Genomic DNA, 288,358 nt, shown 5'->3' on the forward strand with positions numbered 1-288,358 from the left:
GGGAGGTGCTCCACATGCAACGCCTTCTCAAGCACGCCGTGGGGAACCTTGGCAGCGCTGTAGACTAGTGGGCTTGTGACCCCGTTAAAGCGCAGCCTAGGGAGGTCAAAGCGTGTGTGTGTGTGTGTGTGTGTGTGTGTGTGTTGTAGTGTAGTGTGTCGCGTGACAAATAAAGATTCTTCTTCCTCTATGAGCGTAGGGTCGTGCGTACCTGCTGTGGTCAGGTCGGGAGTTCTTGGAGAAGAACAGAATGTGTTCTGCTGCCTTTTACAGCTCGGCGAGGGACAATAAGGAAAGGCAGGGGTTCACAGGTTCACTTCAATACCTCACTAGATAAAGGAAGTAATGTGCTTAGATTCAAATCCCTGTTAGGAACATTTAGTATTGTAGACGGTTACAGCAGAGGTGTTTGGAGTCAGATAGACTATATACATTATATATGTTCACATCAAATAGCGCTGGAAATAAGACAGGAATAGGACAAAAACTTAAAGACAGAAGAGCTAAATGCTGCTTTAAAAACTAGGATGGATAAAATGGTACCAGGCATATATGGACTCACAAAAGAGTTCTGCATGTCATTTTGGGATCACTTATTGGAAACATATGACATTTATAGATGTGGAAAAATGAGTGAGTATGTGAGAGGGAGTGGTATCCTTGCTCTACAAAAAATATGACCCAATGTTACTAAGTCAACTATTGACCCCTGACAATGCAGTGCGTGGATTACAAAATCCTGACTAAAGTTATTACAAACAGCTTATCCACATGCTGTCCATTTTAGGTGTGGATCTAAAAGGTGGGGTCAAGGGAAGGAAAATTATACGTAAAACTCAGCTACACAGATATTCTAGCATACATAGAGAACAGGAAACCTTTCAGCAATCTGTGTCAGTTTAGATTAATAAAACAAGTGGAACAAATATGTTAAGTTAAGAACAAGTGGAGTAAATATGAACGTTACCTCAGCAGACTGATACAACAAACCAGGGGTCTTTGCCAAGGCTGTCCCTTATCTGCCTCGCTTTGTTTTGTATGCAGAACCCTTGACTAGCTCAATTAGGACAAATACAAAACAGAGGGATGGCACTAGCAGGGGGTGAGTGCTTTAAGGTATCACAGTATTCGGTCAACATGGAATTATATGGAGCAGATGACAACAGCCTGAAAGAAGCTCCAAAACATTGGGAAACTTCTCCCTTGCTTCAGGGTAAAAAAAATAAACAAAAAGAAAACAATATAAATTCTGAGGAGCATGGAGCTGGAGGAGAGACATAATTGTTGGGTTAGGGTTAAAGTCTATGTGTTTAAGTCTATGTACAGGTCCCATGAATATATTTGTTGTCACTTTTGGACACCCTGAGGGTGCCTTTACAACTGGCCCGAAAAGCTAACCTTGGTCAACAAGAAAATTGAATTATGGAAAAACAGGAACCTGACTTATGTTGGGAAGGTAATTAAAGCATTTAAAGCTGTTAAAGCAGACTGGCAAACCAAGCGGCGTGTGGCCAAAATTAGCGGGCAGGCACTGTTTCTCCCGAAATGGGTTTCTGAAGGAAATCCAGACTGACCAGGGCACTTTCTTCATGTCACATGCGGGGGGGGAGGTAAATAAATAAGGATTTGGAAGTTTATTCATGACGATAGCCGTAAGTGGATGGACCACCTGTTTGCAGTCCAGGAGGTTCCCCAGGCCTCCATGGGATTTGCTCCCTTTGAACTCCTGTTCAGCAGGAGACCCCAGGGATGCTAGACCTAATTAAAGAAAACTGGGAGGAAGGGCCTAGCAGCAGTAAGAATGAGGTACAGTATGTGATGGACCTGAGAGCAAAGTTACACGTGTTGGGGCAGCCGTCATGTCAGCGCCACTCAGGTCTGGGGCTTGGCTCAGACAATTCGCACTGGGAGACAAGGTGTTAGTGTTGCTTCCTACGTCCAACTCTAAAGTGTTTGCAAAGTGGCAAGGGCCTTTTGTGGTCGTATGGCGGGTTGGAGAGGTAGATTATGAGGTTGAGCGGTCTGACAGGCAGGGAGCGACGCAGGTTTATCATCTGAACCTCTTAAAAGAATGGAGGGAGGGAGGGAGGAGCGTCAGTGGCTCTGCCCACAGCAGTCATGGAGTGGGATGAGTTGGGGCCAGAGGCTCCCAAGGCTATCGATCGTAATGTGGCCCCATTTACTGACCATATACTACATGTATATATATAGTATTTATATAAAATGTCTATTTATACTCTTTACATAATCCCCCTATACTCCTGACAAACCTGTATTTATAACCTTACACTGTTGTACATAATACGTCTCTTTTGCCTACATAACTGCCCAAAAACACTGTATTCAAATAGCACTTTGGTATTTAAATGCTTCTTTTGCACTTCTGGTTAGACGTCAACTGCATTTTATTGGTTCTGTACCTGTACTCTGCTAGTGACAATAAAGTTGAATCTAATCTATCTAATATAATCACAAACTGACATGGAATACTGTCTAAGAATTACATGCATTGCTGAAAAAAAACATTGTCCTGTTCTATGGGAATGTAATTTTGCTGTTTGTGTGGAAAATGTTGAAACACTGTTTTATATGTCTTAGTTCACTTGATTACGAATCAGCGATACAGTTTAATATAAAACATGTGACAACAAGAACCACCTTCTGCCCGTGGTGACATTAATCTCTCTGACCAAAGCCAAACTGTTGATTGCCAGACAGTCATTAGCAATCACCAGTTCACTCGAATGGACAGACTGTGGGGTGACTAAATGGATTGAAATGGAAATTGAAAAAATATGCAAGTTTGACCTACAGAAGTGGGACTGGGACTCCATTAAAGACAGATGAAAGATAATGTATCTGACAGAATCTCTGCTATCACAAAGTTGACATTAAACAGGATGCACTGTTTGAATCTCTGTACAGATGTGTCCACACACCCTCCCAAACACTACATACACAAACATACCGCAGGAGAACCTTTGATGCATTCTTGTTTGACTGCTGTATTTTTCACATTTTATATCGTGCCATGCCCTTGTAACAGGAATTGCATCCTTGTACTGTATTTCAGTTAAATTAAGTTATGTCCAAATAATCTGTTCTCATATCAACGGGGATGGACTACCTTTATTGATGTACTTTTATTTGACGGCATGGTTCACATGGTACATTGTGATGTCTTTGTGACATGAATTGGATCCTTGTATTGTATAACTTTTGTTAAATAAAATTCATTTAAAAATAAATAAAAATAAAAATCTGCTCGACTATGCTTTTGAGGCGGAGGGAAGAAGGCTGGTGGATTCGGCAGCCAACAGGTGACCGAGGACATTTTGGCTACAGATGTCCCAGTACTGAAAGGGGGGGGGGGGGGGCTGGTGCCCAGGTAGTAGAGTCTCCTGAAGCAACTTAGCCGCCAGGGCCTTTTGTTCAAGGTTTTAGAGAGAATAGGGCTAGGGAAGGTTATCGTTGGGTTTGGGAGCACGGTTTCCATGAATAATCACTTATGGGAGTTTTTCAGGTTGCACTCAGGGCTAAGACAGGGGTGTCTGCTTTAGCCCCTGCTCTACATCCCTTACATGAAGCCAATGGCGGCAGCCATTTAGGCCGTGGTATAAAAGGCCTGCTGGTGCCAGGCAGCGGAGGCCTGAGGGTCAAGCTATTCCAGTATGCGGATGATAATCCTTTGCTGTCAGACAGTGACACATGCCTGATCCGTTCCATGGAGATTTTCAAGGACTCTGGCCGAGTGTCTGGTGCCAAGTCCTCGGTCAAATTCTTGGAAATATAGGACGGACCCCTGATGATACTCAGGGGTGGACTTTGAGCTAACCCACAATGCTACAGCCAACTGAACCAGCCGAATAACAGCAGTACAGCAGTACACCCTCTGGTTTGGTTTCATGTGGGGGTGGCAGATATGAGTGTGTGGCGAGGGGAGGGTGGACGGGACGTGCCTCAGCTTCCACTCAAGCTGGACTGCTAATTTGTTTCCTTTTTGTTGAGGGAACTGTTCTCTCCAGTAGTCCACCCAACACGACACTTCCGCCGGCTCTTTTCCTACCAGGCGAGGATGGTGCTAAGGCACTGGGCCACTTGGGGCCCCGGTTAGAGCAGTCGCCATAGCATTACAGCCACGCGGCCAAGTGGCTCCGGGCTAACCCTGCGGCTTTGGACGAGGGCTTGGGTCACCTTTTGTACACGATTTTATATGTTTGGTCTGCGATGATGTTTTGTCCCACGATATTTGCGGTAAATGTGTGTTGTATACCTGGTATTGCAGTACCTCTACAAATGGTGCACCCCTACTGGTGTAAATGAAAATTACTCATGATCGCATTTTATATTCACTGCAATTTAAAGCCGGACAAATGTATAATGTCAGACACCCTTGCATTTTACTAAATTTGTGACACTTTTTCAAACTTACTTTATGTTGTACACCACTGCTGCTCTTTTAACACTAGGGCTTAACGATAAATCAAATTCAAACAGACAATACAATTTAAATGAAGGCAATTTTCAAATCGCAAAACCTGCGATAATATTAAATGTTGTTACACAATCTAATAGTGCTGTGCAGGTCCAGCTCTTCCTAAAGGTAAGACAGGCGGCCGCCAAGCGTGCCATCCCAGCGAAGCGCGGAGTGAGGGGAATCGGGGCGCATTTTGCGCACCTGTTTCACACTCCGATGGTACAGATGATGCGGTGCCCACGATCGGCGCGCCAGAACAGTGTGTTTATTTCATTTAAGTCTCCTAACGGAACGAAACTGTGCGTATGCAGTATGTTGACTGTATCCATTTTGTGTTTGTCATACTATAGAATGATTTATTGCTTGTGTTTAAAAATACAGAAGATAAGATACTTAAAAAACCGCATACTAAAATCGCAATATTGGTAAAAAAAATAAAATAGAAATAAAAATAGCAATTTGAATTCCCAAATTGTTCCGCCCTATTTTACACAATATATTATATCATAGCCATTCTGCTTATAACCCCATGTACATTAGTGTTGGGAATTAGGGCTCTTTGAGGGGAACCATCTTATCTTACATGTTCCTTATGTGTGTTGGAAGGAGGGAGGACTAACATCTGCGCATTGGCAAATGGCAATAAATAAGATGTGAAAATATATAATACTCTCCCCAAGTTTGTTTTTTTATTTTTCATGAATATTGATATATTTCATTTTACAAAAAATATATATAATATTTAAACGTATAATAAAAAAATATAAAAAAATCAATCAAGTACTATAGTTATTTTTCCAGGTATGATCAGTATTTTTCCCCTCCATAAATGGTAATAGTAAAACAACCTATTGAAATATAACCAGTCATATCAGTGCGTGTGTGCCTTTGCTTTGTGAACCTGACTTGACAGCCAGGGCACCTCTATGTGAGGGAGAACCATTGGCTACAGTATAAATAAGGGGAAAACATTTGCCAGCCGCAGGAGACGGCAACTAAAACTAACAAAATGACATCTGTCTTTAAAACTTGCCAAAAAAAATAAGTAACGTCTCATGACTAAGACAGAGGCAAACCTAAAATACACTAAAATTAATGGTGTACAGACACCCCTGTATTCACTTGGTCAAACTTCTGGCTGTTCTACAAATGTATTTTTTATTTATTTTTTTATTTTAAAAAGGTGACTTTTAAAAATAGAGGTAAAATTGATTTTATGTGTCGGTAAACAACTATGAAACAGTTTGACATAATTTTAACTCATAAAGTGAAAAAGAGGACCCTAAAGCAATATTTTTCACTTCAAGCACAACATTGATACTTGGATCTGTGATGAGTCAAGTCAAAAAGGTACAGGAAAATAAAATCTCTTTGATTTTCTTTTCACAATCCACACTTTTCCACAGAAATTCACAATCCACACAAATAATTTTTATTTTTTTTCCCCATGACCACCTCCTCCTCAACATGAACACCACAACCGGACAGATCCAAGAATAATGACTCAGGACAACGGACCAAAGACATCGAGAACGTGCATATGCAGCAAGACCTGCAAGAACGAGAGGGGCCTAATGATCCATCAGGGCAGGATGAGATGCTTGACTGTGGAACCGACGACACAGCGCACAGAAGTCCTTTCTGGTGAGACGCAGGAGGAGCAAGGCCAGGAGGCAACCCACAGTGCCAAGAGCCTCCAAGTGTCGCCAACATCTGCTGCCAGTAACGCACCTGCCGCTCCAACGTTCAGCAATGTATAGAACCCCCAACAGCAGCGAGCTGGAGCCAGAACACCAGGGTGGGCTCCCTTGGCCAGACCAAGGATTCAGTTGCCAAAGTCCTCAAAGAGAGCAGAGTAGCAGCAAACAGAGCGGAGTGGCAGCAGTTGGTCGAGGATGTTGACCTGATCCTAGAAGGGACAGCCAAGGGTGACGTCGACCATCGGCGACATCGACCATCGGCTAAGAACTATGACCACCCTCATAATCAACATTGCAGCCGAGCGGTTTGGAACAGAGGACCCCAGGCCAACTACACGAGCTACGTTTCAAACCACAAAACAAGGAAAATCCAACGCCTTAGGGAAGAGCTTAAATTGCTGAAGAGGCAATTTAAGGCAGCAGGAGAAGTCGAGAGAGCTGGCCTAGCAGATCTACGAGCAAAACTCAGGAAACAGCTCTTAAGCCTGAGGAGAGCAGAAGGCCAGAGAAGGAGGCGAAGAGAATAGCCAGGAATGCTGCCCTATCCCTTCAAGCTGACAAAGCAACTCCTTGGTCAAAAGGAGACTTGGTCGCCTTACATGTACCAAAGACGCCATCGACGACCACCTCAAGGGCACGTACAGTGACCAACAGAGAACAACTACTGGGTCCCTGTGAAGCACTGGGAACACCACCTCCGGAGCCAACAGCGGATTTAAACCTGAAGGAGCCTAGCCTGAAGGAAGTGGAGGAAGTTGTGAAGAGGGCAAGAGTCGGCCCAGCGGAGTGCCCTACAGGATGTATAAGAACTGGCCAAAGCTACTCCATCGGCTTTGGAAGGCCCTAAAGATGATCTACAGAAAGTCATTGCCCAGCAATGGAGATGTGTGTGTGTGGGGGGGTGTATATCCCGAAAGAGGACTCATTACATTACATTTAGTCATTTAGCAGACGCTTTTATCCAAAGCGACTTACAATTATTCAAACACCGACGGACGCAGCCATCAGGAGCAATTAGGGGTTATGTGTCTTGCTCAAGGACACTACAGCATGCTAGCAGGAGGAGCCTGGGATCGAACCAGCAACCTTTAGATCACTAGACCACCAGCTCTACCGCCTGAGCTACCATCCCAGAACATCAACCGATTTCGGATCATCTCCTTGCTCAGCGTGGAGAGAATCTTCAGTGTTGTGACCAAGAGACTCTCCACCATCTTGTTGTGCAACAACTACATTGACACTTGGGTACAGAAGGGAGGCATACCGGGAGTCCCAGGCTGCCTCAAACACACAGGCGTGGTGACCCAGCTCATCAGGGAGGAAAGAGAGGGCAGAGGAGACCTGGCTGTGCTGTGGCTGGACCTTACCAACGCCTTCAGTTCAATACCGCCCAGACTAGGAAAAGTGGCTCTGGAGAGACATCACTTACCCCAGAAGGTGAAAAAAAACTAATCTTGGACTATAACAGCAAGTTCGGCCGGAGGGTCTCTTCTGGCCAGGTGACATCGGACTGGCCCCCGCTGCAAGTGGAAATAATCACTGGGTGCACCATCTCAGTGAGGCTGTTCGCACTGGCAATGAAAAAAGCTGGTTAAGGCAGCTGAACCAGAATGCTGTGGCACCCTCAGCATGTCTGCAGTAAGGCAACCTCCCATAAGAGCCTTCATAGACGACCTCACAGTGACAACTACAACTGTCCCAGGAGCCAGGTGGATTCTTAGGGGTTTGGAGAACATCATGTCATGGGCACACATGAATTTCAAACCCTCAAAGTCCAGGTCCTTGGTTCTAACGAAAGGGAAGATCACAGACAAGTTCTGCTTCAGGGTGGGAGTAGACCAGATCCCCACAATCACAGAGCAACCGGTGAAGACCCTTGGGAAGGTCTTCAACAGTAGCCTGAAGGACCTAAAGGCTACCAGCACTGAATTGGAGGGCTGGTTAAGGGCAGTGGATAAGTCTGGGCTCCCTGGAAGACTCAAGGTTTGGGTCTACCAGCTTGGAATTCTCCCAAGAATCCTCTGGTCTTTGTTGATATAGGAGGTTCCCATGACCATCGTGGAAGGCCTTGAACGCAAGGTGAACAGCTACCTGCGCAGGTGGCTGGGCCTGCCACACAGCCTGAGTAGCATCACGCTGCATGGAAACAACAACAAGCTCAAGCTGCCTTTCAGCTCGACCAGGGAGGAATTCATTGCCGAACGGGCACGGGAACATCTGCAGTACTCAGAGTCCAGAGATACTAAAGTGTCCGGGGCAAGGATCGCTGTGAGGACACGGAGGAAGTGGAGGGCAGTCGGTACAGTCCAGAAGGCAGAGACCAGCCTGAAACACAAGACCATCCTTGGGAGCATGGCACAAGGCAGAGCCGGCCTCGGGAGCATGAGACAAACCCGATATGACTCTGCTCAAGGGAAGGACAGGCGGAAGATGATGCAGGATGAGATGTGAGCTTCAGTGGAGGGAGCGATCCAACAGGGCAGTGGCCATGAAGCAGCAGGGTACCTGGATGAAATGGGAACAGGCAACGGAGCGTAGCGTCACCTGGAATGACATCTGGAACCCCCAGAGGATCAAGTTTTTGATACAGGGGGTCTACGATGTTCTTCCCAGCCCGTCTAACCTGTTTACATGGGGAAAAGTGGAAACACCAGCATGCCCCCTGTGTTCCAAGGCAGGGACACTGGAGCACATCCTAAGCAGCTGCTCTCAGGCACTGGCTGACGGCCGTTATCACTGGAGGCACGACAAGGTCCTCAAGTCCATTGCTAAGGCAATCAGTAAGGGGATTAAGAATAGCCGACACCTCCATGCTACAGCCAAGGTGATCTGCTTTGTCAAGGAGGGGCAGAAGCCAGATAAAACATCAAAGGACTGCACTGCCGGTTTTCTCTCCACCGCCCAAGACTGGGTGATAACTGTTGACTTAGAGAAACAGTTAAAGATACCACCACACATCATCCAGACAACACTGAGACCTGACATCATCCTAGTCTCAGAGGCTACGAGGCAGTTGATCCCGCTGGAGCTAACGGTGCCCTGGGAGGAGAGAATTAAGGAGGCTCACGAAAGGAAGAGGGAGAAATACCAACAGCTGGTGGAGGGTTGTCAGAGGAATGGATGGAAGACTCTGTGTATGCCAGTGGAGTTGGGCAGTCGGGGATTTGCTGGCCATTCCCTGAAAAAGGCCTATGGAACCCTAGGCATAACTGGCCTTAGCAGAAGAAGAGCCATCAGCAACAACATGGAGGCAGCAGAGAAAGCTTTTAGATGTTTCTGGCTGAAAAGGGTGAGCAGTGGGGCTGGTAGTTGCCACGTGGAAACAGGCCGAGGTCTGATCAGCATTGCCTTGGTCGGGTCGCCTGGACGAGAGTGTCTGTTGTGAGACACGAAACACCCAATGACTCCAGGAAACAACACTGATGTGTCCAAGTGAGTGCATCAGAGGGTGCTTTCACAGACTGAAATGTCCTCCAATATGTGCAGGCTGTTATCTCTGAGGGAGTCCTACTGGATTTTTAAATGAGAAACCACTGCACAAATGCGTGACTTTATGATCGGGAATTTTTGTAATCATATTGTGGCGAGCTTGGGTCACAAAGGTATATCATTTTTATCGCGTCCCATCTTTAACCTTTCGCTCCAAATGCCATAAGCCCTGATACTTGAGCCAAGGTGAAGTGCTGCTCAGAGATCTAAACTTTATAGCCATGAGGTTGACTTTAATTCAATTTGACCAGAGGTTCAAGACCTGAGAACCAATTAACAATTGAATACAATTTGTTATTAGAAACTTAAAAATAAATAAATAAATAAATCCCAGGAAGCAGGGCAAGCGTTTTACAAGCACTACTGCAAAAAAAAAAAAAAAAAAAAAAAAGAGTTATAAAAGGATCAGCATAAAAACGATTAAAAAAAAACAAAACAAAAAAAAAAACCTCAATTGATCTCATGAACAAGACACATGGATATGATCATCATACCCAACAAATGGAGGAAGTTGAACTCATCCTGTTGAACAAGCGTTTAAAAACACACGCTCCGATGCACTGTTTCGTGTCGCTCACCTGGACGCCTCACCTACATGCAAGTCCACCTGTCAGGAGGACTGGAGAACAAACAGAGAACAACATAGAAAACAGACATTAATATGTTTGTTTTTTAGAATGCAGTCAAGTGCAAATGAGAGACAGCAGTGGCTTAGGTTTTATTTAAACATGGGGGGGGGGCACATTTAGCGGGTGGTCTGGGCGTCCTCACTCATAACATTTAGAACTCTTCATTTCCTGCATTCTGTTGAATGCAAAATGTGCCTTTACCCCATCAATTTATGTTTGAAATTATTTTTATTTCAAATTATGTTGCTCTTTATTTACGTTCTTAAAATTCTGAAAATAACAGTTGCTCTGCTTTCCGCAGCAGTTCCGAAATCGCTCTTTCAATCATCCCCAGCCGGATACTTTTCAACAAACGCAGTGTGTATGTTCTGGAAGTGTCTTTCAATATTACCTTGTTTAGCGGTAAGCCAGCAGCGTTGACGGTGAAAGCAAACAAATCGTTCCACGCACTTTTAAACTCTTTCATTTCCTCCGAGACCAAATAAGAGGATAAACGTGTCTGTTCGGTCAGAGCTCAAGTCTACTTACGGCGTTCCTGCAGAGCGCGTGCTGCTGCTGCTGTCCAGTGGCTGCTCTCCCATTGGCTGGAATGTCTGCACTCGCGCGAGTTAGGGGCCGAATACTCAATTTTGATTGGTTGCTCAACACCTGAGGACCCGCCTCGTTACGTTTCTGTGGCGCCCTGACGAAGCAGGTGCGTTTCGTCAAAAGTGGAACTCGGAAAACTTAAACCCCTGATGCACATTTTAGTTCAAGCTCAAGAGATTATTTACCACATACTGTATACTGTGTGTGTGTGTGTGTGTGTGTGTGTGTGTGTGTGTGTGTGTGTGTGTGTGTGTGTGTGTGTGTGTGTGTGTGTGTGTGTGTGTGGTGTGTGTGTGTGTGTCCATAATAGGCCCCTGTAAAATACATATAGACAGTGTTGACCAAAAATAAGCGTTTAGCTCATGTTTTGGGCTTTAAAGTACAGATTGACAGTGTTTACATGAATATTTTCATAACTTTAATATAACTCTTCATACATAGACACTACCCCCAATTAATCTAATTAAACAGGTCGATACTATGTTCTAATTAGGTCGAAATTTATAATTTGGTTCGATTCATTTTGTATGAAGTGACTTTTTGAAGTCTGACCCATCAGACTTTCAGTGTCTTACCTCATCTTCTCTTCCAAGACAATAAAAAAAATAATAATGATAAATAAAAACTTTAAATTTCAATCTCAATGGGAAATTCAACTCCAAAATACTCAAATTCACCATGGGATCCAGGGTTGGTGAAATGAGTGAAAAAGAAGTTAAGATATAAAATGAGCGATTGGCCTTCACAATCAAGCCAGAAATACAGAAGATATGGATGATTCTCCTTAACAATCAGAATCAGAATCAGAATCAGAATAGTCTCTATTGCCAAGTAAGTTTACACGAACAAGGAATTTGTCTCATCACAAACAATCTCTCAAACAATCACCACACTGACACAATTGGGGCCATACACGCATATTAACTTCATGCATGAGAGTATGTAACTGTATATGTATGTGACAAATAAACCTCTCCAACCTTGAATCATAATGGTCTGTACATGCGTCCATGTGGCGGTAATACCCACCATGCTCAACCAGAGGGCAGTACAGGACAAATGTCCCCTACTTCAGGTAAGTCCTCTCTTATGTGGGCGTGCTCTTAGCCAGGTGCAACCCTAATCACATGAGCAGCTGTATTCTATCACCTATTTATGGTCCTGCCCTTGAAGCGTTAGCTGCAAGCGTTGGCCCTTTTGTAGTCGCTCTGTGTAAAGACGCACGTCTACCTCTGCAAGTGCACCGAACAAGGCAAACCTGCCTTCTTTTTCTCACTCCATACAAAATGTGCTACTACCGCATCCCTACAACTTCAAGGTCACCCAGAAAGCCTCGTTATACCCTACGCCGATGCAATCCGGGTATCCTCAGGTCTCTGCAGCAAACATCTTCTGCAAAGACCTCCTTCTCTGTTGGCTTGTGGAATTGTCGATCTGCAGTTAACAAGGCAGACTTCATTTCTGGTCTACTCTCTCCTTGGAGCTCCTTGCTCTCACTGAGACATGGATAAAACCGGAAGATAGCGCAACCCCGGCTCCACTCTCCACAAACTACACATTCTCCCACACATCCAGACCGTCTGGCCGTGTTGGTGGGACTGGCCTGCTAATTTCCAACACATGGAAATTTAATCCACTGCTGCCTTTAAACAACTTTGTCTCCTTTGAATATCACGCCATCTTGGTGAAAGCCTATGTGGTCGTCATCTACCGTCCACCAGGACAACTAGGTGACTTCCTACATGAGTTTGACACTCTGCTGTCATCAATTCCTGAGCATGAGTGTCCCATGCTCGTCCTCGGAGACATGAACATCCACTTGGGCAGTGCGAGCTCGGCTGACTTCCTGTCTTTGGTTCGCTCATTCGACCTAAGACAGGTCCCGACTCCACCGACTCACGAGGCTGGCAAAGAGCTTGATCTCATTCTTGCTCGGAGCTGCACCATGGACAACCTAAGGGTCCCTCCTCTTCATCTCTCTGACCACTTCTTCATCCACTTCAATGTCCAGCTACCCAAAACAACCCCCCACCTCCCCACCCATGGTTACTATCCGCAGCAATCTCCGCAACTTGTCTCCCACCCACTTCTCCTCTGTGCTCTCCTCTTCTCTTCCACCCCACGGCACTTTCTCCTCTCTGCAGGTTAATGATGCCACTGACTCTCTCTGCTCCACCTTGAGCTCATGTCTGGATAGCCTGTGTTCACTATCCACCAGACCTGCTCGATCAACACAGTCGCACCCTTGGCTGACTGACACCCTCCGGACAACGGGCACTGACCTCAGAGCCGCCGAGAGGAAATGGCACAAATCCAAAACAATTGAAGATCTTGCTAGCTACCAGACACTGCTGTCCTCCTTCTCTTCCAGCATCACTGCTGCTAAGAAGGCCTTCTTCAACGATAGGATCAACAGTGCCACAGACACACGTAAGTTATTCTCCACCTTCAAGTCTCTGCTTTACCCTCCACCACCTCCCCCAGCTACTAACCTCACTGCTGACTGCCTTGCCTCCTTTTTTACTAACAAAGTGGCAGCCATCAGCAGCCAATTCACTAAACAACTTACTCACAACCTGTCTTCTCCAGCCCTAGGCTCATCGTTCCCTGGTTTCACCCCGCCTGCTGAAAGTGAGGTATCTAAACTACTAACATTGGCCGATCTACTACCTGTCCGCTAGATCCGATCCCATCAAACCTCCTTCAAGCCATATTACCGACTATCACCCCGGCAATCACACATATGATTAATTCTTCCCTAACTTCCGGCACTTTCCCTTCCGCTTTCAAAGTGGCTAGGGTCACACCACTGCTCAAGAAACCCTCACTCGATCCCAATCAAGTAGAAAACTATCGGCCGGTCTCTCTCCTCCCATTCCTTTCCAAAACCTTAGAGAGGGCGGTCTCTAGACAGGTTACAGAATACCTGTCAAGAAACAACCTTCTCGATACACTTCAATCTGGCTTCAAAAGTGGTCACTCCACCGAAACAGCCCTGTTGTCTGTAACAGAGGCCTTAAAAACTGCTAGAGCTGCTGCCAAATCCTCGGTTCTCATTCTGCTAGACTTATCAGCTGCTTTCGACACTGTCAATCATAGCATACTCCTGTCCATACTCTCAAGTATGGGCATAACGGGCAGTGCACTTTCCTGGTTCGAATCTTACCTTACTGGGCGCTCGTTCAGTGTGACATGGCAAGGCCAGCTGTCTGTGCCGCACAACCTCACCGCAGGGGTGCCCCAAGGCTCGGTGCTAGGACCCCTCCTCTTTGCCATATACACCACCTCACTGGGCCCGATCATCCGCTCACATGGCTTTTCATATCACTGCTATGCGGATGATACTCAACTCTATCTGTCCTTCCTGCCCGACGACCCCACTGTCTCGACGCGGATCTCGGATTGTCTCGCTGACATATCCACACGGATGAAGGATTATCACCTTCAACTAAATCTGGCGAAAACGGAACTGCTGGTCTTCCCGGCCAAACAAGGTATTTATCACAACATTGATATTAAAATCGACTCTCTATCTCTTGTTCCTACCAAGGCTGCAAGGAATCTTGGTGTCATTATTGATGACCAACTGACATTCTCGGACCATGTTGCCGCCGTCTCCCGGTCCTGCCGCTTCGCACTACTCAACATCCGAAAAGTCAGGCCGTACCTGACCCAATATGCCACTCAACTGCTGGTACAAACCTTGGTGATGTCCCGTCTCGACTACTGCAACGCCCTCTTAACAGGCTTGCCGGCCTGTGCGGTGAAGCCACTACAGATGATACAGAATGCGGCGGCGCGACTGGTGTTCAACCAGCCAAAGAGGCCACATTTCACTCCCCTGCTCATCGAGCTCCACTGGTTACCTGTAGCCGCTCGCATCAAGTTCAAGTCTCTTATGCTGGCCTACAGAGTGATTGCTGGGAATGCTCCCGCCTACTTAAATGCTCTTGTAAGAGCACATGTTGCCCCCCGGATGCTGCGCTCGTCAAATGAGCGTCGCCTGGCTCTGCCGGCCATACAGCCACGGCAATCCAGGCTATTCTCATTTGTAGTTCCACGTTGGTGCAACGAGCTGCCAAAAATGACCAGAGCAGGGACCTCCCTCTCTGTCTTTAAGAAGCACTTGAAGACCCAGCTCTTCAGTGAGTACCTCCTTTCCTAACCTACAATTACTTAGCACTACTTAGCAGTATTTATTGTTACACTAATGTCTCTGTCGCAATGTAGCTTGAATGTTATTCTCCCTTGTAAGTCGCTTTGGATAAAAGCGTCTGCTAAATGGCTAAATGTAAATGTAAATGTTGGGTGAACTGCGTCTGCGTTTCACATCACTAAACATGTCAGAGAAAATGGAAGAGCTGGTGTTTTCCAGTTCATCTGTGAGTAGTTTGCCCAGCTGGACATTTACCATGTCCCTGAATGAGAGTTTAAAATGTCCTTCGTATAGTGTTTGCAAAGTGCGAAAAAAATCAAATAATAACACACACAATTCACTTGCCTAAAATGCTGGGTGATGCAGTAAGCTAAGCACTTTGCACAAATCCTGAATTAAGGGATGCATTGTGTCCTGTGGGATTTCAGGGTGTTCAACCGTGAGTCCCAGGAAGTAAAAAAATAAAATAAAATACAACCTTTGTGCTTTTCTCACAACAGAAATTGGTCAACTCTGTAACATATCATGTAGCATTCAGTCATGACCGGCAGAACAGATCCACGGATGACACGGTCTCCCAGGTACTGCACACCACGCTCACGCATCTGGATGGCCAGAAGGGGGCCTATGTGAGATTGCTGTTCATTGATTACAGTTCAGCTTTCAATACCATAGTCCCCACCAGACTGGCTGTCAAGCTGAAGGAGCTCGGACTGAATGCTCCGCTGTGTGCCTGGATCCTGGACTTCCTCACAGCCCGCCCCCAGGTGGTCAGGGTGGGGAAGCACATGTCAAGCTCCCTCACCCTGAATACAGGATCCCCACAGGGTTGCGTCCTCAGCCCCCTACTGTACTCCTTGTACACACATGACTGTGTGGCCAGGTCCAGCTCCAACACCATCATAAAGTTTGCTGACGACACCGTCGTCGTGGGCCTGATCACTGACTGCGACGAGAAGGCCTACCGCGAGGAGGTGACTGACCTGTCACTCTGGTGCCAGGACAACAGCCTCCACCTGAACGTCAGCAAAACGAAGGAGCTGATTGTGGACTTTTGGCGAGGATCACAATCGAGGACGCATGCGCCCTTGGTGATTAATGAGACTTCTGTTGACAGGGTGAGCAGCTTCAAATACCTGGAGGTCCACATCACAGAGGACTTAACATGGTCTGTACATACAGACACTCTGGTGAGAAAGGCGAGGCAGCGTCTTTACCACCTCAGGCAGCTGAGGAAATTCCGGGTCTCGGTGAGGATCCTCAAGTCCTTCTACTTTGGAGCAGTGGAGAGCATCCTGACAGGCAACATTACTGCCTGGTTTGGGAGCTGTACTGCTCAGGACAGGTGGGCCCTGCAGAGGGTGGTGCGTTCAGCTGAACGTACCACTGGAACTACCCTCCCCCCCCTGCAGGACTTATACACCAGGAGGTGAAGTAGCAGAGCCCGCAGGATCATGAAGGATCCTCATCACCCCAACAATGGACTGCTCCAGCTGCTGCGGTCAGGCAAACGCCTCCGCAGTCACACAGCGAGAACAAAGAGAATGAGATGGAGTTTCTTACCGCAAGCCATAAGAACTGTCAATGCTGACCTCACCAGGGGTCCTCACTGAGCCACACACAGGCTCCACTACCTTACTGTACTATATGTAGCATGCTGTACCACATACTGTGTCACTGTTCAGGGTTGTTTGTGATGCCGTATTGCTGCGCCGTACTGTTGTATACTGCGCTGTATTAGCCCAAACACTACCTCACTTTATCCACATGCCACTTTCATGGACATATCTGTATATACATAATTGCCTATTCCATATTCATAAGCCTATCCCTTCTATCTATTCCATTTTATCTCATTTTATTTTATTGTATTTTATTTTATTCTATATATTTTTATTTTTATTCTATAAGTATTCGACTTACTGAATTACGTTTTAGGAGTCAGTTAGTTGGTCTATTAGAAATAAATTTTTCCTAGGACATATTGTGTGTGATCACCGGGTGCGTTGCATTACATTTCACTGCATATATGTATGTGCTGTGTGACGATTAAAGATTGTTCTGTTCTGTTCTCTGAAAGTATGTATATGTATGTGACGAATAAACCTCTTGAATCTTGAATCGTGAATTATTGCTGCAACATCTGCATATTGCATATATGATACGCTACCTAAGTATGTTTTCCCCCTGTTATTCAGACATGCTGCTAAAAAGTAAAATAATTATCTTTTTTTTTTTTTTTAATCAATGAAAAATGCAGTGTTCCTTTGTGTGTATTTACTGTTCTGACATATAGGCATGAAGTATAATACATATCTGTTGTCATCTGTCATATACATGGACGTGTCTCTGTCGCAATGTAGCTGAATGTTATTCTCCCTTGTAAGTCGCTTTGGATAAAAGCGTCTGCCAAATGACTAAATGTAAATGTAAATGTATATGTACATGCACTTGTGCATATACATATACATATACATATACATATACATATACATACATATTCTCAGCATAATGGACAACGCTGCACCTCCCTACACAACCTACTGGTCAGACAACAGAGTCTTCAGCCAGAGGCTCCTTCAGCTCCGCTGCAATAAGGACCGTGACAGGAGGTCATCCCTGTCCACCTCAATAGCCACCGACAAGGACTCCCCTCTGTGCCAGGAGAGGAAACTCCTCCTCTGAACGGCAATGCACAAGGCACATTTTTACTTCATATTTAACTTCCACTTTTAAGCTTTACCTTGCACTAAGTTAGATTGTATTTTATTCTATTTAGATCATATAGGACAGTTGTTCTTTTATATATAAATGTTTATACACATATGTGTATATGTGTGTGTATGTACGTGTTTGTATATATACATATTAATTCATTCATAAACAACCTCTCACATTATGTGTGTTTTGTCAATGGATGTCATTGCTGCTGCAACAGTGGAATTTCCATTTGGGGATTAATAAAGTAGCTTTATCTTTATTCAAGATTCAAGAGGTTTATTTGTCACATACATATACATATGTTCATACATATATGCAGTGAAATGTCTTTGCAACGCCCCCGGAGATTATTCACAATAGTTACTACAACATAACAGCTCACCTAATTTCTACCTAACTAACTGAAACTAACTGATTCCTTAAACGTAATGCAGTTGGTGAATAGAATAATATAAATAAAATTAAATAAAATCTAAAAAAGACTGAAAAGGTAATACAAAGTGGGGGTACAAATCTTTCATCTTCATCCAGCATGTCGTCCAGTTTTAAAACACACAGGCGCGCGCATGCGCGTACACACACGTTCTCTCTTCTCATTTGCATACGGAGAGCTACGTCACCCGGAAGTGCGGACAATATGAAGTAATAAAGTATTTATTCCTGCAAACAAGAATATAACAGAAACGTTCAGCTCCAACAGGAAGATTGTTTATACGTTACGCCACTTTAACGAGTAAGAGTTGATTTAGCACCGGAATTGCGTGTTTTTACGCAATTATTGTCAAATGTCCCAGGAGCGGTATGACGACTTCCGGTTCTGCAAAGAGACTCAAATATACATTTGTAAGCACATTTCTGCTTGATATTCGGGTTTTGTGACACGCTCCTCGTCGCCACGTTAGAGGGCTTAGTTTGTCCTGTGCTTACTCGGTGTGGCTCGACATTTTCGAAATGTTCAGTGTTAAACCGCCACCCTGAGTGACATGGCGGGGAATGCCCTCCCCCCCCCGAGAAGGTTGACGTTATCGCTTCTCGGCCTTTTGGCTAAGATCAAGTGTAGTATCTGTTCTTATCAGTTTAATATCTGATACGTCCCCTACCCGGGGACCATATATTAAATTGATTTTTGGAGCAGGGAGATGGAACAGGGGCTTGCTCCGTCCACTCCACGCATCGACCTGGTATTGCAGTACCTCCAGGACCGGTGCACCCCCTCAGCTTGTCAAATGAATAAATACATCTACAGCAACTTATTTGAAAAACTCGTTTCTAAACTTTGCCCAGATGGTATGTGAAGTAATACACTGTTGCTGTGTCGTTTGAAACCATCTTTCCTGCACATTCATTCTGCTCATCATCGTGTACATTAGTGATCAGCTGGGTACAGTCTGGAGCGTTATGATGACGCTGATGCCTTACTGCAATGAAAACATTTAAACCAAAACTAAAAGTCAGTGGAGTGTGACAAAAGTCAAACAAACCCACCTCACACATGTGAGCATATATGTCAACATTATTGTACAGTCATTGAATTATATTTCACACATTAAACTGATAAGAACAGATACTTAACCCAGTCGTGGCCAAAAGGCAGATGAGTGTTGAGGGAGGCTGGTACTGACAATGAACTTTGAAATATGTGCACTTTTGTTGAGCGTCCACAAGATGAGGCCACCTCTGCCTTTGTAACGCACGCTACGACTGCTCCTTCCGGAGGCGTTCATCACCAGAAATGAGGTTAAATAAACATCAAGATTCAAGAGCTTTATTTGTTACCTACATACATACACTACTCACAAAAAGTTAGGGATATTCGACTTTTGGGTGAAATTTCAGGATGAAGCTAAAATGCACTATGACCTCTACAGGTGAACTTAATTTGACCTTCTCTAAACTTTTGTCCAACTGTTCAATGTTTCAGTACTTTTTGCACAACTTGCATTTCTCTAACAAGGAGCTGAAAGGCAAAATTCACAACAGGTGTTTGATTCATGAATCGACCAATACATTTCCTGGTTCAATTAGAATTGGTATTTAAACAGTCCTCTTCATCATGCTGTTCACATTTTTACATCATGAGACCAAGACAACACCAAACGATTGATCAACAGTACCTCGCCCTTGTGAGGCTTCAAACAGGATGTAGTCCGAGGGAAGTGGCCACTGAGCTTAGAGTGTCACAGTGTTTCATCAGCATGTTGCAACAGAGATAGGCCTTTCTCAATCTGCGTTCTTGTCTGTACTTGTGTTCTTGTGGACTTGTGAAACATCATCAGTCGCAGCCCAAGTACTGTTCCAATTCAAAGTCAGCATCAAGCCAAGTCCAGTCCAAATGCCCGGATGGTGGACTTGCGCAGCCCATTTTATCGAGGATGCATCAGTGGTGACTTGTGTGGACTTGGGACAGCCAAGTATCCCAGATTGCATTTTGCACCAAGCAGTGGTAATGGTAATGGTCCCCGGGAGTCTGTACTCCTGAATCGAACTTGCCAAGTCTCAACTACCAAGTCTGCAACTCCGGACTTCGCGTACTGGGTATTGAGAAACGGCTAGAGACTGGAGTCACAGAAAGGCATAGAAGTGGACGTCCTTTGGCCACATCCCACACTGATGAGCGCTTCATTGTGAACAGTGCCCTGCGGAACCAGAAGATGAATGCCACTCAACTCCAGGCACATTTAAGGGAGGTGAGAGGCACCCAAGTGTCACGTCAGACCATTCCAAACCGTTTACATCAGCGTGGTCTGCGTGCTAGACGACCTGCAAGGGTGCCTCAGTGCTGTTCTCTGATGAAAGTCGATTCAGGTTGAGCAGAAATGATGGCCGCCAACGATGTTGGAGACGTCAAGGAGAGCGCTACGCATCAGCCACTGTTGTCACCAGACGAGCCTTTGGTGGTGGTGGTGTTAAGTGTGGGCAGGTGTGTCCAGTCAATACAGAACTGCCCTACACTTTGTGAATGATACAGTGACAAGCCCATACTACCTGAATAACATCATTAATCCAGTCATTGTGCCCCTGCATGAACAACACAGGCCTAATTTCATCTTCATGGACGACAGTGCTCCAGCTCATTGAGGTCGTATCAATAGGGAACGGCTGCTGGAGACTGGGGTACGTCAAATAGAGTGGCCTGCACTTTCTCCAGACCTGAATCCCATAGAAAACCTATGGGATCAGCTGAGTCGCCGTGAAGAGGGTTGTAACTCTGTACCCCATAACCTCAATGACCTGAGGGCCGCCCCTTCAAGAAGAGAGGGGTGGCAGGCCTCAGCAGATAATAGGTTGACTTGTGAACAGCATGAGACGTGGTTGTCAAGCTGTAATTGATGCTCAAGGGCACCTGACAAGTTATTGAGACATTGACATTTTTTGTTGTGTACGCACGCACCAGTTGGCTTGTGTCAATAAATTGTTTGAGATGAAATCGCCATGGCATGCTTCTACGTAAATGCCCTACTTTCATGATATATCACTGTAGCGTGAACTTTTTACATTTTCCATAAATTTCACCCGAAAGCCAAATAGCCCTAACTTTTTGTGAGTAGTGTATATACTTTCACACATATATTCAGTAATGTCTTTGCAATGCACCCAGAGATTATGCACAAGTTACTAAACCGAACAGAACAGTACTGGAGGTAAGTAATGATAAAGTTTCATTTAGATGTATATTTAATACAACACAGACAATCCTATTATATAATAATAGAACCCACAACCGTGATTGTGGCGCCGCCCCTTGCGGCTGCCTGGCGAGCACCGTGTGTCGATTATGCACATTTGAGTATTTTTCGAGCTTATGGGTAATCACTGGGTGTCATGACATTTCACTGCATATATGTACGACCGTATGTGTATCTGACAAATAATCTCAAACTTGAACAGATAACCAAATTTCTACCTAACTGAAATTCCTAAAACGTAATGCAAGTGAATATATATAAATAAAATAAAACTCGAGAAAATACAAAATGGGGGTACAAAATAGAAGGGAACAGAGTTACATATATGGGATAGGCAATTTGTATAATCAGATATGTGCAGTGAAGTGTGCATGTGAATAGAGTATGGAGATATACAGTACAACACAGTACAGTGCAGTATGCACTAACCCAGTGCAGTGATACAGTACAGCACTGACTTAAAAATATTAGGCAAATTCAAATATACAAACAATAGGTTTCAAAGTTACGCAATGCCATAACATAGGAACAGATGCAATAAATACATAAATAAAAGAAACCCAATAAAAAAAAGGGATCGGGCCTTTGTACAAATCATAATCAGATTATTCGTACAAATTCTGACGCTAATTTAGTTTTCCAGAATATAAGGGCTTTCATACGCAAAATAAATTCTTTGTGAAAGACACTGAAAAGGTTTCACTACATAAATCTAGACTTATGTACATAGTTTCATAAGAGTAAGTATATTGGCCCCACGTGGCATTACTCCATAAGGGTCGCGAGGAGACTGGATGATGTTTTCCTTTCGAGGTCTTTGGCCGTGTTGTCTGGGCAAGTACTCCCCGTCTTTTTCTTGGACCACGATGGGGGTCCTCTTTGGGGTCCGGTCCAGGGCACCGCTCTTCGATCCGGGATACTGGAGGTTCAACTACTGTATCCTTAAGGATGAGTTCAGTGCAAACTTCGCCGCTTTCTTCCGGGGGCTCGAGTGGTGGAATGGTGGGGGGTGGCTCAGGAGAGGATTGGGGTTCAGGCCATTAGGTTTTGTAAGAGGAGGGCGATGCGGGCAGAGAGAGGTGCACCGCATGCAACGCCTTCTCAAGCACGCCGTGGGGAACCTTGGAAGCGCTGTAGACTAGTGGGGTTGTGACCCCCTTAAAACGCAGCCTAGGGAGGTCTATGAGCGTAGGGCTCGTGTGTACCTGCTGCGGTCAAATCACCAGGCATATGGACAAAAAAAATAAATAAAAATAAAAAATCCTACATGTCATTTTGGGATCACTTATTGTAAATATATAATGACATTTAAAGATGTGGCAAAATGAGTATGCGAGAGGGAGTGGTATTGTTGCTCTACAAAAAAAAGGGTTAGGGTTAGGAAAGGAGATTACATGGAAAATTCAGCTACACAGATACTCTAGCATACATAGAGAACAGAAACCTTTCAGCAATCTGTGTCAGTTTAGATTAACAAAAAGCTTTTGACAGTCAATCACTCCCTGTGAATGAGAATAGATTGTTTTGGATCTGGGTTGAATTTCATGAAGTGCATAAAGATTCTGTACAACAACAAACAGTTGTCTTCTGCCCTCACCACGAGTAGCTGTCCGTAGCTATTCAGCGAGCTAAACAATCTTGTTAAGTACCCAGAGACAGGAGCTCACTTTTGGTATATTTAATGGAAGCAATGTAAAACTGTGGAACAGTACAAAAATGTGCAGATAATAAATCTCTATCCAGATGTAAATAACCTGTGAATACGTTGTCATAGCTCCTATACTACATGAACGAACTGAGATTGTGCTTTCTCGAGGGCAATGCCGGTCTGGTTCGAGGCGTCATCAGAACGACTGCGTGTGTCTGTCTGACCATCTCTTCTACTTGTGTTCTGATGTCATACTCATCACAATGCTAATATGTCACAAATGGACTGGGGGGCGGGAAACTCCCCGCCTGGGGTTAGAACAAGTAGGGTAAATATGAATGTTACCTCAGCAGACGATACAAACCAGGGGTCTTCGCCAAGGCTGTCCCCTATCTTCCTTGCTTTTGTATGCAGAACCCTTGGCTAGCGCCATTAGGACAAATGCAAACAGAGGGATGGCACTACCAGGGGGTGAGAGCTTAAAAGGTATCACAGTATTTGGTCATGGTTTTATACGGAGCAGATGACAATAGCCTGAAAGAAGCTCCAAAACATTGGGAAACTTCTCCCTTGCTTCAGGGTAAAAAACAAAAAAAAAAAAAACAAACCCCCAAAAAAACAATGTAAATTCTTAGGAGCATGGAGCTGGAGGAGAGACATAATTGGTGGTTTAAGTCTCTGTACCTTGCACCTGAGGGTGCCTTTACAACTGGTCCCAAAAGCTAACCTCGATCAACAAGAAAATTGGATTATGGAAAAACAGGAACCTGACTTATGTTGAGAAGGTAATTAAAGCATTTAAAGCTGTTAAAGCTGACTCTCAAACCAAGTGGTGTGCGGCCAAAAATGTTGCACAGGCACCGTTTCGAACGAGATAAGTTTCTGAAGGAAATCCTGACTGAGCAGGGCAATTCCTTTATGTCACGCACAGTGTATTACGTCACTCCACAGGCCTAATAGAGGGCATTTGTAAAACGCAGGGGGAAAAAAAACAAAAAAAGGATTTGGAAGTTTATTCACGACGATAGCCGTAAGTGGTTGGAGTAGTTGGTTTGCAGTGCGGGAGGATCCCCAGGGGATTTTCTCCATTACCCCAGGAACCCGGACCCTAACCAGTGGCACGGTGGCGCAGTGCATTGCAGCCTCACAGCAAGAAGGTCCTGGGTTCGAGAATTACATGCATTGCTGGAAAAAAAACAAAAACATTGTCCTGTTCTATGGGAATGTCATTTTGCTGTTTCTGTGTGGAAAATGTTGAAACACTGTTTTATCGGTCTTAGTTCACTTGATTATGAATCCGCGATAGTTTAACATGAAACATGTGAACAAGAACCACCTTCTGCCCATGGTGACATTAACCTCTCTGGTCAAAGCCAAACTGTGGATTGCCAGACAGTCAGTCATCAATGGTTCACTCGAATGGACGGACTGCGGGGTGACTAAATGGATTGAAATGGAAATTGAAAAAATATGCAAGTTTGACATACAGAAGTGGGACTGGGACTCCATTAAAAACAGATGAAAGATAATGTATCTGACAGAATCTCTGCTATCACAAAGTTGACATTAAATAGGATGGACTGTTTGAATCTCTATACAGATGTGTCCAGGCCCCCCCAACACTATACACAAACTGCAAACACTGGACTACCCTTTGATGCATTGTTTGACTGCTGTATTTTTCACATCATACATTGTGCCATGCCCTAACAGGAATTGCATCCTTGTACTGTATTTTGTTTTGCATTTTTGTTATGTCAAGTGATTATTTCTCCAATACTCTTCTCATACCAACAAGGATGGACTACCTTTATTGATGTACTTTTATTTGACTGCTGTATTGTTCACATGGTACATTGTGATATGTCCTTGTAACATGAATTGCATCCTTGTATTGTTCTTTGTTTTCCCACTTTTGTTCAAATTAATATTTTTCCAAAAAATAAAAAATAAAAAAATCTGTTCGACTATGCTTTTGAGACGGAAGGAGGATGGCTTGTGGCTTCGGCAGACAACAGTCAGACGGGCTGGACTGAGAAATGCAGTGCATTTTGAATGGAAGGAGAAGGACAGGTCTGCAGTCGTGACTTTCTTTAGGAAGGTTGTGATGGGGGGCCTGAAGATGGATCCAGGGCGTTGATTTCCACCTTCAGGGAAACAGGTCAAAAAAACTTTTGACCTGTGCCTAAACCAGAAGATGGACTTCAACAGGTGCCTGGAGACCAGCACGGTCAAGGCTGGCTCTGTGCCATTCTCATCCAGTTCCTTTCCAAGGTGGAGGATAAGGTCATCATGATGAACATGTACAACCCTACGTCGGGAAGTGGCCATGTCGCCATGTTCCTTGGGCGGGTTGGACAGGTGGAGCCTGGTGTAAGGCCTCTGATGGATCGCCCCGGCATCTAGTCGGGGAGGAGGCAGTACAGAGTCCACTTGGCACAGGACGAGGGTGGTGTAGATGGGTTGCAGCACCCAGCTGTGTGTTTTTCCATCAGGGCAGACCATGGCCATCTTATTTTACTCAGGCCAGGCCAGTTTTTGCTGGAAGTGCCACAGTTTCAGCCACATGGCGCCGGAAATCGACCCTGCAGGGACTGGAGCCAAGGAAGGGATGGGGGCTGTGACCCAGGATATTTTGGCTACTGCTGCCTTAAAACTGGAAAAGGTGGGCTGGTGGCCAGGTAGTCGAGTCTCCTGAAGCAACTCAGCCACCGGGGCATTTTGTTCAATGTTTTAGAGAGAATAGAGCTCGGGAAGGTATTTGTTGGGTGGGAGCACGGTTTCCATTAATGATCACTTATGGGAGTTTTTCAGGTTGCACTCAGGGCTAAGACAGGGGTGTCTGCTTTTACCCCTGCTCAACATCCCTTACATGGAGCTCATGGTGGCAGCCATTGAGGCCGTAGTGAAAAAGGACTGCTGGTCCCAGGCAGCAGAGGCCTGAGAATCAAGCCATCCCAGTATGCGGATGATACTACTTTGCTGCCAGACAGTGACACATATCCGTGCCTTATCCGTTCCATGGAGATTTTCCAGAACTTTGAGTTCTTTCAGACTTTCCAAGAAAATTCGGACTGGTTTTGAAGACTGACGTCTGCCGTCTTCTCTGTACTTGCGGTACATCTTCCCAATGCTGGCAAGCATGGAAGGGCCCTCACGCGCCTCATGTTCGTTCGGTTTCATGTAGGGGTGGCCGATACAATTACGTGGCGATGGCCAGCATGTTTGCCCCAATCGGGGAAGGTGGAAGGGACGTGCCTCAGCTCCCACTCATGCTGGTCTGCTTATTTGTTTCCTTTTTGTTGAGGGAGCTGTCCTCTCCAGCAAACACGACACTTCCTCCGGCTTTTTTCTGACCAGGCAAGGAGGGTGATGGGGCACTGGGCAACTTGGAGCCCCAGGCGCAGCATTTGCCGTAGCATTACAGCCACGCAGCCAAGAGGCTCCGGGCTAACCCAGCGGCTTTGGACTGATTCAGAGGGTGCTCTATGCAGAGGTGTGGCGGGGAGTGAGCTGTCATGTCATGGGCATTCTGGGGGCAGTCTCGCTGGCGGTCCAGCCGCCTGACCTGGACACCGCCTCAAGGACCTGAGTTGGTCCTGCTTCTTCCAGGCCCTGCCGGTGCATGCCACAATGTACCAGCACATACTGGCAAGATCTACCAGGATGCTCCAGATGGAAGTGCTGAGGCCTGCTCCTTTTTTTCCCCAGAATGGAGAAGCCTGTAAACTTAGTCAGGCCGTAGGGCAAGACTGAGGTGGACGCTACGCTACAGGTGGAGGAGTGAGCAGGAGCCTTGCATGACAAGGGAAAGGTTCGGGAAGACTATTCTGCTGGGGGCTCTCAAGTTGAGCGTCAGCAACATTCTTTGCCTGCAGTGGAATGGTATGGAGAGGAGTTTTGATGTGACTTAAGAATGAGATGTGCATAAAAATTTTCCAGGCGAGTCAGCACCCGACAGGGGTAAAGCCATTTACGTCTGTTTAGGTGGTTGGCCTGGACAGGCTTAAATTAAAGACTGTCACGGTCCATGTGTACAGCCTCCATGTGGCACACCAGGCCGTGGCAGGCTTCCTGGGGGGGTACGCCGAACTGCTCACGGCCCCTTGACAGCTCCCACGCCTAGTTGTGGCGTGGGAGCTGTCTCATTCTCCGATGGTACAGACGATGCGCGCCAGTGATGGGTGCCCGCGATCAGCGCGCCAGAACAATGTGTTTATTTTACGTCTCCTAACCGTGCGTAATGGGGACACTTTCTCTGTGCAGTTTAATGTTGACTATCCATTTTGTGTTTGTCATACTAAAGAGTGATTCTTTGCTTGTGTTTGATTAATAATACAGATAAATAAGTTTAACAAAACCGCAACATTGTTAAAAAGTATATATATAAAAATTGCAGTTAGATTTCCCAAATTGTTCAGCCTTGTTTTACACCATATATTTTTCATAGCCATTGTGCTTATAACCCTGGGAACCAGATCTTATGACCCTGTTCCTTGTGTGTGTTTATGTGCTGGGGGGTGGGGGGGGAGGGACTAACATCTGCGTATTGGCAAATGGCAAAAAAAGATGTAATGTAATACTTTACCCAAGTCTGTCTTTTATTTTTCATTAATATAATTTCATAATATTATTTACATGTTCAATAAAAAATAAAACAAGTACTATGGTTATTTTGTACACAACAGGTATTAACAGTTTTTCCCCCCTCTACAAATAATGATAGTAAAACACAACTCATTGAAATATAACCTCAGTCAGATCAGTGTGTGTGTGCCCTTGCTTTGTGAACCTGACTTGACAGCCAGGGCACCTCTCTGTGAGGGAGAACCATTGGGCACAGTATAAGTGAGGGGAAAACATTTGTCGGCGACAGGAGACTGCAAATTAAACAAACAGCGTGACATCTGTCTGTCAAACTTGGCAAAAAACAAGTAAAGGCTCATGACTCTCATACAATAAACCTTAAAAACAGAAAAATGAACAGTAAATAGACACCCTATCTATTGACTATTTACATAGTCAAACTTCTGGCTGTTCTACAAATGTATTTTTTAAAGAGGCAACTTTTAAAATAGAGGTAAATTATTTTATGTGTCAGTAAATAACTATGAACCAGTTTTACATGTTAACTCAAAAGCTAAAAAAGAGGACCCTAAAAAAATATGCATCACTTCAAGCACAAAATAAACACCAAGATCCGTGATGACAAGTCAAAAGGTACTGGAAAATTACATTTCTTTGATTTTCTTTTCACAATCCACACTTTTGGGGTTCTTGGACAGCATTAATACATTTACGTTACTAATATTATAAACCATTACTTAACCATTACTAATATTATAAGCCATAAATTCCTGCTTTGCTCAGGAGTTGTATTGCAATCATTTAACATTAACTTAGGTTAAATAGGCTGCAATATAAGCCCACAGGTGGCAGCACTCACCGAGTAGACCAGGGGTGTCCAAGCTTTGGCCCACGGGCCAACTGTGGCGCATGGTCCATTTTTAATTGGCCCGCAGAAAATTCTAAAAATAAAGGAATATGGCCGACACATGAAACATGCGCTTGACGGTATTGTACTGCTTAGTTTTAACACCAGGTGGCGCTACTGTCTTGAACAAGGCAGCTTCTCCACAAAACAAGAGCAATCAAAGAACGATAACTCAACAAAGTTAGCAGGTCCAGAAACAGTTGTGTTGTGTATCAAAGACTTGTCAGCTAATCTAAAATATCAAGTGTCATAAAGCTTGCGCTTTTGATTTTTACTCGATTGCATCTGATGAGCACAGATGCCACAAGCCCCGCACAGCTAACGATTACTTTTGCATTACGGAGGAGCTAGATCTTAGGAGTCTAAAGGGCACAACAACGAGTAAGGACATTTTTGAAGCTGTGTGATGCAATTAACAAGCTGGGACTTAAATGGGTCAAGCTGTGTGGAGTCAGAACGGATGGGGCTCCAGCATTGACAGGTGAGCGCTAAGGAATGGCCTCTATGGTGTGCACCAAGGTGCAAGAGAGTGGAGGTGAGGCTGTTAAAATGCACTGTATCATCCACCAAAAAGCCCTGTGCCAAGACAGTCTAACTTGGTGATGTGATGAACACTGTTGGGTAAACTGTCAAGATAATTTGAGCACAAGGGTTCTACCAAAGAGAATTTCAAGCTTTCCTATCTGATGTTGATGTTGAATACGGGGACCTACGCTCCCATTCTGATGTGCGCCGGCTCAGTCGCGACTCCGTGCTGCAGGGGTTTTATTCCCTGAGATCAGAAATCGACCAGTTTTTGACAGAGAAGGACCGCCTTATTAATTGTTACCTTATTATACGTAAAACACTAACCAACAGAATTGAAAAAGTAATCCCATTTATTATTCACCCAGATCAAACAGGCTTTGTCAAAGGCAGACACTCATCCAGCAATATTCATCGTTTATTTAGTCTGATGAGCATATCTAAAAGGAACAACTTAAACACTATCATTGCCTCTTTGGATGCCGAAAAAGCATTTGATAGAGTGAATTGGACATCTCTTTTCAATCCTCAAATTTGGAGAGTCCCTAATTCAATGGATCAGAATCCTCTACAACTCTCCATCTGCTTCTGTCATCACCAATGGTTACACCTCACAGCGTTTTACTCTACAACGCGGCACAAGACAAGGATGTCCGCTCTCCCCTTTACTATTCGCCATCTTTATTGAACCCCTCGCGGCGGCTATCCGCCAAACAGTAATATTGTAGGCATACAAACAGGAAATTGTTCACAAAATCAGTTCGTATGAAGACGATATCCTACTGTACATAGGGAACCCAATATCATCCCTACCGGACGTGTTCAATCTTATATCTAAATTCTCAGCTATCTCAGACTATTTAATAAATTGGACTAAAACCACAGTCTTACCACTCATTTGGGGGGACTGTAATGCTGCAACCCAGAAAATTCACTTAACCATTAGATACCTTAGTATTGATACCCCAATCTATCAGATTTGTTAACCCTTAACTTCACTCCATTGCTCAAATCCATTGAAGAAGACCTCATTCAATGGAACAACCTACCCATCTCACTAATTGGTAGGATAGCAGCAGTGAAAATGAATATACTTCCCAAAATAAACTATTTTCAATGACCCCAGTGCAACCAACAGTACATTGGTTTAATACTCTTGACTCTAAAGTCAACAAATTATATTGGAAATACAAGAAACCAAGAATTAAACTAGCAACACTTCAGAAAAACTCTGTGGAGGCCGAGCAGCCCCAAACTTGAGATACTACTATCTAGCAAACCATCTTCAATTTGTAATTAAATGTTACAAGCAGAGCAACAATTGGCCCATGGATGGCGAGCCATTGAACAATCTGAATGTCAGGAGTTATCATTATCCGATCTCCCATTCCTTACTGAAGCTATAAAGAAACATAATTGCTTTAAAAACCCATTTATTGCAACAACTGTCAGCCTGGTGGAAATTCCTCAAGCTCACTGGTCACACTATCTCTAAACAAATTCACGCAAATCTGGCACAACCCAGATTTCCGGGTTAAAAACAAACCAATAATCTTTAGGTCTTGGAAAAGACAAGGAATTACTCATCTGGAACACATTTTTGAAAACATTTCGCTTATATCCTTCCTAACCTTAACACAAAGGTATTATATCGGTGGCCATGGCTTCCTTCAATTACAGCAGTCTCTTAAAGTTAAAATCAAGCTGACGAACAACATCCTTCAACCACCTGAAATGATTGAACATCTCACCCATATCGGCCACTTGAAAAATCCCTTTTCCAGAATATACAAACTTTTACTAAAAATAGACAACACCTTATCTTTACCTACAATAAAATGGGAAAGAGACCTTGCTGTTCCTACCGATATCAACCTGTGGAAGGTTATTTGCAACAACACCTTTTCCATGACCCGCAACTCCAAAATGCAACTCATCCAATATAAGATTTTGCACAGAGCCCATATCACGCAACACAAAATGTTCAAAATGGGTTTTGTTGATGAAGACATTATCAATGTTCCCTTGATACCAGAGATGACTACTTTCATGCCTTCTGGCTCTGACCACCTATCCTAGCGCCTGGTCGGCTGTGGTGGGGCGGGCCCCCCCTTGTGCAGGGCGTGGGTGGGCGTGGGGGTCTTGCCGGGCCGCCCCTGGGGGCGGGGGGCTCGGGCGGGGTGTCGGTCCGTCACTGTGGGGTCGTGATCCGGGCCCACGGTCCGTGCCTTGCAATTCGAAGTTATCGAAATGCAGTGTGATAATTCTCTGAAGAATCATCAGCTTCTCTCCCTACCTGACTTCTACTGGAGATTGGAAAACTGCAAGTTTCCTCTGATGAGACGCCACACAAAAAGAATGAGTCTGTTAGGCTCAACATACATGTGAGCAAACATTTTCTCTGTTTACGCTGAACAAAAGCCAACCAAAATGACCGACAGCCATCTCTGTGACGTCCTTCACATCTCAAACACCAAACTTACTCCCGACCTGCCAGCCATCCTTCAGGCCAAAGCGCAGCATCACTGCTCCCACTGAGTGCATTGCTGTTCCCATTATAGGTGAGTTAAAAATATTACACAGTATTCATGTGTTGAGCCCAATTACTTAAGAAATTCTGTAAATTAAAGTTGATAACATTTTCTAACAAATTTTAGTTGATGTGTACACATGTGTGATGTGTAACAAGCCCAATAACTTATTTGCAGAACAAGCTTGAAATATACCCATCCCATTTTCACCCTTATCTTCCCCCTTTATACAGGGCTGTGAAGGGAGATCCCTATCGTGACTAAGAAGCAATCTGAAGCTGCTGTTTTGAGAATGTGCTGCCAAGCATTTTTGTAACAAAATAAATACTCATTAATGGAAAGCTGCGATAGGCAGTTTTTGTTCATTAAGCATATTCAATTATCAACTGTCATTTCAGATCTGGCCCCTCCCCTTTGCTAGGACATCACCTAGGTTTCCCACTCTTCTCACCTGCAGCTCATTTCCTCATTAGTCACTCAGTATTTATACTGGTCTATTTCTCCTGTTCTGTGCCAGATTGTCTTTGCTAAGGCTAAGCTCTCCAGCATGTCGTCTCGTGCTCTCTCTATTACCATGTTGATACTCTGCCTGTCTCACAGATTTTGATTCTCTGCCTGTTCCTTCCAGGACTTGTTTGCCCTCGCTGACGAATATCCGGGTTAGTATTTTTTTTTTTTTTTTTTTACCCTGGCCTGTTTGTTCGAATAAACCCCTGCTTTGTGAACTTTCACCCACTCCCCTGCATCATGCTTTTGAGTTCACCTCTGATCTGAGTCAGTGAGCCTAACAGTACAATCTGGCCAGAAATGGACCCAGCCGACTCAGTCACTGAAATGGCAGATTGAGGCCCAGGCAGGGGTCCTGCACCAGCATGAGCAACAACACACCGCCATGGAGGTGGCTGTTCGGTTATCCTCCTCCCGTCATGATCAACACCTGGAGGCTCTCAGCGACCAGATTCAGCAGCTCACCCAGGCCAGTCAAGCGTCCGCTGCCGCAGCTTCTACCAGCCCTCCTCCTCGTGCTGGTTCCAGTCCGGAACCTCGCCTCAACCCTCCTGAACGCTTTCCTTGAGCCCCAGGTACTTGTCGGTCCTTCCTCACTCTCTGTTCATTGACTTGAGTTACAGCCCCTTTCATTTCCCACCGAGAGGCTTTCATGGTCATCCAGCTCTCAGAACGGGCTCAGGGTTGGGAAACCATAGAGTGGGAGCGACAATCAGACCTCTGCTCCTCGGTGGTGACCTTCTCCGCAGGTCTCCGGGGGGTTTTACGACTACGCTACCCCTGGTCGAGAGGCAGCTCGTAGCCTTCTTAACCTGGTAGAGGAATATCGACAAGTGATTGACTATTCCATTGCATTTCGGACCCTCGCAGCAGAGAGCGAGTGGGATTCTGCCTCGCTGACCGACGCCTTCCACAACGGGCTCTGACGTCATCAAGGACGAGCTGGCGGCTCGACATCCAACGGGTTGACGCTCTCATTGCTACCGCCATCCGCATCGACAGAAGTCTCAAGGAGCGTAGGCGAGATAGGGGGCTGACCAGGTTTTCCCCAAGCCATCCACAACCACCAGCGTCACCTCCGTCTGTGTCAGCACCTTCCTTGAATGCCACTAGGGACGCGTTGGAGCCCATGCAGCTCGGCAGAACCAGGCTGTTGTCAGCGGAACGACAGCTCCACCGGAGGGAGAACTGTCTGTACTGTGGGCAAGGGGGACACTACGTGTCAAGCTGCCTGTTAAATAGGAGGGGCTCACTAGTCAGCCAAAGGGGGCTGGTGAGCCGTGCTATCAGTTCCAAAAGACCCTCTCGTCAGTTACTACAGGCTCAGCTGGGTTTAACCAGGCCGTTTCACACTGTTGCAGTACTTATTGACTCTGGGACTGAGGCCAATTTCCTGGACTCCCACCTGGCGGAACAACTGGGCATTCCCAGGGAGCTGTTGTCAGAACTCATTGACGCCAGAGCACTCGATGGCCACCTTCTCTCCTTAGTCACTCATTGGACTGTCCCAGTACATCTTGGCATATCGGGTAACCATCACAAGACTTTCCTTTCACCTCATGCATTCGCCCCAACACCCTGGGCTTTCCCTGGTTAGACACATAATCCACAGATTGACTAGGGAACGGGGTGCATTTTACAATGTAGTTTGTACTGAAATTCTATATGCCTTAGTTCGGCTCGGCCTTCTGGCTGTAGCTCAGTACCTCTCGCAGAATTCCCTGATCTCTCCAAGGTGCCTCTGGAGAACATGCCATTGACTGAGGTATTCAATAAGACCCGGGCCACCTCGCTTCAACCTCACCGGCCCTATGACTGTGGTATCGAACTTTGCCCTGGTTCCATGCCCCCGAGGGGTGGGCTATACTCCCTGTCCATCCCTGAGACAAAGGCCATGGAGTCCTATATCCAGGAGTCGCTGGAGGCCGGTATCATCCGGCCCTCTTCCTCTCCAGCCAGAGCGGGCTTCTTATTTGTGGGGAAGAAGGACAAGTCACTGCGATGGCACATCAACTACCGTGGCCTGAATGACATTACGGTCAAGAACAGGTACCCCCTTCCACTTTTTTCTTCAGCATTTGAACTCTTGCAGGGGACAACTGTGTTCACCAAGCTTGAACTCCAGAACACCTATCATCTGGTCCACATTAAGGAGATAGACGAATGGAAGACAGCCTTTAACTCCCAGGGGACATTACGAGTACCTAGTGCCATTTGGTCTCACCAACGCCCCTGCAGTCTTCCAGGCCATGGTGAATGACGTTCCCAGAGACTTTAATGTGTTTGTCTACCTGTATATTTTGATTTTCTCCAGATCTGAGCAGGAACACGTCCACCATGTCAAGTGTGTTCTCCAGAGGCCTTGGAGAATAAACTACCCTTTAAAGCTGAGAAATGTGAGTTTCATGTTCCCAGGGTCTCCTTTTTGGGGTTTGTGGTTGAGGAGGGGAACCTACAGATGGACCCAGCTAAAGTGCAGGCAGTCGTCGACTGAATGGCCCTGGCCTCCGGGAAGAAGTTGCAGCAGTTTTCGGGGTTTGCTAACTTCTACAGGAGGTTCATCCGTAACTACAGACAGGTAGCAGCTCCCCTCACGGCATTGATCTCGCCTTCATCAGGTCACCGGCGGCAGACAAGGCGTTCGGTGAGTTAAAGAGTCGGTTCACATCATCACCCATCCTTAACCTGCCAGATCCTGTCAGTTTGTGGTGGAGGTGGATGCCTCAGATTTGGGCGTGGGGGCAGTACACTGAGAGCGGCCTCTGTACAGAAACTTCGTCCTTGTGCTTTTCTCTCTTGCAAGTTTTCTCCTGCAGAACACAACTACGACATAGGGAACCGGGAGTGGTTGGCTGTCAAGATGGCGTTAGGAGTGGAGCACCTGATTATTGTCTGGGTTTTTTTTTTTTTTAATCAGTTTAAATCAGACTTCTCTCTCATACCGTCCTGGGTCAAAGAACACCAAACCCGACGCTCTGTCACGCCTCTACAAAGCTGAGGACCACCCTTCACAGCCAGAAGAGATTTTGCCACGATTCTGTAATCTTGAAGTGGTGGTCTGGGAGGTGGAGCAGAGGGTAAAAGACGCTCTTTCTTGTCACCCATCCCCCAGCAATTGTCCTGATAACCGCCTGTTTGTGTCAGCCAATGTACGTTCCCAGGTCCTGCAGTGGGGGCATTCCTCCCGGCTAGCTTGCCGGCCAGAAGTAGTCAGAACCCTCTCTCTTCTCCGACAACGCTTCTGGTGGGAGTCTATGGATCGGGACACCCGGGAGTTTGTGGCCCATGTCCTGTGTGTTCTCAGAACAAGAACCCCCATCAAGCCCCAGCGGGTCTGCTTCAGCCTCTTCCCATTCCTCGCCGTCCCACATCTCGGACTTTGTCACAGGCCTCACCATATCAAGGTAACACCGATTCTCTAAGGCTGCTCACTTTATACCACTGCCTAAACTGCCCAGTGCTAGAGAGACGACTGAAGTCATGTTAAGCCAGGTGTTCAGGTTGCAGGGCCTCCCTAGAGACATCGTCTCACATAGGGGGCTACAATTTACTTCTTGTTTTTGGACTGAGTTTTGCAGACTACTGGGGGCCACATGGGGGTTCCACCCCCAGTCCAATGGCCAGACGGAGAGGATGAACCAGGAGATAGAGACCACGCTGCGCTGAATGGTTTCTAGAAACCCCACAACCCGGTCCAAACTACTGCTATGGATTGAATTTGGCCATAACACCCTGCCCAGCTCTGCTACGGGTCTCTCCCCATTCCTGTGTTGCTGCGGCTATCAGCCGCCTGTTTCTTGTACAGGAATGAGAGGCCAGCGTCTATCTGCTTAGGCCTTCATCTGCTGTTGTCAACGCACCTGGCTGCAGGCGCAGGCTACCCTACTCTGCACCTCTGACCGATAAAAGGTCAGCCAGCCATCGCGGTACCCTAGCTCCCGCCTACACCCGTCCTGTCATTTCAGACCCAGCCACTCCCCTTTGATATGACATCACCTAGGTTTCCTGCTCTTCTCACCTGCAGCTAATTTCCTCAGTCACTGAATACTTATACTGGTCTACTTCCTGTTCTGTGCCAGATTGCCTCTGCTAAGGCTAAGCTCTCCAGCGTGTCGTCTAGTGCTCTCTCTATTACCTTGTTGATTCCGCGTTTTTTTGATCCTCTGCCTGTCACAGATTTTGATTCCTTGCCGAACTTCTTTGCCCTCGCTGACGGATATCCTGTCCCCCCCCCGGCCTGTTGTTTGAATAAACCCCTGCTTTGTGAACTTTCGCCCGCTCCCCTGCATGGTGATTTTGGGTTCACCTCTGGTCTGGGTCAGTGAGCCTAACAGGCTAAATGTCAAGACATATTTAAATGCCCTCCAATATGTGCAGGCTGTTATCACTGAGGGAATCTACTGGAATTTTTAAAAGAGAAGCCATTGCACAAATCCGTGACTTTTTGATCAGGAATTTTGTAATCATATCTTGGCAAGCTTGAGTCACAAGGAATATCATTTAATTGCATCCCATCTTCAACCCTTTGCTCCAAATGCCATAAGCCCTGATACTTGAGCCAAGATGAAGTCCTACTCAGATCTAAACTTTATAGCCATGAGGTTAACTTTAATTGAATTTGACCAGAGGTTCAAGACCCGAGAACCAATTAACAATTGAATACAATTATTCGAAATTTAAAAAAAAAGTTACATCCCAGGAAGAACATGCATGTAGGATACAAATATGAAGCAGGAGATGAGTTTTACAAGCACTAATGCAAAAAAAAGTTAAAAGGTATTTGGTAAAAAAAAAAATGGTTTCATATCCACACAGAAAGCCAACAAACTGAGGAAGTTTAACTCCTCCTGTTGAACGAGCGATTAAAAACACATGCTCCAATGAACGGTATCGTGTTGCTCACCTGAATGCAAGTCCACCTGTCAGGAGGGTTTAGGTGAGGGGCTGGTAAGCTTTACTATCATCCTGGGTTCGATTGCCGCCTGGGGGGCTGTTGGACCCCTACCAAAAACATGCACACATCATCGTCTGACCAGCGATGGACACTTGGTACCAGGTCCCCGGGCGTGTCGTCTAATGCTGCCCGCTGCCCCCCCGGAGGAAGGACAAACCAGGATGGGTCAAATGCAGAGGCCACATTTCACCGGCCACCAACCAAAGCATGTGCATATGTGTGGATGCATGTAGCGTGGTGTGTCATGCAACGACTAAAGATTTCTCTTATCAAGAGTCATTTTTGGGCAAAAAAAAAAAAAAAAGAATGGAGCCACAAAACAGCCTGTTTTGTCTAAATCAGCTAATCAACATAACTCTAAATCAGCATTCATTAATGTTTTGTTTTTTTTAATGCAGTCAAACGCTGGCGGGAGCAGTGGCTTAGGTTTTCTTTGAACATGGGGGGGGCGACGACGACGACATTAAGCAGGGGATCTGAGCGTCCTCCCTCACAACATTTTGAGCGTCAGACACTTAAATTCCTGCATTTTGATGAAATTATATACACCAATATGTGCCTTTGCGGCATCAATTTATGCTGGAAATGTCTTTATGTTCCTAAAAGTACATATGCTCTGCTTTCCGCAGCAGTTCCGAAATCGCTCTCATTCTATCATCCCCAGCCAGATACTTTTCAACAATGTGTGTATGTTCTGGAAATGTCTTTCAATATTACCTTGTTTGTTTGCTAATTTCTCGCCATGGATCAAGCATAACTGCAATCCAGCAGCGTTGATGGTGAAAACAAACAAATTGTTCCAGGAACTTTAAAGTTCTTTAATTTCCTCTGAGACTTTTCTTTTGGGGGATTTGGAATGCACAGCTACTGTATTGTCGGTGAAATTGTTCCAAATAAGATACATTTGGCTGTTCGGTCAGAGCTGAAGTCTACTTACGGCATTCCCGGAGAGCGGGTGGTGCTGCTATCCAGTATCCACTCCCAGCTGTCTGCACTCCCATTGGCTGGAATATCTGCATGTGCTCGAGTAAGGGCCGAATACTCAATTTTGATTGGTTGCTCAACATGTGAGGACTGCCTCGTCACGTTCCTGTGGCGTGCTAACGAAGCAGATGCGTTCCAAAGCTGGAACTTGGAAAACAAACCCCAGATGCACATTTTAGTGAAATGTTAAAATATATATATTTTTTAATATGGTGTATAGGCTACACATTTTTCCAAGTGGAGAATGTAATAATCACTTTAGGCCTATAACAATGATAAATGAAAATGTAAATGTTGAAAAATTACCGTTATTAATTTCCATAAAATGGAACTGGGGAGGGGCTAAAGAACCACAGGTTGCCGACCCCTGGTTGAGTTAGACAACATTTTTTCTTTCGGATTCTGAAATGGATACAAATCCATCTGGCTCCATGGCCAGAGCAGGGTCTCTCACCGTGTGCTGGGAAGGCAGGCAGTGAATAAGCAGGCGCATTGCTCTCAGCCTCATCTCTTCGGTGCTGTTGTACTGGATGGCCTCGAGCAGAGTGAGGCCTTTCTGCCTCAAACCCCTATGCCACCTTTGGAGAGGGCATTGCATAGTGCACGACTGGCTTAAAACTTGGGTATTTGTACAGTATAAATAAGTAATAAACTGTGGAAGAAATATATACACACAAATGACTAAATATCCTCTAATTGGAACGTTTTAAGCACAAAAGGGGGCTATTTTCAAAGTATTCCAGTACATCCTCAGTAATTTCTGAGGTTGAAATTAAGGATATTAAGGACCTGGTAAAGAATCCTGTTTATTGTCTGGTATACACAGGGACAAATGGGAGAACTAGAAATCTAGTGACCCAATGGCAAAGTTAGGATTTTTTTCTTGTTTGTAGTTGGATTAATATGATAAATATGAATATAACAATACAAAACCTATGGCTATGCAAAAGCAGCAAGACAAATATAGTTGTATCCAAAAAAAACAACTAGTAACAATTGGATTAGTCACAAGTGTCTAAGACTGTTAAATTACTAGTACCTAATACATTTTGAAAACAAAAAACTAAAATAGTTACCAGTAACTGTTGGAATAGCAACTAAAAAATATGTACTAGTATATTTAAAAAAATGAATAACCCTTAAAAAACACCTTGCCATAAGTGTGGTCTCGTACATGCGTAACATCAATAAGATTTGATGCGCCCAAGTGTGCTTTAGCAATGGCATTTAGTTATGATTCTTACCGGAGGACCACGTGCAACCAGCAGAAATAGACTTCCAAACTCAGGGTCACGATTTCCTGGTCGGCCATTCTGAGTAGCACAGAGGGCGGGGAAGCTATCCTGCCCGGGTGAGCTGCCAGACGTGTTCCCGTCTGTTATGGGCGACCCTGTTATGGGTTACCCAGAACCCTCAGGAGCTGGACGCAAAAAACAAGAGGGAACAACAGAAAAGCTTGCCGGAAAATGATATAATTACTCCTGGAAAAATAAATACATTTAAAAGAAGGAGGAGAAAAAGGACCCGTCTCTCGAATGTAACTGCTGTGCTTACCATGGTGTTGATTCCCTGAGAGAAGGGAAGCAGCTGGGTGGACCAAGGAACCAAGTCCAGGTCCAGCCGAGTGGAATGGGATGCACCTGAGTCCGCTGGGAGTGGAAGGCACAGGAAGAAAGAGAAGGAAAAGAAAGAACAGTTTTGTTATGCAGCGTTTATTCAGAATAGCAAATTAATTAATAGTCAATAGTAATATGACACCCTGATTTAGACTGGTTCCTAAACATATTTCAGTTTTACTGTCACAGCCCATCCCCTATTAACCACAGCAAAATCCCAGTGCACACCCAATAGTACAAACCTTTAGTTTAGCATTTCGCAAACTAACGCCAAACTACTTACCCCCAATTAACACCAAAAGCATCAGGTTAGCGTCACACCTAGGTATCGCAGTTTGTAGATTAGTCAATTCACCGGGTCCATCTTCATTCCATTGATGACACGCCACTGAAAGCAGCACTCTGCAGACTTTCCATCACTGAAACTACAAATTGTGGAGTACACTTTAACGGGTAAGTTAATCTTTGGTTTCATTTTCAACCCTTTGCTTTTTATTTCTTTCGCAGTTGGAGTGTGTAGTTGGATTAGTTTGTGAGCTTAGTGGTCATCTTGAATACAACATTTTATTGCCTGAATGAGGAATCTATACTGTATCTCCAAATTGCAGCTATTAAAAGGAGGAAGACGGTGCCGGTTCGAAGTGATGCAGGTCATCAGAAAGGAAGAGGAACAATGACACGCACAAAGACAAATCCAGGTCTGGGTGCTCAAGTAGGTTTGACAAATTAAAAAGCCTTCAAGAGTGGACTCATACAAAATGAAAAATACCCATCTTGATGAAATAGGATACACACCTGGATTTATTATGCCACCTTCAGTCTTTGTGCCGATATTGTTCCCTCTTTCTTCCTAAGTTATATTCCCCTCCAAGAGCACCAGAGGTGTCAAGCCCACGGCCTCCCAGCGCCGCTAGAGGCCGCTCTCTTCTCATCTGCTGCTCCTCCCTCTGGCCTATTCCACACACCTGGGATCTATTACCTTCATCGCCTACTGCAGTAATTATTCTCTAGCTCCCCAGTCACTCATTGCCAGATCATTAGCAAACCTACCTGCGTTGGTATTTCTCCTGGCTCCTTCCTAGTCCATAGATCCTAGTCTGTTTATCCCAGTGTCTCCTCTCCCCATTCAAGTCTGTCCGTCCTGCCCCGTCCAGCCCGGTCTCCTGTCTTTCCACCCGAACCTGGATCCCTCCAGCCCAGCCGCCACAGTTACTGTTCTGTCCAGCTCCACCTGGCTCGGTAGTCCCACCAACTTGGACCTGTCCCATCCGGATAACTCTGGTCATCCCCACTGTACCTCCCCCATAACGATCACTGCTTTGAGCAGGCTCAAAGGTCAGCTGGACAACTCCACCAAAATCTACATTCCCTTCTGGCAGGGGGTGCTGGTAAAGAATCTCTGTTCAAACATTTATCCTGTATCCTTCAGAAGAAAGGAGCAGCAGGCGTGCTCCTGGTGTTCCCCAAAACCTCTTGTTAGGATCACGGCGAGGGACCCAAACACACAACACAGACAGTAGACAGAACGGGGTAACGGAAGTGGATTATTGGGCGGTACATCTGAGATGACCGGAAGGGTCCGGTCGGGATGGGACGGGTCCTTTGGAGAGGGCAGGGCTACCTAGCCAGGTGGAGCAGGACGGAACAGGAATGGTGGGGGCTGGGCAGGAGGGATCCAGGTTCCGGGTGGAGAGGCGGGAACCGGTCTGGACGGGGCAGGATGGACAGACTTGAATGGGGAGAAGAGACAGGCAGGTTAGGACGAAGACGAGACACTGCGATATACAGACTAGGATCTATGGACTAGGAAGGGGTAGGAGAAATACAAACACGTAGGTTTGCTAACAATCTGGCAATGAGTTACTGGGGAACTGGAGAATAAGTTCTGCGGTAGATGAAGGTAATGGATCCTAGGAGTGTGGAATAGGCCGGAGGGAGGAGAAGCAGAAGAGGAATGAGCGGCCTGGGGGGGGATGCTGAGCTGCTCTCGGCCCCTTGTCACCTGAACGACGCCAACGGGTTCTGGTCTGGAAAGCAGCAGTACCAGGTGCTGCTGAGAGGGATCCCGCAGGTGTTGAGGGCTTTCCTAGAGCGTGTCACCTGGCGCTTGCTGCCTGACCTGGCAGAGACTTTGGAGACCTCCCTCACCCTGGAGGAACTTGAGGGGCCCGTCGTAGGATGGGAAAGGAGCAGGGAGTGATACAGGTTTATCATCTGAACCTCTTAAAAGAATGGAAGGAGGGGGCATCAATGGCTCTGCCCACAGCAGTCATTGATTGCAGGATGAATTGGAGCCAGAGGCTCACAAGGCGGCTGATTGTACTGCGTACTGTTTGCTGACCATCTATCTCCAGGCCAGAGCGGGGATGTGGCCACGCTTCAGATGTGTTCTCCTCACTGGCAGGACGCGCGCCCTCATACACACGATATGGAGATGACCCCAGGACTGAAGGTGCGTTCTCGGCCGTATCGCCTGCCAGAACATAAACGCAAGATCCTGCAGGCGGAATTCGAGGCCATGCTGGACATGCTGGACACAGGAGTCCACGAGTGACTGGTCTATCCTCATCGTGCTGTTGGGTAAGACCGATGGGTCAGTTCAGTTCTGCATAGACTACCGAAAGTGTCAAATGTTGACGACTACCTGATGCACAGGGTTGACAAACTTCTCGACCATTAGTGCATGCCTCGTTTTTTTTCACACCACTGGATTTAACCAAAGTCTACTGGAAGATTCCCTTGTCTTCCGAGTCCAAGAAAAGTTTGGCATTCTCCACTCCGTTTGGGTTGTACCACTTTCGCACACATCCATCGGGTTGTTCGGTGCCCGAGCCACCTTTCAAAGACTTATGGCTCGGGTCCTGCTTCCGCATGTGGCATATGCGGCGGCCCACATAGATGACGGCATCATTACAGCGACACTTGGGAGGGGCAAGATTCAAGATTCAAGATTTTTATTTGTCACATACATATACATACTTCCATACATATATGCAGTGAAATGTAATGCAACGCACCCGGTGATAGCACACAATATGTCCTAGGAAAAAATAAAATAAAAAGTAGAATATTCCTTTCTAATAGACCGACTAACTGACTCCTAAAACGTAATACAGTAAGTGGAATACTTATAGAATAAGATAAAAATATATAGAATAAAATACAATAAAAATAAATTGAAATAAAATGGAATAGCTAGAAGGAATATGCCTATGTATATACAGATATGTGCATTTAAAGTGGCATGTGAATTAAAGTGGCGTGTGAATGTGAATAGTGTGAGGTAGTGTTTGCGATAATACAGCACAGTATACAACAGTACGGCGCAGCAATACGGCATCACGAACAACCCTGAACAGTGACACAGTATGCGGTACAGTATGCTACATACAGTAGGTAGTGGAGCCTAGGTCAGCGTTGACTGTTCTAATGGCGTGCGGGACAAAACTCCGTCTCAGTCTCTCTGTTCTCGCTGCTTGACTGCGGAGGCGCTTGCCTGAGCGCAGCAGCTGAAACAGTCCGTTGTTGGGGTAATGAGGATCCTTCATGATCCTACGGGCTCTGCTACTACACCTCCTGGTGTATAACTCCTGCAAGGGGGGGAGGGTAGTTCCAGTGGTACGTTCAGCTGAACGCACCACCCTCTGCAGGGCCCGCCTGTCCTGGGCAGTACAGTTCCCAAACCAGGCAGTGATGTTGCCTGACAGGATGCTCTCCACTGCTCCAGAGTAGAAGGACTTGAGGATCCTCACCGAGACCCGGAATTTCCTCAGCTGCCTGAGGTGGTAGAGACGCTGCCTCGCCTTTCTCACCAGAGTGTCTGTGTGAACAGTCCATGTTAAGTCCTCTGTGATGTGGACTCCCAGATATCTGAAGCTGCTCACCCTATCGACAGAAGTCCCATTAATCCACAAGGGCGCGTGCGTCCTCGATTGTGATCCACGCCTAAAGTCCACAATCAGCTCCTTGGTTTTGCTGACGTTCAGGTGGAGGCTGTTGTCCTGGCACCAGAGTGACGGGTCAGCCACCTCGCGGTAGGCCTTCTCATCGCAGTCAGTGATCAGGCCCACGACCACGGTGTCGTCAGCAAACTTGATGATGGTGTTGGAGCTGGACCTGGCCACACAGTCATGTGTGTACAGGGAGTACAGTAGGGGGCTGAGGACGCAGCCCTGGGGGGATCCTGTATTCAGGGTGAGGGAGCTTGACATGTACTTCCCCACCTGGGGGCGGCCTGTGAGGAAGTCCAGGATCCAGGTGCACAGCGGACCATTCAATCCTAGCTCCATCAGCTTGACAGCCAGTCTGGTGGGAACTATGGTGTTGAAAGCTGAACTATAATCAATGAACAGCATTCTCACATAGGCCCCCTTCTGGCCATCCAGGTGCGTGAGCGTGGTGTGCAGTACCTGGGAGACCGCGTCATCCGTGGATCTGTTCTGCCGGTACGCAAACTGCAACGGGTCCAAGGTGCGGGGGAGGGAGGCGCAGATGTAATCCTTAATCAGCCTCTCGAAACACTTCATGACCACCGAGGTGAGGGCCACTGGACGGTAGTCATTCAGGCAGGTTGGAGAGGCGATCTTCGGGACAGGAATGACGGTGGACCTCTTGAAGCAGGATGGGACCACTGATTCAGCCAGGGAGATGTTGAATATTGTGGTGAACACCGGAGCTAGCTGGTTAGCACAGGTCTTCAGTACTCGCCCAGATATACCATCTGGGCCCGCAGCTTTCCTGGTGTTCACCCGCATCAAAGCCCTCCTGACCTCGTGCACGGACACTGAGTGCGCACTCATCCCCAGCGGTGTAACTCCAATTAGCTGGCGAGCTAGCGGTGCTGCTGCCAGACTCGAACCGCGCATAAAAGGAGTTCAGTTGGTTGGCCAGGGAGGCATCCACACTCGTGGCTGGGGAGGAGCTGCTCTTGTAGTTTGTTATTGTTCGCAGCCCCTCCCACAAGCGTCTGGTGTCCCCCCGCTCCATCTGCAGCTCCACGGTGTCTCTGTACGTCCGTTTGGCGTCCCTCCGCAGATTGTACGACGCCGCTTTGTAGTTGTCCATGTTACCAGATACAAGTCCGTCGTTGTAAGCGGCCGTGCGCGCATTCAGAGCGCAGCGGATGGATTCATCAACCCATGGTTTCTTGTTTGGAAATATCCGAACTTTCACCGTGGGAACGATTTCATCCGCTAGCGTAGCCACGAAACTTACTACAGCCTCCGTAAACTCGCTGACGTCACTTGAACTTGTTTGGAACATGTCCCAGTCTACGTCAGTCAGAGCGTCCTGAAGCGCAGCCTCTGATTGGTCCGTCCACCGCTTCACTTCCCTCGTCTTCACCAGATCCCGCGCGATCAGAGGCCTGTAAACAGGAAGCAGCGAGATCGCGGCGTGATCGGATTTCCCGAAAGCAGGGAGCGACACGGGCTTGTATCCGTTCTTGTAAGGAGTGTAACAATGGTCCAGAGTTCTGTCTCCCCTGGTGGCACACGTGATGTGTTGGTGGAAATTCGGCAGAACTTTTTTAAGGTTGGCCCTGTTAAAGTCCCCAGTCACCACCACAGCCGCGTCGGGATGTCTGTTCTGAAATCCGCACAACACATCGTACAGAACCGACAGAGCTGCGTCGGTGTCCGCTTGCGGTGGGATATAACAGCTGTGATGATGACCGTGCTGAATTCCCGGGGGAGATAAAATGGACGGCATAGTATGGTCAGCTGTTCCAGGTTCGGCGAGCAGGAGTGGGAGAGGAATTTGGTGTTGTTGGCGTTGCACCAGCGGTTGTTTACCATTAGGCAGACGCCTCCACCTTTGGATTTCCCCGACTCTCCCGTTCTGTCGCCGCGGAACACGGAGAAGGCCTCGGCTGGACGTATGGCTTCATCCGGCACCAGTGGGGTCAGCCATGTTTCCGTCAGGCAGAGGACGCAATAGTTCCTCATGTCTCGCTGGAATTGAATCCTCGCTCGAAGTTCATCCATCTTGTTCTCCAGGGACTGGACGTTATCAAGAAGGATGCTTGGCAGAGGTGGACGGTAAGGTTGCGTCCTCATTCTGACCCGAATGCCGCCTCGTGGAACAGCGACTCCATTTTTGTTGTAGTTGTTGTTGCGAGTGTTCCCGCGTAGGATTTCCGCCGGCCACTCTGCTCCCACGGATAAAAAGTCCCAAAGTTGTTCGTTTAGGGAAATTTTTATATCCATGAGTGCATCGCGGTCGTATGAGTTAATTGTTGATGTTTTTCTGGCGAACATTGTGATAAAAAGGAAAAAAATACTAAAGAGTGAGAAAGTAACCGGAGCGCAGGCGACCGCTAGGGGCGGCGCCACTATCGCCAGGATTGGCATATGTAGCATATGGGCACAGTGCTTGAGTCCGTTAAGCGGGCGGGGCTCACTGCCAACCAAAAGAAGTGCAGTACACCGTGGGCTGTTGGCTGGGCAGCACCCCAGCCTGTGTCAGGTGGTGGGCGTGTGTTGCGGACCAAGGTGCATGGTTAAGCCGCGGCTGCAGATTGCAGCATGGTTTCCATCCCACGACCGCACAACTGTCCCGAATCGGCTGAATCAGTGCCCAAGCGCTGTTGATTGGTGCGATTTAGGACAGGAATCTTTCTTAATGTTTGTCTGGCTTGCAAAGGGGATTCGGCGCACCGGGCTCGTCAGCCTACCAAGAGCTGATGAAACGTTATCCCTCCTGCGCCTGGACTGATTGTTATCCTTAATTATTTACCTATTTGGCCAGCGAGCCTTTGTATATTGTGACAATAAAAACCCACACCATGTCAACTCTCCACTGCCAGAAAGACTCAGTAGAGACTCCCAATGTTTTTACATCTAGCGTATGTTCCCAATGCATTTCTCTGAAGGAAACCCCTGATAAAGACTGATTAATTTCTTCCAGGGAGGTTAATACATAAAATGAGAAAGAATCATCAGTGTACTGAGGATGGTGGGAGAAACCTCCCTAAAATCCCTCTCAAGTAGAATCCTTTGTATTGCAATGTTATCTGGGGATTTAATACACAAGTGTGTGTGGGGGGGGGGGGGGGGGGTTCACTTTCCGGTTTGTAACTTTGTGGGTAAATAGTATTCCCAAAGCAGAACCTATGCCCGAGCATTTTCAGTACATTGTTAAATGGGACTTCCGGTTATGGCAGCCAGGTGAGAAGATGTGCCTCACACTGCTCTGCTGTAGATACTAGTTAATACTGAAAATACTCTCATTTGCTCCAAACTTTATAACAGATTGTTAGTGTGGATATTATGTCAAAGGTTGGCAAACTAAGCAAAGAAAAGAGCAAAGCGTCGAAGCAGCCGAAGCAAACTATCGTGTTCAAGGTGAAACACAGAAAGCTAACTAAGACATGGCGGAATAGGAGGCCAGCGGAGGATTGGAAATCAGAGGTGCGAAGGAGGATGCGATACTGGCCGCTATAAGTTCCATGAAAAGAGTTTATCAAGATTTGATGGAACTATGGCGGTGTATGAGGACGGAGATAAGCGACTGTTGAGCGAGAAGAATTTAAGGATATTGAGCGCCAAAGACGATGTAGTCAACTTGCAAGCTATAGTACAAACGCTGTAGTCAAAAAATAAGACTCTCGAGGATAAGCTCTTGGATTGGGAAACCAGATCCCGATTGAACAACCTGAGAATAATAAGGGTGCCGAAGGACAGGACCCATGTTCCTTTTTGGAAAAATGGATTCCGGAGATACTTGATGCAGCTACTCTTCAATCCTCGGTTGTAATTGAGAGGGCACACCGAATCGGACCGTTGAGGGACACCAAGGTGCCACCGAAAAAACAATGATAACGTTTCTCAACTACAAGGACAAGCAGCCAGTCATCACTGTTACACGGGCTAAAAAAGACATTTAATACAAGGACCAACAAGTACGGTTTTACTCTGACTTAGCTACAGAAATACACCAACTGAGGAAACAATTCTACCCGGTCCGCTAGGAACTGTGCAACCTCGGGATCCGACAGAGTGATTCACCCTGCCAGACGGTTGATAAAGCATAAAGAATGAACCTACACCTTCAAAACCCCAACTGAAGCACAAGATTTTATCAAGAAGATCCAAGATGATGCTGATGGGAGCTAAAATATTCTTAAACGCATACACTTCTATGAATAGGTAGACATGCACACAAATGCAAAAACACAAAATACTGTGCATTGAGCTCTAAAATATACACTTACACATATGTAACAAATATTTAACTGTGTTTTGAGGTGTAAACTTTGAGTAAACCTATTGCACATGTTGCAGATGAGAGTTAATCAACGTCACAATACAGATAGCAGCAGTGACTGTTTGGCTAGTGGAAAGCAAAGGGTGGACTGACTGATCCTCACTAAGTGTGGAACTGTCATAAGCGATAGCGGGAGTAAGAATGGGGTTTTTTTTGGGGGGGGAATTACAATTGGAAAATAAAATAAAGACTCCAGGAAAAAGTTTGAGGAACGTTACCCACAAATGGAAAATGATTTACTGATTTTGAGGGATGAATATGATAAATTGTCTGCTTTCAGAGTTGCTGTGGATCCATCCATGTTGTGTTTAGGGGCTACTATGAACAATATGATGCAAAAAACAAAATTAATTTGCAAAACCTAAATAGGTTTTTAGATTAACTATATATACACACCATACATCCCAAATGAACATAAAGATGATCTGGAGCTAGAAATTAAAGAAATTGGGTAAGCCATTGATAATATGAAATCAGGGAAAAGGGCAGGACCAGATGGTTTTCCAGTTGATCTGTATAAACAATTCTATAATCAATTGCTTGCACAATTTTTGCAAATGTTTCTACTACCCACTAACAAATGTGAGAACATGGGACCTATAAGCTTGTTAAATTCTGACCTTAAAATCTGGGAAAACGTTCAAAAATTGTCAAATATAAATCTAGATCAAAACTGATTTATAATGGGAAGGCAAGGTTTCCATAATATGAAGAAGGGTATTGAATATTATTCATGCTAACAAAGAAATATCAGACAGCACTTCTATCATTAGACGCCCTGAAAAGGCCTTTGAGAGGGTCGAATGGCCTTACCACGTCAATGTCCTAGAAAGATTTGGGTGTGGAACCAATAATAATAATCGTCTATTTTACTTCTTAATGCAAATTAAAGAACAAATCCAATTTCAGAGGTGATTTAATTGTATATTGCAGATCAGTTTAAATATTTGGGAGTACAAATATTGCCATGAATAAAACATGTTAATGCTAATTATGACCCTTTTATATAAATTAATGAATCGATTGATAGAGGGATGTCACTTCCAGAATCTATAATTGGGAGAATTAATATTTTAAAAATGAATATATACCCAAAATTACTTTATTTACTTCAAAACATTCCTCTGCCGCCAGGGGCGCGGGACACGTGTGAATGATGCCAATGGTTTCTGGTCTGGAAAGCACCAGTAACACGTGCTGTTGAGGGAGGACACTGCAGGTATCAAGGGGTGCGCATGGGGCCAGGGCCTTTTTCCAACATCAGGACAGACAAAGAGGGTGCATATGCTATGCCCGGCAGCCCGCTGTCTGCCTAGGGTGCAGGGTCAATGGCCACCCAGAGGGAGCCTGTGGCCTTGGGAGGTGCAGGTTTGCCAGGCTACAGGGCATGAAGTGAAAGAATAACCTGAGCCTAAGGCTTACCACAACTGTGACTCGCTTGGCCACCTGGCCAAGGGGTGCAGCAAGACCTACGTGGGGGGTGCTGCGAGAGGCAAAGAGGCAGTCAGGAGAGCCCAGATCTCCGTCTCGGAGTTCAGGGTGTTTAAGTGTTTTATGGTGGTGTATTATGGTTTGGTCTATGTCATCTGTTGTACATGATTTTATGTTTTGTCTGCGGTGACGTTTTTCCCCACAATGTTTGTGGCAAATGTCTTGTTTTGAAATAATCTATTCAAAGTTTCCCCTGCACAGAGGTTATATGTGACCCACCACAGCAAAACCGCCGTCTCGCGCATTTCTAAAATCGCCAGGAGCAGCCAAATAAGTTGAAGAAAAAAAAAAAACCTTTCTCGAAAGAATAATTTTTCCAGATTTGTGTTCCTTTGTGTTTTTTTTTTATCTCAACGTACTTTCAAAACCGAGTTTGATTTATAAAGAGTAGAAAAATGTTAAAGCGTGGAGTTAAATATTACCATTAGATTACATGGGGAAACAATGTTCACTTACTGAGACGCTGAATAGTGCTGAACAACGACGATCGATAGTTTCCTTTAAAGCGACCATCCAGGTAGAAGATCATTCATCTATATTCCATGTGATGTGAAGTCACAATGTGAAACTGTTTTGATAGAGTTCAACCTTTTAATTGTACTACTTTTACACAAAAGTAGTACAATCTGGCAAAAGTCCTACTCCACCTCCTCGTCTGTGCACCCAGGGAAACGCCAAAGTATGGGATTGCCTGTGGGAGCGATGCATGGTGGGGGTCTTGAGCCCCCAAGTCATCACGGTAACCAAGAAGGTCTCACAGGAACCCTGAAAAAAACGGTAGGCCAACGGAGTTAAGGTGAAGACATCGGCAGCAGGGCGTCGGATGGGAACCTCAGTGGAAGAATCCTTGAGACCAACGGTGAGGTTCCTGAGCCGGTTGGCGGAAGAACCAATGAGTGCAGTCAACGGCAAGTTGCAACCCAGTTAGCGGTCACTGCGAGCGGTAGGAGAGACTGCTCAAGTCTGGGAAGACCACTCTCCTAGCGCAAGGCATGTGTAAACATACCCCTGGCCCTCCAGGTTGGGGGTTGGGCTGAGGGCCAATAACCCGCTCCTGAAAAAAGAACACTATTACAGAAACCACAAGCAGAGCAAAACCACCACCACTGGGGAACTCTGTAGCCAGTCCTCACAACAAGAGAGACACCATGACGCGCAGGGGCCAAAGCCAAGAAGACAAACAGGACGCCCTTGGGCCGAAAAAGCTACTGCTGCACCTGAAGAATACCATGAAGATCGGAAACTGGAATGTAAGAACACTGAACACAAGCGGAAATATAACACTAGCAGCAAAAGAAATGGCAACCAGAGGAATCGACATCATGGGCATTAGCGAGACACACTGGACAGGACAAATGGAACTGGCAGAAGGCGAAACCATCTACTCAGGAAGAGACAACGACAACCACAGGCAAGGTGTAGGCATACTGATTTCAAAAACAGCAGTAAGAGCCCTGACTGATTGGACACCAGTCAACGAAAGAATCATTCAAGCCAGGTACCATTCCCAACACATCAAGCTGACGTGTGTACACATCTACGCGCCAACGGAAGATGCAGATGAACAAATAAAGGACGAATTCTACATGAGATTGCAAGACGTACTCGACAATAGGAACAAACACAACATGCTGATTGTGACAGGAGACATGAATGATAAGTGGGAAACGAGCACCAAGATTACGAAAGGGTCATGGGCAAGCATGGACTCGGAAGGCGGAACAACAATAGAGAAAAGCTGTGCGAAATGTGTGACATGAACGAGCTGGTCATAACAGGAACTCTGTTCCCACATAAAGACATACACAAAGCAATGTGGGCATCTCCGGATGGAAAGAACAAGAATCAGATCATACCCTTGTCAATAAGCGTTTCAGGAATTCGGTAGAAGATACAAGAGCATACAGGTCTGCAGACATTGGAAGTGACCACTACCTGGTATGCACTACAATTAGGCCAAGACTGAAGAGAAAACCTAAAGAGAAGAAAAGCTGCAGAGTCAAGTATGACACAGGAAAGCTGAGGAAGGAAAACATCTTGAAGATGTTTGTCATCAGTCTAAAGAACAGGTACAAAGTCCTGGAGGAGGAAGAGCAGGGAGGAGTGGAAGTGGAGCGCGACTTCCAAGTAATGGGGAAGGCTTACACGGAAGTGGCTGAGGCAGTCTTGGGCAGACACGGAAAAGGAGGAAGCCATGGATTAGTGAAGAATCGTGGAGCCCCATACAACAAAGAGATGGCATAAACAAGAAGATCCTGGGCACACATTCTGAAAGAATCAAAAAACAGCTTAAAGAAAAGTACGCGGATAAGAACAAAGAGGTGAAGAGAAGTATAAAAGCAGACAAAAGGAAATGGATGGAGAACATTGCAAGTGAAGCCGAAAGTGCTGCAAGAAAACAACATATGAAGACACTATACGGACTCAAAGATACTGTGCAACGAAAGACCCAGACAGCACAGCAGTACTGGACAAAGATGGCAACCTCATCAGCGGAAGAGATGCAATAAAGTCGAGATGGACAGAACACTTCAGGGAAGTCTTGAATAGAGCAGAACCAGCAAACCCAATAACCCAAGAGGACGAATGTGAATTCAACAACAGAATTGAAGAAAACATAACAACCGAACCAACACTAGGTGAAGTCAAAATAGCAATAAAAAGGCTACAGAATGGAAAAGCACCAGGAATTGACAACATCACAGCGGAATTATTAAAAGCGGATATAGAGTTCTCAGCAAAGAAAGTACATCAACTGTTGGGAAAATATGGAAACATGCAAAGATCCCAACAAACTGGAAGAAAGGGCTTATCAAACTAGCAAAGAAAGGAAATCTTAAAGAATGCAAGAACACGAGAGGCATAACCCTACTGTCCGTAGTGGGAAAGGTACTTGGAAGGATCATTGTGGATCGCATAAGAAAGGGAATCGACTGCAGGCTGAGAAAGGAGCAAGCAGGTTACAGGACAGGAAGGGGAACAACAGAGCAAGTCCTCATACTGTGAAACATCATTGAACAGGTTAATGAGTGGCAAGCAACACTATTCATGAACTTCGTAGACTTCGAAAGGGCTTTTGACTCCGTACATCACGAAAGCCTGTGGATGATAATGAAGAAATACGGAATCCCAGAAAAGATTGTGAGAATGGTTAAAACGTTTTATGAAGACTTCCAGTGTGCAGTAGAAAACCAAGGAGAAATATGCGAGTGGTTCGACATAAAAAACGGCTTTAAACAAGGATGCAACATGTCCGGATTCTTGTTCTTGATTGTAATGGATTGGATAATGCGAAGAACAGTTAAAGATGGAGAGAATGGAATTCCCTGGAAGCTAACATCAAAACTCGACGATCTGGACTTTGCAGATGACGTAGCATTACTCTCCTCCACAAAACCGCATATACAGAGTAAAACAACACGAATGGACGAAGCCAGGCGAGTAGGACTCAGGATCAATACACAAAAACAATGAGGATTAACGCAAGAAACCAGGAAAAACTCCAAATAAATGGACAAGATATCGAAGAGGTAGACTAGTTCACCTACTTGGGAGCCACAGTTTGTAAAGAAGGAGGCAGTATGGAGGACCTGAAGAATAGACTGTCAAAAGCGAGAGGTGCATTCGTCAGACTTAGGAAAACCTGGAGCTCCAACAGCATCACAAGAAGAACAAAGCTAAAACTGTACAAGACACTAGTGGTACCATTATTGCTATACGGATGTGAAACTTGGAAAATGAACAAAGAAGATAACAAGGCTGTTGATGTATTCCATAATAGATGCCTACAAAGAATACTCCTAATACATTGGCAAGATCACATCAGTACTGAAAAATTGCTAGAAAGAGCTGAAATGAAGCCACTCAGTGACGAAGTGAAGCTGCGATGATGGAAGATGATTGGACATACTACGGCAGGACCACAACAACTGCAATATAGCAATGACCTGGGCACCAGAAGGGAAAAGAAGAAAAGGAAGACCAATGACCACCTGGAGGCGTACCTTTGAGAAGGAGAGAGGGGAAGGAAGATGGAGATCATGGGCGGAGGCGAGGACTGCAGCAGCCGATCGTGAGAGGTGGAAGAGCTCTGTGAAGGCCTTATGTGCCACAAGGCACGAAGTGGATAGGTCACACACACACACACACACACACACACACACACACACACACACACACACACACACACACACACACACACACACACACACACACACACACACACACACACACACACACACACACACGTTGTGGAGGGCACCATCGAGTAGGAATTGCTGATGTCACTGTCACTTCCGTAAACAAGACGAGGATCCGGTTTCACTGGTCTGTGAAAACTTTAATTTCCCTGTGTTTTTATGGATGAGGAGAAGCGGGTGGAGGAAGATCTAAATCATATCGCAGACCTTAATCTGACCAGTGTGATAGATCCAAGTCAGTGTTAGCAGCGCGTACTAGACTTCACATTCAGTGATGATTGTCAGTTCTCCGACAGCGATGCTGAATCTGATATTATCCCGGACTTGGAGAATATTTCAAAACAGCAGATTTCAACCTGAATATGAAACGGGATATTTTCAGGAACCACCGGAGGAGACTAACGGCACGCCCGTTGTTGGTACAACGGAAGAAGTTGATGACGTGATGAAGTCCGTTGAGGTTGGTGATTTTCAGATTTCCCGAGACTCATTATTGATACTCTACATTTTGTTGTGTTGTCCATACTTTTAAACTCCAAAATAATTCCACTTTTATAAAACATGTATATTCTTACTGTTAAATAAAAGCTTTTTTTTTTTTTTTTTAACTAAAATAGTTGTGTTGATGTTGTTCAACGCTTGTTCGTGATTGGCCCATTCAGCATTATGTTAAGTAGCCATGAGGCTTTGTTTGTCCGGCAACCCATCTGCATTCTGGGAGCTAGCTGAATGAACCAAGTGTGGAGGTGATTATCTCAGAATCAGTTTGCCACACCCATGTCATTAACAAATCACAGCTTTAAAAATATTTACTTGATTTGCACAAGTTTGTTTTCCAACCTTATTTGGAAGCTCTGATTCTCCACTTTCAAATGATGCGGAAAAAAAAGTCGAAAGTCGCCAAATGACCCTATGTGTGGGTCACATATACATTAAATTGATTCTTGGAGCAGGGAGAAGGAACTGCTCCATATACCTGGTATTACAGTACCTCTACAAACAGAGCACTGCTACTGGTGTGAATGAAAATGACTCCTGATTGCATTTTATATTCGCTGCAATGTACTGCCATACAAGTGTATAATGTCATATACACTTGCATTTTACTTAATTTGTAACGTCTTCTAACTTACTTTGTTGTACGCCACTGCTGCATCCTTTTACACTAGATATGAACAATTAATCAATTTCAAACACAATAAAACAGCAGGCAATTTTCAAATTGCAAAGCCTGTGATAAAAAAATAAATATAAAGAATTTTTTACACAATCAAATTGTGCTGTCCAGCGCCAGCTCTTCCGAAAGGTATGGCAGGCAGGCGCCAAGCGCAGCATCCCGGGGGGGTACAGAGTGGGAGCAATCAGACAGACAAATGAACAATTAATATAGACACCCCTGTATTAACAGTCAAATTTCTGGCTGCTATAAAAATGTATCTCTTTAAAGAGGCGACTTTTAAAATTAGAGGTAAAAATTATTTTACATGTCGGTAAACAACTCTGAACCAGTTTGACATAATGTTAACTGACAAAGTGAAAAGGAGGACCCTAAAGCAATATGTGTCACTTCAAGCACAACATTGATACTTAGATTGGGATGACAAGTGAGAGTCAAGTCAAAGGTACTGGAAAATTACATTTCTTGGATTTTCTTTTCACAATCCACAGATCCCCTGCGTCATGCTTTTGGGTTCACCTCTGGTCTGGGTCAGTGAGCCCAACAGGCTAAATGTCAAGACATATTTAAAAGCCCTCCAATATGTGCAGGCTGTTATCACTGAGGGAGTCCTACTGGATTTTTTAAAATGAGAAACCACTGCACAAATCCGTGACTTTTCGATCAGGAATTTTTGTAATCATATTGTGGCGAGCTTGGGTCACAAAGGTATATCATTTTTATCGCCTCCCATCTTTAACATTTCGCTCCAAATGCCATAAGCCCTGATACTTGAGCCAAGGTGAAGTGCTGCTCAGAGATTTAAACTTTATAGCCATGAGGTTGACTTTAATTCAATTTGACCAGAGGTTCAAGACCTGAGAACCAATTAACAATTGAATACAATTTGTTATTAGAAATTGATAAATAAATCCCAGGAAGCAGGAGAAAAGTTTAACAAGCACTAATGCTAAAAAAAAAAAAAAAAAAAAGTTAAAGGATTGAGTAAAAAAAATGATATCTCCAACAAATGGAGGAAGTTGAACTCATCCTGTTGAACAAGTGATTAAAAACACACGTTCCGATGCACGGTTTGGTGTTGCTCACCTGGACGCGACACCTACATGCAGTTAAACCTGTCTGGAGGATTTAGGTCAGGGGCTGGCAACCTTTACCACCAGAAGAGACATTTCTGGGGGGAAAAAAAAAGGGAAAAAAATAATCTGGAGTCACAAAACAGCCTGTAGCCTTATAATGAAGGTAACAGTCTATTAAGTCTAAATGAGCTAATCAACACAACTCCAAATTAGCATTAATTAAGATGTTAATTATTTTTAATGCAGTCAAGTGCAAACGAGAGGCAGGACACTGAAGAGACGACTCAAGTGGCTTCGGTTTTATTTAAACATTATTTAAATACGCCCTCACAACATTTTGAAAAACACTACATTTCCTGCTTCCCGTTTAAATTGTAGACACCAACATGTGCCTTTGCTGCATCAATTTATGTTGGAAAAAGTCGACAAATGCCACATTTTCAACAAATGCAGTGCCTGGAAGTGTCTTTCAATACTACCTTGTTTAGCGGTAAGCCAGCAGCGTTGACGCTGAAAGCAAACAAATCGCTCCACGCACTTTTAAACTCTTTCATTTCCTCCGAGACGTTTCTTTTGGGGGACTTGGAATGCATAGCTCCTGTATTGTCGGTGAAATGGTTCCAAATAAGAGGATAAACGTGTCTGTTCGGTCAGAGCTCAAGTCTACTTACGGCGTTCCTGCAGAGCGCGTGCTGCTGCTGCTGTCCAGTGGCTGCTCTCCCATTGGCTGGAATGTCTGCGCGTGCGCGAGTTAGGGGCCGAATACTCCATTTTGATTGGTTGCTCAACACCTGTTCAACACTCGTCGCGTTGCCGTGGCGCGCTAATGAAGCAGGTGCGTTCCGTCAAAAGTGGAACTCGGAAAACTTAAACCCCTGATGCACATTTAAGTTGACTGAAATGTTAAAACATGTTTTCTATGGTGTATAGGCTACACATTTTTTACAATTGGAGAATGTAAGAATCATTTTAGGCCTTCAACAATGATAAATGCAAATTAAAATGTTGAAAAATTACCCTTATCAACTTCCATATAATTCTTTGTCAAAGCCACAGGGAAGCGTTATTTCCCTTTTGGATTCTGAATGGATACACGTCCACGTGGCTCCGTGGCCAGACCAGGGTCTCTCACCCTGTGCAGGGAGGGCAGGCAGGGCTCAAGCAGGTACGTTGCTCGTAGCCTCATCTCTTCGGCGCCACTGTACTGGATGGCCTCGAGCAGCGGGAGGCCTTTCTGCCTCACAAACATCGTATAGTGCACGACTGGCCTAAAACCTGGGTATTTGAACAGGATAAATTAGTACAACTGTGAAAGAAATATAAAAACAAACACACAAATTACTATAAATCCTCCAAAAGTGACTTTTCAAGCACAAAAGGGAAATGGGAGAACTAGAGATCTAGTGACCCAATGGCAAAGTGAGGATTTTTTTTCTTGTTCGTAGTTGGATTAATATGATAAATATGAATATAACAATACAAAAAACCTATGGCTATGCTGAAGCAGCAAGACGGAAAAAAATAGTTGTATCACAAAAATAACTAGTAACAATTATAATAGTCTGTTAATGCTGTTAATAAGTACTGGTACCTAATCCATTTTGACTAGTGAAAATGTTGTAGTTGCTAGTAACTGTTGGAATAGCAACTAAAAAATAAGTACCAGTAACTTTTAATGCTTGATGCAACCAAGTGTGCTTTGGCAACGGCATTTAGTTATGATTCTTACCGGAGGACAACGTGCGACCAGCAGGAATAGGACTTCCAGACTCAGGGTCACGATTTCCTGGTCGGCCATTCTGAGTGTAGCACAGAGGGAGGGAAGCAGTCCTGCCCAGTCCTTACCATGATGTTGATTCCCTCAGAGAAGGGAAGCAGCTGGGTCAACGCAGGAACCAAGTCCAGGTCCAGCAGAGTGGAACACGATGCACCTGAGTCAGCTGGAGTGGAACGCACAGGAAGTAAGGGCAGGAAAAGAAAGAACAGTTTTGTCATGCAGCATTTATTCAGAATAGCCAATTAATTAATAGTCAGTCATAATAGTAATATGACACCCTGATTTAGCCTCTGGTTCCTAAACCTATTTCAGTTGTCCTGTCACAGCCCATTCCCTATTAACAACAGCAAAAACGCAGTGCACACACAATTGTACAAACCTTTAGTTTGGCTTTTGGCAAACTGACGCCAAAGAGAAACTACTTAACACCAAAAGCGTCAGGTCAGCGTCAGGCGTAGGCCTCGCAGTTTGTGGATTCGTCAATTCACACCGGGTCCATCTTCATTCCATCGACAACACATGTACAATATTTATGATCTACTTATCATGGCCTCTAGAGATGGTCTAATTTAACTATAATAGTTACTGTAAATGCAAATGTTTTATTTTTTCAAATATTTTATTCACTGAAACATCTACATTGGAATTTTGTCAGTAAAAAGGCATCCAATCTAAAGCAATGCATTGATTTCTATGTAAAATGTGAAGCTTGTGAAGAGCTTTGAGACTGCACCACAAATAACTTCTAAAGAAATAAACCTGACTTGACCCATTCGAGGTGATGCAGGTCAATTAGAAAGGAAGAGGAAACATTACATGCACAAAGACAAATCCAGGTCCGGGTGCTCAAGTAGGTTTGACAAATTAAAAAGTCTTTAATGAGTGGACTCGAAAATAAAGAAAAAAACCATCTTGATGAAATACACACTGAGGATACACACCTGGATTTATTATGCCACCTTCAGTCTTTGTGCTGATAATGTTCCCTCTTTCTTCCTAAGTTATATTCCCCTCCAAGAGCACCAGAGGTTTTGGGGAACGCCAGGAGCACTCCTGCTGCCCCTTTCTTCTTGATAATAGGGGATAAATGTCTGAACAGAGGTTCTTTACCAGCGCCCCCTGCCAAAAGGGAATGAAGATTTGGGTGGAGTTGACCTGCTGACCTTTGGCCAGCTCAAAGCCATTCAAGAGCTCAGCTCTAATGCTATGATCTAAACCAGAGGTTCCCATCCTTTTCGGATTCGCGGCCCACTTGAAAATCTCAAATGTGTTGGCGGCCCACATCCAACCAGAAGTAATACGGGAGACAAACAGTGCGTTCCTAGAGGACATATATTTTACAATCCTGGAAATGCAAAATACACTCATGATATCCAAAATGAAATTATTATTATGGCAGATATGGTCAGACGTCAAATAAGTGCAGAAATCAAGGAGGTGGACATTTTTCTATCATGGTGGATGAAAGTAAAGACTTAGGTATAGGTCAGTGTTATGACGGGGTGGCAGTGATATCCGGGTGCAATAACGGGGTACAAGAGAGGTTCAGGAAAGAGGTCCTGCAGGCATTATATATATACACACACTGCCATGCTCACAGACTAAAACCTTGATTTAGTGGGTGTTGTGAGCGATGTACAACAAGTGGGTGAGTTTTTTTTTTAACTGTGCAGCTGCTTCACAACTTCTTTTCAAACTCTATTGCCCTTTTCATGAAGAAACAGAGAGAACTGGAATCAACCGCACAGCCCACGGAGTTAAAGAAATTGTCAGATACACGCTGGGCATGCCAGTACACAGCTTTGTGAGGTATAAAGAAATCACTCCCTGCCATTCCATCTACACTACAGGATATTATGGGTCAAACCAAACCACAGAGGAAAACGGAGGCCAGAGCTGTAAACGGACTGACTGACGAGCAGTTTGCTTTACTTCTCAGCCTGTTTGAGGATTTATTCCGAGTCGCCAAGTTCACTTCAGACCAGCTACGATCTCCTTCCATGGAGCTTTCATCCGCCGTGGACTCGGCTCAGTCGGTTATCGATGCACTCTCAGCGATATGGGGAGAGGAATCACGGAGTGAAATTCAGGCGAGAGCTAGGGTGCCTGACAGACAGGCCCAGCCACCCCGCCGCCAACATGATTTTGTTGTTGAGGACCAAACCGAGCGCACGCCTCTCACATCCTCTGATGACCTTTGCAAGCGCCATCTCTATCCGGTAATAGACAAGACTTCTGACTGAATGGCCCAATACTACGGAGTGAACCTGACTGCAGAGCTAGGTTCGGTGTCTGCCGGAAACAAAACAAAAGCGAGGGCAGACAGTGAATGGCAGTGGAATTTCTATCTCTAATGAGACCCTACCGCGATGCATTTATAGATTTATACAAACTAATCTGCATATCACCGACTCCGCCTGTGACATCTGCCTCACGCGAATTTCTCTTGCCTCAGATGCCTCAAAAAGTAACCTAAGGAATAGCAGCGGCGATGCCCGGAACAGCAACTTGGCCCTGTCGGCCATAAACAGCCAAGGGCCAAGGCACTTGACATCCAGAAAATCATTAATGCTTTCGCCACCAATCACAGCAACAGACAGATCGTGCTTCTCTGAAACCATCGATGATGAGTGCAGTTGTTTTTTTCCTTTTTCTTTTGGGCCTGGACTAGTGCTGATTATAATTATTATTTTGTAGTGGATACCCCATAGTCCTTATGTTTCCTGCAAATCCTAAAAGATTACATTTACTGCTATTAAGCCTACTGGTTTTGCTTGGACTTCCAAGCGGTGATTCTGTTGATTTTTGTTTTAAATTCAGTAGCCCATTTAATTGCGGTATTGTATGGTCAGATTACGATTTGTTCAACTCCTGGTTAAGCCTTGCATCTGTTGTTTGCCTCATTTGACTTAAATAAATAACGGTGTATCTTTTGGCATTGTCCATCAATGTAATGCGAATAGCAGTGGACATTGTGGGTTAGTGTTTGTTTTCCGGTTGAAAAGCACGCATTTGACGCTGATAGTGGGATTGGCGTGGGATTCATGTTGTTCGCTGTGGGTGGGATACTCTGTTGGTTTGTTTGTTTATGCTCTGTGTCCCTCGGGTAGTCTCTGATGATGTTGACACTGTCACAGTTCACTTCTATATTAGATATATAAATTGCTGTTGCTTGTGAATCAACAGGAAGCATGAACATAATGCTTAAAACTGACTCTTGAACGCCATGCGTCTGGCCTTGCGAATATATATTACCATACATCCCTCAGCACCATCACTGAATAATTCAGACCCACTGTAGCACCAGAAAAAAAATAAAAAATAAAATTTCTTTACACCACTTTGAGGGTTTGCACAGGATAAATACCCCCTTTTGGTTCCTGCGGAGACTTCAAAACAATGCCAATTACGCCACGAAGACATGCGCTGACCTGCTTCTCTGGTTTTACATGCAGTGCAGAGGAGAGCAGGAGTGGATTTGTGGGAGGGATGAGGACAGAGGGGAAATTTGAGTTTGGCTTCCCCCCCCTCATTGAAGGGAAAGGGGCTGAGCACGTGGTTGCCATGATAGACTACAGACTCTGAACACCAATCCCCGCCCCCCAAAAAAACACTTGAACATGCAGTTAGATTGTCACTTAATGATAAATGAGTCGTCCGTCTGTTATCAACCCAAGACCGTACAATAAATAAATACCAATCAGCCGTCTCCATTTCTGTACAGGCGATTTGCATTTCACTGTGGAGAGTTTTGGCACTTCTAGAGAGATTCAGCTTTTTGTAGGGCAGTTTCGCGGGTCCGTGTAGGCTGTAGGTACTCACCATGTCCACAAGGTTGGAGCACCTCCTCAAACTGCAAAGGGGGAGAGGTTGTTGAGCAGTATTCTATGTGTTCTATTTGTTATGTATTCTAGATGAGACTCATCTAGTGCACCTGATCGCTTATAATTGATTGCATAAACATCTTACATACATGGCCTGTAATGAAACACTGAAGATATTTAGAGCCAGCACGTGTAAAATGTATGAAAATTGTAATTTCTTGTAATTGACGATTTTTTTTTATGCATTAAAATAGCTCAGGAGGACAACATCTAAGAGTATCAAATGTACCGAATGTAATAGGACAATAGTTTCTGTCACAAAAGTGGAGGATACTCTTGAGGTATAAAAAGATTGTCTAGTTGTAAGTTTTGTTTGACTTGGCTAAGACTTCTGTAAACAGGGCCTGTCCAGATAGAATCCATCATGTTGCTTTTTTCAACAAGCTGTATTCAAAGGCACTGGGAAGAGCACACACCCAGCTCGGTTAAATAGTCAAACACCAATAATCACAAGCACCACATCCACTAACACTTTTCCAGCTCACAATATTTGGAAAAAAACAAAAAAAAAAAAACAAGAAGAAACAAAATGAGATTGTCAAGACACTTTCACTCAAGCCGGTGAGGTCAGAGTCTATAGTATGGCGCTTTTACTGCACGGGGCGTTCGATTCCACTTCCTTGTTGCTTTAATGGAAAAGGCCGATTGTCCAAAGTCCTCTTCTGCGCATAAAACCACAGGCAGGTCCCTTAAAGGGCTTGCGCAGCGTCACAACTGCTTTTATCGCCTCTCGACAACACAAAAACCAACTTGGTCCACTTCCCCGAAATCCCCAAGAGGATGAACCAGAACAAAAATTGATTTCCTTCTAGTTTATTGCGATAAACCAAATATATTTGGGATGACTGGGTTGCTGTAGTGAGGCCCTAGGTTTATTGAGCCAAGCAAAGCATATAGTTATGTATTATTATGTATATACAATCATAACAGTTACGACGCCCCCTCTCCATGACGCGGCCATAATCACCCTCCGTCTCCCCGGCCCGATAAGAGCACAGCGCGTCCAGCTGTGTGTGTACAAACTGCAGGACACATTTTTTAATTTTTTTATTTTTTCTAATCAACGATTTCATTATCAAGCGCAACCTTGATTTTTAGTTTTCCCAACCGAAACTTGGTCGGACCAAGATAACACCGCGGCCGTTCTTATCGAGTCGACCCCGGCCGACTTCAGTTTTAGGAGTGCAAGCTAGAGAAAGGAGGGTGGAGCTGCTATTTGTATTTAATGACTCCCTCAAAGGCAAACAGATATCTTACGCAAATGTTTCTTTTGACTGTGGCTCTTCAGTCGGATTACTCCTCTCGAGCGATGTACCTAAATATTGACAGGTTGGTTTGCAGGCTGCTGTCTATAATCTGTATTGACTTGACTGATAGTTATGGTGGGTGACTAATGCCAATGGTGACAGATTCAAAGGACAAGGGGACCAAAGAACTGTGATGTGTTCTTGATGATTATGGACTGGCTCAGCAGGTGACGGCGCCAACCCACGCAAGGGCCACGCCCTGGACTCCTTGTCTCCAAGGTTTCTGAACATTTCTAAGGCTGTGGCGGCGTCCTGTGTTGGCGCTCTCTCTGATCATCCCTGTGTTTTCTTCGAGAGTACTATCTCCGTGCACACAAACGCTCAAACAGAGGCCATCACAAAACGGTATATCACTGAAAACACAGTGAAATATTTATTAGGGCTCTCTCTTCCACACCCACCCTATCTTTAACATCCACATGCTCCCACACATCACCGGGGGGACTTTGGTCCAATACAATCACCGAGCAAGTGCATTGAACAAATCGGCGATGGGATGTGCCAGAAGTTTCTAGAATTTAAACAAAAACAAAACTAAAGTCATTGTTTTTGGAGCCAAGAAAGAACGACTTTAAGTCAGCGCTCAGCTTCCATGTTAATGGAAATGTTAAAAAGCACAAACCAAGCCAGACATCTTGGTGGTGTTGTGGACTCGAACCGAAATTTCAACAGCCACATTTAAACAATTACAAAAGTCAGGCTACTATCACCTTGAGAACATATCAAGGATTAAAGGTCTTGTGTCTTGACAGAATTTGGAAAAAACTAGTCCATGCCTTCATCTCCAGTGGACTCGAATACCGTAACGGTGTCTTCCCAGGTCGCCCTAAAACATCAATTGGACAGCTGCAGCCGATTCAGAACACCGCTGCTGGAGTCCTCACTAAGACCAGGAAAGTGGATTTCAAAATACTCCTAAAGCACTGGATGGTTTAGGGCCAAAATACATACCTGATCTCCTGCTACGTTATGAACCACGCGGACCTCTCGGGTTGTCTGGCACAGGTCTGCTGCAACTCTCGGTTCTTTTAAATCCAGGCTGGAGATTATGACGAAACCCAATTTGCGGCATTTTGATTAATTCCTTGCACTGCAACTTTTATGACTTGATTTTATGCATTCTAGTTTTTAACTTTATGCTTTCTATCTTATTTTTATGAAGTGGGTTTTAATTGGAACTCTTTTTAATACAGTAATGTCCTTTCATAATGTGTTTACTTTGTACTCTGTCTTAATGCCTTTGGTGTTTTATGTAAAACACTTTGAATTGCTTGTTCAGGAATGGTTTGAGGAACATGACAAGGAGTTCAAGGTGTTGACTTGGCCTCCAAACTGCCGAGATCTGAATCCGATGGAGCATCTGTGGGATGTGCTGGAACAACAAGCCCAATCCATGGGGGCCCCACCTCACAACTTGTGCATGTGTGTGTGTGTGTACACACACACACACACACACACACACACACACACACACACACACACACACACACACACACACATATGTGTATATGTACATATATATACATATATAAACACACACACACACACACACACACACACACACACACACATATATATATTATATACATACATACACACACACACACACATATATATATATACACACACATATATATGTATATATACATACACACACACACACACACACACACACACACACACAATGCCAATTAAGGTAAATACAATAATCGTTTTTGAAGTTCTAATTAATGCCTCCAAGTTTTTACTCAACTGGGGTCTCAGATTTTCAAACTGTACCCGAATTACTGTTTGTTGACATGAATGTATATTTCAAGGAAACTTTTTTTTTTTTTTTTTTTTAAATAAGTACAACATGGGTTTACTTTCAAATTGGCCATAACATTAAAGTCTTCATCTATCATGAAGTAAGTGAACCCATGTTGCATTTTTGTTTCTACATATATACATATATAATATACATTTCATCAAGACCCCGGGGAGGCCATCAGGACAAATTCCTAGTAACTATAAATATACCTGGCGGAATTAACAGATTTTTATTCTGATTCAGATTCTGATATCGACAACTTGTCCAATGGAATCAGGTTTCAATTCAGATTTAAGACAATAAGATTTTAAACTCACAAGATTTTTAGGGCCAAGCTGCAGCCAACAAACAGGGCCTCAGGAAAGTGTGATTAGAAGCCGCACCTGAGATCCTACCCCCAGGTGGAGGATCAGGGTTGTGATTTCTAACATTATATTTGGACTTCAGCATTTCACATGGTCTACTGTGACTTTTTATTCTCAGTCATAATTTGTTGAGTCACGTGACGCTCTTTGTCATCTTAACTTTGTGGTGTATTGATTGTAGCTTCTCCAAGTGAATGTAAATATGTGTGAATGAATAAACAACAGTGTATCATTATTGAATATAGTACTAATCATTTTTCGGTGTTTGCGGCAACATGAGCTTTGCAGGATAGTCTCCTTAAAAAAAATGTAATATTTATTTCAAAACACAGGACCAGCTCTGGAAGCGATGGTAACAAAACCTGTCGCCAAGGAGAGCTTATTTAATGAACAATAATTGAACATTTCCTGATCTTGACAGACTGTTCTAGTTGTTCTACACACCAATAGTCATCCCCGAAATATTGTCAAAATTAAAATAGCCGATGAAGTTCAGAAAACTGCATTATGCAGCCATAAGAAGAACAACATTTAACTATGTTGCAAATATCCTGATCGCCCAAATCCTCGACGATTTCTGTTCTCATTTCACAATATCAATATTATACTGATATATGGCCCAGCCCCACATGTAGGTGATGGATTTGTGCAGCACTTCTGATACCCTCGAGTGTATATGCAATCCACAGATACAGTTCTTATTTCATGAAAATAAACATTTAACTATATCACAATCCTAGCCTATATCTAGTCTCATTCATATCACAATATCAGTATTATATCATTATATCGTAGCCCTACATATAAATAGATTCATACAAATCTCTACATTGCCCTATATCGGTCATCCTCAGATACAGTTAAGATTTTTTTTTTAAATGTATTTCTGTATTTATTTGCAAGTGAGTTACAGAAACAGATGAAAATGTGTCATTGATGGAGAAAACTGTGTGTGTGTATGTGTGTGTGTGCGTGTGGAATAAGTTAAGCGTTGTCGTGCCAAGTTTCAAAGCTTCAGTTTCAACGTTTACGAAACTACTTCTGAGCTGCTTGACATAAATAAACATTTTCGATCCCTCCCCGTGTGTCTCCTGCGTGTTGATAGTTCACAGTGCATCCATAGACACTTTACTACATGAGGCCGCAAACACCTCGGAGTGGAAGCTGCCACTGAGTGATAAGGAGGTGCTCCTGGCCCACTGCTGCGTGTTTGAACAGGTCATTTGTGAGGAACGACCCTCCCTAGCAGTGGGAAGTAACGAGTTAGATACAAGTACTTTGTTGCCAGACGTTTTGTTTTTTTTTGACTGCATTTTTCCGTGCAGTTTTCAGTTCTAGTGCATACCCGTTCAAAATGTAAGGCTTTCTTTCACACACACACACACACACACACACACACACACACACACACACACACACAGACACAGATTCCGGCCTCTATAATTACTAGATTGGATATTCTATTTAAGAGCAAGTACTTTGATGACTTATTTTCAAGTAGGAACGTCATTGTGGTACTTTCACTTTTACTTGAGTCATTTTCTCTGGCCGGAAACCACAGATTGAAAGGTGGCCCACCCCCCTTCCTGAGCGTTGCAGGGTTATCATATCTGACAGAAACTCCCTCACCAGTGGCAAGAAGGAGCTTAGAGAAGAGGATTTAAAAAAAAAAAAAAAGCATATTTCTGCAGTGGCCGGTCCACACGGCGTTGACGATCGGGAACCTTTACAGGAACTAGGTTTTGGTGAAAGATTAATGAACATCGACTTTGCTTCAAATACAGAGACAGCTGGCCAGTGACGATGGCATCCCACGCCAAACAGGAAATGGAAAGCAAGTATCTGTATCCCGTCCCCTGTATCGCCACCCCTCATCCACCAACTGTCCCACGCTGGTATTTCACGTTGCGTGTCTAATCCAGTGTCAAAATAAGGGATGGGGCTCGGGATGCAGTATGTACCGTGCGTCTTGTCAAAGTCCTGCTGCGGCCATTCCACCCGCTCAGGTTAACTCTACTCCACTAAAGGTAAACCAAACTTAACAAAAGAAGAAGAAGGGGAAGTGAGGCAGAGGAGAAAGGGAGGAAATGAATGGACTTTGAGTTGCTTTCTGCTGGAGTACCTGTGTGCTCAGGGTGGATGTCTGTGTGGTGTGGGCGACAGAGAGAGTGAGAGAGAACAATCGCAAACAAGCCTCTCATGTGACGCCCTTCTCACCATCTCAGCGGGACGAGTGATTCCAGAGTAAAGGCTTTCGTACCAGATAGAACAAAGCCGCAACATGGCCGCCAAACCCACGGGACCCGCTCCGCCCCTACGGAAGGATATACAGCCGTTCTCGGCCCCTTCACGTAAAACTCGTTCATGCCTCCAGGTGCCCCTGCTGCTGACCGTGGGGGTAATCGTACCGTCCCGGGGAAAATTCCCGATACCGCGGCACACAGAAGGATCTCTCCCCACGCGGACTTCGGACATTCCGCCTCCCTGATAACAGTCGGAGAGAGAGATTTAGGCCAAAAGCAGATTCTGTGTTTGGGCCAAGATAGAATGACTGATACTGTGCTTTATTTTGAACTCCATCCTTACTGGCTCATTTCACAAAGCAGGAATTAATCGTGACAGACGGTGCAGTGACTTTATTTATGGCTTTGAAAGCATCCGAACTTTAAAGGAGCGTTAACTACATATTTTATTAAAAAGTCAATTTACATTGTATGGTGAGAACTTTATATTTCATACAGATAAGATCACCTTGTGTCATAGTATTATTGTGGACCTTTGGTGGACTGGAGTGGGGTTATCGTTTGGGCGGAGCAATTCAATCAGTAAATAAACTCCTGTAAAGATATAAACACAACATAAACATATGTAAAAAATACTCCATTTAAAATACTACATTTATCTTGGGATTTTCAAATTATTATTTTTTTAAGTTTCATTACATAACGACAAGCGAAAGTTACGGACACCGCGACTAACGTTGCGCATTCTCGCAGCCAGAAAGAAACACGGCTAATGGCTTTCCCAGCCTGTGCACCCTCATCAATCTCTGTTTATGTTTCCCCACAGACGGGGGCCGGTAAACATGTGTCACACCGGGGGCCGTCGGGGGCCAGTGCCAAGCCAAATACAAAGAAAGATTCCGAGAAAGATTGTTATTAGACAAAGTGTGCAACCGAGACTTATTGTCAGTTTTATACAAATCTCAGGACTATGTCGGAACTGGAACGCAGCAAAGGCGATGAATGTTAAATGCCAGCAGTTCCTGGTCTTCAGCTCACTGTACTGTATGCGAAGGTGTGATTTAAGGCTGTGGCCTTGTGTGGATTTGTTGTTATTTTAATGTTTTGTGCAAGCATAACTAGGTAAATGTCAGTCCTTTGCATTATGAACAAATAAAGATGTGCACTGCCATGCTTTCTTGCTTCTCAGTGTTGCATGTGCATGTGTCTACATCCGTGTGTGTGTGTGTGTGTGTGTGTGTGTGTGTGAGCTGTGAACACAGCTGCAGCTCTCTCCACAAGGCCCCTGCTCTCCTCTGAGACCAAAACACTGCACCCGAGGCCAAAGTTTTGCGTCTCATTGTCTCTGTCTGACTCTTCAAGTTTTGTGAGGTCCTGGCGTCCTGTTTTTGGTGGATTTGTTGGTACTTCTAAAACTATGATTTCAGTTCAAATCAGACTGTACTCCAGCAAACAAACCATTTTAACTGTATTCTGACGTGGGGGTTTCATTTTTACTGATAGTCATTTCCAATAGTGAGAACACTTCTAAATAGCGGCACTGATCGGCAGCGGCGCAACTAAAAGTTTGACTATCTCCGACGCACCAGAGGAGCTCAGCACTTAAAATGGACCTCTTAACCGCTTAAAACAGCCACGGCCGTCCCTTGTGCCTCTTAAAACAGAATAATTTGCTAGTTGGTAAAATCTTTGAGACGGTGCAGATTTAGCCGACTCAATGGAAGGAAAGAATTCAGGAAGGGTGTTTAAGAGCAGACGGATGAATGAGTTAGCACGCTATTCTTCGGCTTTATCCTGAGATTTCCATCTGCGTGGAGTAATGGTTTGGTCTTTTGAGAAACAGCTTCCTCACAGCGAACTACCCGGCTGCTCTGGCCCCTCTTGGCAACAAGGCAAAGGAAAAAATAAAATAAACTTCTAATGGAGATGTCTCATGCAGAAACCTCCAAATAAAGACAATGCCACAATGGCAATTAAAAAAAAGACTGATTTGACTTGATGGTATTTCTTTGTAAAGTGTGACTTGACTTCATGAAATGTCTCACACAGAGAGTTGTCTCACACTTGATTAAAAAAACAAAACAAAAAAAAAAAAGTAGGCCTCCAATTGTAATTCACTTTTCTTCCAGATTCCCAAAAATCCGTGCTCACTCCGTTTCCAAAGGAGTCAGCAAATTCTTTCACGGTCAGCGAGGGGTTAACAGTGGATTTTCTCTCATCACATCCGAAGCGTTCCCTTCTTCTCCTTTTCCGCAGTTTTCCCCTCGTTTTCTTCCCAGCCTCACCGCGTCGCTCCAGGTCGATTTCCCAGACAACACCCGGTGCTAAAGCGCAAACAGATGTGGCGGTTGGCGCAAACCGGACCTCAGCCCTCTGTTTCCCATTAATGTTTACAAGACGGTGCTGAGCGACTGGGCACATCTAAAGACGTGAGGTGTTAGTGCCTTGCTCTACCCGGGAATAGAACCCCCTCACACCAACGGTTTTAGGGCCTTGGAGCGACATAGGGAATGGAACTCCCAAGCCTCGTAGAGCTAGTGCAAGAGTGGAACCCCAGACTGTAGCAGTGTTAGTGCCTTGCTCTACACAGGGAATAGAACCCCTGACCCTATCCCATCAGCAGATCAACTGCAGCCTGACGCTAAGAGGCATCAGGTGCTGACAGCAGGCCACGCGGCCAAAGACTGAAGATGATTTAACGACTGTGGCACGGGGAAAACATTCTACATTCTTAAAAAAAAAAGCTTTTCCCCCCTGTGTCTGAGTAGAGCTGCCCCGCGAAAAAAATAGCGCTTGGGGAAATTTAAATATTTGTGTTGCCACGAGAAGCACTTACATCTCGTGTGCGGTGTGCGATGCTCCCACTTGTTGAGATGAGTGTTAAAGAACATGTTTAGGTTGAGGAACTCACCAAGCGGCGCGGGAAAGAGGGCCAAGCCAGGCCCAGTCTGAATAATAAACACACGTTCTAAATCCCAGGACGGCCTTCTTTCCAAATGGCTTGATATTTAGAGAGACTTGCGTCCACTTTTACTTTGAAATGAGGGATCTCACTCCACGCAGCACAACTCCAGCCTGCATCAGGAACCAACTTCCACGATAATGATCATTTGGCAATCCATAAGATTGTCCCTGACGGGTGGATTATCCTACAAGTCCCAGAATTCCATTCGAAGCGGCAACTGTTTGTAACTGAAACTGCCCGCCCCCCCCAATGGTGCTGGAGATTTTTTTCATTCAACGTGTTGTTTTTTCTGTTCATCCATATCGAGAGTTTATTGACCACAACTAGCTACGCTGCTTTATCAAATTCACCTTGGCTGCCTTTCCGATCTTTGCATTCGTCCCAGAAAAGGCGGACCCCGCCACCAACAATGGAAACAGCATATAGAGGAGCACAGCTGTGGCAGTTCCGCCTGCCACCCGTCACCCGAGTGGAGTTTTCAGGGACCTCCTGCAGAGAGAGACAGACGATGGGGAAGAAAACACAAGTTTATTGTAGAGAGTGAGCTCGGTGGAACAAGCCCTGGAGCAGATGGACAGCAGGTGTGGCTGTTCAAACTGCACCATCTCCACACCACAGCATGCATAAAGGAAATACATCGAATGGCTGTTTCTCATCGATTGCCAGCTTAATAACGCATCAAATATGGGTTTTTTGTTTTTTTTTTAACTAATTAATAATTAGGAAGAGTATGCTGTATTACCTACCTACAGTACCACCCATCATTAATTTCATGACCCTGATCAGTGATGTGGCTGCAACTCAGCACTGCCCAATTGTTGGATCTGCCTACAGTGGATCCTGTGCAGTGTGCTGTCTGATGGACTCTGAGCTTAGACCTTGTCGCAGGCAACAGGAAATGATTCCTTGTATGGAGCCGGGTGTATGTGCACGTTCACTGAATGCATTTGTAGCTGTGAGGTCATACTTAATTTGCTTTACCCGAAGGCAGAATGATTTGCATTGTTCCTCAGGACACACCTCCAGTCATAGAACCTGTTTTGGTCTGTTGATTTAAGTTGCTCAATCTTCAATATCCTTTTTGTGTTGCTGTCAATCATTCTACGAATGGCATTCCCTCTCTGAAGCTAAACATGTTTACTTAGGACTTATAAGCCAGGGTTCTGTACACAGTACAAATCTCTACAATCATTTCTTAAAAGGACTCACCCCTGTCACAAAAGCTTCGTAACCACCATCCCAGAGAATACAGATCCAGGAACGCAAGGCTCAGTGTGGGTTAAATGTGGTCACAACTCCAGCAATATTGTACCTGTTCTCTCAAAATGCTCTATCAATTCAGTCACACACACACACACACACACACACACACACAAAAATTGCAAATATGTGACATTTGCAGTAACTGCAAGTAAAACATTTGAATGATGGATTCAAACCATTTGACTCATGTCCAGGTGTGAGGAGGGCGTCTCACCAGGGAGGACAGTGAGGGATAAGCTCTGGTGATCTGCTTTTTCAGTATCAGATTCAGTATTGACACTCAGCACTAGTTTAGGATTGCGAGCAGTGGGGTTAATACCAAATTGCATGGGTTTTGAGAAAACGGGGAGAAACATGCCGTCCCCCGAACATCCAGCCCCATGCCCTTGGGCAACGTGTATAACCGGCAACTCAATTGAACATTTTGACAGCAGTGAGATACTATAGATGGCTGACAGCTTTCCTAATAATCAATAAAGTCTTTATTAGAAATGAATGCTAAATAAGTACACGTTTTTAAAAGGAGTCAACACATTTATTACCTTAGGAGTTTTAATTTTAAGGCTTTCTCTCAGAACATCACTTTGGCAAAGATGGAAAACAAATCATAGAAGAAGTGTAAATACAAACTGTACACATAAAAAACCCAAACACACAGAACAGATTCTGTTATAAAATACTAAAACAAAAAAAGTGAAAGAAAAAAAATAAAAAATAAATAAAAAGCTGTTTTCAGGCGAACCATCCCATCTGTATGAATCTGAATCTATGCTAGCCTTCCGGTCGGTAGACTGTTGTCCTCAGGGACTCAAACCTCAAACAACTTGCAAGATTGACGGCCTTTGGGTGGAGAGAAACAGAGCGGTACACACTGCATACAGCTGAAAGCAAACAGAGGCGTAAACAGTTAACTCAACCACTCCCGACCACTGGTCGAGGAGTGGTTAGTCCTGCTTATGCTGCTCTGCTAAAGGTTAGATCTGCAAAGACTTCCATGAGGGACCTCCTGAGGGAGAACCACCACCAGGTAATGATTTAAAAGGGACGCAGGAGGGCCCTCTTCTTATACTGTCTGCAGACAGAGCAATACCATGGAAACCTCTAAATGTGTGGAAGCATTCCTGTGTTGCAGCTTGAGGTTGAAAGCCCTTCAGCTGCTGGTTTGAAGTAACTGGTCCGTTTAACTACCTCCACATCCCTGTCATCACTAGGAGTTTTTATTGTTGTTGTTCGGGGGAACGTTGAAGGCCTTTGACAGGTTTCCTATCATTGAATGTCTCTGTGCAACAAGGGCCATCTCTTGGCAATGGAAGGTAGTCTTTCCTAATTAGTTCGCTGTCCACAAGGCTTCCAGCTGGAAATCAAACCTGATTGTCAAAAAAAAAGAAAGAAAAAAAAAAAGTAATTCCTGCTGCTCAAATGGAAACAATGTTATAGGGCTGGGAGACAGAGGGCTTGGCACAGCACAGGGCACAGAACTAACCTCTTCGTCCATTGGCATGAGTGGCTGGCAAAACACACTCAAAGTTCCCCAGGTTTACCAGCCAAGTAGAGATTCTAAATGGGCCTTCCGAGCGTTTTGCTACCAAATTGGATCAGAGTGGATCAGCCGCAGACATTTTCCTGCATGTGATTCGTGGTTGATGATCTTACATGGCGGCTGTGGTGGCAGCCGCATTCAGAACATGTTGTTGGTGTCGACAGTTCTTGTGAAGAATCGGGCGATGCCATCATACTAAAATACTCCATGTATATAGCTTTCTAAATCCGGAGAAAAAAGCTGAAAAGTTGGTCCAGGTAAAAGCATCCCTAGTGTTTATAATTCAAGTAAATATACATATAAGGCCATGGAATTATCTGATATATTAGAAGTTAGGCAAGGAATCCAATATCTGCATTTGTGCAGGTGTAATTTCAACATAATTACTGTGTGAACCAAATTACTGTTTCTGGGGGGGAAAAAACAAAGGAAATGATTTTCAAATGACAACTAATAAATAAGATTTTTGCCAGTTAATCACCATTTCACTGGTACCATTGACTGGTGGGGGACTCAAAAAAATGTATTGTACATCCATGAACCTCTTCTGCAAAGGCAGACAAAAATGTAACACGCAAACCAATGGATTCGCTGATCAAGAAGTAGACAGACAGAAAAAACAAGGTGAGAATGCTCAATTATACTTAGTTTACCTGGTAATTGTGGCATACAAGACATGCATACATTTCTTCTTCCAAACTCATTCACAGAAATTGTCCCTCAGCACCTTTCAGCACTTTTATTATGTATTGCAAAGCCTATCCTATAGGCTAGGCATGTGAGTTGTGCTCTCGTTAAAAAAAACGCAGTACATTTTTACCAATCCAATGATGACAAGGCCATTAACAACACACACACACACAGGAAGTCACCTCCGGGTGTTTAAGTTATTAAACAGCAAAATGGATATTTTTTTGTGACCACATACAAGCACATATACAGGCATGATGCACAGGGCTGGTTTAAATTCCTTCAACTCAAAGAGAGTGAAAACAGAAGCTGCGGGGGGGACTGGAGACCTTCTCATGAAGATTTAATTTCTGCAGATGTTACTTGTTCTTATTGAAGGCTTTATAATGTTGTCAGTTTGACTACTACTGACTGTGGTGTGGTTCAGTGTGGCTGTACACCTGTTACCCGTTAGACCAGTCAACAGGTACACACACGCACGCACGCACGCACACGCACGCACACACACACACGCGCTCCGGGCTTGTTCCAGCTTGCCCACACTCTACAGTTAACTGCTGTGTTTTCTACTCCATCACCTGTGTCTTATGTTCGAGGGCCCTGAAAACGCCACATGGGTGGCAAGCCAAACTGCCACACTGACATATGTACCCGGTGTAATAAACTCAATCTCATTAAAAATTTACAGCAAGGTGAATTCAATCCAGCCCTGACACGCACACACAAGCAGACAGATGCAGCACTCTCAGATAAGTACATTCAGGTGCCTTCAGATTCCACCAGGGACAGGCTACCTTACAGGCTGAATGGGACAGTGCTACTGATTCAAACACATAGAAGAGACACCTGGACCTCCTCTGCTGTGTGATGCAGATTTCATATCAGCGGGTATAGAGGAAGCAGCTTGGTACTGTAGCCAGAGGAAACTCTCCTTGAACGTGAGATAAAAGTCCCAGCTTCTGCCTCGGCATACAGTAATGAGCAACAAAGCTCCACAAATACTGCTGTCTGACACGACAAAGTTTAAATATAAAAAGTATGACAAGAGGTCGGAAACATGAGGAAACTGCTCACTGCTGATTCTGGATCTTAGTAACCAAATGCGCAAACAATAACAGCAAACAACTTAACACCATTTCTCCCCCACACGTCACATATTCACTAAATACATGACTTCCATTTAATTATTTTTCAAGGCATTTCTGGTATGCATGTAAAAAATGCCTTCAAAAAAATCATTTGCATTATTTAAAGATATGATTATCAAAGAAGCACTTATCATTTGATTTTTTTTTTTCTTTTTTCTTTTTTTAAATATCTCATAAAATGTACTTCTGAAGCTAAAACCAGTTTCACGGCGTGGTAGAGTTTAGCACTTATAAGGACACTTTGGAATTAAGACTCCACCGATTGTGATTCACTATTGCTTTGGTTTTTTGGGGATGCTAGATCCTAGCTACACTCTGTGTGTTAAATTCAGAGGTTGTGGACTCTGTACCTTATCTTTGATAGATACAATCAGAACAAATCTTTGGATCTCAAGAGGGAGGGGCACTTATCAATCCCTGCACTTGACTAGTTGCCTTGTCATGAATTTGTCTGATCTAATCTTTGAGTGCCCAGGTTTTGTTTACATAAAGACGAACTTCCTAAAATTAGGGTGCGTCTTCGCTCAGCGCAAACAGCATTCACTTTTGACAATGACGCAACTATGAACGAAAAAAAACACAGCAAACTTCTTCATGCAGAGAACACTCACTACCTGGCTTCGTAAGAAAGGATGAAGAAAATGATCTTGAGATCTTGGGCCTCACAGCATTGGGGAAAAAAAAGTGAGTTGTATAATCCCACATTGGATGCCAGATGGATGACGTTTACCAGAGATGATTAACAGCCAAGGCCACAGTGAACTACTCGATTGTCATGTTCTTTTCTGACAATGGGCTTCTTACATGAAGGCAACCCCGCTCATCTGGCTCTCCAAAAGAGATCAAACAAACACAATGATTGTGTTCCAAAATCAATCACCGGTTGACCATGCAGTGCACTAACCAGGGTGTCCGATGACTCATCTTTGAAAACATTGACACACTACATAGTTCACTACAAGTGACCCAAAATGTAGAGAGTGAATGTTGACTCAGGAGTGCTCCCAACATGCAAAGTGGTTCTATAGCACAAAAGGCAAAAGTGGTATGGAATACAGACAATTTCGCAGTATTACTTTCTGTGTGCTAAAATGTATTCTTGGATATTACTATCTAAGGAGTAGGAAACTAGTGAACGATTTGGAACACAATTAAATAATTTTTTAAAACCCCAGTTTGACGCAAGATAGCCTACATAAAAAATAAAAATAAAAATAAAAAATTCCACACATGCACGCATACATAAAAACAACCCCCAAACAAATGATTGCAAAGTAAAGAGTCGAGAATGAACATTCTCTGATTGCCCTTGTGTACGACAGACCATTGGCATGATATTTTTCTATATCAATTCAGGCTTAATGGCTCATGCAGGATTTGTCTCAAGCAGCAACGTGTGACCCATGGCCCCCTAAGACTACACAAAATCAGTATTAATTGGACCCAATCTGACAGATCTGGTGGCATCGGGATGACATTAGGTCGTTGGTGCAACACAGAAACCCCCTACAATGCTTTGGAAGGAATATATATTTTTGTCTGCTCTGGCAGCACAAACTACAAGTTAACAGTGACTTTCTTCCTTCCTCCCCAAGACGTTCAGGTCCAAGTCTTGGTCAAACGTATCGTGTGACCTCATTCCGCCACCAAGACGCGCTGGGAGCTGATTATTTGGTTTGACATATAAAGTCTTGAACAACAAAATGGTTGTGTAGTTTTAAGGGGGCCATAATAAACCAGACTGATGACAACGGATGGTGCCAGTGTCAGTCATCGAGCTAGACCAGCATAAAGAAACACTACAGATCTCAGATCTGTCCATCACTGGGGGCAGGGGCTTCAGTCCAGGGAGCTGGTCCTCACGGACCAGAATGTTTAAGATTCAAGTGTCAAGGCACATTGTGTTATCTATTTTTTTTACTGCTTCCACAGTAAATAAATTCCTTCTCCAGTTGTTTATATTAATATATATTTTTTGTGTTCCTCTTTAGTCATTTGGTTGGTCAGGGTCTCCCCACATCCACTGTGATTTTGGTGTAGAGCTGTTCCCTCTCTTTTTTCACTACTTTGTACGAAAGTGAGTTGATGCCGTCTTTGTGCATGGTCTCTCTGGTGTGCGCAATACGGTCAAACCTGGAGACAAAAAAAAACAAAAAAAAAACAAACAAAGACAAAAACACAAAGACTTAATATAAATTATAACATATGGTAGAGGTCAGAAGGGTTTTGACACAATACTGCATGATTGAGAAAACTTCACAGTGTCAATAAAGTTAAGCAATGCCAACGTTTACTTCTGATAAGTCAATGTTTAACCCATGCAACAGAGCTTGTTATCACGATTCATCCGTAACCTCCTTTAAACATAATCATCGAGGGCCCATGTGCCTTGGATCGTTTGTGCTATTTAAACATTGCTCGGCGTGAAATATCTCAATTTGATAAAGTGGTGTATCGGCAAGGCTTTGAAATGGAGACTTGAGCGAGATATGGATGATGAGCATTGAGGGTTGTTTTTCAAAGACTGAAACAAATTCTGTGAATGGAGGCAAAGATCATCACGAGATACTTGTTGGTGTTTATTGTGGTCCGTGATGGGAAAAAAAAAAAAAAGGAATATCTTAACAATCAGCACTTCCTGAACATGACGTCGAGAGGACGACAGGTGGTAGGTGTGGAAGCCATACGCAGGGAGGTTTTTGGCTGGCTATTACACTTCCTTACTGTATTTGAAAGTAGGTTTAGCAGGTGCTACCGTTATGAAAAGGGTGGGGATGGCATATCTGGTCAGGAGCGTGTTCAGCTACATTCTTTGCGTATAGACGTAGGCATCAATAACCAAATTCAATCAGTAAAAATTTATAAAAAATTGCCCATTTCTGTAAATTATTTAAATGGTCCTTAAAGGCTTACCATAACTAGCCTTCCGTCCTGGCACATTCATCCATATAAGATGGATAGTTCATCCATATAAGAACGTATTCATTCATCCATATAAGAACCAAGATCTTCCTTTGAAATGTAAAGAATTATCTTTCTGGTCTGCATGGACAAAGACACTTTTTACACTGTTTTTGGGGGTCAGTAAAGGTTTTGTTTGCCATGTCAAAGAACAACAGTCACATCAGTTTAACTGAAAAGTTTTAGTTGGCAGAATATGTTCTTGAATAAGAAACTGAGCCTGAACTCATGATACATTCAAACTATATAAAAGGGACCACCACCATCCCTCCAAACAAACACAGAGAAATGGCGAATATATAACATGGCAGCGATGCAAAACATAAACAATCACTTTTGTTTTTCCCACAGGGATCAATTAAGTGTTATCTTATTTGAACTTATGAGGGAGACAACAGCACGGTTATTTTTGTATTCAACTAGGAGGGGAAGTTGAATCTCGAGTGATCACTAGAGACTATGCCTGAGACACGTTAATGCCATTTGTGACTCCAGCCGGTCTCAGCATATAACCTGCCTGGTCCAAATGCATCCGGTGATGTCAGGGAAGTGGCATGAATAATGGAACACGAAAGATCTGGGCGGCGAGCCAACAGTCTTACAAGAAATTCCTCATTCATTTCCGGTATCTGCCCCTTGATATTTTAATAGCCAGGACTTCTACTCTGTGAGGTAAGTACTGGAGGTAAGTTAAGGTAAGTTTCGTTTAAGAAGGATTCAAATGTATATTAAATACAACACAGACAATACGTTGTATTATATAATTATAGAACCTGCCTGCGCAAGCACCTCATGTTGATTACACACATTTTAGTATTTTTACAGCTTAGAGCTTATTGTGCATAATCATCGGGTGTCATGACATTTCACTGCATATATGTATGACCTTATGTAAATGTATGTGACAAATAACCTCTTGAACTTGATCTAAGCAACCAGAATTAAAGAGCGTCAATGTGGCAGTTTGTAATAAGGTTAGATTATACGCTGAAATTATTTGAAGGAAAAAAAAGATTTTCCTGTACAGGATGAATCTTTTGACAAATATAGGAGAAAAGGAGTGGAAGTGGACAATTAAGTTGCAAACTAAATTGACTGTGTGTTGCTTTATATCAAGATCATTCACTGATAATGGTGTAATGGAACATAGTTGACCCGTGATCCGTACGGGTTGCTCACCCTTCCACGGTTCGGCTCGCATGTGAACCGCGGATCAATCGCAGAATTTAACCATCATAGTGAAATACAGTTTTACGCTGTTACTTTTTAGAGTAATAATTCCATAAATCTCGACGTAGAGTTGCAGTGAAAATAAGATGAAGACGGATGCAGATGTGTGCTGGTTTTAAATCGGAAGCACAATGATTGGTTCACGGTGCGGCGCGCTGTGTTGCTGCTACTTCACGTCACCGCTCTGCGTCTGCACGTCCCCCATATTGGAAAAGTCAAGAAAGTAGTAGTAACAACAAGTAAACAAATAGGATGTGTATTGAGGGATGCAGACTTCTCTACAAAATCGACTGTAACTCGCAAAATTCCGAAAAGATTTTCATGAAATGTATTTTGTTATAAATGTTTTAAATTGAACACGATACTGGAATTAAATTAAGTTACGGGGGGGGGGGGGGGTGTCTTATATTTTTCATTCACTACCATGTTTAAAGGACCAAGGTATCATGCGTGCCTCATGTTGCACTTTCATTAAACAATTGAGTATTATTATTATTATTATATTGAGTAGTATGTTCTGTATTTTAAGATTTTATTGAAACAATTGACATCTTGAATGTCGTTTACATTTAAGACCATGGGCAAAAGTTCCTTGCTTTAAGGGTTTTACAAAATAAATGGAAAGCAAAATTATATTTCTCTCATCCCTTACATTTTTTTTCTGATCCCGAAAATGATCCGATCCGTGACTCAAAACTGTGATATGAACCGAACGGTGAGTTTTGTGATCCGTTGCCACCCTCTAGTCACTGATACACTGTGGGATTCCATTTGAGCTTTTGAAGGATAAACCCATTCGCTATTCAGACACAGAGGATTTATTGATGACAGAATCACACGAGGAAAACCACGTAGGAAGAGGAATATGAAGAGAGAGGGAGAGGAAAAGAGTGAGAGACAGATAAAGAGGCCAATCCCAATTCTCTTTCCTTGGCCCGAACCCCTAATTTTGGACTGCCCTCGACTGGGTAGCTTCCCTTCAGAACAGAGCCACAGGGGGTAGGTGTCGGAATCTTTACCTCGGAAATGGGACACCACTCGTAACATCAGTAGTCGACGATGGCACATACATGTATGTAACACACCAGCGACGAGGCTCTCGGCATTCCATTCCGGAAAGAGGTTTCCAATATGCCGGTGCCAGGTGTGGTGTTAAAATTTGCTGCTTATTTTTCAGGCTTCACATAAGGGACATGGAAATAACTGTACTTTTACTCACAAATCGCAGTTTACCCAAAGTTCTAATGCATCTGTAAACACTCAATTTTGAGGGCCATTTGGAGGGTGAAATGACCACTACCCCTCGAACCCCATCAGAAACGGGACACCCTACCCTATGCGGGCCCGCGCAAAACAGAGGGCTAGGGTCATGTGGTAGGGTCAAGGGGGGGAATTGAGATTGGGCCTAGAAGACAGTGAGAGAGATTGAAAGGGAGAGGGAGAGTGGAAGACATTGAGAGGGAGAGTAGAAGACAGAGAGAGAGAGAGAGAGAGAGAGAGAGAGAGAGGGAGGGAGAGAGAGTGGGGAAGACAGTGAAATAGAGGGATAGTGAGATACTGTGACAGGTGGAGAGAGAGCGAGCAGAGGGCAAGGTGCCTCACCTCTGTGGGTTGGGGTCGTTCTGTTTGTCCCTTTCGTGACGGATCATCCTGCATTTCCCCACCACTCCGCTGGGACGGGAAATAGACATGTCCTTGGAGGCCAGCCTGACACACACACACACACACACACACACACACACACACACACACACACACACACACACACACACACACACACACACACACACACACACACACACACACACACACACACACACACACACACACACACACACACACACACACACAAATTGTGATTGTGCACATTTATTGTAAAAGGCATCTGAAGGCCACAGCAACCATTACATCCCATGACCATTATAACAAAATCATTATCTACAACCAAGAGAGAAAAATAATAGTACGAGACTGACGAGATTATACTGTGACCAGTTTAAAAGACCAGTGTCTAAAAATATACATATAAATGCCATTTCTTCAATATAGTTCCATTTTCGTTGGGTGAAGTGGCTTTTCCGCTAGTTCACTCAGAATAATAATTCAACCAATGGTTCCATTTCACATAGTGAGTTAAATGTGTGATGGGATGTCCATTTGAGCAACATCAACAAATTTTGCTACTACAAAATGAATTTGAAGACTGGAGGGGTCTGAAATTATCGAGCGTTTAGCATGGAGCATAGCATGCAGCTTTATGAAAACAAAGCATTTAATGAAGAATGCCAGATTTGCTGCCTCTGTAGCGTGGAATAGTTCTGGATTTTACAATAAAAGAAGAGTGGGGTCTAGGAACTGTAAAAGGAAAACTTTGCTAAGGTTAGCTTCAGCCACAACTAACTATATTCAAGCAAGTTATCTTCCCCAACATCTCAAGTAGCGTGGAAAACAAAATGATGAAGATCAACCGCAAACACTTCTGGGTAGAGATTCATGCCTTAAATTCAGAAAAATAAACACTGGAAAGGGGTAAGGCAGCCTGTGGCGTTTTACTTGCCTGAAATATCCCCAATAAAACTTGAAATCGAAAGCGTCAAGAGATTCCTAAAAGTGGTTTACTCTCGTTGCAAGACTCCAAGTTGCCAAGGATTTCTCTGATACTGCTCCAGAACTACAAGGGTGCCATAATTAAAAATAAACTGAATGTATTTTATTTTGAATCCACTAAGAAAATGATTCCAAGCCAGTCCAGAGAATCTGAAACTTCTTTTGTTTTTCTCTTTGGCTCTGCTTGACGACTTGTCAAGATAATTGGAATGCGTTTTGAATAAATTTGAATGCACCCATTTCCCTTGTGATCTATCATGTCTGTTGTGATACTGTGGTACTAATACCGCTGTTCCACAGCATGAAAAACCTGGTAACACCCGCTAAAATCTGGCATTTGTCATTAGTGGGAAAGGTTACACCTGGGTTTCATTCCCAGGACAAATGACTCTGTAATAGTCACAGGTCTATCGGCTATTTATCTGCTCCAATCGGCAGAGATTGAAACATGACACTCGTGTACACCCGCTTATTTTCACTCCTTTACCGATGCAGCGCGCGTTAAAGTTGCGGACGTCGGCGCATAAACAGACATGAATATCCGTGTAGCATTGGATTATTTCATATCTGATTTAGAATCCAAAATCAGAAGTTATTAACGTCTCTTCCGCATGCGGAACCATGACAGTTTTGCGTGTGGGGACTGCACCATGGGGACCAGCGGAGAACCCCCACATTCCCTGCTGGGCTCTGAGCCACTCCAGCACCACCCAAAACCGGTCCTTGAACTGGAGGAGGGTCAAAGAACGGCTGCCGGTGCGGGCATGGATACTCATGCAGTATGCTGTCCAGTTTGTGACGTCGAATGTGTTTCACACCAGAAGAAAAAGAAAGGCATACTGGTCTCCTGGCAATGGAAAGGCGTCAATCGCCCATTTTTAGTGGGTTTACCCACATTTAAAAAAGCCCGGGTATACTCGCTAATTTTGGTTTAAAAGCGGTATATGTTCTATCTGTCCTATAGTTCTGCCCCTCCTAATCGGCATCATAGCATCGTGACAGCATCGTGACAGCATTGTGACATCGTAGCAGGAGAAGAATCTGTAAGTTTACTCATCCATGCACACAGTATAAGAGTTATGACAAGTTATTGACAGGTTACTTGCATTTGCACACAGATTGATCACTTATCTGGGTACTTTTGTGCTGTTCCAGCTTCACACCGCTGCCATTAAAGACACTGACAAGTCAGCCCCTGTCTCGGGTACTATTTTGGGAAAGTGTTTAGCTTGCTGCTTAGCCACGCACAGCCTCATGTGGCGAGGGCAGAGGGCCAATTAGGATGTTCTTTTACATAACTTAAATATTGTGATAGATATTGTGAAGAGGTCTTAATATAACATGATTAGACACAAGTATAGTCTAACACAGGAACTACCATACTATACAAATTTTGTACAGTGGAGTAGTGTGTATGAAACTTTTGTATAATCTGCACCTTGCAAAATGTGTGTCCACAGTGATTCTTGTAAAATCCACTTTAAAAAGCTCCAAATACAAAAGCCTGTCCAAAGCCAACGCTTGCCATTTTTTACCCTTTAATTTACCAATCAAGTAAGTCATTCATGTACGTATACTAGGGTTGCCGTGGTTACCGGAGTTAGGGCATACACCGATAACATTGCAGACGTTCATCAAATTAAAAAATATATATTCTAATTTGTAAAATGTTAAGCGTGTTTATTAATACCTCGTCTGACGTTACAAAAGTGAAAGTGGCAGCACAGTCTGCTTATCACGGGAGGAAAGGAGGCTACAGGAAACCTTAGATCAGGTCTAGCTTGGGACTGGTCTCCCTCCTCCCCTGGGGGGAGTGAAGAGAGGATGACAAGAATATTTAAAATGCTTTTCTAATCTGTTTTATGGATTTTCTATTATATTTATTCATTATTTCCATTTTTTTATATCATCTTTTATTTGCCAAGTATTTAAGAATAAATAATTGTTTCTTATTTATCCTACAAATTTTTATTAATTATTATACAGTATATGACTATGTAGTGTTAACGCTAAACATTCAATGTCAAATTACACATTTGCACCGCTACAATTGTTAATGTCAGAACAAAAGGAATTGGAAAATATTACGTCAAAGTACTTAATCTGTATTTTGAGTCCAGAGATAAGCTGATAAGAGCTGGACATGGAGCATGTCAAGAAAAGGATAAGAAGTAAGATGTAGATAAAAAAAAATAAAAACAACAATAACATGTACAGATCTTTCCACAGAGTTATCACATAGTACCACTATGCCAACGTGGGCAAGTGGCAGTCAGGTTTTAAGTAAGTGCAGTTAGTAGCAGTGGTGTAGCATTAATCCAATGAGCATCCCGGTAGCAGGACAGAAAGTGTAAGTGGGGAAGTCAAGGCCTGCAGGAGAGCCGACAAGGTGTGGACTCAAATCAATAATTCAGCGCCCCCGGCACAGTGTACACAACGGAGAGATCTCCTGTCAACACCACATATCGGGTGACAAAAATCCAGGGCACCTTGCTCTCTGTGATGCACAAAATTCCAACCGTCTGGTTCCAGAGTTCAACATTGTCCCTATAGACACGTCGCCCCACGGACTCAATCTGCATTCCATACCTCTCTGAAGATGGTGAAACTAACATGGCACACAGGGGCTCCGTGATATTAAAATCACACCACGACTCTGTTGACATTCTTTCATCTTATGCCTTATAGGACCAAACATTTCATACAGCATTATTCACTCAACACGTTAATGTTAAGACATTTTAGGCTGAAATGAATTGGCAGGCTTGAATACAATTCATTGTATTCAAGTATCAAGTGATCAAATTCAAGTTCAATAAATCTACTTGTTTAGACCAGATGAACAAAGACCAACTCTTCAACTATTGGAGCCTCTCAGTTCTGCCCCTGAGTTTTAAACATTGAGTATACTTTTCCTCTGTATTGCCAATAGGAATTCATGAGTAGATTACCCTTGCCCGTATAAAAGATTTACCAAAAAAAAAAATACACTATAAACAAATTAAATGAGGCTTGGGGATTTTTGGTGTGACTGATAAGTAATTGCCACCAGTTCCTTTGCCCGGGGATCAACATGGATATAGGCAGCAATCTGATTTTTGAAAAATCTCTTTGGAAGGGAAAAAATTAGCAGGCCAAATGACTTTCCACACGGGCTAATGAACAAAAATGCTCCTCTGTTTATCCTGGTTTGGGGTATTTCCATGTGGCAATCCAGTTGGCCTAAAGATAAATAACCTCAATGAGGCTTCAGAAAAGTCTGCAGTTACAGAGCAACAAGGGATGGTCTCATTGAAAGGAACCGTAAAAAACATGCATTCATGGATGGATGCAAACTCCAACAGAGGCTTTGACTTTATTTTCTATGGGTGTCACTATATGGTTTTTTTTAATATGAGATAGAATAATCTTCAAATCGGTGTCCACATTGGTTCTATGAACGAGCATCAAGCTTTTAATTGGGGCCGCAAGGGGGAGGTTTGTAACGGGGCCATTAAGCATTTGCTGGAGACCAGGCCTTCTCACGTAAACTCAGAACTCATTTGGAGACAGGAGCAAGCTGTGGGTCAGACAGCTGGAATTCGGCCTGGACCATTGAACCCACTCCCAGGCCAGGCATCGTGAACATAGATACACAGATTCAGTCAAACATTCTATTTTTAGAGATGTTGTATTAGGAGAATAAGCGCTATCAGACATTCAATACTCACAGGGCTGTTTGTTGCTTGCAATGTTTTGTAGTTTTAATTAAAAAAATACTGTGTACCAAAACAACCTCCAACAAAGCAGAGATTAATTAAGCTGCAGAGTTTAGGTATTTAAATGTATTCTAATGCTCAGCAACCAGAAGTCTCTTTGTACGAAAGCTTTGGCTAAATGACTGTAATGCAATATGAATGGGATGAGTGAGTCATTGTAGCCCACAGAGGGAAGCAGTCATTTCCGGCCACAACAAGTCGTCTATGCTGTCCAATAGAACAGATGTAGCATACTTTTCAAATCTCATAAAGGAGGCATGATCCACTCTAAACTAGCCTGGCAGGTCTGCCGGGTTCTCCAACACCCGAGCACGATGCCATAAGACATACAGTACAACCCTGTTTATCCACACCTCAATCATACAAACTCACTGGTCAACCGAACAAGCTTCTTTAATGCTTTCCCAGTTGATTCATCTGCTATGGCAGCTGCAAAGTGCAAAATAATATATTGTCTATTGTCAAATGTGTATTGAAAACTTTCTGGTACCCTGTTATTCACCTGATAGGACTATGGTGTAAGTAGATTACAATTGCATCACAGGATGAAACCACTCTCACCACATGTGTTCCTGACAATGTAAGTGTATTAATTCTATCTGTATATCATACAAAAAAGAAGGGTCATTCATTTATTCCTGAAATTACTTACTTACTAAAAGTTTTTGTCTATATTCGTTCAGCTTCACAGGAACTGAGGTAAGAGAGATAAAATCTCTATATTTTTTCAAACTAATAGACAATTTTCGATTTGAACTAGGGCTGGATGATATGGTCAAAGATGTTATCAACAATATTTTTTTTAATATCGATCGATGCGATAATTATCACGATACAGATTGAATAATAATAATGCTCAATTTACAGTTTTAAGTGTATTCTCATGGTTTTAGCTTAAACACTGAATAAATAAAATAAAAAAAATATGTAAACTAAAAAGAGAAATAAATATGTAAATATATCAGGGCTGCAGATATTCCTCTATTATCCCATTCAAATTGGTATGCTTTTTATAATAATAAATATAGCTGCAGGCAGCAATACACAGGATTCATTATTGACATCCTGCCCAAACACCTCCCAACCTGCCCTCTCATGCTGCCACCTCACCTCAATCCAACCCAACCCCATCGACAAAACATTTGGTGGAGGGGGGTCTGAGGGTTCTCCCCCAGAAGGAAATGTAGTTTCAGAGACTGTTATTTCTGCATTCGGGTGAATTTTTATGCAAGTATATCGCAAAATAACGAGCCAACAAAATACTTAATCTTAAAAAATAATCTAGCTTTCCTCAAGAAAAACAGAAGACAGAACAACTTTCGCCTATTTTTCTTTACCTTGTTTGTTATTCATTTTTTAATTTGATGACACGAACCAATCCATTTTCCGCTGTTTTTCCTTTTGGTCTGTATTTTAGTTTATTAACGCTGTCGCTGTGTGTGTGGGGGGGGATTCAGGGGGGGTCCAGTTGATCGGTGGGTCATGTTGTGTTACTTGCGTCAGTTTATCTTATTGGGGCGAGGTGTCCAGAACAGAAGGTAATTGGTCGAGGTTATGAGAGGGAGGGTTCTGGGTTGTTCTGTGCAGGGAGGATGCTGACAGAGAAGGATGAGGGAGAGGTATGCGGAGATGTTGACGTGTTGCTGGTTGTAGTGTGAAGAAACAGCGAGATAAAGAGAAAAGTTGTATAAAGCGGGTCACAGCCATCCCTTCGTTGTTTCCATCCGGACAACTCAGCCCTCGGGGTGGTTGTGAGTGAGTGAACAGAACAGGGCTTCGGCTACCAAAGGAACTATCGTCTGGGTCGCCGTCACTGATTCCTGTCTAGTTAACGCCGCCAAACACCACAATATTTTGCGTTGTATCAGCCCTATTGTCAAGCAACACACTGGGAAAATGCCTGGAATTGCCAATACAGTCTGTCCCTGGTTGAGATCAAAACAGAGCGGCTGCCAGCTGCCAGGCACTCGACAACTGGGCAAAATCAAAAACCCATGGGGGGGAAAGGTGGATTAGGGGTGGCCAAAAACTTTTTTTTCTTTCTTAAAAACCTTAAAAATAATACCTGGGTGCGCCTAACAATAAACATCCCTCAGCTAGTGGGGCGTCGTGACCAAGACACGATGTGAACACTGGGAGGATTTCTACTCTGTGAGGTAAGTACTGGAGGTAAGTTATGGTAAAGTTTCATTTAGGAGGATTTAGATGTATATTTAATACAACACAGACAATTAATTCTATTATATAATTATAGAACCCAGAATCGCGATTGTGGTGCCGCCCCTTGCGGCCGCCTGCGCAAGCATCGCATGCGCACGTTATTATAGTATTTTTCGAGCTTATAGAGCTTGTGCGTAATCACCGGGTGTCATGACATTTCACTGCATATATGTACGACCGTATGTGTATGTATGTGACAAATAATCTCTTGAACTTGAACATCTTTATGTTTTGTATTCTAAAAATATATTACAATTTTCTTTGAAATTTTATTTTCTTTCAGTTTCATTTCCTCTTCTTGGCTCGCACCCCCATGGATGATTGGCGCCCTAGGCGACCGCCTATACAGCCTATGCTCAGAACTGGCCATGGATGGGTGTGTTACCTGTTGTAGATGTCATCGTCCTCTCCTCCCCAGCCCCAGTAGTTGTTAGGGAAGCCGTTGATTTTTAGGTATTGCTCCTTACTCATAGACGATACACCTCCAAAGTACTGATTATAAGGTAACCTGGAGGAAAAGGGGGGGGCGGGGGGTAGATATAGAAGATGGAGGAAGAGCAAGAGAGAAAATTAAGTCATTGGTTTAAATTGCAGTGTACACCATCATTAATAGCTGCCTGAAAGATTTTAATGTTACTGGTTAACTCGCACACAGGCGCTAAAAAACGGCCAAACTTGTTACTTGTTACAGGAAATGAGCAACCTAGCAGATGAAAGACATCTAAGAATGCCTCTCTTCCTCCGTGGTGTCATGCCACGGTGTCACCTAAATACTCTCTCTTCCTGTATACGGTCATGGTATCCGCACTGTAACCTCTCCCTTTGTGTCTCTTAAGTTTGCCGGTGTCTCTACTCACTCTTTTGGTATCTGACCATGACCGGAATTGAAGTCCCTCTCCATGGAATACAGTGGCTAGTACACCCAGATTAAATTATTTATTATTAATAATAATAATAATAATAATAATAATAATACTGGTTTTGAACACATTGGTACATCAAAAGCAAACAAGCAGGCCCAACAAGAAAGCAAAGTTCAGGGGATGGTAGGTACACTGCTCAGTCCTGGAGGGTTAAATGGAAATAAATCCAAAATAAAAACACAGTCAGCGTCTCTCCGCACGAGTCTCCCACAGTGGAACCATCTCTTTATTATGTGTTATTACTATTTATTAATTATATTTTATTTGATACAAGTAGGGAACTCGCCGTGGATAATTGGATTACAAAAATGAGTCCAGCTGTAGTTCTAAGTAAACCAATCATTTTTTAATAATAAAAATCAAATCGCTACTTAACTTCCCCACACTTTAAAGGGGACCAATTTTGCCCCTTTTCATAAGTTAATATAGGTCTGAGATCGCCAAAACAAGTTTTTGCAGAAAATACCACTCAGACGACACAGCCGAGCCATTCTATAACATATCATGTTATAAATAATATAATAAACCATTTAGTTCCAAAACAGGCTGACTGTGTGTGTGACTTTAAATGTAAATGAGTTGCCGGGCCTCTAGTTCTGAGCTGATGGGGTTTGTGCACAAGTTACAGTTTCTGTGAGCCAATGGGGTTTTAGATTTACCCCCGGTTCCGTTGTATTTAGTCTGTTAACTTTCCCTGACTTCACCTAATCAGTTCACCAAAATCTGAGGCGATAAATAATCAATCCAGTTGCTGAATCTTCACTTATATTAGACCTACAAGGCCTAATTTAAAAGTTTATTCCAACTTGCCGACACCGCACTGGGACACCACATCTGGGACACCACTCCAGGGATTTTGTTTCATGTAAATGTTGGAAAATAAAATAAATACATCTTCAACAAAAACACACTATTTTTTTGGGGGTTTTATTTGGAGAAATACACAGCGGATCACACGCCGCAGCCTACAGTCTATCCACCACATGCAAGTTTTTCTTAAATAATTACTTTCCATTGTCTGCATTTTTTGTCATGGACAGCATTAATTAGGGGTCACGGTTCAATATAAACATTTATTATTTTTCCAGCAATGTGCCATTGTTGACTATCGAGTCTTGATTTGTAAAGAATAACACTTTTCCCTCAATAAGTAACTTATTTGGATAATTACAATTATAATATTAGAATAATTACAACATACCTAAACAGTTAAGAAAATTGGGAACCTGCTTGTGATGTCGAACAAAAAGATTTGTGCTGGTCTCTGCATCCAACAGGACAATTCCCATGCTTAGCTCTTAGCTTCGATGGTAGCGGGTCCGGTGGCGCTCCAGCCATGGGGGGAGTTACGCAGAGGGAGGACGGTTCTAATTCGAGAAACCCTGAAGCAAAGCTGAATGGTATGTTTTATTACATGTTTTCCAAAATACGCCGCTCATAAAAAAACTGACTGGCTTGTCTTCTTTCGCAGTTTGTGTGTCAGTAGGCCCATCAGAGACCCAAATGTATGTGCACAAGCACTTAAGGTGTGTTTTCCATAATAGATCCCCTTTAAATCAATGGGTTGGCCAACCTGCAAGTTGCCCTTTAACTTGTGGAAGTATTGTGATTAGACTTTCCCTGCAGTGACTTTATGCAGCTCAGTCACCAAGATCAAGTCAGTGAACAAATTGTCCAACAAGAGGAAACTGGCGTTCCTCCACAGGCCTAACTACCACGCCACAGAGTCCTGTCTTATTATATCCAGATGATGCTGGCTTACAGAAAACATGAAAAACACACACACACACACACACACACACACACACACACACACACACACACACACACACACACACACACACACACACACACACACACACACACACACACACACACACACACACACACACACACACACACACACACAAACACAGACCTTGTTCAAATTTGGCATCTTGTATCCAGATTCTGTCTGGACAAAATAAGAGACTGCTGCCATTGCTGGAAGATCCTGGCATTAACATGTGTGGCAATATGTCTCCAGTGAATACTTCATGCTGATCGCAGAGAGAGAGAGAGAGCGAGAGAGAGCGAGAGCGAGAGCGAGAGCGAGAGCGAGAGAGAGAGAGAGAGAGAGAGAGAGAGACTAACTCTAAAAGACACATCTAGACCTATCTTCGTAGAGACTGGACATGTTTCACTTCCTCATCTTTGCAGCTGAGCGCCACGGTTCTGATCAGACACGCCCTGTTTCAAATTTTTTTTGTTTTTTTTTTCTTCCTGAAAACAAATAACTTTTTTAAATATCTGTACGAAATAAGTTTTTGTAAAACCCAAGTTTTTGTTCTTTATTTGGATTCGGCTCCACCCCTCCATTACGGCAATGTTACTGCTTCCATTCCCACACACTTCCATTCACAGCTGTACCGGCATTTCCCCGGAAATCGAGACAAGGGTGGGGAAATTACGAAAAGACTTTTACGGAACATTGAGACCGGATGCCTTTCCACATGACACCTGCCAGTGGATTTATGGCTTTCAGTGCAAGTGGGAAAGGGGGCTAGAGCAGAGGTTCCCAACCTTTTCGGACTCGCAGCCCACTTGAAAATCTCAAAAGTGTTCACGGCCCACATCCGACCAGAAGTAATACGTGAATTAAACAGCGCGTTCTCAGAGGACATATATTTTCACAGCAGTATCTGTTTGTCTTCCATGCCTGTCCAAAAAAAACAAACCCCAATGATAAATATTCGCTTTCTCCGAACCTTTCTATTTGTTTGAAAAGGGAAAGGTGGATAGGCAGGACAGACCCACTTATCCACCTTCCCTTTTTCAGTGTGCCTGAGGCTAGCCAACCATCAATTTTGATTATCACCGCAAGTTCAAAAATATACAGGTGCATGTAGATCGTGGTACCGCTTGGATGTGGTGCGCCCTAACATAAATTCCTATCTATCAGTGATGATGCATTTTTGAAGGTTTAAAAGGAAAAATACCATGAAATCATTATTTATTTATTTTTTACAATTAAAAATGTTTTTGTTTTTTTTGCTTTTTTTTAATTAATACTTTTTATTGACTTTTTCAATAAAATCTATGTGTTTTGCCCATGATTTGGGCCCATAGGTTGGGAATAGCTGGGCTAGAGGCTTACATAACAACGAAAGACAAACAAAAATGGAAAACAGAAACTGAAGACCAAGACAAACAAAGGGAGCGCCCCTTCGGCTTTGAGGGATGTGACCCTACCTGAAGCCAAACTTATCCATGGAAACCGAGAGGTGACGTGGCTGGCTGAAGCATCTGTAGGTGTTGCGGTCGTCCATGGGAATGAGGTCCACGTCGCTGAAGACAAAACAGTCGTAGTCGTACTCTTTTAGTGCCTCTGCGTAGCCCACATTGAGCAGCTTGGCTCTGTTAAAGATCACATCTCCATCCTGTTCAAAGCAATAAAGACAGTCATAAAAATTTGTTTTATTGATGACTTTAAGTTTAAGATAATATTTACATACAGTATGCTTCTTAAAACGTTGCTGCGTAAAACCTATGACAATCTAATCTAACTAACTTTCTATGATGACACAGCAATTGGATTTAATCACACTTTACACCAGGATAAACTAACATTACTGATTGTTTGGAGGAGGTTAATGGCACTTGTATGTTTGACAAGTGGGAATGTGGGATATACACAGAAAGGACGTTTAAAGTCCCTGTAAAGTGAATTTGGTGATTTGCTTCAAAACATATCCCACATGTTAGAGAGTAATTGCTGAAAACATGTTAAAAGTCTGAACAATGTAGTACTCAATTGTGGAGTTAAGACCTTTAAACTGTTTCTCACCATTTTTGGGGTCCGGATTTTTTGGGCGGGGCTAAATCAACCCGATGACGTATACGAGGCCATACTTTGCACAGCCAACACTATTTAAACACCACGTACAAGACGGAGCTTCGGTGGTGAAATAAGCTAAGATAAGATAAGCTAAGGAGTTAGGGATAAAATACTGTTTTAGGAATCAACATCTGGAGTAAAAGGCGTCTTCAGGGAGACTGTGAACTCATGCCAAGCCGATCCCGTAGGTGCTTCCGGGTTACCCCCTCAGTTATGCCCACGATGTCGTACAGCGGAGATTCTCCGCTCTCCTCCCCCGGCAGGAAAATTAATTGGCTCCTTTGAGCCCGAAACAAAAAAAAGTAACGTCCCGTTGGCCATGCGGCGCGGCCACAAGGCTCTAGCATTGCTTTTTAAATTGAATTAAACTTTAGCCTACAACTTGAAAAGACAACAGAGCTTTCTTTGCTGCATCACATCACATTTTGATATGATAATTAAAAAATAAATACAGTATTTGGATTCAAGTTTGTAGAAGATCATGTCGATTAGTGTTGGATCGTTCACAAACTATCAGATTATTTGATCGTCTCTTGTCCCGCTGGGTGATGAGCCATTATTTTTTGCCAAGCTTTACAGACAGACATGTCGTGCTATTTGTTAAAGTTGCCTGTACTGCCGCTGGCAAATATTTCCCCCTCTATTTATGAGAGAGCCAATGCTCCTCCTTTGCTGGGAGGTGCCCTGGAGGAAAAGGAGCGCACCCACTGTCACGTCAGGTTTGAAGCAAAGGCACACACGCAGCAGTCTGACTAATTAAATAATTTCACTTCTAATATATGTATGTTGGCTGCTACCTTGGCCAGGTCTCTCTTGTAAAAGAGAGAAGTCAATGGGGCTTCCGTGAAAATAAAGGTAAAATAAATAAACGTGCAAAAGATTCTGTTTATACAGGTTCTGCACAAAAATAACTAACTTTATTTTTTATTGTGAAATGTTTTAAATATTATATAATCAAGTAATACTTAGGGATCATATTTTCATGTTATTTATGTAAATACGCACATGTTAAAGTCCCCTGTATATCAAAATCACATGACAAAGTTACAACTCCAGTATGGGTATTTGACCAGCAAAAAATATTTTAATACCAACTGTGCGTAACTAAATTGAAGACAATGGAAATGTTAGTATTGAAAAATAAATTATGCTGTGTGTGTGTCCACGTTAGGTTGACTGTACTCTAGGCTGCGGTGCACGATCTGCTCCGTGTTTCCCCAAACAAAATCGTAGATGTATTTATTGGAGTGAGGGTCTGCTTTACATAAACCCTGTTGACACCACGAGGACAGTAAAGACCACATGCTTCACAGATCGCGCCAATTACCAGAAGACTACGAAAGACTAAAAAAAGCTGTCACAGTCACCTCTGGTCATCGCTCCCAACCCGCAATCCTGTCGGGTATAACCTATTCTTGTCTTTTATTCCAATTATATTGTTTTGGACTGTGATCATATCTTCTTGCATTTTAAAGATTTATTTACACGGGTGATTATGTCTGCTTGCATTTCAAAGACTTATTTACATGTGCGATATCTCCTTTATTTAAAGATTCATTTGGAACAATGGCCGTCAAAGAAGGTCACTTCCAGTTACAACAGTTTCCAGATGCAAGAGGTTATTTGTCACATACATATATGCAGTGAAATATCATGTTCCGCCCTTTTCAGGAAGTATAAAGAAAGGCCTTTAAAACCTTCCCACCTTCTACCTCCTCCTGTGCTGAGACTCCTCACATAAGACCCTCAGACAAGCCTCTTGATGAACCGTCGTTTAATAATTCATTTTCCTGGCGTTGTGTGGCCACGCAACGCCAGTAAGCTAATTATTTTTGGGGAGCCACTTCACTGGCTCCTGAATGAGCTCACCGGATTCTCAGAAGCCACCAATCCACCTCAAGCCGCGGAAGAACCCCGCCTGAAAGGCCATCACTGCATCTCATCATTCTGGACCAGACTCCTAGACTAGCCACGTGGATCCGGGAGAGTATACAGTACCAAGAAACGACATTGCCCAATAAGAGCCGAACTATGGTAACCCAGGGATCCACTAGAAACCGTACTCATTGCGAAGTGATGTTTGTGTGGGCACGGCAATTTATTTTATTATTATTAGTTGTGCCTTTTCAAATACAATCCCTCTAATTTAATCCAAAGTGATACCTTCCCCTTTACCATACCAGCCATCCCCCACTTCCCAGGTGTGTGTGTGTTTGAGTACGGTTTGTCCCCCCCCCCCCCCCCATAGTCAACCAGAGACAGGACTCTCCTGACTTTTTGTGGTTAATTCATACCTAGCTTGATAATTCAATATTTAACTAAATAATTTTTTCTCGTAACACATGACTAATAGGCTAGAAGGTGGTTTGATTGTGTTCGGGTCGATTGCTTTCTGGCTGTCCTTGGTAACCCGGATGCTGGTTTTGAATCTGTTTCCAATCTAACTTGAGTAGCCTGGATATAGTTCTTCAAATATCTGCAACTTTAATTGTTGGATCTGAATTTGTAAACAAGTTTTAAAGGTGACATATTTCAATGTTATGAATTTAAATTAGTTTAAATATCAACAAAACAAATACGATGGCTTTAAATATTCAAAACACAACACTTATTTGCTTCCATACAGCTGTGCCAATTCTAGAACCCGAGGAAGAGAGCAGATACAAAATACTGTATCGGTATTTCCAAAATTAAGAATGGTGCTCACAATAACATGTTATAAAACGTACCGATTTAAATAAGATATTAATACAGACACAGAGAAGTAAAAATACTTTTCTTTCCTTGTGAGGGGATCAGAAAACACCCCTCATTACTAGATTTGTCTCATCTTCCCCACCGCACCTCCCGAGCCTGGTCTCAATTAACATAGGCAGAATTAACCTAAGCAACAGTCATTAGCTGTCATTGGATGACTTTCCACACAGACAGAAAGGGAACAACAGAGTATTGTGTTCTGTGTCTGTCTTTCAGGTAGACATAATGGGCCAATGGGAGTCTCAACTTTCAGTGGTTTTATGTGCAGGTACAACTAAAAAGCACCTTTCCCCAACAGCACTGTAAGACCTCTCTAATATTTAATATATTTTAGACCATTGTTAAACAAAGCAGACTAGAAGATTATGGTAAATGGGGTTGATCGAAAAAAAAAATCTGGATAAAGACAATATACAACACTTTTCAGAGTATGACAGTGATGAGATCCTGAAAATACGAGTACAATATGCAAAATATAGCAAATTATGTTTCCCAGAAGTCTATGACAGAGTTTACTGGAACATTTGAGGCAGCAGTCACGGCGTTATGCACACCTATGACCAATTATCTGCCAACCATTTAAACAATGCCAAAATTATATGAATATGGATAACCACACTTTGCCTGAGAATGAAAAGAAAGCCAAGTAAGGTTTTGTTTAGTTCGCATCTATCATTGTTCGATGTTAAGAGTCTTTCTTCAGTTGGTTGGGGTTAACCTGAGCAGCCTACATGACTACAATGAATATTTATTTGTCAACATGGCTCTTATTTTTAAATCCATGACTTGGGGCTAATAATGCAACCATAAAGGTTTAACTGTTGAATGAGACTAATAAATGTCGGAAACTATGACAAGCTATATAAAATTTAGGCACTTTGTTATATATCCTGATACTTTCATGCACTGTAAGGTATTTTTTTTTTTTTAGGGAACCTTTCTGCTACAGTATCTCATGCTCACTTAGATTTAAAACCAGCTGAGGTTTGCGTATAAACTTTTTGTTCTTGAACAAGTTATTGTCTGCACTGTTACTTATTAGCTATTTGTTGACAAGCATTATATTTACAAACAAACTGATTCTATTCAAACTTGCCTGCACCAAATTGAACAGATAATACTAAAACATTCATAATTTTTGCTATTGAAAAAGCTGTGACCATTCCTAATCAAAAGCTGCAAGCGATCCAAGGAATGAACACACATTAGTCAAATTTATATAGAAGAAGCCTTAAACATACAGATCACCTTTTGTTAATAAGGACAGGCTTATAATGCACAAGATCGTCCAAATTATAGTACCAGGTGGACAGTCTTAAAGTTTGCAAGATGCACAAGAAAAAAAACAAAAATTGATTAAAATTTGGATTAATAAAAGAGCTTAACTTGGGCTAAAATGTGATCAGTCTTGCTTCTTAGCCCTGAAAAAGAGGAGGAAACACAGAGAGAAAAGAGAAAGATGCCCATATTACCATTCGCACCCACTCAGCCAACGGGTCCCGCTATTGGCCGAGAGCAAGCAAAGGGACAGGTCTCATCTCCTTCTGCGACCACAGCCATTGGCCAAAAATGCCTGACATGCAAAGGGGGTTGGCGGTTTGAGCAAGGGAAGCAGGTTGTGGACAAAATATTAAAAACAAGGGAGGAAAAAAGAAGAAGGGTGAGGAATAAGATAAGAGAGGGAAGAAAAAGTGTAAGTATCAACCGCAAACAATCACACAAGAACTGCACAAACAAATTTAGCCGTCAAGCCTCCAATCTCATAGCAGGAGAGAAAATCTTTGCCAATTACGGCCTCGCTTGCGCAGGCAGCTAAGATATACGTTTTTACTAATTTTAAAATCATTAATAAAGGAATTCAACTGATTTTCATGAAGCAAGTTTCAGCTATTGTTGGATGAACAATAAACATTTGTTTTTAGTTTAATAACAACCCATTCATAGTGAATACAACGGCAGATATTAAAACATAAAATATTTTCTTTTGAACAAATTCCAATGTTGCACTACCGCTCTACTCGTCAGGCTGGTAGTTACCATACATTTACATTACGTGTTAAATCTATACCAGATCTACTGGTTTCAATACATGCAGGTACTCACTTGGCGATTGGCCCTAACCCCAATGAGAACAGCACGGCAAACAGAAACTGATCTAGCACCTGTTTTACAGTGAGAGGACAGGTAGCTGCTTGTCCGTTGTTGCCTGTGGCATCCTATCGCCTTTCATCACATGGTTCATCTCCTAGTGACTTTGAGCGGGAGATGTCTACATGTCTACAAAACACATCTACAATGGAATTAAGTCAAAAGTCGATTTTAATTATGTTCACGGCGACGTCAGCTTGAGCCAAAAGTAGAATAAAAATAAAAAAAAACCTTTGAAAACCGAACATTCAGGGCAGTTGGAAGACTGAGCTTTTGTTGAGCGATTACATTATTGTCATTAGTTTACCTCATTAATTGAAACTTTGGCCACGTCTTATATAAACATTCAACATTTTTACAAACACACACACACACACACACACACACACACACACACACACACACACACACACACACACACACACACACACACACACACACACACACACACACACACACACACACACACACACACACACACACACACACACACACACACGGTAAAAGCATAATAGGTTCCCTTAAAAATGTCTTAAGTGTTGAACAGGCATGCATGACTTAAACCGGCATTTTCATCTTCCGTTGTGGAACACAGCACTGAATCATTGACAACTGTGCCATTAAAATGCCTTAAATTTTGAACAGGTATGTACTAGTTTTTATAAATGACTATGAACACGAGAGTTGCTCATTCACTCTTGCTCTCTCCAGCGCCATTATGATGTAAAACATTTGACAGACTGCCAGACCAATCACATGGATAATTCACTGGTTGGCTCCTGGAGGTAGCTCACAATGTAAAGAGGATTGCCTCAGTTAATATCTGGTAAAGTGAACCGGTAGCCAAACTGTAAATTACTAGCAGGTTAGCAGTTCAAATCCTTGTGTGGTGTAGGTATTAACTACCTACACTTACCTACATAAGCACCCACATTCTCAAGCACCGTTAACTGTGACCTGTCCCAGTGGCGATCCCTACTACAGATGGTGAAATAAAAGCAGAACAGGCACTACCATCATAGACTAAGATAACACAGATAATAAAGTTTTGAGCAAACCAACAGACTTAAGTGTACTGAAGGACACAAGGGGATTTAATTCAGACAGTTGATGTTAATAGTCAACTACAGCCTTACTGGATTGAACTACACTACTATTTATCTATTTATTAATAAAGATTATAGAGGACATCAGTCTGTGATAGAAAATCATTTAGCTCAGCAATAATCTACAGTATGTATATTCATATATTTTAAATTAAATACAATAATTTAATTACTTTTTTTTTAAATTGCCATGCTCCTCCCATTACCAGACTGGGGTATATGACACCAATTTGCCGCTGTTAATAAATTAGTCCGCTTCCGTCCTTCCCACACTCCCTCCAAGAGCTGTGCCAGTAAAAAAGTCAAGAGTGTGAATGACGGGCAGGCATTTCCATGTGAGAGAAACTTAGTTAGTGCCCAATGTGGATCAGGCAATTCTTATGACAAATACCCTTGTTTATAGAGTTGAAAAGGTAGCATATAGAAGCAGTAATAGGATTTACGGAAGTAGCAGGGACAATCATAGTTTAAGTGCAAGTAGTAGTAGAATTAATTGGATTGGTGACGGTAGAGATGTATTTACACTGAACACATTTCCAGTGAGGGAGTAACTTCCAAGCTATAGCCCAACGGCTTTGTTCCAGAGGGCTGGAGGCTTGGTTATCTTATCTTCACCTGTTCCCTTGCATCAGAGAAGGGGATACTGGAAAAAAATGGAACTTACAATAGCGCATGCCGATGGCGTCACTTAAAACAAATAGTTGCACTGTCCTTAAAACATGACGCAATAAACTGATATGCCTAGTGGAGTTTAATACTGGTATTCTCCATGCTGAAAATCATCTTCGGACAGGAATTTCAATTTCTGTGCATCATTAATTTATAATATCACATGGTATACATGTCACATTACCATGCTATGGAAAGTCAGCCATTCTGAATATACAGCATATAATGAACTTTCCATCAATTTTAGATTTGTTTTTTTTCAGCCAGTACATTGACACATAATCAGACTACTTTCATGGGTCATTAACTGCTCAAAGCAGATATTAAAATGCTGTATTAGTAATGGTTGCACTTAAAAAATATTTACTATAACTTTGTCAATCCTACTGGTGATTAGCATACAGCTTTACAGGCATTTCAGTAATATTAATGGAACGTGAACACCTTGATAATATCCAAACATTACCGTCATATTAAAGAAGTGTTCTGTGCACGCTCTGCTTTACCTGGTTGATGATGTAGACCCCATAGTCTATCTGCTGCCGCTGTAGAATAGGATGAAGGTAGTACAGCCAGTATTTAAGGTGCTCGTCACGGTTGCGGAATGGGATGATAATGGCCACCTTCTGCAGAGCCACGCAATCTTTGGGTCGGTACCTTCCCCCAGGTTCCAGGTTGGGGTTCTCTTTACTGGTCTGGTCCAGGCTGATCGGGGAGTTAAATTCTATCCGCAGAGGGCCCACTAAAGCCAGAGAAGGGCAGGATCACAGTGGGAAAGAAGAGTTCACACCAACTGCAATAGTACAGATAATAGTTGAATAGTGCGGTTGTTGTGGGATTGCCTGTATAAACAAGGCAGACAGTAACTATGCACAAGCACATTATTCTTCTGCTGTGATTGGATGTCTTAGGTTTAGGTAACTGTGACAGACCAAAGTAATTAAAAAAACCAACCACTTGACAGCTGTGATTAGTAGCCAGGGAAGCCTAATAAGCATGTGTCATAAGCACTGGGACTGAAATATTTTGGAATGCAGATTTTCAACTAAGCAAACTTAACAACTCACCCAACAAAGTCGGGTTGCATTTAAATAACAAGCTACCAGAAAAACGATCCACTAAAAAGTGAGTTGAGTTGAAGGTAAGTAAAAGTATAAAGTCTGCAGGCCCAAATGGTAGCCAGTGGTTTAACAGCAACTAAGGCTCCCTGTCTTTCCCAAACTTCAGAGTGCAGTACACTGCCCAAGGCTTGGCAAAAACGAAGCACAAAAAAGTTGAAACAACCTGATAGAAATTATTTGGTTGCCTTTTGCCATATTAAACACAAATAAAATAATTGCTTAAAAAATGCTTGGCATGTGTCATGTATCCAGGGTCGTGAGAAAAGCCAAACTAATAGGACTGCTGGCTGGGAGCCAACATATCCCAAAACTCAAGATACTTTCACAATTTCAGCAGTAAACGCCACGTCATGATCTCAGATAAGGAGAGGGATTTGCTGCCAAGCTGGCTGGTAATGTCGACAAATGCTTTGTGACATCATCATCCAAGTCCACTAAGCGGTGCTATTTTGACATCTTCATCCAATATGTGAAGCAGGAGATACACGGCTGGTAAGGCCACTGAACGGGAATCTCTGTATCTCCGTCTGTCTGTATGTATGTCCTTCCATTACCTTGACGACCGTTCATCAGATCTACTTTGTACTTGGCATGTGTACTGCATGGAAGCCAAGGATGTTCAGTATCGAATTTGGTGCCATTTAGACAAGCAACACGTGTGTAATATTAATTAACATTCAAGAACTAAACAGCGTACAGCGAGCCAGCAGGGGTGGGGCTTCAGGGCTCTACGACCAAGTCACAAAGAGCGTCTTTCCCCCAGTGTATGACTCCAACTGGCAGTTTTCTCCTCCACTGTGGAACATGGGACTGACTCATTGACATTTTGTTAAACCGTGCCATTAAAATCTCTCAGAAAGCCTTCAAGTTGGAAGGGGAATGTACTAGTTCATCTAATTGCGCTGTGTTAAACAGGCCTGTTGTCCTGTGTCGCCGTTCATGTCATTTCCTCCCCCACAATGCGGCATTCCTACTGTGCCTTAACAGACAGAAACGGACCTCGCTTTCTTTCCGGGGGAGATAAAAGTGCAGGGAGGGCACACAAGAAACAGGAGGGGTTACAGCTGAAGCAACACCACTCTAACAACAAAGGGTGCTAGAGAGGGTCTGACATGATGTGAAAAGCGTCAGCAACATAAGGTAGCTTCCAACAAATGGCAGCCTAGTGCTTAATTATCGTTTAAGGGACATTTTAGCCCTCGCAGGGGAAAGATAATTAGTCAAGTGTACAAAAGCAATAACAGTCAAGACAACGCTTAATGACTTGTGTATCCACTGTAAAGTCTGATGTGATTCCAAGTTAAAAAAAACAAAACAAAAAAAAAAACAACAACCCTACTGCTTATCCAGGAATGCGTTTAATATTACTTCTGAATACACCACAACTCATAAAATCGTGTTCACTGTACTCGGCGAACACAAGACAAATTTTAACTCATGTGAGTTAAAAATGTTTGGACAAATCGACTCTTGTTCCATAACTTATTGCAGGCAAAGGCAGGTATCAGATACATTTGGATATGGTTCTATCCACGGCCTTCTGATGTGCCAGGGCCTGTTCTTATTGTGCAGCCTAGTTAAAAAATAAAAAAAATAAAAATAAAAATAAAATGTTGGGAAATAATAAATTCAAAACACACGCTCATTGGAATTTATGATAGGCCGCATGACCAGTCATGTGACAGCACAACAAGCAGACGTTGCACTGAAAAAAAGTCACTTAAAAAAAAAGAAATGCTTAAATCTGTCATATCAATCAATATATATGGTAGGTGTTCTCGACTTCAAAGTGAGGAATTAAGAGACACATTTTAAGTTGAGAAAACGCATATAAATAAAAAGATATGTTTAGTTTTAACAAATCTAAGCAGTTGTTTTTATTTGATCCAATGACTCCAATCCATTGTCGGCATATTTTCACTTCCTCGAAATAAAGAACATGATGTACAAAGGTAGGAGAGCGTAGACCTCCCTCACCCAGCAGCGGAGATGTTTCGGGGCATTTTTCCAGATGTTTTGTAGCATCGACTCCTGCCGGCGGTTGGTTCTCCGCGTCCGGGTAGTTGTCCTCGCCCGCGTTCGCCGTCGACGTGCGGCTGCCGCGGGTGGTGGACTCGGAGCTCCTGGCGCGGTTCGCCTGCAGCCTCTGTGGGAAGGCGAAACTAATGTCCAGGGACCGCACATAGAAGATCAGCGTAACCGAAATGTGGAGGAAACACAGGAGGACCACCAGCTTGCACGTCCTGTGGATACCGCTGAAATTCACAGACGATTCGGGCATCCTGGTGGCTTATAAAAACACCTCTTAAAGCTCTAAAAAGTTGCCGACAAATGTCGACGCCACAAAGTGAATAAAAAAAATAAAATATTATTATAAAATATTCCCCAAACGCTACGTTAGCTGTGTGTTGGCGTCTCCATGTTGGTCCGAGGCGACTTAAAGAGTTATTTAACAGTTGTTTTTTTTTGTTTTTAAAAGCTTTCCGCTCCTTGTAAAGGTGAGTTAAGCTAAACGCTACGCACGGTTCAGCCCCGGAACTCAACCAGCGAGTTCTGCCGACGAGCCGCAACGGGTATAACAGTGTTGCTTCAGCCCGATTTCGCGAATTAGTCCGTTTGCCGTCGAAACACGGTGCGGCGGTGGAGGAGAGAAATTCTCTAACAGCCCAAATGGGAGCCCGAGAGCGGCATTGCAGCGGTTTGAAGGCTGGGGCAACTGCCTGCCGAGCGCCTAGCCTGCCCCGGGTCTAGCGATAGAAGACTTCCGAACGAGTCGTTCGTAGAGACTCAAATGTCTCTGGCAAATGATTCGTTAGTTTCTTGGCGTGCGGCCGGACATACTGAATCCCCCTATGGCGGGGTGGAAAGTGGAGATGGGCGGGCTAAGCCTTTTGGAGCTTGGAGGGGGGGGGGGCTCGAAAAAAAGAGCCGAAGTTTCGGGGCGTTGAAAACGGAGAACACAGTGCGACCTGGTGGTCTGCGGCAGGTACAACCGCCACAACACGGCTCGTCGGTTTCACCGTTATAATGTCGTGGCGTCGCGATGAACGTGCAGATTGGCAGTGTTACTGCCTCCGATAATCGACCAGGTGTTCGTGCTGTGCCTCGCGAAAATGTCTAGACGCCGCGGGGTTGGATGCGGGGAGCGGTTGTGTTGCTGCGGCTTGCCGCTCATCGGGAGGGAGGCGGTCGGTCCGAGCTGTTTTAGGGCTGCCGGTGTAGTGCCAAAAAGTGATCGTCCGCCAAAAACGGATTGCCAACAGGTGATTGCAGCAACCGCATCACTGAAAGGTTATTTATGCCTCAAAATAACCTGGATTCATTCATGAGGGTTATATATTGAAGATTATACCGCGGAGTTTGCATGTTCTCCCCGTGCTCACATGGGGTTTCCTCCACCTCACGTCAGTAAGGACCCCCACCAAAAACATGCACCCATCATCGTCTGACCAGCAATGGACATGTATCACCTGGTCCCCGGGCGCGTCCACGTATGCTGCCCACTGCTCCTGGCTGTGCCTCCGGAGGAAGGACAACCCAGGATGGGTCAAAAGCAGAGAATCCATTTCACCGGCCACCATCAAAAGCATGTGCATGTGTGTGTGTGTGTGTGTGTGTGTGCGCAAGCATGTGTTATAGTGTGGTGTGTTGTGTGATAAATAAAGACTGTTTCTTCTATAGCCCACCCAGTCCTCTCGACCAGTTGAAATATATTTAAAGGGACAATTCAACTTTTAAAATGCAGTTTTGCACTTCCCAAACCATAAAATGCCACCTTGTGAGTGAAAGGTTGTTTGTGCCTCAAAATGACTTGGTTTCATTCATGAGGGCTTCATTTACATATTATAGCCCACAATCGGTTTTTGGCGGACGATCCCTTTTTGGCCCGACACCGGCGACGAAGACAGTCGGCGGGGGTGGTTAGGTGTTCCAGCGCAAGGAGGGGAGGTCTGCTGCCTCCTGACCTGTTGATAGTTAGGGATGGGCTATCGGAGGGCAGTCGCCGCCGCTCTTCAGCACATTTGGGACTGGCAAGCAGCCTGTTGCGGTTCGCCACCGCTGCTGATCTCCGCGCCGATCAACAGCCGTTTCCCCTCGGGAGTGACACGGCGCCACAAGCTCAGTCAGGAACTCTCTATACACTATCTCCGTATGTTATTGTGTCATTGTTTATTTGTGTATTTTAACCGTGGGCGTTTTAAGGGGTTAAAGGTGGGCGGCTGGGGTACAGCGAACTGGCTTTCGGGCCAGGTAAACGGTCTTACCGAGCCCGGTAACGCTCGTTTTCACTAGGACTTGTGCATTGCGGGGTGCCGTCAAAATTGCACCCGTCGTTGGCAAAGTGCTACTGTAGCCCAAATAGCCGATGTACGGCGCATTTTGCAACACGAACTTCTGCCCAAAAAATGAGCGAAGTGTGATTTGACTTGACAAATATGATACATCCTTTCCGCATTCAAAGTGTCAACAGGGTGGCTTCTTCTTCGCTGCTCGCCTTGTTCCCGCTTCTCCCCAACAAGATGCTCACTTCCGAAACTAGTGGATGGAAGAGGTATTGCAGCTATACATTTAAACTGTTGCGAATCTTTTCTATCACAATTGTTTTTGGCATTTACGCACAATTGACATATTGCGCCATCGCAACGGGTCATCGCAAATCCCCGCAGTCCCTCGGGGTAGTTTGTGTTGCGAAGTGCGCCATACCTTTTTTTTTTTTTTTTTTACAATTTGGGTTAAGAGTCGCACTTCGCCAACGACGAGTGCTATTTTGACGGGACCCCGCAATGCAGACGTCGCAATGAAAAACGAGCGGGGAGGTTACGGGGGTAGGTCTTACCTTGAGGCATGGGTTCGCGTTCTCTTCTTTTGTGCTCTCTTCTTTCCCTCTCTCAAAATGTTGCACCAGTACTTAATAAATACTCATCTGTTAATCACTGTCTTTGTCTCCTCAGTCCAGCTGTCCAGTCCACATTAAAAGTAACCATCATCCGCCAGTAGTGTGTGTTGCTATGACGGTTCTAATACCACCTGCGTTGCCTTGTGTGAAGGCCTCCCGTGGGCGTCTAGATCAACATGCAGTGCAGGCGTTTCTTGTGCGTGACTAAACAATAGTTGTACAGCTCTTGTGTGCGGTGAATAATCATAGCCCTGAAGCAGTTGTATGGCTGTCTCCATTGAAGTTGTGTTCTCTTCCTCAGCTTCCACCCATTGAAACCCCCCCACCCCGTTTTTTTTTTATTTCTAAGGAAATATGAATAAATAAAAATCAGTAAATAAATGACAAAGTAATATTTTTGTATCTGTCCATCGTTGTCTGTGTTGGTTATTCTGAGGGATCTGACACCAGACTGAACTGGGTAAACACAGGTGGTGGCAGTGTGCCTTCAACTGCCTTTGATCCAGACCTACCAAGGTTTATGACAGTATGCATACTATGACATATGTGTGCAACAAAAAGCTATAAGAACCCTGAGTGTTTTCAGTTTGAAATCTTATCTTTCTTCTAATATTCATTTTAAATTATTGGCGTGCTGCCTTTATAAATAAAAAATCCTATAATCCATGTTGATATCCAATAAAAAATGTAAATTCCTTGTCTAACGAGTCCATGTCGAGTTATTTGTTTCAATAAAATCAAACAGTATGAAGGCAGTATAAGCCATAATATGTTTAAGCTTCTACAGAGTAGTGCACGCGTTTTAGTGTTTGCTTTTGCCTTGGCGATTTACATTATTATCTTTAAATCCATTTATTCTTTATCTCTTCCTTGACTTGCACAATTTCTTCTGGGAGTGGTATGCATTCACTTGAGAGCAGAGCCACAAAACGGGAGCAATTCTTCCAGTGTGCTCTTGGAGAATCAAACGACTTTTGTGGAGTGACTGGTCAAGAGTCGGACCTCTCATAAGCACGGCGGGTCCGCGGAGAAGGGTCCCATAGCCCTGTCAGCCAATGGGGTTTGAGCACAACTTCCGGGATCTGTGAGCCAATGAGGTTCGAGCATGGCTTCCGGGTTAGTGAGTCAGCTGACCGTAACTCGCACCTCACTGGATGCTTCTGCGGGGCAGTGGGTTTAGTAGTGGAAGTACATGTTGTAGCTTCTATCGCTGCACCGTCTGTGCATGCATGAAACCAACAAATAGATCCAACGTTAGTCGAGCATTGGGGGATATATTTAAGCACAGCAGTTATTTTCAAAGGTAATTATTGAATCATAGTTCCCATTTTCTACTGATGGAGGATGTGCATTGGTATATATCCAAAGTGCAAGCCCCCCTCCGTAGTTTCACAATTTGCTGTACTAAAATAACTTTGAATTAAAGTGAAAATGAAATTGTCTTTGTTTTTTTGTTTTTCTTTTTTTGTGAGACTGAGGCCTGTCGTTTATTCGTGACCTAAGTTATCCCTAATGGGTTGCTCATGATTAGTCGACCATTCTTCAGTGTTCTGTCATGTTGCTCAATTTAGCAATCAAATTAAAATAATTATTTTGTCATGAGTGCTGTGAGGATCAACATGTAATAATTTCACTTGCCCACCAGAGGTAGCTATAAAACCTACACCGGGCTATCTAATCTTATTCTAAGTTTTGTTTGAAATGCTTGCTAAAGCCATTATGGAATTACTGTTAATGATACCACCATTATTCAATCATTTTGAAGATTATAAATCTAAAGTGTCAAATTTTTCCATCAGTTTGGTGAAACAAAACAACACCTAGAGGTCTGTGAAAAACAATCCAAATAATTTTAGCAAATTGTGGAATCCACTGGATACTCTTTTCTCTCTGTAGACATGAGAATTTGCAAGTGGCACCGAGGCTGCAGGACAGACATTCCCTCCCTTTACGTCATTCCCACTGCCCTGGCTGCCGTGTACCAATAATCAGGAAGGATGATGTGTGCAGGCATTTGCAATCCTGCGTTGGGGCAGCACCTCTGCCTGTGGGAGCGCCCAGTCACCATCTCATGTTGGGATCGAGACAACAAAAGGAAATAGGAGAACTGCCTGAAGAACATGATGAAGAACGTCAGGAGTTGATGGGGAATTTCTGTCGGAAGTCAGAGACACCCTTGACATTCCTGTGTGTGCAAGCGTTAAAAGGCCTTAAAATAAAATTGTTGGGAAACATTAGCCTAGGTACTGTGTTGTGAATGTTTTCTCTTTGGACCCTCCAATCATCGCCTGCAGCTACAATGGAATTTGTAGTTTTCTTACTCTGATAGGTTTTACATAACTGGGTGACAATTATCAATGTAATTGAAGTTTGTGGAGCTTCAGAGCTCATACATATCCCCTGCAGTTTGTAATGCACTTGTACATATTCATTTATTGATGACATGAATACATGGGTATTTGTTTTAGCGTATTATTAATTATTTCAATAATTGATATTGATGTCTTTTAATATTTATAATATATATTACAATATATATAGTCTTAATCTCTGTTTTTTATTTAGCTAAAAGTATCAATTACGACAAAGGCAGGGCGGAGGGACATGGTTGAAGTCTCGTGAGAACCGGGACGTTTCAGATGTCTTGTTGTTCGAGTTTGATCAATATTTATCTAAATTTGGAGCAGAAATTACTGAAAAATTGTCATAATTTCATTAGTTACAGGAGTGGGCCACTTTGTGACGCCGTCATCCGAAGTTATACAGTATAAATCCAAACTTCGTCTCTCTGAAGTCATTCCCATTTAGCCACTTGCGAGTACGACATTGAGACAGACAGCTTGAGTCGGGTCTGTGTATAAAGGAAACTCTTGAAAACTTTAACTTTGCTGCATTTTACAGAAGATGTGACAAGAATAGCTAACCATACAGAGCAGAGAAACCAGGGCTTCATCCGGGTGTATGCAGCTGGAGTAGGCGCACCCCCATCGGGGCCATGTGTCCTACACAAATGGACCTCTACTATTGTGAAAATGTTTATTTTTTCAATTTTTACTTTTAGGAGAATTTCTTTGAAATTGCTTGGACTAATGAACTGCTATTGTCAACTTAAAAATATATTTTTATTTCATCTGAATAATTTTTGGGGGGGAGAATTATTTGAGAATTGCTTGGAGTAGTTCAAGATGAATAATTTGAGAGCAATAATTCAAGACAAGTTATCCTTATTATTATCATCGCCATTTGATTGCCTTCTATTAATGTAAAGCACAACTGACTGGTAAAGTTGTATTGTAACAGCAATGATGTTTGATATTTTAATTTGTTTATTTCGTGTGAGTTTGTGTGTGTATGTGTGTGTGTGTGCGTGTGCATGTCTGGTGGAGCAAGAAACAAAAAAGCTGTCTTTTTTAACCCTTTCCTGCCTTTATAGATTATAAATTTGAATACATTCACTTAAATTTGATTATACGCAACTTCAAAAATGTCTTGATCATGTTAATCTCGACCCCTAGTCAACTGATGCATTCAAATGCAGATCACTTCGGGGATGGGCCCCGCAGCCAGCATTGCCAACATCTCCAAAATGGTCTGGTCTGGAGTCTAGAGCAGTTCTTTATAGTAATACTTCATTTGTCTTTTGTTTTGGTTTTGTTTTTACATGCCAAAACATTTTAGAGTGATATTGAAAAATAAACAGCTTGAAAAGTAAAAAAAAAGATAGAATCATCATTCTATTGGTCTCACAGGTGGTTATGCACTTAACACACATGCACACACTCCTTCTTCCAGGGGCAGCCAGTAGTGCAATATATATATATATCTTGACTAGACACACCTGCCCACACTGTAACACCACCACCAAAGGCTCGTCTGGTGACAACAGTGGCTGATGCATAGCGCCCTCCTTGACGTCTCCAACATCGTTGGCGGCCATCATTTCTGCTCAACGTGAATCGACTTTCATCAGAGAAAAGCACTGAGGCCCACTGGTCCCTCGTCCAGCGTAAATGCTCCCTGGCCCATGCAAGACAATAATGCCTGTGCCTGGTGGTGTGGTCAGGTAATAAGGTTCTAATTGAACCGGGAAATGTATTGGTCGATTCATGGATCAAACGCCTGTTGTGAATATTGCCGTTCAGCTCCTTGTTAGAGAACAGCAAGTTGCTCAAAAAGTACTGAAACATTGAACAGTTGGACATGTGCATTCAGAAGTTTAGAGAAGGTCAAATTAAGTTCACCTGTAAAGGTTATAGTGCATTTTATCTTCATCCTGAAATTTCACCCGAAAGCCGAAATATCACTAACTTTTTGTGAGTAGCATATATAGATATATATATTTGTTAAAATGTATTTTCTTTATATATATATATATATATATATATATATATATATGTATGTTCTTTTTTTCTTTTTTTTTATATATTTTCTTTATATATATAGATGAATATAATAATAAAATCCTGTTTACCATCCTATCCAAATGGTTGACCTCAGAAAGGTTGTAGTTTATAATCAATAGGTAACTATTTAAGGATGAGGTGTATTTATACACCGAATATTGAATCTTGAATCTATTTATGGTATTGTATTCAGTGGAGATTTCAGTTGTTCATTGTCAGTTTATTTGAAAAAAAAAAAAAATATTAAAACGAATCAAATAATAACAAAAACTAATAACTAAATGATAATAAATAAATAAATAAATACATAAATAAATATAGATTTTTTTGGATTATTTATTTATCTATTTATTTATTTATTTATTTATTATTATGTTAATAACTATATGATAATAAATAAATAAATAAATATAGATTTTTAAAAAATTATTATTTATTTATTATTATCATGTTAATAACTAAATTATAATAAATAAATAAATAAAGACATATAGATTTTTTTTAAATTATTATTTATTTATTTTTCATTATTATGTTAATAACTAAATGATAATAAATAAATAAATAAATAAATATAGATTTATTTTTTTTAAATTATTATTTATTTGTTTATTATTATTATTATATTTAAAAAAAAGTTGTTTATTTATCACGCGTAAGTCATTTTTTCCCTACAGTTCGCGTCGAACGCACGCGCGCGCGGTCATTGTGACCGGCGGGCTCGAGAACGTGACGTCACCCCTCGCTGGGCGCACGTGACCGTCCCGCACGCGCTCCCCGTCCGCGCGCGCACTCTCTCTCGCTCCCTCGCTCCGTGTGGAGGAATGTGCGGAAAGTTCCTCGGAACTCTGCGCTTTGTTCGTTTCAAGACATTCGACGGGGGGGAAAAACGTTCTCGAAACGTTCGGATCGAGCCGTTCGGTAAGCAGCCCATTCGACACACGTAGTCCCCCGTCGAGTTGCCGCGGTCGGTAGGCGGCGAAGCCAAAAAACCAGAGGAAAAAACAACCCGACTTGTGATTTGGGAGAGTTTGGAAAATGGAGGCGGTGTGGGGGTCGAGAGAGGCGCTGTCCAGGGCTGATCACACCCCGGTTCAGCACCACGGCTAACACTCCGCCAACTAATACTTAAAAGCTGCGATAAAAGCTGCGTCCGCATTAAAGACGTGGACATTTAGAGTCCGCGTCGTCTTCCGACGGTTTGCAGCCCGGGACCGACGCGTTTGGTGGCGCGGCGTGCGCTTCCGGAAAGTGAAGTTTTTCACCAAACCCAACTTTGCAGCGAGAATGTTGCCAGGCCAACTTTACGACCTCCGAACTACAATGACAGCTTTTCGTTTTTTGACTCTTAAAACATTCGGACTCTACGTCAAAGCTTCGACGCGGATCTTTTTTTATTCTTCATTTTTTTAATGTTAACTTTTAAAAGTAACCGAAAACAATTTGGGTTTTAGAAGCCCGAGCCGAAAACGACACCTTTTGACTCCACGGCCTCACGCCATCTGTGATCTGCGACGATAGTTTAAAAAGTAGAAAAGTTGCTCAGGAAATATTCGTTTTGTCTTCATCACATTTCTTTCCATCGACGTCATGCACCTATGTATATAGTTGTATTTTGAGATTGTTATCAATGAAAACAAACTGGTCATGTAAAGTACGGCTTGGTTTATCTCGATTTTTCTTATGCAACCCGAGCAATCTTTCCAACGTAATTCCCATTGTTACCGAGGAATGTCAGTCGACTTTAGTGCTCGGGCGCTGTCGACCAACTTGTGGTGCTGTTTCAAAATGGCTGTGCTGTGTGCGGTCGTGGCCCAGGAGGGGGCTGGGAGTACACGTTGCCGGGCCCGTGTCACTCCCCGCGCCGCGTTAGAAACTTAACTTAACTCCAAGGGAATGTCAACAAATAATCTCGCGATCGATATGCTGCTTTGGCTGCTCGCTAGGAATGAGCCACGAGCTGCAGATTAACATATGGGCAAAGGTAGCTGTGGTCTAAACACTTGTTTGTTAAAACTTTTTTTTTCCCCTCCTCCCAAGATTCAAGTTGATTTACTTTCTCATGCGAGTGTGGTGCAGTGAAATGATAAAGGGCAAACGGAGGCTGTGCTCAACAAGTATGAACATTTTAAAAGGAGAAAATATATATTAAAAAAAAAAAAAAAAAAAGATCAGAAAAACACAAAAAATAAAATTTGAAAATAATTCACCAAGAACAGTATCCGCAGATATGTCTGTTCAGTGTCCAAAGGGGAATACTATGTACAGTGTGCAATGAGGGGATAAATACTGGTATGGTTGGTGTTTGTCATGTAAATTATGAAATCCATTTTGTCTTCGCTCAATGCTGGGTGGCATTTATACTTTGCCTACAAGTAAACAGTATACCGTAACAAAAAAAAGGATTTAGATCGACCTGCTATATACCCGGATATTAGAACTAAAGATTATTGAGTGGATGGCTTCATTCCATCACGTCACATGTCACCAAACTAATTGGATTGATCATCATCATAAACGTGCAAGAAGATCTAACCCTTATCTGTTTTATATGCCAACTCTTTTACATTCTCTGTCTATTTACTCATGGTTGTATTGACTGAAATGTGTGTACACATCTTAATCAAGCATTTAGAGCATGCTTCTGTGTCGGGTCCCACACACATCTGAGAATACAGTAAAAGCATGGTACTGAGCTGAATTAAAAAGTCTGACCCGTAATGGCATTAACTCTTCTTTTCCTGTAGCTGTGTAGGTAAACTTGGAGCTGTGGTGGCTCGCCACTGCTGACACGGTCGAGAAGAATTGCTCTGGTCCAAATGGCCGCCCAAACCATGTTCTCCGTGGGAATGTTCCCCATGGGTGTGCAAATGATGGAGGATGCTCCGAGCATGAGCGAGCTCCCCAGGAACAATCTCCCGGTACCTCAGCTGGTGATGTTGGCCAACGTAGCCACGGTGGGCTCTGTGGATGGTGCTGCCACTGAAAGTGTGGCAGATGACAAGGAGATGGTGGAGCTAACGACTGTTGGCTGTAGCTACTCCGACAGTGAGGACAGTGAGGAGAGCGTAAGGTACAGAGCCCCAAATGTTATCAATGTGTATCAGCTGTACCATACAGAAATGTCCTGTCATTTGATATATAGGATGTGGATGTTATTAATATTAGAATATGATGTTGCTAATATTAATATGTTTTAAATCGACATATTTGTATATGCATATATTTTTCTCTTATGAAAAGAGAAACATGTATGCTTATTGATAATAAATTACCAGGCAGTGTCCATCTTAATTAGCTGTTTTTCCCGCAATTCATTAGCTTACTCAAAACAGAGTAGAATATAACTCCTACTACTACAGGATAGTGCTAGTCATTATTTTAAGTGTATTATTAACTATTGTTTTATATATCCAACCATGATAAACAAATACACAGAAAAACTAGTGATACAAGTAAATATACACTGCCGATAAATGTGATAGTCAAATTTAAAATCGATTTTCAAACTTGCAATATATTGTGACCATTTCATACAAAACATATACAAAAAAATTAAAACCACTTAATGAGAGATATTTATGAGATGTTATATGATGTTTATGAGAGATAAACAGATAAAGACGGATAACTCCAGATAAACTGGAGTTCATGCATAAAGGAAAAATAAAATGAGCTACTTAACCAAGGCTAATGGCTAAATTGTTTTATTTTTCAACAGGTACAGCTATGACTCCCACAACAACATGGAGGTCTGCATTGTAGAATATGTGAACTCTCCAGGTGTCCCCTCAGCAGCCACAGGAAATGACAGACTGGATGAGGAGGAGGAGGAGGGAGACGACAATGCTGAAGATCTATCCAAACCGTTGGAGCCGGGCCCACCTGTCAGCCCTCAGACTCCCCAACCGGACACCAAACGCAAAACAACCCACGCCACGGTGGTGGAGAACGCCAAGAAGAAAAAGCCCTTCCACTGCAAACCCTGCAACTTCCAGGCTCAGAACGAGGAGCAGTTTGTGGAGCACCTTGGCACACATGGCGTCAACAAGATGGCCGTAGTGAACCGCGTGGAGGCGAGGAGCAAGATCAAGTCAGGGGAGATGGGAGGCTGTGGTACACAGGCGACCGAGGGTGGAGGAGACGCCGAAAATGGAGGAGATGCGGGGGCGACTACAGATAGCAAGGGGGTGATTCGCTGTGAGAGGTGTGGCTACAACACCAACCGCACCGACCATTACATCGCCCACCTCAAACACCACAGCAAGGAGGGAGAGGACCACAGGTAGGTCGCGTCCATCCACTCACCATTTTGTTTTGGCATTTTAGTTCAGGATAGAGGCAAAACAGTAGGGCTGGGTAATATGAAAAATTTTATGAGTACAAAAATCAGGGTGAGTTTTACACATCAGGAATTCCAAATGAAATCACCCAACTGCAGTTCTTGTCCTGGAAGATTTCAATGTCCCAGACAAATGGAAGCAATTCCAGTCAAATATTATCTGTGTTTATTGAGCTTAAAAACAATTGATAGGTAGGCCATATAAATAATTAAATCATAAAGGCCTGTAGATTTATAATATTTGTTACTGAATATTGAAAATAAAATAAGGTCCGTCAGTTAAACTATTTCAAAAATAAATAAATATAAGGAATATTATGACTTAAATCAAATAATTTCCATTTGTGAACAATTAGTAACAAGTACAGCTGCTTAAATACAATTTTGAGTAAAATATTTTTTTTGTAATAAATAAATATGGCAAGTAGGTCTTAATAAATTAAGTTTGTAGTGTTGTCCGTCTTCGTCGGGACATCTCGTCTACATATTTTACGCAATCGATTATTTACTGTTTGCGTTGCATCGGAACTTAAATATCCCAAAAAACGCCAAACCATGCATGTTGTCTTCCTCTTGTCAACGATACATCGTCTTTCTGCTTCTATGAGTTTTGGAGGCTGCCGCTGTCTCTCCGCTCCGTGTGTACTGTGTTTACAAGCGCAGGCTGTCCACGAGTGAGGGGGCGGGGCTTATTTCTATATCGACAAACGTGATTGGTTAGAGGGGATAGGTCAGCTTTAGGTCATCCAAACTGATTGCCATTCCGTTGCGACTTGCCGAAAGCGGAAATTAAAAGAACTGTGGATTTTTTTTATCGAAATGATTATTATGGAGACATTGAGGAAATAAAATGGCGATAATTTCATTGTTTTATCACCCAGCACTAATTAAAATTGTGCTTAGAAGGAATTATCGAATTATTGTCACCGGTCATTATGAACGGAGAGATTTAAACATGTCGGACTTCAATAGATTTTCCCGGTCAAAAACCGTCAATTACCGGATAACGGAAACTCCAACATTTATTATATGGTGATATTAAGGATAATTTCATGCTAAAACGCTCTCGTACTGATCATGTAAAAACCATGGGCCCTATTCAATGAGAACCATGTTCATTATTTATAATAAGAGCTCCGACAGGGTCAGTATTGCAAGCTTACAGTATTCTGTGCTTTTTGTTTGGTCCTGCAGGGTGTTAAAGTGCACGCTGTGTCCGTACACAACGGTAAGCCAGTATCACTGGAGAAAACACCTGAGGAATCACTTCCCCAGCAAGCTGCACACCTGCAGCCAGTGCTCCTATTATTCTGATCGCAAGAGTAACTACATCCAGCACATTCGCACACACACAGGTAACCACCGCAGGGGTGAGACACCGATTGCGGATGTTGTTAATTTCAGTCCCACTTTGTATAAAATTTCTATTCAAACTATTTAAATGTCCTATGTTTTTATGTTTTCTCACTAGGTGTGCGGCCCTTCCGTTGTGATTACTGTGAATACTCCAGTTCACAGAAGACCCACCTGACCAGGCACATGAGGACACACTCCGGTTAGTAGGCTGTGGCGGTTAGCGTGACTGTCGAATGGATTAATTCACTATGACTAATAGAACTAACTTTTTAAATAAGGTATTAGAAACTCTGGGTTGATGGTTGGTTTGTAGCAGGGTTGGGGAAACCTCTGGCCTGCGGGTATGTAATGCCCCCTCTAGTTAACATCACTCATCCCGCCGAGTGTTTCCTCTGACATGGTGTTGTTTTTTTTTTTGTAGGTAGTCGGTTGTATCTTATTTAACAACAATTTGAAAACAAAAGGCTAAAACTTCGACTTTGGGGGTGAAACACCACACCTTGTATTTCTCACATATATATTAACTCACTCGCGCTTGCTTGGTGCCCATCACTGTTGGCGGGGTGAGCAGGAGATCCACTTCTCCATCACCCTCTTGCCCCCTCCCACCTGTCAACAATATTGTGATATTTGGGCAAGACTGCATCACAATATAAAATTTTGGATATCGCCCAAGCCTAATGGCCGCTGTCGTAGATGTAATTATTAATCCGGCCCCTAACAGGAAAAAGGTTCCCCACCCCTGGTTTATAGGATTTAATGGTATAGTGTGTGTGTGTGTGTGTGTGTGTGTGTGTGTGTGTGTGTGTGTGTGTGTGTGTGTGTGTGTGTGTGTGTGTGTGTGTGTGTGTGTGCAACCAATGCCTTTAGAATGTTACAAGACGGGTCGTGGTAGACAATAGTAATAGTGTGTTGGCCTGAAAAGACAACTAATGATGCTCACTTACACAATCAACTTTGTGTCCTCTGTTGCATTCGCTGGAGCAGTCGATGTGGGATAAGTATGGTAATGTGTCTTGCTGTAGCTTTCCACACTGTCATGTGTTGTGTTTTCGGTGACCAATGGTCTTGTGAGGTTTTGTGTTTCCATTTTAATCCTTCCTGCATGTGTTATTCCTGCATATGGATATACCGTTTCCTCTGTATCAGCTACTTCCCACATAACAATGGAAAATTCAATTTGATAATTTTTCATCTTTTAGTGATCATGACCTAATGAAATGAAAATGCCTTTGGGTCACAATTCACAAATTAGAAGATGTGACAGATAATTGCAAACCATGAGAGGTCTGAGAATATGGGGGGAATTTTTATTGACAAACATGACCACATAGGTGATTATTTACATCAATTGGATTTCTCAAAGGGATTTTGAGTAAACAACCAGATATCCTTGAACTTTTTACTATAATGGGAATTTCCTCTCAATATCCTAATAAAAAAATTATACCGAATTGCCCAGCCCTAATCCATATCACCTCCCCTCAACAGGTGAAAGGCCTTTCAAATGTGAAAGCTGCAACTACCTGGCAGCCAATCAGCACGAGGTGACACGGCACGCGAGGCAGGTCCACAATGGGCCCAAGCCTCTAGCGTGCCCCTACTGCCAATACAAGACGGCAGACCGCAGCAACTTCAAAAAGCATGTAGAGCTCCACCTCAACCCTCGTCAGTTCCTCTGCCCTCTCTGCAAGTACGCCGCCTCCAAGAAGTGCAACCTCCAGTACCACATCAAGTCCAGGCACTCGGGGTGCGACATCGCCATCGACGTGTCCAAGGTCAAGCTCCGCGTCAAGAAAGCCGACCAGGAGACCGGCGGCGAGGGAAACGCAGGCCATTCCAGCGTCGATGAGGACGACGGGGACGCCGAAGAGGAAATTGAGTCGATTGATAAGCAGTTAAGCCCAATTAATCTGTCCATCGTGAAGAGCGGCAGTCCAGGCTCTGCCCAGGCCCTGGTGGAAGAGACGGTCGACAAGGTCCAGAGGAAATGCGAGGCCACGGCAGACAAAGACAAACCTCAGGAGGGGAACGCCAAAGTGGAGAGGAAGGTAATGACAAGGCAGAAGAAGGTGGCTAAAATTGGTGCGAAGGCCAAAGAGAAGACGGTCGTCAAAGACGCTGCGTTGGAGACGGCGGCGCCTGCGAAGAGCAAGGACTTCAAAGTGAAGAGGCGTTCTAAGAAGCAGAATGCAGAGACAGTAAGTGTCCAGGACCAGGTAGAAACGACAGAATCGTCAGGGAAAGCCAAACGGGAGAACTCTGAAAAAGATGCGATGGGAGTGGATGTGGCAAGGTCAAAGGCGGAGAAGGAGAAACCTGAGAAGGAAAAGAAGGAAGATGAGGCAAAGGTAGCCAAGGAAAAGGAAGAACAGTTAAAGAACGAGGGCGGCAAAAAGGAAAACAAGAGACTTAAGTCGAGGAAGAGCGGAGCAAGGAAACCGGATAAACCGAGTGAACGTGTTGAAGAGGCTCCATGCAAAGACGACCTGAAGAAAACAGAAAACAACAAGCTGCGTAAGACAAAGGCTGTGAAAAGAAAGTTTGTGGAGGCCTTGGACTTGTCAACAAAGCCTCCCTCGGCCGAGGCTGGGACGGGGCCCACAAAATCCAAAAGGTTAAAAGCAAAGGCTTCTGACAAGCCACCATCAAAACCCAGCAGCCCCGAGGTCATCTGCAATGCCGAGGGGTCTCCGGCCCCCCAGAAGGACCACCAGGCGGAGGAGAAGACTGCACCTGGTCCAGTGAAGCAGAAGAAGACCAGGAGGACCGGCAAGAAAGCACCGGCGCATCAATGCTCTGTGGCTCCCATTGAGGACAAGCAGGATTCAGTCGGCGTCGACGCGTCAAGCCCTCTTCAACACAGTTCGTCTGCAGAGCCCCCGAATGCACCCGGCCAAGAAACACAGCAACCAACTGAGGCTGTCGCTGCGCATAACCCCACAGAAACGCAACCCGAGCAGCAGGATGCCGCTCCAGAGGAAACATCTGAGCCCGTACCGGAGCTGACCTCCGACATTGCCAAGGAGCCTGCGGCAGCTTCCTCAACCAGCTCAGGCGAGGAGACGCCTTCTCCCGCCGAAGACTTCCCACCGCCGATGTTTAGGCGGCCGACCAAACCGGCGCGTCCCTCTCTGGAGCTCCCTGGCCAGCGTGGAAAACCCGCCGACGCCGAGGAGGACGAGGGCATCCACAGCAGCCACGAGGGAGGGAGCGACATCAGCGACAGCGCCTCAGAGGGCAGCGACGACTCGGGGCTGAATGGCGCCGGCGCCGGGTCGGGGAAGATGCCCAATGACCCCGAGACCCCGACCGAGGAGATTCCCACACCAACGGAGCTCAAGAGTCACACCTGCATCTTCTGCGACCGCACCTTCCCCTTGGAAGTGGCGTATCGGCGCCACCTGAATCGCCACTTGGTCAATGTGTACTACATGGACAACACGGCAAAAAGCGGAAAATGAACTCCGCTGTCTTCTTTGTGGGCCCTGTGATGTTCACAGGAACGCAAAATAGACATCAGTGTGAGGACCCTTCACTTGTCTTGTGATGGTTCTCACACATGGATTGTGCCATCGTTTGCGGTATGCGTTTCCTAATTCACCGGAAATTGAATATAAGTTTAGCTCATGCTGATGTTTATCTGTGTGGTGTTCTTTTCAAAGTCATTGCTGCGTGTGGGCCTCTTTAGATTATCGTCACATGAAGTTTTGAATGACCCAAGAATATTCTGAATTTGTATTGTTTGTACTTGGAGACATGTAAATCTTACTATAAAGGAAGGAATCTCTATGTCCTACAAATATCCCGACAACCATTCACCTGATGTACTTCACACTCGGGTGTATCGCTGGGGACCCAAGGACGTGCGGTGATGCATTGGGTTCAATTGGGACACGCACCGCGTATAAAATGAATCTTTCAATAAACAGTGAGCAAGCGGGGGGCGGGGCCTCCCGTGCGAAAACAGAGAGCCGGTGGGGGCGGCGCTTCCCGTGAAAGCAATCGGCCCGTTCCGAAACAGGCATGTTTGATGTTAAAATGAAAGGTTATTTTCCTAATTTGACATCCTTATAACACCCTACTCGAGAGCTAGAAAACCCACCACCTTTTTCTGTGTACAACAACAAGATGTGATGTCTAGAGGTGGTGGTTTGGAGGGGTCACAGTGTCACTGCCACGTTGGAGGAGAGACTCGTCGCCTCTCGATATGTCAACATTTTATCTGTTTAATAGTTTGTAAATTAGAGTGACCAGAGTTTGATTCGCTGTGGACAAAGTTAGAACGATCAATATGAACTTAACAGTCAGAGACAAGACTTTCCAAAAGGTGTTCTTTAAGGTTCCTAGTTTCCAAGTGAATCTGTTTTTATTTTCTTTTTTTTTTACCCCGAGTTTTGCTGGTGTCTGATACAAACAACCAAAATGTATAATCTAATTGTAATAGTACATCGTTTTTAATATTTGACATGATTTTTTGATACGTTCACAAATTAGTTGGAGGGGTTTTGAGGTTTAGAACTTCACAAGGCTGATGTTTGTTTGACCTATAACCATTTTCTCCCCTGTACATTTGGTATCTTAGTGAGTAAGTACACCTTACCTGATCACTTAAACGTTTGATTATTCTAGTCTAATGTTGATTTCCCCCTAAAATGGTTGAGGCAAAAGAACGTCTTTTCAGCGTCTCATTTGCAGCAGCACAGCAGAGAAAAAGGTTCAGCTTTTGAGTTAGTCGGGTAACTTTTGTTGCGTAACTACAATGACTTGCCATACACAATACCCTGATCGGAGACTATTTTGTATGCCTTAAGAAATCCAAAGATCATTTTTTACAAAAAGCATAGCATCTTCTATTTTCTTTCCAGTGCCTTTGACAATCTTCTGCAAAGCATTTCTTTGTGTGCGTGGTTACGTCATACTGTAGATATTTTCCGTGGTGGTATGAGAGCTGTGATGTAATAGATGCTGTTGAGTTGTGTACTTCCATTCCTTTGTGTGCGGAAAAGTCTTCACTGTTGGAAACGACTCGCTCTCTCCTACCCATGGCGACATGCTCGGAACATGCCATAAAGAATTGTTTGTCTACAAAACAGGCTCAAAGGGTCAGCCTATTTGTAACATACAAAGCTTGCTTTCTTAGTGCTTTGGGTTGTAACAGAGCAAATAAAAAAAGAAAACCAGAGATGAGCTGGAGTTTTTTTTAGATTAAACTGTGCAATACTGCCCTTTAGTTATGCCAAAGTTCAAGACAATATAAGTTGATTTAGGCTTTTAGTATGTGTTGTGTATATCCACACATGTAGAAAGCTAGATTTGTTAAGATAGAACATAAAATACACATTGTACTGCTCCGGTTTTTGTGATTTAAGGTCTTGTGTAAATAGTTTTAAATTAGTGTGTCGGGCTACTTACACTTGAATATCAGCAATAAAATGAGGTAATGAGGTGTGCCAGAAGACACATTTTTACACTTATTATAGGCCTATTTGTAATTAAATCCTCCAAAGAAACCATCTCTCTTACCGTGCAGGTGAAGCGTAGAATTGCTGATGTTCAGTGTGATTATACTTAAAACATTCACTGTAACCATTTTTTAAAATAGAAACTCTGTTGAAAAGCTGTCAACGTAATCACAAATAGCATTAATTCGTAATGGATTCTCTTTAAAAAATTAAGTAACGTTGAACCGTAACTTTTAATTAATCACAATGGACACACCTCTAACATAGTGGAGTATATCTACCCAGCCCCCCCCCCGAAGGTAATTTATACAAAATTAGATTCACTTTTTGTCTTGAAACTGTAAACACCTGTATCATACTTTTCTTCTATTCTGTACATTTATAAATAAAGTTTTAAAAAGATTGTTGCAGTGTTGCTGTCTCTGTTCAGATTCAGTCTTGACTCCTGTCTGTATGTCCAGGTTAGGCTATTTGGAGACTGTTTTCCATCGGTGAGTGCATGCCTGCACCAGCTTTGCAGGGATAATAGCTTGGGCACCAAACCCATTAAGTCAACGAACTCCAGTGGACCAACCTGCATATTCAGTCGGCTTATTACAAACGGTGAACCTATTTGCCTACTGGATAATCATTTTATTACATTAATTATGAAATGCATGAAACTCAAAATGATCAGCTACAAATGCACATTTTTTTATATTCTTAGCCATCCTCTGGATCTAAGGAAAACAAACATACAGAAAACAGAAACAAAAAAAATCTTTCCTTTCAACCAGACAATACACAATCGATAGACCTGCAAATTATGGTTTGTTGGCAAATGGTCATCTCCACGGCATTTTCTTAAGGGTGTATTTGGACACCATGAATAAAATATTCCATAAATGTTTCCATAACTATAAAATAGTTTCAGATGCAGATGAACCAAAATTGAGCAGGATCTGCTGATTTTTTTGTGTCACGTTCCACTGATATCTAGTTGATGAGCAGAGATCTGCATTGCCATCCTGCTGAACCTTGTCCCTGTAGAACCAAGCATTTGTGTCAAGCACCTCCATCAACTAACGGCTATACCAAGCTTCCCCAAATGGCCATGCAGCGTTTTTGACATGAGTTCGAGCCATATGTGTTAAGTTATTTTCTTATTTTTCGCTTTCGCCTGGTGCCTCTCCGCTGCCTTTGCTGACAGGCCGACGTCCAAAAGCGCGGGGGGCCTTTTTGGCTTGTAGGCCGATGACTTCTTGACACGTTCCCCCTTCAGAGAGACAATGTGGGGGAGCAGCGGGGGGCTCCTCAGGCTGATACCACCACCCTCTGGGCCATGAGCTCGCAAGAGCAGGTCGTCTCCTTCCACCCCTGTCACCGCCACCCAGCCTGAGGACAGACAAAAATAAGGTTTGATCTGATCTGTAAATCGTGCCCTTGACCGAGACGCTGGCTCTACATCTGGAGTTGGTTTGCCGCGGGCAGCACTGTGGCTGCCCACTGCAGCCAAGTAGTTTGGACGGTTCAAATTCTGAGGACAAATTTCCCGAAAGGGATCTTCCTCTAAATGGAATGCAACCGCTTCCGAACCATGACCATTCAAAGCGATTCGCGATGAATGAATCTCACCCGGGGCTGCTCTGCAAGGCTCGTTCTCACCTGTTAGAGGTGTCTTTAATCCAGGAGGGGTCGGGGTATTAAACCTTTGACTGTCAGATGGATAACTCTACCCGCTTCACTAACTTCCGCCCGTAAAGCACAGGGCTCAGCCCAGCGCAGCCAGCGTCTTCCACCACTAGCCAGAGGAATGCATAATAGCAGCAGCATGTGGACTGAACTTTTCAACCCTCCGGTCACAAGTTTGTTTGTCTGGGTTAGAGCTTATTTTGAAGACGGACAGTAGACAGTCACCAGCGTGCAGTTTGGACCAGTTTTTACACGGGGATGTATAGTGGTAAACAACGGGGACTGATTCCGATTTGGGAATAAAGAGGTGGCACGTTCAATAGATCTACCTGTAGAGGAGAACTTGATGTCGGCGGTAGCTTGGAGGTAACCCTGACCCTTCAGTCTGTACTCCCGGAACACTAGAGGCGGGAACTCCTTCATACGTTCCTCTCCACCAATTGGAACCTAAACCGGCAAAACAACAAAAACAAAAAAAAACCACTTAATTTTAAATGAGAGCTCATGAGTTAAAGGTTGTACCATTAAGATCTGCCGTTCCAGGTTAAATACATCATTAGTAAACAACAGGAATTTTGACAAAATCAGAAATGCTAGTTTCGTGCTCCGTATCGAGAGCCTGCTTTGAAAGTCAGATGTCTCGGCAGCAATATTGCAGTGTCTTGTATCTGTTGAGACGGCTCCTTCAAATGCCCAGACAAGTATATTTTTGTGGTTTGAGGAAGCAAAAACAATGAATGGACAAGACAGAAAAAAAGACAGACAGGCAGACTGATGGAGAGATGTAAAAACACTTAAATTACGGTGCCCTTCATAATCACAAAAATACTTAAAGATACTATATAATAATAATAATAATAATAATAATAATAATAATAATAATAATAATAATAATAATAATATATGATAATAAATATATGTATTTAAATTAATAAATTAACTTAACATACCCCGAGCAGGGCGTGTCCAGCGTGTTTATGGTAAACGTCCTCCGCCTTGTCCAGACTGGTGATGTGAACAGGAAGCTGGTTTGAAGCGATGACAGAAAGCCAACAGGACTTCTGACCCTAAGGAGAAAATAAACCAGCACAACCACCAAGTTTAGGGCCGGCTGGGAATGTGAAGATTTTTTAAGAATCGCGACTCTGAAACAATGATGTGTGGTAGGCAACAGGTTAGGAAGATAAGACCCATGTGTTCATTAATGATTTGACTTGGACAAACAATCCTTTGCATAACTAAGCAATGCAAATAACCAGAAAGGGGAACAATCCACTTTGAAGAACCATAATTACTCTTGCTTTGCTGTTTTGCCTGTAGGCTATACAGTCACCTATTTATTTTGCAGTTTAATTGGATTTGTTCTGTTCAATAAAAAATACCTGAAAATAATGCTGCCACTATGACACCTCCTGAAATGTTGTTTAAACACAGTCATTTCAAACCAGCAGGAACGGGCGAGATAGGGGAGATATTAAGAGTCAAAACAAAACAGGAAAATATATTTTTTAAGAAACAAAACAAAAATGCGTGTTCACCCGTTAAAATATTGCCATGTAGATAGAATCCTGTTTTAATAAGAATCTCATTTGACAATGGCTGCCTGCCTTTGTCATCATCATCAATGCCCAAAACTTTGGATTTAGGATTGGGATCATTTAGCCAGTGGTAGTTAAGTAAGCTGATGAGAGTCTGTCTTTAAATTGAATGGAAACATCATGATGGGGGCCACAGGAACGGGATAGCAGCTTTTTGGGGGTCCTTGGCATGAGGAAGGAATGGAGGAATGAGGACTGGATCTCCTCAGACAGAGGAGGAGGTACCTACCTGGAGGTAGTCGATCCTCCCCAGGCCCCCCAGGAAGAGCACCGTGCCCGGCTTCAAGACGAACGTCCTCGGTACGATGGCCTGGCGGGGCACCACCAGCTTCACCTCTTTGTCGTTCAACAGACTGAGAACCTGATAAAAACGGAACGTAAGAGCGGGGCAAAGGGAGAGAGAGGGAGCGCTGCAGAAAATTAAGAGGATCATCAAAGCCGCAAATGTTTCGTTGCGGATTTGCTGTTGTTGGTAACAGCTGTAATTTCAATTCACACAGCAGAATGGATGCATATTTTTGGGTGTTAAGTTTTTAACTTATATCATAATATTTCGTTTTTCTCAAGTTTCATGATGATGAAATAATGGATGGGAGGGTCTCTCTCTTTTTAACTCGCCTAACTCTGGAACTAGAATCTGATGATGCAAATTTGTCTGATATGTCGACAGACACCAAACAAACTCTGCACCCGTTGTCAAGCCAAATTGTCCAGACCTTGTTGCAGCAAGAAAGCCTACACAAACCCAGAAGCTTTCAACTTCAAAATATTTAGACAAGGGTGGATTCTGTGTAAACAAAGATCCGTTGGATCTGCTTTGCCTGTGGCCCAAACAAACAGTCTATTCTGCTAACCGTACAAGACATTAATAGCTCTGTAATGACACATCCCCTAAAATAAACCCTGGCTTGGTCCTGAAGGTGCCTTTTTTTGAATCACAAAGCCATATTAACTGTGTTAAAAAGAATACTATGTCAGTGTAAACATTTATTATGCTGAATAATTTCTCAGAAGAAAATACAAAAAAATAAAAAATAAATAAAATACAAACAAAAATATGAATTGTGAGAGAATTAATGCAACAAAACGCTATGAAAATGAAGGCAAACCGATGATTTTCTACTTAGGAATGAAATCAGGTCATGTGTAATGTATGGAACCTAATAAATTGAACAATAGGTTTCTCACATCATGGTCCTTCATGATGCCCGGAGTGTCGTAGAGCCAGTGGGCGTCTTTCAGCTCGTTGTGGGTGAACTCAACCTTAGATGGCGGGGCGGAATCTGGGAATCAATCACACGAGGAAAGGCCGATACAGAATTTAAATAAAGCAGGTGAACCTCTGTCGCCGACCTTCGTATATCCAGGGGGACTCCTTCCGATTGTAGGCATTAATGAGTTGAAAAAAATAGCAAATATTACAATTATTTAACATGATACATTGCTTAACCAATAAGTGGATTACTAAAATCTAATTTGAATACATTTTTCGTTGGTCAACTGCAATTGTGCAATGAATCTTTCCACCCTAACGTAAACAACCGCGAACATCTCACTAATTTGAAAAAGATAGGGAACTATTTCATGCATTTAGTTAAACACAAAACAGGCACTTCACAATTCAAATTGCTTCTCCAGAAATGGCCACGTCCCCACCTGTAGAAGTTCACTGTGATTTTGTGAGTTTGTGTGTTGTAGAGTCTTGGTTGTACCTGCTCTCATCTCCTCCTGGGCGTCATATTCTCCGTAGGCCAGGCTGTCTGGGTCAAACTCGATCTCCACCCTTTTGGATGACTCAACCCGGAAAGTCCTCCCGATGCGACCTAAACCATGACGCAGGTATTAACCACCTTAATTATATTTATTATTTTTGGGCTAAATTTGATGTATTGGATATCGGTCTAATAAAACTGGTAGTGGATATTTGCTAAACATGGTATGGGTATTCGTGAATAGCAACAATACAAATATCCAATACCAAGAGCACTATTAAACATGACACTTGTTTTCTGCTTTTTTTATTTATTTTTTTACACAACAGCATATTAGATGTCTAATGGAGAAAAAATTACCAATCATTTCAACATCAATTATAAGCCTCACGTCCACATTGGAAGTGAGAAAAGTGGTATCACTAATTATAAGCCTCAGGTCCACGTCCACATCCACATTGGAAGTGAGAAAAGTGGCATCACTAATGTGTACATTTATATCTTGGATCATAATGCAAAATATGTAAAAGACAGCAGCATCTTCATTTCCTCAAAGAGCATCAGCAGAACCAATCGTGTTTTTGGGACTTGTAGCCGGACGGGTCTTGTTCCTTTAATAATATAGCAAATAGTCCGCACCACAATGGCGTGTAGAATGGGAGGGAGATATGTGTAAAAACAAACTGATCATATTGAGATTTCTGATATATTTAAAAGGCTTATTTGGGGACTTAAGAAAGTCATTTTATTTTTGTTCAATGACCCATGTTTTAGTATACCAGCTGTTGATGGACTTCATAATGTTGCCCCCCCCCCGGTGTCGGTCTTGGCTCTTACCGACTAGGTAGCCCTTCTTGCTGAACTGCTGCAGCAGCGTCAGCTCCTCGGGTGAGAGGTCGCCCTCTGCCTCCCTGGACTCTCTGTCCAGCCGCTCCTGTCGCCGGAACATGCGGTAAGGAGTCGGGTTGATGATGGGGAACTTCAGCAGGTTCAGGGTGGTTCCTTCAAAACACGGGGAAACACGGGCATAGGGAGGTTTGGAGAAAACAGTTAGAAGAGACAGGGCACGCCGTGTTGGGAGTCTAGGCCGCAAAAACAAAACCGTTTGAAAGATTATGTCACCATCAAAGAAAAAGCTTTCATCAGCGAGGAATTACGGAATTACGGCCCTTCACGGCCATCACAATATAATGGTTCACAACAAGGAACAGATCTGTAATGTCTTCACATTGAGTAGTTGTAATAGTGCATTTAGTGTTATCTTTGCCACTATGGGAAAAATTTTAACCGAAAAAACAATTTTGATTAGAAGTTAGGTGTTGAATGTAGTCTGTAACTTATCTAAATTATGTTTCCCCAGTTTGCCTAACTATTCTAACAATGAAATAAAAAAACCTCCACAATGACAGAATAGTGGAGGCCGTATTTCGGTATTCTCATCACCCGGGTGGAAAAAAAGGCATTGACCACCGGATCTATATTCCAATGCTCAGATTCTATCAAACCTCTTGCGACCTTCTTGGGGGTCCCTTCCCCCACGTTGTGAAACTACTGCTCAAACACCGCAGCACTGGTCAGCGTCACAAAGGCGCTGTTCTCCGTCAAGAGGCCCTACAACAGTTAACAGTTCCTCTTTCTCTTATTCAGAGTCCCCAAAGTCAATGGAACAAGAAGCCCTTTCTGGGCTGGACTGAGTGTTTTCACCCCCTCCGCATGATTACTGTAACTACTATGGATGAAGCACTGTGGAGCCTTGTTGACACCGGTTCTATCACCATGCCTGGGGAGGGATAAATGGTGACTTAAGGATCTCTCTGGAGGATTACATATTAATTTATTGTGCAGTCTACCGCTGTATCAAGGACACGATAGACAGACAGAACATCAAACACAAAAATAAGCTTGGAGCAATATGTGGAAACCTTTGCTGATGAATGCTTCGTAAACTGGTACAAAACGCCCGCCGATTCATGTTTCTTGGAGCTGCTGCGTGCTGTTCACTGTTCAATGTGTCTTGCTGTTTGCTTTCATAATTGTCATTTTGATGTGTAGCTTGGTGTGTTTCTGGTAGCAGATTTGTCTCTGTTGTCCCTGTTGAGCACTAAAATCGTATCACTTTTTTTTTTTCCTCATAAAAATGGTCAGCTCGATTATAGATACACTGCAGTTAAAGCCCTACTTTAATTTGAATGATTAGTTGAATGAGGAAGTGTCATGTATTACGATACTGTCTTGTATTATGATGCTCTAGAAATAACCCAAGACGTCCAATGTAGTCCTATTAGTTTTGCATCAGGGTGCAGTTAATCTAAATGCTCATATCACTGCTCTATTTGGTGGCATTTATGAGCATCAATTCTTATTCAGTATTCATAGTCAGCATTACTCATTAATTACAACCTCGCCATATCGCATTTTCATTTAAATCACCACTGCATTTAATCATATGTGTTAACAATATGACTCAGGTTAGGATGAGTTCATTTGTTATGCGTCATTACAGACATTAGATTTTATTAACTTCTTTTAGTTTCTTTATTATGTTTTCTTGGATTCCAGAGGCTGTGGTACGCTGTTGAATTAATAAGTATTTGAAGAACACTGAATGGATGAAAAATGAATGAAAAACCTTTCAAACGTGTGTGGGCATATTTTTGACAGGAAGAGAAGGAACTAAGATGTTTTTCTTTAACGTGGGAGAGGCTTGTTTGGGCTTTTTGAATTTTGACAGAATGTTGTATCACATTTCTTACTAGACTCAAAGGTGATAGTGATTAAAAAAAACAAAAACAAAAAAAAAAACATTACTTCACATTAGACAATAGGGGTTTGACAAGATATTTGTCCCCATGAAGAGGAAGTGGATGATTTGTTAAGGCTAAGAGAAACTCAGCAGCAACTCTCCATTCTCTCACCAGGCCATGGAGATATGGTGGCCTTATGGATGACATCCGTAGCCTTGGATTTGCAGTAGTCGGAATCTAGAAGCGTGTTGAAGAGAGTGGATTTCCCTGCGTTGGCTGTGCCCACTAGATACACATCCCCCTTGTACTTCCAAGACTTCTGGAGGCTGGAGATGAGGCTTTCGATGCCATATCCAGTTTTGGCACTTATCAGGTGCACGTCCTTCACATTATCACCAATACCTGCGCTGGTACAATACTGAGAAAGCTGCCGTTTGATTCGGTGCAAGTAGTTGGGCGAATCCCCAGGTAGCAGGTCGATCTTATTGCCAAGAACGACAATGTGCTTGTTATTTCCAACCAAGTCTAATATATCTGGCACAATGGAGTCTGGGACCTCCAAGAGGTCAACTATCAAAAGAACCAAAGCTTTGTGGGACTTGATCCCTCTGACAACATCCCTGTAGTCCTCTTTGGACATCTTGACAGCCAGGGCCTTCTGGTGGTGAACCAGGAGGTAACATCTTTGGCAAACTGCATTGTTCAACCTGTCCTCCTGAAGCAGGAGTCCATACTTCTCGCTGGGCAGGTAGCCGGCCACCTCCGGGGCAGCGCAGTGGAGGACAGCACCGCACCCCGAGCAGCAGGCGCTGCAGGCGGGCAGGTTCTCGTCCGGTGTCCCGTAGATCTTCTGCTGGCCCTCTGCCTTCTTCTTCCGCCTCCTCGTGGACTTGGTGATGCTCTCGTCGAGTGGGAAGTCCACGTCGTGGAATTGGATGAGAGAGTCGGGGTTGATCTCCTTCTCCTCCACGGGGATGGAGTTTAGTGACTTCCACTGTCTCGCCAGAGATGTTTGCCGTTTCTCGGCGAACGAGGTTTCTTCAACCATAGGATCCCCTGCAGGGGAAAGGCCGGTTCCGATCCCCGAGAGGGTCGGCTCCTCTGGGCTGTCCTCAGCAACTGTCTCCGCATATTCCAGGAAAACAAACTCCTCCTCCCTCCCCGGGTCCACCGTGGATGTGTAGCCGTGCGAGGCGCGTTCCCTCTTCTCTCCCGGGCTTTCACCCGTCGCCCCCCGTGTGCGGTAAAACCTAACGGCCGCCCGTGTTTTCGCAGAGAAGCCCGCGCTCACTGTCCCGCCCGGCACGGAGGCTCGAGCCACGGCTACAAACTGGGCATCCCGCCCCGGAGCGTCCCCGCCCGGTCTTCCAGACAGACAAGCCGCGCACAAACGACGGGGGGAATTTGAAGATACGAGTGCCCGTAAGCAGGAGTTTAACTGGAACATGTTCACTGACCAATGGAACCTTATTGAGCCGCAAACAAAACTAACAACAACACGTCAACTTAACCTTGGGGATAAAAACACGTGCGACGCGCCTGGAGCAGCCGGTTTACTTCCGGATCGGATATGACGTAGAGTCGTAGTTTGTTTACGTTTTGGCAACTAAAGTTTTTTTTTTTTAAACACTATAAATGCATATTTCGAAAGGAATCGGGGGGTAAATGACTTGCTGTCCTCTTATGTGTGTTTTAAAGTATTTCTAGAGCTTATTGTGCGTAATCGCTTATAGAGTGATTGTACGTAATCACCGGGTGACATGACATCTCACTGCATATATGTATCACCATATATGTATATGTATGTGACAAATAATCTCTTGGACTTGAAATCTCTATCTATCTATCTATCTATCTATCTATCTATATATATATATATATATATATATATATATATATATATATATATATATTTATTTATTTATTTTCATGTTCAATTAATTTACCATTGTACTGTTGGGATCCGATTACCATAATCCTACGTTTATGGTTGCAATCGAAGCTGATTTTTGTTAAGAATGAATGTTTGCGCGTTGAGTTTGAGTTGGTGTTATTGAATGCCTGAAGTGAACAGAAATATCGATCGATCAATTTGAATGGGCACATCGCGGCGGCGGCGGCGACCCTTTGTGATGCAACGCGTCAACGTTGCCACCATATTGGAGCGGGCAAGACTGGCCCAGAAAACAAATACAAGTAAACGTTTTTAAAGGTTTTATTTCTCGTCCGCGTGGATAACAAACCCTCGTATATAAAAACGATTCGTTGAAATGGGTTGAAAAATGTAAACGTTCCATCCAGAAAAACCGCAGTTCCCCGTTTACTTGTATTTGTTTTCGGAGCAGTCTTGCCCGCTCCAATATGGCGGCGACGTTGACGTACGATCCGAAGCGGCGTATATAAATGTGGATGGCTCACCCCTCCTTTTCTGTCTGATGTCCAGGTTTCTCCACTTCCCTGTGTTTTATCGGGCTGGTCCGCCGTACGATTAACAGAATGCTCAGGAACGCGATTTCCAAATCAGCAAACACAACGAGACACCTCTTGGCAAAACCAGCTGCCGTGGTGGTGAGTTGTGATCTGACGTAAAAGTTTTGTGATTCCGTAACTTCGGGATTTTAGTCTGTGGGTAGATCGTGTGATATAATATTAATGTGTTCATCTATATTAAGAACAAGTTAACACCATATGCACGCTGATTATACAAACTGTGAGGCAAACTTGTTTCTACAGGTTTCATGACCGTCAACTGAACTTGGCCATGTCGACGTTTTCAGTCCACCTTAAATGGCCGCAATAACGTTGTTTGGCCTATAGGTGGCTCTATTTAGTGACTTATCTGTGTCCTGTACTCTAGATTCTAGAGGCCTCTATTCAGGCATTTCCAAAATGAATAATCTGTTCAGAAAAATGAAACCAACAATGACTGTCCAGGATGCATTTTCCAATTGAATATATTTAAAAAATGTTGAAAAGCTACTTTATGAAGAAACCAGGAACACAACATGACAAGATGGACCGTATTTAAATGAGAAATGCAAAAAGTGATGCACTTTCTGCATTATTGTCATGACATGACTGTAGGATTTTTTTAAATTACGACTTTAATTATGAATATGGCATTTTTATTATTAACCTCTGACCCCGGTATGCAGTAGGGATGCACCGATTTATCTGCCGTACATTGGTATCGGCCGATATTTGCTTTGTTCACTGCCATCGGCCTATCGGCAAACAAGATGACATTCACCGGTGGCGGTGGCCGATGTTTATCTGTTGTGTCGCATCAGTTTTGCCCTGGATAAATGTTGCTGTGTTTCCCACACAGACAGATTTTTCTCTTTTTTCCTTTAAGTTTTTTTTTTTCCCGTCCGAGAGAGCAACGCCATCCGCGATCAATTAACATTTACATTTACATTACATTTAGTCATTTAGCAGACGCTTTTATCCAAAGCGACTTACAATTATTCAAACACCGATGGACGCAGCCATCAGGAGCAATTATGGGTTAAGTGTCTTGCTCAAGGACACTACAGCATGCTAGCAGGAGGAGCCTGGGATCTAACCCGCAACCTTGAGATTACTAGACGACCAGCTCTACCACCTGAGCTACCATTCCCCTAATTAACCAGTAGACTTGTTGCCCCTTATTACCTCGGAAGACGTGGACACGACTCTCTGGTTCAGTGAAGCGCTGGGAGTGAGGCTGCGTTTATGGGAACTCGGAAAACTTTAATTAGCGTCGGAAGTGAGGCTGCGTTCATGGGAACTCGGAAAACCGTAATTTGTGTCGGTATTAGCTCAGAATTTCACAATGGGTCTATTCCTAGTAGAGAGAATGTGGTGTCATTGTATCAATGCAATTTTTCCCTAATTGCTATGTTCCTCTCTGCTTTTTTTTCAAAAAGTCTCAAAAATCTGACAGGTGGGCATGACAAACAACATAACTACCACTACCACAATGACGCTGTACAGTCTGACATGCCATGTTCAGAGATTCATAAAAACAGATTGTAACAGTAAAATCTCCTGTAATTCTGGATTCCGATACTTAGGTAAACTGTTTGTCATACACATGTGTCAGATCTTCGAGACGTTTTGAAAATAAGGGGGGGAGGAACATAGCAATTAGGTGAAAGTTGCAACGACACAATGAAACCACTGTTTGCATAACCTGTTCAGAGGTTAATTATCAAAATGGCATATTCATAATAAAAGTCATGATTTTTATTTAAAAAAAAATCATACAATAAAGTCATGACAATAATGCAGAAAGTGCAATCACTTTTTGCATTTCTCATTTAATTATAGTCCATCTTGTCATGTTGTGTTTCTGGCTTCTTCATATAGTAGCTTTTCAACATTTTTTAAATATATTCTATGAAAAATGCATCCTGGATAGTAATTGTTTGTTCTTAAATTTTTCTGAACAGATTTAGTAATTTTGGAAATTCCTCCATAGAAGCCTTTCGTCTTCTAGAGTACAGGACACCGATTTGTCACTCAATAGAGCCACCTACAGGCCAAACAAAGTTATTGCGGCCATTTAAGGTGGACTGAAGAATTCGAAAAAGTGGCCAAGTTCAGCTGACGTTATTGAAACCTGGAGAAACTACAACAAGTTTGTCTCACAGTTTGTGGACTCAGCGTGCAGAGTTTCGCCCCGTAACCTCAATCAATCAACCTGTGGTCCTAATTCATCTTAGCCCTCAACCGACCCAAGTGAAAACACTGGATATCCAGAATACATGACAAGTTAAACACATTCAGCTGTGTGTGGCTTTCCGAGTACATCTCAAAGCAAATATATTTAGCTGTTTGTTATGTCAATGTAAGGGCCAGTGAAAGCTACCTTTGTACACCGTGCGGGGTGTGAGACCTCGCATAGGAAGGGGTCCAGTTTAAAATTAACCATAAGTCCTGCTCGTATGACAAAGCTGGGATAATGATTTACCTGAAAAGTATTATTCTAGGGGGTGTACCTGGCAAGATATATGGGGACTTAAAAATACTAAATTGAAGGATTTTATTATTATTATTATTTTTTTTACTAAATATAGAATTTGTATTTTTCAAATGACACATTTAGGAAAAAATGCTAATATAATTTTTTTTCAAAATAATAATACATCATTTTTCAAATCATATATTATTAATTTATGGTTTTTTTTTTGTTTTTTTTTTTAATTTTATCATATGGATTTTTTTTTTACGATACACATAAACGTGCTGTACTTCACCCGGGCCACATGATGGCGACATTTCTCTTTCTTCTCTGGCAGCAACGGGTGCGGCTCTCAAATGGGTCCCAGCAGCAACACGGCAGCTTTTATGAGTTCCGGACTTACTTCATCCGCCCGGAGCAGAACGCCGCCTTCCTCAAGCTGACCAACGAGAAGATCCACCTCCGCACGGCGCACTCTGAGCTCGCTGGCTACTGGAGCGTGGAGTATGGCGGCCTGAACCAGGTCTTTCACGTCTGGAAGTATGGTAAGGGGAGAGCAAGGCGGTAGAAAAGCCATCTCTGCACCTGACATTGACTCCTTGCCAACATGCAACCTCCTCGTTACCTCCCAGTAGACAACTAATCAGCGGTAGCCCCTGTACTTTCACCACAGCCCCCCTGTCACCCGGTCGTCAGGCATGGTAACGTCAATATTGCACGGTTTTCTTCCATCTCATCGTCTGAGGAGCAGGCTTTCACTCTCCCCCTCCCTCTCAGGGAGTTAAGCTCCTTGTTTTGCTTGGATAACTATAAAATACACACTCCAAGACCAAGGCACTGATTCAAGAACTGGAATGGGTCACCGGGCGCCAGACCATGGCCTCCTACTGTAGAAGACACTTTCTGGGTGTAAACAAATGAAACTTGGCCAGCCAAGTGATTTCTTTTTTCTTCTTCTTTTGCTGGACCTGTTATCTATCTAGTGTACTTCTGTGAAACGTTTGACGATATCTCTGGGCCAAACCTCTCACTGTGCCACTCATCACACATCTTTGGGAAGTCGATTCGAAATTAAACTGTTCTGAGTGCCGGTTATCAAAACAAGTTGCGTTTTGGATGTTTGCCCTAACTTTGCCATTTTAAGTCATAATTTCTGTTTTTCTAAATTTCCTGGTGAACAAGCTCACGTCAGCCTCTGTTAATCACTATCTGTGAGCGTGATAAGAAATAACAAACAAACAAACAAAAAACTCCCACGTTTCTTTCTTTACTTGTACCACACAGACAATTATTCTCAGCGAGCTGGCGTGCGGGCAGCCCTGGCTCAGGACCCTAATTGGATCCAGGAGTATATTTCCAAGGCCATGCCCATGCTGATTTCTCAGGACAACGAGGTCACCTACCTGGTCCCATGGAGCCAGATGCAGGGGCCCCCAAAGGAGGGCGGTATGTAATTCTTCTATTTGGCCACCAGGTGTGTGCAGATACCTGATGTCAGGCATGTTCAGAAGAAGTAATAAATAATGAGATAATAATATCCCCAAATAAAATTCTAAGATTTAAAATGTTTAGTGTTTGTGCCTTTTAATTGTCTCATCGTTGCAGCAGCAGCACTGTTTCAACAAAAAAAAAAGTAATAATGTGGATTTCGAAGGAAAGCCTACATGTTGACAATGAGTGTCATCCGGAGGCAGGAGTTTCCAGTTTTCCAATTTGCTCGGCGCACGTGTAACGGTGCAAGTCAGTGTGAGTCAGCAGGAGTGTTCGCCCAATCGCACACTGATTTCACCAGAGGGAAAACTGTTGCTCATGTCACAACCACAGGCACTGCTTCTTGAGGATACGCCATTCTATTCCTCCTCAGTGCTGTGCGAAAGGCCCTTTAAGGAAGTGAAACCCCCGGTGCTATGAGAGAGAAATGCTTTCTCAGCATTTCTGTCCGAGTCCAAAACGCCGCTGCCACAGGAGAATGTAACCCCCTGCACACTCTGAAAATCAAAAACTCAGCAAAGGCTTTTAAGATCGCAAAACAAGGGTTGTTGCATGAAGCAGCTGGCCTACAGATGGAGTGAAAGGTTAAAACAACAGAGAAAGTTTCCATCCATTCCAAAAGAAAAGCCATGGTTGTTTTTTTTGTTGTTGCTGTTTTTAGACTAATCTGTTTACAACCAGTATGTTCACTTAACCAAATATATGACTGAAATAAATATTTTAATGTATTTGCCTGGACGATGAATTGCAATTTTATCTTTTATTAATTATTATTATTATTATTATTATTATTATTTATTTATTTATTTTTATATATTTTTTTACTTTGTGTAATAGATGAGATACTGAAGGCCTGAGTGAGTGAATGTGTTTTTATCCTGCTTGTATTAGGGGTGTATGAGCTGGACTCCTTCCAGATGCACCCAGGCGGTCCAGCGGTTTGGGGGAAGGCCTTCCACGCAGCCATCAGCGCCCGCGCCGCCCCAGGATACGGTCACGTGGTGGGGGCCTTCCACAACGAGTTTGGACCCCTCAACACAGGTGCACCGAGTTCATATTCCATCATAAATATCCATATAGCGTAAAATGTTTTTTCTAAATCCTCCTTGTCTTAGAGGCCACTTACGTTTTTTCTCTGTTTTTTGTGAAGGGATTCCTCAGGGAACCTTATTGGATTCCCTTATCATTTCAATGAGGGAAGGGAAAAAAAAACATTTAAGATGTACAGTATATTTAAGATATTAGAGTAGATGGAGTACTTAGAAATACACTGATATTTGGTTCCTAATGTTGTCACATCGAGGTTGGCATCTCAGGTTTATGGGTTACAAGTTAAATGCCAAGGGTGACTGTCTCTCCCTAAAAGGTCCAATGGGATTGGTACAGTTCAAATGGGAGAAGAATTTGGTAAATCAAGTGTTTAGTTAATTTATATAAAACCTGAATTTTTTTTTTTCCTTCCAGATGTGTGTGTATAGTATATTCAGAAGGTTTGATGGAATCTTTTAATACATCTAATATGCTTTGGGTGACTTATATTTTGACGACTGGTTTCTAAGTCTGCAACCACTGGGATCCACTTAAACCATGTGCTGAGCCATCTTGAAAGGGCCCAATTTTAAATTGGATCTGTTGGAGCGGTGAAACAGTCGCCATTCAGTGGTAGCAGGACATTTCAGCTTTCATGTTATTTTTTATTTAATTGAAAAAAAAGGCTGTTCATAACAACCAGTGCACCGACGTACAATACACAATCACAATTAAACACACATCGTATCAGCAATGGGAATACACACCCAACTATACATACCCAATTTCTGTTCTATTATTTGTGCAATTATTATTAATTGCTGTGTTATTATACTTATCAATTCAATTCAATCCAACGTTTTTGATGCTGTTTCTGTCTCACTGCGCGGTCAGTCCACGTGCTGTGGTGGTATGAGAGCGCGGACCAACGCGCAGCCATCCGACACAAAGCCCACGAGGACCCCCGAGTGGTGGCTGCAGGTGGGATTATCCTATTAGTCCTTCTCTTGTCGTAATACATAACTCTAACGTAATGTGAAGATAATGCAAGAATGTGATAGAGCATAAAATAATCACAAGACAGGAGCTGTGAATCTTACAAAATAACTCGTACCTCAAGTTGTATGGTACCTTTTTTATTACACAGATGTTTTTATGCCAATGTTAAGCTCTTATTTTGTTGAATTGGAGGATGATCTCTCTCTCTCGCTCTCTCTTTCTCTCTCTAGTGAGGCAAAGTGTCTCTCACCTGGAGTCACAAAAGAATAAACTGATGTTTCCGTGCAGCTTCTCTCCTCTCAAGTAACGCCTCCGTGTTTGGAAATACTGAGCAGACGTTGTCAGGTCAACAACTGGGGAGTCAAGGGACGTTGTTTTTATTTATCCGGATTCATCATAATATAAGTCATTACATTACTTGATGCTAATAGTTCTGTATATTCATTGTACTGACAGACCACAGATATTATCAATCCCGACGAAAGTTTGTTTTGGATCAGAAGCTACTGAAAAAGGACAGCTCGGTTGTGCATTTCTAATGGTAACCCAAATCTTAACTCGATTTGAGGTGATTTGTCTCGATCTACCCGTGAAAATTAGTAGACAATGAATGTATTTTGAACAAAGATTGTTCTATGTGAAAAGGCAATATATTTAGTTACAAAATTAAATATTTTATTGCAAGTGTTCCCCTAACCATTCCTCAAATGTATTTAATATATTGAAATGTGGATTACCCTTATAAATGTAAAAAAATAAAATAAAGAACCTATAGAGTTGTTATTTTATCTGTCCATCAACGTTTCCTATTTTTTGTGTGATGATCAGTTAACTAAGTCAAAAGAAAAAACCCAGTGGCCAAAAGTGGCTGTAGTGGGCAGCTCAGCGCTTGGAATGGGGACATAAATTGTGAAGGTGAAACTAATCTCAACTCTGCAGCCAAGCTTAATTTATCAGGGGCGCAAGTGTTTAGTTCATGTCATGGTTTTCTTTTTTGCTTTTTGAGATAAATTGACTGGTCCTAGTATTGTGTGTGTGTGTGTGTGTGTGTGTGTGTGTGTGTGTGTGTGTGTGTGTGTGTGTGTGTGTGTGTGTGTGTGTGTGTGTGTGTGTGTGTGTGTGTAAGATAATTTATCCTGTTTTCAGAAAATGTGCAATGAACTAAAAAGCTAATTTAACTTTTTAATCAGAGCAGCAGCAATAGGAAATTTCAAGACATCTTTCCTTTTGGCTTGTTCCTCCATAATACACATTTTTCTATTATATTATAATCAAGTATATGCTTTCTGTCAATATTTTATCTTTTAGGGTGAGATCATTTCAAGATTTCTATCAGAGAAAAAATATTTTCGATTCCTTTCTTGACATTTTAATAAAATAAAGAGAACAAAAATAAATTGGTAGATTTATTCAGTTTTATTGTGTATTGTACAGGGCCAGTAACAGTAATCCTCACAGCCTTTCTCTATACATCTAAACGTAAACAGATATTAAATAAACACCTTCTTGGTTGGCTCCACTTTTTGATCGGATAGAAAGCAAGAAATATAAAGAACAATCGCAAACAATCTGGAAATTTCAGTGCAAAAAAAAAAAACTTATTCCAATTAACACCAACATTAAAGTGCTAGGAATGTGGAAGTGTCCTCCAGGTCCCACGTTAGCTGAACTGGTCCCACACTCCTAAAATGACCCAGGTCCTTTATCGCCGAGGACAGTGAAGGTCAGTTTAGTGATACACGGCACTTTGGTTTCATTGTGAAGTCACTTGTAGCTTATGTTGAATCTTTCAGAGAGAAGACCCGAACGGACTCTGAATTTGCCAGCAAAACGACTCAAATCACAGCATCCAAGGACATAACGTTGACTGGTGCGCAACCCCATTCGAGAATTTCTCTCTTCCACGCGAGCGGTGGAGGCAGTGGAAATACTGTGGTCTGCTTTGAGTGGTTCAACCTATCGCCCTCCGTCTGGGTGGGGTGTGTTGAGGTATTCCACCGCAAAACTGTAAAAATGTAGACTTGACACCCAAACAAATCTGTTTTTTCATCTTTTCTTATAAAACCTACAAAATCAATCAATGTTTCATCCAAACATTTATAGTACTTGTACTGGTAAAAGTATTGTCAAAACTCCCCAAAAAAAGACTGGCGTCTGCTACGCCACGTCATGAGTTGCAGGAAACATCGACAGTAATGCCACTTTGGACTTGGCCAGAACAGGATTTTTTGATATCCTCTACATATATATAAATAACAGCTACACATTCAAAACTAAATCAAAACAATGATTTGCAGTCCAGCCCTTGGCCATTGAAATGATTTTGATTCTTCAAACAACAGAACGCGAAACAAACCCTGAATTGTTCCTATTATTGGCAGGCACCAACCGGAATTACAGAAAATAGAACGTATCACAGCACCAGCGACGGACACTACTTGAGGCATCGTGGGTCCAAAGCACTTGAAGATTATGGCAGTTATTCAAGTTTAACACTATCTCGCCCCCTGTGTCTCTGAGCAGCGAGGGAGAGGGGGGTTGGGGGGCTGCCTCCCGACCTCCAGCGACTTCCGCCGGGCGTAGTTTGCATTGACTTGCATTCAGCTTCCGTTTTGGGGGCCGCGTCGGGGCAAATTCCGGCGACGGAAGAATTTTAGAAAAGCATTGGAATACTATTGGAAGGAGGCAGGTCCGGTACTCTCCGCTTGCGGGGAGGGGGGCGAGGGGTCGAGCCCCCCCCCGGCTCCGGGTTGCCAGTTTCTGGACGCTCACATCACAGACTCTCTGAGCTTGTCGTCCGGAGCCTCGGCCGCCGCCGCCGCCGCCACCGCTCGGCCAGAGCTGAGCTGGGGGATGTCGATCACAGTCTCTTTGCGCCTCACTGAGCTGTCCTTCGAGTGGTAGTCGTCACTCTGGTCCTTGGCGAAGTTCACAAACACCTGCGAGACGGACGGGTTTTATTTATATTTGAAAGATTTATCCTGCCAGCGTCGCTGAGATCAGGATATTCTTTTCTGAATAGACCCCATTTCATATTTAAAAAATACAATTCAGTCACACCTTACAGAATTACAATTCACACAGACATGCTAGGGTGAGCAGCACAAGTGGCACAAATCATATCACACATAGCAATAAAAAATATCACTTCTTACAAACTATGCATTTTAACTTTAAAATCCGATGGGGAATATTTGCAGAAAGAAGATATCCGATCCTATACAATACTTCTCAAATATAAATCATTTTACAGATTATCTGTGTAACCTATATTCCGTAATGTTATTGTTACCATACTGGCATTACTTCTACATCATGGTTATCCTAGAGGCTCTAAGCTGCACCTGGTCCAGAGTGGTCTGGCTGACGGAGTAGTCCTCTATCTGCAGCAGCTCCTTGTTCTTGGCCAGGATGGAGAAGATGTGGGCCAGCGAGGTGAGGGAGGACGACAGCTGGTACTGCAGCATGTTGCGGTGCTTCTCCTTGAGCGTGCTGCCGGGCAGCTCGCTCTCAATGAACTTCATCACCGGAACCAGGTCCGGGTCCGGCCCCGCCACACGCAGGATGATGGTGTAGCCGTCCCCGAACCTTTGGAAGAGGAGGAGGAGGAGGAGGAGAGACGGAGGGAGAAGTGAAGCAAAGACTGAATATGGAAGAAGGCTGTAGACCTGTCCTGGTGTAAATATCCTAAAAAAAGAATAATCAAACACCTGTCGTTGCTGATGTTGATCCCGTTTCAGACTTAAGGGCTTCATAAATATGCTTGATCTATGTTCAAAGGTTTGCCATTTACTTGGCAAATCTCCTTTTGCTAAATTCAGCCAAATAAATTGGCTAAACTAAAAACGTGTACTGTTCAGAAAGAATATACTCTCAACGGATCGAACAAGTATAAGAAGCAGGGTTTGCACGCTGCTTCTTTAAAGATGCACCGCCGATCTAAGAACAACCGAGCATTAAACATGAACAGCATCGTAACATCGCAAAGTAAACAGCATTATCAACGCCACGGTTGAGAACTGGAGAACACGAGTTAGCGCTACAGTTACCGATGGGTGGGGGTCTGCGTTACCTGTTCTTGAGGTGCTGGACGCTCCCCAGGCAGCGGAACCTTCCGTTGACCATGATGGCCATTCTGGTGCAGAGCGCTTCACATTCCTCCATGCTGAGCACACAAAATGGCCGACAGGAACCACGCTGTTAGTTCATTACATTACTTCACATCACGCCGTTTAGCAAAGCCACTTACAATAAGTGGATTTTGTCAGTAGTTTATAAAACTGTAAATCACAGTCACAGCTTCAGCTTCTCCAGGAGTAAGAAGCATTAGTAGAGTTAGAGAATTGTTTATTTATTTTGAGTTTAGTCAAGAGTTTAATTTGGTTCTGATGAGACCAAACAGATTACCCGCGGTTACTCCAGTGTGATACGTGTGTGTCGTGTGTGTGTGTGTGTTGGGTGTCGTGTGTGTGTTTACCTGTGCGAGGTGAGCACCACGGAGCGGCCCTCCTTGATGACGCTGTGGATGCAGTTCCAGAGCGCCCGGCGGGCTTTGGGGTCCATCCCAGTGGTGGGCTCGTCCTGTGACCAGCAGCGCGGCCAGTTTGAAGTGAGCCCAAAGGTGGAGGAGGAAACACACGGAAAATGTCAGCAGCAGAGGAAGGCAGGGCATGTTGACGCAGCGCCTCACCGCCTCTCCCAGCGCCTTTTTTCTGCTTTTGAACTCTGTGGCTTTTCGTCTGGTTTAAATCTCGACTGTCTTCCTGTTCCTTTTGCATCGCATCCTCTGTCCAATCCCTGAACCCCCCCCCCCCCCCCCCCCCTATTCTTTCCACAAACCGCTTCTCTTAAGGAGCCCGAGCATCTGAGTCAGCCCGTCTCTCCGCTGGGCCTCTTTAAAAAGGGCCAAACGGTGGGGAAAAAAAAGGAAAAGGCAAATGGAGGTGTTGGGAGAGCTGTGGGCGTTTTTACGAAATGGCTGCTTGGCTGGACGCCACCGACAGAACAATTAAACACCAGTTTGAAATCCTGCGGAGGTCACCTGGACTCTGAGGCAATCTTTGGCCCGGTTCTGCAACTCTGGTTCGTTAATTGCAGGGAAGCGTGTCTTTAATCTAAGGTGGAGAGTTTTGTGTGGAAAATTCCTTCCTCCGAGTTTTTCAGTGAAAGCATTCCCCGGAAAACATTGCTGTGTGCTCACGTGTGTTCTGCTCGTGCGTTTAAAAGGGGCCATTTTTGGTAACAACTTTGTCATCAATTGAACTGTCCTTTTTATTCCGCTATCCCAGTATATGTCTATAATAGTGTAATAATACACATTTATTGGCACAATTGATTTATTTGGGTGGTTCACTGATGAAACGCACCGACTTTGCATTGGATTAATTTCAAAACCTCAAAGAAAAATTCCCCTTACACTCGGATGGAAACATGTAATTGTAGAATCTAACAATTGCAATTACAATATGTGGGGGTGTGTGTGTGTTCCCATACCAGGAAGACAACAGGCGGTCCGCCAATCAGAGCCATGGCCGTGGAGAGCTTCCTCATGTTGCCTCCGCTGTAGCTTCCTGCTGACTTGTCCACGTACTTCACCAGGCCTAATTTACGGATCCCCCACTCAGCCACCTGGGCAAACACAACCCGAAAACACACACACGCACACACACACAAACACACACACACACACAAACACACACACACACACACACACACAGAGGCTGTCATAAAAAATAACCGGACCTAATAGTGATAATGTTAAGCTTTTTTCTTCTGATTTCTATGACCATTTTTGTTGTGTTTACTGTCATTCATACCTATTATGCTATGCTGTAAATCCCTTTTCTTTTTTATAACCTTTTTCCCCAAAACAACACCATACATTCGAAAACCTAATTTCTGGGGGTCAGAGCTAATAGTAGTTGACATTTATAAGCAGCAGAGTGTAGTTCACAATAATGACCAATTTACACAAATTACAAAACAAAAAAAAAACAGATTTAGAACACTCACATCGCAGACTTCCTTCTCCGGCACACCCCGCAGGATGGCGTAGAACTCGAGGTGTTCTCGACCCGTCAGCAGGTCGTTGATGGCGTCAAACTGTGGACAGTAGCCCATGTTCTGGTGCACCTCGTCAATCTCCCGCAGGATGCTGAACGCGCACACGCACACGCACGCACACGCACACACGCACACACACACACACACACACACACACACACACACACACACACACACACACACACACACACACACACACAGTTACAACTCAGTAAAACTAGCCTTTGGACTGACACCTCAGGATATTGACAGTAACTTTTACAATAGCCTCAAAATATTTTTCAGCAGAATAATGATTATACAGCAGATACATCATAATAATACAATAAATGTAATATAATAATATTTCTCTAATACAGAATCTCGACGGTGTAAAAGAATGAAAGAGCTGAGAAGAAACGTCTGGTTTGGTTGCTCACAAGGCGCGTTAATTGACGAGATGAAATTTGAATGACGACGCAACATTCATAAATGTTTATGGGTCAGGAAAACAACATTTTAAATATGAGCTGACTGGCCGCTTGATTCAACCTTTGATCCTGACGTGTTTTGATCTGGGAGTTTGTTACAAAGTTTCAGGTTTACAGAATTTTGCTCAAAGTTTGATGGTCCACCAACTAACGAGGTCAAATCCCTCCGTTTATATCCAACGCGACCGCGGCGCCATGTCCTGCAGCCGAGCCAGTATTTAAGTGGGTCACGGGGGGAATGGTAAAACCCGGTGCCCTGTAAACACCCTGGCCCTGCCGTCCTGGAAGACACGGAGGGAGGTCTCTGCTGAAGGGACATTTCCATCTGATCCTGACCTCCGCTGGACCCTTCGGGCCGAGGTATCTAGAAGGATTTCATGGAGGGTTCATTTGCAGTTTGACCTCTTTGACCTTTGACCTTACCTCTTCCCAGCTAGGAAGGCCTCTCCGCTGGTGACTAGCGAGTCGCCCGTCAGCATTTTGAAGGTGGTGGTCTTCCCCGCGCCATTCACCCCGAGCAAGCCGAAACACTGATAAGGCAGACGGAGACTTTCAGTACGAGCATTTACATTTTTATAAAAAACAATATCTATTACTTATGGGGTTTATAATACCCTCTATTGAATATAATATATTAGTATTATCGAATAGAATTGAATTTATAATTGAGTACAATTTAAAAAGTAAAGTCAATTCAGCTCTCACCTCGCCAGGAGGAATTCCAACACACAGACGGTCCACGGCAGGTTTCTGCTTTCTCTTGTAAACCTATAGCAGAAAGGTTTGGTTTATAAGCTATTTGTAAAACAATATCGCACTGACTGCTGAAAAACCTTAATAACTTCATCGTTTCATTCTGGTGGGCACAAACGCGGTAGTAGCAAAAAAATAAAACAAAATAAATAATTTTAAGTTTTACATTTATTTCACTGATAATTGACTGATAATTCGTAAAACGGGCGTATGCAGCAGTGGCATAAATGTGTAAAGGAGAGGGAGCCATCTCCGCTCCGAGATTCCCAACCAACAGCCCGTTTCAGGAGCCATCTCCCTGCGGCCGAGCGGCTCGTGTGTGTGTTTTTATTATAGATGTATTTAATATACTCCATTTCCTAATTGTATTAAACAAAAAAGAGCCCCGTGCGAAACCGGGAGACTTCACCCCACCCCCCACTGGGAGGGAATCATCACAGTATAACCACTACAATAAACTAGACTACACCACTGGGCAAACGGAAAGTGGAAAGGTGATAAAAAACTGCAAAAGTCCAATAAAGGTACAAGTACAAGCTGCTTAAGACATATAATTATAATTACTCATTGGAAAAATACAAATAATTGCTTTTTTCCATGCGTCCCTTTTCCCCTTAACAGGCCCCAGGGCTTAATCCAATGAAAGCCTCGCCACAGAGTCAAGCCCAGTGGTTGGCGGTGGGGTTCTGGGATGGAGGTGGGTTCTGGGGTGGGGGGGGGGTGTCCGTACCTTGGTGAGCTGCCGTAGCTCCAGGATGTCTCCTTGCCCCAGGCCGTGGACGATCCTCTGCCTCTCCCTGGCCACATCTTCGTCTTCCTCCCCGATGGGAGTCAGCTTGGACAGCCTGCTGATGGGTCTGGAGAACGGGGAAGTCAGGTCACATTGACAGGCACACTTTTTAAATGATCTCACCCCGTTTAGATTTTGTCTCTCAATAAAAGCTTCTCTTGTCACCCAGCAACTGGCAAACTAGTGTCCTCCTAAAGGTTTTGTCGTTTCTACAGTAATGGGACAAACTATCCAATCCCGCTGGTTAAAAGCCATTTGAAATTCTGCCAGAACATTTCACAGGTATGCAATGTCGGCCAAATAATTTTTTTTCTGTTGAAGCTGTGCTGTTTGTCAACAAGTACAGAACACGTTTAAATGGGCGAAGAGAAAGAAATACACTGAGCAGCAGTTGAGATTAAAAAACAGGGCAACAGAAACTTCAATAACATTGTTCATCTCTACCTGGGCTTGATGCAGAAGCGGTATTGGATAAGGACGGTGATGATGAAGAAGACCAAGCCCTCCACAGCCATGGCGAAGAGGTTCTTCCCCACCATGTCCCACTCCAGAGGCGAGCGGAAGCGGTTCTCACCTGGACACCGACGCACAGCAAAACAGTCTTCAAATGACCTTTCACCTTCCAACTCTAGATCAGTATCTGGGCTTTTTATTGGTTGCACAATTGTTTTCAAAAGTATAAAAAAAAAAATTATATCATAGACCAAGAGGAAATGTGTTTCTCACCAAATCTCTCAAGAGCGTCGGCCATGGCCTGGTTTTTAACCATATCAATGAGCCCCCTGCCCAGGCAGAAGTGAGGGAAGATGAGGAGCACGTTCTTCAGGATGTCATTGATGCCGCCAACCTCCTGGAATCACATCAGCAGCAACGTCATCGCACCTTTTACTCTTCACACGCGCACGTATGGAAATATCGACAAAGCTTACGCAGGGGATCGGGGTGACCCTGCCGAGGGGTGAGACTCACATGGTTGCCAAAAAGCTCCATGACAAAGGTGGAGATGCTTCCGTTGATGCCGATGAGGATGTTGACGCTGGTGAGAACGACGTAGGCCGTGCTGGGGATGGTGAAGAAGAACGATGCTGGGTACATGAGCGGAGTGATGGACCAGCTGAAATAACGGGACAAAAAAGTAAAGAAAAATGTTAAAATAGTTGAAAGTAGGTAAAGGGACAGATTTCAGGATGATGTGTTCTAGTGATGGGGACTTGACAACTTGGAACATGTTTATTATACTCACAAAATCACATGAATGGAAAAAACAATGTGTAACTTTATGATGGGTAACAGGTTCCATTCCCCAATGGGAACGAAACGGCTCTTAGAGCCGGCTCTTTGAGAAGTGAACGACGGGAGCTGGCTCCTGATTGGGAGCCAGCTCCCAATCAGGAGATTTTTTTTCTCTTTTTTCCTCTTCAAGCCGCACGTAATTGGTCAATATATGTGGTCATCTCTGTGTCTGCGCTGAGCAGAGGGGGGAGGGGCGGCAGTTAAACACACACAGGACACACGAACAGGAGAACAGGAGGGAGGGAGTCAGGGAGACGAGAGAGAAAGAGAGCAAGGGGCCACACAAGGAGAGAGAACACTAACGCGCTGGAAAGGTAAAAGTTAATAAAATGAGTGACAGCAGGAAAAGGGAGTAAAATCTGGACCCATTTCAATTATATTGATAATACAAAGGCAGAGTTTGGAGTCTGCAAGATTAAAATCTCTAATCGGGCCGGCTCCACAAACAACCGGCACAGGCACATGAGAACTGTCCACCCATCAGTGCAATTGGAAGAAAAAAGACAAGCAATTGAACCGGATATTAATGAAGCTGCCAGTGTGTCTACTGCAACTGTTGTTGCTGCTGCTGCAGTGTCTACAGCATCATGCAGTACACCACCACAACCACCTAAACCTAAAACCCAGAGCTCTATAAGACAGTTTTTGCAGAAGTCTGTGACCCCAGCAAGACAGAACCTAATTGATGAAAAACTGGCTAAAATTATTGCACTTGATTTCCAATCATATTCAGTCGTGGATGACAAAGGATTCAGAAGGTTTACTCATGCTCTCAATCCAATGTATGCAATTCCAAGCAGGAAAACACTCTCCCAAAAAAAATCATCCCAGGCCTGTATGACAGAATGTGCCTCACTGCAAGAGAGAGTTAAAAAAGCCACAGTAGTTTGTCTAATAACTGACAGCTGGACATCCCGAACCACCACATCCTTCTTGTCAGTTACCTGTCACTTTGTTGAAAATTACAAAATGGTGTCCTGTCTTCTGGATTGTTTTGAGTTCAGTGACAGACACACTTCTGACAACTTAGCAGAGGCGCTGCTCAAAGTGGCAAAAGAGTGGGATGTGGAAAACAAAGTGGTTTGCTGTGTTAGTGACAATGCAGCCAACATGACCAAAGCAATTAAAACCCTGAAATGGACCCACCACCCATGTCTTGCACACACAATTAACCTGATTGTAAGAGACGCTCTGAAGGTGATGAAACCTGCTGTGGACAAAGTGAAGGCGATAGTGGAATTTTTCCACAGGAGCACAACAGCCACGCACAAGCTCAAATCCACCCAACGACAGATGGGCATGCCTGAGCTGAAGCTCAGACAAGAATGTGTCACAAGGTGGAACTCCACCTTTCATATGCTAAAACAGATTCTGGAGTCCAAGGATGCAGTCATCTCTACCCTGGTTGTTATCAATGCACCGGTCGATCCTCTGAGCCAAGAGGAATGGGAGGTACTGCAGGAGGCATGCACTGTTCTGGAGCCATTTGAGCAGGTCACTGTGGAGATCAGTGCAGACAGGTGCAGTATACAAATGTTATCACATTATTATTATTATTAGTATTATTATTATTAGTTGCTGTTGTTGTTGTTGTTGTTGTTGTTGTTGTTGTTGTTGCATTACTAGTACGAAAAGCGGATTAGACATGACTGGAAATAATAATATACACATCTAAATAAAACAAAGCATAATTTTGAACACTCTTTTTCAGCTATGTTACAGCCTCCAAAATGTTAATCCTGCGCAAGGGTCTGCAGAGAGTGACAGCTGAGCACCAGACCAGAGTAACCACAGGGAAAGTGAAAGAGTTGGTGGATGCTCTCTGCGCATCCATGGACAGAAAGTTCCACAGAATGGAATACAACACTGTTTTCTCAGAAACCACCATTCTTGACCCAAGATTCAAGAAGCTGGCCTTGAATGACAACAGAGCGGTTGATGAAGCTCTTCAGAGAATAACTGCAGCAGCAGCAAGATCCAGCCAGCCAACTCCACTGCCAGGAGGCCAAGAGGTAGAAGAGGCAGCAGAGGATGAACAAGAGGAGCCACAAACATCTGCTGTTTGGAGGTTCTTTGAAGAACAAGCAAGTGGAGACACTACAAGAAGGAATCCCTCTGCAGATTCAATACTGGAAGTGAGTTCCTACCTTGAGGAGCCCCTTTTCCAGAGAAGTGCAGACCCACTGAGCTGGTGGGAGACCAAGGCTTCAGTTTACCCACGTCTTACACATGTGATGACACAGAGACTATGCATTGTAGCAACGTCAGTCCCCTCTGAGAGAATCTTCTCCAAAACAGGGCAGATAATTAACCAAAAGAAGAAACCGGATCAGCCCCTCAAAGCTGAGGCACTTGGTGTTTCTCAATGTCAATCTCCACTAAAGAAAGTTATTTGGATGCTGATTTTTTTCTTTTTGTTTTAAATATTTTAATTTATATTTTGTTGCGTTGTGCGTTTTGCAGTGATTCTGTGTGAGCAGCGCCAAAAGAGCCAGTTCTCTAAAAAGAGCTGGAATTCACTAGTGCTCAGGGGTTTGGAAACATCAAGTCTCACCCGTAGAGCAGCAGCAGCAGCGCCAGCACCGGCAGGTTGGTGGAGGAGACGTAGGCGTTTTGTTGGAAGCAGATGAAGATGATGATGACGAGGGTCGCCGGGACAATGTAGTTGCACTGCAACAACACGGATGAGGGGAGAGTGGACGACAGGTCAGTGAACGTTATGAAGGGTCCAATTTAGGAACGGTTCTCAGGTGCATCATTAACTGGAATCAATAAAGCCACCGAATGGATTCCTTCCTATGATCGAGGTTTCCCCTATGGACCGGGATCACAGGACGACAAGCCCTTTATTTAGGAAAAGCCATTAATGGGGAGACCATGTCCATAAGCCCAAGCTGACAATAAAGCAGAATAAAAGGCACAGCTTTTGTCATGTTTAAGTGTCAACAATTTTGGAAAGTAATTTTCAGACATAAATAATTCCTTATGTGACTAAACAAAGGAAATCTACAAAGACTGTTAGTAGTACTGGAAATGTATTCGGTAAAAACCAACGGGGAAATAAATGAACAATCAAAGGATAAGTTAAACTGAGAAAACATTTACTTGTTTAATTTGGACCCATGAAAATCTCAATTCAGGGAACTGAAGTCGAGTGAAATATGCAACGTCCCCTCTCAACTCACCATGTCCCAGATGAAGTTGGCGAGCCAGTAGAGCAGCGGCTGGACGCCGTTGATGAACTGCATGTGCTTGGCCTTGTTCACCCTCTCCTGGATGAGGAAGACCACGAAGCTGGCGGGGACGAAGGACATGGCGAAGATGACGCAGATGGACACCAGAACGTCCACCGATGTTGTCACCCTGGGGAGGAAGAGGAGGAAGAGAAAGAGGAGGGGTGGGGGAGTGAAGACGAAGCATTTTTTCTTTCACAAACTTTCGATTGTTCATTTTGTCGAACGGACATTGCTGCACCATTTGGTGAGAGAGTAAAAATACATTGCCATCCATCCATCCATCCACCCATCCACCCATTTTCTAACCCGCTTATCCTACTCAGGGTCGCGGTGGCAACAGGGCCAACAGAGCAGCCCGGACGTGCCTTTCCCCAGCAACTTCCTCTAGCCTCTCCTGGGGGATCCCTAGGCGTTCCCAGACCAGCTGAGAGATATCATCTCTCCGGCGGGTCCTGGGTCCGCCCCGGGGTCTCCTCCCAGTCAGACATGCCCACCTCCAAAGGGAGGCGTCCGGGGGGCATTCTTACAAGATGACCGAACCACCTCAATTGACTCCTCTCCATGTGGAGGTGCTGAAGTTGACATTGTCAACTCAACAACAAAAGTGAGGTAAAACAATTAAAACGATGAGCTGTTGCATTATTTGCTATTATACTCCAATCTATAATAACGATTTCAACATAAAAGCTTTATCTGGATTCTGCTGATGTTTTTTTTGAGTGCATCGCAGCTTTCAAAGTTCTTAAGAATCAGCACTTTCTCCCATCTCCCATTTTAATGTCTGCTACAGGCTGAAAAAGGCTGATTGGGATAAATTGACAAAAACATTTTTTAGGTGAACTTACAGCAATAACTTAGTTATTAAAGGTTTATCTTGGTGGTGATATAGTTTAAATTGAGCAAAATTGACTGATAAGAAGTATTTTTCTAATTATGTAGCCTAAGAAGAGTTGTTATAGAGTAGTGTGTATTACAGCTTATTGCAGCCCGACCAGTCAGATTTGGGTGGTGAATACTCACAGCGCCACCTGAGAGAGCTGCTCCTTGGTGAGGTTGAGCGGGTGGTTGAAGGCGCTAATGCCATACTGGCTGGGGTCTTTACCAGGGGGGAGGTTGGCCCGCAGAATGCCGTTGTTCATCACGTTGATGAAGGCCCCAATGCTGTGCCAGCCCTTGTTGTTGAACCAGATCTGGAGGAGAAAAGATGACCTTGACAAAAATTCTCAAATATGGCCTTTGGCAATAGAGCTGAAGAGCTTTGTCTCACCTTGACGTTGTTCTTAGTGTCCAGACCATTGATGAAGCCCGACAAGTTGTCCAGGAATCGATCTGCTGCGGCACCCTGTAGGGTGCATAAAAAAATTTTTTTTTAAAAGATTCTTTAAATCACTTCTAGTCTAATTTGCTCAGTAGAGAGGGCGGGCAGTGGGTAGAGTATGTCTCATTATATCAACTGTGTTGATGCTTCCTGACAAACCTTCTGTAATTCAAAGATCTTCCTGACTCGCTCGATGGCGTCATCAATTTCATTGGCCGGGGGGAGGACCTGTGTGCTCCGGGCACCCAATGAGAAGCCGCCATATCTGGGGAAATACAATATAAAGTCAGAAGTATAAGTAACAAACAAAAATGTTTACGCACCGATGTGGCTGTACATCTCCAAAAAAAAGTATAAAAACACTGAAAACCTTACCTGAATTCATTGACCCACACTTTGTTCTTCAAGCTGCGAGGAAGGCAGATTGAAAAGAAATTCAGTAAAACTTTTATCAAATGTGAGAGTAGTCTTTACAATACAAAGATTCAAGGTCTTTATTTGTCACAGTGCCCAGTTAAATTGTACAATACAACGTGATTGCATGAACACAAGTGCAGTTTTTCCCACCTTTTCCCAATGATCTGTGCATACGTTTTCACCAGGTAGTCAGAGATGTTTCTTCCTGTCAGGTTCTGTAAAGTGTCTGTGGCACTGAGCATCATCTGAACAACAAAGCACACGATTAGTGCAATATCATTCACACATAAACAACTCATCCTGAAACAAATTATCGCATATTTTTCCGAGGTACACTTTGGAGTGCTTCGTCGTTGACGACGTACCTCAGGGGGGGGCAGGCCTCCGGCTCCGGCGGGACAGTCGGGCAGCATCTTCTTCTTGCTGTCGCAGCTACAGAAGCAGGCGGGCGACGGGTCGTCCATGGTCCAGTTCCCGGACCTGAAAAGCTGCTGGACAGTTTCGGGAACCTCCGGTGTCTTCCAATCTTCGTCACCCATTGTACACGGGGCATCGCTGGGAGGAGGAGGAGGATGGAAGGTTGGAGGAAGGAGATATTAAGGATACTGAATGAAGTAGTCAAGAAATCACAGGGAACTTAAAAAGCTGCCTATTCATATTGTGAACTTTTATTGTAATTTTATGGCTTGCATATTTAGTATTATTAACATATTATTATATTTTGTGTGTTGGAGAATTTTTTAATTGGTATTTCATTTTATCAGTGTTAATACAGATCTAGATGTTTTTGTTGTATTTTTCTAAACAGAGTGTCCTTACGGGATTGGATGTCCTTCCATGCAGCGCGTGCCAAAGCCCGGAGTGTCTAGGAGCGAACTTAATAACTTCTGCATGGTGACGTCATCCGGAGCGTCGTCACTGCGGAGACAACACAGGGATCATGTCTTTCTTTTTTTTTCTTTTTTTTTTACACATTTTGTAAAGGAAATAAATTCATAGTTAATAACCAAAATTTTGCGTTTGCAAGCCCAGATATGTCACACGTCTCATACCTGATAAAGGTGACCTGCTGCTCGTACATCCAGGGCTGCAGCTCTAGACTCGGGTATTTTCCGAATGGTGGGACGATGAGACTGAAGACCAGAGCGATGCAAACAAACACGGCAGGAAGGACAATCTGCAACCCCACACACACACCAAGGTGAGCCAACCAAAATCATAAAATCAAATCGAAATTATATTTGCTAAACTAGAGGATTTATTTGCTTAATATTGAGCGGGTTGATCTGGCCACTGTGTACAGCAGAACTTAAACGAATCCAATTAAATATAAGTTGAAAGCAGAAATCCATCTTTATTCTTCCGTCTTCAACTAATGTTATATTAGCCAAAAAACATAGTGCAGGTTTATCCATGCTTTTCTAAATGGGATAGTTTCAATATCTAAAATTAAAAAAAAAAAAAGTTTTTTTTTTTAAAGTATCGCAAAAAGATACATCAGCCATATTGTCTTTAATTCAGCATCAGCCAAAAGGTATTCCATGACATGAGTCCAATCAGAGCCCTGCTATTTAGTGGTGGCCAATCAAAGCCTTTACCTGAGCAAAGAAGCCTTTCCTGGAGCGCCGGGCGTACAGGAGTCTCTTCCACATCAGAGCCACAAACTGCTGCCGTTTGAGGCTCCAGCCCTGCACCTTAAATGATCCTTTCCCATGGTTACAGTTCAGCCAGTCCGTCTCTCGAGATTCTGCGCCACAGGGAAACAAGAAATGCATGAGCAGGAACCAAACCATTTCAAATCAAGCAAGTATTAAGATGCTATAACACTTTTTTATTTATTTTTTTGTTAATTCGTACCCGGGTCACCCTCAGAGTCATTGCAGTCGTTGTTGTCGTCCTCGATCAGTGGTCTAAGGCAGCTCTGGTGGTCTCCACCAAAGGCATGGGTTCTACGTCGCCGCCGGACTGGCAGGGTGCCATCTAAATAACACACACAAACAAAATGGAGTTTAAGGTTGAGGAATGTTATTTTTGTCTGACGGAGATCCAATGGTTAAGTTTTTGGGTTAGAGGTTAAAAGTCGGGGGTCACGAGACAACATGTTACCTGAGGGGACTTCGGTATCCACTCCGTTATCTTCAGCCACTTTCAGGAAAATCTACAAAACAGAAAGGAAGTCTACATTTAAACCTGCTGCAGACAATCTATTCACACCTATTCACCCAAACCTTCAACCAGCGTCAGAATTATTCACTTTTTTTTTTAATTAGCCATCATTTTATTTGACAAAAAAATTCTGTCCAGATAATAAAGTTGAAAGTCGCAGCTGAAGTTAAGAAGGTGTATGACATTTAACTCAACATTAAAATGAAACCTCTTAACTAAAAACAAAATGTATATTGAGGTCAAGGCTGTATCTGTATCTTAAAAAAAAAAAGCTTTAATATCTGCATTGAACAATTGCAGATACTAAATGAAACAGACGTATTGCGACGTAGCGCTCACCTCCTCCAAGGTGGTGTCAGACACTCCGTAGCTGGAGATACCCAGGTCGTGCAGCTTGTTATCTATGTCTTTGAAGAGCGCGACGAAGGCTCCGTCCTTGGCCGCGCTGTAGGGCAGCACGTAGGTCAGCTCGTGGCCCAGATCCTCCACCAGGCGGGCGGCAGGGACGTGCTTCAGGATCAGGCTGGAGATGTGGGCCACGTCCGGGGGTACGAAGGGACATATGGACGCCGCCGGACCGTTTTCTGAGCGGGACGGAACCAGGCATCACAAGACGAACAGAGGGGGGTTTTTACACCTCACTTCCACATTTTTGAAGCCGACAAAATCGCACAAAACAAAATGATGTTTTTGGACTAATTATCTGCCTTTCTGTGTAGGTCCGATACAGTAGAGGAAGGAGGAGGTGCCTACCGATGGTCGCTGCTTCACTCTCATTCTCACTGCCGAGTCCTGCATCAGAGCTGCTTACAGAAGCACACTCCTCCTAGGAGAGAGAGAGAGAGAGAGAGAGAGAGAGAGAGAAAATATTGAATTAAAGTAAATACATTTCTTTTAAATATTTAACTGCCGTTATCCCCCATGAAAAAACTACACTCACACTGGAATTTGTTTAAGCCAAAATCAGATATCTTTGTTTGGAACAAAAGCCCTTTCTGTTGTAATATTGGTTTAATTTTCCTTCACTATAATAAAACCAGTTATCAACATACTTCTACTTCTACAGACAAAAAAATGGTAATAGTTGTAGTAGCCAAAAACAAGTGTAGTGCAGTGAACATTCTAACAAGTCAAATTAACACAAATGTTCACAGTACTTCTTAGATATAGAATGCTATTAATATTGCCAATACTAGTACTACTACACATATCCCAAAAGGGACAAGCAGGACTGCTGAAATCTCACCTTCTTGGTGAAGGACACGGTGCTGGAGGAGTTCCTGCAGGAGCTGAGGGAAGGCTCGGGCTCCTTCTTAACAAGGGTCAGGTAGTAGCCGGTCCCGAGCTGGTTCTTTAGGTAGAGGGAGGAGCCCACGCAACACAGCTTCCCGTGGGAGATGATGGCGATTCGATCGCCCAGGATGTCTGCCTCATCCATGTGATGCGTGGACAGGATGATGGTGCGGCCTAAAGGTGGCGGAGTCAGAAGAGGAGCGCTATAATGAGTCGAGATGCTTCCATCAACAAGGAGATCAAGTTTGGGAGATGCTGAAGCTTTCTTAGCAACCCGTAGTGCTACTCACCCTGTCTGTAGTTTAGCAACAGATCCCATATTCCTCGGCGGGCGTAGGGGTCTACGCCGGCCGTGGGCTCATCGAGGATGACGACCTTTGACCCCCCAACGAAGGCCAGGGCCACCGACAGCTTCCTCTGCATACCCCCAGACAGCGTGCTGGTTCTGGACGTGCGCTTGTGGGGCAGGCCCGTGTCCAGCAGGATTTGCTCGATCTCATCCTTCACCTGCTGCTCCGACAGTCCCTTCAGACGGGCGTAGAACCAGATGTGCTCCTCTACGGTCAGCCTGGGGGCAACACACCACAACAAGTCAGTCAGCGGAAAGTTTCTATAAATCCGATCCAAATCTGTTTTTTTCCCCAACTGGAACACTTCAGATTAATTCAGAACCCCTCAAAGCTTTTGATCTAAACTGAGATAATATTCTGGGAGCCATCACGCTCTACGGTTGATCTGAAGACCTCCGGATTGACATCAGGCCTTACTCAGAGGGTGGTTCAGTGACTTACATGCTGAAGAGGACGTTGTGCTGCGGGCAGACGCCCAGGCTCTGTCTGATGGCGCTGAGCTCTGTCCGGATGTCTTTGCCCAAGATGTAGGCCGTTCCAGAGGTAGGAGGAAACAGGCCGGTTAGGATTGACCTGGAAAGGATGAAATGGAATTACATTTAATTCTACATAATAGGTGATTAACATCGCAATAAAATCAATAAATTAAACTTTGAATTATTATTATTATTATTATTAAACATCCCCAAATGTTGAGTCACTGTATAGTGTTTCATCTATGATGCTAGTGTTTCTCCACTTCCCCTCAAGTGGTCGTCATTTATGATGTAACAATGACTCAGTCTCAAACATATCTGCCTGTAATTTCCCACAACTTCTGTGTCTGTGACTTTCCAGGACACGCCTGTGGGAAGTGATTCTCACGCTATCTGTCCGCGTCTGTGTTTTGTTTTCCTCCACTTACATGGTGGTGGTCTTCCCTGCTCCGTTGTGCCCGAGGAAGGAGGTGATCTGTCCCTCGTAGAAGCCCAGCGTCAGCCCGTCCACCGCCAGCTTCTTTCCGTGGCGGTAAACCTTCACAAGGTTCTCGATGTAGACGCCGGGCTCCAGGTGAGCTGGCTCCTCTTCGATGCACACAGCTAGACGGAAACCGACAACATCACCGTGTGTTGTTACCCGTCCAATGAAATGGGGAAACATTTTGAACACATTTGAGATGTGTCTTCGAAGTTTCCTCTAAGCATTCATTATCTCTTTAAACACAATAACAAATAGATACAGTGGAAATGCCACTTTTTGGACAGACGGGGGTCAGTCTTACTTTCGGCGTTTCCTTTCCTGGCCTGAAGGAGTTTGTTATTCTTGCCCTCCTTCTCTCCAAACCAGTAGGACTTTGTGAATGGGAAGTACCAGGGTCTGGGAATACCGTACTGACCTGAGAGACAAGATCACCACCACTCATTACATCGGTTAATTTGCCATTTCTTTATATAACATATTAAATCTGCTTTACTGTACACATATTTACACTTGGTTTAAATAAATTATATTCATCCAAATGATTGAAGAAACTATCTTATGTGTTTGCACCTAATCTATGGAATGTTTTTTTCACAATATACTAAGGAACTGATTAAACCAAAATATACTTTGTTAAGTTAATTAAGAGGTAAATACATAAAAAAGACCAGATATTACTTTCTTCAAACTCATCTAAAAAAAATGTCATTAAAAACAACAAATGGGACAGTCGTAAATGTTGTGTTAATTACCGGGGAACACAGCCTCAATGTACCAGGTCATGACCGCGTACAGGAAGGAGTCAAAATACATGAGGATGAGGGCCGTGGTGAGGCTGAAGTCATCCTCCTCCAGCGGACTGGACACCAGGTTGGACCACTGGATGCCCACACCCTGCTCCTCAAACAGGGCAAAGTACTCACAGCCGAACCCGAAGGCCACAGGGGACAGCAGGCTCTGCGGGGACAAGAGGGAGCGTTGGGTACTTTGAAGACCTACAACAACTCTGCTTGTATAAACCACAGATATTGTCGATACATACCGGATTAAAATCTCACATAAATCATAGACCTCCTAAAGCTAGTCCAGTTCAAATAGGGCTCACGTTCTGTTCATTCTGTGTTAATATTTAAAAAAAAAAAAAGGCAGAAAAAAAATCTCCATTTACTGAACAGAGTAATGAGCGTACAAAGACAAGGGATTTACTTACGGCAAAGACTTTCGCTCCGAAGCCGATGTAGTCCTGCCAGGCGACGCAGAGCACGTAGGGCAGGTAGAGGGTGAAGTAGATGATGCCACCGCAGGCTGCCGCCAGGTTGGCCCGGGAGAACACCGTGCTGATGAGGAAACACTGCATGATGGTCACCACGCCGAACGAGCCCAGGAAGAGGAACACCACCCCGGGGTCACTGTAGGGCAGCAGGTTCCCCATCTGAAGGACAGAACAAGAATCAAAAAGTTTGTTTGAAGACTTTTTTAATGGGCCACCACAAATTATGAATAACCTCACTCCCAAGTAACTATGTCAGAGCTATCGCAAATAACCTAAATATGTCTTGGCAAAAAAATAAAATAAATAATAATAATAATAATACTACTAATAATAATTTCTAAATAGTCTTTTTTTTTCAAATTAATTTCTTTCTAATTTAATTTGCCGAGAAATAAACCAGATTTGTGAGAAACTTAATTGAATGAAATTGAATACTTTTTAAGGCCTTGTACTTGTAACCCTAAATTTTGGACTAAATAAATCCCTGGATTACCTCTTCCAATGATTTCTAATTCTTGAAAAAAGTAACTGAAATAAAGCAATAAAGACAAACTTAACTGAAGATATGTAAACAGAGGAGGAGATAATCAATTTCATTCTACAATGGGATCTATTGAAAAAAACCCAACTGGATAGTGGCACCTTTAAAAAAAGAATTACTAATGACACAAATATCATGTAAACAATAAAACGTATGAATTGAATATGAATCAAAATATGAATTTGAGGTCAAGTCTTTGAGTGAGTCTTTATGATACTACGGTATTCTAGTCCAACTTTTTCCACGTTTTATTACTGGTAAACGTGAACAAACTCTGAAACCTTTAAACCCCCAAACTGCACCCACGTGGGCTCCTAAGTAGGTCACAGCGAGCATATAGCGATCACCCCGCACGTGTCGCTGTGCTGCCTTACCTTGAGCAGCAGCACCAGCAGCCCAGCGCTGACCAGCAGGGGGATCAGGCTGCTGATGAACCAGCTGAACCACAGGATGCCATTGTCCAATCCCATGATCCTCATGGTCTCCTTCAGACGCGCCTCCTTCTCATAAACCACGCTCTTGATGATGATGGCCACCGAGTACATCCAGGCCAGCGTCATGAAGAGTGGCATGGAGCGGCTCATCACACGCAGGAAGCTGCAGACAGAGTGGAGAAAGAGAGGGGGAACAAAAGAGGGGATATATACAAGTTCCACAATTGTCTTATAACAGATAATTATTATTATTATTATTATTATTATTATTATTATTATTATTATTATGAATAATAATAATAATAATAATCAATTATACATTTTTATCATCATACATGCTATTTATGTCTACTTAGCACTACTATTTAATATTATTTTATTTTTTCATATAGGACTTATTGTAAGGACTTGTGTATTTATCATTTATTATTTAAATTTGGATCACAGAGCTCAGAAAAAGGAAGTCAATGCAACTACTTCACGTTATAAGTTATGTCTGTTTAAGGTGTCAGAGCATTGTTGAGAGTATGACAACATGAGCGCAGTACCAATATAGGCTCCTTGCAAACTTCATATATTATTATTATAGTGAAATAGTGGGTGGTGAAAATGTTTGGCGTCTTACATGTCGTCGACGTAGCAGGGGTAGGGCATCTGCTGGAGGTACACGCCCGTCTTTTCCTTGGTGCCGGTAAGAGCTCTGATGATGCTCTGCTCAATCACATCCTGCAGGTACGAGAACCCGCCCCAGATGTACCGCATGTCCTCGAACGGGTCCGCCCGAGGACCGGGGTCCCAGTAGCTAAACATGGGAAAGGGTGAGAGCAAGAGGAAATATTAAAGGGTATTCATTCAGTGACACATGAAGTTTGAAGGAAATCGTCTGTGTTGTGAAACTGGGCTGTCGATACTTTTTCTGCATCAACATCAACAAGAATAATTTCCTTAAAGGAAAAATGTGGCATTTTTTAACCTAAACCATATATATATTTTTTTGTCATTGGGTGATTGGCATCAGAATCAGAGAGAATAGCTTCAGCTGACAGCCGCAAACGATGCAAATGACGATCGCCAAAACAAACCTGGTGTGTGGCATTCGGTTGAAGCTATTCTTTCGAAACTCTCGATGCCAATCACTAAAATAAGGTTTAGGTTAAAAAGCGCTGGACACCCTGTCCACAGTTGACAACACTCCCACCCATTCATCCAAATCCAGACCCCAGTAACACTGATGCTAATCCAAGCGAAACAAGGCATCAAATACTTTTAAATGGCTCATGTGTGTGCTTATGTGTGTGGTCCAGAAGGTGTTTTTGTGTGTGTGCAATAAGCCCTGGTGTGTTTTGGTTATGTAGATGGTTTGGCGATAAGGGGAAGGCCCTTACGCGTCTTTGATCTTGTTGGTGCGCTCCACGCTGTCGATGTCCATGCGGATCTTGTAGTTTACTTTGGGCGGCAGTTCTGAGCTGTTGGTGTCGATGTCCGGGAAGACGATTCCCGCCCAGAACTTCCTGTCTTCCAGCAGGATCATGGACTGGTTGACCATCTTTTCCTCGCTGGACACCGGTTCCAGCTTGTCCAAATTCACACACTGTGGGGTAGAAGTTGATAGGTACATCATGTTATTTGCTACATATTTTCCAAATGATCGTCTTGTCGAAACAACAGATTGTAAATATATACCAAATTCAATTCACACAGGATTAAAATCACACTCCCTTGGCCATATTGTTCTCAATGAACCTGTTCTGACTGAGGGGAAGGGAACGGGGGGGGGGGGGGGGGGGGGCTGCTTGGGGGCTGCTTGGGTCACAGAGTTCGGCACTAACCAGGCACCACTGCACCCCAGCACCCCTTGTCAGCTCTCATTACTAACCCAGAACTTAAGCACACCCACAGGTTGATGCAAATAAACAGAACCTGTGCTTAGGGTCGGAACAGACAGACAGACAGACAGACAGAGAAAGAGAGAGAGGGACGGACTGAGAATAAAGCCAGACTAAGTGGTTTTGTTTCATTTCCCATTCGCCACAGTGAAGTCATGGAGCAGCGGTGTCTGTGCTCGTAACAGGACAGCAGAGCAAGGTGCTGACTAAGGGTTTCTCTAATCAGTGGGTACTTGGCGCCAGAGACAGGGCTGTGGCCCCGCTGTGCCAAATTCACATGACTGACTCCAAAACATGAGGAATACTTTTAAGAAGCTGGAGAAGGGACAGAAATCAGTGGGGGAGGGTGGGGTTGTTGGCCTGACACTGCAAAAAAATTAAATCTTTACAAGCCAGATTAAACAGCTTTTACTTTTGAGATAAATTGATTTGACTTAGAATTACTGTATGAGAATATTTAGCACGCTTGAGAAAACTTGAGGGGAAAAAAAAGCAATAATTCCACTCTTAAAGAAGACACTTACTTTGAGGATTTGATTTAGTCTTATCTCACCTTACTGGAAGAGATTTTTTTTCTTGATTCAAAGTTTTTTTTGTTTTTTTTATTTCGTTTTCTTTTCATTCTCGTTGTTTTGTTTTTTTGCAGTGTATGAGAGGAGGAATAGGATGCCAGCAGGTAACATGACTCTCCAGAGAACACAAGAGAACCAGAGAGGGTGAGACGGTGAAAAAAGAGTGAGAACGCCGAGGCAGACAACAAAGGGAACAATCGGAAATCACAACCTCGCCAGAGATCCGAGACGAGAGTTATGAGATAAACACACAAGCAAGGAGCGCAGGGCGACCAAGAGTGGCAGGCCCATGCGCCATTTTAGTTGACGGCCGACTGACCTCCATAAAGCGAGAGATGCTCATGATGGCCTGGTCCGTCTCATTGAAGACCTCCCGCCAGGTGAGGGCGCTGCCCGGGGGACGTGGGTCGTCCGCCTTCCTTGCCAGGAAACTGGAGAGGTCCGCCACTGTCCAGTCTGTGTCCGCCAGCTGGGTGTGGAATAAGATGGCGGTGGCGTTGTTCCTCAGCATGGTCTGTTGAGCGAACAGGGAGAATGTAACTTTCGTGGGTGGATAAGAACCGTATGTGATGTGTTGCCTTTTATTAAGAGGGCAGAAAAGAAAAAGGCCGAAAAGATCACAGGGAATAAGGTGAGGTGAGGAGTGGCTGTTGTACCCTGAGGAAGTTCATCTCCTTGCTGTTTTCTAGAAAGTTCCAGACTTTGGGCCTCATCTCTACCCACATGCCTCCCAGGTCTCTTAAGACACCAAGCTCCTGGAAGGTTCTGTTGACCTGAATTAGAGAGAGAGAGAGGTGAGTGAGTTCCAATACATATTATAACCAATAGTCATTACACTCATTTACATACTAATCAACACATCCTGTTGATGGCAGGTGGCGCACGATGGCCTTCAGATGAATTAACAACCGATCGCTTTAAAAGGGTACCAGAAACTTCTTTAATCTTTAGAACATCAAGGAGCCTTCAGGCTTTTCATGGGGAGCCAGCACTGTAGTAGACACGTTTTTAGTTGCGACCCAGCATTAGTATAGGTTACTCTGCCATTCTTCTTGTTTGCCAGAAGCCTCGATGTCCTTATTCACCGAAGACCCAGCCCCTACACCCCCTACAACGTACCTCATGGATGATCTTCTGCGTGGCAGGAGTGTCAGGGGTGTAGAGGATTTTGCCCATGAGCAGAGGTTTGATTGCCTGCCACATCATCCTCGACATGGGGTTGGAGTCCATGTTCCTCATCAGACTGTTACAGTACGGGGCTGAGGTGGAAACACAGGTGGATTATGGGAGAACATATGGTCTGACACGCTTCTGAAAACTCACACTGAAAGATTTAATAAATACATTCGGCAAGTCTGTCACTGAGGTTTTTTTGTGTATAATCTCTACAACGTATAAATATTTTGAGATCAGACAAAATATCGGCAAACTTGTGCCATATTGTATCATGTACTTGATTAAAAAAAGAGCAAACCATAAACTATTGCGACTCCCAAAGTGTGAAAAAAGACCCGTATCTGAAGAGCCTGTAACGATATACTCTCAAATACGATAGTAGAACCGCTGAAATTAGACTGTGCTGTACTTACTGGATGAGTTGTCGTACAGAGAAACAGGGTCGTCGTCGCTGCTGTTGTGGTTGCCGAACAGGGCCTTGTAGTTGCTGTCCTCGTACCAGTTGAGGGATTTGATCTTGAGGCCTCCGCCCTCTGGGTGTCCGCACACAATGCGGGACACAGCCTGGTACATGGTGCTGGGCGAGGACGTGGCGTTGTGGGTGAGGAAGATAATCTCGTTCCGTAAGTCGCTCCAGCTCTTCATGCTGGCCAGCTAAAGTGGACAAACAGCAGAGCAAACACACTAGAGGTTAGTTACCCGTCAGATCACAGGAAACCATGAGTCCTTTGGGACAGATAATGAAAACCTTTGCAAAGGACATTGACTAAAATAAAGTGCACCCGTTTGTCCATCATTTTGATATAAATACCACCTTAAAATAATTGAAAGAAACAAACGTATACAATTTGATGAAATCACACAGATATTATTTTCACAAATCAGTATCAAATTGAATAAATCCTCATCAAAACGCCTCTTTCTACAATCACTGGTTGTAATGAGTGCACCCAATACATTAATGCAAAGAGTTGCTATTTGGAAATCAAAAGGGTAAAGAATATAATATAATACACTGGTAATGTAACATAATATAACAAAATATGTTATGTTAATATAAATATAACATAATATATATATAATAATATAATAATAATATAATATATCACCGGCCACTTTATTAGGTAAACCTGTTCAATTGCTTGTGAACACAAATAGCTAATCAGCCAATCACATGGCAGCAACTCATTGCATTTAGGCATGTAGACATGGTCAGGATGACTTGCTAAAGTTCAAACCGAGCATCAGAATGAAGAATTAAGTGACTTTGAACGTGGTTGTTCGTGCCAGACGGTCTGAGTATTTCAGACACTGCTGACCTACTGGGATTTTCACGCACAACCATCTCTAGGGTTTACAGAGAATGGTCCGAAAAAGAGAAAATATCCAGTGAGCAGCAGTTGTGTGGACGAAAATGCCTTGTTGATGTCAGAGGTCAGAGGACAATGGGCAGACTGGTTCGAGATGATAGAAAGGCAACAGTAACTCAAATAACCACTCGTTACAACCAAGGAATGCAGAATACCATCTCTGAACGCACAACACGTCCAACCTTGAAGCAGAAGACCACACCGGGTGCCACTCCTGTCAGCTAAGAACAGAAAACTGAGGCTACAATTCGCACTGGCTCACTAAAAATGGACAATAGAAGATTGGAAAAACGTTGCCTGGTCTGATGAGTCTCGATTTCAGCTGCGACATTCAGATGGTAGAATTTGGCGTAAACAACATGAGAGCATGGATCCATCCTGCCTTGTATCCACGGTTCAGGCTGGTAGTGGTGTAATGGTGTGGGGGATATTTTGTTGGCCCACTTTGGGCCCCTTAGTACCCATTGAGCATGGTTTAAACGCACAACATACCTGAGTATTGTTGCTGACTATGTCCATCCCTTTATGACCACAGTGTACCCATCTTCTGATGGCTACTTCCAGCAGGATAAGGCACCATGTCACAAAGCTCAAATCATCTCAAACTGGTTTCTTGAACATGACAATGAGTTCACTGTACTCCAATGGCCTCCACAGTCACCAGATCTCAATCCAATAGAGCACCTTTGGGATGTGGTGTGCGGTGGAACGGGAGATTGGCATTATGGATGTGCAGCCGACCAATCTGCAGCAACTGCGTGATGCTAGCATGTCAATATGGACCAAAATCTAAGGAATGTTTCCAACACCTTGTTGAATCTATGCCACCAAGAATTAAGGCAGTTCTGAAGGCAAAAGGGGGTCCAACCCAGTACTAGCAAGGTGTACCTAATAAAGTGGCCGATGAGTGTACATATATATTGGAACAATATCTAGGAACAAGAGTGAGGAAGGAACGTGATAAAAAACAAAGTTATATGCAATGAAAACAAAGAATGTAAACTGGTGTCGAGCCTTCTGGCAAAAACAAACAAATAGGACAAATCAGATCCAGGTATGACATCTAAGGCCTTTCCATTCACACGGATACTCAAGAGTATGGGAAACAGTTGGGACATGGCAACAATTTGAGTGAAGCCTGCGATGCATTAGTGCGATTACGGTAACGGCCCCGGTAAACTGCGCCGGTGTTCCCTGTTCTGGGCAAAACATTGAACCAATTAGTAAGGCCCTCTTTAACAGTCGAACTTTTGTGCACATTTTGTGGTTACAGAACGCAAGCGCACTCCGTTAATGTCAGAATGCAGGCGATGTCAATAAGCGCTTCTGAAGCAAGAATTTTTCCATTGTTCGGAGGGAGGAGGGCGGATTTGTGCTACAGGGTTGATTACAACCTTTTAATTCAATAAGTAAGACACAATGACCAATACAAAAAGTTGCCTTTTTATTTACTTACTGTAATATTTTAACACAGCTGTCTCTGTTGTCTTGAAGTTGAATTCTTAGAAAATAAATTAGAGCATTGAACGTTTAGGGGTCGAAAATCTTTGTCATGCCGGCAGTGCCATGAAAGGGCACATTTGTACAAAATTTGTCCCATTTTTGTACCAGCAAGGGACAAATTTGTCACCGGAGGTAGAAAATTATAAACAACTGCTCATGCCAAGGCTACAATGTGCGTACTTTAATGGGTACTGCTGGTGGGACAAGCCACTCTACCCCGAGAGGTGGATTACTGTGATTAATTTTCTAAAGAGTGTATCACATATCAACTGAGGCTTTTCAGTTATTTTACGGCCTCCGCCAGAGAGGGGCTGGAGGGCTGATCTGCGCTTCACCTCTTGACAATAGTTTCAAAGAATAATGTCTTGTGACGTCCTATAGAGGGAAAGAGCCCCCTCACCGGGAAATGTGCTCGATGTTTCCTGCCTCCGAGTGTATATCGGGCCACAGCAGCATGTCAAAACAGCGACAGCGTGGGGAACCAAACCTCTGGGCCAAAGTGCGGGTTACTCGAGGTGTTTCTGAGTCACAGAGGAGGAGGAGGGGGGATGAAGGTGGTTCTACCTCTCCATATCACTGCTGTGGTTTTTAGTCTGGCTCCTTCCCTTTCCTTCTGTTTCTACACAGACAGACCTGACTCATTTGGCCACATCAGCAAAATACTGCTGTCACATGCTTTTAATTTAGCATTGTCCTGCACGATCTGGGAACACAGTGTGTGTGTGTGTGTGTGTGTGTGTGTGTGTGTGTGTGTTTGGATTTTATATGCGTGTGGGGGAGTGCGCAGGTGGTATGTCCAAGCCTTTCCATAGGAGCCTCCCCCTCCGTAGCTGTCTGGAAGGGGAGGCAGCGGGCTCTAGCCGTTTAGGTGTTTGTTTTTGTGTGATAACCTGGGGCTAAGTGGACAAATAAGGAAGGGTTTTGTTTACGCTGTGCAGTTCGAAGAAAGGAATTTTTAAAAGCATGACGTCCCAGAGGTTTATGATGTTGGGTTAACTTTTCCCAGAACAGCAATGAGTCCCTCAGTGGAAATTTCTGTGAGAAAAGCAGCCCCGGCTGTAGCAAAGCCTCCCATCCAAACACGGAGCAAGAAAACTAAACCGTGAGGGTTAACTTCCTGTAGAACTAGTACTCGTCTCTCATCATGTTAGAGTTCATCAGATGATTGTCCAAGACGGACAAGAAGGACTGACCTTAGAGTTTTGGGTACAAAGTTTGAACAAAGAATTATAAAAGATGCAGCATTTTTTTTTTCATTTGTAAATGACTCATATTACAGTATATATAATTGTATCCCTAGTAAGGCCCAATCATCTCAAAACCTGAAGGGGAGCGGTCTCGCTCAATTAATATTCATGAACTCTCTTTTCAGTGGCGCAAAGCAGGATCAGTCCTGCAGTGGGTGGGCGTGGCTTCCCAAATTGATCATTTTATCTGATTGGCGATCATTTTATCTGATTGGAGTGTATCTGAGTATCAAGTGGAAAAAAAACAAAAAGTTTTTCGGTGAAAAACATTTAGGTGTTTCAATTTCAGTCCCGACTTAAAAAAAAATGATGATGTAGAACAAAAGTCTAAAGCCTGAAGTCAGGTTTTACAGTCCAGAGTGCACTGGGGCCCCTGAGGGGGAGCACATTAATCCACAGGTCTTTCCAGAACAGCCGTCTATCCATCTAAGACAAGATTAAACCTGTTTGCTTGTTGTTCTTAGGGCCTGAGCATTAACCTCCTGGAGAAATTCAACAGGATAGCAACGCTGCTCCACTGGGCCAGCACTAACTCCCCACAAGTTTGTTTAGAAACCAGCTTCTCTTTGTTCAGCTGTGCACAGTCATCCATTTCTTCTTGAAAAAAACAAGTCTTTCAATCAGGATACCGACTGGATGTCTTTACACCATCTGCCAAGTAAACCTAGTGGCCTCTCTTCCTGGTGCCTCGATCTTTAACTGTATATAGCTCATTAAACTCCGGCTAACTATGTGGCTTTGTCCAAATAACACCATGTTCTACGGTAAACCCAGGAGGCCCACAGTGAATTAGAATGGATCTCGTTCTGACTTATGAACATAAGAATTGGAAACTTAAGTCTCTATTGGCTGCAGTGACTGAGGCGACAGAACCTCCACAGGATGATTGACCGTGTGTTTGAGAACCAATAAAAATACAATATCTTCAACTCTGTGCGGCCATGAGTCAGGATTGCCACCTTGCGTTAAAACATGGGTCTCAATGCTGGAGATTTACCCCTGACCTACTGGCCCCTTTTGAGCGCCTGTAACTACTATCAGCATTGGGACAACAAACACCAGCAGAGATCTGCAATAGCTGCGTTTCAGCCACTCATCTCTCCACTGATTTACATAGTGTAATGACTATAAAGGAAAGTTATCAAGGCATTTGATTAAAAAAAATGCGTTGTAATCAATAATATGAATATAAAGGTCAGAATATAAATTGATTCTAATTTACCATTGAGTTGTTGCTGTATTGTCCTTGAAGAGGACATCAGCTCTAAGCAACATGGATAAGAAGTTGTTTCAAATTAACCTCTGTACTTTGGATACAGCATTATCAGGATCCAATATAGGAAGGCACTTTTGTAACATCAAGTTTTAATGACTTAACTTAAACATGGGCACACTCATACACACAGCCCTCATGTTGTAGATACAGTATGAGGGCAAAAACTTTTGTAATGCATATATGTTGTGCTCTGTATATGTTTTAAGCCCTGTACCAAATCACTTTACTTAAAAATAAATGTTACACGGATGAGATTAATCAAGAGTGTTGTGTTTTCCTGAAAGGCATTTAACTCCAAAGTGTTTTCCTTCCATTTTGAGGACACGGGTGCATGAAACGAGATATTCGGGAGACATCAAAGTAGATGTGTGTATAATACCAGGAAATACCAACAGCCTTCTGTTTTCTGCGTTCCTGCGGTTAAACACAGCAATGAAGGAAGGAAACCAAATAACGGCAGAATATGACAACAACATCTCATAACAATGCCTAAATTGATGCAGAGAAAATGCATTTCACAAAAAAGTAACATCACATAGATAAGGTCATTTTCTTTTCCTTGACCAGGCTGCTGTCCTATCAAGCATCAGCTTGCTCTCTACTTTCTGTCTGACTGCAGCTTGGATGGGATTGGAGCCTACCTCGACCGCCAGGGAGCCGAGACTGTCCAGGAGATTGTCCATCGCCATAGAAACCCCTCGGACGGCCTCTGGGTCAGACCTCACCTCACTCTGTTAAAAAAGATTAAAAATTTCAATTGGTGAAGAAAATAAATCAATAGTTTTTCTATAACTTAAGTAACAAGCATATACAAATAATTGATACGACTTTCAACTAAATCATACTGTTTGTATTATAAAGGTGAATCGTAATATTTTCTCAAGATAAAATGTTTATTAATCCATAGCGAGACCATTTATTTGTTTCTCTTTTTATTTTTCGATGTTTGTTTTTGCTATACTGTTAACTACTGACGCTATACTGAAAATTCCAAACATTCATAACATTGTTAAAAAAAACTGCATGGGATTACATTTTGTCTCTTAAGAGTCTTACCTACAAATTAAACTTCAATTCCCATTCAAATCATATCGGTACACTATAAACAATGTGGGTTTTTTGTCGACGCTTGTTATATTCCTGTTAAAGGCTTCAAGCAGAACTTTCATTTTATTGCACGCCATGTCCACTGCCGTGAAGAAACCGCAGTGCTTTCTGTACAGCGGCGTAGTATCCAGTACACATCAGCAAAATGCAAATCTCATCGTATGGAATTATGTTGATGGCTTCATTTGGGCTTCTTAAGAACGATTAAAATGTTAATTATCTATTAAAAGTCATTATATTCAGCTTTAAAGAACATTCTGGATTTCAACAAGAACATCAAAAACAAAGTAAAAAAAAAAAGTATGACATCCTCCCCTCCCCCAAAAAAAACACAGGATTGTGACCTGTGATCAGAGAACACCCTACAGGGAGACGTGAACCATCACGCTGTATGCAGCTGTACTATGCTTCGTGTTTGGCAGGCAAAAGAGAAAGCTACAGAGAGAACATACTTTATATAACCAAACAAATTTGAACGCATAAAAAAAACGTGTGTGTTTAACACGAGAATAGTAAGTTGTTCGCTCTTCCTCAAAAACAACTTTGAACCAGGGGAGAGAAGTGATGTTTTCAGGTTTCACATGACTCCGGGACTGCATGGCTGACCCAGAAAGCACAGCGCTGAGGGCACTTTAACCTGAACTCTTTGTCACTGTTTCCCATCGGGGTCATATTAGATTGATACAATCTACACTTTATACGGGTAATAAGCATCTTCACTGCTCCTGGCTGATTTCCAACAACCTTGACATGACTATAAAGCTGTAAAAAAGTTACGCAAAGTGATCTCGATCGGGAGCAACAATTGTAATGAATGAAACTTGGATCGGCAAATAGTTCAAGTGGACTCCCATCACTCATATTTTTCCTGATAAACAACTCCATTTTTTTGGGGTTTTCACTTCATTGTCTGTCTTTTGAGTAGACAAAGTGTCTGGAAACCATTTCATGACCATAGCTGTGCAGGTTCAGGTTCAAGTATAATAAAGACAGAGTGACTGTGTTTTTTTTATTTTCACAGATATATTATCATTTCTACCGAGTCCACGGCCTCCCTAGTTAAAGCTTTGACGCAAGTTAGCTCACAAATATGTCCTCAGGCTACAAAAGTTGAGCAGTGAGTTGGAACTGGGATATGTTGCAGCAAGTCTTCCCCTACATTTTGTAGCCCCGCCTCCACGGGGCTCCTACCTTCTTCCTGGCACAGTCTACCCAAACGGAAGTCACTGGTTGTCTACTGTGCGGAACCGTAACAGTGAAGATGTGGTTCAATTGATTTTGGACCCAAACCTCAATGAAACCTACTGAAAAGTCACATAACATAAAAAAGCCGCATGCCAAAAAACAACCCATACCCATTAATGCAGACATTCACGGCCAGTACCAATGGCTCCCAGTGGCCCCCCCAAAATGTCACTCGGGGTGAGCTCGGTCCATAAAATCTGATGGCAAACCTTGGACTTTACCTGTAGGGGTTTGAGGAAGTCCAGGCTGATGAGGAATTGCTCCTCGATGTGGTCCAGCCACACGTCAGGAGCCTGACAAATGAGCTCCTGGAGAACCCAGGCCACCTGTGGGTCTGAGATGGTCACAAAATCCTCCAGGTTGTTGTCACCGCCCCTCTTGCTACACAGGCCCCTCAGGTGAACGCCGTAGCCTTTGAGCAGGACCTGCACAGTTTTTAACAGAGCAGAGGAGAGCACTGTTGAGTGGAGGAGAAAAGGACAGTGGTCACCCGCAGGAGGAATGGAGAGAGGGAAGACGGGTAGGGAGCACAGGTATACAACAAAGAGAAGAAGAGAGACAAACTGATGAAAGTGTAAAATGTGTTTCAGCGTGAAGCTGCACGTCGACTACCTTGAAGCCTGTGATCTGCATTTAGAACTTTATCTCCAACGTGAGATCTACTGGCAATATACCTGACCTGAATTGCTTATGTATCTCAAGTGACCTACGAAGTTGTATTGTATGTGAATTATTAAATCTCTATCAGTAACTATGGCAAGACAATTTGCTACTGAAAGTTTATGTGGGGGAATGTTCCTATACACGCAATGTGTACTTGACACTTCAAATCTCAGATTGCAGTGGTGTAATGTAATGACTTGTCATATAAAGCCCCTTTCACACATGCAGTCTTTCCCAGCAATGTTCCGGAACCCTTCCTGCATAGGGTCATGTGTGAATAGGAACAGGCCTCGATATTCGAGGGAAATCTGTTCTGGCAATTTCGCACCTCAAGACCTTTTTATGAATATTTATTTATTCATTTTGTATATTTACTCATTTATATATTTATTACGTTGTATATTGCATAGGTATATTTATTTTTATTTGGGTGCTTTATCCACATACATTGTTTTTTTGTGCACACAAGTGAATGAGCTCTGTCTGCACACCACTCTGTGTGTCGCTGCATCATGGCATGTGTAAAGTGAAAATCACTGGTTCAAGGTTATCCCGGTAATTTATCGGTAACTATGTGCAAAAGGGGCCTAATTCTACGAACAAACAAAAATCGTTATTTCCGTTTCTTCTGCTTCTCTACAATATATCAGTCTAAACTTACAGGTAAATGTTGTCAGACCACCTCATGTGTTACACGTAGCTCATAGTGGTGGCAATTTATTAAGTCATTCTTGTCTTTATATCACTCTCCACACAAGTGACAGAAAGGTGCTGAAAAAATTTTACAATCAGTGAGTATGAGGAAAACGGTTGAATTAATGAGGGTGTGTAAAGTGGCAGGGGGTAATTCGACTCTTGTCTCTACCCGTTCCAAGTTCACTTCGGCTTCCATAATCTCCTTCGCCATGTGTTCGGAGATGGACGTGTTTCCCACAAGAAATTTGGACATTGTCTCGTTGTCGTGGATGAAGTCCTTCAACTTGAAGCCTGTGGGAGAGCAAGGCAAAATTTTTAAGGCAAACTCTCGCCTTAATGGGAAGATTGCAGGCTAGCTGTACTTGGAACCCTCGAGCCCAGAGGAACCTAACGCCCTGTCCCAACATTCCTTTTCCCTTTGTGGTTGTATTGGCTTTCTAGGCAACTCAAACCAAACTGTGCTGTGCTGTGCTAATTGTTCTGAGGTGCAAGTGCTCACTTGTTTGGCTGCCCAAAGTTTCCACTCAGGCCTCGGGAAAATGTGCATCATTATTTGACTGTGCCATCCGCCCCCACACTTGCCTTTGTAGTCAATAATGCATCTTTTGGCATGCCGTGCTGGCAAAACAAAACTTGCTTTCCTTACAATGATGATGAATTGGATACCAATCGTCAAATTTGCTAAAGTGGTAGTACACCATTAGTAATGAGTCTCAGTTCAGAGTTCATTTGCTATCTCCACCCCCCCAACAATCAATAACTGGACATTGGACCACTTTTTTCCATTTGAGTTACTTTGACATTTCAGGAAACAGACCTAATTGGATTTTGTGTGATTGTGATTATGTGAATGTGATTACTCACAATTCAACAATATCCTTCGGGGACAAATATTTATACTATGATAATTCATCGGTCATTGTTATCCAATTTATCATTACCCATAGGTTTGTTAAGAGATATCATCCTGCTCCAGGCATTCTGGGATATACCAGGAGAAAGCGTAGAAGTGAGTTAAAAAAAAAAACCTCTGCCAAATGAGATTTATTGAACATTTGAAGAGGTATATTGTTATGAGGCCATGACAGACAGATATTTTACAAAACAATGTCTGTGATAACTTCTCCATTCTGGTCTACTTTCACAGAAACCAAAATGGGCCAGAGGTTTTTGCAGAAGCCCCGGGCAGCTGACTTACACTATCTCAAGATTGCGAATAAAATACGATTGCAAGAAAGTCTCTCTCTTGTGCAAATTCACAAATTTTCACGCGCTATCACCTGCTTTACAAGCACAACATTGAACAAATAGTAAAATCTCTTAAGATAGCATCAGCCAAGCCATGCTCGAACATCGGGGAAAAAGTCCAGGGGCCATGTTAACAGAGCTTTACAGAAGCAGCGTGAGCATGGCTCGAGCAGCAGCGAGCCATGTGACCAAACTCAGCCTGTTCTCTTATTCAGATCATTATCTTTGCACCAGCAATTAATTTTTCTCAGACAAGAGGCACACAGTATATCATCTACATTCTGTTATGCAGCAGCTATATAACTTTTGTGGCTCTAAAACCAAAAACTGCTGAGAGACAGACGAGACAGAAGGAGAAATATCTGAAACGTCTGTCCCAGAAGACAAAGCCACGGAAGTCTCTGGTGTGAAAAAACCAAGCCTGCCGATTGTAGTTTAGACCAAAAAATGTTATCTTGTAATCTTGTCTGACTGAGTTACTTTACACCTTCCAATTGTTAAGTGTTGCTTTGCTGTTGGATTGGCGTTAAGACCACAGGACATAGCACAACAACGCCTTATACACCGACTGACACTTTCCCTGACTCTCGCACTATCACATCTCAAGCGACACCACTTTTGTCTGTAATTAAAGGAATAAAGCAAAAAAAAGAAAGAAAAGCATTTAAAATGCTGAAACTGCCACCTTTGAAACAGTATTTATATTTACAATATTTTGCTGTTACCATACAAAACATTTTTAGAAAATATGAAGAAATTAAAAGAAAGATTTCTGTACATGTGTGTGTGTGTGTCTGAGTACAGTGGTAGTGGTTCATAAAAGGAGGTGCGAGATTCCTGAAACATTACCCCCCCTCCCACATCCTCCTCCTCTCTGGGTGAACACTCATTTGAGGAAAAGGTGAAGTGAGTGGGGGTTTAAGGGGGAAAGGGAGGTTCAAATAAGTTCTCCAAAGACCTACAGTCCTACAGGCATCAAGGGGCTTCTGGGCAATTGAGGTAAATTGGCGACAAATTTCACCCTCTGACCCACAGCGTGTTACTATGTTGGCGACAGGTCATTAAGAGACCTTGCCTGGCCTGGGATTTACGTACATTACAGACCCCCTGCATTCACAATCCAAAGAACACCCTAGCGAAGCACTAAACCAGCAGATTTGATCCACAAAACGAGGTGCCTTTTTTCTGGCAGAGTACCGGCGTCATGTCGGTTTCGGGCACTGCTCATACGTGTAAGCCTGACGGCTGGAAGTGCAGCATGTTACAGCAAATCAGCTCTGACAGACACCTCAGTCTATTGTTCCTGGGGGCATTAACAGGAACCTGGTAATTCCTGTCACTTGGGGACATAAAGCCCACCATAGCTTACACTGTAGTTCATGGTTCACACTGAGCAGCTAAAATGCAAATCTAGTTTTAGTAGAAAACAACAAAATACTGCTGTCTTTCAACAGAGCAGATGACTTTGGTAGTTTAATTCTATCGTTACTGTAATTTTCCAGATTCATCTGCATATGACTCACTAGTGTGTGAGTCACGTATCTCAGTAGCGTCGAGTAATACTCCCAGTATATGCTGTTAAACTTGGTTGTTAATTGACCTCTGCAACCAAGTTGCAAAGGCAAATTCCTGCACGGTGGGATCAAGAAGATTTTCATTTCAGTGTGATTAACATTCTACACTACTGAGGTTGAAAACAAACAGACTGAGAGAAAGTTGCGCGGTGACTCAGAACAAGTCCTGGTCACTCGACACAAGTGAAAGGACAATTTGTCCAGCTGCAGAGGCGCCATGTGGGGACACTAGTGGGAAACAGATGAAGCTGTGTTCTCAAACTCGGTGACACCCAGCGTGAACCCGAAACCCAGCAAACTCAGTGTGAGGAAAACGCCGGGAGAAGAAAACAATACCTGGCAGGACCCTTCAAAAAGACTCCGGTCTGAGTCCGCAAAAACCTCCAGACATTAAAGGACGTTTATTGGGGGGGGGGTCATTCTATTGCAGTTTGAGTACAACCCATTTTCCTCTCTCAACGTGAAATGGCTTTGCTTCTTTAAGCAGAACAGGTGTTTGAAGCAGAGTGACATTGTGAGGGAAAGAACTGGAAGGGCAAGAACGACTTGGTTCAAAGCCTCTCCCCATGTCAGTATATTCTAAATATATTGCAAATAATTATTAATAATATTTTTCAGTATTTCAGTAACACCATTTTGAAAATAAATAAATAAATATTACGAATATCACTACTTGAAAGCAAATAATTTCTGTTCGTGAACAATAAGTAATAAGTGCAACAACTTTAATTAACATTTAACTAAAATAAAATTTTGATCAAATCAAAACAAAATAAATATAGCAAGCAGGTCTAAATAAAAAGTTTGTGGTGTTGTCCGTCTTGGTTGGGATGTCTCGTCTACATATTTTACACAACGGATATTTACAGTCTGCTTTGGGTCGGAACTTAAATATCCAAACCAACGCCAAACTATGGCTGTATGTGTTCCAATGACACATCATCTTTCTGTTTCTCTTCTGGGCGCTGTGCTTTGTCTCCACTCTGTTTGTTTCTCTACTGTGTTTGCAAGCGCAACCTGTCCATGCGGGAGGGGGCGGGGCTTAGTTCTATATCGACAAACGTGATTGGTCAGAGGTGACGCTTTCAGATCAGCTTTAGACCGTCCAAACTGATTGGCTTCCCGTTGCAACTTTCAGAGCGCGGAAATGAACAGATCTGCAGACTTTTTTTTAACCAAACCATCCACCCAGCACAAATTCAAATTGTGCTTGGAGGTAATTATTTTCACCGGACATTAGGACCGGAGAAATTTTAATACGTCGGCTTTCCTGGTCAAAATCGGCAACGGAATAACGGAAACGCTGCTCTAATGCCTCTTTTCCACTGCACAACAAACCTGCTAACACCCGGCTTTTCTCTTTAGTGGGAAAGGTTACACCAGGCATTCAGTTCCACGACAAATGAACCCGCAATAGTCATGGGTTTTTATCTGCTCCCGCTCCAATCTACAGTGATCCTTTACATGACACCTGGGTGGACATGTGATTTTGGCCCCTTTACCGGCGCAATGTGACGCGCGTTGAAGATCTGGACGTTGGTGCGTGAATAGACAGGAATATCCGTGTGTCATTCGATCATTTCACACAAGATTTTGAATCCAAAATCAAAATCAGAAGTTAATGACATTTTTCCCGCATGCAGGACGATGAAACGTTTTGAGTGTGGGGAAAAATCCGTGGGCACAGCTTCGACCTCCGTGCTCACGGAGCAGAGGGAACCGCCACACTCCTCGCCGGGGTCCGAGCCACTCCAGCACCGCCCCAAGCAGGTGTGAGTGAGTATCTCCGTTCCACGCCGCCAAAGAACCGAGTGCCAATGAGCGTTTGCGGGCATGGACACTCCATGCTGCTTCTAATGTTTTTTTTTCCTGGATCACACTGGAACCATGACACGCCCTTTTCCAGGTCTTCCATACTTGTCTACTGGCAACGGGAACGGAGTCAATTGCCTATTTTTTTTTACCCACGGTTAAAAAACATGCGTATTCGCACTAATTTTTGTTTAAAAACAGTATTACATGCAATCGGGGTGCCAGGCCTGATATGTATCAGCCTTCAATCATCAGCTTGTGCTGTATGAGTAGGCAAAATGCTCACCCAGTGCAACACTGATACATATTTGGTGCACTGTGAACTCATAGGCCTCATTCCTCAACAATCGACAACAAGGGAAAGTTGTGTCATTGCCCCAGCTTCCACATGGTTTCTACATAATAAAATGACTCACTCCAATAAAACCACAGTTATCCAACACATTCACCAAAAATAAGTTCCAGTCATTCCAGGATCATTTAGGAAACACACAGTGGGACTGAGGTGGGACCGAGAAGAAAAAGAAACCGAGTAGTCATGTTAGGAATGGGAGGAACGTAATAAAGTATAAGTAGACGAGGGAGGACGAAAGAGTCGCTATACTCAATGCTAAACCCATTAGAGAAAAAGAAACAGGAAAATAAAGTTGACCTATACCCAATGGATGATTGAGAGTGATGCGGATGGATCAGTCAGAGACAGGGCGAGGCCTGTGATCTTAGTTCCGTTCAGGGGTGGGACGAAGTACATCACATCCTCTTTTTTGTGTTTATTTTGTGAGTATACCGGCACAATTAGCGTGACCTCTCCATTCCCCATCCCAGGGTTCAGCAGGGTTCAACTTCCCCTAAATCCATAAACCATACTAAATATATCCAAACCCTGACCACATACTACAGCTTTCAAAAGCACCAATCCTTGTGACTTAATCCAAAGATAAATTAACGCACCTTCCACACTCGATTCCTACCCGTGAAATCTGACTCCAAACCTCAAACAAGTGAAAACCTTTATCTACCATCACACTGAGATTAGAATAATTCCATGTCTAAATACATCGGAACACCAGATGCAACATGCCACTACTTGTCGGTGGGGTGGACTTTGTTGTGTTCTTCCCACTGAACTTTCCACCATCTTTCAGATCACACTAAGTCATCCCCAATGACAAATGTGGGTTGTCATAAATAACGGAATATAATCAATGACATTGAATCCAATAATAAAGTGACATTTCTGGGAGAGGTTGGCCTAGCTTTCCCAGAGAGGATAAAGACTGGGTGGGGGCAGGGCAAGTTGGAGCCGGTAAAAAAAAGCAGAGCCGCTCGCGGTAAGCTAAACAGTAAATTACACTCTGGAACAAAGAATTACAGGAATCTGAGGAGAGGTCTGCACTTCGGCAGCGGAGTGGGTGGTTAACACCTTCAATGAAAGTTTTTTCGCCGTTTACAAACAGAACCCCCGTCCCATTTAATCAGTTGTATACAGACTCGCAAGCTGCGGAGAACCACTGGGATTTGTCTCAAACGTTTCCGGAAAAATAAGGCAGAACACCTTAATAGAAGTCTTCCAGTTATGTCTAATACATTTTGATGCATCTGTACAATAGCGTAAGTAAATCTGATCATTGATGGGAAGAATAGCAATTTCTTCTTTCCTGCGCAGTATGATTGAACAACGTACAGAATTCATATTGTAAGAGCTACAATTACAGATAAATGATAAAACTTCAGCATGATGACACTTTTTTAATAAAAATATAATATATTAACATATGAATATTAATTTGTTTTGAATAAAATACAGCACTCCTTTCATAAGATGAAATTAGTTTATAGACACCCCATGAATTTAAGAAGTAGATATTGAGTCTTTAAAGGAGAAGGATTTGAGAACGGCCGCCTACACAGAGAACACAAAAACAGTATTTGTTTTAACTTCCTACCAGGTGTGCCAGCCTGCAGGGCCTGCAGCGCCTTGGCCAGCTCCTTAAATCCGTCCAGATTCTTGTCATTCTGACTGTAAAGCAGAATCTTCTTGGCATCAGAGAAAAGTCGAGATATTCTGCAGAAACATCAATGATGTCGACGTCAGAACATGCATCGGCCTGCGTATGGCAGTAAAAGGCTTAAGGTGGAAACACCGACCACGGTAAACACTGACCATTTTGGCATGTTATTCATTATTCACTATGAACCATCCCAATGGATATTCAATACTTGTGACAATTCTCCTGATACTAATAAATGCTAAACACGTAGAGGTTGGTATTTTAAGAAGGGGCTCACATGGAATCGTTGAAGTTGCCTACAACACCAGGAGATTCTCCTGGGGTGGGGTGGCGGAAGCAGGGGTTGTTGGCATTGCAGATGATGCCCTGAATCCACGGCAGCGTGCCTGCGGAGGGCATGGCCTTGTTGGGAAAGTGACCTGTGGGCAGAGAAACAGCTGATTTTGTTAAGACTCGGTTGTGAATAACAACAGACGGACAAATAAAGCTGTCTGTTAAATGACTTTAACGTACAATGCATAACAACATAAAGGTCTGTATCTGTTGATACGGATTATCTGCATAAACATCCTAATCCCCAGATTGGAAAGCCCTTTGTCAGCATGTAAATGTTGCTCAACTGAGGTACAGCGGTTTATGCAAACAAAACCAGTGACAGCCAAACCATATTATTATATCGGATGCATTCGACCCTTAAATGCGGAAACTCACACTTAATCCAACGCCGACACGTGAATATCACTTTATCATCCCATTAGATCTGCTTGGTGTGCCCGGGTTGGGTTGATAGGTTATTGTGTTCCTAAAAATATAATTGTGAATGCGGCTGCAGGCAGATAGCCTTTTGTGCATCCTCAGATTGTCTTATCAACTCCTGGGAGAGGCGATAGCATCAGGGCAGCTGTCCTGCCGCCATAACTACACAGCCTTTTAACTTATCAAGTAGAACATGAGGGAGTATGTGTGACTGTGTGTGTGTGTGTGTGTGTGTGTGGGGGGGGGGGGGGGGATTGCTTAACCATAGTGTAAGACCTTTGTCCTCACACGGTTTTCAGACTTCAGTTATACTATGAGTGGAAACGTGGGCTTTTTACACGTAGCTGAAATTAGTTGCTCATCTTCAAGATGTGCAACTAGATTGTAGATTTATGACTTGATAAGGCCACTGTTCTCGGGAGCGGGATACCATGGAAAGCAGTACCGACTGGATGTATGCACGAAAATGATCCCAATACAGAGTTTTCCTTTAAGAAAACTTGGTCGGTGTAGAGTGGCCCCGTAGTGTGCCATGTTTTTTTGATTTGGGTTGGTGAGGCTGCTCTCCAGCCATGACTTTGCTCACAAGTTGTGTGTGCAAGCGGGCCTTCCCTATCTGGCCTGGCAGAGACCGGTTTCAACATGTCCCCAGCTCACATGCTGAGTGAATCACAGCAGAAGTATTCCACTGCCTCTTCCGCTGACGTCTACATCCCAAGTCCCAACACTCGAGGCAGAACTGAAAAACACTTGAGTGGACCAATCGTCTACTTTCGCAAATAAGGAGGATGATAATATGTCTTCCCCCAACTGAAGGAGCAGTTAGTCTGTGACAACAACGGAGATTATTATCGATCATAGTGATCATGACCAGATGGAGGAAGAAATCTGTTGTGTCACATTGCTTTGCTTTACGGCTAGCATTTCCCTTTAATATTATTCTATTATTTAAGGGGTTATTGGATTCAGTCACAGGAATGCTTTTTTGTCCATGTACCGTAAATTATACTGAATAGGACTGAATAATGAAAACTTTTAGTAAACTAGCAAAGTGAAGGCATTAAATGATTTCCATTTATCAATAAACACAGTGGGATAAAAAAAAAATACCCTGAGATGAACAAATTGCTGATCTGTGAAACGTGAAGTGAGATCATATCATTTCGTGGTACTCGTGCAGATAATATCATTCATGGCTAGGACTCTGTGCCCTTCACCAGAATTCACATGGGATTCTTGATAAAGCGATTATAAATAACAATATAGTGCCTCATAAATGATAAAGAGTCAATAAACTACACTGATAAATCAACACGGGGTATTCACGGGTGTTAAAAACTGTGGAATTTATACAGCCTTAATCATTCAGAATGCCATTAAAATACCTAAAACGAATAACATCAGGTTAAATTTTGATGTCATTCAAAAATAAAGGCTCGAAGTTTGGAAATTTTAATCAAAATTTGAGAAATCAAATCCCAGAGACAAAACAAGTTTTCATCGCGAAATTGATTGTAATGCTAATTAAATGTACCGAAAAACTCTGCAAACTTGCAGTTTATAATATGGCCTATCTTCACGTAGGTGCAAGGGTTAAAATACAACAGTCTTCAGATAGAACAAAATTATCTTAAACAGTTGAACCTTCTACGGGAAATTGATTAGCAAGACAAAATCCATAACATCAGTTAGGACCCCCGACAAAAAAAACAAAAAACAGTGATGGATGTTTGGGGTTGGTCCCCCGGGAGCTGTATGCTGCCCGCTGGCTGCCCCGCAGAGGAAGGAGAACCCGAGGATGGGTTAAATGCAGAGAACAAGTTTCACCGGCAGCCATTTCAAGCATGTGTATGTATGTGTTGGTCACCCTCGCCGCATGGGTGCATGTGTTGTGGTGTGTGGGTGTGTGCGCGTCGCGTGACAAATAAAGAATCTTTCCCCTTCTTTTCTTCCATGCTGCAGTCGGCTTGTAAAACCTCTCGAACTCAATGCAAGGCAGGTCTCCGCCATAAAGAAGATAAGGTTTTTTTTTCTAAAAGCAAATTTATAAACATTGATTTGTATTTTTTTCCTGCACGTTAACTAAATTGGCGCTAAATTGAATTTGATCTTGAGTTGGCTATGTGATTTGATTAGTGTGCGATGATGTGGCTGATGTAGTCTGCATGGGGCCAGATTTTCTCCCCTTTGGGTAAGACGAGTCAGGGAATATTGGGGCCAAAGTCGTACGAATCATTTGAATTTCAATAGCATGTGCAGTAAGCTGCTGAGGTACTAAATAGCCTTTTTGCATGGCTGTTGTGATGGCATTTTAAGTATGTGTCAATGACTGAGTGCTAGGTGTGTACCAATCGAAGCCCCCCTGGGGACTGTGGGGAAAGACAACAGGAATCTGCCTGTGTGTACTTACACTCATGCTGCTCATACGGTGGATAGTTGAGCCTCACAGCAATCAAAATGAAGAAGATCAACAGCGGCCATAATATTTCTATCAGTAGTTGGAGCTGCAAGACAAACACAAGAGTTAAGTACATTTATTTCCAGAATGTTTAGGCATATGTATTTATAATTATCTCATCATATGTACACCATGCATCTCTACACCCGTATATTAATTACACCATTTTCCCTTACCGAAAATTGGTCCAGGTACAACTACCTACTACTACTATTGTGGTTTACTATTTTAAAAAATACACATTTGTGAAATCACAGAGATTTCATGCCCCCCCACCCCCTCCCAGAATTGCTCTAATCATACAGCTTTTAAAAGCTGCCACCGAGCAAGGTTATTTAGCACCCTCATATAATATGTCTGTAAGCCAAGCACAAGCCGGATGTGGCTCCCATCCTTTTATTATTAGGAACTCATTCATAATATATGACTGCGGGAGGAATCAATGCACACGAATAACAGGAAAATGTCTGGCTTAAGTGAACAGATACCCCTCCCCATCAATAAAGGCTTCAAACTCTAAAACACCAATAACCTCTCCCAAAAAAGTAAGCGGCAGATAGATTGTAGTTTTTTTTATTTATCACAGAATGGATGTTTACAACATAATATTTAGTGTGAGTATCTACTGTATATCTAATGTAACAAACACCCCTTCTAACTTTCTGAATGAGTGTCCATCTCCCCCAGTAGAGGATTCATTTGCAGAGGGTGTTGTTTTTCCCCACCATAAACAGTAAGGATTCTGTGGCGCTGACCTTTGACCTGCCCATGATTAGCATGCTGTAGTGTCTGATCTGTGACCTTAAGTTCACTCTACCGTTGCACACACAGACAAGTCAATCTGATGAAAGTCCCCACAAAAATAAAAGATACCATATACTGCTTAGAGTTTCAGACAACAAAATTGTGCTTCAATTAGAGAGCTGCTCATGTAAATAAATAAATAAATAAAAAATAAAAACACACAAAATAATGTTGTTTTTTTTGGGGTAAGCTAAATTATTCTGATAGGGGAACTATTAACATCTAAAGCTCCTCTGCCATCCACATGGTCACGCAGTAAATTGTGTGACTAAAGGTTTTTCTGACTTTAAAAAAAGCCCTCTATGCCTGGCTCTGATTTATGATCTTGTACTCCAGATGGAAACTGGCTGGCATTTTTTAAATAAGTCAGCGATGTTTTGTATTCCAATCCACATCCTACAGTAAACGAATGGATGCTGGATCTTTTCAGGGCAACAGTTAGCTTCTGAGACCCTGAACGAATTAACATTTACTATGAAGCAGCGACATGCCACAACTGGTAATGACCGCTTAATAAGTTTCATAAACATAGATGGGTTATTTTGGTCATCATTGTTATTTATTGTGGATATCGGGAAGATAACACACGTTATATGCAATACATTGATTATAGGGCACCCAAAATTGTTTGTTATAGCAAAATAATAGATTAACTTCTAAAACAATTAAATATATTGCTTATTACGAACTATGTGCACTCCTAATGGTTCAACAAAATAACTTAAGCGTGATTATAAAATTTGACTATTACAGTGAAATCTGAACAACTCAACAAATTGGAAAAAGTAACAGCCCACTCACCGTTTGACGTTTTCTGTAGGTGAAATTCTTCCAGAGTAGCAGGCCCAGCTGAGAGGTGACAGACATCTCTGCCGGGGGAACGAACGACGAGCCCTCGGCCACAGCTCTCAACTGGTGCGGGCAGAATGGAGAGGGAATGCGGGGATAAAGAGAGAGAACAGAGGGAAGAGGCGTGCCCTGATGTTCAGCCAGCCAGCACACCGCTCAAAGGTACCAGGGTGGAAGGTCACCTGTCTATCAGGAGCTGACAAGAGCCTCCCCACCGCTCCTCTAATGGAGTCGATCCGAGCCGGGACCGGGAGTGGATCTATACGTAGATGTGTGTGTTGGGGGTGGAGTGGGGTATGGGGGGGGTGGCTGTTGGGACAAAGGCCCTTGAGTGACACTTTGATCTGCAGTGTTTCCAATTCAAGGTTAATGCTGAGCACCCACCGGCACTTACCATTCACACTGCTGGAAAGGTGTCGCATAGGGGGAAGTGTGTGTGTGTGTGTGTGTGTGTGTGTGTGTGGGGCGGCATTGAGGCGGGGGGGGATTTGTTTCCATAAATACAATCCATCCCCCCCAGCTCACAAACTTTACTTTTTAGGATTGGAATCCATGATTGGATCAGGCCTTTAATCAATACATGGAGATATATACATCCAGCACAAAATCAGAGGCAAAGGCACCCAGCAGGAGCCCCGTAGACAGTGGAAAGACGCAGTCTAGACGCAGCCCAGACACATCTCCAACGCTTTATCCACACAAGGATCGATCCCCATGGCGACGACAGCCTCGCTATCACAGACAACACCCCCCCCCCCCCCTTCTCTCTAGGAACCCCCTGTTTTTTCTCCCGCTCAGATGTTGACCTTCGCCTGCATGTGCGGGGTGAAGGCCACGTGAAGATACAAACATGTGCAGACAGAATGAGGGCACCAGTGAACACCAGGCGTAAACAAAAACTGGATTGTAATACATTCATTATTACCAAAAAATGATGAAAGAAGGTAGAAAACATATCTACTTGTACCCAGTCTGTGGACTCGCTTTAGGGGCCACATGTTCCCAACACCCAAAACATCGGAGAATATCATGTTTTGGCTGCGAGACATACACGTTTCAGCACTTTTGACTGTTTGAGTGAAAATAATTAACTTTTACTTTATTGTGTTAGTTATTGTTATTTTTATTAACAGATGGTTGTTTTTCCTTTCGTAAAATGACTTATATTCTGAGTTGGAATTAACTTCATATCAGAAATGTAAATAAACTTGGGGCCCAGGGACGCCCGCCCGCCCGGCCATGGAGGACCCATCCCACCGAGGGCCCCCAAGCACCGGGAGACAATAAGCCAAGTGCAACTCACCTTCCGCCCGTGCCGCGAAGGAAAAGAAGCGCAGTCTCCTCCTCTCCTCTCCCGTCTCTCGCCTCTTTGCGGAACCCGGTTATTTTATTTTTTTTATGACGGTGTTGTGACGGTACTATGACGGCGAGGTGGGAAGCGTCTGCCGCTCTAACTCTCTCATTTTATACCGGACTGTACCTCTGTCCGCCCGGACCGGTGTCCTGGGGTTACTGTCGGTCACCGAGGCAGCGCAAGGGGCGGGCGGGTGGGGGGTCCCAAACTGCTGGGGTCCGCGGGAGCCCCCTGGAGGCCCGCGAAGGAATTTCAGGGAGGGTCCCTGCAACGTGATAACGGTTTGGAATTTCGTTGTGTTGAACTGAATTTTTTTTCTTCTACATATACATTTTTATAAAATAAGTTCATTTTTTTGTTGTGAGATTCACACTTCGTGTCAAAGTTTAAGATATATGTTATATTTGTGCAGCCACTCCACACTAGCTGTATCTCTGAAGTTTTTTGTTGTTGGGGCCTAGGGACATGAATAGTGAAGATAATTATATATATAAAATAGTAATAATAGTGATGCATGACAGTAGTTTTGCCATTTTACCCGGATAAAATTCCACGACAAGGAAATGGTGATTGAATACATCGGCAGATTTAGATTAGAGATCTTTGTCACATACAAGCATATTATGTAGTGAAATGACTTTGCAATGCACCCAGGGATTATGCACAATAAGTACTAACCAGCAAAGCAATGGAACTAATAGGCCCCACCATCATTGCTCGATAGATACACAACTCAGGACCCTGAAATGAAACAGTGCTCACAATATAATGTTGTGGCAGTTTCGGCCTACCATACACCACCCAAGTGCGTTTTCAGGGCCCTCTGGCACAGAGATACAGAAGACGGTGGGTTGTGAAGACCAGTTTATTGAAGCGAGTAGGCCAGTTAGATTAAGCCCAGGAGCAGGTCGAACATCCTCTCCTGAGTGGGTGTGGGGATGGCGATTTTACCTGCTGCTCGTTACCACCAACCAACGAGCAACAGGTATGCAGCCACTCTGATCCCACCTAGATCCAGGTCAGGTGTGGCTGCTCAACCAGACCATCCCCACACCACAAATGTATTTTACAATAATATCAGTCATCCATTAACGTGTAGTCCAAATTAAGCAGAAATACAACAAAGTCCAAATGGCCAAATTAATCAAATTTGATTCAAAAGGTAACATTTCTAATTATATCACAAATCATGTTGCACATACAGCATGTGCTCTGTATGCGGTGCATTGAAACGTCCATTCTGGTGTATTTTGTGTTCAACAATGTGGGCCAGTGGGGAATAAACATAAATAAATCTTTGTGTTAGGATAACATTTTCACAATCACGTCACTTAAAGTGTTTTTCATTGTAGCTTAGCTTTTAAAGTGATCACACACGCCACCACGACGAGACATCAGTGTGGCGTGTGAGAGAACTGCATTTTATTCTCATCATATATTGTTCAGAGAATCTCAACCCCAAACATTGCCGGGGCACCCATGGCAGCTCCCAGTGGCCAAAAGTAGCAGACTGTGGTTATACGGGTCACCTGCTAGGGTCCACCAGACCAGTAGCAGGCTGTGGTTGTGCTGGTCAGCTCCCAGTGGTCAACAGTAGCACACTATGCTTCTATTGTGAAACTCAAAAGTGACTGACAGCCCAAACTTGTTGTGCTGGGTGTGACCGAGTAGAGGGCTGGTTGCACTGCCAAGCTCCCATGGCTAAACACTGTGGTGTGAACTGTAACTCTGTGTTTTCCGATGAATCAACCTCTCATCTAACATGATCTTGTGCTAAGCACATATTACAAAATTCTTGACTTTATTGTTAAAAAAACGACTCCACATTTCTCAACAACACTGACCATAAAAGCAGCTGTTCGGACCAGAGATGATGTCATTTGTCACAGTCATCCTCACAGATGAAATATTAATGTGACGCTCCAATTCAGGGCCATTTGCCATTATCTGGGTAATCTGGTTTGAATACTTTTTTTCAACTGAACTTCACAAGAACAGCAGTTATCATTAGTTGAACATTATCCTGTTACTTTGTTTTATAATCGTCCTAATTGTGCAATAGTGTAACGGCACCACGACACCCTCCCTTTACTGTACATGATGGAGGTTTGGCCGCTTGTTACCTTGCCTCAGCCCAGCTCGCTGCATAAGTAGGTGAAGGGTGAATTATGTCGACTGACCACAAGACTCCATCTGGATGTGCCTACTCAACACAAAACAATCTGAAAAAGTGATGAAAGAGCGGCGGTGGGGGGCGCGGGGGTCGCTTGATTTAGACAAGCTTAACCATCGCAGCTATTCGATGCCACGCAAAAACTTGAACAGGTTGACGAAGACAAAACAATTCAGAGCACTCACCTCGCTCCGTTGGATAAGACCGCAACAACTCTCGTTCACCTCATCGTGTTTTAAAACAAGCAGGATTATTTGCTCTCATTTCAGCAAATGCTATTTTAAGACTCAATCGTTGCAACTGCCTCGGCTGGTGATGCGTCTCTTACGTGTGATTGTGTTTGTGATAAAACAGGAGACAGTGGGAGAGTGTCTGGGTGTGAGTATAGTGTGCCAGGGGTGTAACCAGATCCTTTGTCTGGTGTAATCACATCTCGGAATGACTGTAGGCACCGTTAGCATTGGACTAGAAGTACTTTTAATATAAATTCAACACACAAACATCATGCATTACCGCTGCTTATTTTAATTCAATATTCGCTGAAGCTGCACAGTAGTGGATCCTAGTGTGGTTAGTCACCCAATATCACTTACATACAGGACCTCGTATTTATATAAGTGCAGGGGCAAATAAAGTAGCGCCTACATATTGACATAGATCTCATTCAAAATGCACTTGCCGCACCATCAGCCAATTTACAACCAGTTTCCAGGAAAGTAGATTGTGACGTTCAACATTTAAAGTGCTATACTGGAGAAAATTATTCCAGGAATTTATCTCAATACACATTGAACACTCTCTCTAATCCTGCCAGAAAGGAAAATGTGGAAAATTTTGAAATAATATGCTTGTAAAACACAGCGTCTTTTCCCCCTCATGCTCAAAATCTGTAAATTGTAGAAACTAAAAGTGTAATAAGATCATGATGCAAGCATAAACCGATCAGCCACAACATTAACACCACCACTAATAACCACTAATATTGTGTAGCTCCCCCTCGTGGCGCCGAACCAGCTCTGATGGGTGGAGGCATGGACTTGACAAAACCTCTGAAGGTGTCCTGTGGTATCTGGTGCCAAGACGTTAGCAGCAGATCCTTTAAGTCTTGGAAGTTGGGAGGTGGGGCCCCCATGGATCTGGCTTGTTGTTCCAGCACATCCCATAGATGCTCCATCGGATCAGACCCTAACCCCGGCCATCCACATGACGTAGAAGAAAACGTGATTCATCAGACCAGGCCTCCTTCTTCCATTGCTCCATGGTCCAGTTCTGATGCTCACGTGTCCATTGTAGGAGCTTTCAGTGGTGGACAGGGGTCAGCATAGACACTGTGACCAGTCTGTGGCTACACAGCTCCATTCGCAGCAAGATGTAATGATCTGTGTTCTGGCACCTTTCTATCATAGCAGCTTTAACTTTTTCACCAAGTTGTGCTACAAAAGCTCTTCTGTGGGTTCGGACCAGATGGGTTAGACTTCGCTCCTGACGTGCATCAATGAGCCCTTGGGCGCCCATGACCCTGTCGCCGGTTCACCAGTTGTCCTTCCTTGGAGCACTTTTGGTAGGTACTAACCACTGCATACCGGTAACACCCCACAAGACCTGCTGTTTTGGAAATGCTCTGACCCAGTCGTCTAGCCATCACAATTTGGTCCTTGTCAAAATCACTCAGATCCTTATGCTTGCCCATTTTTCCTGCTTCCAACACATCAACTTCAAGAACTGACTGTTCACTTGCTGCTTCATTTATCCCACCCCTTGACAGATGCCAATGGACCGAGATGATCAATGTTATTCACTTCACCTGTTGTTTTAATGTTTTAATGGTGTGGCTGATCAGTGTAAGTATATGTATAAGGAGGGAGTTAGCTTCTCAACAACAGTTTGAAGCACAAAATTGTCCGGCAGGATGTTGAAGACATCAGACTTTTTTTTGATTATGACCTTATATTACCAATTTAACCAATTCTATCCAAAATAGCCAAAAATCGATCTATCATGAAAACTTCTTAAAGTTCGAGCATGGCTGTAGATTCATTACAAACCTGTTTTAACGAGGATTTCCACACTAATTCTCCACGATCATGCCAATGATAATGGCACGGTGGCGCAGTGCATTGCACTGTTGCCTCACAGCAAGAAGGTCCTGGGTCCCCAGGCGTGTCCACAAATGCTGCCCACTGCTCCTGGCTGTGCCCCCAGAGGAAGGACAAGCCAAAGATGGGTTAAATGCAGAGGCCTCGTTTCACTGGCCACCATCCAAAGCGTGTGTGTATGTGCATGTGTTGTAGTGTGGTGTGCTGTGTGACAATTAAAGATTCTTCATTCTATTTTATTATCTATATTGGATGTTAGAAAATTGTCTGGGCATTTGTGGCACACATTTGTGGCCCTCAAGAATATTTGATAAACCATGGGCACAGGTCAAGTCACATTTATAACATGCCTTGTTTATCTTTACGCCAAAGTTAAGTTAAGATAACAAGGTTATTAATAAAGTGTTATCTTACACTTCGAATCTAATTTGAATTAGTATCTCTGTCTCGACTGCACTGTTTATTTATTGTTTTATGTCTTATCTTATCTTATCTTATCTTATCTCATCTTTAAAACAGATCTATTTCACCACCTTATTCAACTGATTAAGGGAAAAATATGAGGATTTGTGAAGCATTACATAATACAAAAATATTAGTATAGAGTATTTTATCCTGATACGTTTTTGGTGGTAGTTTGGTCATTTGTTGTGATACATTTCATTTGGGATATTTTGAATCACAATGAATTTGGATGTATATTTTGCCCATCCCTGGTTTCAAGGATAGACGTTCCCAAGCAGGTATGACATTCGTAACCATTTTCAGGATTCCAGTTTTGTCATCAAAATTGTAACGCGAGTGACATCTTATGGCCATGAGTAAAATTGCGTCGTGCACCGTTGCCCATTTGAACGATGAAAGCAGCAATTTAAAAAAACAAACGTAATCGTTTTAAGAGCAATATTCAAAGCACCCGATTTATGTTTTGTATTACTTTCAAAATAAATTCAAGTGTCACAGTGCTACAGGCCTACTTTTTTATTTTAGGCATATGCTGAACACAACCTGTTGCACACAAACCCACATTCATTTTTTCGGTCCCAGACCAAAATATCAATATATCATATATTTAAATATTAATGACAATTAGATATACGAGTAGATTAGACACATGGAAGCTGTACCCTTGATGGAGTGAACTACTATCTCAATGATGTTTTTTCCCAGTAGAACATTTAATTTCCCACATTCTCAAGTGTGTTTTTACTAAACTGATCAACACACACACACACACGCACGCGCGCGCGCGCACACACACACACACACACACACACACACACACACACACACACACACACACACACACACACACACACACACACACACACACACACACACACACACACACACACACACACAGATACAGATACACTCATGCACACACTCTCCCCCTGGTACAGCAAACAATGGGACAAAGCCACTCTGTCATCAGGACAGCCTGGCATCCCTGCAGCATTGCTCTGCTCCGCACAGTATGTTGGCACGACCAGGAGAATGGACCCCAAGAGGCTGTCAACAGGATCCCAGCAAGTCCGGCTCAGGATCAAGGTACAAAACCCAGGGAGTTTGACCTTGTTAAGACTTTACTTTTGCACCCCTTCACCTGTTTAGTTATTTTACCTCTAAGGTAAAGGTCAGTGGTAGATGACCTGTTCAAGACAAGTATAGTTGTTCGGGGCTCAATATGGTTTCTGAACAGCAATAAACACTCTCTACTACATTTTACAAACATTTTGCTATTAAGAGAAATCTTAAGTTAATTAAATAAGTGCTGTAGAAAAGGTCGATTTACCCAATTGTGTGATAACATTTTGCTTTGACATACAGTAGTATATTGTGTAGTAAGTAACACCACATACTGTGGTATTACACATATTGTGGTATTACATATACATATACCATGTTAAATCAAAATTAAATCATGAACTCATGAGAAAATATATAATTTCACACTGTTAAATTTAACTGTTGTGGTATTAATACAGAGTGTGGACATAGAATTCGTTTTTTCTCATAAGAAAAGTGAATTATGTAACAACAGGCCGATATGTGATATGTTTTTAGTCTTATTACTTATGGTTTGTTGTTTTTGATATGTTGAACGGATCAGGTTTTTTCATCTTATTTAATCATAGTTGTCAGCAGATAAGGAATAGGAATAGGGCCACATGACACAACAGCTGGCATGCGAAAATGTATTTAAATTCTGAGATTATTCGTTAGATGATTTCTCATAATTCTGAGGAAAATGTCAGCATTCTGAGAATAAAGTCGAAATTGGGATTGAAATCTCAGCATTCTGACTAATCTCAGAATTCAGACTTTTATGTGAGAAAAAAAAAAAAAAAGTAGAGCTCAATAAATGTATTCATGGGGCCCTAATTCTCTTCCGTTGACAGAAATGTTGGCGCAATTTCCTCTGAGATGGTTAATGATAGCGAAATGAAATTTGGAACATAGATATTCTGCTGTTATATATTTAGTTTTTAGTTTATTTTTATTGTTCGCTTCAAGCTCTCCCACTGAAGTGGGCGAAAGTCGTATGAGGTTGAAGTAATCCTTCTTATACTTCAATATTAACTCGGCGCACAAACGAACGGAGGCTCCGTGAACGTTGCGCCGCATCCTCCCCGTTTGCCGTGCCCTGCTCCCTACCCTGCTCCCCACTGCGCATGCTCAATGAGATGAACGGACGACGCAACATTCATTTTCCGGTGTCATGCCAAAAAGTGATCATCCGACAAAAAACTGATTGCGGCGTCTACCTTGTCACCGAAACGTTGTTTACGCCTCAAAATGACTTGGTTTCATTCTTGAGGGTTTGCATTTGAAAGATCATAGCCCACCCACTCCCTCTTACCTGTTGAAATGCCTTTAAAGGGGCAAAACCAGTAACATGTCATTTTCCCCTTACCAAAAGGTATTTGCAACTCCTACCCTGTGACCGAAAGGTTGTTTCAGCCTCACAATGACTTGTTTTCACTCCTGATGGTCCTATTTGACAGATTAGAGCCCGCCCAGTCCCTTTTACCAGTCGAAATACATTTAAAGGGCCAACGCAACTCCTTAAATACCGCTTTGCACTTGTCAAACCATAAAATGCAGTTTTGCACTTGTCAAAATGTGATTGCAGCTCCTCCCCTGTGGCCGAAAGGTTGTTTATGACTCAAAATAACCTGGTTTCTTTAATGAGGGTTATATTTGACGGATCATAGCCCCCCACCCCCGTTGGACGGCAATCGGTTTTTGGCGGATGATCGGTTTTTAGCACGGCTGCGCTTGCACAATCCACCAGATTGTGATGTGTGTTTACCAATAGTTTGTCATTTTTAATTCGTGAAGCTGAAGCCGTTCAATGTTTACTTTCCTCGAATTCTGAACCTCGTTCATATTTGCCATCTTGTTGTTCACCAAAAAAAAATAAGAAAAGAAAATAGATAATAACGATATATATATTAAACTGTTAAATTATAATTATCATGTCGTTGGAAGTGTCACTGGAAGTGTTGTGTCTAGTGGTATAGGAGTTCAGCTGGTAGATATTCCGCGTATTATCCGCGGCGCTAAAATGAACGGAGGCACCGCGAATGTCCCACCGCATCCTCCCGTTATCTCTGCCCTGCTCCCGACTGCGCACGCTCAATGAGATGAATGGGCGCTCCTTACGTTCCTTTTCCGGCTGCACCTGCACAATCCACCAGGAAGTGGTGCGGCGAAATAATCTCCAACTATTAATCCGCCACATACCCGGAGGCAGGGGGGACCGACGAGCATGCTCCGTGGACGCCGGGGTTCGCCGCTCTAACGACGCCGGGACTGCCATTCCGTTCGGGCGCTGCGCAATTCATGCAGGGGCTAACGCACGGAGCTCAGCGTCAACTCCGCGCAAGTTTGGGTTTTTGTTCCGTGGTGCTGTGGCGTGTAGCGCCCCGCAGATCCAGCCCTGCCCGCCATGGGATGCTGCGGCAGCGCTGAGGTAAGCCAGGGGGCTCCGTGCCCTCCACCGCACCTTCACACCGACCGCGCCGGCGGTGGGGGGGCGGGGGGGGGCGATAAATGCGTGACACCGCGTGTAACCCAATAAACAATGCACATACCCACGGAGCCGTGCGGAGATTAATATGTGCGCACCGGTAATCCAATTAGGAGGCGATGGTGGTTCAACTGGGTGATATGGGCCTTTCAAATCAGGACACGGACTGGAATGTGCGTGGAATATGGCTGGTGGCTGCTTGTTTCTTTGTTGTAAGCACCGGGGAGAAGGCTGGTGTGCGGCGCCCGGGGCTTTAACCAGATCGGCCCGGCCAGAAATAGCCCGGATCCCGAGCTCCGACATAGTAAACAAACACCCCGCTGCCCCGCACCGACGCTCCTTATTTGCAGCGTTCGAGGGCGGCGAACACCATCACATGCGACCGCTCCAGACCCGCAGCTTTGGCTCTGCGTCGGTAATAACAATGTCTGTGCTCGTGCTGGAATGGGGAGCCGAGGCGGACTTTCTCTTCCCTTTCTCGTAGGGGTCTGGCTTCCTGACGTTTTCAAGGGGGATCATTTGGTCTGCAGGGGGGTGTCAAAGATAAGGCCCGCGGGGCGAATTCTGCCCGCAGAGTGGTCCAATCTGGCCCGCGGGGTGATTGAAAAACAAACAAACAAATAAATAAATAAATAAAACAGAACCCCCCCCAACAAATTTAATATTTTCATTAAAATATTCACATTCAGTTGTGTGCAATTAGTAGAGATACAGTTGAGTCAATTTCAGTTTAGTTGAGGTCTGAAAGATATTACTGTACAGAGAATCTAGTCTAAGGGTATCAAATATATGGTCCACAGAGAGGTCCAATCCGGAAAAGGAACCGATTGTACAAACAAATTGAATATTTTCATTATTCACATCACCATCGGTTATTCTCTGTATTTATGCGATTAGTAGACATAAGGCTGAATCAATTGCTGTTTAGTTGAGGGAAGATATTAGAGTCAATCTGGTTCAGGGGTGTCCAAGATACAGCATGTGGGCTTGATTTCCCCGATAGAGAGGGGTCCAGTCCGGCCAACGGGATGATTTGGGGAGAAAAAAATAAGTTCTATATATTTTTTTAGTTATTTATTTATTATTTTTCATTAAAATACTCAAATGTATTATCTACTGTATATATGTGCTATTAGTATAGACACAGCCAATTGTTAATACCCTGAAGTGAATCACTTTGTAGTTAGAGCAGAAACGTGAGAGCAGGTTTAAAAACCGTGATTTCATATGCTTATAAGCCCGAAGGGCTATCTGATTGGGCTGGTAATGCACAGCATGGTTTAACCAAAGGTATTTTGACCAATCTGCCTGCGACCGAAAATGAGTTTGACACCGCTGGTCTAGCTGTATGGTTGGATGTTGCTGTCACATCCACAAACCTACTGGAGGCAGCGGTAACAAAGAATGCCACGGTGTGTTTTTCCCTCCCCTCTCCCCCATTAGAGGACAAAGCGAGAATGGAGACCACTGGAGGACCGGAGTTGCACGGATATGCCGTGGTTTCTTCTGTTCACTGTCTTCTGCGTTGGCATGGTGAGTCCCAGCCAATGTGTTTGAAATGCAACGACCAGAAGCTTGTTGTTGTCCAATGCCTCGACATTTGATTGGTCAATTGATTGATTTGAGGCTGCTGTATTTCCGAGTTCAGTGATTCTCAATCTTTTTCATGTCAACGACTATCTTCAAGTCAACGACCTGATTTTCACAAGGCCACGACTGCATTTGATAGATTGGACCCCAATCCGAGAAGATCTTTATTGTTAGATATGTTTTAGTCCAAACTTCCATATATTCTCTAATGTGGCTGTTGTCTTCAAAATTAAATAACGGTGAAGTTTAACTTATCATAATTTTCCTGAGGACCCTCTTGGAACCTCCTGAAGTATTCTTGAGGGTCCCCGGACCCCATTTGGAGAACCACTGACTTAGTTGGTAAATGCATCTATAAAAAAAACAACCCTTTTCTTCCTTCCCCTTGGGATGATTATTAAATCCACTTGTAATGTATAATTCCCAATATTAGATTTGATTAGATTAAACTAATTGTGATTGCATAGAGTACAAGTACTGAGGCAACAAAATGCATTTCTCTGAATTTTTACCCATCCTAGTAACTGACATGTCTAGGAGCAGTGGGCTGCGTTATAGCGGTGCCCAGGGAGCAGTTAGGGTTAAGTGTCTTGCTCAAAGATACATCACAACGCTACCAGGAGGAACTGGGGATCGAACCAGCAATCTTCCAATAATTAGACGACCTGCTCTACCTCCTGAGCCACTGTTATTTTAGAATGGCCTACAGTTGATTCCCGTCTTTTTGTTGAATTGGAGGTATGCTCTCTGCCCTGGGAGAGAACCTCTGATGTGGATTGTGTTTTGTTTGGGACATTATCAAGTGCACTTGTTAATATCGCCTCCTTTCAAGTTAACAATCTCTCAACAATACTGTGATTCACTTTAATTGAGGCGTGACAAACCCTTATAAGGGTGGTGCAGGGGAACGTAATAAATGTCCTGCTCATTGTAATAATAATAGTTTTCCATATGGGGAAAAAAAGACCCCTTTAACTATCAGTTAGAGTCACGGTGCATGATAGAGGAAGTGAAGTATTAAAGAGAAGGTGAAATGCCGACGACTCCCTCATTGGTTTGTTCAAACTTAAGTCATACCTTAATGTTGAGAAAACACTTCAATACAAATAGAAAATGTAAATATTCTACATATTCCACAATTTAAAATCAGTATTTATTGACGCAAACACTGTTTTGTTTTTTCCATGTTTTTTTAGTTGATATGGCGCCGCTGACCTTGAATTCGGACAAGTCAGGTGCTCGGGTTCACCCAAACTTTTGTATTTGGAGTTCAGAGATGGATAACCCTTCAAATTGCTTGATTGCACAATAAAGCCTTGTCGTTTTATGCATTTGGGACGGAGCTCAGTAGAGCTTGAAGATTAAAGACACCAGGATGTTAAAGATGAATGAGAAATGGGGGAAGGCTTTTCAGTTGTTCTTTGTCGGACTGAGATTTACACACACACACACACACACACACACACACACACACCCAAATATGCTCTGCGTTCACACACTGAAGACAAAAATATTCTCACAATGTGAAACACACTCTCTCTCTCTCTCTCTCTCTCTCTCTTTCTCGCTCACCCCGATGGTTAACTGCTCCATCTCCTAATGCAAAACACACACACACACACACACACACACACGCGCACACACACACAACATCATACACTCATTCTCACGCAAGCACACAATGGCACTTCTGCAATCTCTTTGTAACTTGAAAGCACTGAGGTATGCACCGACATACCATCAGCTAAATCATTCAGACACCGTTAGGAGAGGAGCTAGTGCCCCAGACCGGCTGCAGGATAAAAGTTCCCTCATTGCGGAATATCAACATGACACCACTGAGAAACCTTCTTATTCAACCACCAGCTAAAGTGGCCGACTGGACTCCAAACTACACCAGCCACGCAGGATATGGAGTGAAAAGCTTTTTAGATGATCTTTGGTGACCTGGCAAAGGGGCTGGTTTGGGGAAAGCTGCTAGTCTCAGGGCTGGTAAGAATGGGCCATCATTTTGTTTGGTTGAGTGCTGATTGGTGCTTATGTATTCCCCCTCAGGGCAGCATCTGTGGCTTCACCATCGTCACCGGGGGCGCCGCGCGCCTCGTCTACGGTTATGACAGCTACGGCAACACGTGTGGCCAGCGGAACGAGCAGATCGAAGGGGTCCGGCTGAGCGGCATGGACCACACTGACAGGAAGTAAGTTCTGATGACGGCTGTTTCCTCCGAGTCTGGGGTCGTCTCACTTATTATTTGATCAGTGATTATAGCCAGATAAATAGCGGTTAGCCATTGGTGGCTGGCGGGAAGTCTCCCGTTTATAGATTCCCATCCAAATCATTGTTGTCGTTCTATTGGCTTTGTACACTGTTTTACACGAGTCTGTCTACTAAGTACACAGATGTTTATTTTATTCTGTTCAAATTTGAATCTATGCTATTATATTCACTTTTCTTTCTTCACCATTGTCAACAAGCAGAACTGTGTCTGTAGGCTGCAACGTCCCCTACAGACATTCCTGACAGATTATCAGCCAATGATAGAACTGTAGCTTCCACTTTGCCAAAATAAAATTGGGGGATTTCAGGGAGAAAAAAAACACATTTGTTTGTAATTATTATTAATTGTTATTAATGAGTTATGTGAATAATTTAAAATGTCACCTTTAATTAACATCAGGGATGACATTTGAATACACATTGTTTACCCCAATGAAAATACACAAATTATTTATTTATCCAAGGAATTGGTTTGACTGAGCTGCATTTTAGGTATTAGGCATTCATTCCACACATGGTTGGGTGATGAGTTAGGGTTAGAAGTGTGTGTGTGTGTGTGTGTGTGTGTGTGTGTGTGTGTGTGTGTGTGTGTGTGTGTGTGTGTGTGTGTGTCTGTGTGTGTGTGTGTGTGTGTGTGTGTGTGTGTGTGTGTGTGTGTCTGTGTGTGTGTGTGTGTGTGTGTGTGTGTGGATCGATCTATCCCAACATCTACCTATCTATTCAAAATCAACCCTACATTAAAATGTAGGGTTCACCACTTGGAACACCGGCCATTTTAGATACTAAGTAGAAATTCTACAATGCAAAGTATGAATTGCGATGTGGGACTATGGTGTGGTGATTTCATCACTGAGTGTGGTGATTTCATCACTGAGAGGCGCTTAGCGATTTGTCCTTGAATATGGTCCTTGGAAACTTCCCAGAAGGACCACTGTCTGGGTTTGGGTTTGAGACCTTACTCAGAGACTTCTAGATAGTTGTTGTTGAGGGATGGCAGAGTCCGTCTCCTGTCTTCCATCTTATTCAGACCAGCCACCCTTGCTGCCTGCAAAACCCTGCTTGTCTCCTCTCTGAAGCACAGGGCTGGAATTCTTTGTAATTGTGTCCATCTGTCTGCTCCTGTGGTCTCCAGTGTGTCTCTGTGTGCATCATCATCATCATACGTTTAACCAGAGAGCAAGAAAGGACTAATTAACCTCGGCCAGTTCAGCGTTGAAAAGCCACCCTGTCTAGACACACAGCCCTGGATGGGACTAAGGTTGTAGATCAGTGCGAGTCGACCCAGGAAAGAGTGGAGGAGGCGGGTAAGCCGGGAGGTCGTACGTGTATTATTTCTCCGTAGCCTTGGGCGAGGTGACACAGCGGCGCTCACCTTGGGCGGTGGCCCTGCCTGTGAACCAGACCTGTTTGAATTAGATTAGATGAAATTTTAATGAACCCCACAGGCACAGTGGGTCCTCGCGACTGCGAAGAAGTAGGGTCGAGATAAGACCCGGATGACGGAGAGTGAGTGCCGAAGCCGATAAAAGAACGGTAATTACGATGACGGGCGGTTTAGAAATGGCACAACAAATGAGACGGTTAGATGTGCTGTGTCTTTGTTGACAGAATTGTGTATTTCAGCAGAAAAAAGCTATTAATAATACCCGATGTACAGATAGATGAATTAATGTGTTCGGACACGCACATATGCACTGTTGTGTTTATATACGACCTGCGTCTAAACATCTATATTGAATTGCGTGGAATATGCAGATGTGCAATTGATCGCCTATATATATACCAACATACATTCACAGCTATGTATGTATATCAGAGACATGCACACGTATATGAAACATACACAGAAACGCGTACACTTGTATGCTTATTAAAGCACCAATAGTCATCCCCCAAATATCTGAAAGACAGATGAGTGGGGCAGTAGAGAGAGAATCGAGGTGTGTGTGTCTGTGTGTGTGTGTGTGTGTGTCTGTGTGTGTGTGTGTGTGTGTGTGTGTGTGTGTGTGTGTGTGTGTGTGTGTGTGTGTGTGTGTGTGTGTGTGTGTGTACAACCTGACGGCTCCTGTACCAGCCAGGTGCCGTCTCCGTCTTCCAGGATGAGACCCTCACTGGAGTTCTCTGTCTGTCTCTGCTCTTGTGCTTTCCGCTGTTCTCTCGCTCTACTTCCCTTGACCTCTTTCTCTAATTCTGCCTCATTGAATTTCTCTGCTCCTTCCCTCTCTCTCGCCGCACCTTTCCTCATCATTCTGTCTTTTGTCTCCGGTACTCCTCTTTCTCCATGGGCTTCCGTGTTTGTATCCTCCTCTCTCCTTCTTCTTCAGTTTTCCTCTGTTATGTTGGTTCGCACAGCTTGCGTTCACTTCCTCTCTCTCGTCCTGGTTTTCTTCCAGCTGGCGCTGCTGTTCCTTAGCTTTTACACCCCAGAGTCGGGTGCTTTGTTGTTTTCCCGTTTCCCATGATTCTCTTCTGCTTTGATATAGTTCAACTGCTCCTCTATTTATTACATGTTCATCTAGTCTTCACAAATAATTATGATATCAGTTGGGGTGGGACAATACACACAACCTGTGAACCAATATACCAATTTAGGGTTCGTTGTATGATCTAGATATCATATGAGTGTGAGTGAGACACATCTCAAACCAACATCAGAGTCATCTGATGTCTGAAACCATTATGTCCAAATGTTCACCAGCATTGATTATAATGGGAGTGAAGGGGGAATAGCAGAAAGGGTCCAAAAATAAATTTCACTGGCCCCAGAGATTAATTATTTTATGGATACATTGCAAAAGCCCAAAACACGTAGCTTTGGTTTCCAGTTATATTTCTACCATTAAACTTTTAAATTTTCTGTGCCCGGTGTTTCACTGCACTAGAAATGTCTCTCTAATCCTGAAAGGCACATTTCAGGACTCCCCTAGGTGCTCAGGTTCCTGTTAATAGACGAGATAAAAGTAAAACACCTTGTAAACAATTTTGGCGATTAACTCAACAGCAATGAAGTTATGTATTTGCTTATTTTCACACCATTGGGTATTTTACACATTTCTACACTGCCATGTGCTATAATATGTATTCCACCTCATTCAGTCAACCCAGGGATGTTATATATCAATAACATGTTATTACAACCAGGATGACTAGACAACATTCAAAAATGGAATTATGATTTTTATGTCAACAAGAGACAACAAGGTTGTTCTTAATGGGATACTTTTCTCGGTTCACGAGCTCCTCACGTTCAGATTGTTCATTGGGCCGCCTGGACCCTGATGCTCTGCGGCTCCATGCAAAGTAAGGGTTATTAAATCAAATGCAATGTGATGCAATGTACAAGCCACATCTCAAAAAACACAATCAGCATGACCCTAATGTATTCACTGAAGTACCACATGCTAAAATATAATTATGCTTTCCTTTTAACTAATTATGTTTTGTAATAAACAGTGCTACGACGCACAGCAGGCTCGACTGCTGAAGCTATACTGTAAATCGAACGTTAAAAGGGCCGTTGTTGATTTACAGATTTTATCTTGGGGAAAACAACTATTGTTATGTTGTAATTATGAGAAGATGACCCAGCGATCTTGAGAAATAACGCAAGTCTTAACATCTTCTTTTGTCATATTTTAAAATAAAGTTGGTTCTCCGTGGAGGAAATTCCTTCCCACATGGTCCCTGAAAGTCTCCACATTATTCAGAGTTATATAATAATGGCACTTTATAAAAAGCTATTTGTAAACAAATGGTTTGACCCTTCAAAGTTCTATATCTCTGTATCAAATGTAAAAACATTTTACTCATACTGAAATGGAAATGATTGCTTCAGAAGTTGAAGCTCGGAAAAAAGCGCCCTTTTTCGGTAGTGGCTCCTCTGAAGTGACTGGTGGGTGGCAGGGGCGGGGTTTGAACTGAAATAACGGAGGCAGCGAATGCCGTGTCTCCTGAGGTTCTGCACTTTGGCTGAAGTGAAAACGAAATTGCTTGGATATAGAAGTCGATTTTTCTGTTTCTGGATTGAATGGAGTGGTTGGATGGTACTCTGATGTCCACATGGGCGCAATCTACTGCTCCAATCGTGTTTGGCATCTCCGCCATGCCATAGAATCCCCTCTACACGGTCGCCCCGTGCTTTGTTATGAGCGAATTCTATATATTAGGGGCATCAGTCTTATGATGCCATTCACATCTTTTGGGATAGCAAGTGTGAAATAGATTGCATGAATTGTTGTCGAGATAATTGAAGAACATACGGACAGATTCCTCCCTTTACAGTCAGATAAAGAATGGCTTCTCTTGATATTCAAAACCAGGTGATTAGTAAATATTATCTCTAGTTTAATGCTGTATTGTATAATATTGAAGATTTACCCATTTTTATTTGTGTTTTTAATATGCCAATTACATGTAGTTAAGATTTAGCTAAATATTCTTTTAGGACTGAAAGTCCTTGATTGATCTGTGTGTGCAAGTTTTTATTAATTCATTATTTTAATTTATTTTATTTTATTTTGTATACCCTTATCAGTCCCACAATGGGGAAATTTGCAATTTCTCTGCATTTACCCATCCTAGTAGCCGATATATCTAGGAGCAGTGGGCTGCCATATGGAGGCGCCCGGGGAGCAGTAAGGGGGTTAAGTGTCTTCAAGGTTCAAGGATACATCAGTTAGAAGTTAGGCAGATCTATATTTGTTTGTAGAGTAAGGACATTGATGATTTCCAAAATTGATCTTAAAAGGTTCCTACACAGTGTAAGCACAGATTTGTACAAACGTACTGTTCCTGAACAAGGCCCAGTGATTTGAAACACAGTGTTGATAACGCTAGGGAAATAAATACCCACCTTTATTGATATTTAAAAATTACAAAGGTTACTAATCAATAGGGCTGGGTATTGGTGCTCAATACCTTTTTTAAGGTGTCGACCGAAATAACCCAATACCAAGTAGTATAGAAACTTTCAAACGATACCTGCATTCGATCCTTTTTTGTACCCAGATCTAGGAAAAATGACTTTGTTTGGTTTTTCTCACAGCCAATCAACGCAAGCGTTCTTCCATTTAATGCGACGTGTGATTGGCTGACCACCGCAGCAGCAGCCAGGTCAGGCTCAAAATTTTTCCAAGTCTGGTGTCCATATGAACAATGAAAGAGGTTTTCCACGCTGTAATCATTCCTTCTGTACTGGCTATCTGTTCAAAATGACACTGCCCCAGTACTTCATTGTACAGTTTTGTACATATATTTAATTTAAAAATTTTAAAAAGTATTTGTGTAAAATTCATTTGGATGGGGAGGAGTGGTGGCATTTTACGCAACTGAATGATTTGCATGATGGGTAAAGTAGAAAAAAAAGGTATTGAATGAAGTACAGGTACTCCTCACTTAATGACCTACCTGTTTAACGACCTTCGGACTTACGCCCAGCTCTCTGACAAGTCGGTATTGTGCGATGCGTACAATGCGGCGTCTCAGCGTCAAGCATCTCATCGCACATCACCGTTCTCAGTCTCAGTCTCGTTCCCGCAGTCAGTCAGTATTCAATACACTAGCCTTCGCTAGTGTCTACACACTAGCGAACTAGTCTACACTAGTGTCCTCACTTATCGACCAATTCGCTTAATGACCTGGTCCTAGGAACAGAACTCGGTCGGTAAGTGAGGAGTACCTGTACTCTAGTGGTATTGCTATCATTTTAGAGGTACTGGTATTGGTACTGGTATCGTAATTTTTTAAACAATACCCAGCCATACCAATCAAGTACTTTACCAGTAGTTTCAGTGGAAACAATTATAAAGAAAATAAAATAAAACTATAAAAAAAAGTGATACTGCTGAGATCAACCAAGCCTTCTACGTGTTTGGTCAGTTTCTCCATCCTGGAAAGGTGTTCTTTGTGCTTCAACAAACAGGAGCAGGCAACATGTCCACATGGTGTCAGACTCCTGCCGGTTAACCAGGTCCACATCCAGAACACAGCCTGAATAATCAGCCCTGAGCACAACTGCCTGGATCCTGATTGGTCCCTCAGTGGGTGCCAGGACTACTTAAAAAAATAAAAATAAAGAAAACGAAGGAAAAAACCTACATAATGTTGGAGAATTCTCACTGTGTGGTCAGTGAGGTTAACCTGTCCGCTACAGGAAAACAAACTGAGTAATAAAGATATTTATTCTGCAGAATAAAGACAAAGATACAAAGCTGCTTCAAAACAGAGGGCTGATCAGTCAGCCCTTACTTCTGTTGAAGAGGCCTTTATAGAGAAGAGAGGTTGTGTCACATTGGTCAGCTTGTCATTAACAGGACTATGCCCCCTCAATCATATCCCCGGGTGTTTCTCTCATACAATGGTTTAACAGTCAAACTCAGGTCACAGGTACAAACCTACTGTGTCATAAAACAAACCACAATGCTCTGTCAAGCCCCTGGGGCCACCCTTATCTCCACACGAGGTTGAGTGAAGATGAAATATGATCTGGTCTTTATAATACAGGATAGCATTATCTAAAAGAACAGTGTCTCTTCCTATGAGCTCTGAGACGCTTATTAAAAAAAATCCAAGCAGTGTGTTAAAAGCTACATAACATACAAAAAGGCTATTGTCCTATATAAAACATGTGTAATGTGAAACATCATTCAAAGAATTGATAATCTGCATTTTTCTCTCACAATAATCTCCACAGGTCTGCAGTGTGGTATAAGGGCAAGTGAGAAGTGATGTCCAACTTCAAGGCGTTAGTGCTTCAGCTTAAGCCAGGGACAATATTAATATTGAGCACTCTTAGCAGTTTTTGATGGGAAACTTAAAGCTAAATTTGGCGGCACCAACACCGCCTCATCTCCACTGCATTAGTCGTCATACAAATCCATTAATTTTGCTTTCAGGTTCATGTTTGTCTTGAACGTAATGTGATGATTTTCTGGAGCACGGCATAGAGGCATAAAAATCACACTGGCTGGGAGCGTTACCAAGACCATGCCATAGTGAACCGTTCATGGGGTGGTGATTGAACAGAGATTTACATGTGTGGGTGTGAGGGGCGTTTCCTTCAAAAAGAGTCCGGACTGTTTTGAGAGCTTGAAACTTCAGCATGCGGTCACGGTGGACTCACTGGCACTGATCGACAACAATTGCAAATCCTTGACTCTTTTACTGTCTATCATGGTCAATTTGTGCAACAAGCAAATACTTATTGTGGCTTGTGAGCGGTCAAAAGTTCAACCTCTTTGAATTCACGACTTTTTTTCCTGTTGTTTTTCTATTAATTATTCTTTTGGTTGAGAGTGTGTGTCTTTAAAATTCTTGTAATGTAGTTGACACAGTGAGCTGAAAAAGGTTGATATGCTGCAATGAAATGAGTGGAATGATGTTGCAAATCACTTGCATAATATCTGGAAATAGTCTTTCAGAGTAGAGGGCATCAAATTTCTGCTCCTCTCTTTAAGGAGTTACTTAGTTCTGGGACAGTCAATTAATCTCAAATGAAAGAAAATAAGAAACAACCGTTTATTTTCAAGATTTTTGGGCTTGACAGACACAAACCAGGACAGTAAATAAGACTAAATACAGCCTGGTTCCCTGGCCGTCTGGGATAGTAGTTTGCAGTTTGTCTGTCAGCAGTTAGTGTTACAAATTTGCTTTTACGATCATAAAGTAATTTGCAAAATATGCAAAAGTGATGACATCGCAAAACAATTAAGTTTGTGTCACAATATGGGGGTGTCCTAGTGGCTTAACCAGATAAGCATGTGTACCATATAGGCAAAATCTGCAGCAACCCAGGTTCAAATCCAGCCTGTAGTCATTTGCTGTGTCTCTCTCCCTCTGTCTACCCCCCATTTCTCTCTTCAGTGCTCTCTACAGTAATATAAAAAAAATAAAGGTGTGGCTATATGTAAGTGTTTAGCATCAAATAATATGTTGGCTTTTTATTCCTGCACAGATGTATGTGGGGGCATGTGCAGTATCCAGACCATGGGCGCCAAATTGTACCATGTAGTGGTATGTTTCATTCCAAAAGTAAACTGAACGTAAAATAACATACATTAAAAAAAAAATAAAAACACACTGTTCAGGGCTTGAGCTTAAGCTTCGGGCAAGTAGCTGAGATGTTTTACTTGTCTGAATTGGAAAATGTAGGCCTATTTAAAAAAAATAAGTTAAACCAACAAGGATTTGGACAATTATTATGATTTAGTAACGTACAAAACATAGAATTAACAGGTTACAATTAAAATAAATAAGGTATATATTTACAGACGTGGACAAATTTGTTGGTGCCCTTACAGCTCATTGAAACAATGCTTCCTTCCTCCTGAAAAGAGAAATTAAAAGCAATTTTCTCATGTATACCTGCATGCCTTTGGTATGTCATAGAGTAAAGCAAATAAACTGTGAAAAGAGATAAATCATTGCAAAATAGATCAATTATATTCTAAAATGGCCTGGACAGATTTGTTGGTACCCCTTGGAAAAGATTATAAATAATTGGATTATAGTGATATTTCAAACGAACTGTTTTCTTTAATTGGTATCACACATGTCTTCCATCCTATAATCAGTCATTCAGCCTATTCAAATGGAGAAAGGTAGTCACTCTGCTGCAAAGGAGAGAGTTGTCTGAGGAGATCAGAAAGAAAATTATAGACAAGCATGTTAAAGGTAAAGGCTATAAGACCATCTTAAAGCAGCTTGATGTTCTTGTGACTACAGTTGCAAATATTATTTAGAAGTTTAAGGTCCATGGGACTGTAGCCAACCTCCCTGGATGCGGCCACAAGAGGAAAATCAGAACAGAAGGAGAGTGCGAATGGTAGAAAAAGAGCCAAGGACAACTTCCAAACAGGTCCAAGTTGAACTCCAAGGTCAAGGTACATCAGTGTCCCATCACACCAACCGTCGCTTTTGAGTGACAGTTGGCTCCATGGAAGAAGACCCGGGAGGACTCCACTTTTGACAAGCCACAATGCTTCTGGGAGAATGTCCTTTGGACAGATGAGTCAAAACTGGAGCTATTTGGCAAGTCACATCAGCTCTATTTTCACTGACGAAAAAATGTAGCTTTCAAAGAAAAGAACACCATAACCTACTGCGAAACATGGAGGAGGCTCGGTTATGTTTTGGAGCTTCTTTGCTGCATCTGGCACGGTGTGCCTTGAATCTGTGCAAGGTACAATGAAATCTCAAGACTATCAAGGCATTCTGGAGCCAAAGGTACTGCTCAATGTCAGAAAGCTCTGTCTCAGTCGCAGGTCATGGGTCCTCCAACAGGATGATGACCCAAAACACAGAGCTTAACACACTCAAGAATGGATAAGAACAAAACATTGGACTATTCTGAATAGGCCTTCTATGAACCCTGATCTGAATCCCATTGATCATCTATGGAAAGAGCTGAAGAAGAGCTGAGAAGGCACCCTTCAAACCTGAGACAGCTAGAGCAGTTTGCTCAGGAAGAGTGGGCCAACCTACCTGTTGACAGGTGCAGAAGTCTCATTGAGAGCTACAGAAATCGCCGATTGACGGTCCAATCACCAGGGTGCAGTGGGAGTAGGAGGGGGTGGGGGGAGTTACGTCACAGCCCACCAGTGAAATAACAGCAAGCACGACGTGGAAAGACATATTTATTCATCTTTATTAAATAATTATTGAGGATAAATCATTATTGATGTTAGAATTATATTTTGTTTAAAGATTTCGAATAATCATATTGAGTGTGGCTCAGAAGATGACGGAGCATTGAATGACAACAGAGCAAGAAAAGTATTGGGAAAATAACATTTAATTTAAAACAATAGGATAGGATTGTTCTTTCATTAAATGCCTTGCTTTCATTATAATTGTCTAATTTGTTTTAGAGGATTTAAATTGTGGCCAGTCACATTAAATCATTATAAATAATGTAAAAAAAAATTAGTAGTGCAATAAATATAAACAAAATATTTCATACAATTTCATAGATTAAATAAATGCTTGTGAAAGAGACAAACTTTTCACTGCAGGAGCATCTCTTCTCCTCTGCCACCACGTCTGTGTTCGCTCTGTATGTTCTTCTCCAAACAACACTTTTTTTTCCTCATTCTATTCATCATATCACAGCGTCGTGTTCCATTTAACATTATTATCTTATCTTTGATATCACAATCCTGATATTATCCATAACGTAACTACTTCTCACAAGCTTCTGGTCTCTGTTCTGCCCTCTCAAGTGGACAAATCAAGTGGACACATTGCACAATATATCATATTATCATAAGCTACGGCTCCTGTGCCTCCCGCCTGAACAATACAATACACAGTTTATTTTCAGATAACGCCACAGAGATCACATTTAATTTTCACTTGCCCAAAAACAGAATTGACTTGCCCTGGGCAAGCGGGCAAGTGTTAATGTCGAGTCCTGACTGTTTTGGTGCCCACGTTGGTCTTGTTGGTCTTGTCACGTTGGTCTTGCCCATGTTGGCCCACGTTGTGTTCTTGACTGTACCAACGGTTGTTGTCGTTGGTACAGTCGGTACCGTCAGAGAGGGAGCAATTGGGCAGTAGAGCATTCCCTGGGGCTATTGTAGATCGGGGCCATTCATAAAACATTTGGGGCTGAAGCCCCGGATGCCCACCCATAACACTACTGTCGTTCTATTACCATAATACCCAAAAGTGGGTATTAACTGGTTGAACCAGACACTACTGGAAAACATTTTACTTCAAACCTTTTCTGGTCTTCAGGGCCAGCTTCACTCCTTAATCACACATCACACACATTAAATAGCAATTATGAGCTTTATTGACACATCTTGAACTTGCCGCTCAGGGTCACATCACTGAGGTGACAGGCAGACACACACACACACACACACACACACACACACACACATACGCACACACATGCTGCTTAACAGATAAACATGACCCCAGGCTCATTGCTGAGATCACTATTGATTAAATACATTGTTGTGTGTTTGCGTGGGTGTGGTTGTGCGTGGGTGTGTGAGTACGATTTTAATAGTGGTGTTTTGACTGAATTGATAAGGATGAACACACACAGACACACTACTCACACACAGCCCAATCAGCAGGAGGCGATTCAGGCTTTTGACTGACTGCTTGCCTGCAGCATTTTCACCTGACACTAAAGTCCACCGAGGCAGCAGCTGTCATGGGATTCAATTAGAGTCTACCCAGCTGTCAATTCTCTCACTCTCTCTCTCTCTCTCTCTCTCTCTCTCCCCTCTCATGATTGCTGTATGGAGCTTGTTGCTAGGCGGTAGTACATCTTGATGCTTCAGTTTTTTTCATCAAGATTATTAACAAATTGGTGTTATTCATTATTTAAGGTGTGCCGTTTATTATAATTGTTATGCATACACGCGGCATGCACAACCGAGGCAGGTGGATGCTTCCTGTAGTAGCGGAGTATCCAGCAGGAGGGCATGGTGTCATCTCTCACAGGGAAAGGTGGCAGCCAGCTCACGCCTGGTGTAAACCGCTTAGTGGATCCACTCCCTCTTAAAGCCCCAGGGTCGTGCACACGTACACTCCATGAACAGGAGGAGGAAGTGCAGCTGAATCATGACTAGCGGCAGGTTTTAGGCCAACTAGAAGACCGGATCCAACTTAAGTCCCAGTCCTTGCAGTTATTGCAACGCTACTGTTAACTCACTACTTCCTCGAACATTGAAATGGGGCAAATGAGTTACTTCAGCATCATCGAAATCACAGCCAATCACACCATTTTCACTGTCAGCCAAGACCCACGTCTGCCCTGCAACTAATCAAATTCATTGCACGTAGTTGGTGCATTTTGAGCATCATGAACCATGTTACACACTTGAATCATGAGTGGGCGCCTCCATGCTGAAATGTCTGTGTCTGTCACATTTAAGCAGCTTCACATGAAAGTCCCGGGCTGGAAAAAAATATGTTAATGGCGACCTTGTTTTTGGCGACATGATAGCACCATTAAATGTCAGTCTAGACTTTCAATAGTGGATCAATTCAAATAAATCTGATACCAATCACTCGGGTTGACTCACAATCATTAAAACATAAGGCTTAGAATCAGTATGTGCTTTTTCCTCACATAACCTTGAGAAAATTGAAAATTGTGTCTACAAAATAACTTCTACTATGACTCAAAATCTTTAAGAACGTTAAAAAAAAAAAAAAAAAAAAAAAAGCCCAGCCGTTCACATGGAGACGGTAGTTTTGTTATCTGCTCGGCTTTAATGCGTTACTCTAACGCCGCCGGGCCCACACTCCGCAGTCTGTGTTTGACAAGCTGTCGCAAGCTCGGTTTTTAAGCCGAGTTTATGCGTCCGGTGTCCGGTGGAAACTAGACTTCCAGACGGATCCGTAGCTGAGCCGGCTTGCTGAGAAGCGGCTGCAACATAGCTCCAAAGTCGGTGATGATTTTTGACCAGTAAACGGGCAGGACTATTTTCAAACGGGTCCCTTGACCTCTCTCATCCAGATATCTGAATGAAATTGGGCTCATTACAACCATAAACCAGTCTCACCTTTACAGCCATGCCTGCCATATGTCAACTACATAGGGTAAGTTAACTTCAGGGTCCTAAACACACCAGGTTCTGCATGCAGTTAAAATGTTATTTTCGCCTTTTCTTTTCTTTTCCCTATTTCTGCACATTGTGGTACCTAAACATTCATGGAATTGTAGAAATTGGGTGTGGCTACAACGCGGAGACACTTATGACTCCAAAGAGCCCATTTGCATTCATGTGTGATGAAATTTGGCCTCATAGTAACCATTTAAATGTGATGATAGCTTTTTTTTTTTTTTTTTTTTTTTTAACTTGACCTTACTGTAAAATACGACCTTTTGTGACCTCTAGGATAATCACCCCCCCCTCATGAAACTCTAGACCCAGAATCTAGACACCTAGGCCATCCAGAAAATGTATGGGATGTCCAGGTACATTGAAGATAAGTGTTTTTTTTTTTTTCTGAGCCATCTCCAATTTTCAAAAGTTATTTATACTGCATCACAGCATTCAATTTTCTAAAGTGTTTTTCAAGGGTGGACCCTTTTTCCACATTCATTTTCCACATTCATTTGATTACACAGCTTTGTACCAAAGCTTTGTACCAAAGCTGTGTAATTGACCAACAAATCTGTCCAGGCCAGCTGTAAACAGTATCAACCCACAACTTGGTGCAGCAACCAATCGCACATAATTGAGCATGGGAGTGGCCATCATAACAATTAAAAATATGTTTATTACCTTTTTAATTTATAGAAAAGATGCATGTCAAATGATTCCTTAGGGGCTCATATTCCTGATGGTGTGAGGCACTTGTATGTGGCACCAACTGCTGACCCCCCCCCCCCACCAAAAAACAAAAACAAAAAAAAACAAAAACAGGCTCCGAGTTTAAACAGGTTAAATTTAGTTTATTCCATCAACAACGGAACAGGACGGCGCATGTCAGGAACAATGAAGCGTAATCCTCAAACATACAGAGAGCAGAGGGACAGAGATATACTATAACTCACATAAATGAATTAAGGGGGCCAAGAAGCGTGTGCGTGTGGCTCTGAAGGCATATGACTCATTGTGACCCGGGTCTGACGGGCGGGAGACCCTCCTCTATCATAACAGAGCAGCTCAGAACCTTCTGGAGAGACAACCAGCGCTGTGTGTCCGCATGCGACCGGCTCCATTTGGCCTCCTGCCTCCTCTTACAGTATTAAATGCACACAGAACATTTGTGTGTGTGTGTGTGTGTGTGTGTGTGTGTGTGGAGTCTGAGAGCTTGTGTGTGTTCTGTTTGAATGTGTGTCGACTTGTGTGAGAGACAAAGAGCATTTGTGTGTGTGTGTCTGTGTGTGTGTGTGGGAGTGTAAGACTGTTTTCTGTGTAGTGTGTATTTTTCAGAGAGAGGAGTGTCTGTGTGTGTGTTAAGACAGGGAGGAGGAGTGCGTGCGTGTGTGTGTGTGTGTGTTTTAAGTAAGCACAGCGTGTCAGACAGATGGCCCCATGTGAAGTTTTCCATTATAAAACTCCCCCTGTTCCCGTCTCCTCTGTGCCCCCCCTGCCAAGGCCAGTAGACTAGTTCCAGCGCCGGCAGCCAACCCTCTCTGTCCGTCTTGTGGCATTTTATCATATCTGCATGAAGAAGGGGTTGTCTGTTGGCCGGTGTGATAACAGACTGTACCAGCTAGAGAGGGGGGGGGGGGGGGGGGGCGTAGGTTTGAGGTCCTTTCAGAAAAACCTTTTTTGTTTGCCTCATCCACTTCCCCCCCAAGTCGGCATTCTAACGATTTTTCTACTCGTCCGTTTTCTTCTTAAAATTTTGAAGGGAACTTTCTGTGCAAATCTTTTGAACAGAGGTGACTCTGGTGGTCAGTGGCCGATGATATGAAATCATTGTTTTTTTGTTTTTTTTTCTTACAGGGCATAATTGCCTTAATTGAAGTGGAATTACCACAGAAGCCTTAATAATGAGCATTTTCCCCCCCCAACAAAAAACACAATAATAAAATGTTGTGACTATAGTTGTGGACTGTGTAAACCCAGTTCATCTCCCTAGACCTACCAAAACATATTACACTGAGGTAGCGAAATTTAAAACTCGACTGCCGGTACCTCCAACCTAAACTAATAAGTCAACGACAGAGAAGGATGCAAGCAAAACAAAAGTCAAAATGGCTGCAGGAGGCAGCCTTCCTATTTGTTGGTTCATAGATGTGAGGACCAGGTCACACAACCGTAGTCCATCACACATGGAACCTGCGGGAGAGAGAGAGAGAGAGAGAGAGAGAGAGAGAGAGAGAGAGAGACAAAAGTATTACAAAAGCATTATTTTAATTTCCGAAAGATGATGATGAACCAATGTCCAGCCCTAAAGTGGAGAATATGGTGTATAGCGAGACTCCATACCAAACCAAAACAAGCGCGTGTTATACCATTTTCACCACCAACATTACCGCTCAAAATAGGGGATTGACATCTTTCCCATTGCCAGGAAACATGCAGTTTTTTTTCTGGTGGGTCACGTTCGACGTCACAAATACGTCGGAAAAAATGGGCGTGTCATGGTTCCAGTGTGATTGGGAACAAAACAGTGGAGGATACAGCTACTTAAACAAACAACGACATAAAAACTATAAAACTTGAAAAACAAAAAGTATGTTGAGCCGTTCAAAAGACTTGTTCATAAACGACCAAATACTACAGTAGAAGCAGCATGGCGCACCCCATGCTGCCGGGGCACGCACCTGTCCTTTGGCGGTGGTGAGCTGGGACCAGCGGGGAGCGTGGGGGTTCTCCGCCGTGGTCCCCCCGGTGTGATCCCTACACTCACAACAAAAAAGTCAAGAACTTCTGATTTTAGATTATAAATGGAATAAGAAATGATGGAATGTTACACGGATATTACTGTCTATTTACGCGACAACGTACGGAATGTCAACGTGCGTCTCATCGCGCAGGCAAAGGGGCCAAAATTTGAGAGAGCCGATTGGATGTGGAGCCGATTAAAACCCGGGTCTTTTCCTTTCGACAAAATACATTATACATTATATCTTGGACAAAATACACCGCAAGGCGTTATTTATGAAAAGTTGTGTTCTTGAAGTGGTTGGATGCCAGACTTGTTTTGAATCGTGGCGATGTACTGTGCGGGCTCATTGCTTGTGCAGTTGAAAACCTCAGCACCATTTTTCTACACCTGTGGTCATTGGCTTTATTGCTTTGACCAATACAGTGCCACCTACTGGTCAAACCATGCAGACACACCCACGACACCCGACGGCTCCATCCTCCTCACAGTGAAGGAAATAATTGAGATTATATTGCACCCCATCAAGTCTGCAGCTTCCACACATCTAGTGTAATGTTATATCTGAGGTACAACAGATATATTTTTTGAATACATGAATCTATAACTTTCTCTCTATTCTGCTTTTCCCTACAGATATGTCTTCTTTCTGGATCCCTGCAACATTGACATTGTGCAGAGGAAAATCAAGTCCCTGGCTCTGTGTGTGTCGCTGTGTCCCAGCGAAGAGATGAAGACCTACCAGGACCTCAAGTCATTCGCCATGGTCAACGGTGAGCAAATCCCAGAAATAACTGTCGGTTGCTATGGAAAAATATTTTCCATTTTCCCATTTTATGCTCACCATTGACTTACAAGTGACTTTCAGTGTTTATTTGAAAAATGATGGGATACATTTTGATACCTTTGCTGCCCTGTAATGCAAGAGCTATTAAATGATTTACTTCCTTTAAAAGAAAACATTCATATTCATTCAGAAAAGCGTTATAGAGGATCTCGGCAGAAAAAAACACTGTATAATAACGTCTTTTAGAAGTCTCAAATTGAATTTGCTGATATCTGCAGACGGCCTAAGTGGGAAAGACACGAGTGAGCAGAATTAAAAGCCTCATAAGGATTCAGGGAATGTCGGCGAGGTCGCTGGTGACCGACCAGACCTCCATCACGTCACGCTAATGATCTACACTCCCTCCTCAAGCTCCTCGCTGACACACAAACAAGACCCCGTGACACGACGCAAAATAATGCCGTCCTTTCTCTCGCCGCACGCGCGCACACATATATGGAGAGACACACACGCACCCTGCAAACATACGTACACACATGCGCACACACAAGCTCACGCATGTATACGCACACATTTCTCACTTATTCTTTGTTTTACTCTCCCCATCCCTCTGTGTCTCCTGCTCTCCTCCCGTTCCTTTGTTGCGGGTCTCTCTCCCATCTCCCTGGCGCGTGCACGCATCACACACACACAGACAGACACACACACAGACAGACGCACACACACACACACACACACACACACACACACACACACTCACACACACACACACAGACCCTCACTGTTTTCTCAGAGTGGACAGTATATTAACAAAGGCAGCGTTAAGCCCTGCTCCACCTCCGGTTGTATCGGTCGTATTGTTGGTGCCACCCTGGCCCACCGTCCGCCTGCCAAGATGGCAGCTCTCCTGGCCATGGGGCTGAAGGTCATAACTGTGACCCGGCTGAATCTATGGTCCCCTGTCTCTCCCTGAAGGAGCCTCCCCCTTCTCCTTCTGTTGAGCCACAAAATGGGTTTCAAATAAAGGAAAAAAAAAAAACCCCAAAAAAATTATTTAGTAAGATCCATGACAAAACACAATGGATGGGTTGCAGAGGTCACTCGGAGCTTCTCTCTCGTAATATGTACAATATACTGTATATGTCAAGTAGATACGGTTTATTATAAATGTCACAGTTTTGAAGAAACCTTTTGACCTTTAGTTTGGCTTTACTGTCAATGCCATCTTGGCAGGATGGAGCTTAACAGGTGCAGGGGTTGGGGGTTCTGACCAGACACCTGTCAATCAAGGTGACCACAGGCCCAAACATCCACATCTTTCTAATAATAACGACAATTTTACAATAACAGTAAAAGTGATAGTCACCACCCAGACATTAGACAGGCACCCACACCCATATGAAGAAGTAAACTTGTATATTAAGACCCTACATTGATTTTATTATTTTTCCATTGATTCCATCAATCTTTTTTTTCTGACTCATCTAGTGGCCATTGGTTGAACTGCAGTTTAAAGCACTTCTGCTTCGGCAACCCCCCCAGGCGTAATGGTTGCCGCTTGGTACATAATGATGATCAGTAACTCAACCATTATTGATCAGTTACCCTGGATCCTCCTCTAGGCTCGGAGCTGTGTTCCTATGAGCTGGCGGGCCATAAGTACCCCGGCCTCCCAGAGAGATTCTCCAAATGCCCCAAACTCCCCGTCCCGCCCAGGTAGGATGTGACTGACATGACGTGTAATAATGTTGTTTTCTCTTCGCGTGGTTTCTATATATTTTATTCATACACATTTTTTGCTTTTAAGTGGGAACTTATTCATCGGGTTCAAGTGTTAGCATTTGAGTGAGTTGAGAAGCACAGCACCGGGATCAGTATTGGACTCGGTGGGTCGCTGTTTGTCGACGGGAAAAATCACTCGGATCCTCGGTAACCTTTGACCTTTGACCCTGTCTCTCCCGCCCCCCACAGCAAAGCGCTACCCGTGTTTAATCGCTGCACGCCAGTCGACATCTCCTGCTACGCCAAGTTTGCCCAGGCCGTTGTGACCTTTGTCAGCGACAACAGCGTACTGCATCGGCTGATCGCTGGCGTGATGGCCAGCAAGGAGATCATCATCGGCCTCTGTCTGCTGGCGCTGGGTAAGCCGCCGTCCGCCATGGTTAAACTGTCTGGTTATGAAATTCTGCTTTTATTTTTTAAGTCCAAATGAAACAGGCCATTCAGTGTAAATAATATCACAGTGATACTTAAGTAACTGTGACTCTTTCGATCACAGTTTCACTGTTGCCACCCTGGCTATAACAAAGACAAAGAGGGAAGGTTAAATCAATCATATTTGATCATCAGAAAAATCGAATCAGATCGGGGTCCCACAAACAAAATCGTGTCCACTGGTCCTCGGCTGTAACGCGCGTTAAATTGAGGGTCCTCGATGTGAGGTTGGTCGAGAATCAATCGATCGAATAACCTCTTGGTTTCATGGGGACCGCCCTGAGTCGGGGCCGTTCTCCGAGTCCTGCGGGCGGAGCCAGCCGCTGCCGGTGTGGTGTTGTCTCGCTGAATTTCGGCTCAGTCTGCAGGTCACACGTCGGCAGCGGAGAAACGGCAACGCTGCACGGGAATTACAGCCGAGTCATCACATCGGCGAGTTCCCCCGGGGGAGCTTGTTGCCAGCGGCCTGTCGTCGCGCTGATAGGGAGCTCGCAGGTGAAGGACGTGACGCAACCGTCGTCACGTCCACCGCGGGGTTAAAAGTTCCTCCTTGACCCGCTTGAGAACTACAGAGCCATGAAATGCCAAGTCATTCTCTGTGGTATTTACCTGCGAACAGAGAAGATTTGTGATTTAAAAAAAAAGAAAGAATAGGAAGCTTTAAGGAACTTGGACAAATACAAGAGGGCTTTTTTGAAGTGAAATGTCTCTGAAGTTAGATTTTTTTTTTTGAACACCCGTGTGCTCTGGCAGGCTATTAGGCTGTCAATAGAAGGCATTTTATCATCCAGAATGGCAACGGTAATAGGTGTAATTTTCTGTGAAAGGAAGCCATTTTCTTTCAGCAATTCTTCCGGATCATTTGACTGCCACACAAGGACACACCAACAGGCCTTAAGAATCTGACAGGAATTAGTCATGTGTTCCAGCGGTAACTACCTGATCATAAAATGATAAGGAAGGCACACTGGGATCAATGATGAGGACTTTTTTTATTTTTTACTATCACTCTTGTTTTATTTTGTTTTTTGTATTCTTCTTGCATTGTAATGTACGAAATGTGCTAAATAAATAAAGTTTGTTTGATTTATCATCAGGCTAGTATATGAAGAAAGAAGAGAGCTTGCCAAAGCTAAAGTTTGCATACATGATGTGTCTACAGAACTCTTATTACATGGTCAAATCAATGGGAAATGAAATGGAAGTTCAAATCAACCAAGGACTGCAGCAATTTTGCAGATTTTTGTTCAGTCTGTCACGTGAGCGTTCAAAGTGGTGTCGATAAGTTGTCCTCATAAATCCACAGTCATGTTGGGATCTCCTGCTGCTGATCTCCAGCTGACGCTCCTTTGTGTCCCCCCCTGTAGTTCTCTCCATGATCCTCATGGTGATTATCCGCTACATCTCCGCCGTGTTGGTGTGGATCCTCACGGCTCTGGTGGTCCTGGGCTCCCTGGGTGAGGTCACTTCCTGTTTAGCCGAACCCTAACCCCTGCCTTAAATTGCACGCCGAGTATTTCAAAAAGGCCAACGCAGCCCATTTGCCGCTGTTTTATCTCAGTTTTCTAATTATGGCAAGAGCAAGAACATTTATTTTCAAATGGTGGTGAAGTTAGTTGACTTAAACAGTTGAAAAGATGTCATTACATGGTGACCACAGTCCCTCTGTAATTGTGCATTTTTTTTGGTCGGTTTGTAGCCGGTACGAGTGTCCTGTGGTGGCTGTACATCGACCACCGGTTGTATGCCAACGACACCACGACCAAAGTGACCAAGGAAAGCAGCCAGGAGGCGGAGATGAGTCGAGACAGCGGCCAGGCCCTGCTGGTGTACGCCATCTCTGCCACAGTCTTCACGGTAGGTCGCCATGGTGACGGGCACGCCGGAGAACGTAGTATCGCACACTTGCCAGTTAGCTGTAGGGCAGCGTAATGTAAGAAAAACTCATTTCTAATCTGGGAAAAAAAAAAGTCTCACTTTAAAAATAATGCAGGGATTTGTGCTGCTTCTATGTGATATTCCAAGCTGGTAACTGACCTGTGGATTAGTAGTGGAGACTGATAAATGTCTCGTTAAAGCCATCCCGAAATAACTGGTGAATATCTATGTTCTTTTCCAACTTCTTCGTTGGTCCAGTGCGTGTATAAAGATGGTTTTAGAATCATACATGCCCTTTTGCACCTCCACTTTCATCCACTATGTTAACATTTATGTTGATTGTACAACATGCATCAACCATTGTAGGGTTTTGGATTTTCAAAGCAGAGAACTCAAAAGTGCTAAATAGATCAAATAAATAAGAAGTCAATCAATTAATGTTTAAATAATGATCCAGATAAATACACGGATAAGAATTAGGCTCTATGCCCAGTGCTTTTTTTTTTACAGCAGTCCCATTCTGAAGCCTCTGCATTCTGAGGGTGTCAAGCGGTGGTTATGGGCTCTATGGTGAAGCTTTGGGCTTTATCGTCTTCTGTCACATCGCACTTTCCCTTTGAGAATCTGCACTTCTCTTGGTTGTGAGATTGAAGCCTGTTTTTGAAAAGCCTGTCAACTCCAAACGTTAAGCTTTTGGTTTGTATAGCCGTTGAGCTGTCAACTTCACTCTTCGTCCATTACATTTTTTTTTTTATGTCTTGTATTTGCACTTATTGTAAATAGTTTACCTAAATAATGCTGATTCGATTCAATAATCTCTACGGGAAGGAAAGTAGAGAATGAGGTTCCACAGTATTTTACCAAAACATAATTTTATATGTAACCTTGTGTGTGGATATGTGTGTGTCTGGGTGTATCCCTTTTGAATGTGTGTTAGTCTGTGTGTGTTTGCTCATTAAAGTGATTGGAGGTGTTTGCTGTGTTTGAACATCCCTCCCTCCCTCTCTCTCTCTCTCTCTCTCTCTCTGTCTGTCTGTCTGTCTGTCTGTCTGTCTGTCTCTCCCTGCCAGGTGATTCTGCTGCTGCTGATGCTGTTCATGAGGAAGCGCGTGGCTCTCACTATTGCTCTGTTCCACGTGGCCGGGAAGGTTTTCATCCACCTGCCTCTGCTCACGCTGCAGCCCTTCTGCACCTTCCTGGCCCTCCTGCTCTTCTGGATCTACTGGGTCTTAGTGCTCCTCTTCCTGGGTACCACAGGTGGGTGGGTGGGTGTGTGTGTGTGTGTGTGTGTGTGTGTGTGTGTGTGTGTGTGTGTGTGTGTGTGTGTGTGTGTGTGTGTGTGTGTGTGTGTGTGTGTGTGTGTGTGTGTGTGTGTGTGTGTGTGTGTGTGTGCATCTGAAGGTTGTTTGGGGTAGGCCACAACAAACATGTAGCTTGGTCGCAGACGACATGATGGATAACTTTGTAGAAAGTTCAGTGCAGTGGTGTCACCTCTATGAAACAACCTGCAGGTATTTTAGGGACCAACAAACGATAAGAAAGTCACAGGCCGGGATTGCCGATCTAGACCAGACAAATGAATCCTCCGTCATATCTCATATCTGCCGTGATTTATCGGGCGCATAAATCATCACCTCAGTTTGCCCTCGGTTTCTGCCAACAGCTGTAATAAAATAGATTCTTCTTCGCCGCCATCTTCCTGAGTTGCATCATAGTTTGCCATGCGAGCAGTCTTTACATTTGCAGCAACATGCAAACATAATAAATAAGAGTCTTTACTCCGCTCCGTGGAACATGCTTCTTTCTGGAGCAAACTGGAACCGTGAAAGGCAGAGTACGGTAGAGTACCGCATGTGTGTAGGCTATACATATGTATTAAATGTTTCTCAAAAGTGCCTTTTTTTGTTTTGTTTTCTTTTAGGTGAGTAATACTGATCAGTGTGAGAATAATTGCATATTTTTCTGGAAAGCAACCCGAATCCCACTGCTTCTGCCTCTCGCTGGCCTGAGTGTGTTTACCCCGGGAAACGGATTGATAGATGGGAGTGCAGAGAGTGCTCAGCACCGGTTTTAAATGGAAGGTCTAAATTGTCAAAAAACTGTTTTTTTTTATCAAGCTTATTCTTGTAAATACATAAAATATTATGGTCTGCCAGATAAGATTCCATAAATGTAAGCCTCTTATTATAGGTGAGGTAGCATCCACTATATTCATTGTCTTACTGATGAACTATATTAACCTGCTGTTAACTTTACTTTTTAAATAAAGCTGTTCTTAGTTGTGTTCGAGCCAGTTGGACTAAATAATTAAGCTAATAATAACAACACGAAACAAAGCCCCGTTCTGAACCAAGAAAAAAAGCATGGATGTGTTCCATGTTCACACTCTCCCACACAAGCACAAGACCGGGACTATTTTAGCTTCCTGGTCTTTGTGTCGTTCGTGGTGCCGTGAGCCACTAATCAGGCGCCTAAAGATGGACACAACCAGGGCTGCGCAATTATGAAAGGATTTGTTGTCACGATGATAATCCTAATCATAAGTCTATTAAGTAGATTGGATCCAAACCCCGTGGGCCACTTCCTCCTGTTTTTCCCGCACACACCGACCCTGTTCTCTCCACGTTCCCTCCAGGAAACCCGGTCCAGAACGAGGAGACGGGTCTGACGGAGTTCCGTCTGATCGGCCTGCTCCAGTACCTGACGTGGTACCACGCCGTGGGTCTGGTCTGGATCAGCGAGTTCATCCTGGCCTGCCAGCAGATGACCGTGGCCGGGGCTGTGGTCACCTACTACTTCACCAGGTCGACCTGTGTTTCACTGTACCGCCGTCTGCTCTGTACTCTTCTGTGTTCTACTGTGTTCTACTGCCTTTTACCGTCATTTTCTGTTTCATACGTTGCTGCATGTGAACGTCTACCGGCATCTCTGTTTTTAGGGATAAGAACCGACTTCCTGTGACGCCCATCCTGTCGTCGGTGCTGCGGCTGGTGCGGTACCACCTGGGCACGGTGGCCAAAGGTTCCTTCATCATCACGCTGGTCAAGGTCCCGCGCCTCGTCCTCATGTACATCCACAACCAGCTCAAAGGAAAGGTACCAACCTAAGAGTTCTTAATTATCACATTCAAATTTAGAATCCAACTCAAGGCTCAATGCTGTTGGGTAATGTATCATTAAAATAAAAAATTCTTATCATTTTTTTAAATATATATTTTTTACACTGCAACAACAATACAATGCAAAATGTTAGGACCTTCATTTCATGACTATATACCACCACTAAAAGAGTTAATTAAAATAACATTGATTTACCCCCTGGAAATAATTACACCAACAGAAGTACTGCACATCTTTACCCTGAACCACAGTCACAACAATAATTATACCATCGGATCAATATTATTGATGTACTGTTAGTCCTTGTAAGTTCTTTTGTAATTATCTTTTTCGCTCTATTGTCTTATTGTTTGTTTTCTTGGGAGACAAGTGGCCTGACATCGCCAGACCAGTTCAATTGAATTCAGTTCCTGGGCCCGGACCAAAATGTCTGTGGACGCAATTGGATAGACCTACAACCAATCAGAGCACACGAAACATTTAGTCATTTAGCAGACGCTTTTATCCAAAGCAACTTAGAATTGTTCAAACACCGATGGACTCAAGGACACTACAGCATGCTAGCAGGAGGAGCCTGGGATCGAACGAGCAACCTTTTGATTATTGGACGACCAGCTCTACCTCCTGAGCTACCATCCCCGTTAAACATGTGACGTAGCGCTGAGCAACGGGGGGGGGGGTGAAATGTAACATGCAATTACACTTTAACCAAATCCTGTCGGAAGTACGGCGAACACATCTTTCTCATCGCGAAAAGCTTTCCCTCCAGTTGTTTGTAGACGTATCCGCCAGAGCAAATAAAACATGCGCTCGCAGATCCATCTGGTTCCCAAGCCCGGAAACAAGGTCAGGGCAACAGTAAAGGGTGGCGTGTTCGATTAGAGGCGGTCATTATAAAACAGTCTCCAAATTCACTCGCAGAATTTATTCTCACCGCCGGCTTCAAAGGGGCACGAGAGCCGGAGAGATGAAATGGATCGATGCCACGCCCGGCCCCTGCTGCTCGCACCCCCGTCTCCTGTTCACTCTGTCTCCCCCCCCCCCCTGTTTATTAGGAGAATGCGTGTGCCCGTTGTATGCTGAAGACATGTATCTGCTGCCTGTGGTGTCTGGAGAAGTGCCTGAACTATCTCAATCAGGTGAAGCCATTTCTCCGCCGCTCTCTCTTTCTCTCTCTCTCTCTCTCTCTCTCTCTCTCTCTCTCTCTGTCGCTTTCATCTATTCTCTCTGCCTTATTTTACGCCTCCCCTTCTCTCTCTCTCTCTCTCTCTCTCTCATCTTAATCTTTTCTTTTTTTTTTATTTCCCACTGCTAAGACAACCCTTGTTTGCTTCTGTTTCCTTCCCGATATTTCTCTTCTTTCTCCTTCTATCGCCGAGTCTCCGTCTGACACACGCACACACACACACGGCACACCCACACACCCACACACCCACACACACACACACACACACACACACACACACACACCCACACACACGCGCACAACGTTTGAAAAGTTAGCTTTCCCCTTGGATTCTGCTGATGTGGCAGGACGCCGCCAAATGTCTTGCGGGGAACATCAGTCTGCGTCTGATCTCCTTCACTGCAGACCGCAGTGAAAAACACAGTCCTGCTGTGATGTTCCCTCCGCCGAGATATTGTTGTGATTCCGCTGAATATTTCTTTCTAATTAAAAAGTCATCGGCAGCGTTTAGGGACCGCGTATTTTAGGACGCTCCCTCCCTAAACACGTGGTGGACGCGTCCATAGAGAGCGGTGACATTTCTCTAATTCTGTGGAGACTGATTTTGGATGAAAGTGACTCATTGTCTATATTCCCACGATTGGGGGAAAATATATTTTTAATTTGCCATTTTTTGTTTGTCAGTTATTAATCCCAGAAGTACCAGCGTGTGAATACATAATTATCATCTTACTGTCTCCACACATTCAAAGCTACCACAATGATGTATACAAATGGGGAAGAAAACATATAATATATGTTTTTTTCCCCATTTGTATACATCATTGTGTATACCATGTCATGACAATATTATTTGATGATGTGTCGTGATGTGGTATTTTTTAAGTTAACAATGATCTCTCGGATGCCTCTGTACCGTCGTCTTGATTTTGGGATGGTAGTGGGAGACGATTACAGAAGATTACGGAGCTTTATCCATAAATCTGTGATGTGCAAACCTGACCCTCTATGACCTGAAAGTGACCGAAGGATGAAAAACAACAACGTGTTAAAACAGCCGTGATAGGATAATCCAGTTAATTTAAAAACAATTGCTCATCTTTATTAACACAGTCTTCTTTTATACGTCCGAGATTATGATCCAACACACTATTTGTGATAGCAGCGCTTGTCGAAAAAAAAAGCCATGCGCTAAACTGAAACCGAAAGCATGACATTCAGGCAGAATGTACGAACATGAAGATCGAGAAAAAGGAAAAAAATAAAAAATAAAAAAATGCCAATCCAGCCTCCCCTTTACTCTGCGTCATCATTATTTCTCACAGTTTGCTGTCTTTGTCCGTGTGTAGAATGCATACGCAGCCACAGCCATCAACAGCACCAGCTTCTGCACGTCAGCGCGCGACGCCTTTGTGATCCTGGTGGAGAACGCGCTGAGAGTGGCGGCCATCAACGCCGTGGGAGACTTTGTTCTCTTCCTGGGGAAGGTAAGAGGGCGGCCGAATGGGGGCCTAACGACGGGAGGAGAAGCCGCAATTTAATTGGGGTTTTGTTTACTCTCTTGTGCTCGTGATGAATGCCTCAACTGACGGAGGAGAAATCTGAGTTGCCTGTCAAGGTGAATAGATGCCAGAGCGTCTCGTCGGCGCCGCAAACACTGGGAATGAATTCAGATTTTCTTTCCCCATCCATCTCAGATGCATGCTTGTGCGATCCTCCCATGTTTTAATTATGCTTCTCATATCTGTACATCTCAGAAATAGCTCTTAGAATTCTTGATTTTCTTGAAGAATTTGGTCATAGGTGATATTACACAGTGTGATTATTAATTTTTTTTTTATATCAGTCTCTTTACAAGGCTCATAACATTGAACTGGTAACCTATAGCAGAGGTTCGCAAACTGAGGTCTGCGCCCCCGAGGGGCCATTAAAAGAATGGCAGGGGGTCTGCAGTAACATTATTATTATTTCGTTTTTTTGCTTATTATACTTTATATATATTTTTTTTGTCACAAAATATACTAATACGCTCACCCTCACTAATGGAATAATTTTTTGTGTTGTTGTCAGATTCTGATTGTGACGTCCACAGCGTTCGCCGGCGTTCTGCTGTTGAACTACCAGCGAGACTACGCCGAGTGGCTCCTCCCGCTGATCATCGTCTGTCTCTTTGCCTTCCTGGTGGCCCACTGCTTCCTGTCCATCTTCGAGATCGTGGTGGACGTCCTCTTCCTCTGCTTCGCCATTGACACCAAGTACAACGACGGAACCCCTGGGAAGGAGTTCTACATGGACAAGGCCCTCATGGTACGCTGGCACTCGTCTTTTAGTAGCGAGGGACTGATTACATTGCATTTAGCCGACGCTTTTATCCAAAGTGACTTACAATTATTCAAACACCGACGGACGCAGCCATCAGGAGCAATTAGGGGTTAAGTGTCTTACTCAAGGACACTACAGCATGCTAGCAGGAGGAGCCTGGGATCGAACCAGCAAGCTTTAGATTAATAGACAACCAGCTCTACCCCCTGAGCTACCATCCTCCACCGATGGCCCTATCTGAAAATCATCCCTGTGCCAGGCGTGTGCTCGGAAGCATATTAAAGAAATTCATATTTTATGTTTTTTATGGAGAAGCATTTTGTATATGTATCTAATCGAAAAAGTTGCTAATATGTGACCCTAAAATAACAGTCTTAAAGGAAAAAACATCAACCATTGGGAGTCAATCTGAGTGATTTTTGAAATAGTTCTCGTCATGGTGCATTTGGGTTGATTCCCAATAATTGGGGAAAAAAAAAAAAAAAGATTTATGTTCTATTTTGTCCAAATTGGATGATATCCCAATCCTCCTGCCCCTTGTCCTGCCGCCCCTCCTCCCGCAGGAGTTTGTGGAGAGCAGCAGGAGGTTGGAGCGGGTGGTGGAGCGCGGTCGCAGCCGGGTCAAAGAGGCAGTGTCGGAAGGAGCAGAGATGAAGCCCATGGTGAGTGACCACGGCGGGGGCGAGACGGAGGCGGAGAAAGAGAAGAAAAAGGCGGAGGAGGAAGAGGAGGAGGCCGGGCAGGGCCTGGACGGGGGCGGGGGGGAGTGGGAGGAGCTGCAGGAGTTCCATGTCTACTACCTGATGGTGGGGGTGCTGCTGGACTGGGTGCTGACGGAGAACAGCACCTGGATCCTGTGTCTCAGCGAGGACATGGTGCTCTTCTTCTGCTTCTACCTCCCCACCTCCACACTCTTCTTCTTCGTCCGGCTGCTCCGGCCGCCTCCCTCCGCCCCCCGTGACGCCGCCCCCGCCTCCTCTGCCAAACCGGCCTCCGTCGCCGCCCGTTGACATCAGCTGACGAACGTGCGCAGGCTGACGCATGCCAACGAACTCATGGCATCCAGAGCATGTTGGATGGATGAACACGCTTACTCCTGCATGCTTACGAAACTACTAACTCACCATCCTTCATCACCATCATCATCATCTTTATGGCTGCTAATCCTCATCTGTCTGGACTACTTTTTCTCTAAACCTTCCTTGTCATTTTTTTTTGTATTTATTAATTGTTTTGTCTGTAATTTTCTAACTCCTTTCAACCACCTTTTCATGCCTTATTTCACGGTGCTTTTTGGGGAGGAGCGCTGGTGCAGATTATAAGCTGTCAGAAAGAAGTGCAGGTATGTGTGCGGTGAGGGCGTTTGATAGAAATGTGAAGACTTTACAAGACCCTCTCACCGCTCCCTCGGCAAAGGCCTCCGCCGGTCGACCTAATGGAGCGATGGGGGGCGATGGTAAGGTTCGGGAAGTCACTCGTCAGTAGGGTTCCAGCAGTAGATCCCTCCCAGTACCCAGCAGTACCCACTTCCAGCATTTAATTCCCAAAGCAAGCTTGCTGAGGAACAGACCTAGGTATCACTCCCTGCATTATCAGTGGGAACGTTTTGGCCCTGTTCTTCGTTCTAATGGAGGCAAAGTAGCACCCTACCAAAGGTTGTTTTAGAGTCAAGGGCAGACTCGATCCGTCCATCTCTGTTTTAATGGATGTCAGAAGATTTTCTGGTTTAATTTTAACCATGCGCCAGACTGTTATAGATCACTGTACTACCCAGAATTCTTATCTCTCCTTTTCATTTTTCTACAACCACTTCAGTGCCCTCCATTTTTCATTCATTTTGTTTTACGCTGCTGTTCTATGCTTGCTTTTTTCCCTCTCCATCCACTAATGACCCAATGACACGAATGATATCCACTAAGACTTTTATTTTTGTATTAACAAATATATATATATATATATATATATATATATATATATATATATATATATATTTCTATTTTTTTTTTTTTTTTTTTTTTTTATAGTATGATCTATTTTTGTGTGTGTGTGTGTGTGGAGTAATAAGACTTGAATTACTTTGCTTTCCAGGCTCCGGGGACAAGTTCTGCTTGACCAAAATCACCGACTGGGACTTTAAAAAGTAAAAGAAAAGACATTCCAAAATGTTTATTTTTACCAATGTGTAACATGTTTACTATGGTTTCACTCCAGGGAATACAATATTTTAATAAGAAACTGTAAAAAAAAAAAATAACAATGTAATGAAGCACTTTATATTGAAGCGCTGCATATTTTAAAAAGGCTGATGCATTTTTCGTAGTGATGTCCTTTTTTATAAGACTAAAAAGCGATCCATCTAGTCGAAACACTGTACTAATAGGTCTTGAGTCACTTTTGTTCGTTAAGGTTTTGTTTTTTTGCATAGCGAGTGTCTATTCGGTCGGACGTCTCGGTCTGTGAGACTCTTAATCACGTGAAAGCACTTAGACGTGTGTTTTTAATCAACCACTGAGAAACTTAAGTGCGCCCGACCCCACCGGACCCGGGTTCTCTAGTGCGCCACCGAGGGAGGAACCTTCCCGTGTCGCTGGTTGCGTTTTTACTGGAATGAATGTGGGCCCGGGCGTCTCTTTTGCAGCTTACTACTTCTCTGTACTGTATGTAAAAACACAAACTGACTCCGTCAATGGACTACTGAGCTTTCATTATTATTATTATTATTTTTTTCCTTCCCCTCTTCCCTTGCCTCCAATTCTATCTGATGTTTAACAACGGACTGGGTGCAATCAGCAGCGAGTGGAACTATAACTGTACGGAATGTGTGTGTGTGTGTGTGTGTGTGTGTGTGTGTGTGTTTCGGAAAGGGGTTGCGGAGATGTAGATAGACAGGGTGGTGCAAAGTGCTTCTTCTTGTTGTGGGATTACCTGAAGGGTTATTGAGGAACGGTCAGTGAAGGAGAATGTGGGTTTTTACGGGGCCCCACCTCACGAGATGGAGCTTCAAGTGGGCCACAATGTTTGGACTTTATTCACAGAACCATTTACCATCGTTGGTTTTCTATTCATCTGGAACAATGTGCGGTCGAACTTGTTTGGTTTAAATGGATGGTGGACCAGAGCTGTTTTTTACTGATACCTTCTCCCGTCCGATGGCTTATGGCGGCCCTTTCGAGGTGACCATGGCGACCATGTTATGGCAGAGCGGGATCCCGGAAAGATGATGTCTCCACAAGTCTGCACTGAGTGGATGTGAAACTTCAGAACGGGAGATTGCAGCCAAAATTTAGAGGAGCACGTTTCATGTACTGTGAAGTGCTGCATCGTATTTCGTCATTAGCGCAATGTATCTGGCCATCACAAAGTGAGATGATTTAAAATAAATTGTGCCAGGAACGAGTCTGCCAATCGGGTCGACGTGTTAATAAAGTGTTGCCGTGCTCCCATGTACGCAGCCGAGAACGACTTGTGGAAACGACGACTTTATCCCAACCGCCAGCAATAAAAACAAGCCGCATCACGTTAGAACCTACGAGACAAGTCTTCCTTATATTCTCCAAAACATTCTCTAAAACGGTATTTTCTGGGACAACTGTTGTCTGGCGGGTGGAGAGTGGATGAGGCGTCAAACTTGATTTGTCTCCGTGGTTGGAGGTACAGAACAGGCAACTGTGGCGCAGCATGGTATCGCACATCCATTCAACCATTTTCAACAAGATGTTTGTCTCCTGGATTAAAGTTGCCGCGGCGACTCCAGGTGAACCCTGTCAGTAAAGGCTAGGGAAAGGGTTTGGCTCTGTGGATCAATGCCCTTACCTCTCATCGATGGCGTGTCTCCATGCAATATCCATCACCGTCGGGAGTCAGGACTTTAAAGGCCACCTCCGCCTCCTGACGAGTTCACATCCTGCTTCCACCCCTCAAGTTTTCTACGAATGGCAAAAGGTGGCCGCAGCTAGTCACTGAACGTCACCACCACCGACACCATGGCAACCAGTGGTAAACAAAGCAGATTCTCACCAACACGAGGCCACAAGCTGAGATGGAAAGTGAGCATGGAGACTAAATGAACGTTTTTGAGGCGGAGTTTATATTCGGTGGGTTTCCTCATAAGATTGTCATCAAAAGAGCGTAGTCGCAAAGAGGCAGCATGAGTGTGAAGATTTCACGATGAGGCGTAGAAATACATTAAATAGCTAAGAGGTGCAAAAAAAAAAAAAAAAGCTACTGGAGGTGACCATCAAAGCGTCTGAGATCAGTTATTCGTGAGAAAACATTGATAGTTGGGCTGGAGTCGGGTGAATGAAGCCTTAAACGGCCCCGAATGTGCGATTTAATCTCTGAATCACACTTACCGTCGGGGTTAGGGAGTAAAATAACTTGGTGATATAGCTGTGGTTCTATCTTATGTTTTACTCCGTCGAGTGATAAGAATATGCATTTTCATGTTTGCAGTTTGTTATATTGTAGATGAAGGTCTAAAAAGTAGATTCTATCAGACGGGCTAGTACTGGTGTCCTGTGTTTGATGATATTGTGTGTTGCCGAGGGGGGATTATATCTATACAGATGGCTGGGATTGTTCCCATTACGTTTTCTTTTTAGAAGATCCAAAACCCTCACTAAAAAAAAAAAAAAAAAATGTAAAAATGAAGAGTTTTGTTCCAAAATTGATCAACTCACCTTTTTCAACTGTTCTGAAAAAAGAAAAGATTTGCAAAACAAAATACGATTTGAAGCCACTCTTTTAGAAAATAAGAAGCGGAAGCTTGTTCCAGTATCACAGTCGCAGACTGAGCTCTGCGATAGAGGCATTGAATGACCCATTTGCCAAAATCCTAATGTTTTGGAATAAAACTCCTCATATAGTCTGTGGGTGTGCTTCTCTCCTGGAATACACTGTATCTTACACTAAGACTTAGCTATAAAATATTAAGAGCATGTATGTTGGATTAAAGAAAACTACAAAAAAAAAAAACTACGATCAAACATAATTCTTGTTGCCACAGGACTCTCAATGCGCAAAGCATGTTATGAATTGCACTACTAAAATGGTATTCCTTTCAACACTGAGATCAATTTTAAAATAACTGTATGTCTAGTTGATGCTGTTTAGGTCAGTGGGTCGGGTAGAACATAGAGACATTTGTAACACGTCATGTGGTGCAGATTCCCAGGGGTCCAGCAGACCCTGGGATGAATAAGAAGAAGAAGAAGAAAAAAAAAAAAGGCTCTTACAGAAATCAGTGACACTTCTAACTGAAAGGCAAACGAAAAAAGAAAACTCTCAACTGCTTCTCAAAGTCGTCTTCTTCACTAATGGGTGCGCTCCTCTCCGGAGGAACAGCGGAGCGGATAACGTGCATAGACGCTCGTCGGCCGCCTCCCTAAAGTCGGGCTGGAAAATAAATGGTGGCTTCCTGTTAAGTTTTAAGACATTTTCAAGATTTAAGTCATCTCTGGGGGATTGAAATGTGTATTTTTGTTTTTTTTTGACTAATTTGCAAATACGACTTTTCCTCAACATGGATGCATTACATTTAGGACGTCGGCCTGGTGCCCACAGACTGACCGCCAGGCAAGCTGGTCCGTCTGCCAAATCCAACCGCCCCACGCGCTGATCCAGTTGTCCGAGAAACTGGTGGTAATGTGATGCACTCATGTGTATATATATATATTTTTGTTTTGACGGGTCGTGTCTGTCCTATCAAGCGGGGGCAGCTTCCATCCGAGGGCCTGGTTGGCCCTTGGGCGCAGGGAGTGATGACAGACTAGACAGCCTGCATGCAAACATTTATCCTGTTCTTCACGGTCAGCCATCTTTGTAGGGTGTTAGAGCGCCGTTAGGACTAAAACACTGACTTAACTTATGTAAAGGAGTATCTTTACTCAAACAAATCCACTGTTCCCTATGAGATGTGTGGTCGATTCCCCTTTTGCGCTCGGGAGCCGCGTGTGTGCACTGATCCCAAGGAAAAAGGCAAAATACTAAAAGATCCTGTTCAGATTTATGCTGACACATCAGTTACCCGTCAGGTGTGGCTCTGGCTTGCAGTTCTAAAAGGCTGTTTGTAACATTGAACTTGTTTTTCTTTGATTTTTGGTTTTGATTTTTTTTTTATATTTTTCATTTCTTATGTATATTTGTTTTTTAAAAAAAGGATAATAAAACACAATATTTGAACCTGTGTCAATTACTTTGGGTTAATTGGTCTCTGTATTGTGCATTTCGGTAACAATAGGATGCCTCTACCTGGCATTCAACCACATTAACGAACGCATAGAAAGCCTTATGTTCAGAAATATTTATATACAGAAACACAGATCAATGCAGACAAAGGAAAAAACAACATCGACACGAGGAAATACGTCTAACAGGTGTGATGAACTCAACATTTGAGAAACATTTGTGATGTTGACTGTGCAATACAATTCTTAATACACGTATGAAAAGCTTCTTCTATATAGAATATTAGCGTCCTTGTTCCTCCGAAGACAAAACCAGCTCAATCCATGCAGCCGAGGGTTAATGTTATCCATGGCATTAAAAACCACGTGTTGCCAGGAACCCATTTCCCTGTGATGCCAATATTCTAAGTGTTTTTTAGTAGAAATACTGACTGGTATTGGCTATTTGTCCACATCACTCCTTTGACACTTGTAAATGATGGTTATATTCCTCACACTCCTTGTTTATAGTGTATTTAAAGATTTGAGAGATTTTGAGTTGTGATAATGGTGTGGTGAGAACTGGAAACAACCTCTGCATGAAAACATGCTCGTAAATGTATCTGCCCTGTTATATATATTTACAATCAGACTAAAATCTTTCAAACGTAAAGATATAAAGCAAGTGAAAAGACAGCGGTTTATACAGTATGGCACTTGCTGGTGCAGGTATCAAACATATGACCTTTCCTTAACGGAACCTCAACCTTTCCTCCGACTGCAACGTCACACGTGATGTGAGGTAAACATTATGTACCGGAAATGAGAGGTTTCACACAAAAAGGCGTCGAATGGGTTTCACGTCGCCTCAGGCGTCCTCGCTTGTTGTGACTCGGCGGGGTTTTTGGTGGATTTTCCATGAAGGGCAAAGTGTTTACGGAGTTTAACAACTTTTCATGAACGACGGATGAGGTGAATCCGGGGAAAAGCTCAGACTTAAGGAGGTAGAGCATAGCAGTTTGTCCCCTCCCCCCCCCACATGGACTGTTTCTTTAGAAGATGCCAGGTCTTGATATGATGTTTTGAGCATCTGTTGCTACCTCGTCACGGCAGGCTCTGCACTTTGGGTGGCGCACAGGGTGATTCCACAGTCTCCACGTCACATCTCCTCGTCGTCCTCGCTGACCATGGTGTCCAGCTCCTTGTCCTTGCGTTCGGCGCGCTCCGTGACAAACTCCTTCTGCTGCTCCTCCAGCTCTCGCAGCTCCCCCTGCAGGCGCTCCAGGTGAACTGCACGGCGGTTCCTCAGCAGCCGGCCGGGGAACGGGTTCATGACGCTGAAGGCGATGCTCGTCAGCTTCCTGCAGGAAAGGCGGAGGAAAGCGCGCGGAGGGCCGGGCTTAGCATGACCTTTTTCAGTGTTTGGGGGACGCACACGAAACGACGGCTTCTTTCGAATACCCCCACCGCTCCGCTTAAGCTCTCCGTGGGCGTTCTAACCTACATGGACCTCACGGGCTCTGGAGAGTACAGCAGCTCGTGTCTCTGCTGCATCCATCAGAGGCTGTGGCTTTCATCGGATCCAGAGCAGAGAATTCTAAATTCGCTCTCATGTTAAACATGTCTCGCTGCCTATACTGCGGCGCTGGCCCCGGCTGAGCTGAGCTGCTCCTTGAATTATATATAGACGTCCGTCTAAAAATAGCTGCTGTGACTGTTCTGCGAGCAACACACTGGCAAACTTTAACTAGAAGGAAAGCAGCGAGCAGGGGAAGGTGGAGCAATCTCAACCACTCAGTGCTGATTTAATCTAGGTTTGCAAAGAGAGCAGCGAAGTCGGAGAGACTAGTCGTGGAAAAAAAATAACCCCCTGAATTGAAGCTATTTCGGTCTGTGGGATCCCTCTATGTTGGGGACCCCATAACAGCTCTGCCAAGAGCTGCATCAAGCCACGTAACCCACATTAAAAATAGAAACAATTCTAAATGCTGACAATTTTCGCAAGGCTTTTATGTGTCGTGAAGATTTTTCGTTTCCCTTCAAGCTCATTGAATTTTAGTTTGGCCCTGGTTGCAAGATTGCCTCCTGTACTGGGGTGCTCCATTGGGAAGTGCTCCCGTCCAAACCCGCTCGCTGCTTCAAAGCGCCTTCCTCACCTGCCGTCAGAGACCGTCTTGGTGAAAAAGCGGAGATACTGGTAGAGCTCAATGTTGTCGTGGATCTTCATGATATCTTCCTCTTTGTATTTGAAGAGCGCCAGCGCGTAGCGGAACAACACCTGAGGAGTGAGAGCAAAGAATTGATCGGATAGGGCTTTTGACACCCGGCCCACGAGCTCTGTGCTACTGTTTGCTCCGACCGCCCCGCCCCTGGGGAAGTGCCCCTACCTTGGTGCCCTCGTAGAGGAAGGCGTCCCACACGGGCAGCAGGATGTCGCTGGGGAGGCTCTCCACGAACACCACCATGAACCAGTTGAAGGTGATGAGGGACACGTCGATCCCGTGCTCCTCAAAGTGAGCCGTCAGCCTGGGCAGCTTCTCCGCCATGAAGTCCTTCAGCACCCGCTGGTCGGCCTGCAAGGCGGCGGCCAAGGGAGGAAAGTGTTCCCGTGAGGAGGAACTCAGCCTGGGTGGACTGATACCGATTCTGAATCCTGAGTTTTACCAATCCCTCCCTTACGGAACCGTATACATTAAGACTTTGGGGTGGTTTGAACATAATGATTAGAGACCTTCAATATTGTGTTAACACAGCAGAAAAATCAAGGTGTTTGTTTTTTTTAAGATAGGATTTGTTTGGTAAGCCTTTTGGTAAGACATTTTCGTTTAAGGAAATGCCATTCTCAGATACAGATACACTATTTTAGATTGATATCAGTAGACCACACCAATATCAGTACCGTCCATAACTACTGCTCAAGAGTTGTTATGACTTGACAAAAGTAATGAAAGAATCAGAAATAACAAAACAAATTATTTCACCAAGATGGGATTAAAGTCACCACGTGGCTCAGAATTCATATCATTGTTACATCGCTCTCAGCTCCACAAGTGATGGATTATAAAAGCAAAACACAAGACTTGTCTGGTTTGTTTATCTGAGATATTTCAGATCTGGTGCAGCTGACTGGATTCAAAGTTTTGGACGCCTTCCCTCTCTTGTCATGGGGTTGAGATCTAACACCGTTATGTAATAAATCACGGATGAGATGCTGAGAGTTATTTAACTATGACATAACTATTCGGTATATTACTCTGTGTAGTGAAAGTAATTTGACTGATTACTTGTGGTTGTGGGGATTTTCAGGTCTGGCTTTGAGGTGCCCTTTTTAAATGCATTGTGCATTAAGTCATGACCAATCCAGACTGTCAGCACACTACGTTGAAGCATTTAATTCCATTTTGGTGGGTGACGATGGCGAAAAACATGGAAGACGAAGTCCTGATTGAAAATGGTGGGAATTTTTTCCTCGCTAAAAGTGGCCACACGTTCCTGTGAAATGTTCTCCTGAGCCAACTTCATTGAGTTTCGTAGGCACTTAAATGCTTGTGTAACTCTTGTGTAACTGTTGTGTAACTCGGAAATCCAGGATCACCTGTGTTGCCAGAATTTAATTTGAAAAAACGAAAAACATTTAACCCAGCATCTGGGTTAACCCTTGTCTTCGCTCTCAGACGGTCAACTTTATCTTCCCGCTCTTTCTTTTCTAAAATATGGGATTTTTTTTTTTTTTTAATTATTATGAATTTTTGGACAAAATTATCTCACAAATCACCACTTTGAACACAGATATTTAGTAAGGTAAAGCCGAAGTTCAACGTGTGATAGGTCGGATTACGTGCGCTGACCTGCGAGGCCGCCAGGTTCTTGGTATAGTAGTCCTGAGGCATGATGGCCTCCACCACCGCCAGCAGACACCAGAAGGCGTCTTCCTCGTTCTGCAGCACCAGCAGGGCAATGGCCGCCAGCCTGAAATGGATTTTCGGACGCACAACAACTACTTTCACTGCATAGTTTCTGATTATTATGGCCAACGTGTAACTCGTTATCAGATGGCAGCACTGATTGGGCTTCCAGCACTGACCTCTAGGTGGCAGTTTCCTTGCAAAATCAAGCTGCTGCATCACGGCACGCTTCCATGTTAGTGTGGAGAAGGGCGAAGGTTTGTAAAGCTTTTCACATACAGGTGGATTTATTGAGGTTAATCAGTACCTGTTAAGACCCTGGCAGTAGCCAACAGCAGGGTTCTGCCAGGAGAAGGCCAGTAAGATGCGCTGGAGCTGCTGATGGGCGGGGCTCGATGGGGAGGAGAAGTGCTGGTTGGTCGTGAGGGTGCGGTGGAGGTCCAGCTGGATTTGTCTGGACGCCGGATGGAGCGACGTGCGACTCTTCTCACAGAGCTGGAACAACAGGCAGGAGGGGTTTGGAATTTTTTTTAATTTTTTTTTTACTGCCGGTAACGGAAATATTTTTCCTCGTGATACTGCACATATAGTGCGCGGTATTTTGATTTTACTGAAGCAGTTTCACTTCAAGAAGCAGTTATCGATGAGCTAGTGACATGATGTTTACCATCTAATTAAATTTTAAAAGAAATAAACAAAAAAAAGGTGTGTCCAATGTTCGTTAAATGACTTGGAAGTGTATAAATGTTTGACAATTGTAGTAATTATGTTATTTAAGGACGAAGAACCTATTTTCTTTGTCACTGTGTCCCAGTAGACAGACCAACCATCTCATTCCTGTGTCCAGTTTGGACCCCATCTACCTGTTTGTAACGATGCGGGTGGCGCTCGCGTATCGTCTGCGTTCGGGCCCGTACCACCCAGCGCCACACGCGAGGACGATACTCCCGCGGAACGCCGCCTCGGAGCAGGTTCTTCAGCTCCGGCGAGGCGCAAAGGTCGCCGTCAAAGCGACCGGCGAGGTACTGGGACCAGCGACCCAGGAGAGACCTGTCTCCAGCTTCCTGCGAGGAGACAGACACACACCGACACGCGTTGAGAGAACGGGGAAGGCGGAGCGGCGGACGCCCGGATCAGACCCGGAGATGCGGAATGAGCGAAGGCACGAGGCGAGGCGGAATGAGCGAAGGCAACAGGGAAGACCGACCTGACGCAGAAGGTTGTGGGAGCGAATCTCCAGAGCTTGGATCTTTGCGAGGAGCTTCATGTCTTCCACCTCGTAGTCTGGGATGATTTTAAAACCGTACTCGTCCTGGTCTAAAGGAAGCGAGCTGTAGAAACAAGCCGTAGGTTTGGCCGATGAGCAACTGATGGATTCATGGATTGGTAGTTTACACAGTGACAGTGCACATTTTTAAGCATATCCTGTTGATAATTTAGCATATACAACAAGTACAGTATAATGATGTCTTCCACAGTACAGTGGACTACTTCAAGAGGAAAATTTCACACCGATGGTTAATGTTATACTTCTACTACATGCTCTCTTATTTCTATACAAATATTTGACTGTGTCACCAGTGTTGGTGAACAAACACCTGCAGATATAGTCTCAGGCCCTTTCCGTGTGCGTTGTACCTGACTGGGTGGAGTGTGACGTTGTTCTTCAGGTCTCCCTGCAACGCGTCTTCAATCAACTTCCTGACGGACTCCTGCTGGGCCGGCTCCAGAGCTTTATTCTCCTGCAGATTCCGTAGAAGGCCCAGATAGCGGCTCTCTTTTTGGCAGCTGGTGGCCTCCAGGTACGCACACTGTGACGCGTCAGATGGAGAGAGGACGTGAGGAGGTGCTCGACTGTTCTCCTTTCAACTCTTCATTCAGTATCATTGCATTATACAACACACACCGTATTCAATATAAAACCATTTAGAGGTGACAGGGTTGAAATTCCAGAATTAGAACCCAGAAGGTTTGAACTGGCGTGTGGTAACATTAACTTGCGGGTGTGAGTTCATGTTTGAAAAGTTCAAATTACTGATCCATTTTTGGATTATGATTAAGTCATGGAAATATGAAGACGGTTCATCACCTCATTCTGAGCATGCTATCTCTGGAATATCAGTGATGTGATCATACACTAAAACAAAACCTTTTTTTTCGTTTCCAGGTAACAATATGAAGAGCACGTAGATGACCAAACACATTTTCAACAGCATTCTTACAGCTGTCAACAGTGGTTTTACACCTGAGAGCAGCACCAGTAGAACAACAGTCTTCTACCAGTTTTTACAATCAATGTTTATGTACCAATGTTTTGCTCCAGTGCCTCACTCACAGACACGTTTTGGTAGGAGCAGAGAGCATTTCAAGAAAAAATGTCCTTCCACCTTGAGCTCCATATCTCAATTTGCCTGAGATTTGAACCAATGACCTTTGGGTGAGAACGCTGTTTGTCTACTGTTGGCACCAGTACCGGTGTGTCGTTCCCAGGAATACCCACCTTCACCATCAGGCTCTTCTCCTGTTCAGAGCTGTTCCTCCACAGCTTAGTCAGCTGGTAGATCTCAGAGTTCAGGAACTTGTTCTGAGTCTTATAGGCATCAATATCATCCTGTAACGGGCACAGAGGGCGATAGAATAGAATATCTTTATTTGTCATTGTACAGGTAGGCTACAACGTACTGAACCCCCGGCATTTGACCCATCCTATACCTAGTAGCAGTGGGCAGCCGCAGTGCAGCGCCCGGGGACCAACTCCAGCTCTTTCGCCGGTGCCTTGCTCAGGGGGACCGACAGGAGTATCAACCCCTAACATACATAGCTTTGATGATGGGAGGAAACCGGAGCACCCGCGGGGAAACCCACACAAACACGCGGAGAACATGCAAGCTCCACACAGGAATTCATAGGAATGCTAAATGACTGGAGCTGTCATTTTATACCAATTGTAACCAATTTCTGACATACACTACTCTCAAAAAGTTAGGGATATTCGGCTTTCGGGTGAAATTTCAGGATGAACCTAAAATGCACTATAACCTTTACAGGTGAACTTCATTTGACCTTCTCTAAACTTTTGAATGCACATGTCCAACTGTTCAATGTTTCAGTACTTTTTGCACAACTTGCTGTTCTCTCACAAGGAGCTGAACGGCAAAATTCACAACAGGTGTTTGATACATGAATCGAGCAACAAATTTCCTGGTTCAATTAGAATTGGTATTTAAACAGTCTTCTTCATCATGTTGTTCTTGTTTTTACATCATGAGACCAAGACGACACCTAACAATTGATCAACAGTACCTCGCCATTGTGAGGCTTCAAACAGGATGTTCTCAGGGGGAAGTGGCCACTGAGCTTAGAGTGTCACAGAGTGTCATCAGCAGGTTGCAACCGAGATACAGTGACTGGAAGAGTCACAGAAAGGCATAGAAGTGGACGTCCTTTGGCCACATCCCACACTGATGAGCGCTTCATTGTGAACAGTGCCCTGCGGAACTGGATGATGAATGCCACTGAACTCCAGGCACATATAAAGGAGGTGAGAGGCACCCAAGTGTCACGTCAGACCATTCAAAACCGTTTACATCAGCGTTGTCTGATACAGTGACAAGCCCATACTACCTGAATAACATCATTAATCCAGTCATTGTGCCCCTGCATGAACAACACAGGCCTAATTTCATCTTCATGGACAACAATGCTCCAGCTCATTGAGGTTGCATCATTAGGGAACGGCTGCTGGAGACTGGGGTACCTCAAATGGAGTGGCCTGCACTTTCTCCAGACCTGAATCCCATAGAAAACCTATGGGATCAGCTGAGTCGCTGTGTAGAGGCTCGTAACTCTGTACCCCAAAACCTCAATGACCTGAGGGCCGCCCTTCAAGAAGAGTGGGGTGTCATGCCTCAGCAGATAATGAGTCGACTTGTGAACAGCATGAGACGTCGTTGTCAAGCTGTAATTGATGCTCAAGGGCACATGACAAGTTATTGAGACTGACATTTTTTGTTGTGGTAAACCCACCACCGTTGTTGGCTTTTGTTTCAATCAATTGTTTGAGATGAGGAAATCAGCATTGCATGCTTCTACTTAAATGCCCTACTTTCATGATATTATATCACTGTAGCGTGAACTTTTTACATTTTCCATAAATTTCACCCAAAAGAAAATATCCCTAACTTTTTGTGAGTAGTGTATTTATTTAGGGCATGCATTCAAAAACATTGAGAAACATTTTTTTTTTTTTTTTTGGAGAGACGATCAAAAAAGCGTCTTGAGTGATGTCATGTTTGAGCAGCCACACTTGACCCTGGTCTAGGTGATTGGGATCAGAGTGGCTGCATACCTGTTGCTCACTGGTTGGTCTAACGAGCAGCAGGTAAAACCCCCATTCCCATGCACACTCAGGATAGGAGCCTGTGTCCTGACACATGTCTATCTGCTCCTGGGCTAATTCCAATGAGCCCACTCTAAATATAAACTGGTGTTTACAACCCTCGTCTTCTATGTCTCTGCCCTGAAAACACCACTTGGGTGGCGTGTGGTAGGCGAAACTGCAACAAAGGGATATTACCAGTGCACCAAGGCCATGTATGCTGAACTAATTACTATTTGTTGACAATAAAGAGCTTTGGCTTTCTTGTCAAGTAGCTCTATATTCACAGATTTCCATTGAGGGTACAGATTTACATACTCTCATACATTTTCAGGTCAGGGCGAGACCATGCCGCAGCCTATATAAGGAGGAAAGGCATTCGAAACAGGGCGCCCTCACCTTGAGATTCTCAAAGTCTTCCTGTAGCTGCCGGAGGGTCTGAGTCTCCAGGATGTCGGAGGGTGGAACCGCCCTCCGTGGGTCGGCCATGCAGGCAGACACCTGATCCGACAGCTTCAGGATCACCTGCGACCACACCGGGACAAAAGCTCGATTTCAGTCCACCACACCAGAACATCGTATGATGAAACGATGTATGATTTAAATTTTACTTCGCAAAATTTGGTACAGCAGTTGTTTTTATTATGTTTTAAAATACAATTAAGGATCTTAAAGGGGATCTCAAGAGAAAAATTAAATATTCTGTAACCCTGAAATTCAGGGTTAATTCAGGGTTTTTACATTTACAAGCTACGATATGAAAGCAACTGTATTGTATTTCAAATAAGAAGAAACATTTTGTTAAACCTACTGAGTAAATATTTCTGTTGAAATATAATTACATAATAAAGTTGAATTACTCGGGTACTGTGCAAACACCTCAAATGTACCCAAGCACGGCAGTTAAAAGCAGCCAGTGGATCTCCAGGGCGTTCACCTCCTGCTTGGCCTGGTTTTTCTCCACCAACATGTTGATGTTCTGCTGAAGCCCCGCCACCTGAGCGTCCCTCTCGTCCAGGCGCCTCCTGAGCGCCTCGCTCTCCGTCTTCATCTCCTCCAGTTGGCCGCGCAGGTCGGCCGCCTGCCGCTCGCGGTGACGCAGCAGCTCCAGGCGCTCCTCTTCGCCCTTCGCCGCCACAAACTCCGCGCACGTCCGCTTCTCCAGCTGAGACGCCTCCAGGGCCTTGTGGAGGAGCCACACCAGCTCCTGCAGGAGGAGGAGAAGACGGAAGACCGTGAGGAGGAATCAAACTTGCGGCCATGTTTCAAGCCCCCCCCACCTAAGAGATCAATTTATCATTTAGGTTAAGTCTGTCGTTATCATCACCAAACCACCAAATTACCTTCTGAGCTTTGACCTCCTCTGCCAACATGTGTTTCTCCTGCTGGAGGCGGGACATCCTTTCTGTGGAGGACACGTCCCGTGGGATGATGGGCATGGTGGAAGAGCTGCGGCTCTTCTTCCGCCGACTCCTCTGGGGATTGAACAAGGCCGGGGACTGCCTGCCGTCCTCCAGAGGGAGCTGTCCCGCTGGATTGGCCAGTAAGACGGGCGTGGTCGGGGACGGGAAGCGCCTGGGAATCTGCGGAGCTGTTCATTCAGAAATGTCCAAGGGTGAAAAGTTTTGTGGTTTCACTTTGAATTAAACGTTGGCATTTTACTTGAGAATATGGCAATTTTGAAAAGACTGGACATCAACTAATATCCAGCAACGCGATTGCTATATATTAAGATATGATAATTAGGAATCATGATTGCAAAGTTAGGATTAGAAGTAAATTGGCAGAATAGGGCTCGTAAATATTTACGTTTACCATGACATGGGCTTTCTGAGAACCACTAGAAAATATAGAAAACACTATTGGTTTTAGAGAGAATTGGTTCGCCTAGTATTTTAAATTTGGACAAATATTTGCAGAGCGATTGCCCACAGCAAACTCCAAACAGATATACATACAGGGAAGTGTGGGGTCCGGCGGGGTCCACGGGGGAGCTTCAATATGAAACACACTCTGACTCAATTCCTGAGACGACCGCCTAGAAAGAAGACTGTGCACAGAATTCCTGTTCGAGTGAACACACACACACACGCACACACACACACACGCACGTACGCAAGCACACACGCACACACACACACACACACACACACACACACACACACACACACACACACACACACACACACACACACACACACACAGTAATAAATTATTCACTTTGTAACATTGAATTATTTTCTTTTCCGTGTTGACATTTGTAAGTAAGGGGAGATTTGAAGAAGATACGCTTGTTTGAATGTTGTTGGTCCACCTCCAATCTCCACTAGCAGAGAAAATTTCCCCTCAAAGATCCTGGAGTTTCTCACGCTGCAGAGGCAGGTGGTGGGCAGGAACAACAGCTGTTAGCTCCGCCCCTAACCACTCCCACACTCGACTACCTGTCATTGTCAGCGGGTTAAAATGTGTAAAATGTGTAAAGTATAAAAAATAAATTAAAATAGGTGATGCTCTCCCTAAGTATGTTGTTTATCAATTTTTTGTTAATATTTATTTGAATCATTGATTTATAAATATATTGGAAAACGCATAATTCATGTTAGTCGTTTAATATAAAATTTAAGGTTGTTTTTTATTCATTCCAAGTTCATGCTCAGTATAGTAGCATGACTTCTCTATTGTTCTGTAACTTATAAACATTCACATTTCCTGCCTTCCATGCTAAGACCCGGTCTAGTCCAAGTAAATTTAAACCTTATTTTATCTAAATGGTTTCACTTTCTGACTTGACATCATACGGAATGCGGAGGATCAATAAGGATTATCTTGATCCGCGCGTGTGCATCAAAGGAACCGTCAGTTTGCTGTTCGGGCTGTCGTTCCGAGTTCAACAATGAGAGAGTAACTCCAAAAATTCTGTTTTGAAGTTGAGAGATTGAATTAAAAACTTGCGGAACTCGTGAAACTTTCATTCATCATAGATAGGAAAACAAGTACGTCTGTTGTCAACGGCGCTGTATCGCCATTTTGTTTATGGGAGGGGTTTCAAACTAAACTCTGGAACAACAGCCAGTGAAACCAAAGATGCAAAGAGATGAACACGCCCACACCACGAGCCCCAGACCGAGACACAGACGAAAACAAGCGCACTTCGGTGACAAACTAGTAGTATTGAGTGATCCTAAAACTGTGTTAATTGTTTGTTATATTGAGTGGCCTTCTTCAACATTTAAACTTTCGTAATTTGAAAAAAACTAAACTCACTCAAAACTAAAAACACATTGAAAAAAAACTTTCGAGTTCATCTGCAGGATCTTCGAGTTTACAGGCTTGGTCCACCTTTCACCAGACCCTGTCAGACATACATGCATACATACATACATACATAAATGCATTCATTCATACATACATACTGTACATTTATACATACAGTGCATACATACTGGACATACATACATACATACATAAATTCCTTCATTCATACATACATATGTACTGTACATCCATACAGTACATCCATATACATACTGTATATCCGTACATAAATGTATTCATTCATACATACATACATGTACATACATACATACATACATACATACATACATACATACATACATACATACATACATACGTACATGCATATATACTTTATATAAAGCCATACAGACATACATACATACATACATACATACATACTGTACATACATACTGTACATACATACATACATATATTATAGGCTTTAAGGCTTTAAAATTAACCTCTGATTGCTCACTCACTGAATCTCTATGAGAGGGTGTTTGATGGACACGTTGGCCAGCGGTGTGCGCGGGCACGGCGCTGGCAGGCTGGCAGCCTCCACGCCCACAAGGCCTGTCGGACTCTTCACGGTGGGCAGGAAGTCATCTACCGGACAGGAAGCACAATTAAATTGGGTTAGATCGCACACCATTCAAAAGACACAAACAAATATTATCTGAAAGAGTGGAAAACAGAACAGGAAGTTATTAACACTCAGTGGAAGTTATTAACATCCATCACCTTCCCATTACAGAAGCAATACAACATAGTGGTCTACATATGTTTCTTTAAAGTCTCACACAAATATTAGATGAGACATTGTATGGTAAGGCAGTGATTCTCAAAGTGGGGTCCGTCGCACTTAGCCAGGGGATCCGTGAAAACTTACTGCACACCTGCGTTGATCTGGTTGTGCTTTGCCTATTTCCCTCAGCGCCAAAATTCAATCTCAGTGCATACACCACATAACAGGCCTAGGGTTTGCGGGACGGGTGGGGCGCGAGTTATGTGAATATGGATGTGGCGGGCGGCAGCGAACTTGCCCGTCACGCGCCTGCCCCTAGTGTCTGTCCTGAAATTTTAATACCACTCATATTAGCTTAGAACACATACACACCGCCGTATGGTGGGGCTCGCCTTTCAAGGGGGCATTGGTGGGCATGCGGGCGGTTCTGGCATGGTGTCGGCCTGTCGACACGGGACCTGGCTCCGGGCCAGTTGTCCCTGCCGGGTTCCCGGGGCCTGGGCTCTATGCTTGCGGGGGCATCTTATGCCTGCAAGTGGGGGTGGGTTGTATGTGTGCATTTCAGGGGTGCAAGGTCTCCTAGCGCTCCCTGTGACTGGGTTTTGCTCCTCTGGGCCATGAGTGGGCGTTGCTCCGCGGGCTTCCAGCTTCTCTGGGGGCTGGGGGGTTCTTCTGGGGCTGCAGGGCGGGGTGCTCGGAGCTTTCCTGCGGCCGTGGAGTGTCTATAGGCCTGCGGGATTCAGCGGTGGCCTTTTCCGCTGCTTGAAGGCGCCACGATATAATTCTAATCTCATACACCAGAACTAATTAGGACATGTCCCTGCACTCACCGGTGGACACACACTCCTATCTTTCCCATCTCCCCGGCGCGTGCACGCATCACACACACACACACACATACGCACACACACACACACACACACACACACACACACACACACACACACACACACACACACACACACACACACACACAGACACACACAGACACACACAGACAGACAGACATACACACACACACACACACACACACACACACAAACACACACACACACACACTCCTGATTACATCCCTCTCCTTTCCTCCCTCATTTACTGCCATAACTATGACAGGAAGAGGCCACCTGCCGAATTGATGTTTTCCTGGACTTAATTAATAATGTTTTGCCAGTCCATGTTGTCGTCTGATGTTTCTATGTTTATGTTTTTCCAGGTGCATGTTGTTTGTTTCTATGTTTATTTGTCTCACCCGTGGTGACTCTCCCCCTCTTGGAGAAATAATGATTCGTTGTTTATAGACCAAAAACTTAGTATGCTCGTTCTCCAAAGAAGAGGTTTGGTGGCGGTCTTGCATAACAAAAAACTGTGTACAGGTCGTACACAGGACGGAGTTATTGCAGCAGTTATTGATGATTTAAGAATTAATAAAGAGTTGCATTGCAGGTTGAGAAGTTGAACTCCACTTGCAGACTAACTCTGTCCTAGATGCAATGGCACAAATAAGCTGTGTTGTATGCCCAGCATGCTGACTACGTTGATGTGCGGGCCCCATTTGGCCCCCAGGCCGCCAGTTGAATGGGGCTGTTTTATACAGTAGAGAAGGGTTGAGGTGGAGTGCTCGGTGGAGAAGGAGCCGATGTATCCTTAGTCTCCTGCACGAGACTGGTAGAAATTCAGTTGTCCTTATAGTGCCCCCCCCCACCCCACCCAAAAAAAGAAGTACATTTTTTTGTGTCCTTTAAAGGGGACATCTTTAAAAACAAAATTATTTTAGAAAAACAACCGCCCCCTGTCTGTATTTGTGTTTGATATTTTGTGTAGCTACAATGTTAATCGTTAATTTAATCAAATACACTTTTTATATTTTAAAATGGTGCTATACAACTCACATGCCTGAGGGGGTCCTCGGTTTATTTTCTTTCATTTAAACGGTCAGTGAACTGTAAAACACAGACACCAAAATCACTTTTCACAGCAAACAGTGTCTGGATCTGTGCGTCAGTGACAGAGTTTTTAAACAAGCCTGTACAAGTGCAGAATACCTCCAAAACCAGTCTTAGCACAGTCAGTTCCCAAGAGAAAAACTCCAAACAGGTGACAAGATCAGTCCAGGACAACTCAGGACAGCGCCTTTATTAATCACCCTAATGCTGCCATAGACTGTTATTACACAGAAAGCTGTTTCAGGGCTGAATTGCTTCATCGGCACAATTAAAATAGGTCTTTATAAGAATTACAAGCCGGATTAATTTCCCCGTAAGCACCGTGAGCCTTCCGCTCCAGACCACGCTGTATTCATCCAGCAGGGCTTGGTTTGATTCCCAGTGTGTAGTCCGGGTTGTTGTGTCCTCACTCTCGTGTAGTTCTCTCTGCTGTGTGTTCAGCCACCTGCAGTCCTCCTCGGTCCAATGTCAAACCAGACAGCACGTCCTGTTTACTGCTGACAACTTCCTGCGGTTGTCACTTGAAACCAAACATTCAAGGGTTCAAAGGTGGATGAGTGGGATGGATGTGGGTGGGTGGGTGGGGTGGGGTGGGGGCGGTGTACCATAAGGACAACTGAATTTCTACCAGTCTCGTGCAGGAGACTAAGGATACATCGGCTCCTTCTCCACCGAGCGCTCCACCTCAACCCTTCTCTACTGTATAAAACAGCCCCATTCAGCTGGCGGCCTGGGGGCCAAATGGGGCCCGCACATCAACGTAGATTGGCCTTTTGAATAAGATATAAGGCTGAGTAATAAGCTGAAAAAAAAAAGACGAGAAGAACGATGACTGTCTTCTTAACTACTACTACTGCTGACATATGTACTTATTGTAAGTTGCTTTGGATTAAAGCATTTGTTAAATGATCTTATGTTATAGAGTGCAATTTGGCAAAGGCAAATGAAGACGTTGAGTTTCAGCAGCCTGTACGCTTGGAGTGTTTAATTGTGGCAGCTCTGGTGTTCTACCTGCTGCCTTTAGGTACCAGTGGTTCTGAATATTTATCGGTAACACGGTCTTTGAGAGTATGGAGGCACGTTAAGTAAAGGGGGGTGGCCCAGTATTATGTATTTCACGTCTAGTGTGAACCCGTTAAACACTGGAGATAGAGGCTGTACTCCTCACAGTCCACAGAAAAGTAGTGGCTGGTCACCAGGCTCAAGAGGAGATATCATCATTTTTAGGGGCACTGCCGAAACCCGGTGCTTCCAGGAAGTTTTCTCCAACTGAGCAGAGATAGATGAAAAGATCTGCCCCACATCCCGTCCCCTGCCCCCTGATCGCATAATCACACCAAATTACCGCGGTTATTACTGTGTCTTGGATCTTATAATGAACTGCTGGACTTTCCACTCAGACAACAGAGAGCTGGTAGCAAAACAACCCCGTGCAAGCCTTCACCTCACACCAAACCTAAGGGATAGTGACAGAGCTACAGTACAAGGTCAATCAAGGTTAAATATATGTTTTTTACATTTTTAATACTACTTCAACTACTGTGTGTTTTACGTGTTAAGTCATTTAAATTGACTTATTGTCATTTAAATGGGCTTATTGTCATTTGCGGCTCAGTTGTTGTTCTCAGGTCTCTCTTGAGAAGGAGATCTTGTTCTTAATGACACTACCTGATACAATGGAACTCACAGTCTAATTCGGTGGGTTTCTATTGTACAAATTTGGGTGCATTTGGGTACCATTCTTATCTGTGTCACTTGCAAGTGCACCAGTAGAATGCTCTTGAATTTCTCTATTAAACTATAATAACAAGCAGTGCAAGGTATGGTATTTGTCAACAACCTAGGACCAATAATTTCAAGCCAAGAGGCTTAGAACGACTTAGAAAATAACAACAAATATTGCACAGCGATGAACAACAAGCGTGTAGAACAGCTGCCCAATCCGTCTGTGATTTTAAGGGAAAGAGTGGGACAAAGGAGAACACGTGAGTTGCAGTTTGAACGTGGACCAGCTCCTTTTCTCCAACGCCAGCTGACTTGGATTTAAAATACCAGAGAAGCATTCAAACAAACTGGTTTGTGGTGTGTGGGAAGAGGAATGTTAACCCTTCATTTGAATATTGCTGAAACAAACTGGAGATCCTGCCCTCCCTGCAAGCAGTTCCCGTTATCACATACAGTATTCTTAAGTAATTTACAGTTTGTGTTAACGTCTAACGTATTTTAAATGAATGATTATAGAACTTTATTTTTTTCCCAGAAGTAGAAGCTGGGCTCCAGCTTCACACCATGAGTTAACGTACAACATACAGTGCAACGAGACAGTGGTCGTGTTTCTCGTTTCATCATGGATTTGCCTCTCAGATCTATTCTTTCAGATATAGTATTAACAGGGTTTAACCATTGACAAGTGGGTAAAACCAGTAAATAATTTAATGCTCTTGCCTCGCGGTTAAAGCATTTGTATTTGTGGGAGTATTTATGGATTAAAACTTAAAGAAACTTGCTGCAAATTTTAATCTGAGACAAGGCTAAAATAGGGCCTCTGTATTATTAGAGAATATAGGCGAGAGTTTCTATATTAAAAGTATTCAGACATCCAAGAATAGCAACTTGATTATCTTTTTTTTTTCATATAAAGCTGCATGAGAGGTGCCTCTAAGGGAGAAAAATTGTCATTGTCAATTTTTGTGATCTAATGACTGCAAACTATAGGTCAGTAATAGTAATGGGTCAGATTGGTCCTGCATATCTGCAGATACCATGAATTTTGATGATATTAAATAAAAGTATAGTCATTCATTACAATGGTGGTTGGTGATATATACAAAATATATTGACATGGACTGTCAACCACTGAAAGATATGGAATCATAACGTACAGCGAAGGTACCCTGGCTTTCCAAAACAGGATTCCTAATGTTTTGAGGCTCCATGGCAGCGGTGTGATGATGCCACACCGCTGTCATGGAGCTTTGTGCTCAAGCACGACGTGCACAGCGAGTGACTCAGAGGCGTTTCGGTTACTAGTCATCGGCCTAGAGGGCCTCTGGAGGGATTTCCCAACTCTCTCCCTGGGAGGGCTTCCCGCTCGCCTGCCCCAGCCCTCACGCCCACTTCCTGTGCGGGGTTAAGCAAACCTGCCATGTGGGCGCAGACAGGAAGTAGTCACGCTCCATACAAACAAACAGCGGGACTGTAATCCGGGGCTGCAGCCCTCTGATCTCGCCGCTCTTTACGTGTTATTACGGCCGACGGGAAGATAAACGATGCCATTACTTAGGCCTTAGTTACATCTTCCGTGGAATAAACACAGCCTGATTACATCCTTTTACGCAAAGAACTAGCAGTTAAATCCACAAATACATTCACTGGGTGTATGCAGGTATCAGAGGGTCAAGTTTAATACTTTTGAAGATACGTTTAGACAGAATTTAAGACTGATTCGCGGACAAATCATCTCTCAAGTATTAATCATAATATAAGAAATGGTGAATCTGATGCAGAAGAAGGAGAAATTATGAAAAAAAAAAAGCAATGGAAGATTAGTTGTCTGTGACTGTTATCACAGTGGTTTGGTTCTACCGACAAAATGTACTTATTGTAAGTAGCTTTGGAGTAAATTGTGTCATCAAATATATGGATAAATCAGACAAAATGCTTATGTTGACATTAAGACCTCATAAATTCAAATTTAAGACATGACTTTTATGGCTTAATATTTGCAAGACTTTTACATCTATTCTTTGTTTATGTTGTATATCTATATATTATATTATTTATCAACGGTATATTTCAAAAGCACCTTTGGTTCCATTTGCGTATCTGTGTTCAACTTAACATTGCCGTCCGTGGACAAAAAGGACATCTTAGTGGTCAACTTAAGAAGTAAGGAGGACCGCCTCTGGGCAGCTCCCAGGTGTGACTATGTACGCCTGTACGGCTGTTCATCAGAGCACTGGGTGGACAGGCTGTTGAAACATCGGTTGAAAAAGGTATCCATTCTCATTATGAAGTTTGGAGGTGTCAGGGAGGGTAGTCAGACTGATCTTACATCAGACCAACATGATCTGGTCTGAGTGGCTTGCGTGGCTCGGGCCAAAGTCGCTTTTAGAGAAGTGTGTTCGCTTGGTAACGTTCCCGGGCAATATTTAGACGCATCAATGGAATGTTAACAACAGCACCGCGGAGCGCTCTGGTCACAGAATTTATCGACGACTTGTTTTTCAGCTTTCTCAACTTCCAGCGCTTCAGGAAAGGATCGCCTTACATCATTCAAGACGTGTGTGGACCTGAACGCCTGATTGCTGGATTTTCTTAATGATATGAACACATAAGTGTGGTGGTTGTCCAGGCGACACGCCATGTCCTGTGCTGTTGGTGCCACCATCTTTAGCGTTTCAGTTTTTTACAGTAAAAACTGATGATATGTAATTATATTGTCCCTGGCTCGGTGGGAAGAGCATGATACCAACACTGCATTGGTTTGTAGTTCCTCACCCACTAAGTCAATTACTGCTCAAAATAACTGAACTAGTAGTAATAGTGGACCTTAAAATCCCATAACCAAATTGTTCAATTAAATGTGTTCATTAATGTCTCAAAGGCTGTCAATGATAGGTTTCATCATTTTTTTTAAATTTACCTTTGGACATGCATATCACCATGCATATTCAGAGGGAAATAGACGGCTCTCACCGGGAGAGTGAGAGCTGTTGTTGTTGGCCGGGTCGATGCGGGACCGGGTCGAGCCGCCAGAAAGCTGGTCCCTGTACTGCCAGCGCCTCAGCTGCATCTGCTGCAGCCAGTACATCATCACCTCCTGGTTCGCAGCCTGGAGAGAGAGAGAGAGTGAGAGAGAGAGAGAGAGAGAGAGAGAGGAGGGCGATCATCAGAAGGAGGAGAGGAGAGAGGCGGGAAGGTGTGGGGAAGGAGGAAGAGCTCAGAGGAGAGGAGAGGCGGGAAGGAATGCCGATGAGAGGAGACAGAGGAGCAGAAGAGATGGGATAGAGGGAGAAAAAGGGGAGGGCGAGAAGCACGGAGATCATCTGTGTGGAGGAGAGGAAGTGAGGGAAGAAAGAAAAAAGGAGATAAACACAGATACGGAGCAGAACAGAGAGAACTAGAGGAGATAAAACTATGAGCGGTTGGATCTCAACGTCGGATCTGCGGCCTAATGTGTATCATTAAGGGTTACTTGATAAGAAAAAGGGTTGAGAACAATACAGAACAGAAAAATTGAATTAGCTAACACTTTTATGCAGTAAAAACACAGTCCAGGTCTGCTTAGTGTGTTGTTTAGCAGATACAGTGGATGGAGATGAGCAGCTATTAACTGTACTATAATACAGTGCTGGGAGGATGTGGGAGAAAATATCACAATAATAAAGATATTGATAATGATCGCATCTGTCCATAGCGTCTTCTTGTGAATCCAAAATGTCTTGTAAAAGACCAAGGTTCAAAAATGATTTAATTTGACATCAATTTATATGATTTCGTTAAATCTCTGTATTACTAATTAATAATGCAAAGTTTTGCGCCGCGATATGACTGTCTAACTTCACGATGACACTGAGTTGTCGCCCAGCCATATTTTGATACCACATCAAAGATACACAGGATTTAGCAGCGGCTCTCGGTGGTTGTTGTGGAAGCATAAAACAATGCACATTCATGCTATTTGTAATCACTGTTCATTCAGCTCATCTACAACAGGATGTAGGCCTTGACCCGGCTCTCGACAATAAGAATCTGTTGACCTTCTGTTTGGTGCTGGGGAGAATTGATTGTTCCTCACGCAAGCTCTTTTTCCACAGCTGTGTCGGCCCTTACAAGGCCAAGATGTGACCTGTGACACCGCGGACGGGGACGCGGACATAAAGAGAGCTCTGTTCCGCACTGCTTGCAACAGCTGGAGCCCGGGAACGGCGGCCCTGCTGCTGCAGCTCTGCGGTACAAGGGATTCATGTGGCTCTGGCAGAAATACAGCCAGGCAGGGTATTTGGATATTGTAATATTGTGAATGTGTTCGAGCTCTATTCAATGCCTCTACCGGTTTGGTTATTTCCACATTATTAATGATTGTCTTAGATATCACCTGTGTGTAAATATCATATGAAAGCAGCAAATTACTGTGAAATTATCAATTAAATTTGGTATTCATAAAAAAATATTGTGGAATTCCCCGCCCTTACCTTGAGGATGTAGGTGCGCTCGGGGGTCTGGATGTGGAAGGTTCCATCCTCTCCTTTCAGGGGGTAGGTGAAGGTGGCACTGTCCAGCTCCACGCGCCCCAGCGGGGTGACGTCCTGCGCCGTGCGGTAGTAGAACAGCTGGCACTTGTTCTCCTCGTAGGTGAACCAGCGCTGCTTCCAGGCCTTCAGCGGGCCGCCCTGCTTGTGCAGGTAGCCGCAGAGCTTGGGGCCGGGGAGCACTGGGCTCCAAGGGTCACTCTGGTCGCAGAGTGCCTCGATAGTCACGGGTGGAGCCAGGGTTGGTACCGGGTCCTGGAGGTGGCCAGGGTCCTCTGCGGGGTGTAGGGCTGTGCGGGCCGGCAGGGTGGGTTCCTCTGCGTTCTCTGTGACCTCATTCAAAGATCCGGTACAATCGTCCCCCTGTGACTGAGGGTCCGCGGAGCCCGAGGGACACGGTGCACGGTCCTCCCGGCTTTGGTCTTTATCAGCAGTCGAAACGCTCTGGTCTCCCTGGACGTCGGGGTCCTGCCCCACGCTGGGTGTGGGTGTGGGTGTGTTTGTGGCGATCTCATCACAGGCCGTCGGCGCGGCGATCCAATCAGCTCCATCATCCGCTGAGCCCACCGCCCCCGCCTGGACGGGAAGTGAGGGAGACGAGGCAGAGCTGGGACTTCCTGCTGTGCTCTCCACCTCCATCACTCCATACAGAGAGAAAGAGAGAAAGACAGAGAGAGAGAGACAGAGAGAAAGAGAGCGAGAGAGAGAGAGAAGGGGAGCGAGAGAGAGGAAAACATAAACAATGATTCAATGTAAGGATGAATCGTGGGACTATATTTAACTAGGTGTGCACATGGCAGGAAGTGGGGAAGTCCCGGTTCACAATAGGACCAGCGTGCACGGCCTCGTGCAACACTGCTTATTAGGGTGACCGGCTGTGGTCAGGCATACTGGAATCCATACCACAGATCCACATCCACAAATCCGTTTTACAATATTCAAGTCAATGTTTTAAATCTATATATACATCTTAAATTTATATACACTTTCAACCTTTAGCTCTCTCTAAGGAAAACCTTTGATGTTAAGGTTAAAAATAAAGAGAAAAACTCACAGTTGGTGTCATAGCCTGGGGATCCAGGCTGTGACAATATTTACCTGACATTATCAGTTGGAGTCAGTGAAGCATGACATAGCTAAGGTTCATCAAAACTATTAACAATTTAGTTCCAGATCAAGATATTTATTAACCGGTAGAGATATTTGGTTGTCTTGTGACCAGTTACACAAAATTAGGTGATAAAATGATCTGCTTTTTAAATTTCTTTAAATTAAAGTTAAATTATAGGTTTCATTGGAAATGTTGTTGTTAGAGTTAGATTCAGTCATCTGATCAACTTTAAATTAATGCTGACATTTGTAAATATATAATATTTCTGGTGTTATTTTCTTAGGTTATTTCTTAGGTTGTGTATATGTACGTTTAACAAATTATACCATTTTTAAAAAGCGGATGAATGACTCCAATCCATTGATTTTTTTTATTATTAATAATAATAATAATAATAATAATAATAAAAGAAATAATAATAATAATAATAATAATAATAATAATAATAATAATAATAATAATAATAAAATCAATGGATTGGAGCAATACTAATATTAAGTGTTATTATTATAATAACTAGTTTACAATCTGATAATAATACTAAAACTGTATGTGTATATATATACGCATACAGTATACACACACAGTATACACACACACATACATCTATATACACAACACACACACACACACACACGCACGCACACACATCATAAATATATTTTTATATATACATATAAATAATAATAAGTCGTGTTACGTCATCGCTGCCTGAATACCAAGAAAGTGATCAACTTACTGTAACCCTAAACCCAAACACTTCACACGAACTCCCACGGCAACCGACACCAAACTAAAGGGCGGATAATAGATTAAACTACCACCCGGTATGATTTCAACTTTGAACGCACGTCGTCCGTTCTATATCCAAATATTATCGATCACTACCACAAACCCAACGCTGGCTGTGATCGATCCCTCTCTAATAACTCAGCGTTAGACTGTGGATACCTGGAGAACTTTGTGTTCTGAGCAACAGATGGTATTCCGCAGCCTCACAAATGACTTTTCCCGAAAAGCAAGGTGTGCCAACAAGTCTGATGCGTGATCGGACTTTTAAAAATACTCAAACAAAGCCCCACTAAGAGCTGCCCCAGCGAGGAAGCGCGCCGAAGGGGGCGCGACCCGGACAAACCTGGTGGGACCGCACAGGTGAAGTGTCCGAGCGGCCGCTGCGCTTCGCCCCCGCGGTGGTAAACAGGAGTCGGCGCGAATGCCGACAAAAACACCGGGCGATGGGGGGCGACGTCTCCACTCGTGGCGCCCTCCATAAGAGAGCCACTTTCCAGCCCAGTGAGAGTTTTTCTTCCTGCCTCCCGGCTTCGTTTTGAAGGAACTCCCACTGGTTTGGATTCCAGGCGTCAACCTGCCATGTACTTCCCCCACGAGCCTCGGACATATATACATACATATTTTTTATTTTTTTATAATTATAATGTCTTATTTTATTTAATTATTGGTTAATCTTCTATATTTCAGACATTTAAGAAACATTATTATTATTATTATTATTATTATTATTATTATTATTATTATTATTATTATTATTATTGTTATTATTATATACAGTGCTACAAAAAATGAAAAGTCCATATTTTATCATCTGAAGCCCAAGTAAACGTCATCTTTAAAACAAATAATAATAATAATTATTATTATAATTATAATTATAATTAATTCATTAAACGTACTAATTACTTTATATACTGATAATTAATAAATAAATTAATTAATTACGTTAAGACTAATGACGCTGATTTTAATTATTACTTTATTTAAGAAATAAATGTTGGATGTGAAATTTATGTTTCACATCCCAACTACTCTACAGATCCCCCCCATAGATTGTAAAACACGTGCTCTTGGAATTGTTTTATTCTATTACTTTTAATTCTTTTATTTCTTTCTCTCTGCCGAGCCTGCTGCGCTACCCTCCCGTCCAGCAGGGGGCGGTAACGCACCAAACGGCCGGTCTGGACTGCCGTCAGTGGGAGTTCAAAGGTCACACCTGGACGCTGTCTGCTGCCACGCGCGGTGTTGTTTTGCTGCGGTGTTCGCGCGGCGCCCGTGTCATCTACTACCAGGATTCATCGGGTTTGCGTCGCAGCGTTGATCCACCGGTAAGATACGTAAATTACGATCTCACTCACGTACATTCCCCGAGATGTTTGGCATGTTTGATGACAGGTTGAAATTAGAATAAACAAATCTAGAGGACTGTGTTGTGCTAGGTTGTACAGTAGGGTGGTATCGGGTATTAGGCATTTGGAAATGTGTGATGGTTAAAGGTACGTGGAGGAGCGTCATTTTGGTGATGAAGTTTTAAAGTATTGGCGTTTTCTCTCTTCATGACTACCGTTGAAGAACAGGAAGTTGCATATTTGCTTAGTAAATGATGTGTTGTATAATGATGGTATTCTAAAAGACAGACGGAGGGCGACGGAGAGACTGACAGGCAGACAGAGAGACTGACAGGCAGACAGAGAGACTGGCAGACAGACAGAGAGACAGACAGGCAGACAGAGAGACAGACTGACAGACAGACTGACTGACAGGCCGAGAGACTGACTGACAAGCAGAGAGACTGACTGACAGGCAGAGTGACTGACTGACAGGCAGAGTGACTGACTGACAGGCAGAGTGACTGACTGACAGGCAGAGTGACTGACTGACAGGCAGAGTGACTGACTGACAGGCAGAGTGACTGACTGACAGGCAGAGTGACTGACTGACAGGCAGAGTGACTGACTGACAGGCAGAGTGACTGACTGACAGGCAGAGTGACTGACTGACAGGCAGAGAGACTGACTGACAGGCCGAGAGACTGACTGACAGGCAGTCAGGCACCGCTCTGTCTGCCACATTTTTTATATCTTATTAAACCTTTTTACTGAGGGAGAGATACGGACAGACAGAGAGAGAGACAGAGAAATACCGACAGACAGAGACAGACATGCAGAGAGACAGACAGGTATGCAGAGAGACAGACATACGGAGAGACAGACAGACAGACAGACTATAAGTCAGTATGGCATCGCTCTTTGTCTGCAACTTTTTTTGTCGTTTATTAAACCTTTTCCTCAGAGAGAGAGAGACAGACGTACAGAGGGGCAGACAGACATACAGAGGGACAGTAAGGCACCGCTCTGTCTGCTACATTTTTTGTAGTTTTTAAACCTTTTTCCCTGGAGAGAGAGACAGACAGACATACTAAGAGACAGATAGACATACAGACAGACATACAGACAGACATGCAGAGAGACAGACAGACTGTAAGGGAATAATGCACCTCTCTCTGTCTGCCATATTTTTTGTTGTTTATTAAACCTTTTCCATTCGTTATTACCTCACCCTGAGAAAAAGCTTGTCAGATCCAGTTGTAATGATGTCCACATTAGCCAGCTTTTCAGCCATAGTAGGAACAGCCATAGTTTACATGTTTATTTCTTGATCTTTTCTAGCAATTTGGACCAGACAGCTGTTTTCGCCATCTCTCCAAGGGCGAAATGCGGAATCTGAAGTTACTGAAGAGCCTGCGGAACGCAGAGTTGCAGGGCCCGGGTGCTCCACGGTGCCTGGCAGTTCGCTCAGACACTGGCTCTGTACTACTCGCTTCCGAGTACTCTGTCACAGAGTTCGACCCACGAAGCGGCCAGGTAACTTGCAGAAAAATATCTGCCAACCTAAAATGAATTTGGCGGTCACGGCCTGATTACATTCTTCTTGCCCTGGCCGTTCGGCCGCAGGTCCTGAGTGAGGTGTCGCTGACGGCGGATGGTTTCCTCCCTGAGGATGGCAGCGGCACCGTCGTCGGTATCCAGGAGTTGGCTGAACAGGAGTCTGTGTGCATTGCTACAGCCAGCGGGGACGTGATCCTCTGTAACCTCATCACAAACCAGGTCGGCGGCAGACAAAACAACATCTGGACAGTCGAGTCCACTGTTGTGTTGCTGGGAGGCCAATTGCCTCGTGAGATTATTGTTTATCAATGGCTGTGCAGTAAATCAATAGCATTCTTTATCAACCTGTATGCAATTTCGTATAAGGAGTCTGAATTAATGTTGATGAGAAAATATGGCTTTTCTCAAATATGACTCAAAATTTCCATTGAGTTTTGAATTACAAGAGGGGTTTTATTTGAAAGGCAAGAGTTTTAGTCTCCTGACATTTTACCAATAGATTTAAGTTACTATGAGATTAAATATGATAAACCCAGTTGGATTCTTTAACGTGGAAATTTCAAATCCATGATTATCATTCTGATTCCAGTTATGATCATATCTTTCGTATGCTTATCGTTGTAATAAAATAATTCAGTAAGAAATTATTTTTACAGTTGCATATAGAAAACTGTTTTAGAGAACAGTTGCATATAAAAAAATCATATTCAAACCCATATACAACGACCATTTCTTCTTTAAATTTTTTTTACTTTAACTTTTCTTAAACTGACTTTAAATCATGCTGTGGAACCTGGTATTCTGTAACTTTGTAACTTAAATAGGGTGTGTGTGTGTGTGTGTGTGTGTGTGTGTGTGTGTGTGTGTGTGTGTGTGTGTGTGTGTGTGTGTGTGTGTGTGTGTGTGTGTGTTTTTGTAGTTTACAATCTGATTATAATACTAAAACTGTGTGTGTGTGTGTGTATATATATATATATACGCATACAGTATACACACACAGTATACACACACACATACATCTATATACACAACACACACACACACACACACACATCATAGATTTATTTTTATATATACATATAAATAATAATATCAAACTAATCTTAATAAACATGGTTTATTAGTTTGATGGAATCTCTGTAATGTGTGTTTCCCTTAGCTGGAGTGTGTTGGCAGCGTGGACACTGGTCTGACCTCTATGAGCTGGAGTCCCGATGAGGAACTGGTTACACTCACCACTGGTGCGTATAAAACCCCCTGGAACCTTGATACTATGACTCAAAACCGTCTTACTGCTGCTCACAATCTAACTGTGTTTATGGATTGGTGGATGATGGATAGGATAGCATTTTTTGTTTCTGACTGTCTGTGTTACTCTATGGTCTGTGTGCATGTGAGAGAGGACATGGCAGCTCATTCTCGTGCAACTGACTTTTAATTAGGGTGAATTAGATGTCATGATGAGAATGAAAGTGGTCAGGCTTTAGATTAGGTTTTTGTTGGATTCATTCTTTTATCCAGTGGATCAATAATGATGTGATCTTCTGTCTCCAACTCTGCCTTGTCTTCTATGCAGGTCAGGAGACTATCATCATGATGACCAAAGACTTTGAACCAATCACGGAGGTTGGAATCCATCAGAATGACTTTGGAGAAGGTAGGGGGGAAATCACGGACATGGTGTTTAACTAATAGTGTAGCTCATTTAGGGTTTGTAGGTTCCATTTTCTGTGTAGCGGACAACATATTGGAATTGCTGCTGCTCCATTAATGCTTTTAGTATCCATTGTGGCTGGCAGACAAAAATGAATCTACTTGAGTGAATTGCACTGATATAAAAATGTTTGGTCCAAGTGTGAGTTCTGAGTACTCACTCTACTAAACGAAACAGAGTGATACAGAAACTGACATTTTTAGTTACAGTAATAGCAATATTGTTTATTTTGAGGAGTTGATTATAATTTTTCAGTCACTGTTAGTTATTTTTCATACAAAATCAGATATAACACAAAACTTGAATTAAGTTCCAGTAAAATGTAACCTGCAACTCTCATTGTTCACACTCATTGTTATGTCTGTGTTTTTTTTATTTTAAACGTACAATATGTAACCTTTCCGCATTCAAGTTTCTAAAATAACGACTAGATCTATTTTATATATATTTTGTTGAGTTGTGTACTTACATTATCCCAAATGTTTCCAACAATTTTCAAACCCAGGGAAATACGTAATTTTAATAAAGGTAATGGTCAGTTTCATTAGGATGCCTGTCAATGGTGTAATGTCCCCTTTACCTCCTCTACTTGCTATAAGCTCCGGGGCAACACTGGGAGCACTGGATGATACGTCAGAGAGCGAGCAGGGGACTCCACGAAGTAGCCAATGTTAGCCAGCCACTGTATTCTACTATTGTTTGTATTGCTCTATTACTCTACTAACTATTGTTTAATGGAGCACCATTATTCGTTGCCGTTTGCCGCGCGTTCTGACAATGGAGTGAGACACGTCAGATCGATTTTCATCGGCAGTCGTGCAACGAAGACGACAACTGCCATGATCCCCCGCTGCTTCACAACATCATCAAACTCTATCTTTTGTTATTGTTTTTTATTGAGAGACCCCTCGCGGCGGAAGTTACATATTGTACCTTTAAAACTGGAACTCATTTCAACTACACCATGTTGCCCGGGTATTGGGTTAAGATATCAGAGTCATTTATGGTATGTGTGTTGTACATTTCCATAGCCTGTTTGCTTTAATGCAGTCTGCTTATCTGAGTCATATGCATTAGAAATGAGACAGAGTGCTCTGTTTTCATGGGTGCTGCAGTGCGTTTATGTTCCACTGTGTTGTAGGGAAGTTCATCACTGTGGGCTGGGGCAAGAAGGAGACCCAGTTCCACGGGTCTGAGGGGAAACAGGCGGCTCAGAGGAAGAGTCTGGTCCGTATTCAGCTTGGGCCACAGCCGAGTGTCTTTGCTCTCTGCCTCCTCATCTTTCTATCTCTCGTCTCTTGGTCTCGTATTCTTTCCTGCTTTCCTCATTATTTCCCGTCGTTTGTGTCTCTTTGTCTCTCAATCTGTTGCTTTCGGTCAGTCAATGATTTTCTTGGACTTCATTCTTTATGGCCTGTTTTTCCCCCAAACTCTTTTTTGTATTCTTTCCTCTTAGTGATCCACAATGGTGTTGATGAATCATAGATTGGGACGATAGCTCTGTTATTGTTTAGCGTTTTTCAACGGTATTGTATCGTCAAGAAACATAGAAATATCATATTTTTTTATTTATTTAGCGAATGCAAAGTCCCTAAGCCAAGCAGTTGCCTCCATATTGTAATGAACAATTATGAAGTGTACATTAATGATTAAAATATATGATCTAGAATTGATCGTGGCAAAGATTCTAAGACATTTGAGGCAATTTCCTTAGCTCGGTCAACTAAATCTCTATTTTACATATAAAATAGCTTATAATAGACTATAATTCACTTAACTCATTGATGTCTTTAACATTGCATTTTGAACTTAGAAGTAGAGATCATGAAATTTCCTTTGATTATGTTAATTCTTTGATATTGCCCCGCACTAATGGCACATTATTGACTCATTGTGTTGCATTGCTCTGTCTTCTTCAGTCCCACACTCACATTTATTTTCCTTCATTTGTTATGATTTAATTGGGTTCTAATGGGACGTCTGAACCTGCAGGAGGTGCAGCAAGCTGTACCCTGGGACGACCGCAGGCCTCGGGTGTCATGGCGAGGGGACGGTCAACTGTTTGCCGTCAGCGCCATCTGTCCTGAAACGGGGGCCCGGAGGGTCCGGGTGTGGAACCGGGAGGGGGTTCTGCAGGCCACCAGCGAGACTGTCAACGGCCTTGAACAGGCACTCTGTTGGAAGTAAGAACCACTTTGTTCGGTTTTAATACAGGCTGCCCGCAGGTCATAAAATAGTCTTAAATTTGTGTCTATGAGGTCTGTCATTTGCGAAGACGGTAATTGTGCGGGTTGACTTGCAGGCTCACAATGGCCGACTGTAAAGTAATGTAAAAAAACGATGCACTGGCTATTTCCTCGTTAATTGTATAGATTCTACGGGAATTCTCACTTGGTCTCCGCTGCATGAATAAGGACTAACATTCTTTTCATGATTGATTTCTGTCGCGATTCTTTTAACAAGAAATCCCGTCTGCTCATCAGGCCGTCAGGGAGCTTGATAGCGTGCACGCAGCGGCATCCCAACAAACACAGTGTGGTGTTTATGGAGAGGAATGGTCTTCTGCACGGAGACTTCACACTGCCCTTCAGCAGAGACCAGACCAAGGTACCGTATGTGGTCCACACTGCCATTATTCCTAAACATGTAATCGATAAATGGCTAATTCAGAAAATAAAAATAAAATGATAATCGAATTTTACTAGAAATAAAGGGCACCGTGTTATCCTGAAATATTACTTTGTGGTCGGATGTTCAATTTCAGTTTGTGTTTTTAAGGTGAAGGAACTGTTGTGGAACAGTGACTCTACAGTCCTGGCTGTGTGGCTGGAGGACATGACCCCTGGAGTGGACGGCCATGTCAACACCTACTGTAAAACTGTCCACACTGCGCAGTCTTTTTCATTTAATCATAATAAGTTAAAACAAAAATGGCTGTTGACCCCTCTCCTCCACCTCTCTATGCAGTCCAGCTGTGGACAGTGGGGAACTACCACTGGTACCTGAAGCAGAGCCTGCACTTTGGCTCAGAACCTCTGAGAGCTCCAGCCTGCGTCCTCTGGGACCCAGAGCGCCCCCTACGGCTCCGTATGGTGACGCGCGGCTGGGCCATCCTCACCTACGACTGGGGCTGGACCACGGAGTGCAGCCTTGGCCTGGATGCCACTGATAATGCCAACGTGGCTGTGATTGATGGAGGTGAGAGCCAATTGGACCACAGGAGATGTGTGTGTGTGGAGCTATAATAATAATAATAATAATAATAATAACAACAACAATAATGACAATGATGAGATGAAAGACAAAATAAAAATCAAAGTAGCGCTATGTGAATGTGTTTGTGTTCAGATAAGGTCCTGGTGACGACTTTCCGTCAGTCTGTGGTCCCTCCGCCCATGTGTTCCTATGACCTCCATCTGACCTCTCCGATCAACCTGGTGACATTTCTCTGCCAGTCCCAGAGGACCAATCACCTGGCAGCGTTGACGGCAGACGGACGCATCTCAGTCTACGGCCACAGTGAGTTCAGACACAGTTTCAGTTCTTTTGTGGGGGGGATCTGTACTTTTAACTTACCATTTTGACACCATCTGTTGTGGTCTGTATTTATTTATTTATTTTTTAAATTTGTAGTGTTTGCATTTGTGCTGTGTTTTTTTTCCTCTTGGCTGCAAATCAAGTTTCCCATTTGAGACAGTAAAGTTAGGTTGTATAATTGTCATGGAGGTGTCTCTCCTGCAGATAGTGGAGCACAGTCTTCTGAAACACAAGGAGGATTCAGAATAACATCGCCTCCCCTGGTTCAACAGAAGACATACAGGTCAGAAAGAATCCCACCGAACGTGCGTGCGTGCGTGCATGCGTGCGTGCGTGCGTGTGTGTGTGTGTGTGTGTGTGTGTGTGTGTGTGTGTGTGTGTCCTTCTTCTATTGTACTAACCTCTACTATACAACTACTGTATACTTGTCTCTACTGTTCTAGATTAGACTATACAGCTTTTGTATAGCCACGGTTGTATCATTTCTACTTTTCTCAAGATAGTTCCATAGCTTTCTGTCTGTTATTGGACCAGTTATTGTTCTCTTCGTCTGAATTGAGCCCTGGTTTTCCCAATAAAATGGAGAAACCTTTTTGAAAAATAGTTGTTAGTGTTTCCTCAAATAGTTATCAATGAGTATGCCGACTGGGTGTTATTGGCTCTGTATTAAGTTCGCTCATTAAGCGTCAAGCCTGCTGACGTTGCTGTGTTGTTCTCTTCCATCCTCCTTACAGTGTTGTGGGTGTTCAAGAGGAACCTCTGGCCCTGAGGCAGCTGCTCTGGCTGAGAGAGGATGTCTTCCTGGGGCTGGGCCCTGGGCTGCTGCCTACGTCCTCCACGCTCCACTTCCTTAACCACACCCCTCAACCTGACGCCCCACACACACTAAGTGTCAGGTTAGCCAGGCTGCATTATGGCAGCTTGAAAGCTGTGTGCGTGCTTTTGTAATATTTGTATGTAAATCGTAAATACTTTAGTGAATTTGAATGAATTATGTTATTGATTAAATGATGGATTCAATAATTAAATATATGGATTAAATAAAGCAATAATGAAAGCAATTACTGAAAATAATGAATCAAAATATCTGCTTTTCAAAAGCAGTGATCTCCACTATTATTGTAACTGAAAATGTCAGAAGAACAGAATACCAATACAAATGTATTGGTATTCTGTATCTTCAAATATCGAAGAGCGAGCACTCGGTAATTATACTTGGTCTGAAAAACATTTTGTGCCTTACTTCTTCGGGTATATTATACTTATTTATATTTATGCCAACTTATACCATTTTTGAGATTGGTTAAATAGTGTACATCCTCTATGATCCGGCTATCATCCAGATTGACTCAAATCATGTTTCTGTAAACTTGAGCCCTGTTGGATATGTTGATGGTTACGCCGCAGTCAGCCATATTGGATCCATCCATTATAAGGCCAAAGTCCAACCTACCCATTCTTCTCCCCAGGTCCCAGGTGGAAGTAGATGGTGCTGTCATCAGCATGGTTTACAGCTCCCACACCAGCACTGTGGCCCTGCAGCTCGAGGACGGACAGACCAGGAAGCTGATCTGGGGTCGGCAACCTTATTGCGTTGCTTCATTTCTAGAGAATGTCTTGAGTTAAATGAGGGCCGGGGGTTGTGTCCTCTGTACGGGTCTGCCTAAAATTGTTGGTTTGTTTAGATTCTCCTGAGCCGTCGGTGGTGGACTGGCTGGATTCTAAAGGCTGTAGGATGAACTTCCCTGTCCCCTGTGTGCAGATGGCCGTGTGCAGTATCAGCAGAGAGGTGGGAGGACATTTACTACATGTCATTTATCAAATATGAAAAAACAAACTCAGTGTTCACTATACAATTTCAATCTTTCCTTTTCAGTTTTTATTCTTACAGTCTTTTACCCTATTGGCACACTTGTGTGAAAAGACATGTTTAAACATCAATCCCTGTCACAGAGATATAAGTACAGTAGTCTTAGGTTTTGTCACCGGCAGAGTAGGTTTGCTGGAAGAACTCTACCGAGAATCCACGGCATGATTGTGAGTGCTGGAAATCTCTCCTCGCCGCGGTGGGTTTTGAAAACATTTTTTTTGACATAAATGATCCCCTGTTACGCGTTTCCATCGGAGCCGAGAAGTGAGAGTGCTTTACCAGTGAGAACAGTTAGAGCGCCAAAACAAGTAGAATAAATCTTACGCTGTCTCCGAGCAGCATGGGGCTACATCCAACGCTTCCCTCGTGCTTTAGTTTAGCGCTCCAATTTTAAAGGTAGTAACATCCCCTTTAGGGGAGCCTGAGGTTTATGTCTCATGTTTTGAATCTCTGCAGGAGCTTCTGCTGGGGCTGACTGACAGATCTCACCTCTACGCCGGAGACACCGAGGTACTGGATGGATAGCGTTGTATAAAGCAGCATGAAACCGTTTTCTCACAGCAGTCGGTTCAGCGGTCTGGATGTTGTGTTTTGCTTGTTTTTTATGTTTATTTTATCGATGATAACTGTAGCACACTGTTACAATATGATCTGTGCTCCTCCCTCAGCTGGCTTCTAATGTCTCCTCCTTTGTGGTCTATGATGACTTCCTCCTGCTCACCACGCACTCGCACACCTGCCGCTGCCTCCAGCTGAGCGCGCTCACAGTCAAAGGTGACACACACACACACACACACACACACACACACACACACACACACACACACACACACACACACACACGGTATGCAGGTATGCAGTATTCCCTGTACCTCTGGAGGAAGCTTCCTCTTGATAGTCATTTGACTTCATCTACGTTTTCATTAATAAACCATGACATGCAGTGGACATTTAGGCATCTCAACCAGAGCAGGAGACTGTTTGGTATGTAGAGTTTCTCTACTCCTGGCGGGACCTGCTCTTGCGAAAGGATCATGTTAAATAGAGGACTTCGGTAATCAGTTTGAGCCCTGAAAGACGTGACTTTGGTGTTAAATATTTGCCGAGGGGCCTCTGGAGTCACAAAGTTTTGTGGGTTGTTTGAGAATTATTTGTTAATTCAAAACTCAGAATTTGAGAGAAATAACGACTTTAAGTAATTTGCTGAAGAATGACTTTCAACGTCTTCAGATGGAAAAAAACCCCCCACGAATATCTACAGATACTGTTTTTTATCCATGACTTATTTTCTCCTGTTGCTTTGGTCCCGAGTGCTGTGGCTCCATTAAGTGAGTTTGACCTTTGATCCTCTCAGCACTGCGCGAGGCCTTGGGGTCGGACGGAAGTGAGAACGACGAGACGGTGCGCAGGGTGGAACGAGGCTCCAGGATCGTGACGGTGGTTCCCCAGGATACCCGGCTCATCCTGCAGGTATGTGTGCACGCACGGTAGCGGCCGTCTCGCCTCTCGATCGGTTCCCGTTGGAACACTTTGAGGGATGTCGCCTCGCTCAAAAGCACTTCCAGGCCGCTCCATGACTGTTGTCTGTTTGCATCTTCAGATGCCTCGCGGCAACTTGGAGACCATCCACCATCGAGCACTGGTGCTGGCCCAGATCAGGAAGCAGCTTGACAGGTGGGTGTACTGAAGTCCATCTGACGTAGCCACGTATCGCCGTTGCTCTAATCGCCTGACGAATGTGTTTTCTCTTCCTTCTCAGTCTGAAATTCAGGGAGGCGTTTCAGTGCATGAGGAAGCTGAGGATTAACATGAACCTCATTTACGACCACAGCCCCAAGGTAGGCCGACCGCCAAACACATAAAAACCTTCTCCGAAAAAGGAAATTGAAAGAAGTATTCCGTTCAAGGGTGACGAAAAAAAAGCGGCCGTGAGTTTTCAGCTACCGCTGTCCCGCTGTAGGTGTTCCTGGAGAATGTTGAAACCTTCATCACACAGCTAGACTCCATCAACAACATCAACCTCTTCCTCACTGAGCTCAGGTGACGGCAACCACAGCCATTTGCACGTTTCCATTCAACCTTATTTAAGGTGGATTATGAATGATCTTGTTTTAGCATAATTCTAACAACGCTAACTGTATAAAATTCTAATTCTAATAGCTCTCGTTATAACTGCATTTTTAATCCCAACAGAGAAGAGGACACCACCACGACCATGTACCCCAACGCCCTGCACAGCCCCGTTCAGTCTCCCAAAGGGAGCGTGGAGAAGAAGGTGGATATTGTGTGCGACGCCTTAAGGAAATCCATGGAATCCTTGGATGCACACAAGTGGGTGAAATTTGATCTCACATGTGGTCGGACAACCGTGAAATCTCAGGACACTCCTGTCTGTGTATATGATGTGCCTTGGGGACGAGGGACGTAACGGAAAAAGATGGAGGCCATTTGTAAATCTTTGCAGGAATTGGGGAAAAATAAAAATGACTCATTACGCGTCCCCTCCAGGTACTGTCTGTCCGTCTTGACGACACACGTGAAGAAAAGCGTTCCTGAATTAGAGATCGCCCTGCAGAAGGTGCACGAGCTTCGAGGTAAAACTTACCAACAGGATCTTTGGATCCATAGCAAGGACTTATTTGGTATTTAATTGTTTAGCTCTCATTACATGTACGGACGCACTGCAGCAAATACCGTGTCCCTGATTTTGGTTCAGTTATGTTTAGTTTATTGGCAGCAAGTTAACCATCTGTTCTTGTCCAGTTCACCCCACCCAGGATGCTGCTGGAGCCGTCGGCACAGAGCAGGCCCTGAATTACCTTCTCTTCCTGGTGAACGTCAACGAGCTGTATGAGCACTCGCTGGGAACTTACGACTTCGACCTCGTCCTCATGGTGGCTGAGAAGTCCCAAAAGGTAGCGGAGGCGGCGGTGACGTCACAGCGTTCGACTCTGTGGCCGTTGTGCTGCTCGTCAGCTCACCGAGCAAACTGAAAGGAAATGATTTCGATTACATTTCAAATCATTTCAACTCGAATACGACAAGAAAAAGTATTCTTGATTTTTCTTTTTTTTTTCTTTTTCAAGATCACATAAAATTGAGTAAATATTTGAAGAAACCAATTAAAGAACAAAGAAAAGTGAAGAATCCTTTTTAATGAAGGAGACAGATTTGAACTTTGGTTTAATCCAGAATGTGTTCCATTTTTTTTTTTCTGATCTATGAAGGACCCCAAAGAGTACCTTCCCTTCTTAAACAAGCTGAAGACGCTGGAGACCAACTATCAGCGCTACACCATTGACAAACACCTCAAGAGATACAAAAAGGCCCTGCACCACATCAGCAAGTGCGGTGAGTCCTCTTCATCAGCTTAATTTCGAGGCAAAATGTGACTTTGCTGTCCAAGTGATGTCTCACGTGTTTCAATATAGCTTGATTGGGGAATTTGCTTAGTCAATTAAGTCATTATTGTTTGTTAACGTGGTTAAAAAAAAAACAAAAAAATTAAAATGAATTGTCGTGTCCCTACTGTGATGACCTCTGATGCCTCGCCGTCTTTTTCAGGAGAGGAACATTTCTCAGAGGCTTTAAGCCTGGTGAAGGAACAGAAGCTCTACAGTGAAGCCATGGGCCTCTACCTGCCAGTCAGCCCTCAGTACAAAGTATACAGTACACCTCTTTACACTCGCTTTCAAGAAACCAAAGACCTCCTTCAAACCATGTTCCACAGAGCATTGATTTTTATCCCCCAAAGTAGCCAAAATGTTGGTCACATTACCTTTTTTTATTCTGGCTCCACAAGTCTGTCCTACCTTTATCAATATCACTGCTGTGACCTTTAACCTTTGACACCCCCCACCCCCCCCACCCCCCCCCACCCCCCCCAGGCCCTGAGCTGTGCCTACGCCGACTACCTGGTGGAGCAGCAGCGGGCGGAGGAGGCCGGCTTGTTGCTATGGCGATGTGGCGAGCCACGCCGCGCCCTGCAGGCCTTCGTCAGCAGCAGCAGCTGGAGGGAGGCTCTGTGTGTAGCTCAGCAGGTTCCCCTGCCTCCCGACCAGCTCGCTCTGTTGGCCCGAGACATGGCAGGTAGCCGCTCATTCTTTTAACTAGTGACGTAGCCAACTAGCCGGCTGGATTGCAATCGATCAGTTTGCTCCTCGTGCTAGGTTCACACCTCCGGCGACGGGGCTGCAGCGTGAAGCCGAGCAGCTCTTGTCTCGTCGCCGTACGGTCACACCGCCGGCGACGGGGCTTCTGTGCCCCTGGCGCTCATGGGCTTGTCGGCTCAAAATGGACTGGCTGTTGTGGGTGCGCCAAACATTTCAAACCTCTCTCCTTTTCCATATTTAGTATACATTATATGGATAGATGGGGCCGTCTTCACTTATTTTTTATTAAAATGGTGTAGTTTGTTTTCTTGGCAAAAGAAATAAACTCTTGAAAATAGTTACGTATATAGACTTGCCATCCGTCCCTTAAAATAAAGAATAAAATAACGTGTTCCTTATTTTATCAATAGCTTAAGTGCCGTTTTTCATTAAAAAAATAATATAATAGGAACGACACAGCGGTCCGAGCGTCCATATCCCAAGGACCAGCGCAATTGAGAGCGTATCTTTCCTCTTATTGGCTGTTGCTCTATGCACATTTGCATGAAGTTGAAACCTGCTGAACTTTCCTGGTCGTCGTGAAGCCGTCAGCTCGTCGCCGGTCGCCACTCCGCCCCCCTTGCTGCCGGATGATGCCGCGCTCCGTTTGAAATGCACTGCAGCTCGTCGCACTGCAGCCCGTCGCGCTGTAGCCCCCCGTCGCCTGCTGTGTGACCGTACCATTACTAAGGTAGCCAGCCAATCAGGGGGAATCACTTAGTCAGTTATCTAGCCATCTTCTTATTCAATTATTCACTTCACTTGCAAGTTGGTCTGGGCCATACTGACAAATACCTGACAAATAATGTTTTTGTTTTTTGTTTTTTTTGTTTGTTTTTTTAAGAATGCCTCGATATTGATAATTTGATAATTTTGAGGATGACTATTTGGTGCGTTCATAACATTTGAACACTATTTGAGATATTTGAAAAATCACCATTAGTGATGTGGATTTGTGGACACGTCTGAATGATTTTTCACAATCACCTTTCACGAGAGTAGAGCCTCTGACCTAATCTGTCCCTCTGTTAAAGTGAAGCTCATTGAGCAGCGGCGGTTCTCCGAAGGCGCTCTGCTGCTGGACCAGTACGCCAAGGTAGAGTACACCTGAACCTGGATCAGCCTGGGCACTGAAATATGTTTGAAAAGAGTTGAATCGTTTTCCTTGTACAACTTCTGTGGCACTTCTTTGTTCTTTATTTTTATTTTATTTTTTTTTTTTTTTCCATTATCAGCTTAGCAAATATTTTAAAATATGAACGTCACATGACGAGTTTGAGGGAGGTGCAGGCGGGTGGTGCTGAAGATTTGCTCTCGTTTTAGGACTGCGAGGAAGCCATCTCGGCCCTCATCGCAGGTGCAGTCTGGGAGGAGGCGCTACGATTGGTCAGTTGGTCACAACGCTCGAACTACACGGAGTATGATTTGCTGAAATTGTTTTGATCGCTTTCTGTAATGTTTCATAAGTCTTCGCTCTAAATCTGACAAATGGCGATTTATTTTTTCTGTGAACTCCAGGCTTATACGTACGACAGACAGGATATCATTGAGACGGACCTCAAACCGGCGCTGTTGGAAGGTAAGGAAATCTTTTTGACACCATCTATTTGAAGAGGAATTTAACCACCAGAGGGAGTTATAGTGTTACTAATGACTGATTTCTAAAGTTCTAGTTCCTAACATTCTTGACTGGTGTTTAAGTTTGAGTAGAGCTGGGTATCGTCATAAAAATTGCCAAAGCATTAGCTTGCATACATACCGATTTGTAAAGTGCGGTTTTGGAAGACGGTTTTCTTTTGTTATGCCGGAAATACTGAGTTAAAGGTCATATACTCCTGTAAAGCATATATTTTAATAAAAATGTAAACTAAAGGAGGAAATTTCACGGACTTTTACCGATGCGAGTTTATTTTATGTTGCATATTCCATAAACAAGGGCAATTCAAAGTGCTTTAATTAAGGCATGAAATACATAGTATGAAAGCAGAAATAGAAAATGAAAGGCTAAAAACAGATACAAACATTGTGCAATTTAAAAAAAAAAAAAAAAAAAAAAAAAAAAAAAAAAAGCTGAGACACTCCAACACATCCCCGGGTTTCTTAAAAGGGGTTTGTATATCAAAGTTGTTATTATTATTAATACCATAATAGTTTCACTCCTGGGCTCGAGGGTTGAGCCCCAATCTGTTCCAAGGGCTGTGCTGTAGTTGGCTCAACATCTCAAAACGGGGGGAAAGGATTTGAATGGTCCCTGGTCCCTACGAAGAACAGTCAAGGATCATGGAAGGTTCTCGGTGGCTCGTTAACTTCTGGAGCGCAGAGTTTCCAGCGGTGATTTTATTTTATTTTATTTTTATTTTTTTTTTTTTTCCCGAAATTTTGCTCGTCTCAGCGTTTAGTACCCAGAGCGTCTTCCTGGAGAACCAGAGAGCCATGTTCATCCGCCATAAAAGCCGCCTGGCGGTCGTACGAGAGCTGAAGCAGAAGGCCAGACTGGACATGCTGGGTAAAAAAAAAACAAAACTCTGCTCTATCATTTAGCCCTGTAGTAGAGAACAACAAAAGGCTTCTTACATTACTGCTTCACCTCTTTTTATCAGCATTTTCAGCAAGTGTGAAGAAAATTGACTAAGAAAATATGGGTGTGTGTGTGTGTGTGTGTGTGTGTGTGTGTGTGTGTGTGTGTGTGTGTGTGTGTGTGTGTGTGTGTGTGTGTGTCTGTGTGTCTGTGTGTCTGTGTGTGTGTGTGTGTGTGTGTCCTGTTCCTCCATCAGATGAGGACGGTCCAGATTGTCCGGACGTGGAGCTCTACTCTGAGGCCAGCAGCGTGATGACCAACTCTAAATACTCTCACAGTAACTCCCGGATCTCCTCGTACGTCTCACACACAGACACCGACACATTATAGTATTATACTGTATAGTATTATAGATGACCTGATGGTTGCTTCTTTTCTGTTTCCCTGCTTCTAAATGTTATTTACCTCTCCCTCTCACTTCCTCCCTCCCTACAGGAGGTCGTCTAAGAACCGTCGGAAGGCCGAGCGTAAGAAGTTCAGTCTGAAGGAAGGGAGCCCCCTTGAGGACATGGCCCTGCTCCACACCCTGGCGGATATCGTCACGACGACGGACAAGATGAGGGGTGCGGCACTCGTCCTCACGCTACCTTTTCACCCCTGACTTTTAGTATAGAGTGAAGTGTGTGTGTGTGTGTGTGTATCACATTTTGCGCTAGGATTTTTAAGTGCGGACCAACATGTCCCGAAAGATAACAGTTTGTTAGACAAGTGATAAAAATACCGTCCATATTTAATTTCAATGCTTGCAATGATAGACACGTGCATTTAATGATATACAACAACCCATGTTAGAGTGTGATTCCTATATTTTGGGAGGCCCATTTGGAAATATGATTATAGCTAAGCCTTTCAAAAACAGATTAATCAAGTCTACACAGTGTGTGGGTGACATGCAGAGGGTTTTTGTAATGATAACAATAAATGACTTTCAGCTCATTTAAAGTTGATCTTTGAACATTTTGGGTTCTAGTCTATATAATTGAGTGTTGTTGTCCTCCAGAGGAGGTTCACAGCCTGCTCAAGGCCTTGGTGCTGTTCCAGTATGACGGACAAGCCCAGAAGCTGCAGCTGGCCTATGAGGCGGCACTGCAGATGATCGAGGCGGCTCTTCCGGAGTTGTGGCAGGAGGGCGTGCCGCAGAGCCAAGCCCCGGTGAGAGACAGTGCTCCAAATGCTACCGCTGCCTGGTGACTCCAAGGGGAAATCGATATAGTTCACTGCACGGGGAATGAGGCATTGGAGGCAAAAAAAAAATTATTTCTGAATAATTTGTAGTAGTCAATAAAGTATTACTTTTTAAAAGTATTATTATTTTTTTTCGCATTATTATTATTATTATTATTATTATTATTAATAATTATTATTATTATTATAAATATGTTTTATTGTTATTATTATTATTATTATTTATATTTGAACACATGATGCAGGAAATAGTCTATAATAAAAATGTGGATTTAACCCCTTGTTTTGCTCTTGGTCTGCAGGTCACTGGTCCCAACTCCACCGCCAACAGCATCATGGCTTCCTTTCAGCAGCAGAGGCCCACAGCTGCACCACAAGGTCAGCAGCATGTTTAGTGTTCAAAGGTCCTACTCTATCCAGGTCTCCAGATGAAAGCTTTTGGCAATAATTCATTCCAGGTTAGTTGCCAAATTTGAACCGCCAACCTCAGCGTAGACTGATACCGAGTGACATTTACGCCACTAGCTAATGTTGGGCCCTCGCTATTTCAACCATTGTACCATTGGCCCAAATTCTTGTCTGGAGCCCTGCCAAGCCTAACTGCCAAAATAAATGACATCGGTTCACCACTCCGTCCTCTTTACTTCACTGTAGTATCAAGTAGTCCAGACCTCATAGCTGCCGTTCTGTTCATCAAAGGTTTTCCTGCAAGGTATCAGTTTTCTACAGAATATAGAATTTTTTTTACATGGTATGTAATACTGACTTGGGATCCCTGAAGGTTGATTCTCTGCCAAGGTGATGGATTTAAAAAATTTCAAAGGTAGATGGGGAGCCATTCTGACCAGTGGAAACTCTTAAGTTAACAGTACTCTCCTTTAGAGACCGGCTTCTCCTTTTACTGTTCAGATCCGTGTGGATTAATTCAACCAACCTCCTCTTTACAGATGCTGAGATGCTCACACCCCCAAAGATGAGAAACAATGTCAAATGGAAGCTTTCTGTTCTTAAGTAGATGTTATTTTATTTTTTTGCCTTTTTATAAACTGTAAAAATAAAAATAATTTCTGTATTAATAAAGGTTAATGTGTATAATTTTGTAATTACTGTAACAACATTGTGGGATTTTCTGATTAAAAGGGAATTAAAATTAACAAGTTAAAAAAAACCTGTTTTTACAAATTGGTATTGCTTGCCTGTGAAAACTGTTTCAGGAAAAATAAATGGTACCTGCAGGTCTTGCGGATACATTCAGTGGACTGATCAGAAAGATATTTTCTCTCAAATGTTATAGAGTGTAATTTCCCTGAAAATGAATTCACAAAGCACAAATACCTCTAAGTTGTACTTCAGCACAGCTTGAGTAGATGTTCTCAATTACTTTCCAGCTCTGAGGGACAATGTTACCCCTGCAGGAACACACAGTCCTCTCTGACGGCGCTTGCTTTTAGACACAAGGTGACGCTCTAACTCCATGTCCACCCGCAATAGGAGCCTTTAAGGGAGCGATTATTTTATACATGCTTTCTCCAAAAATATATCTGTTTTATTTATTTTATAAATATAAATAAAATATGTAAATGAAATGAATGTATGTCCTATGTTAAATTAATACTAAAAGATCTATACAAAGTCACAAAGAATCGATACGAGGACATCAAAACGTAGGTTCGGTTAAAATCTGAGTTATTTTTATTATTATTATTATTATTATTATTGTTGTTATTATTTTCACATGTAATGTACCAGATCTAATTAACCTGTAGAATATTACAAAATCATAAATTATTATGACAACACCCATGCAATTTGTTTCGTAAATTGTAATCAGGATCTGCACAAGCACTCACCTGCAGATAAAAGGGACTGGGACACTTCTTTATTATACAAGACTCTTCAAGTGCTTTTTCTCTCCTCACTTCGAATACATGTAAGTAATTTTATGCTTTTACTCCAGCAGAAATGTCAATGTGGTACTTCTTACTCGAGTCTTTTTCTATTTTTACACGTGTGTTGTAGCATTTGGTGTCCACTAGGGGGCGACAATGACCGCACGTTAAATGAGGCTAGACTTGAGGAGTTGAAAGTCTGCTTACAATTTATTTTATTTATTTATTATTTATTGTAATTATCATAGTAAAATAGTAATTATTTCAGAGTAATGATATGGTAAAAATAGACGGAGCTTATAATATTCAATACTTACAGTAATTTGTTGATTAAATCGATCAGTTTAAAGCTAACCTGAACTGTATTGTTTCAAAGAGGGTTTGCGGACTTTTGAGGATTGCAAACTTTTAAAATTTGGTCAAAATATTGATGCTAAAAATATATAAATACGATGAATTAAAAACGCTGGATTTTATTTGTCGCCTTTGTTTCTTATTGCGTGTGTGACAGTCACAAAGGGAGAAATGGGCTTTCCTGGTTGCTATAACGTTCAAGGAAATAAAGGCTCCCTGATATCCAACCATATAAATGGCGGCTCAAAGGTCATCTTGTTGTATGTGATGTTATCTGTTTCACGCTGTCTGCGAACACATGGTGGGGATTATGTATGCAGGACGTCTGCAGGTATCACATCTAAATTGCACAGATTTGAACAAGAATTAAGACTGATGTTTGGACAAGTCGTCAATTTTATTCAATAAAGTATTGCAGGTTATGAACGAGATGAGTCAATGAACTGCCATTAGAACAGTTTCCTGGAGGTGAGATAGCAAGCTCAGTGATAAGGAACTGGAATTAATGTAACCTGTACTTTTTTTTTTTTTTTTTACACAAAACTTCATGTAAGTGAAAGTGATTTGTTTGGATTTCTCGCTACAGGTAAGTATAAAGTGAGTTCATCGACAACAGGTAAGTGTAGCAGGTACGTATTAGGTTCAGTGTTGGCTTGTGTTGACTGTAATGCAGAACAACTTGAGATTTTGACAAAGACAAATGAGGTCGGACAAAATGTTTATGTTGAAGTTGAAGGCGTGCTGTGTTAAAATGTAAGACATTTTGGTGACTTTTAGAGGTCCAAATATTTAAGATGTTGTGGGATTGGCGAAGGAGCTGCAGACTACCCATGGTGTATTGAAGATTTGTTTTTGTATGCTCGCTCACAGAGGATCGTGTCGTATCGTGTCGTGTCGTGTTGTTTCGTGTCGTGTTGGATCGTGTCGTGTAGGGTGGTGTCATGTTGTGTCGGATCGTATAGTGTCTGATCGTGTTGTCGTATCCAGTTGTGTTGGATCCTGTTGTGTCGTGTCCTGTTGTGGCGAATTGTGTCAGGTGTGGCTGCTCAACCACACCCTCCCCACACCACATACCCCCAACCACAAATTGAGGACAGGGTGAATACCTGACCAAAGTCTCCACCCCCAACCAAGCAGAGAGCAGAAAAAAAACCCCGCCTAAAATACAGACTCTGACACGGGGTTCCCATATCTTAGACAAACAGTCGTCCAAAAAGTATTAACTGGTCCCCTTCCAGAGGACCTGGTTCCCCGGAACACCACGGTCGACCGGCTTCCTTCCCCCAGAGCGACGATGCATTCTCTCCTCCTCTCTTCTGGAGCGTGGGGCCCCGAGCTGCTGTGTTGGCTGGTGAAGGCGTGGCCGTCTTGGCTGTTGCGGGGCCTGCTTGGAGGGGTGGCCTGGCTGCTGGGCTGCTGGATGGTCCTGGCTTCTCCCCCCCCGTCCTCCGCTAGACACCCTGGGTGCTGCTGCTGCTGCTGCCAGTCGGTAGAGGGTTTGTGCTGGAGCCGCCCGTTGAACCGCTGGTGGCTCCGGGGCGTCTTCAAACGGCCCTTATATGTCCCTTCCCTGTGCCGGAGAGTCCCTGTAGAGGGGACCAGTGTGGCAGTTTCGCCTACCACACGCCACCCAAGTGGCGTTTCAGGGCCCTCTGGCACAGAGGCACAGAAGATGGGGGTGGTAAACACCAGTTTTCTTGTTGAAAGTGGGCTAGCTGGAATTAGCCCAGAAGCAGATAGAACATATCTCCTATCCTGAGTGTGTGTGGGGATAGGGGTTTTACCTGTTGCTCGTTACACCAACCAACGAGCAACAGGTATGCAGCCACCCTGACCCAATCACCTAGATACAGGTCAAGTGTGGCTGCTCAACCACATCATCCCCACAACCACAGTCATGTCGCGTAGGATCGTGTCGTGTTGGATCTTGTCGTGTTGTGTCGGATCGTATACTATCTAATCGTGTTGTATCGTGTCGTGTTGGATTGTGTCGTGTTGGATCGTGTCGCGTGGGATCATATGGTGTCGTGTCAGATCATATGGTGTCGTGTGGGACCGTCACATGTTGTGTCGCATCGTGTCGTGCAGAATCGTGTTGGATCTTCTCGTGTCGTGTCGGATCTTGTCGTATAGGATCATATCGTGTCGTGTGGGATCATGTCATGTTGTGTAAGATTGTGTCGGCTCAAGTGGTGTGGGATTGTGCCGGCTGTTGGATCGCGTCACGGAGGATCGTATTGTTTTGGATCAGATCGTGTTGTGTCGTGTCATGCAGGATCGTGTCGTGCAGGATCGTGTCGTGCTGTGTCGGATCGTGTCATGTGGGATCGTGTCGGCTCATGTAGTGTCGGATCGTGTCGTGTCGGGTCGGGTCGGATCGGATCAGGTCGTGTTGGATACTGTCTGGTCGGATCCTCTTGGATCCTGTCGTGTTGGATCGTCCTGATCAGCTTCTCCCAGTGGCAGCTTCAGGTTCCTCACCATTTCACTTCCACTTCCACAAGTTCCCTTCTCCTTAACGTCAGTGATACAGAATGAATTAAATGGTGTGGGGTTTTTTTGTCAATAAAATGAAACACTTGACACGTCTCCCGTAAAGATGGGATGCGATCTACTCATTCTTGTGAGGAGAATCATGCACTGTTTCTGGCTCTGTGAAACAGCTTTCCAGTCCTACTTTGCTGCTCTATAGGGTCACGTTAACATTCTTTGACACCTCATATTCAGATGCGGGAATGGTTTGGATTTATCGATTGTTGCTATTGGTTTGAGTGGTTGTACCTTGTATTGATGTTGCACTGACTCAGAGTCAAGGTGGAATCTCAGGAGTGACAGAAAGATGGCTTTAAAACAACCTTAATTATTACGAAAGCACATTTGTTAATATGATACCTCTACCAAGCCCGTGGACGCAGGGGAGGAAATTAAGATTTACTGCCAAAGATCCCGACAACGACAACATTTTTATATGAACATAAACCTTATTACAATATCAAAGGACCCAACAAAACTGTCAAAAAACAAACATGGTTGCTGAGGAATCGGAACTCAAACTGAGAATTGTTTTAGTTGGAGCGTTGAGTGAGGTCATCTGCTGCTGCCGCCAAGCTGTCATTGAGCAAGGCACTTGACTCTCAGTTGCACCAAGGGAAGCTGCCCATTGCCCAATAGTGAAACACAAGGTGTGTATGTGTGTGTGTGCGTGCATGCGTGCATGCGTGCGTGCGTGTGCGCAAGTTTACGGCAGTCTGATATGTCGCTGCCCAGCAGTGGTGGAACAAGTACTCAGACCTTTTACTTCAGTAAAAGTACAAACAACCCAAAAAGTATCAGATTTTCATTTCTGTACTTGCAGTTAAATGTAAGTGTGTAATGTAAGTATTTGTCATGTCTAGTAGTGCTCTGATATACTCTCCTGATTACAATTTACAAAAGATATTATTGGTGGTGTCGTTCATATATACAAATCCGAACTCATATTATTTTTTAAACTAAAGTAGTGTGACTAATATATACGTGACTCAAATATACTTTAGTACAGTAACAAAGTACTTGTATCACAATGCTGCCCAGGCTGCTATCAAAGCAACAGAATCATCTGAATCAGTTTTACTGCTGGAGTCATTCAGGACTCTTGACAGTTATATTTCCAAGTTCTAATTTTAAATTTCCTATACAAACTATTTTATTTTTATATTTATGTATGTGTGTGTGTACGTGTACACACATATATATATATATATATATATATATATATATATATATATATATATATATATATATATATATATATATATTATTTTTTATTTTTTTTTATTTTTATTTTTTATTTGAAAACCACAATTAAAAAAAAAACAACCCAAAACATATTCATCTCAAAGGGTAAAATCATGATTCTGGATTAGTATTTAAGCTATTGGTATTCACACCTTCCATAAATCATCTGATGCCCCTCCAGGGGTGTCCCGGACCCCGAGTTGGGGACCCCCGCTTCGGCCCAGATGCAGCAGGGTGAGGCCCCCCCTGATAGCTCCCAGCGGGCAGATTCCACACAACACACAACGTTTTGTGAATGTGGCGCTATCATTTAAATTGCTAATTATGATGGGATCGAAACAAATAAATAAAACATGACCTTATAGGCTTTTTATTTCACACTGTAAAAACATTGGGGCAGCCGTAAATCCGCCCGTCCTTATGACCGGAGCGCTGCTTTCTGCACAACCTCTGCTCGCTGCCTCCTGGTTTCTCCTCTGTCCTGCAGATCACAGGCTCGATCGCTCACTCTCTCTCTCTCTCTCTCTCGCTCTCTCTCTTTCTCTTAGATTCATCAATTATCTTCAATCAGACTTTCATTATTGATGCAGTATTTTATTTTTTTTCAATCTTAAGATTTTCTCTCATGAAACAGCTACATGTATTTATGGACCACCAAGGTTGTCCCCCGTCCCCCCCCACTGTGATTCTGAAAACTGAAAGCAGCGTCCAACACATGATCGCGGCCTTTTGAAATACTTAACTTGTAACTTGATGACCATTGTTAGAATTTAGCTGAAAGGCCAGAGGTCAGAGGTCACACCCACAGCATCGTTACGATGAATGAAATATTCCTGAGTATTATCACAGATGAATATTTCATGAGTGGGAGGATTTTGTCATAATTCATTTTCTTCATCTTTTACTGCTAATTATTTTACTGCTTTTATTACTCTACACTCAACCACGTGTGTGTGTGTGTGTGTGTGTGTGTGTGTGTGTGTGTGTGTGTGTGTGTGTGTATTAGATTTGAGTTCCTTGTATTAAATGCTGTAAGATGTGAATTATAGGCATCTGCCTTTATCTACTAAGTCTTTAAAAGTTGAACAATTCCTCCTCTCCACTTTCCGACCTGGGCAAGAATAATGACTTCCTTTTCTAGTTTATTTTGATTTCTAATTCAAGGAATACTTTTATTTTCTTTTATAGTTTTGTTTATTCACAGGAAAAAAGACAGAGGTTGGGAAACATTCCTCATGTTACAGGAAGGAATCAAACAAAAAGAAAAATCCGGTCCGGTCCACTGGCCGCAGGTTTCTACGGCAGAGATCGTTTTTGTCACATTCCATGAAATCTACGACCCCCCTGGGTGCCCAGACCCTCAGGTTGAGAACCAGAGTGCAGAAAGGCTTCATGTTCATTTAGTCGCGTGAGTTTTAAGAGGACCTGCTTTAGTATGTGTCAGCGCGTGTGTGTGTGTGTGTGTGTGTGTGTGTGTGTGTGTCAGTGTCGGTGTGCGTGTGTGTGTGCGCGCGCATATCTGCGTGGTCTTCAGCCTGTTTGTCCACCTCAGTGTGCCTTTCAACATGTAAATGTGTGTGTGTGTGTGTGTGTGCGTGTGCGTGTGCGTGGCTGATTTGAAGCATGTGAGCCCTCGGAGCGTCTCAGTAAAAAGAACATTAGCGCTGAGCTTCAGTTTCACGGCTCCACGGCTGAGACGAGTGGATCTTTTCCACTCGGCCAAAGCGAAGATTTAGTCTAAACGCTGTGTTTAGTGTTTGCTAAAGGCCAAATAAACCCCCAATTACCCAGCAAGCACCAGGTGAGCAGGAGGTAAAGGGTGCAGGACTTGACTTTTCCACTCGATTTTCTACGGCTGCATTTTAAAATCTGGTCAGCAGGCTGGAGTAGTAAATGTTTTGTGTGTGTGTGTGTGTGTGTGTGTGTTTTCTTTGTTTAAATGTATTTTTCGCTGTCAATCCGGTTCTTTTAGGCAATGAAGGATACACACGCAAAGCATGTTCAGTGGGACTGGGATTAGAAGACACAATTTTTATCCCGGGAGCTGAATGTTCCTCTGTTTTTTTTTTAAGAGATGTCTACACGCTGTGTAGATGAAATATAGAAATATTTTAAATATAACATAATCCACTGATTTAGATGTACATTTTTTTCCCTCATGATAAAGCCTCTCCACTTATAGAACATGTTCAACGTATCTGTGTCTCACAGTAATTAATTAGGAAAATTGTTTATCAGGGAAAAAAGGAAAATCGATAGTTCAGCACTGTTCAACAATTTAAAATGTGTTTAACCACTTTCATATTTATTATTTTAGATGAGCATAAAGTTCCAGGAAACGCAGTAAAAAAGGGATTTTATCCAGGTTTATTAATCCGTCCATGTCTTTACTTAAAAACATCTTAAAACAACACAGTTTCCATAGTATAATAATAATTATAACTATAATAATAATAATAAATAATAATAATCTTTATCAAGACTTTGAATTGGAGATATTATAAAAATAAATGTTTTAACTAAAAACTGACAAAAGATACAGTATATTCTATTATCTATTATCATTATATCTTTGGAAAATGTACTTTATTATCCCCTTAGGGAAATTAAGTTAAGAATTTAGTGGATTGAGTATTTGGTGGAGGCTTTTATCCAGAAAGACAGAAGTCTGAGTAGTCCATCAGCACTTACACTGTTATGGCTTCAAACGGCTGATATCAAGGTGGACAAAGGTCGGAGCGGAGCCGCGCTGCAGCCAAACGCTATGTTGGACGTATTCCTGCAAAGGGAAACGGTCCGAGGAGGCTCTGGAGGGATTCAAAATGTGCATTTTGCAAACGCCACCCTGTTAACGGTTGCATGTTTGTGTTTATTTCCATGGTGTCCCGTGGCTGAGCTCGACGTGGAGGGGTTCCCTCCCCCTCCCTCAAACCGGCCGGAGGCGGCGGATGCACCGGCGATGATAACCTTGGCTCCTATCACGCGACACACTGTTCGACAACTTCACAACTTGTAATCTTTTGTCAGCAAAGTCAATTTGCACGAGGCGGAAAAGGCAGAAAAGGGGGGTCGGGGGCTCGGTCACTTCGGTAAATTTCTCATCCTCAAAGAGACAAAGACAATCCGGCACACGGAGAAGCACAAAGACACGCAAAGAGATTAGAATATTAAGCTGCCGTGAAAAGCAGTCTAGCAGAGTGTTGTGTATTATCCTATTTATAGCGTGTTACACAGCGGGCCGCTGATCCCCCCCCTTCCACCCCCTCGAGAATAAACCCGCAGCGTTCCAGAAAATGCTCTCGCCGGCCAAACCCAGCCGAGGAGTTAGTAACAAAGTATGTTTCGGCGGAAGAGCGCCGCAGCGTTAATTACGCCGGGTCTCGAGGGAGCGACCCCGCCGCCTCGCGGTAAACATCTTCATAACTTAATGCCGCGGCCTCTAGTTGCTCTGTCCTGCCCGCTGCTCATAGTGCCTGTCAAATTGATTTTTAATTTTTTTAATTTTTATTTTTTAATTGGCCCGGGGCCGTGGAGAAAGTGCTGTCGTTGCCGCGCGGGGCGGGAAACTTTTTTTTCGTCCAACTTTCCCCTGAATTTTCCCCCAAAACGGAGACAAAGCCGGCTGGCAGGAGCCATTCCCCTCCATGAACAATACATGCGGAGGTCTGATTTAATATTGATGACCCTCCGTTCTCTCCTGGCGACCTCCGTTTGGTCCTTCTCATGTTTTATCAACTATTCATGAGGCGCTGAACCGCCTTCCCCTCGGCCACCTCCCTCCCTCCCGCAGATCCCATAATGCATCTGTAATGTTCTGTCGAGGCGGAACCCGCCCCGGACTAGTGAGGGATGATGGAGGGGGTGGAGGGGCGTCTCCTGGGGACAGACCTGTTTGGAATACGATATTTAGGGTTAATTTTCTGATCCGAGGATCCTTTCCGCTTCTTTTTTTTTTTTTTTTTTTTTTTTTTGGTTGTTGGAGAAGTTTTGCTCCAAAGCGATCGGCCGAGGGACCAGGGACCCGCCTCGCCGCCCCCCTCTCGAGTCACTGCCCTCCGAAAAAAGCAGTGTCAAGAAAGGTGGGGGGGAAAAAAACAAAAATGTAAAATCAACCAAAATCTTCTGGAAAAGAAAAATGACAGCATTACAGCATATCTCACAGTCATATCAACGTCGATTTTATCCTTAACGTAAATAAATTTATCTCACAATTTCTTCTTTCAGAATTGGTGAGATCACAACTCTGCTGTTCCCTTAAAAAAAATTAAATTCAAATTCAAATAAAAATGTATTCCACCCCCACAAATCCATAAAATTAAAGATCATTGGAACACACTTCCACACTTAGACTGTGGTGTATGCACAATTCTAGATGAGTCAATTTATCCCAATAAATAAAAGATCTTTTGTTATCTCCTGTAAGATTTTCTGCCTTGTTAGGAATCATCTTTCCATCCCCCTGTTCACCATTTAATCATCTCTCCCACCTTTTCCATCTCTTCTCACATTTTCCTTCCCTTATTTTATTAGAAATTCCAAAAGTCGCTCCAAAAGTCAATTAAAAAGCCTTTATTTTTACAAGGCTTAATATGCTGAGAATGCCCGGCGCGTTGCGGCCCAGCGGCCTAGATCGGGGGAGCGGTGGGAACACGGCCGGCATTTTGAACTTCTTGAGCCGTGTAAAATAAAGTGCTTTTAATTGACTTTTGGAGTGCCTTGGATATTTCAGCTAACTGCCCTCGTAGAACCCACTGTATTGTATTTATTGGACACTGTTGCAGTCCATCTCTTTTTCCTTGTCAGTCTCTTGCTGTCGTTCCCGAATTTCCGCCCGGGGATTAATAAAGTGTTAAAAAAGCATTTACCACCTCCTTGATTATCTTATCACATATTATATTATGTTATATTATCTTACATTATCTTATCACATATTATATTATGCTATATTATCTTACATTATCTTATCTTATATTATATTATGTTATATTATCTTACATTATCTTATCACAAATTATATTATGTTATATTATCTTACATTATCTTATCTTATATTATATTATCTTATATTATCTTACATTGTCTTATCTTATATTATATTATCCTATATTATCTTACATTATCTTATATTATATTCTCTTATATTATTTTATCTTATTCTCTTTACTGCTCAGAAATTGCTCTCTCTCGGAATATTTCTATTTATATTATACTATTTCTATAAATACAGCCATATTGCCTTGTATTTATTGCCACACAATTAATCTTGTGCATAGAGCACATTCTGTATATTCTGAAATTTTTGTGTATTTGGTCTTTTGCCGCCTGTTTTTAGGCCGTTTAACCACTTTTTGTATGGTACTCATCTGCCTTTATAAAGAGGCACAACCGCTTTACCAAGACAAACCCTCTCTCCCGCCCTCTCTCTCTCTCCAGCTCTCTCTCTCGCTTTCTCACCCACTCTCCCACTCTCTCTCTCTCTCTCTCTCTCTCTCTCTCTTGCTTTCTCGCTCTCCCCCCCTATCTCCTCTCCTGCTGTTAATTTTATTTATTTCTGCTGCGCTAATATCTGCCAGCCCACCATCACCTTCACCCCTCCTTCTCACCTGTCCTCCCCCTTTTGAGCCCCCCGGCCCCGCCTCCCGGCCGGCATCGTTTACCACCTCTCTGACTCCCTCCTCGCCCCCCCCCATAGCCGCCTCTCCCCTGCTCTCCGCTCTCTTTTCAGGCCTCCTCCCTCCTCTCATTAACACTCTGCCGTGATGGATGTTGAGGGAAGCCCCACTCGCCCCCCCCCGTCGCCTCGCCCCGGTTGCTAGGCGTGGGAAGCCCTTCACCTCTCGGCGGGGGTGGCAGTCGAAAACGGCCCCGTCCAAATTCCCATCCGGCCGCCGCCATCTGCCGCCGGCCCTCGCCCGGGCGGCGCCCCGGCGGCTCCCAGCGCAGCCGGGACGGCGAGGTGATGATGGGAAGAAGCCGGAGTCGGGAGCTCCGGGGCTCAACGTAGACTCAGGAGGTAGAGAAGGAGTTTGTGACCAAGAGGTTGGTGGTTTGAATGTCGTCGTGTTCTCACATAGTTGTTTATTCTTTAAATTCACCACATTTTCCCGAATGAATAAACATTTTGAAATTGCAGTGGTGGAAGGTAACCAAGTGCAACTACTTTGTTGCTGTACTTTCGACTTTTACGACCACATTTCGGATCGAATTTCGACATCTATACTCACCTGGATTTCTGACGTAGAATCAGAATCAGAATGAGTTTATTCCACATTCACATATACAGGACATTTGTCATGGTGAGAATGGTGCGTTAACAGTCTCAATAAATAAAAAAATAAAGTAATAATAATAGTCTAAAGTAGAATAAAAAGATAAAATAAAAGAATATATACACAAATTGCCGAAAAATACAAAGCAGAAATAGTAAAATATATAAAAATATTCAGAATGCAATTCTATGCACAGGATGAATGATTGTTATGGCTATATAGAAAGACAGATAACGTACTTTTACTTTTAATACTTTAAGTACATTTCAGAACAAGAACTCTTATACTTTCACTTAAGTAGAAATGTCAATGTGTCACTTTCACTTTTGACTGCAATGATTTTGGGTTGGGGTATTTCTAATTCCACCATTGTGAATTTAAAGAATCATTCTTTGCACTAGATGTGCTCACTGTCTTTGTGTCCATACATCCCATCACTTTGGTATTTCCTTTCACATGAGGAAAAATTGTACTCAAGAATTATTTCTCTCAACAATGTACTCACACAAGAATAATTTCGAGTCTAATATTGTGCCTAATAAAAACAAAAAATATAAAATTTGGAAATGTATAAATGAATATCTAAAATCATACTCAACAGAGCCTCAGCATTAAACATTTAAGTAGAAACTCACATATTAAATGACAAAATTATCAAACATCAACATTGAAAACATTAAAGCAGCACTATGCAACTTTTGGTATTTGGGATTTGACGCCCCTACAATTTCTGAGCGCAATTGCACTTTAACACCACTGTCGTAAAACTCGGTCCGATGTCCGAAAAACGTTAATTTTACCGGACCAAATTGAACCTTATTTGTCACGTTTCAATAAGAGTCTATGTTACAAACGCATATATAATGTACACCAGGGTTAGAGCAGTCCTCGCACGGACCTCGCCGCTTCAGCGAGCACTCAGTCCACGGTTCCGGGGCAGCGTGGGGGCGGGGGGCGCGGGCGGGGAGGCCCCCTGCTTACCGGTGACGGTACCGGATGTGCTCGGCCCGGCAGATTGGCTCGCACGCGCCAGTCAGAGGGTGAAACCAACCCGGTGGCGCGGTGAGTCCCGGCGAATCCCAGTTATAAAGTGTTGCTTCGAAAAACATTCCCTGCTGTTTGTGAGAGTCCAACCTATAAACAATAATGATAATAATGTTAAAATAACATCACAAACAAGCTTCTCTTCCACCGTGTCCAAACCCGGCTAAGTGGAGTTCGCTGAAGGGAAAGTTCATAACCGGTATGGAGCTGGATGGGAGGGCGTGGTCCTTGTACTTGACTGATATCACAGGCTGGAAATACACATCCTTCTAAATAACTAATTATTTTGCTGATGATTGTTATGATGACCAAGAAGTCATTATCATTCACTACACTCCCACAATCCTCTGCTCCAACTCCAATTACCATGTGATTGTATGCTTGGCATGGAAAACATAATTAACAACCTGTGTTGTTGCCAACCTAAGCGCGCAATATGCTGTTTATGTAGACCCCTATCTGCGTAAAAAAAAACAAAACGAAAAAAAAAACCACAACAGCAACAACACAAACACAAACAAGTAGATATTTCTGGTTCAGAAAGAGAGCAACTTGAGGTTCCCTGGGGGACGGACACGGAGGGGTGGTTTGTTTTGTCGTAATGGCGGTGTGGCCCTCTTCTCTCAGATGGATTGGCGAACGCTGTGTCCCATACGGGGTGGTTCTCGTTTGTGCGTGGACTAGAGGAATTATGGGAGACCAAGCCAAGAGGGACCCCGGGGGAGGAGTGTGTGTGTGTGTGTGTGTGTGTGTGTGTGTGTGTGTGTGTGTGTGTGTGTGTGTGTGTGTGTGTGTGTGTGTGTGTGTGTGTGTGTGTGTGTGTGTGTGTGTGTGTGCTTACGTGTGCTTGCGTGTCCGTGCGTGTCCGTGCGTGTGTGTCCGTGCACAATCTTTTACATCCTTTAAAATTGCACACAAGCATACAAATATAAAAATCGGTGAAACACAGAGAAAAACAGCTATAATGGATGCGCCGGCTCGTGCCAACCAACAAAGATTTAACAAGCGTCCACGCGCACGCGCTAGTGTGTGAGTGTGTGTGTGTGTGCGTGCGTGTATACTCAGAATACATGTATTTGCGTGTAACCCTGGGTGTGTGTGCACATTTGAGTCCATGCATGTAAGTTTATGTGTGTGTGTGTGTCTATCCATGTGTGTGAAAGAATGTGCGTGTTGATGCATGTGTGTGTGTGGGTGCGTGCGTGTGTGCGTGCGTGTGAATCCAGCCATGATGTTCTCACAACACTCAGGCTAATTCATGGTCTTGTAGAACTGGGCAGAAAAAACCTTGCAGATTGTGTGCATTTCCTTTCCTTGTGTTATTTATTGGGTGGGCAGTGAGTCGCTGCCTGCTTATTTACACCAGATTGCTTCTCCAGATGTTTTTTAGGGGAAAGAAATCCCCAGCCCCTCCTCGCACCCGAGCCCCCCCACCCACCCACCCACCACCACCACCCCCATCTTCCTTTTGTCCAGATGGAAGTCATTTTTTATAAGTCTCCATAATCCTTCTCTCTCTCTCTCTCTCTCTCTCTCTCTCTCTCTCTCTCTCTCTCTCTCTCTCTCTCTCTCTCTCTCTCTCTCTCTCTCTCTCCCCTGCGCTGTTCTTTTCTTTCCATCGTATTGTGATAGGAGGCGTAGGACAGAGCTGGGTGGAGGGAATCTTGTCATCACATGTTACCTGACCGCCTCTCCTCTGTCAGACCTCCCTTCTCCTCTTACCTGACCTCCTCTCCTCCGTCAGATCTCCTCCACTTACCTGACCTCCTCTCCTCCGTCAGACCTCCTTCTCCTACCTGACCTCCTCTCCTCCGTCAGACCTCCTTCTCTTACCTGACCTCCTCTCCTCCGTCAGACCTCCTCCTCTTATCTGAGCTCCCTCTCCACCATCAGACCTCCTCCTCTTACCTGACCTCGTCTCCTCCGCCCGACCTCCTCCTCTTATCTGACCACCTCACCTTCGTCAGACTTTCTCCCTCCTCTGACCTGACCTCCACTCTTCTCCGTCAGACCCCCCTCCTCCTTTTATCTGATCTCCTCGCCTCCGTCAGCCCTCCTCCACTTACTTGACCTCCTACCCTCCGTCAGGCCTCGGACCTATCGGACCTACTCTCCTCCGTTTCTCCTCTCTTCCCTTCCCGAGCTGTCGTTACCGTGCTGCCGGTGGACTGTGTTGACAGTTGTGGCGTGATGCAGTGCTCAGCATTATGTTGATATCAACAATGAGAAGGAATCTCATTAACAACTAGAAGGAATCTGCATATCCCTGCATTCATGTGCAAAGCCTCACTATCAGAATATGCCACTGTAACACCGGATCAGAGGACTAGTTCCATAGATTTTTATCCCTAACCCTATATGTTTTTATACATGGTCACATCCACACACCGGGCAGACACAGAAACAGGGCCAGGGAAACAAATTTCATCACCTTGTACAGCACGCCGCTACATTCCGCTCTTCAGAATCTGTTCTTCCGCTTGGAGATCTCATCTTTCTCTGTGTCGAGGCTTTGTTTATATTTCCCTTTAAACGCAAGTGGCTTTCAGCGGAGACGCGCAGGAGACGAAGCGACACGGCTAAAGGACGGAAGAATGACGAGAGATGAAAGGACGCAAAGAGACGGCGGGGTGGCACAAGCGAGCAGCTGTTCGGGCACCTCGGAGCCCCGCGGAGTGGCGTGGGATCACGGACCGAAGTGTGGGAGCGGGTCTGGCGATGATGGGGGGCACTGGGGGAGGCGCAGGTGGGGCAGGCAGGGAGGGTACGATCCCAGTTGGGCCGCGGACTCCTGAGGTGACGGGAGCAACGTAGTCTCATCGAAAGGTGTGACATATTCATGCAAAAAAAAAAGATAGAAAAACGAAAGATTAATGACGAATAATGGTTGCATCTTTATATTTTGTACTTTTATTACATCTTTATGTCGACAAATTAAACAATCAAATCTTATATCTTTATATATTGTCGGATATACTTATAATGTTTTTGTTGCATCACCGTCAAATTTTGACGACAGCGTTTGTATACTTAAATATTTCCCCGGATGTAGTATGTCATCGTAGTACTTTTGATTTTGCATACTATCTAAAGGACAGCTAATTTGCTGATATGCTAATTTGCCTTACTAAATACTATGGCCTACTAGTATGTGAATTCAGCAGCACTGGGCTTGCAACAGCACCACCCACTGAGCCTCCGTGCATCTACTAACACGCAGCTTGAACGTAATACACTGTCTTTGTTCAGTGGATCAGTGGTGCTATTAACATTTACAGAGGCAAAGTGTGACCCCATTTCGGCTCGGATTTGAGCACATCCGCAGAGAGGGATGCGAGGAGCAATTGTTTCAATGGTTAATTTCCTTTCGCAAATTCTAACTTTGATATTCAATTTGCGTGAGAAAGAGAACCCACTTAGATACATGCTTAACAATCACATAAAAGAGACTTCATAATATTCCCCACAGCTTCTTTATCTTGTGATAAGGAATAAAAAAACAAAAAAAACAGCATCTACCTCTGTGAAGTCCAAGTTTCCTGTGAGACTGGTGGGAAACAAGAAGTGATTTATAAAGAGGAAAAGAAACAGAACTCTAATGAGCTTTGTTCTGTGACTTTGCGTTGCGGTTCTCTCTGTGTGGGTAGGTGGGAGGGTGGGGAGAGGGGAGCGGGGCAAAAAAAAAAAAAAAAAAAAAAAAAAAGGAAAATGGTAGATTGATGAAAAGCCAAACAGGTCCCTGGATGACACATTCTTCTCCTCGCCGCAATATTAAAAACTCCCACACGTTTCAAGAGGAGGGCAGAATTACCCTTGCCGGTATGCACTGTAAGCTCTGGTAATGAGTCATTTGTTTCATCTTGATAGATGGGTCTCTAGATGCAAGAGGACCTATCATTTAAGACAAAAAAAAAAAAATCTCAAGATGTCTATGAAGAAGCCACGAATGCTTGCGAAGGGCATCTCACTGAGAGCCATTGAGAGGCCTCCCGCCCAGGGCTTCAGAACACGTTCTGTTCCAAAGGTCGTCGTCCATTTCTCGCCTCGGAGCGGGCCACTGTCGGCGAGCCGCTAAACGCCGTTCCAAGACTTTTCCCGTTTCTATCGACCTGTGACAACCCGCACGCATGCAAAGACCCGCAAACACCTTTATTCCGGTTTTGCGTAGGATGCCACGTGAGCAAGGCGGTATGTGAATTTTTGCATTGGCACTACACTACCACATGGCTGTGTTTTGGTTTGTTTGTTGTCACGTCAGTGGAGTGGTCTTGCTTTCTTGACAGCTTGACCACTGTTGTGTGATATAGCTTTAAGGTCAGGGCGCGTTTATTTATCACTAAATAAGTTACAGTCTCAAGGGCCTTTACCAGCCTGAACTTCACAGCCCCCGAGCAAAGGACTTGGTCGAGGGTAATGGTAGTGATCCTAACATGCACTATCTGTTGGTGTGGGAGCACCCAAAGGAACCCCATGCAAGCATAGTACGGGAAGAACATACAAGTGGCACATAGAAAGGCCCCTGTGAGGTTTGAACCCAGGACCTTTTTATGAGCGACCAATTTCGAGGAGTTTGGGGGTGCAGGGACGAGCAGCCACCATGGGGACTAGGGTGCAGCTCAGGGGTTAAGTACAGTCACGCAAATGTTGATCAGTAAGAAGATCCTCGAGGAAAATCGAACCTCCAGCCTTCTTCAACTCCCAGTCAACGGCGCTATCCATATCTTGCGGTTATGCAAAAGGAAGAAGGACGTGAAACTAATACATACCGCACGGAGTACATTATTCAAGTCAGGTCCAGTTTATTTATAAATTAATCACAGTACAGTCTCAACAGGCTTCGCATGCCCACATTTCACATAGGAATCAACCACATCCCCTTGCCTTAACCTCCACCCGGACAAAGAAAAACACCCGGTGGGGCGGTGGAATCTTAAGGAGGGGCCACAAAGGGAGGAGTACCCTTTCCGTTACCCGGCTGCACTGGGCGCCGAGTGGCAGCGCTCAACACATTGTTAGTCTGTGTTACATGCTGCGACGACACCGCACAGAATGCCACAGACAGGCCCAGCGTTCAACCTGGCATTAACAATAAGTGCCTCAACAAATAATTCCAAACAGCCCCCATCGACTGGAGCAGACTGGAAGCAGTTTGTCCATATTGCCGCCATATAAACATCCTCAGGTGAATATTGCATCCATTAGAATTCTCCCAGGAGACGGCAGAGTCTCCGCGCTTCCCAGCGTTCGTCACATTCATCTAGAAGCCATTAGAGTAGAGCAGGCCCAGCTGTTTGGGAGTGGGATTAACAGAGGGTAGACAGAAGCAGTGCAGACCAGCGAATGGCAACCGAGCGGAGACCATCTTGGAGTCAGAAGTGCAGAAAAAGCCTGTGTGCTGGTTGGGAGTAAACTGGTCATTGTTTGCATTTTCTTTTGTCTCCTCTACCGGACTGTCTTTCTCTCGCTATTTCTCTCTCTCTCTCTATGTGGCAGGTCGGTGTCTTCGGCAGACAGAAATATACAGTAATATGACCACCATCGGCCCCGAAATATACGACCACAATCTGTAAAATATCAGTGCAGCAGATTCTCCGGTGTTGACCAAATGTTCACAGTTTACGCAGT

At 43.6% G+C, this 288,358-nt stretch overlaps 8 protein-coding genes across 11 annotated transcripts; 4 read left to right on the forward strand and 4 right to left on the reverse strand.

The window, feature by feature from the left end:
- Positions 1–72,055: 72,055 nt before the first annotated feature.
- On the reverse strand, positions 72,056–102,994 carry b4galt1l (DP-Gal:betaGlcNAc beta 1,4- galactosyltransferase, polypeptide 1, like). Its single transcript, XM_080008384.1, has 6 exons — positions 102,260–102,994; positions 99,668–99,903; positions 91,836–92,023; positions 88,067–88,189; positions 80,699–80,803; positions 72,056–77,038 (listed from the first exon to the last, which is right to left on the reverse strand). Exons 1-6 carry the CDS (start codon positions 102,561–102,563, stop codon positions 76,909–76,911), a joined length of 1,086 nt encoding a protein of 361 aa, XP_079864510.1. The 5' UTR covers positions 102,564–102,994; the 3' UTR covers positions 72,056–76,908.
- Positions 102,995–110,388: 7,394 nt separating this feature from the next.
- rest (RE1-silencing transcription factor) lies at positions 110,389–120,465 on the forward strand. The gene is made up of 6 exons (XM_080008628.1): positions 110,389–110,503; positions 112,330–112,655; positions 113,304–113,867; positions 115,119–115,279; positions 115,396–115,479; positions 116,772–120,465. Exons 2-6 carry the CDS (start codon positions 112,402–112,404, stop codon positions 118,742–118,744), a joined length of 3,036 nt encoding a protein of 1,011 aa, XP_079864754.1. The 5' UTR covers positions 110,389–110,503; positions 112,330–112,401; the 3' UTR covers positions 118,745–120,465.
- Positions 120,466–121,363: 898 nt separating this feature from the next.
- Positions 121,364–129,917, reverse strand: noa1 (nitric oxide associated 1; the record flags this gene model as incomplete). The annotated part of the gene is made up of 8 exons (XM_080008130.1): positions 121,364–122,119; positions 122,746–122,863; positions 123,367–123,483; positions 124,244–124,375; positions 125,203–125,297; positions 125,727–125,837; positions 126,564–126,728; positions 128,642–129,917. The coding sequence occupies 8 exons, from the start codon at positions 129,915–129,917 to the stop codon at positions 121,875–121,877; spliced, it is 2,259 nt and encodes a 752-aa protein (XP_079864256.1). The 3' UTR covers positions 121,364–121,874.
- nipsnap3a (nipsnap homolog 3A (C. elegans)) lies at positions 129,722–137,728 on the forward strand. 2 transcript variants are annotated; one of them, XM_080008488.1, is made up of 7 exons: positions 129,722–129,892; positions 130,914–131,038; positions 133,753–133,960; positions 134,700–134,861; positions 135,798–135,947; positions 136,830–136,916; positions 137,165–137,728. In XM_080008488.1, exons 2-7 carry the CDS (start codon positions 130,967–130,969, stop codon positions 137,239–137,241), a joined length of 756 nt encoding a protein of 251 aa, XP_079864614.1. In that variant the 5' UTR covers positions 129,722–129,892; positions 130,914–130,966; the 3' UTR covers positions 137,242–137,728. The 2 variants fall into 2 exon arrangements, with proteins under 2 accessions (XP_079864614.1, XP_079864615.1); XM_080008489.1 differs by lacking the exon at positions 129,722–129,892 and adding an exon at positions 130,611–130,666.
- A 607-nt stretch (positions 137,729–138,335) lies between these two features.
- On the reverse strand, positions 138,336–182,604 carry abca1b (ATP-binding cassette, sub-family A (ABC1), member 1B). The gene is made up of 48 exons (XM_080007951.1): positions 182,498–182,604; positions 180,845–180,938; positions 177,956–178,097; positions 177,613–177,731; positions 171,202–171,323; positions 169,895–170,098; positions 167,963–168,052; positions 162,339–162,579; positions 161,869–162,008; positions 161,406–161,522; positions 161,069–161,263; positions 159,677–159,882; positions 158,917–159,093; positions 158,232–158,454; positions 157,254–157,475; positions 156,796–157,000; positions 156,345–156,458; positions 155,988–156,162; positions 155,525–155,656; positions 155,024–155,301; positions 154,687–154,907; positions 154,194–154,266; positions 153,780–153,988; positions 153,381–153,432; positions 153,132–153,254; positions 152,873–153,021; positions 152,327–152,451; positions 152,094–152,192; positions 151,640–151,829; positions 151,425–151,519; positions 151,233–151,265; positions 151,017–151,122; positions 150,807–150,881; positions 150,560–150,729; positions 149,489–149,666; positions 148,858–148,973; positions 145,980–146,124; positions 145,737–145,860; positions 145,455–145,584; positions 144,951–145,068; positions 144,173–144,235; positions 143,891–143,997; positions 142,947–143,088; positions 142,428–142,562; positions 141,412–141,515; positions 141,007–141,099; positions 140,279–140,522; positions 138,336–139,873 (listed from the first exon to the last, which is right to left on the reverse strand). The coding sequence occupies exons 1-48, from the start codon at positions 182,561–182,563 to the stop codon at positions 139,703–139,705; spliced, it is 6,852 nt and encodes a 2,283-aa protein (XP_079864077.1). The 5' UTR covers positions 182,564–182,604; the 3' UTR covers positions 138,336–139,702.
- A 7,061-nt stretch (positions 182,605–189,665) lies between these two features.
- Positions 189,666–224,999, forward strand: slc44a1b (solute carrier family 44 member 1b; the record flags this gene model as incomplete). The annotated part of the gene is made up of 16 exons (XM_080008617.1): positions 189,666–189,719; positions 193,648–193,737; positions 195,850–195,992; positions 212,018–212,154; positions 213,791–213,884; positions 214,140–214,309; positions 215,750–215,839; positions 216,082–216,239; positions 217,331–217,517; positions 218,896–219,064; positions 219,199–219,355; positions 220,435–220,518; positions 221,915–222,052; positions 222,636–222,872; positions 223,451–223,549; positions 224,976–224,999. 16 exons carry the CDS (start codon positions 189,666–189,668, stop codon positions 224,997–224,999), a joined length of 2,031 nt encoding a protein of 676 aa, XP_079864743.1.
- A 4,174-nt stretch (positions 225,000–229,173) lies between these two features.
- tbc1d2 (TBC1 domain family, member 2) lies at positions 229,174–251,985 on the reverse strand. Its single transcript, XM_080007893.1, has 17 exons — positions 251,821–251,985; positions 249,518–250,215; positions 248,019–248,154; positions 241,112–241,238; positions 239,293–239,399; positions 238,678–238,925; positions 238,272–238,541; positions 237,734–237,859; positions 235,457–235,567; positions 234,595–234,767; positions 234,164–234,287; positions 233,820–234,020; positions 233,264–233,451; positions 232,900–233,020; positions 231,439–231,624; positions 231,208–231,329; positions 229,174–230,412 (listed from the first exon to the last, which is right to left on the reverse strand). The coding sequence occupies exons 1-17, from the start codon at positions 251,954–251,956 to the stop codon at positions 230,211–230,213; spliced, it is 3,276 nt and encodes a 1,091-aa protein (XP_079864019.1). The 5' UTR covers positions 251,957–251,985; the 3' UTR covers positions 229,174–230,210.
- A 709-nt stretch (positions 251,986–252,694) lies between these two features.
- elp1 (elongator acetyltransferase complex subunit 1) lies at positions 252,695–270,471 on the forward strand. 3 transcript variants are annotated; one of them, XM_080008315.1, is made up of 36 exons: positions 252,695–252,805; positions 254,147–254,341; positions 254,432–254,584; positions 255,525–255,606; positions 255,942–256,022; positions 257,221–257,306; positions 258,072–258,262; positions 258,563–258,686; positions 258,858–258,951; positions 259,047–259,277; positions 259,428–259,598; positions 259,821–259,899; positions 260,351–260,512; positions 261,086–261,192; positions 261,302–261,405; positions 261,943–261,996; positions 262,155–262,260; positions 262,841–262,956; positions 263,087–263,160; positions 263,246–263,324; positions 263,447–263,526; positions 263,680–263,817; positions 263,995–264,080; positions 264,250–264,401; positions 264,714–264,837; positions 265,051–265,148; positions 265,374–265,575; positions 266,672–266,733; positions 266,961–267,023; positions 267,156–267,216; positions 268,030–268,143; positions 268,412–268,511; positions 268,651–268,778; positions 269,216–269,367; positions 269,703–269,778; positions 270,348–270,471. In XM_080008315.1, exons 2-36 carry the CDS (start codon positions 254,192–254,194, stop codon positions 270,413–270,415), a joined length of 3,948 nt encoding a protein of 1,315 aa, XP_079864441.1. In that variant the 5' UTR covers positions 252,695–252,805; positions 254,147–254,191; the 3' UTR covers positions 270,416–270,471. The 3 variants fall into 3 exon arrangements, 1 of the variants encoding a protein (XP_079864441.1); XR_013844362.1 differs by lacking the exon at positions 270,348–270,471 and having other exon boundaries at positions 269,218–269,367; XR_013844363.1 differs by lacking the exons at positions 268,412–268,511; positions 268,651–268,778; positions 269,216–269,367; positions 269,703–269,778; positions 270,348–270,471 and having other exon boundaries at positions 266,873–267,023; positions 268,030–268,043.
- Positions 270,472–288,358: the final 17,887 nt, after the last annotated feature.

This window comes from Zeus faber (assembly GCF_960531495.2).
Source record: "Zeus faber genome assembly, chromosome: 10".
Taxonomy (NCBI): domain Eukaryota; kingdom Metazoa; phylum Chordata; class Actinopteri; order Zeiformes; family Zeidae; genus Zeus; species Zeus faber.

Bases quoted from the DNA above. Each gene is read 5' to 3' on its own strand.
- b4galt1l (XM_080008384.1), bottom strand. From the start codon at position 102,563: ATGCCCGAATCGTCTGTGAATTTCAGCGGTATCCACAGGACGTGCAAG. The intron at 88,190-91,835 runs GTAGGGTCACAT...CTTTTCCTCCAG, and splicing joins ATGGATAAGTTTGGCTTCAG to GTTACCTTATAATCAGTACT. The intron at 80,804-88,066 runs GTAACACACCCA...TGTGTGTGTCAG, and splicing joins GACGATGACATCTACAACAG to GCTGGCCTCCAAGGACATGT.
- rest (XM_080008628.1), top strand. From the start codon at position 112,402: ATGGCCGCCCAAACCATGTTCTCCGTGGGAATGTTCCCCATGGGTGTG. The intron at 112,656-113,303 runs GTACAGAGCCCC...ATTTTTCAACAG, and splicing joins GACAGTGAGGAGAGCGTAAG to GTACAGCTATGACTCCCACA. The intron at 113,868-115,118 runs GTAGGTCGCGTC...TTGGTCCTGCAG, and splicing joins AAGGAGGGAGAGGACCACAG to GGTGTTAAAGTGCACGCTGT.
- nipsnap3a (XM_080008488.1), top strand. From the start codon at position 130,967: ATGCTCAGGAACGCGATTTCCAAATCAGCAAACACAACGAGACACCTC. The intron at 131,039-133,752 runs GTGAGTTGTGAT...CTTCTCTGGCAG, and splicing joins CAAAACCAGCTGCCGTGGTG to CAACGGGTGCGGCTCTCAAA. The intron at 134,862-135,797 runs GTATGTAATTCT...TGCTTGTATTAG, and splicing joins GGGGCCCCCAAAGGAGGGCG to GGGTGTATGAGCTGGACTCC.
- abca1b (XM_080007951.1), bottom strand. From the start codon at position 182,563: ATGTCTGTCACCTCTCAGCTGGGCCTGCTACTCTGGAAGAATTTCACC. The intron at 145,069-145,454 runs GTAGAGATGAAC...CAGACCCATCAG, and splicing joins CGCTTCTGCATCAAGCCCAG to CAGGCTGTCCAAGCTGACTC. The intron at 144,236-144,950 runs GTACGGACACCC...TTTCTGCTATAG, and splicing joins AGCTACGGCAGCTCACCAAG to GTTTACAAGAGAAAGCAGAA.
- tbc1d2 (XM_080007893.1), bottom strand. From the start codon at position 251,956: ATGGAGGGCGCCACGAGTGGAGACGTCGCCCCCCATCGCCCGGTGTTT. The intron at 238,542-238,677 runs GTAATTTGGTGG...CTCCTCCTGCAG, and splicing joins AGGAGGTCAAAGCTCAGAAG to GAGCTGGTGTGGCTCCTCCA. The intron at 235,568-237,733 runs GTGAGGGCGCCC...TGCCCGTTACAG, and splicing joins AAGACTTTGAGAATCTCAAG to GATGATATTGATGCCTATAA.
- elp1 (XM_080008315.1), top strand. From the start codon at position 254,192: ATGCGGAATCTGAAGTTACTGAAGAGCCTGCGGAACGCAGAGTTGCAG. The intron at 255,607-255,941 runs GTGCGTATAAAA...TCTTCTATGCAG, and splicing joins ACTGGTTACACTCACCACTG to GTCAGGAGACTATCATCATG. The intron at 263,161-263,245 runs GTGGGTGTACTG...CTTCCTTCTCAG, and splicing joins ATCAGGAAGCAGCTTGACAG to TCTGAAATTCAGGGAGGCGT.